The 288,358-nt window shown below is 38.5% G+C and overlaps 15 protein-coding genes and 1 long non-coding RNA gene across 30 annotated transcripts in view; 9 read left to right on the forward strand and 7 right to left on the reverse strand.

The window, feature by feature from the left end:
* Window positions 1-328: 328 nt before the first annotated feature.
* Window positions 329-13,677, reverse strand: mrpl1 (mitochondrial ribosomal protein L1). Its single transcript, XM_074639468.1, has 9 exons — window positions 13,573-13,677; window positions 11,001-11,109; window positions 10,562-10,829; window positions 8,616-8,699; window positions 8,201-8,272; window positions 7,718-7,829; window positions 7,236-7,336; window positions 6,364-6,445; window positions 329-477 (listed from the first exon to the last, which is right to left on the reverse strand). The coding sequence occupies exons 1-9, from the start codon at window positions 13,601-13,603 to the stop codon at window positions 374-376; spliced, it is 963 nt and encodes a 320-aa protein (XP_074495569.1). The 5' UTR covers window positions 13,604-13,677; the 3' UTR covers window positions 329-373.
* Window positions 13,678-15,012: 1,335 nt separating this feature from the next.
* Window positions 15,013-33,952, forward strand: cnot6l (CCR4-NOT transcription complex, subunit 6-like). Its single transcript, XM_074639467.1, has 12 exons — window positions 15,013-15,153; window positions 19,821-19,942; window positions 20,814-21,000; window positions 21,788-21,873; window positions 22,103-22,192; window positions 22,374-22,442; window positions 22,690-22,847; window positions 23,953-24,107; window positions 24,537-24,688; window positions 26,560-26,787; window positions 26,974-27,176; window positions 29,049-33,952. The coding sequence occupies exons 2-12, from the start codon at window positions 19,831-19,833 to the stop codon at window positions 29,268-29,270; spliced, it is 1,662 nt and encodes a 553-aa protein (XP_074495568.1). The 5' UTR covers window positions 15,013-15,153; window positions 19,821-19,830; the 3' UTR covers window positions 29,271-33,952.
* Window positions 33,953-36,858: 2,906 nt separating this feature from the next.
* On the reverse strand, window positions 36,859-40,364 carry cxcl13 (chemokine (C-X-C motif) ligand 13). Its single transcript, XM_074639470.1, has 4 exons — window positions 40,244-40,364; window positions 39,236-39,353; window positions 37,976-38,056; window positions 36,859-37,063 (listed from the first exon to the last, which is right to left on the reverse strand). Exons 1-4 carry the CDS (start codon window positions 40,308-40,310, stop codon window positions 37,003-37,005), a joined length of 327 nt encoding a protein of 108 aa, XP_074495571.1. The 5' UTR covers window positions 40,311-40,364; the 3' UTR covers window positions 36,859-37,002.
* A 20,239-nt stretch (window positions 40,365-60,603) lies between these two features.
* eeig1a (estrogen-induced osteoclastogenesis regulator 1a) lies at window positions 60,604-94,881 on the reverse strand. The gene is made up of 12 exons (XM_074639471.1): window positions 94,742-94,881; window positions 94,358-94,648; window positions 71,817-71,937; window positions 71,110-71,139; window positions 68,764-68,880; window positions 65,899-65,945; window positions 64,847-64,998; window positions 63,675-63,779; window positions 63,313-63,508; window positions 63,107-63,228; window positions 62,381-62,450; window positions 60,604-61,827 (listed from the first exon to the last, which is right to left on the reverse strand). The coding sequence occupies exons 2-12, from the start codon at window positions 94,498-94,500 to the stop codon at window positions 61,782-61,784; spliced, it is 1,149 nt and encodes a 382-aa protein (XP_074495572.1). The 5' UTR covers window positions 94,501-94,648; window positions 94,742-94,881; the 3' UTR covers window positions 60,604-61,781.
* Window positions 94,812-96,212, forward strand: LOC141769939 (uncharacterized). Its single transcript, XR_012594360.1, has 2 exons — window positions 94,812-94,949; window positions 95,949-96,212. It is a non-coding gene; the product is annotated as an uncharacterized LOC141769939 (long non-coding RNA).
* Window positions 96,213-101,782: 5,570 nt separating this feature from the next.
* slc25a25a (solute carrier family 25 member 25a) lies at window positions 101,783-110,050 on the forward strand. Its single transcript, XM_074639472.1, has 10 exons — window positions 101,783-102,037; window positions 103,998-104,124; window positions 104,221-104,308; window positions 104,396-104,507; window positions 106,145-106,303; window positions 107,122-107,274; window positions 107,363-107,470; window positions 107,566-107,733; window positions 108,077-108,227; window positions 108,558-110,050. The coding sequence occupies exons 1-10, from the start codon at window positions 101,876-101,878 to the stop codon at window positions 108,740-108,742; spliced, it is 1,413 nt and encodes a 470-aa protein (XP_074495573.1). The 5' UTR covers window positions 101,783-101,875; the 3' UTR covers window positions 108,743-110,050.
* A 1,533-nt stretch (window positions 110,051-111,583) lies between these two features.
* zdhhc12a (zDHHC palmitoyltransferase 12a) lies at window positions 111,584-119,313 on the forward strand. 3 transcript variants are annotated; one of them, XM_074639512.1, is made up of 6 exons: window positions 111,584-111,940; window positions 114,265-114,420; window positions 115,096-115,229; window positions 116,270-116,350; window positions 116,693-116,859; window positions 117,349-119,313. In XM_074639512.1, exons 2-6 carry the CDS (start codon window positions 114,405-114,407, stop codon window positions 117,662-117,664), a joined length of 714 nt encoding a protein of 237 aa, XP_074495613.1. In that variant the 5' UTR covers window positions 111,584-111,940; window positions 114,265-114,404; the 3' UTR covers window positions 117,665-119,313. The 3 variants fall into 3 exon arrangements, with proteins under 3 accessions (XP_074495613.1, XP_074495612.1, XP_074495614.1); XM_074639511.1 differs by lacking the exon at window positions 114,265-114,420; XM_074639513.1 differs by lacking the exon at window positions 111,584-111,940 and having other exon boundaries at window positions 112,975-114,442.
* Window positions 119,314-121,800: 2,487 nt separating this feature from the next.
* LOC141769953 (serine/threonine-protein kinase N2-like) lies at window positions 121,801-147,678 on the reverse strand. 2 transcript variants are annotated; one of them, XM_074639493.1, is made up of 20 exons: window positions 146,865-147,678; window positions 146,440-146,611; window positions 141,845-141,996; window positions 141,184-141,400; window positions 139,350-139,469; window positions 135,971-136,080; window positions 132,183-132,326; window positions 131,525-131,600; window positions 131,197-131,389; window positions 130,493-130,634; window positions 130,046-130,098; window positions 129,898-129,955; window positions 129,703-129,794; window positions 128,698-128,874; window positions 126,009-126,071; window positions 125,776-125,852; window positions 125,318-125,460; window positions 125,073-125,180; window positions 124,484-124,564; window positions 121,801-124,016 (listed from the first exon to the last, which is right to left on the reverse strand). In XM_074639493.1, exons 2-20 carry the CDS (start codon window positions 146,603-146,605, stop codon window positions 123,813-123,815), a joined length of 2,376 nt encoding a protein of 791 aa, XP_074495594.1. In that variant the 5' UTR covers window positions 146,606-146,611; window positions 146,865-147,678; the 3' UTR covers window positions 121,801-123,812. The 2 variants fall into 2 exon arrangements, with proteins under 2 accessions (XP_074495594.1, XP_074495595.1); XM_074639494.1 differs by lacking the exon at window positions 146,440-146,611 and having other exon boundaries at window positions 146,865-147,675.
* Window positions 147,679-150,099: 2,421 nt separating this feature from the next.
* Window positions 150,100-154,836, forward strand: seta (SET nuclear proto-oncogene a). The gene is made up of 8 exons (XM_074639510.1): window positions 150,100-150,378; window positions 152,212-152,269; window positions 152,579-152,721; window positions 152,834-152,937; window positions 153,027-153,140; window positions 153,311-153,481; window positions 153,700-153,831; window positions 153,918-154,836. Exons 1-8 carry the CDS (start codon window positions 150,306-150,308, stop codon window positions 153,939-153,941), a joined length of 819 nt encoding a protein of 272 aa, XP_074495611.1. The 5' UTR covers window positions 150,100-150,305; the 3' UTR covers window positions 153,942-154,836.
* LOC141769962 (uncharacterized) lies at window positions 154,018-156,839 on the reverse strand. The gene is made up of 2 exons (XM_074639516.1): window positions 156,398-156,839; window positions 154,018-155,075 (listed from the first exon to the last, which is right to left on the reverse strand). Exons 1-2 carry the CDS (start codon window positions 156,837-156,839, stop codon window positions 154,921-154,923), a joined length of 597 nt encoding a protein of 198 aa, XP_074495617.1. The 3' UTR covers window positions 154,018-154,920.
* On the forward strand, window positions 156,755-168,784 carry odf2b (outer dense fiber of sperm tails 2b). 3 transcript variants are annotated; one of them, XM_074639497.1, is made up of 18 exons: window positions 156,755-156,893; window positions 157,882-158,029; window positions 158,877-158,993; window positions 159,584-159,726; window positions 159,916-160,045; window positions 160,127-160,258; window positions 160,350-160,424; window positions 160,504-160,575; window positions 160,743-160,859; window positions 161,294-161,464; window positions 162,737-162,846; window positions 163,367-163,502; window positions 163,762-163,872; window positions 164,091-164,354; window positions 165,594-165,694; window positions 165,832-165,994; window positions 168,241-168,366; window positions 168,463-168,784. In XM_074639497.1, the coding sequence occupies exons 2-18, from the start codon at window positions 157,928-157,930 to the stop codon at window positions 168,607-168,609; spliced, it is 2,217 nt and encodes a 738-aa protein (XP_074495598.1). In that variant the 5' UTR covers window positions 156,755-156,893; window positions 157,882-157,927; the 3' UTR covers window positions 168,610-168,784. The 3 variants fall into 3 exon arrangements, with proteins under 3 accessions (XP_074495598.1, XP_074495597.1, XP_074495599.1); XM_074639496.1 differs by lacking the exon at window positions 156,755-156,893 and having other exon boundaries at window positions 157,684-158,029; XM_074639498.1 differs by lacking the exons at window positions 156,755-156,893; window positions 157,882-158,029 and adding an exon at window positions 158,030-158,120.
* Window positions 168,785-169,183: 399 nt separating this feature from the next.
* Window positions 169,184-178,424, forward strand: gle1 (GLE1 RNA export mediator). Of its 2 annotated transcripts, none has more exons than XM_074639500.1 (15): window positions 169,184-169,265; window positions 172,075-172,296; window positions 172,418-172,576; window positions 173,134-173,282; window positions 173,368-173,428; window positions 173,612-173,869; window positions 173,977-174,199; window positions 174,351-174,463; window positions 174,718-174,930; window positions 175,115-175,305; window positions 175,398-175,527; window positions 175,610-175,714; window positions 175,983-176,065; window positions 176,185-176,248; window positions 177,372-178,424. In XM_074639500.1, the coding sequence occupies exons 1-15, from the start codon at window positions 169,257-169,259 to the stop codon at window positions 177,438-177,440; spliced, it is 2,049 nt and encodes a 682-aa protein (XP_074495601.1). In that variant the 5' UTR covers window positions 169,184-169,256; the 3' UTR covers window positions 177,441-178,424. The 2 variants fall into 2 exon arrangements, with proteins under 2 accessions (XP_074495601.1, XP_074495600.1); XM_074639499.1 differs by lacking the exon at window positions 169,184-169,265 and adding an exon at window positions 170,423-170,662.
* A 1,025-nt stretch (window positions 178,425-179,449) lies between these two features.
* On the reverse strand, window positions 179,450-185,460 carry ptgesl (prostaglandin E synthase 2-like). Its single transcript, XM_074639473.1, has 7 exons — window positions 185,130-185,460; window positions 183,412-183,612; window positions 183,032-183,087; window positions 181,657-181,809; window positions 181,344-181,544; window positions 181,107-181,224; window positions 179,450-180,866 (listed from the first exon to the last, which is right to left on the reverse strand). The coding sequence occupies exons 1-7, from the start codon at window positions 185,454-185,456 to the stop codon at window positions 180,738-180,740; spliced, it is 1,185 nt and encodes a 394-aa protein (XP_074495574.1). The 5' UTR covers window positions 185,457-185,460; the 3' UTR covers window positions 179,450-180,737.
* Window positions 185,461-188,794: 3,334 nt separating this feature from the next.
* On the forward strand, window positions 188,795-258,764 carry ralgds (ral guanine nucleotide dissociation stimulator). Of its 9 annotated transcripts, none has more exons than XM_074639492.1 (19): window positions 188,795-189,180; window positions 241,704-242,008; window positions 243,064-243,138; window positions 243,539-243,789; window positions 244,109-244,233; window positions 245,528-245,743; window positions 245,870-245,973; window positions 246,092-246,176; window positions 249,331-249,408; window positions 250,119-250,205; window positions 250,317-250,349; window positions 250,502-250,623; window positions 250,762-250,857; window positions 251,001-251,232; window positions 251,505-251,579; window positions 251,905-251,955; window positions 252,571-252,837; window positions 253,698-253,812; window positions 254,389-258,764. In XM_074639492.1, exons 1-19 carry the CDS (start codon window positions 189,160-189,162, stop codon window positions 254,562-254,564), a joined length of 2,514 nt encoding a protein of 837 aa, XP_074495593.1. In that variant the 5' UTR covers window positions 188,795-189,159; the 3' UTR covers window positions 254,565-258,764. The 9 variants fall into 9 exon arrangements, with proteins under 9 accessions (XP_074495593.1, XP_074495588.1, XP_074495587.1 ...); XM_074639487.1 differs by lacking the exon at window positions 188,795-189,180 and adding an exon at window positions 199,620-199,926; XM_074639486.1 differs by lacking the exon at window positions 188,795-189,180 and adding an exon at window positions 208,931-209,269.
* A 3,376-nt stretch (window positions 258,765-262,140) lies between these two features.
* On the forward strand, window positions 262,141-269,802 carry smarcb1a (SWI/SNF related BAF chromatin remodeling complex subunit B1a). The gene is given in 10 exon segments (XM_074639474.1): window positions 262,141-262,167; window positions 262,170-262,259; window positions 263,952-264,063; window positions 264,812-264,941; window positions 265,651-265,788; window positions 265,974-266,101; window positions 266,200-266,366; window positions 266,467-266,657; window positions 267,835-267,966; window positions 269,300-269,802. Coding segments are annotated over 10 exon segments (1,152 nt in total). The 3' UTR covers window positions 269,337-269,802.
* mmp11a (matrix metallopeptidase 11a) overlaps window positions 269,553-288,358 on the reverse strand; it is a 37,448-nt gene continuing 18,642 nt past the window's right edge. The window contains exons 3-15 of the mRNA XM_074639815.1: window positions 288,283-288,358; window positions 286,375-286,508; window positions 284,827-285,074; window positions 283,075-283,279; window positions 282,461-282,721; window positions 281,317-281,432; window positions 276,087-276,191; window positions 275,544-275,609; window positions 275,389-275,462; window positions 275,193-275,286; window positions 273,739-273,934; window positions 271,997-272,087; window positions 269,553-271,885 (exon numbers count right to left, since the gene is read on the reverse strand). The exon at window positions 288,283-288,358 is cut by the window's right edge and continues 68 nt beyond it. Of these exons, the coding sequence (XP_074495916.1) occupies window positions 271,804-271,885; window positions 271,997-272,087; window positions 273,739-273,934; window positions 275,193-275,286; window positions 275,389-275,462; window positions 275,544-275,609; window positions 276,087-276,191; window positions 281,317-281,432; window positions 282,461-282,721; window positions 283,075-283,279; window positions 284,827-285,074; window positions 286,375-286,508; window positions 288,283-288,358 (1,748 nt within the window). The 3' untranslated portion in view covers window positions 269,553-271,803. The remainder of the gene's footprint in view (window positions 271,886-271,996; window positions 272,088-273,738; window positions 273,935-275,192; window positions 275,287-275,388; window positions 275,463-275,543; window positions 275,610-276,086; window positions 276,192-281,316; window positions 281,433-282,460; window positions 282,722-283,074; window positions 283,280-284,826; window positions 285,075-286,374; window positions 286,509-288,282) is intronic.

Raw genomic sequence — 288,358 nt, forward strand, 5'->3', positions numbered from 1 at the left:
CCACATTAAAATGAGGATATTTCTAAGTGAACGAGGGTTAATTGAATTAGAGATGGAAAGAATTTAAAAATAAATTAATATTTTAAGGCCATGAGGGTGAAGAGCTGGATTTTAAATACGTTTCTTCATTCAGGTAACACTCAAACCTTTATTGACCTCCAGATATCCTGTAAAACAACATTACCAACTGATTTATGGCGCTGTAGAGGTGATTAATAATAAAAGTCACTTTCCTCTCCTGGTCACCTTGTACAGGATGTTTTGTCCTCTTTTTACTCTCCTGGGATGTTTTTTTTAAAACAATAGAAACAGAACTCAGGAGTCAAACTCAGAACAAATACTTTATGGAATATATACACAACGTGAGAACAGGTCATTCCTCCTTCTTCGCTGCTGGTTTCGGTAAAACGTCTTCGCTCTTGAACCACAGAGCTTCACTGGTGTGACTGCCGATGATCGCCCGCTCGATGAGAGGTCCTGAGGAGGAGGAGAAGAACTGTGTCATCATCATTTAGAGTTTTAATGTGGTAAAAAAAATACTTCTAAAACACTTTTTGAAACAGATGAAGAACAATTTGCAAGATGCTGCTGCTGTGAGACAGGAATGACACCATTAAAACACATTGAATTCTATAATAATTGAATTAAATAACAAAAAATACTTTCACAATTTCCCACAGCCCACCGTGACATCTTCAGATGATATTTAGTATCATGTACGACAAAGAAAAACATTAAATCCTTACAACATAATATCCCAAACGTCTCAATGCAGAGCTGTTTTTTGTTGTCTTAATAAAATACAGTTTCCTTATTTCCAAATTAGGTCAAGAAATACATGATCAAAGAATACGTATTCAAGACTGAAGAAGAATCTGACTTTCAGAGCCCACATTTGATACTCAACGCTACAGACACATTCTGATTGGTTCTCAGGTTCAATACCAAACCTTACCAATCACATCGACAGAATAAATCAATACTTTACAATAAAGAACTCATCGACTGATTCACAATGCACCCCTCCACTCAAAACATTTCTGCCTATTGTTTCTTCACTTGGACACTTGAAGGCTGTTTTCACATTCATCTGCTGAAGGGAGAAGTTTCTCTGTGCTCACCTTAAATCTCACGGTGCGTTTCAACACCCATACTACCATACTAGAAAAAGATTTAGTACGTCCCAATACATAGTATGTCAAATGCAGTATGCTAAAAACACCAGGATGTCCTACTACATCCGGTCGCATTTTGCAGTATGCAAGCCAGCAGGCTTCTCTTGCTATTCTCACCCACAATCCTCTGCACAGCGGAGGATACGTCACATTGACTGAGCCGCCGAGAGAGACAGACAGATGACAGACAGATGACGGCTCTTTGACAGAAGCTGCACTGACAGATGACATTCAAAGTTCAAGGTGCTATGATGAAGTAGTATGTCCCAAATGGATGCATACTGCATGCAACAGTACGTACTTTGTAAGGGTAGCTGCAGTACGTACTAAAAGTACAAAGTATGCGATTTAGAACGGAGCCTCAGTTTACCTGCAGGATTTGTGACATCACAACTACTTTGGAGCCAAAGTATGTAACTTCCACAAGTGAGATGTGGAAACTTGAAACTTCCAGAGCACAAATACTGAGAATACGCTCTACTGTGAAGTACTGTAGGACATTTATTCGTCAAGCAGTTACGTTTTTATAAACAAAAAATAGGAGGGAGAAGGAGATGTCATTTTTAAGGATTTCTTTAATAAATAATTGAACTTTTTTTTGTAGAAAACCTAAATATTATCTAAAGATGAGTATTTTATATATCTCAAAACATATCTGGAGGAGATATTTAAACATTTAGGATAAAAAAATGAGATTTTTCTCTATGGTAGCATTCAGAGAGAAACCTCCATCACATCTGAAGACTGACTGAACAATATGGAACTTCTAATCTAAATTAAAGCTGTGTCTCCCTGGATGACACAGATGAAAATAAAAACATGTATTACCTATCAGGCTGAGCATCAGTTTGCATGAGATTATGTTAAACAGCTGCCTTCACTCTCTCTCACCCACTCACCCTGCGTCTCTCTTTTATTTAAAAACATGCACAAATTCCCTGCAGTCTTTTATTTCTCCCACGTATTCACTTTTAACTTATGAATAGTTATTTCAGCAACGTTTTCTCTGTTGTCTCAGATTTCCTGCGCTCAGGTCTTTATTTATCAGCACATGGTTGTGCTTTTTGTCATGAATAATTCCCATAAGCCCCTTGGGGTTTTTTCTGTTCCCCCCCCATCTCACCCACACGTTGCTTTTCAGCGCTCTTTTCTCCGTTTTAAGCATTTCACTGTGAAGTTTCCTTTTGTTTCTGCCCACGCTGCAGCCATTAGCTTCTGTCCAAATGACTCTTTAAAGACATTAATGGAAATAAAGTAAGAACCGCGGCTATTCCAGTTAACAGTAAGTACATCTTCTGATCCTTGACTACTGGGTGCAGAGGAAATTAAATTCTGCCCGGAGTCCTTGTGCACCTCTCGTCGGAGGGTTGAACTGCTGCATAATGTTTGCTGGCACAAACTCAAAGAGGACTCTCAGTTCAGAAAAGCCCAGGTGGCTCGGCTCGAAGCGCCGCCGTCATCGCCAAAATGCTTCTCGGCGATTAAAATCACAAAACTGGAACGAGTTACCGAGTGAGAAGTTTCACTCGAGCTACTGTAGCGCAGAGGGCTCTCTCGGCAGCCGGGCGGGTTCAGCAGAGCGTTTACATTTCCAGGGTGAGCGGTGAAGAGTCCCACAGGGATCATCCAGGATGAAACTGCACAAACTCAAGTTTACTGTGAGCACTTTAAACACAAGCTGTGAGTGCAGCCACAGACCTGCTGCTGCGTTCCTCTGGTCGGAAGAGGAAAAGTTTAATGACTTCTGCAGAGGAAGTTTTCTTTTTGGTCCCATTTGATTTGTTTGTTTGGTAAGCAGCGCGACATCTCAAAAACTTTTTCAATTTTCTAAATGAAAGTAGGTGGAAAGAGTTCGGCCATGAGCCAAGAAACAAGAGATTAGTTTTAGAAACTCCTGAAGGAATTCTTGAAGGGTGGTTTGTATATCATTCTGTAGCTTCTCAGTGGTGTTCCTGATGTATTCAAATCCCAACATTCACATTTTGGCCAAAGTAGGTATGTTTTATCGTCAATTTTCTTTCAAGCCCTTCTAAAAACTTTTCCCCACGTGACCTGACGTAGGTTTCTGTACATGTACAGTATATATACATCCTTATAGTCAGTGTCTTAACGTTATCTACAGTAGATAGCGGTTGGCATGCTCCCAGTTTGGAGAAGCAGACATGAGTACCTGCACCAAAACTAAGCAATGTACTGCTGTTGGAAACTAACCAATCGATCGTTGCAGCGGTAGACCAGCAACTCCAGTGTGCTGAGAGGCAAAATGACTGTTTTTGTGAATGGAGTCTGGTGGCTTTGAAGAGAGAGATATAACTGCTTCAGTTTCCCGTCAGAAAGGGCTGTCTGACGGCGAGGTAAATCGGTGAAGATTTTTTAAATATAACGTACACTTAAACTGATATTGATTTGTTTTTAGGTGGCTAAAATCCGTTTTTCTGCTGCTCACGTCCACAGCTTTTTCCGATGGAGAACTGAAGCCGTTATATCGCTCTCTTCAAAGCCACCAGACTCCATTCACAAAAGCTGAAATTTTATCACGCAGAACACTTCAAAAAATCCAAACTAACCCTATCAGTTATTTCTAAACTTAGCACAGCTAACATTGACTCAGCTAGCGCTAGCGTTCACATTATTCATAACCTTATTGACTATCTTACTTTTTAACCTACGTCACAGCTTTTTGCTAAGAGCTAAGTGGGCGTTTCCATTTGAAAACCCTTAAAAAGAACGCGGATGGACCCGATCTTTAAACCTGCAGTACGGAACTTTTGTCCGCCCCAGAAACACTGTAGACACATGCTCATTATGTATGCCTAGTGTTATTACGGCAAGGATGGCCTCAGAGCGAGGCGGAAAGCGTTACCACGGTTTTGCACTCGGCGGCTCACGTTACCGCAGTCTTGGAAAGGGAGGAGTGAGCAGAGGGGTAGTCAGTTGGTTGCAATCTGAAACCACACCACTAGATGCCTCCAAATCCTACACACTGTACCTTTAATTGTCCAGAAGAGTACATATGGATGATAATATCAGTTTGTTACAGTTGTTTATGGCAATCATGCCATCATCACATTAAAAACTATCACGTTTCCTGCTTTTTCACTTTGTGCTCCTTTAAGTACAGAGGAGATAATCATAAAAACCAGGATTGATAAATCTACAGGGGCTAGTGTGAGATAATGCACCTCTTATTACTACGCTTTCACACAGGTTTAGTCTAAATCTGGGAGCCGTTTGGCTAAATATTCTGTGATGTGAACATGTTTTCTTAATATGCCTGAGGTCCAAGCAACTGTACTGGAGTCAACCTGAACGAGGAGGTTTTATTTATACAAACTGCGGTACATTTTGTGTGCGGTCAGGACACAATCTGTACCCCTATAGGAAGGAAATTCGAGCCAGAAACCCATTATTCAGTGGCCGCCTGAGTGGCAATACGGTCCTCAGGAGAGCGATCCAAGATAAATGGGAAAGTAAAGAGTTCTTGATATGAGAAGTTCCAGGTCACAAAGGGCCACCGGTTTTTAAAGTGTCCTCAATCAGTGTTTCTGAAAGCTCTGCAGTTTACTTCAGCACTGTTAATGACATTTTATTTAGCAAGCTCCGAATCAATTATACTGTAGATCATTTGAGCCTCTCCCTCTAATGAGGGTCCATTAGCTGATGATTACACTCTGCATCTCATTATCGAACGGCTAAGCGAATGTACAGAAGATCACAAATGAATTAACTCCAACGGACTGAAAATACTGTCCGTTTATTCCGGCACTGAAAAGAGCATCGATAATTTAATCTCCATTCAGTGTTTAAAAGACCATACCAATGTCTTTATTCAAGTTTTAGTTTCACATTTTCCTCGACTACAAATCATGCACATTTTATGTTTTTGCTGACCATCTTCCAATGCATGCTATACAGCTATGCAGACATTAGTTTCCATTCATTCCGGTTTATTATGGAAATCAATTAGAGTTGTGTGGTCCACCACAGTGAACATAAAGTTTGGATTATTTTTGCAGTGTTACACTGTGCCCAGGCCACACTACACTGCTACTGCCAGCACTTTCTTTACTTTATACTATTACTACCGTATTTCCACAAGTAATTCTATTATTCATGGAGCCGTGCAAGTTCCATAACACTGTTCTGCAAATATTTCAGAATAAAAGCCTCATGTTAACAAATGAAGGGAATCTGACCACAGAAAAATGCTACAGGGCTTTTATTTTGAAATGGAAACAGGACGTGTTGATTAAAAATATATCTTTTATTTTGTTCATGTCATATTCTACAAATATAGACATTGAAACTGTAGTAAAATTGCTGGTATGATGTCAATAAACTGTAATTTTCACTGCTGAAAACCGCACACGGCATCTCTAGATGGATACATACATGATCTCTTCTTTCCAGCAAAATGTGGATGAAAACATTCGTTTTTTTCCCAATAAAATTCTCGACCTCTGGATCCACATGAAGCCCAGATAGTAACTAGTTGCTACAGGAAAGGTGATGGGACCACTCGCTCTCATTTTGGGGTAAAAAGGTTTTAAATACTTTGAGAAAATTTAACAGTAAAAGCTGTTTCACACCAAGCAGGAATCCAAAAGATTTGCAAGGAAATTTATAGAAACCGAAATTGTGGGTTCTCTCTGTGAAAACATTTGTGCAAGGAAAATTATATTCGGACAGACCTCAATTTCAGCCTGCATAAATACATGTTTGACCAATGAATTCCTTTGTTCCAAGCGATGTCAATGCTCCAGATAGCTTGCTGCCAAAATGAGGGAATCAATTTGGTTTCTCAACACCCAATATTGTACCGTAACCGCCGCGATGACTACCTCAACAACTAAATAACGGACAATTTAGTCATGTGCATAGCCGTCATGTGGAAAATCTGCATGCAAATTTTTATTCCTGCATCGCACTGGTGAGAAACAGCTTTAAGCCTGGGGGAAAAAAATCACAAAGAACGGCTGGCTGGCATGTCGTCTCCCTGCTGCCTCCATCAGTCTCACTACAGAGCTGAAATCCCAACCAAGAAGGGAAAATAAAAATCAATCAACAATGTGCTATTTTATCCTGAAGAGCTGTCAAAACAGTTAGAGTTCATCAGCTGCGAGAGGAAGAAGAAGAGCAGCCCTGAACTTGTGTGTTGTGACTTGTTGGTTAGTTTTGGTGAACGTACCCATATCAGCCGGTCGGTGGGAGCAAACGTCAATCAGGATATTTTGCAGGTTGGCAAAGATTTGTTCTTTGGTCATGTCGAGCTGTCAAGAGGAGAGAAAAAACATTAATACTGCAACTAAACTAAATCTATTCTATATAACTAGATTTTGTTTCCTTGTCTTCTTTTTGCTGAAAGGTTTGTCACCTCTACATTTTCTATTTCTGTAATCTGCTGTTTGTCCAAATTTTACTACTTAATAAATACAACTACAGTCAAGATGTGCTGCCTTTATATGGATCTTGTGAGGTTGTATTTTCAAGTATATGCATTGTATTCAACTGGTGTTAGTCCTGGGAACTTCATAGGCAACATGTGTTGCCATGTTCCTTTTCAAAAATGGTGAATGATTTTGTGTTTTTCTGCATTCAAATGTCACACAGATGGTACAAAACGTATTCAAATGAAGATCAGAAAAAAGGCTGAACCCATCACACATCACCAGCTAAAACTCCCTTGCTGATTTTCTCAATTTAAAATGACTGGTAATCTGGTGGAAGCTCAAATGTGGAAGCACAAACACACACACAGGGGGACAAAAAGGCTGATTTAAAATTGTATTTCACGCTTAAATACACCCAAACATTCCCCACAGTCTTCCTCAGGGTGCACACTTTTTATGTTCCAGTTTTCCTCTTCTGAATACAGACTTATACTTATTTAATCAGGATTTCTTTCTAAGTTTTGACAAGTTTAATTTGCAAAATGTATAAAACTGCCTCTTCCCTGGACACTGAAAGCCTCCTCTCAGTTGGTGTTGTTGACAGAAAGATGTTCACTATCAGCTGTAATAATTAATCTCACTCAGTCTGCAGCAGTTCGTTGAGACGTACCATCGCTATCTGGGTCCTGACGTAGCACTCGTTCTCCACCATGTACTCATGACCTGTTTTAAACAACTCCAACATCTTGGGAATGTGGATGCCGACTGAGCCTGAGTGTCAACAGAGAGAGAAAGATAAAAGAATTGATCAGCACTGATGTCCTCTGTATCCATGAATATATTTACACTTTGGACATTTAGTCGTCTTTATTATCTTAAAAGTAGGTTCAAATCCCAATAACTCTTCACATCAATCGTCCTCAATCTGCCGAGATAATAGACTGTATATAAAGATGGACGACATGACAGCTCCCCAAAAGTGAAGCCAAAACATCTGGATCGCCTCCTGGTGGCTGGCTGCGGTATAGCTCATTTTGGCTTTCCTTTTGTACAGTGGGAAGAAAGTGGAGATGCGTCGTCCATCTATATATATATACACAGTCTATGGTCAAGACACAGCAGGGCAACACATTGATTTGACCCTCAGCTAACCTCTCTTGCTCTTTGGAAACTTCTTCCTAAGTTTATTTTTCAGCGGTACAAGCTTCTGCAGCATATCTGGCACCGCTACGTAGAAGTCTGCTGAAATCTCGTCGTCCAAGATCTGGAAATGAATAAAATCTGATTAGAAGAAACCTTGAAGACTCCTGCAGTTAAATGAACTGCCCACAATGAATGGAGCAAATAGTTGTTGGCAAATTTACAATTTGAAGCTGGTGCGTACGTGTGCACTTCATGTTCAGCCAATAAATAAATGGAATGAAATAGATGGCATATAGCATTTTAGCTGTCAACACTCCTTCATTTCAATGCCTTATTTGGTTTGTTTTATACTTGGACTTTGTAACAAGCTCATACATTACAATCATGCTGTTACAATACAATTCCAGAGGAAGATGATAAAAACATAACCTTGATATGACCTTACAGTGTAAATACTATATGTACACAGCATAGTTTGTTTAACCAACTCACCGGCTGTATGAGCTCTGTTCCTCCAGCTAACACAGCTCCGTTCTGCAGGGCAACTTCAGCTTGATTAGCGTCCTGCAGAGAAAAAACAGCGGCAACGTTCTCCATTTAAATCTGATCTGGGTGTGTCAAAGTCTGGCAGACCCCCACCGGTGTCATTCATTATGGTCGTTAACATGCAACATCTAAGTTACAACCCACAACCTGAGCTGCTCCACGGGGATATTAATCAAACCCTGCTTGTAGGTGTCTGAGATCAAAACACCTCAGCCCATTCATTACAGACAAATAAAAAAGGTGCGGCTGCACATCTGAATCATGTTCAGATGATATTAAAGCAATTCATCAACAGCGGGAAATCAATTGGCTATGAAATTAAGATTCGGGGAGGCTGAAGGAGAAGAAAACAAGTTTTTACCTCAGTAAAAACTAAAACTTTGTTCATCTCTGTCTTGAAGGGGTGCGGTAAGTGAACCGTGCTGACGAAGAGCTCCACTCTTTTCTGTGAGGAGAGAAAAAATAAATGAAATTATTACAGTTTTAAAAGTAAAAGGAGGGATGTCAATCATAGAGCAAGCTCAGATCATCAAGTATTAAAACTATTCCACCACCACTTTTTAATTTTTCATTTCTCTGGAGTGTTCTTAATTCATTATGCATAGGAACACTGGTTCTACATGGTTCTGTGGAGACAGATGAGAGCGAGGCGGTCTCATGTGGACCGTCTGGACAACACAGCAGCTCTGTGATGTGGAAACAAACTCATGAGGATATTTATTCCTCTGTGTCTCACTGGTTTTGCTGATTAATCAAAATGCAGTAAATATCACTCAGATTTGTGGAAGCCAAACAAGTCTGACTGCTAAAATGAGTCTCGCAGATACTTTGGCAGGTGATCAACGGTTATCGGGACGTCCTGCTCTATTCTGAGGATCCAGCTGGATGGTTGAAATAATAAAGCAGCTGGTGATCTCTGAACAGTGACTGAAAACAAATGTCCAGACTTCCCCCACAGATTCATGGACTTAATGGGCGCATACACATGAAGTCAGAGGAGCCGAAGGTCATTTAAATCCACATTACACCAAGTCACTTCATGTGGAGAGACAGCTTTTGGGTTCAGACTTCACCAGATTTGTCTCTGCTCAGATTTCCCAAAATCCAGAGCTACATAGATGTGATAAGTAGGGCTGCCCCCTCTTAGTCGATTAGTCGACTAATCTGTTGTTTTGGTCTTAGTCCACTTATTTAGTCGATTAGTCGTTTTTTTCCCTTTTAGTCAACAAAATCGTATGACTGTTAGTCGACTAAGAGTTTCTTTGGTCGAGGACAGCCCCAGAGATAATTTAGATAAGTTCAAGTTCTTTATTGTCATGTGCATTTACAGTCATGTAGTCTTTGGCAATGAAAACCTTAAATCTCAGACTCCCTTCAACTGTGCTCTTAAAACAAACTGAATGTACGCTAGCCTTTCACATTAAATACAGTGTTATAAGTAGGATACGATTATCAGAACGATTCGAACAGTAAGTCTCCCTCATGTGGCTCAAAAGGTGTACTGCAGATATAAATGTACAAACATAAGTGTATAAGTATAAGTGTACTATATTTAGAATATTTGAACCGCTTTACCTTGCCATCAGATAGCTCTTTACGAAAGGGAACTGAAGTCATCATCTTAGCTCTCACCAAAGCAACCAGACTCCATTGACAAAAACAGTAATTTTACCTCTCAGAACACGGGAGTTGCTGGTCTACTGCTGCCTCGATCAGTTAGTTTGTTTGTGTTATTGTGTGACTTTAGTGAATTCAAACTAATCAAAGTCACACAATAACACAAACAAACTAACCGATCGATGCAGCGTTAGACCTGCAACTCCCTCGTTCTGTGAGGTAGAATTACTGTTTTTTTCAATGGAGTCTGGTTGCTTTGGCGAGAGCATAGATAACAGCTTCAATTCCCCGTTGGAAACAGACAGAATAGCTATCTCACGGCAAGATAAAGCAGTGAAAATATATTATTATAAATATATTTTTTAGGTGTCTAGAATCTGTTTAGCTGCTGCCCCCGTTCACAGCAGTACATCGCTTTGCTCCTGTGCTGGTACTCCTGTCTGTTTCTCCAGACTCCATCTACTGTAGGTAATACACTGACTATGGAGAAGTACCTCATACAGCCCCACTGAGAAACACCAGAACTATCCCTTTAATACGCTGACTATGTAACCGCAGCATAACCTGTTTGAGTCTGGTCTGGACATTTGTTGAGTGTCATTTCTCATTCATTTTCCTATCTAATAAAAACTAAATTGCCGCAAGAAAAGACTTCCATTCACTCTGCATTTGCAGCGTTGTTGTCATTACCTTTTTCTCCAGTTTCATGTCCAGCTTCAGATCGATGTAAACAGGCTGCTTGTGAGGAGTGAAGTCCAACTTCTGAAAGTTCTTCAGCATGTCAATGGCGTCTGCTGCGTCGTAGATCGTCCGAGGGTAGTACCTCATAACGTACACGTCATCCACCGGCGCCCACGCCGTCTTGCCGAAGGGCTTGTGTCTGTCCGTGTCATCGATGACCTTCTTTTCTTTCTTCACCTCCTTCTCTGCGTCCTCTTTCTTGTTTTTCTTTTGTGGCCTGACAAACAATGAGTGAGATGTTAAACTGAGAAATATTTATGTCACACGTCTACTTCTTCATTTTATAGTTCACATGGCAACATTTTTTAGATTCCAGTGGACAGAAAATCCTCTCTGGATGAAGATATTTAAAGCTAGTTGTACTAAACTAAAGGTTTTGTGAACTCACTTGACAGCTGCAAACGTCCTGACGGGTAGATTCCTCGGTGCAGTCTGTGAAACGCCTGTGTAGGCGGGACCGCCGGCTCTCAGCAGCTGCCTCTGACATCCTGCTAAAACTGGAAAAGAGGAAAAAAAGCTGCTAAGAAATGAAAACAAACAGACACGGGGTTCAGATGACGACCTCCATTTAACACAGACAGATGCTGTTCTCTCTTCCAGCGGGACACAACATGATATCAGCGCTGCATTTGAGATGTTTTCTGTGATATCATAAAACACACTTTAATTCTGCATAAACCAAGAGCGCCTGTTTGCATCTGTTTAATTCCATCAGAGGATACCGTCAAAGCTGATGGCAAGAATTACAAACAGCAAAGAAATTAAACTTGTAAAATGATATGAGTTTCTCTACTTATCTCTGCCAAACTAATGCATAGCACCATGTACAATGTTGGTGCTATTTGCATGAAACTGGAATAACTTGCTAATATTTGCCTGTGGATGAAAATATTATTTTGGCACGATGACAGCGAGCTCACTGATTTGCAAGACAAAAATGTTCTTTGCAAATTGAAATACTTGTGTGAACTTGTTCACAAGTTAACACGATGCCATCAGTGCTACTTTTAAGTTTATCATCAAAAGCATTTTTCGCCCAACCTCACAGTCTGTGGCAGAATCTGAATGAATTACTAATTGATTATAAGTAATAAATCTCAGGATGCCTGCAGGGATGTGTGCTGCATGGGAAAATTTGTCTCATATTGGCATGGTTGTAAATCTGTGTCTGTTTCAGCTTCTGCAGCTTCTGCAGAATGCAAAGCAAATTAATTAATTTGTGTTTTAATTGGTTAAAGTGTTGTGGTTAGTCCTGGACATGCAGAGACTGGTGATACTGTATGTGCAAAGTTTGAGTTTTACTAATAGGATGATACAGTTTTCTTACTGCTCTTGTTTTTTTCTACTTGTGTTGTATGCAGGTTATATAAAGCCCATAAAATCGGTCCTTTTCGGATATTCAATTATTTCCCCCGGAAACTGCGTTCAGAAATCTGACAATTAAATACACTCTTTCTTATAAGCAAAGACACATATTCAAAATAACATTATTCAAAACCTCAATTAAACCAGTTATGTTAACTCTTTAATTCGGCATACATCTGATCCACCAAGCAACACTTTAATTCAACCAAATATGATGCTTTTTAACTCGTAGACGCTCCTCATCACCGCCTAACATGGCTTGTTTTGGCTCAAGGACGCTCTGACAAAACGATTAATATCAGGTAAAAGAGGTGTCCTTTAAGTTTATCCACAGATTCTATCCAGTGAAACATATCTTACAAAAGTTAAAGAGTGACACATAGATGTAAATTGTTCTTTCTGCAAATCACATCCTGAAACTTGCTCTCATTTATTCTGGTCCTGTAAATTTACATGTGAATTTTGGAAAGATGTCAATAATTTTATAAGTTGTTAACATTTTCTCAGATTTTGCACTGTAGCCTACTATAGAAATATTATATTTGGTTGCTATGGTTACAGTGACAAATAATTGTAATAATTTGAATTCTACATTAGTTCCACATTCACAAGTGTAAATTTACAAAAAAAAAGCGTAATTTCTTTGTATTTATGAAAGAAATGGATCTATATCTGTCAACAATAAACAAAAAAGCAATGAAAACAATGAATGTATGCAATATCTTTAAAGATTTTAAGTGAAATTATTGTCTCTTGTGTGGTCTTTTATTATTATTATTTATTTATTTATTTTTATTGTGTTTTTAATTTTATTTTATGTTGGTTTTGTTTCATTTATGTTGTCCTTTTATGTTTGGCACAGTTCTTTGTTTATGTTTTCGTTATGCTTCTTCTGTATATAAATGTTTTTAATGTTTTCTGCTGTTACTATGGATAATGTCATTTTGAAATAATAAAAATAAAAAATAAAAAATATGACAAAGAAAGAATGGAATTGCTATCAGGAGTAGATGATTGAAATATTACAATGGGGAATCTGCTAGGAAAGACCTCTAAGAAAGAACACAATCTTCTAATTAATTACTTAAGGGTAACAGGAATAATGGAGAGAATTTAATTATATTATTATTATTATTATTAATAATTTTATTGTGTTTTTTTAATTTAATTTTATTAAAATTAAACACATTTGCTATCTGTACTGGTTATGAAGGATGGCTACAGAACAGGACAGCACGCAAGCTAACAGGCCAACATGACGTGTTTTGGTTCAAGGACGCTCTGACAAAATGATTAATTTAATATATTTAAAAAGCTGTTTTGTTAATTAAACTAATGCCGAATTGAAGGGAGAATCTGAATAATTAAGATACAATCTTAAGAAATGTTGCTGCATGTGTGGAATTATTCAATAATCAAGGTGACAGTTAAAATTACACAAATTTGCTATAACTCTGGTTATCAAGGATGGCTACAGAACAGAACATCATGCAAGAAACCAAAGAAGAAGCCTGAAATAATAAGCATATACTTCTCTTAATAAAAACATTTGTACTGCCATTTAAAATAAAGTAAATTACACAAAAACAACTGACCTTTCCACGCAGTCCGCGTGCAGGTTGCCATGTCTGGGAATGTTGCTGGTCCGTGTGGAAACAATGAAACGAGCTGAATAGTTCCACCTGAGAAGCAAACGATACCTCCATTTAAAAAACAGCCAATTCATAGTTACATTACTTTTTTAGTAAATACTCAAAAATTACATCAAATATTGATATGTAAATATAATTGTTGGGGTCCACTTTCATATTCGGCATTCGTTTTATATACAAATCTTTCTTTATTTTAGCAAATAATTCCCTTATAGGAACATTTAGTCATTTACAGAATATAGAGAGAAATTCATAAAACTAAAATTGTATTGAACAATAATACTTTCTTGCTGGATTAAATGCATGCCGAATTCTACAGTGGCTTCTAGATAGTCTAAAAAAAAAGCATGAATTGATCATCTGTGATATTTGTATTTTTTAATACAATATTAAACAGAGATTTAAATTGAGTTTGGTAATACTTTGGTACAGTAAATTACTAGCTATATTCAAAGTCGGGACAGTAAACTACGTTATTTCTAACAGCATGTTGTGTTTTATTTTATTCTTAATGTTAAAAAATAGTTTAAACACACTTTTACATAATTTTACATAATGACATGAAAATCCGGGTAGTTTCTAGAAGGGAGCCCGCAAACTGCGAAATCTGACATGAGATCTGCAGAAACGCTCGCGAGACTTGCTACACGACAACCTATCCTAACATTAATTATTCGAGGTCAGTGTTTAACCTGAACTATTTGAGGTCAATAACCGCAGGTCCTTCTTTCCTGCAGCTGTCAGACTCCACAACCAGCACAGCTCCCAGTAGACCACTTGCACATAAAAAAAACTGACAATAACCTGATATTTTCAGGTGGAATTTCATTCATTCATTCATTCATTCATTCATTCATTCTCACTGTGCAATATCATTTTCCACTTGTGCAATTTTGTTAATAGTCTGTCTGTCTGTCCTCTATCTATCTATCTATCTATCTATCTATCTATCTATCTATCTATCTATCTATCTATCTATCTATCCATCCATCCACCTATCCATCTATCTACTTATCTATCCATCCATCCATCTATCTCTATCCATCCATCCATCTATCCATCTATTTCTCTATCTCTCTATCCATCCATCCATCTATCTCTATCTATCCATCTATCTATCCATCCATCCATCCATCTATCCATCTATCCATCCATCTACCCATCTATCCATCTATCCACCCATCTACCCATCTATCCATCCATCCATCCATCCACCCATCTATCCATCCACCCATCTATCCATCTATCCATCTACCCATCTATCTATCTAACCGTAACAACCTCGCGAGAGTTCCCCACAGTTTGCTGGCTCCCTTCTAGCCACTAACTAGTAAATCCGGGGGGTTGCATTCAGAGAGCGGACGAGACGAGACGAGCACGAGCGGAAGTCTCGTTTGTTGTTCTTCCTTCTGCTTCCGTGAGACGTTCAGGGTCTAAACGGGTTCAACAGCCTGCCAGCGTCTGCATCTGCATGTCTCCACCAATTTCACTCTATAAACTGTCTTCTACCGCTCCCGAATGAAGGTAATAACAAGTCTCACTTTGTTCTCATGCTGTGGACATTTAGTCCAGGTTGTCCCGGGTTGGATTTCACAGTTTAATCTTGTGTTTTAGACTAAACTCCTCCGTGTTTCTACCCCCGCAGTCTGCCTCGCTGCAGCCGGGCAGCGTGCGCTCTGCTGCGGCTAGAGCAAACAAATCCAGCGCGCTGCTTTGGAGCTCACCTGGTGGTTCCACCTGTTCCTATACTATATAGTTGATGTTTTAATAGTTTAAATAAATATAAATGAGTATATATGCGTAACCCAGAGGGCGTGTTTACCTCGGTGCCAGGTGTGACAGCTGGTGAGCAGTGGGCCTCATCCATGGCACATTACGCGCATGTCAGTTGTCACTTTTGACATTACAGCTATGTTTGGACACTCAGCTGTTGGTGCAGTTGGCCATGGTGACATATTTTCCACTTGTTAAAATAAGTTTTCCAAAGCAAGCAGATTCAGGGTTTTAATCTGTCACAGCCTCATGTTCATCATCATCATCATCATCATCTCAGAGACATGTGATGATGAGAGTTGGGTCTCCATATGGTTGTGATATGACGCGCAGCCAGCAGGCCTCGTATATCTGCCCGCAGCAGCAGGCTACACTTGTGACCCAGGAGTATGTAAACAAGTTATGTAAGTCTTCCTCCAAACTTGTTCACCCTCTCCAGAGCAAAACCTCATGGCGGCTGCATGCATTTACTATCATGCACCCTGTTCTTTGCAGGCTTCTCCTGCTCATATGCACGCATGGTGTAATAAATAACAGGTCATGCAATATTATATGAGCCCCCTGCATGCATATACTATCATGCACCTTGTTCTTTGCAGGCTTCTTCTGCTCATATACACGGCGTAATACATAACAAGTCATGCAATATTATATGAGCCCCTGCATGCATATACTATCATGTACCTTGTTCTTTCTACCCCCCTTTGCATGCTTCTTCTGCTCATATGCACACATGGTGTAATAAATAACAGGTCATGCAATATGATATGAGCCCCTGCATGCATATACTATCATGCACCCTGTTCTTTGCAGGCTTCTTCTGCTCATATGCACGCATGGTGTAATAAATAACAAGTCATGCGTTATTATATGAGCCCCCTGAGCCATGCAGGCAGCAGACTCACAGCAGGGGGGTTTAAATAACTACTAAGCTCCTGCTGCAAGCTGGGTGGTTTCTGAGGAGACCTCCTGCAGATTGCACGGCTGCTAATAGAGCAGATGTAAAGAATTCCTCTATCTTTGACTGAGTAACTCTTCTTTTTTGCTTGTGAAGCGATACTCATAGTGTTTGAGAAGAAACTTTTAAAGTGTGATGTGATAACCAGTCAGATCACTTCAATCAACAAGAATATTGAGTTCAGAACAGCGAGTTCAGAACAGCATGTTCATATATAGTGTATATTGCACTATAGTGTATCTTTTAAAACTTTAAATTCATTGCATTAATCAAACTGAGGGGCTACCTTGTCTCGTATCGTGACACAGATATTTTACAAATAAATCTTGTTTTAGTAGCATATTCTTATGATTGAATACATTCATGATGTTCACCTGCTTTGGGAAAACACGCATTGTGGTTGCTTCTTGTGTGTTATTAACAGCAATGCATGTTTTATTATAATGTCGTTAACATGCTGACATACATCCTATTTTGGAGCACAAGGCTGTAGATTTGGGAGTTCAGATTATATTCAAGATCAGCTCCAGTTTAGTTGAAGTCTACGTCGAAATCAAAGTGACTCAAGCTCTATTGGAGGCTAAAATGTGCACGCTTGCTTCAGTTAGTCTGATTTATTTCTGTTCTGTACCCTTCAACAAGTTCAACAACTGTGAGATACAGGTTGAAGGTCTTTGGATTGTTTTTGTGTCTGGCTGAGCTGGGCGATATGATTCAAATCAACATCACAATTTGAATAAGAACATTTTCTCCAGTATTGATATTTGACATTTGGGAAATGTAAATTAATCAAATTGCGTTCCACTACACATGAGCCCAAACTCTACACACATGTGAAACAAAAACTGCAATAATTTAAGTAGTTTATATGTGTTAGTGCTACATAATGCTGCAAAGACACTTGGGATAAATAAACTATCGATTTATCTGCTTGAAGTTATTGGTTTAGACAACAGAATTTTGTAAAACTTTGATATCATTTCACCAAATTTTCCCAGCCTTCATTTCTGGGAGACAAATCAACGATGCATTAGTACAATTACTAATGTTTTACAGTTCTATATAACCAAAAAAAAGGTCTGACAAGTCGATTTAAAGTCCAGATTCAGACGAGAATCAAGTCATGTAGCACTTATCAGAGATTACGGATACGTTTTCCTATTTTTGTCCTATGATGATTGCTGCAAATTTGTGCAGAAGTGTCTCACTGTTATACATCGCACAAACCCAAACTCATCACACACGTAAAACAAAAACTGTAATACCTAATTCTGTTAGTTTAGTTTATAAGTACAACATCATGCTGCGTTGACACTTGAATTTCCTATATATCAATCTATCTATCGATCTATTAATTTAGACAACAGACTTTTGTAAAACTATAACATCATTTGTAGAGCTGCAGCGATAAATCGATTAGTTGTCAACTATTAAATAAATAGTTTAAAGTAAGTTAGATTCCATTAATCAGTTTGAGTCATTTTTTTTAAGGAAAAACAAGTCTAAATTCTCTGATTCCAGCTTCTGAAATGTGAATATTTTCTGGTTTCTTACCTCCTCTACGACAGTAAACTGAATATCTTTGAGTTGTGGACAAAACAAGACATTTGAGGATGTCATCTTGGGCTTTGGGAAACACTGATCCATATTTTTCACAATTTTCGGACATTTTACAGACCAAACAACAGATTAGTCATTAATCATTTGATCCTCATCATGATATCATTTCACTGAATTTTCCCAACCTTCATTTCTGGGAGACAAATCAACCATGCATTAGAAAAAATCCCCCGATGTTTTACAGTTTTATATAACCATGAAAACAGTTTGAGAAGTCCAGATTCAGATGAGAATCAACCCACGGCAGCGATTATAGACATGCTTTCCGTTTTTGTCCTATGATCACTGAAAAATTGAGCAGGAGATGCTTTCCCACGGGGAGCAATTTAAAGTAATTATTCCAAAATATTTCTTGCATGAATCAGTTTTCTGCGTGATTACTGCCAATTGTGTTGTTGACTGTTGACTGTTATTTGAGACTGTGGTAGGTTCAGTTGCTGCTGTTGGAGTGGATGTCTGTAATTCTGCTCTAAAATTGTGTTGCCATCATTTTTTAATTTGCTGTCACTTGTAGATCAAAAGTTTATTTTCCTGATCTTCACGCAGACGTAGCTCTCCACCTGGCTTCAGCTTGGACGGTGGATATTAATTCCTAAAATCATTCAGCACCATCATACTGATAACCAAACTATGACATCAGTGTCTCAGCTCTTTTTATATATATAGAGGGTAGTTTTTTTGTTGCAGCGTGTCATAACTGTCCTCCAGGTGCTTCCTCTGTGGTTTGGCTCAGATTTGGTCGAGGTTTTGTGTCGTCCTCATGCAGCCGTGTGCCGGTAAACGCTGGCTGAGGTTGCTGAATCCGCCAGCCACTTTTTTTGAATATCTAAATGTCTCCGGGAAAATATTTTGCAGGTGGCTGGAGAATTTTGGGGGCTCGCCATTCACAAAGACTTGGAGAGAAAAAATGCTACATCTTTGTCACAACTGATCGTTGTTGTTGGATGTTTATACCGATCTGTCCGAGAAGGAATGTGTCTGTTTCTGAAGACACACTCCAAACAACAAACACTGACCTCACTACAGGGGTATTTCATGGTGTTAGATGACTCGAACAGAATAAAAACACAGGTTTCTTTTCCAAATTAAAGAGAACATAAGTATATTTGAAAACATACTGCAACAAGGACAGGAAGCTTTTTTTGTTCTTTGTTGTAAAGCTGAAACAATTAGTTGAACTCTTTTTAATTCACTAATCGTTTGAGTAATTTATCAGGCAAAAACTCTCTCTGTTTCCAGTTTTTACAATGTGAGGATTTGCTGATATTCTCTGTTTTATATAAATGTAATATCTTTGGGTTTTGGACTGTTGGTCAGACAATTTGAAGACGCTGTCTTGAATTCTGGGAAACTACGATGGGCATTGTTATTAAAATTTTATAACATTTTACAGACAAAATCATTAATCCGTTTAAGTAATCAAGAAAATAATTGGCACACAAATCAATAATAAAAAAGTATATATTTTTTTATTCTTGCCAAATAAAAATGTAGCTTTTTTTAATCACTTACTAAATATAACTACATTATTTTATTTATTTTTTGAATTGTTTTAACTTAATCATAATCTCAATTATTTCACATTCTTTTGTCATTAAGTTTTGTAATGGTGTTATTTTACCGTTTTTAATCCATTCTCCTTTATTTAAAGGTGCCCTGTGGAGTGCTTTTATTTTATTCTTTTGTTTTACAATTTCTATTATTATTTGTATTATCATTATTATTTGCTCTGCTCTTCTTAGTGCAGGAGGAATAGGTGCCACCTCAGTGCCAGCTAACGAGTATTTCTTTGTTTCTGAATTTAAACTATAATATCTGTGTTTCTTTCTTTGTTTTTCAGATTAACAGGTATGCCAAAGGAAAAATATGATCCTCCAGATCCCCGCAGATGTTACACCATCATGCCAGCGGAGGAGGCGGCCAGTGGGAAGAAGTCTTACTGGGCCGAACTCGAGATTTCTGGTCAGTCTAACTCTGCTTCCATAAAAAAACATCCCAACTGAGGCCGTGAAGCTCAGGTGTAAATCTGGACCTACACAGACCAGCAGAGCCCAGGATTGAAAATCGCTACCATACATTTGTTTAAATATATTTATATAATATTAAGAAGCCAAGATGCTGTTGGTTAAAGGGCTCCTAGTTAAGATAATAAAGATCTGCAAACCACATAATTGAAATTATTTTGACCCCAAAAACCTCAGATGTCAAGTGACAACAAGATCACAGGGCTTCTTGGGTCAAATGTTCAAAGCTGAATAAGTGTGAAACTGAGGTTAACAAACTTTCCCTGGCTGGTTAAAAGTTGATGACAAACATGCAAATCAGGTTCTGTTTTATGTTATTTGAACTTTTATCTTTACATATTAGAGTTAGTCAGTGAAGTGATGGAGGTTTCTTGATTGAAGCTACAAAAGAAACATCTAGAAATTCACTCTTTAATTCAGTTGTATTGTTTTTTGTTAATAAAGTCTTTATTAAAGTGCAGTAAAGGGCCCCAGAGTTCTCTACCAGTGCTCCACTGGAGTCCCATCAGTCTGGTTTTACTGTCACATAATGCTCTTGATACTGTTTCGTGTGGTTTTCCACCCTGAAAACAATTATATCCGGGCTGAAAAACTGAATGTAGCTCTTGTTTTGGCAGGAAAATGTCAGAATTTAAAAGGGTTTGAAAGGAAACAGATATTTGCCACAAAACAAAACCATATAATCATCAGTTTCCAATAGAAGAGTCTGTTTAGTTCCCTGGTTTGATCAAAGCTCAGTTATAAAATCAGTGTTTTCTGAATGAGATCTGGAAGTAAAGACAGTTGTACGTGTGTTTGTCTGGTCGCAGGACGGGTGAAGAGTCTGAGCACCTCGTTATGGACGCTCACCCACCTGACGGCGCTGCACATCAACGACAACAACCTGAGCCGCATCCCGCCGGACATCGCCAAGCTGCCCAACCTGGTCTACCTGAACCTGTCGTCCAATAAGCTCCGCAGCCTGCCCGCCGAACTGGGCAACATGGTCTCTCTCAGGTAGGCTGGACCTGTTCACGAGAGATACTGTTAGGGACATTAATATATCCTGGATACTCAAAATGGGCTTTTTTAAATCTGGAAAGAAATTATCAGTATGCTTTGTCACAGATCTTTAGAGAATGGTTGAATATTCTGCGATAGGGCTGGAAGATATGGATTAAATCACAGTATACTGTATGTCATTTTAAACTTTAGTAGCAATTTATGATGTTAAATAGTAACATGTCTGGAAATTCAATTGGGAAACCATCTTTTGATAATTCTTCAAGAAAACAAACCCTGCTTCCACTCAGCACATCTGCTGACATCTGTCCACTTGTTGGAAGTCTATTTAAAGGATTGAATCTTGTTAATCACTTCATTTGAACAAAGCTTTCACTTCACTTAACAGTGTATATTTTGTCTCGGAAAAACAAACTATTCTTTGGATTCATTCAAGGGATTACATGCCAAACAATCCCAAAGAATAGAAGCAAAGTGCTGATTAAAACACGGTGATCAAACACTCAGAAGAAAGAGGAAGATTATGAAATGTGCGAGTGGGAGTAGTGATTCCACAGGGCTCAGCTCAAAACTGACAAACAAAAAACGAAGATGACAAACAAAGACACGTTATGACTGGAAGACGTAATTGAAGTGACAACAAAAGGACAATGTGGCAGATGTTTTGACAACAGTAAAAATACATGAATGACAAAGGATTACCTCATTGTTAGAGGAAGTTTGTGAAAGACAGAAAAGACTGAGACACAAAATATTTATATTTTGTCCCGTTTCCTTGCAGGGAATTGCTTTTAAACAACAATTTTTTACGAGTTCTGCCTTATGAACTTGGGAGGCTTTTCCAGTTACAAACCTTGGGGCTAAAAGGTGAGGCTTTTCTTTTTATTATTACCATTATTTTGGACTCAGTTATATATTCTAAATTGAATTCTGAACATCTTAAATCACCACTATCCACTAAATGCAAGTGAATTCTGTCATTATTTCTTTACTATACTTTTATCAGATGTGTAAAGTGGCCGGTGAATAAAAAGTGAGAGTTCCCTGCTTTGCATTTTTATATATAGTTTATATTTATTATATGGTTGTTTTGCAGGAAACCCTTTGTCCCAAGACATCCTCAATCTGTACCAGGAGCCGGACGGAACCAGAAAGCTTTTGAACTACATGCTCGACAATCTAGCAGGTAAACGGCTCGGCCGCTTCACCTTACCGCACGACCGCTTATTGGAACTCATGCATATTTAACCGGCAGTTTATTGTAAACCTGAGCAGCGCAGGTGTACCATAGCAGGTGTACCATTGTGTTTGTCACAGACGAGTGAACGCTTATCCCTAATTTCCCCTCTGCCCTGCCCTGTTTGCAGTGCACCCAGAGCAGCTCCCCCAAAGACCTTGGATCGCTCTGAAAGAGCGAGACCAAATGAGTCCTTCAGGTACGTTCACCAGGGTCAGAGTTATTTCAAATTAAACTTTCCTGATGGAGCAGAGATAATTCATTATACTTTGTCTCATTGTGTCTGACTCACGTCCAGTTCCATCTACACACATTAAATGTTTCAGTGGAATATCTTTCCAAAAGTAATAAACTGCAGTATTTGTCCATGTAGGGCAGCAAACACCAGAAGAATAAAATTAAAACTACATGGATCTCTACTATAATCATTTTGTATTCTTCTGCAGCCGTGTTCACGGTCATGTGCTACAACGTGCTGTGCGACAAGTACGCCACGCGACAACTGTACGGCTACTGTCCGTCCTGGGCGCTCAACTGGGAGTACCGGAAGAAAGGCATCATGGAGGAAATCACCAGCTGTGACGCTGACATCATCAGCCTGCAGGTAAAAGAGCAGCGTCCCCTCCATATTTCCCCTGTTACAGTATGTTTTCTACTTAAAGCTTGCTTTGTTTTCCAGAGAAAAGAAAGAAATCGGACAGTAATCAGATTACTTGTTTACCTGCTCACAAAGTAAAACTATATGGGCTAAACTATATCTTACACCCGGCACAAAGTGGCGCTTTTATTGCTAGTTTCAGACCAACGCAGTTGTCATTTTCGTGCCCACGTTGTGTAAGTAGCGAATGTACTTGCGCCCATGGGCAGAGGGTCAGTAGATAGATAATGGATGGTTGGTAGTCGATAAAGAGGTAAACATTACTGATTAACTGTCGTCAGCACAGGAATCTATGCGTATTTTCCCACTAATATCATTTCAGATATTCACCTCCAGTCTCTTTAATTGTCTTACAAGCTACCTGGACGTTGAGAGAGCTTCGACTAGTCAAGGAAATTATGGAATATTTTTGAATTTTCAGAGGTGGAAAAGTTCAGGGATATATATTTTGCACTTAATTCCCAATATTAAATGGTATTTTTGGGGCAGATTTATTGGAAACCACAGTTTTTTTGTTTGTTTTTTAGATAAGATTTTTGTTTCGAATATGTACAAAAATGAAATAAAAGATATGAGAATATTATATAGATTATACGAAAACAAGACAAGAATACCCAGCAGACACACACGGCGAACTCTAAATAACAACATAATTAAGTATTGCATGTCTGTAAAAGAAGTGAATTTAAAATATTAAAATGGAAAGTTCTTTACTAGTGTATCCTACATGGGCTTGGACAAAACTTTAAATCCATCTTTGAAATGGAAAGTTGTAAAGAAGTTATTGATTTTCGCATCAATATGAATGACGGGAACCTTGTTTTTAATGTGGAATATTCATAAGAGAAAGATCGAGTTGACGGAGCTGACAAGTGGAAATAAAAACAATCAGTCAGTCTTGGAATAAACAATCTGAGTTGATGTTGGTTAGTCTTTTTACTTTTTCACTTTTATGGAAAGACATCTTCGACCTCATCAGGATCAGATCCTGAAAGCAGGCCACATTTCATTGACTCTTTTAGGTGACATGTTTTGCCCTGTGTGTCTGCAGGAGGTGGAGACGGAGCAGTACTACACTATGTTTCTGGAAACACTAAAGGAGCGCGGCTACGACGGCTACTTCTGCCCAAAGTCTCGTGCCAAACTGGTCTCTGAACAGGAGAGGAAACACGTGGACGGCTGCGCTGTGTTCTTCAAGACCGAGAAGTGAGTTTCTTTTAAACTTTACAGAACACGATGTATTGAGCACCTTGTGTATTTGTAGGTTTTTGTATTGTTTGGATATCCAAGAATGTTTTATGGTCTTTCATGCTTTCAGCTTGTAGAAAGTCCTTTTTACTAATAGATGTAGGAAATGTGTTACTTGGTGACATCACCACGTTACGGAAAAAAATGCGGGACTTGAAGTAAGGAGTTCCAGGCAGTTCAGCAGCAGTGTTTCTGTGGGGGAGAATAACTCCCTTTGGAGTGGACTTTGGGCTTTGTACCTTTGCAGACCTTTTACATAAAAAAATATATATATATAACACACTAAAGGAAAGGGGAAAAGCACAAAAGCATAATAGGTCCTCTTTAAGTGTGAGATTTCAAACTCTTCCATTGATATTTAAGCTGCTCTGTGGATGTTTCCTGCAGGTTTACTTTGGTCCAGAAACACACTGTGGAGTTCAACCAGGTGGCCATGGCCAACTCTGAGGGCTCAGAGGTCATGCTGAACAGAGTGATGACCAAAGACAACATCGGGGTGGCCGTTCTGCTGGAGGTCAACAATGACCTCTTCTCCGATGGTAAGAACATTACCCAGAAACAGAGAATGTAATTATGGACGGGCATTTCAAGCAAAAATACTATTTTATAAGACCGTTTAGGTGAGATTTATTTTGTTTCTGTTGAGATTCAATGTAGTGTGTTTTACGATGCTCCGTTCTCGAGCACATCTCCTAGCTGAAAGTATGGTGGGGTGCGGTGCCACACGCACACACCTGCACTGACGGAAAAGTGCCAAACTGAACGTGCTACATTAATTTTACCTAGTAGTTACTACCAGGTGGCGCCTGCGACAGTAAGTACAAGGGAAAATATATATTTTTAAGACAAGATGATAGTCGTGTAAACTATTCGTTTTTTTTTTATAATTTAATGACTATTTGAAAATCATGACCCAACCCTCGATGTAATCTTACTACCCCTTGTCCTGTAGTTCAAGGCCTCCAGGTGTTCCAGCCTCCCAAAAACATAAAAAAAAATTCCCACCGGGGTAGTAACTAAATGTGATTTTAATTTATGAATTAATGAATTAGTCAATTATTGTTTTTGTGTAGTATATAACACGTCAGAAATAAGTGAAAAGGGCTCAGGGTGACGTCTTCATTGCTTGTTTTGTCCGATCAACAGTCCACCACATAAAGATTTTCAATTTAAAATTATATAACACAGAACATAGCAGCAAATCCTCACATTTGAGAAGCTGATCAATTACTTAATGATTTATCAATTATCAACAGTTAATTAACTGATAGTTTCAGCACAGGTATATCATCAATCTGGATAATATTTACTTTACATGTGAATTGACCCTCTCACATTTGTAGCTTGAAGTTTAACAGTTAAAAAGACCACATATACAGTATAGTGTTATTATTATTACTGTATAATACATACATGGATCCATGGATGCACTGTAGGCAGAAATCCAAGATCAGGTGTTTGCCAAAAAAAAATATAAAAGTAACACAGGAAGTTTATCTGCAGTAATGTCTTTTTGCCACAAGGTGTCACTACTGACTACTACATTCAATGGAGTGAAATAGGATGAACGATTGGTCTGTTACATGTAAATAATATAGAGAATATTTCTGTTATGTTGTGGTTTAAACATATTATATCATCAGTATTTATCAGTTGATTCATTAAACTTTGCAGTGAGTAACATGCAGGACAGTACTGCTCCATGTATTTGACAGTAATCGTACATGTACAGTAAACTTCCCTGTTTGTGTTTGATTTATGTCTTTTACACTCACGTTCTATAAGTCTTCCTCTTCCCTTTAATATTTTTATTTTACTGTCTCAGCACTTTCTGAGTTTCTAAAGTTGCATCAGCGCTCTGTGCTTTTCTGGAACCAAAATAAGACCATGTTGAGGTTTTATTTCTGGGTTTTGGGGGGTTTAACAAGCCTTTTTTTACTCGTGTAAAGTTTTTTTTGTCTACCAGGTCTTTCAGGGAAAAAACCTGATTTAATTCTAGAGCTGCAACGATTAATCAATTAGTTGTCAACTATTAAATTAATTGACAACTATTTTGATAATTGGTTTGAGTAATTTCTTTTTTTAAAGAAAAAAAGTCTAAATTCTCTGATTGCAGCTTCTTAAATATGAATATTTTCTGGTTTCTTTCCTCCTCTATGACAGTAAACTGAATATCTTTGAGTTGAGTAATAAACAACACATTTGAGGACGTCATTTTGGGCTTTGATCGACATTTTTCACCATTTTATAGACCAAACAACTAACCGATTAATCTAGAGATAATCAACAGATTAATTGACAGTGATAATAATCGTTAGTTGCAGCCCTTTAAAAAAATTAAAAAAATTTCGCTCCTTCATTGGCTGCACATCTGTTGCATAATCCAGTATTTTATCTCCTGTGTTTTCAGGCATGAAGCCACCACAGGAGAGGCAGCTGATCCTGGTGGCCAACGCCCACATGCACTGGGACCCCGAGTTCTCGGACGTCAAGTTGATCCAAACCATGATGTTCCTGTCGGAGCTGAAGAGCATCGCTGAGAGGGCCTCGGGCTCCGTGGCGACCGGTTCGCCGACCTCCGACCCGTCCTCCATCCCCATCGTCCTGTGTGCTGACCTCAACTCGCTGCCCGACTCCGGTAGGACTGTCTCACTTTCTCAGGGACCTCCGTTAACATTTCAGTCTCACGCTCGGTCTTTTAATTCTCCTGAAGTTTATGTTTCTACACACAATAGATTTTTAGGGTTTTATAAAATAAGACGGATGTTCTGGATTAATGCGGTGCAACTTTGCATTAAAAGGTTTACCTTCTGTTATGATCCAGGTGTGGTGGAATACCTGAGCAACGGAGGAGTGGCCGAGAACCACAAGGACTTCAAGGAGCTACGCTACAGTGAATGTCTGACCAACTTCAGCTGCAACGGCAAGAACGGCACCTCGGACGGAAGCATCACACACAGCTTCCAGCTGAAGAGCGCCTACGACAGCAATCTGATGCCTTACACCAACTACACATATGACTTTAAGGTAAAAAACTAATTTACCGATTATTTTCCAATGCAGGCTGCACAAGTTTACATTTTTAGATGCATTTTTAATTCTGTTACAGATTGCCATTGGTCTCTTGGTCTTATCTGTAAGGTAGAAAATCAACTAGCAGACAACTTAATCAAATTACACAACTCAAGAAAGTACTATTTGGGCTAAAACATGTAAAACCACTTGTATCGTTCTTTCAAGCTGATTTATGTCATTGAAGTCAAGTTTGGAGGCCCAAAGTAATCACAAACAAATGATTACCTTGTGTCCGTTGCCTCCTGATCATTACTTTTGTGCCCAAATTTGGGAAAATGTAGGTATTTGGGGTTGGAAAACATACATATTACATACATATACATACAAACATAATATTTACTCATTAAAAAAGGGCTCAGGTACACTGCATGTAGAAATATATACACTTCAACCTCCTGAGTTGTGATTAGGGCTGTCACAATATCAGATTATATTAATATTTATAGAAGAATTTAAAATAATAATAATGCTATCAGTCAAATTGATCTATAACTTTGTTTACTGTGTGTTTTGTTTTGAGTGTAGGGACGTGGAGAGAGAATCTGTAACCATAACTGTATATATAAAATGACTGAAAAGGCACTGGATTATTTACACAATATTATCATGCGTGTATTATTAACATGATATCAATATTTAATTTTTAAATATCACGGTTATCGTCAATACCGATATATCACAACACTCCTAGTTGTGATCATGCCAATAATCAGCTAAATATTTATTAAATCAACCAAAAACTTAAATAAAAGCAAAAAGTATATTATCTTTGAATGTGTCTGAACCACCTTTTTCACTGGGGCTGATTTGTTGCCTTTATATGCAATTGGCAAAAGTTACTGTACAGTTGAACTTTGCATTTGACTGGAAAATAATTAAAAACATTGGGCCTGGTTGAGCATCAAGTAAAAGGACATACAGTTCAACAGTGAGTGGTTAAAAACCCGAGCTAGCTGATGTGATACAGTTTTTTCCATAACGCAGATTCACAGTTATGTGGAATGATTTATATCATTATGAGTATTTGTGTTGTGGGAGATCCCAGTGGGAATGGAAAACCCTGAACATTACAGTGTCTGAGCTATGATTTACCCTTTAGAGTGCTACAAAACAACACAGCACGACTTTTCTACGCTTTTTTCAGACGGTGTTGGTGGAGACGATGCCTTTATGTGCTTTATCTTGTGGCCTCTGCTCTGGCGTCTAATGAGTCATGCAGTCAGTCGTCACACAGAGAGATTGATGTTTTTTCTGCTCCCAGTTTTTACATCATTATCAGAGGACTTCCCCTTACACAAACATGCAGATGTTCTTACACAAACAAAGAAGAACCAAATGGATTGAATGGCTCATTTTGGGACTTTAGGCACAATCAAACAATCCCTTTTTGTTTAGAAGTTATTTTTCCTTTGCGGTATCTTATTTTAGTGTCATTAGTTCAACAGATGCATCATCACTGAGTTTCTGTTTACATAAACAAATTGGATGACTAATGAATGGTAGGTGAGTCAGAATGAAATGAGTCAAACATCCACCATCCAAATTCTTTTTGGTCTGGAAACAGTCAGTGGGCTTGTGCTTCAGTCAGCGGTATTATCAGTGGGCGAAGACTAAAATTACGTGCAGGCAAGTGGATGAGCCTTTAGGTTTATGAAGTTTTTCCTTCACGCAAATTTAAGCATGAACCCTTCCTATACACAAAAACCATCCATTTTAGATGATAAACAGTTCCAAACATCCGTTCTCATCTGTCACAGCTCAGAACATATTAAAGTTGGATGCGCAGCTTTAAATTGGTATCACATGATGTGTTTGTGTCTGCAGGGCGTTATCGACTACATCTTCTTCTCCAAGACCCACATGAGTGTCCTGGGCATGCTGGGACCGTTGGACAGCCAGTGGCTGGTCGAGAACAACATCACCGGCTGCCCCCACCCCCACATCCCCTCGGACCACTTCTCCCTGCTGGCCCAGCTGGAGCTGCACCCTGCCCTGCCCCACCCGCTCAACCCCCTCAACGGGCTGCACCTGCCGGTCCACAGGTAGTGCAGCCTGAGAGAGAACCCCCCCCGCCAACCCTTCCTGCCCCACCTTCAAAACACTGCCCACCCCCCACCCCCACCCCCACCCCCCCTCCAGCTTTATACAGGACCCTGTACAGTTTACCGATCATGTTAAAACTCAAGACGCCATCCGACCCCTCCAACCCTGAGACACACCCACCCAAAAGGAGTGAAGTATTCGCCCGTTTGTTGCTCCTTTTTGTGTTTTTGCACACTGTAAATGTTTGTTTTAATACATTTTTTTCTCCCCTTGAAAAGGCTTGATACCAAATGTTGGGCTTGGGATGAAGTTGCTATGGTAACCCCCAATGTCAATTTATTTTTGCCTTAGATGATAACCGCTTGTAGATTCTGCTCCTACAACAACAGACCTTAATAACTAATACTATCAACTTTTTAAAGATAAACTACACAAATGTCAGCAGACATGCTGAATTTCATTTGCTGTTTTTTTGACATTTCACAGAGCTGTGAAATAATCTTTTTAGAGTAAAAACACAACATATTATCAATGCTGCACCACAGCATGTATGTTGTGTTAAAGTCACAGTCTATAGAACTGGAACCTGCTATCACTCCCAAATTACACTTATTTTAGTGAGACACTACAAACGACTGAAAGTTAGGAATGTTTACGAGCATGTGAAAGGTTTGTTTACATGCATATTTTTTGTAAACACAGGTCCATATTTTCAATTCTGATCGGCCGAGAAACACCAAAATACTTAATTCAATTACATGTGGAGACATTTTTAATGTTAAGAAGTACTGATTTGGCTTTTTAAAAGTAATGTAACACTAAATTGGTGTGTTTCATATGGGAACTAGAATATGAAATCATCTCTTGTCACAGCTGCTTGTGAATCACATAACAGTGGATTATTTTAGGAGGCTTTCAGATTGACACTTGCCTTGTGGAAAATAATGGAGAGTATTCCAAGTTCTCGTCTTTCTGGATCTCATTTCCATTGATTATGTCGCCATCCTTCCTGCCAGGTAGCAAATCTCAACCTGAAAGCCGCCTCATGGTGCTGCGTGAATGTTAACTGAGCTGCTACATTCACTTATATTAATTATTTTTCTTCCATAATACGGGTCTTGAACCCCGCTTTGATCATACAGGGCTGCAACTAACGATTATTTTCTCGATTAATCGATGAGTTGTTTGGGCTATAAAATGTCAAAAAATGGTGACTGGTGTTTCCCCAAAGCCCAAGACGACGTCCTCAAATGTCTTGTTTTTTCCACAACTCAAAGATATTCAGTTTACTGTCATAGAGGAGTAAAGAAACCAGAAAAAATATTCACATTTAAGAAGCTTTTTCTTATAATTTAATCAAACTGATCGATTATCAAAATAGTTGGCGATTAATTTAATAGTTGAAAAATAATCGATAAATCGTTGCAGCTCTAGATCATTGCTAAATATTTTACTTGCAGACGTATCGTGTTCATCTCGTCCCGATTCATGCTCACTGCAGTTTAAAAGATGCAACTCGTGAGTTTTCTGAAGAACGACGATGTAATAAAACCATAACAGGCCAAATGAGAGCTCAAATCCAAAATATTTATAAGAAGCGCAACTAAATTAACCCCCTAATATATTCCTTGCTTTGAAATAAATAGTTTATTTGTAACACAATCCAACGACAATGCGCTTTATACTTTTAGCTTTTGAAGTCGTGCTTTCAAACACCTTCGGTCTTAAAAGAGTATCGTCCCGTTTCCCCCTCACCCGACTGGCCAAAGAATCTCCCCAGTATGAGTGACTAAATAAGATAATATTTATTTATTGGTGCCAGAGAAAAAAAAAAACTTCCTGAGAAGAATCTGCTAATGATTCGTGACCAGGAGTCGAATGTATTTACCAAAGGCTCACTATGAAATTGGTTGTTGGAGCCTCTTAATGCCAGATTCCTGTGGACTTTGTATATTTGTGTCAGATGATTAGAACTAATAGCCCTTTATGTAAGTTGTACCTCAGGGCTATGCTATGCATCCATTAGTACCTCTCAAACTGAAGACGAGCAAAACCAAACAGGAAGCTATTGGTTTGAAAATCCTTTATAAAGCACAGGTGATGTATGTACTTACATACATATATGTTGTTGTTGTAGAAGTCCCACGTCTTGGTGCATTTTTGATAAAACTGCTGCTGCATTTTTGCTCCATTCCCAAGAAGAATAACTTGGGGAAACTTAAATGTTTAAGTTGTCAGAAGATGCAAAAAGCGTTTGGATAAATTTGGTTGAGACACTTTAAAAACATTTGGTTTCGTTGTGGCTTTTAAGAGAGGCTCAAGGATCAATGTTGGATCGAATGCAGGGGTACGACTGGGTATCAAAATGTTTAATGTTGTCTAAACCAGTGGTTTCCAACCTGGGGTCCAGGCCCCCCTTAAGGGCGCGATAAAAAGATCACAGGGGGTGCGCCAGGATTTGATAAAAAACATAGTAACACACTTACTGGATAATTTACACAATAGTCAGTATATCAAAAACTATTATAAGATATATTCTTTTGCTACTTAGCAAAATCTGATGAAATATTCTGCTTCAATCCATATTTGTTGGCGTTTAGCCTTTCAAAAACGTCATTTTCACTGCGGTCAAAAACCTATTGGCTCTCCCGCTTGACGAACACAAAGGGAGGCATAAATTAAATTACATTTATTTTAGTCGTTACAAAAAAAAAAGATCACGTGTCTGCATTCGCTTAGCGAATCCGTCAAGACGTCATCACTTTATTTATGTTGACGAAACTGACGAGTTCTATTCATTAAAGAAAGTTGATTTAATAAAATAAAAAGACTAACTCATTTAATATACTGGATTACTTTATTAAAATTGAGGATTTTGTTCGAGGATTTGTAAAAATTTTAGGGCGATGTAGATACAAGTAGGTGGGCTTCAAGGACAATAGGTTTGGAACCACTGGTCTAAACCAGTGGCTCCAAACTTGGTGGTTAGTAAACAAGAAAAATCTTTATTTTTTACCTTTTATCTTTGGAACTCTTTACTAATATGTGCATTTTTTTCTGCCTGTATAGTTAGTTGGTGTCAGTTAAATTCTAAAAAGAGAATAACACTCTTGGCCTTTTATTAAGGGTTCACAGGCAGAAACGGTTGGGAACCACTGGTCTAAACACAATCAGCCATACAACTACTTTACCTAAAATAAAACAGTCTTTTGATTTAAATCAGGAACAATGTGATTAAAGAAAAAAGATTATGAATCTGGTCAGACATTCAATGTCAGCTTCTCAATACTTTGACACTTTTTGATTGGTACAGAAGACAATATTGAGGTTTGATACCCAGCCCTACCTATGCAAGGGGACTCTATAATAGCTGCCTGCACATGCACTCACAGTGTTCAACATATCTGGCACATTTCACACTGTAGTGTCTGGTAAACACTGACGAATGAGATTGAATTAGTTAAATTAGTCATTTGCTCTGTTCAGTATTTGAAAAGAAAAGCCATAATTTTGGGATAAAAGGTGTCAGCACACAACACGGCACCCTGTAACCTCAGCTTTAAACCGCAGTCAGATCAGTTCAACCGGCCTGGACAGGCTGTATCAGCTTTGCTTCATTTTGCACATGATTTGACGCTTACGCTAACGGATACACCTCCAGTTTTGGTGGAGTTGATGAAGACTATCTTTGTGAGAGCATTTTGAGGCCTATACTTCACTCCTAAACTCACCTCACAGGGTTTTCTGATTTTGTACAACAGCTGTACATAAATTAAATTGCCTTTTGAAGACGGGGGCGTCTCTCACATCTGTGAGGGGAACGTACCGTTCTCCGATTAAGAGGGCGTATTTTTTTTTCTCACAAATCAAAGATGTACCTGGTGTTGTACTTTATTTTCTTTGCCCGGTGCACTAAGATCTCCTATGTGAATACCACCTCCACCTGTCTCTGATACTCTTGTAGAGACAAAACTGGTCTCTGTCCAACTTTGTTTTTGAACTACGGGCATTTTCTGTCTCAAACAAACATGCAGTCTTTCAATTGGTACTTTGTACAATTCAGTATTACCAAGTTTTTGAGGAGAAGAAAAGATAAATGTTCTAGGTTTAAAAGCAAGTTTGTCTTGATGGCTTTTATTTCTCCAGTGCACATCTTGAAGTGTCCGCTCAAAGCTTTTCACGCTCTGAGATGATGCTTATTCAAAATTAATTTCCCCTCTTTCACATCTCTCTTCACACACATCATCCACAGCCACTTCTTTTCAGTTTTCCCCAATAATATCCAACTATCATTAGCATTTTCCCTGTTAATTTTGTCTCTGTAGAGCGCACCTCGCATACTTTTTCTACAAACAACGTGCCTAGTTTGTACAATTTCTCCAACAGCAGCACTGCCCATGAGACCAAGACGCTCAGAGATTAACCCAGCACCATCATCCAGCCATCCATCCATCCATCCTTTCATCCCTCCAAATCCTTCCTGAACCAACTCTTATGAGGAACTGAAACTGAGGAATCATTGCTCACCTCAGACTGGTTTCTGTTTATTTTTGTATCCATAACATCGAGGACAAATCATTTTGTTTGTTGCAGTTTTTCTCTGCAAAGAGGTTGCTGTACCTCTCACAGGATTATCACGACTATCATCACGTGTGATTTCTGAATGTAAAAATCCTGTGTTTCAATATCTGGCCCTGGTTTGTTTGTTTTTTCTTCCACTGTTAAGTTCTTTCAGGCTGATTTTACAGCAGTGTGGTCGCTACATGAGGTTTTTAATCTTTGGTGGCCAATAAGACGTATGAACATTATCTGACAAATCATTTGGACGAAGGGTTTTGTTATCTTTAATCTGCTTTTACATGATGAATTTGACGGCCTCTAACTAGGCCAGGTCGCTGCATCCAAACTGGGAAACATGAATTTAAAGTATGCTGCGTAAATGTTTTCCGCCCAGTGTATTAACCTGTAAATAATGATGTCGAAAAGGAATTCAAAAACACAACATATGGCAAATAATGCTGCGTTCCGTGTGAACTGGGAAGTCGGAATTTTTGAGTTCCCAGTCAGAAATTTCAACTGGGATGTCCCCTGAAAGTTGGACGACTAACCAACCCCAACCTCAAAATCCAAGATAGCTGCTCCGCACATGTAGTAAATACTGTTCATTAGCACTTCTCTTATTAAATCAGTCGTACACACAGTACTGTCCAACTTCTATCCGTGGACATGTTGCTATGGTGTTTGTATGCGCAAAATATCGGAGTAATGTGTTATCAACTGTTATTGCTAACAATGGCTAACCTAGTTGATTTCCGAGGTAAATGGAACGCAGCATAAGTCTGATTAAAAAAAATTTGATTATGCACAATTTGAACTGAGTCGATACAACCTTTAAAATGCATGGTGTATCGTGAATATGTTCAGTAAATGTTATACTGACCACAGGTTAATGCACTGGTTAATTTGCTGGAATGAGGCCATTATAAAATGAAAGATTTGGATTAGAAAAGGGGAAAAGGCAGCATCTTGTGTCAAAACGCTTTCAAAAGTCTTCCCCCGTCAGTTGGTTTGACAGTTATAAAAACATCTTCCTTTCCTTCAAACTTGCAATTAGCATCTGTCAATTCCAAGAGTGACAAGACCAGGATATGCAAGGCTGTTATTTCTCAAAACAAGCTATTTATTTCCTTGGAGCATTCCTAAAAAAGTATTTGAAAGTTGCAACTTTCAGCAGATTTATTCTATGTGAAGTGAAACTGGGTGAGGATCCTCAGCCACCAGCAGTCACCAACAAAGGTGCTACATTATTTCTCAAGAGGATTTTAAAGAACTGCACTTAAACCTGTTATATTTAACAACAATGTTAAGTTTCTGTTATCCAGACAAGCAGCTCTGCACCACATTGGTTTTCAATCCAACCAGTCGCCACCGCAGACGAGAGGAAGCAGCAAGTGAGCGTTTGATTGGAAGGAAAACTTGCAGCTTTGTGGTGGGGAGCTGCTAAACTTAGACGAGGCAGGTTTGATATTGTGGAAGCCAAAGTGTGCATCGTGTCTGACAAGTAAAATGTCTAAAAGGTGCAAAAACTGCAGCAACACAAGTTACTGTTCGCCTGCGAGGACGAGTGGAAGTGTGTCTAGCGTAGGCGGCAGTGCTGACTTTGTGGTTTTCCTCTGACAAATAATACAGATCTAACCTTTGTAGAGGTCCTTTTTACATTTGTGATGAAAGTTACAGCCGAAAATCAAGTTTTATTCTAAAGTCATGAAAACTGAATAGATAAATGAAAAGATATAAAGATTTCCAGTGAAAGACACTAATTACTGTTAGTTTTGTTTTTATGAAAGGTTTTATAACTTTACAAAAAGCAGGATGATAAGAATGACAACAGGATATTTCATCGATGTTGGATGAAGACCTCCTGCTCTCATTCTGGAGAATTTATATGCTTTCATATAATTTGAAAGAGTACATTCTCCTCTGTCAATTCAGAAATGTTTTATGATAATATTTCTGAAAGGGGAACTCTGATTTTAAACATAAAGTTCAGTTTACTACTCAGCATGTGAAGACATCTGTATAATGCGGTCTTTGACTCGGGAGGGAGCTTTCTAAAGCTTGATAAAAAAAAATAACCCTGATTATGCAATTGTGATGTCATCAGGGTTATTTCATCTTGTGTTTAGAGACTTAACATTTAACAGAGAACCTGCGTTATATACCAAAGGTGTAGGATTCGAAACAAGGAGGAATTTAGAAAGCAGTATGGAAATTGGAGGTGTTTTTGCTAACAAACTAGGGACTGAAAGTCAGGATGTCTCTGCCTCCGCTGCTGAGATTTTGACCAATTTGTCTCTTGTGAGTGAGAAAGTGAGCTACTAAATCACTTTTTACCAAAGTTATAAAGTGTATACAAGTAAAAGAAAAAGGACAAACAATAAAATGAAAGGTAAATGCAAGTAAAAACCAACAATGAGACACGTTTTTTTGGGGATGATGAATAAAATTTGTTCTCAAAAAACTGACGATCACTGATCAGTGGTTTCTGGGGAAGCTTCTTATTCTGTTTAAGTATAGAAAGAGTTTCTTGCCGTATTGAATCTGGTATTTCCATGAATGAATGGAGGACTTCTACAAAGGCTACAGCTGTGTTTAATATGTGAGCAGCCGAAACCAAACATGCTCAACAGCATTTGTATCATCGCTCCACACAAAGCCCCGACTCTCTCCACCTCCTGTAGGCAATAAACATGTCATTTTTTGAAGAGTCTTTTTTGTCTGTGAGTTTTATTCTGGTTATGGGTACAATACAAATATATCAAAGGTTACAGCACCATCGCAAACATAAATCGAAGCATTTGATTCACATTATTTTCAAATTAACAGGAAAGCATTCTCTATTTTACTTCACAGTATAGATTTGGGTGTTTTGACAATAAAATGGCAACATAAACACATTTAAAATGTTTTCATTTAAGAGTATCCATACAGCAATAATGATTTCCCCAATAACACATTATATACTTAAATCGGCACCGTTAAAGTGTCAGTACTTCAGGCATACGAGGAAGCACTAAGACAGTATTATTGTGTAATTATTAGCATTTATCCAAAAGGGTAGCACCAGAAAGGACAATCGATAAAAGAGAACCTCAGCCCTGCTACTGTTCATTCACAGCTTGATCAATTTAAATTGAAGCCATTGTTATGTCAAAATGTTGCCACAAAAATGTGATCAGATGTTAGTTGTGGAAGCAGGGGGAGCTCCACTGGCTGAGCCGGTGTTCCCATTTTCACTGTAATTAAAACAAGACAAGAAAAATAATTAATAAAAGACTAAAGTGAATAACAATAATTCAGAAAGTAATAAGATACAGTAGCTTTGTTTTGTGATCAGGGATGACATGATAACCGAACGGGAAAATATACAGTATTATACGAATTCTAGTAAAGTTTTTATTACCATTATCGCAATAACTGACGACCACAAGAGGAAGCCCTTCCTTTGCTACAGCCCGGCCTTTAGACACAATGAAATATCAGTAAGTACACACTTTTTTGTGTATATGTTTTCAGTGGACAGAAAACAAACAAATTTTTCCATGTCAAAAAAAGACTTAAAGATAAAAGATAACAGTGCCTCCAAATCACAAAACCTTTGTCAATTTCTCTGTTGATATTTAAAGGTTTAACACAAGTTAATATACTATCATTTTCTGTTTTTACTGTAAGGAGTTTGGGCGGCTCTTGGCTACTATAACTGGTAGCTTATAATCTTCAAAGTTTCAAAAAGGTGCTAACAAAGAAACAGATAGTATCTGTTTAAAATGTTTAAAGTGTGTGGAAACCAAAGGCAGAAACACAAAACCGTTGTGACACATCTCCATGACCATCACCGTAGACTGTACACCTACAATTATTTTCATTATTGATTATTCTGCCTACTATTATTTAGCCTAATCATTTGGTCAATAAAATGTCAGAAACTTGAAAAATGTTCATCTCAATTTCAAAGCCAAATGTGACTTGATGCACAAGCCAAATGCACAGATACTCAGTTTAAAATGATATAAAATCTTCACATTTGAGAAGCTTTTTTTGTTAATCTAATCAATATATTGTAAACTGAAATTGTTTTGGTTCTATACGATTGTATAAAATTATGATGTACAAGAATGCAATCACAGATATAAAAAATAAGTCATTACTTTTGCAAATTGCGGAGCAGGACTTTAACCCAAACCGCACTTGGGTCGACACAAACTGTAAAGCCGTTCCTCCTGGTGATTCTGTGGAGAAAGAGAGATGTTACACTTATTATTATTAACAGTGGATAAATAAACTCACACTTGACTCGATGTGTCAGTAAGGTGAGTGATAGTGAAGTAAATTCCCATTCAGAGACACTTCAGAGTTGCAGTAACATAAGTTTCAGTTTAACAGAAGTGGAACATAAAGTGCATTTACTGAAGTGGTACAGCACTATAAATGTGTATTGTGAAGCACTGGTTGATAAACTGAGTTTTTTTTCATTTTGTGCAACTTTGTACTTTTACATCATTACTTTCACTATTGCTCTGAGTGCAGAAATATGTATCTATGTATGAATATGCTAATCTAAACTGCATCATTGCTCTGATGTCAAAACAGATCAGAGATTACTCAAATACTGCACTTGTAATAGTGCAACATTTGCTTTCTTCTCAAGAGAAGACAAGGTAGCAGGGGGAAACAGCTAGCTTGACTTTCTCCAAAGTATAAAAATACAAAATGAGATACAACATGTAAATAAGTGAGCTTTAGAGGTGCTAGTAGGTGTATTTTTAAACTGCTAGCTCTTTCCCCCTGCTGCCAGGTATATGCTAAACTAAGCTAAGACATGAGGGTGCAATCAATGACAAGAAAGCGAATAAGCATATTTCCCAAATGTCTAAACTATAACTTTAAGTGCAATTTTAAAGTATTTGTGCTTAGTAGCTACATTTTACTTCTACGTCACTACATTTCAGAGGGAAATATTGTACTCTTTACTGCACTACAACAGCTAGGTGCTTTGCAGATTAGGATTTTACATACAAAATATATAAGATTAAAAATATGATGCATTTAAAAGATAAAACACCGATACTATGTAAAATTTCATGCACCTCAAGCAGCTGCAAAATCACAGAAACGCTAACAGGCTGTTGCATGATGAATACTTTCGCTTTTGATACTTTAAGTACCATATAGATACAATTTTGAATAGAAGCCTTTTACTTGTAATTGAGTGTTTTTACATTGTGTTAATGCTACTACTCAAAAAAAGAGGATCTGAGTATTTTGTCTACCACTGGTATATTTGGCTTTTATTACGGCACTTCCTGTCTACTATAATTTGAATGCTAGGCTTTTTGTAACTACGTCAGGATATACCGGTAAGCCAGAAAAACAGCCCTGCAGTCTATGAATCAATCATGAATACTCACATGATCTCAGTCCGACGACAGTGTCCTGAAATAGGAATCACCTCAATTTTCCTGATGATCCGACGAGGTATGGAATTAGGGCTCGTCCGTATGCATCTACACCCATTCCTCTGAAGAGCTGTGAAAATATAAAATTTAAAAAGCTTTATTATCAAGTTTAAATTTCGTCTGTGGTGGTTAACAAAATCCGATTTTGTGAAGCCTCAAAATGACAACACATTTTACCCCTGAGAAAACCCAGAAAATCTGAATTAACGTTGCATCTCAGTCTTCCTGAGAGGACAGTTTGCTCAGTTATAGCGGAAATACCTCAAGAGAGCTAAGTATGAAACTTCGCTCACGTGATAACAGTCGTTTCAGACATGAGCAAACTCCAACGACTGGGAAAATCTGTAAGATGCCGTTGAAAGCTCCAGAAAAAACAAGTAAGTGGACCTTAAGTTATGATTTTTTTTCTATTTTGTGTCAAACAACCGTTTCCAAGGTCAATAATGAACTTTAACACTCAGACTGTAACTATTTACTTTCAACTGTAAACGTTTAATAATGTTTTGTACTTTATTAATATACATGTAGCAGCGTTTTTTTAATAAAAAAGTAATAAGTTTAAGTAAGTTTAATGTGTTTTACATCAAAATAGTGTCAAGTATAAAATCAGGTAAAATAAAACTAAATAAAAAAATATATATAAAAAAAAATAGGAACAATAAATATGAACACAAATAGTATGAGAAAATTATTACAGAAAAATAAAATGGCATTTTTTAGTTTTTTTGTCAAATTGCCTGCCTATTGCAAGATATCAAAACGAATATATAAAAAATATGAAAATATAAAATATCACTATATGCAGACGACACCTTATTGTTTCATTAACGTTAGTTGCAAAACTAATACTAAATTGAGAGGAAGCAATCTGACAGACTGGATTACAGAGTTACGATTTTAAGAAAACTCTACCAAATTATGTCATTAACTGTTTTGAAAATAAAAAGTAAAATGTCTTACCATCCATAGAGCTGATGCAGCAGCAGAGAGTCAGAGCAGCCAGGAGGAGCAGTGGTTTAGTCATCATCTTGGCGGTTGTTTTGATCTTTCAGCACCAATGAGGATGTGAGAGTGATGTGAGAGTGAATGGAGTAAAGTCTGGCTTTATAAAGCCCAAAAAAAGGAAGTGTGCGTAGGAAGCATGCTGCACTTTTCCTGTCTTGACACACCAAAATGTAAAAGTTGTGGTATCTTGCTTTTTTTAGGGGGGTTTCTGCTGAATGAGCTTTGTTTCTTTTTGAGGGTGGTCTATTTTTACTGAGCTATCAACCAACTACGGATCACTGTAAAATAAAATAATGTAAGGTATTAAATCATTTTTCATGCCCTCACTATTTTGTACCCACCATTTTTGGATACTAATGCCACATTGACAACATGTTGAATGGAAGGTATGACAGTTGCATGTATTGTGGTACAGTGGTATTAACTGGGGATAAAACAAATTCAGTAATTACATTTATTTTAGCTTTGAATGATAGACTTTAGTTGACAAAAGGCATTCGTGTTTGTTTGCTTTTAAGACATTATTAAATCTGACATGTTTTAACCTTTAGAAATAAAATATAATTCCCATCACTAATTATCACTTTGATGTTGATGTAAACAATATTGTTGTTAACTTTTATATGACGTAAATGCAGCAACAGCTACAGAGCGCCCCAATTCATGCAACTTGTAATGAGTGTCTTCAAACAAGCATAAGACTACTACAAAAATGATTTAACACCTCTATGGTTAAGGCTGAAACTATGGCAAACATTAATTCGGCATTTTGGCCGTAGCCATCTTGTTTATTGCAACCAGAAGTGACACGAGAGAGTGGAGCTACGTACCGAACGCTGAACAAGACATTTTCTACGCGGCCAAAATGTTACGATTAACTTTCATGAATTGAAAACACACTGTGAAAGGGTTAAAGTTCTAAGATGAATACACGGACAACTCCCAGACCGGACAACGCAGTGGTAGCGACCTGTCAATCACAAGGTAGCCACGCCCTAACGCATTCCCTGCTTTATGGTCTATTTGACTCAAAATGGGACCATAATTTACTAAATGAACATCATACTGTATTGAAGAAGACTTGAAACTAGCGATTGAGACCATAAACTCATGTTTACGATGATGACTGAGGTAATAAATCAAGTGAGAAGTAGGCTCATTTCTCATAGACTTCTATACAATCAGACTTCTTTTAGCAACCAGAGGAGTCGCCCCCTGCTGGCTGTTAGAAAGAATGCAAGATTAAGGCACTTCAGCATTGGCTTGTTGTGGTTGACACAGGCATTTGGCTTAATTGCCATCCCAGTCTGACGTTGTATGGGACGTCTAGATATGTTAAAACCCCCAGTGTGCTCAATGTTCCAGTGTCAAATGCAATTACAGTTAGAAAAAGTTTATTCAAACTATGAACTGTCTTCCCTTTTATCAGGTTAGATAAGAAGGTACCATTTTAACTTGAGTTGTGCCAAAAAAAAACAGCACAGAAATGTAAACTAGGTAGAATATATAGATATAAGTGAGAGTTCCTGCATAAAAGCATCCCAATGACAGCAGTATTTGCACACAAAGATGCCAGATACTGTCCTGTTTGGCCAGAGCACTACACAGATACAAGTCACAAAATAAACAGACCAGAATGTACTGTAACCACAAGAGAGTGCATTGCATCTGCAGGTGGTTTTATGTTTTAATTTAAGACTGAAATGTGTCTGATTGTCTTTACGAATATTCTAAGTATCCTACTCTACAAGCTGATTTACAACAACTACACAGTCAGGTTGCATTAAAAAAATAAAAATTATATTTTAATTTTGTCTAATTTTGTCTCCTATCATGTGCATCAGCACATGATAGGAGAGCTCTAAAAATTGCAATAGGCAATTCCAAAACAGATTGAAGGAAGTTTGGACTGAGACAAACTAAGTAGAATTGCATCAATCTAGGATTAACGTGGTCCAGAATCAGGAACAGAGAATACTTGCTAAGATATTGGAGAGTACCAAGATCTAAACTCGAGCAGAGCTGTACTTCTGTATTTGCCTCGGAGGTCCCTGACTGATAACCAGAGCCACATCCTTTTCTGGTAAGTAATTAATTGAGGGGACTCTAATTCCAAAATTAGACTGTAGTTCCCGTGTATGAAAATAAGATGTTTATTCTAAGTTTAAATTCAAATAAACTCAGTCATATACAGTAAATACTCAACTCTGCGGGGATCACGTTGGGGACTCCCAAACAATCATGATAATAATAGCTTGGATTTATATAGCGCCTTTCATGAAACCCAAGGACGCTTAACAAAGACATAAATAAACACAACAACTGTAACAGAAGCTAGGGGCCATAGGCCTTGGTGAAGAGGTGGGTTTTGAGGAGTCTTTTGAAGGTGTCCAGAGATGGTGCGTTGCGGAGCTCTATGGGGAGAGAGTTCCAAAGTGTGGGGGCTGTCACACTGAAGGCTCTGTCCCCAAAAGTTCTCATTCTTGTGTGAGGGACGGAGAGCTGACCCGTGCCTGAGGATCTAAGGTTCCGGGGCTGTGTGTAAGGGTGGAGGAGGTCAGATAAATACTGAGGAGCCAGGGCATTGAGGGATTTGTAGGTGAGGAGGAGGATTTTGTAGGTGATGCGGGACTTGACCGGGAGCCAGTGGAGGTGGATGAGGGTGGGGGTGATGTGCTGCCAGGGCTTGGTGCGGGTGATAACCCTGGCAGCCGAGTTTTGCACATACTGGAGCCTGTCCAGGGCTTTGCTGGGAACCCCGGACAGAACTCCATTGCAATAGTCCAAACGGGAGGTGACGAAAGCGTGGATGAGGGTTTCTGCCACAGAGTCAGAGAGTGATTGCCGGAGACGTGAGATGTTTTTGAGGTGGAAGAAGGCGGATTTGGTGATGAACCTGATATGAGACTGGAATGATAGTGTTGGGTCCAGGATGACACCCAGGTTGCGGACTTCCGAGGATGGGGAGAAGGAACAGCCGTTAACGTCCAGGTGGAGATCTCCAACCTTCCGGAGCAGGGCCTTGGGAGCCACAACCATGAGCTCGGTTTTGTTGCTGTTGAGTTTTAGGAAGTTAGATGACATCCAGATTTTTATTGCATGTAGGCAGTTTACAAGTGACTGTGGGGGTAGCTGGGTGGATGGTTTGGTGCTGAGATATAGTTGTGTGTCGTCAGCATATGAATGAAAGCTGAGACCGTGGTGGCGGATGATCTGACCAAGGGGGAGCATGTAGATGGTGAAGAGGAGGGGTCCCAGCACAGAGCCTTGAGGTACGCCATGGTTGACTGGGGCCGGGGTGGAACTGGAGTCTCTGATGGTGACAAACTGTTTTCTGTTTGTGAGGTAGGACTGAAACCAGGAGAGAGCTGAACCGGTGAGGCCAAGGTAGTCAGATAGGCGGGTGAGGAGGATAGTGTGGGAGACTGTGTCGAAGGCAGCTGAAAGGTCCAGGAGGACGAGGATGCTGATGTGACCAGAATCTGCAGCGATGAGGAGGTCATTTGTGATTTTGATGAGGGTGGTCTCTGTGCTGTGGTGTGGTCTGAAGCCAGATTGAAACGTTTCGTAGAGCTCATGGTTGGCCATATGTTGATGGAGTTGGGCGGCCACTGCTCTTTCCAGAATTTTGCTCAGGAAAGGAAGGTTGGAGATCGGTCGGTAGTTGTTGCTGTCATCCCGGTCCAGACCTGGCTTTTTGAGGATGGGAGTGACTGATGCCATCTTGAGGCTGTCGGGTACAAGACCAGATGCCAAGGAGGAGTTGATGATGTTCACCATAATGGGGCACAGGGCAGGTAGGCACGCCTTGACCAAGGCTGTGGGCATGGGGTCCAGAGAACAGGTGGAGGCTTTGGCCTTAGTGACCAACTTTGCGACCTGAGGAGCACATACAGGGGAGAAGAAGGAGAGGGAGCACTGAGGCAGGCGAACATCCAAGGGAGCCACGCCCAGTGGCTGAGGTGTGTGTGGAGGGAGGTGGGCAGGCACCAGGAGCTGCTGATGGATGGACTCGACTTTGTCCTGGAAAAAGTCCAGGAACTTAGTGCAGAGGTCGGGGGCACCTGAGGGGAGGGGGGGGTCGAGGGGGCGAAGGAGCCGGTTGATGGTGGAGAACAGCAGTCTGGGGTGGTTTTGTTGGTTGGCAATGAGGGTGGAGTAGTACTGTGTTTTGGCCTGGGAGAGAGCTACTTTGTAGGCCCTCACATGCTCTTTATAAGCCTCAAGGTGGACAGTGAGGCCAGATCTTTTGTAGCGCCTCTCCAGTTGACGGCCGGTGGACTTCTGGGTGCGGAGTTCAGTGGTGAACCAGGGGGCGGGACGGGTATAGGAGACAGTCCGGGTTTTGAGGGGGGCAAGGGAGTCAAGGCTGCCGGATAAAGTGGCGTTGTAGTGGGCAACCAGCCCATCAGCAGAGCTGTCGTGTGGATCTGAGGCCAGATGGGTCGCTATCAGGTCGTTCAGAGCTGGTGTACTCACTGTCTTGATGTTCCTGTATTGGATGGTACGTTTTGTGCGCTGCCTGGGCAGGGTGACAGGAACAGTGCAGAGAACAGCGAGATGGTCTGAAACCGCGAGGTCCAGGCACTGCAGATGGGAGGGAGTTGTGCCAGTGGAGCACACCAGATCCAGCGTGTGGCCTTTAGTGTGGGTGGGACTTTTAACGTGCTGTCTGAAGTTGAAACAGTCCAACAGTGACAGGAATTCAGTGGCAAACGAGCAGCTGGTGGAGTCCACATGAATATTAAAGTCACCGAGCAGGAGTGTAGATGGAGACATGGAGCAGACAGAGGTGAGAAGCTCAGACAGCTCAGACATGAAGGTGGTGGAGGCTTTAGGAGGGCGGTAGATGAGGACAACCTGGAGCTGTGTAGACCCAACCAGGGAGAAAATTACACACTCAAACGAGGTGACATTGGGTACTGGGAGGTCTTTGACCAGGATGTCAGCTCGATGTATAACAGCCAGCCCGCCGCCACGACCCATAGAGCGAGGCTTTTGTATGTAGACATATCCAGGGGGAGTGGCTTGATTAAGCGCCATGAAATCCTGCTGATTTTGCCAAGTCTCTGTTAGACAGAGAAAGTCAATTTTCCTGTCAGTGATGATATCATGGATGAGTAGAGCTTTATTGTTGATTGAGCGAGCATTCTGCAGCATAAATGTTGCACTGTTGTTAATGAATGCTGGGGCAGGCGGTGTGGAGGGAACGACACTGTCAACACAGACCAGGGACCTCAGATTGTTCAGGGTGCACACGTGTGGTTTGTTGTGATGACGTCGTAGCTGCGTGTTGGAGCGCCTGTCAGACAGTACTGAGGGAATACCATGAACAGCGTAAACAAACTTGCACCTGGAGGCTCTATGGACATAACGGGGGCGACGTAGGAGTCCGAGGGATTTAATGTCAGCGATGCAGTTTGGAATGAAGTGACAGAAGAGGTCCAGGAGTTGCGTTGTTGAGTATTTGATGAACACCATGTTTGCAGCAGTGGAGCGCCGGCTAAATCCTGGAGCCGCAATCCGTGGAGGAGGCTCCCAGCCTCGGACCGCAGCAGCAGCAGGGAATGTAGCCAGAACAGCAGCAGCAAACAGTGTAGCCAGAACACAAGGTGGATAGTCCTGGAGTCGTGGCATGGAGATGTCCAAACGTGAGCAGCGGAGTGACGTTGGATAATCCACAGTAAATTGATAGCGCCGCTTGGTCGGCGGAGCTAACAGCTGACCGGCGGCTAACAGCTAACAGCTGATCACTGGAGAAGGCGAGCACACAGAGCCAAATGTGCACAATCTTCTGACAGTTAGCAGCACCAGACAGTGAAGTGTAAATACAACTTATAGTGATAACTTATTCCTACATGCAGTGAATGTAGGCACAGATTTAAACAAAAAGCGAAGTTTTGCTACGGAACTGAGAAGCGGCGACAAACACGCCAGCGTGACCTTGAGGTGGGTCAATTGAGGACGCTAAAAGTATAAGGTTGGATTTTACATGTATAGGTTTATTAAATAACTTTATTACACGGCTCTGAATACTCAATTGAATCACGGCGTTCTACAATCATGTTAGTTAGCTAGTCATGTTTCTTTATGGCAGACCATTGCTATGTTTAACAGACATGACACAGTTCTGACCTCAGATTCTGGAAGACCATTTTTGTGTCAAATTATTGATTTCGTAAAGCTAAAGTATTTTTATAAAACGTTCACTATATCGTGACATTAGTACATGAAAGAGATAACCTGGAAAAAATCATGTGCCTCTGTGTCCTCCGGTGCTCCTAACGGCATCTGCAGGATTTCACAGACCGGAGGAAAACAAGCAGTCAGAGCTGATCTGAGGTCTGCTGTCCAGCTGCTGTCTATGAGAGCCGGCTGTCAATCACTGTGAACTCCGACTAAACGGTCAAACTAGGCAGCTCTGATCAAATATTAATCAATATTCTGTTACGTCAATGTCTATTTCTCTCCTCAAATGTTTTCAGAATCATCTTGTAGCGCACGGTTTAGCTGTAAAATGAGAAAGTTTGTGATCCCGCCACCATTGTGAAATCTGGTGAAGGAACGCCAAGTTCCGGTTACATTACCGGAGCACAGCCAATAGGAGCGTTCTCTCTCAATGAAATGACCTGTGGTTGGTCAAATATATATCACAAGGGGTGTTCTGGAGGTCCATGTTCTAAAAGTTAGATTTGTTAAGGATATATTTTTACTTCCGCCGAGGAGGTTTATGTTTTTAGTTCGGTTTGTTGGTTTGCTTGTTTGTCAGCAGGATTACAGAAAAACTACAAGCAAGATTTTCATGAAACTTGGTGGAAGGGTGTAGCATGAGCCAAGGCAACACATTCTCACTCCCATATCGTCATACCGCTGCTTGGACAGTGCCCTTCGGCATCGGAGACGGACGCACGGGGTACCCCTCTTGCGTTTACTTTTGGACAGACCAGGGACGGCGTGTCAATATACGCTCGTTACATGCATAGTGTCCTCACAGTAAGTTAGGTTTAGGCAACACAGCTACTTAGTTAGGGCTATGAAACGGTCGTGGTTGACGTTAACTTCACTGACTAGCAACTCACGGGACTGATGATACCGACGACTCACATGACTCACGGGACTCACGTGACTGGCGAAACTGACGAGTCACGTGACTAAAGACCGGCGTGACAAAAAAGTCAACGTTACTTTTAGTTTCATACGGGACACGAACAGCGGCCTCCTGGTTGTCTTGTGTTTGTTTGACCCATCCACCTCCCGTCCTGCCCGCCCTGAGCGGACTCTCACTCTATTAATACGTCTCTTGCTCCAACCATCGAATAACGCCACTTAGTTGAAAGCCCGGTTTATCAAATACTGTTGCTAAAGGGTGCCTCCGTGCGTCGGGTTCTGATGTAATAATTGACAGTAGAGGCCAATAAGAAATATGTGAACAAATCGAATCAAGGGTCTAAGGACAGAGGGTGTTGTATGTTGTACAGATTGTAAATCCCTTTGTGATATTGGGCTATATAAATAAAATTGACTTGATAAATAATTCTCTTGAAATTGTCACTTGTGTGCACAATATATTTATTTTGTTCTCCGCATTTAGCAATCCGTGCCCTCAAATTACTTTAATCATCCCCCAGCATTACTTTACTTATTCTTATTTTACATTTCGTAAAATGTTATTTTAATCTTGGAATGAGATACTTATATATATAGATTTGGGGTTTCGGGTGTTCAACTGATCTTGGATATCCCCTGGTGAAAGTATATTGCAATCCTCAAGAGAGAAGCACGAGAGGGGAAGTTGAAATAATTTGTATGATTTTGTAGTTATTCATTTGAAGAAGCAAATAATGTCATTCACATTCTATATGTACTGGGCTGTTGTAGGATCACAATCCGTTGCTACTAGTCAGAGGTCAATTAAGGTCACAGTTTAGGTGTAGTGCTTGTACTAATTAAAAAAAAAAAACCTGCAAATGCAATAAAATCATATAAAATCGCTCTGGTTCAGGTTTAAGATAATGTCAGAATCAAGTTTATACAACTAGTTTTAAACAGCATTAATGTGGAATATTTCATGGAATACCGAGAGCTTTAACACGATTTGAGGAACTGAACCTCGAGTTTATCCAACACTGACCTCCTCCCATCCTCTGTCCGTCGAACTGTTTCTTTCAGATTGACCAAATGTTCTGTAGCAACAAAACAAGCTCAATATAAAAAAAGTTGAACTTTTTATAACATTGACTTTTTTCAAATTTTGCACCAGTTTGCACATTTAATCGTTATCAGCATTTTCCTATTTCCTCTTTCCAAGTAGTTCATCAATGGTTCAGAATCAGGGCTTAGAACATATTTAATTGCGGTTCACCTTTCTGAGTCAAAACAGATTTCTACTTTCTTTTGATTTTAAGTTTTGATTTTATATGTTGTGCATTTATCTGACTATCGACTGAAACTCAATCATCACATTCCTCTATCAACATTTTTCTAGGTGACCGATAAACAGGTCAAAGTGAGCTGACAGTAGCTGAAAAGAAAAGAAAAGAAAAGGAAAATGCTACTGTAATAATTATTTCCTGAGTCATTTACACACATATACCAGACGTAGGCAAAGTTGTTGGTACCCTTCCGTTAAAGAGAGAAAAACCCACAATGGTCACTGAAATAACTTGAAACTGACAAAAGTAATAATAAATAAAAATTTACTGAAAATTAACTAATGAAAATCAGACATTGTTTTTGAATTGTGGTTCAACAGAATCATTTTAAAAAACAAACTAATGAAACTGACCTGGACAAAAAATGATGGTACCCCTAGAAAAGATGTAAAATAATGTGACCATAGGGACATGTTAAACTAAGGTGTGTCCTGTAAATAGCATCACAGGTATCTTCAAACTTGTAATCAGTCAGTCTGCCTATTTAAAGGGTGAAAAGTAGTCACTGTGCTGTTTGGTGTCATGGTGTGTACCACACTGAACATGGACCACAGAAAGCTAAGGAGAGAGTTGTCTCAGGAGATCAGAAAGAACATTATAGACCTTCATGTTAAAGGTAAAGGCTATAAGACCATCTCCAAGCAGCCTGACGTTCCTGTGACTACAGCTGCTCATATTATTCAGAAGTTTAAGGTCCATGGGACTGTAGCCAACCTCCCTGGACGTGGCCGCAAGAGGAAAATTGATGACAAATCGAAGAGACGGATAATACGAATGGTAACCAAAGAGCCCAGAACAACTTCCAAAGAGATTAGAGGTGAACTCCAAGGTCAAGGTACATCAGTGTCCGATCGCACCATCCATCACTGTTTGAGCTAAAGTGGACTTAATGGAAGACGACCCAGGAGGACACCAAATCACAAAAAAGCGAGACTGGAATTTGCCAAAATGCATATTGACAAGCCACAAAGCTTCTGGGAGAATGTCCTTTGGACAGATGAGACAAAACTGGAGCTTTTTGGCAAGTCACATCAGCTCTATGTTCACAGACGAAGAGATGAAGCATCCAAAGAAAAGAACACTGTACCTAATGTGAAACATGGAGGAGGCTCGGTTATGTTCTGGGGCTGCTTTGCTGCATCTGGCACAGGGTGTCTTGAATCTGTGAAGGGTACAATGAAATCTGAAGACTATCAAGGCATTCTGGAGCGAAATGTGCTGCCCAGTGTCAGAAAGCTTGGTCTCAGTTGCAGGTCATGGGTCCTCCAACAGGATAATGACCCAAAACACAGCTAAAAACACCCAAGAATGGCTAAGAACAAAACATTGGACTATTCTGAAGTGGCCTTCTATGAGCCCTGATCTAAATCCTATTGAACATCTGTGGAAGGAGCTGAAACATGCAGTCTGGAGAAGGCACCCTTCAAACCTGAGACAGCTGGAGCAGTTTGCTCACGAGGAGTGGGCCAAAATACCTGTCGACAGGTGCAGAAGTCTCATTGAGAGTTACAGAAATCACTTGATTGCAGTGATTGCCTCAAAAGGTTGTGCAACAAAATATTAAGTTAAGGGTACTATCATTTTTGTCCAGGCCAGTTTCATTAGTTTGTTTTTTAAAATGATTCTGCTGAACCACAATTCAAAAACAATAGCTGATTTTCATTAGTTAATTTTCAGTAAATTTTTATTTATTATTACTTTTGTCAGTTTCAAGTTATTTCAGTGACTATTGTGGGTTTTTCTCTCTTTAACGGAAGGGTACCAACAACTTTGCCTACGTCTGTATACGTTTGCACAGAAACGATACTTCACACCAACTCAGTACTAAACAGGATACGGTTGAGATCAAAGCATAAAGTATGTGAAATCTGAAAAAGCTTTAATACAGCTAATCCTGGAATTGATGCTGCATGACTGAGAAACACTGACACTTTTCATTACAGTGTGAAAACGATTTCCGATTTCCTTTTTCAGATAATGTACTGTACGAGTCTATAACAGAGCAGGTTAGAAGAAGTAAACGTGGTAGATGGAGTGTCTGGAAGAGATACCAGATTAAAAGTCTGAGAAATAAAATCATCCCAGCACTAGCAGGCGCTAGTTTCACAACAAAAGCACCAGAGTTTTGTCTCTTTGCTTATGTAGTCTTTGCCGATGTCCTCCTCACTGTTCTATATTTCCAACAAGTTACTCTCTAAAAACACTAAACTTTCTCCACACTTGCTCCACATTGTTAGGAAACCACAAATTATGAGCCCTGTTTTCGTCCTTTTTTGTAATTTGGTGCCACTGGTTAGCTGTGACATTGATTGCTACCACAGAAACATGGCTGCAAGTTATTGCCACTAACTTTTCTATATTTTTGTGAAATATATTTGTTTATTTTTGCGTTAGAGCAGGGGTCAGCAACCTTTACTATCAAAAGAGCCATTTTAGGCAAAAAACGACAACATTTGAGCATTGTGATGAAGGTAACAGTTTATAGTCTAAGTATATAGTATATAAGTCTGATGCAGTGAGGGCCCAAGTGCAAATGTACGACGGAGTATTAGGGCCACATTGAGGGGAAAAAATCGGAGATTTCCAGAATAAATTCATAATATTACGAGAAAAAAAGTCGTAAAATGAAGAGAATAAAGTCATAACTTTACGAGAAAGAAAGTCGTAATATTACGAGAATAAAGTCATAACTCAACGAGAAAAAAAGTTGTAATATTACGAGAATAAAGTCATAACTTTACGAGAAAGAAAGTCGTAATATTACGAGAATAAAGTCATAACTCAACGAGAAAAAAAGTTGTAATATTACGAGAATAAAGTCATAACTTTACGAGAAAGAAAGTCGTAATATTACGAGAATAAAGTCATAACTTTACAAGAAAAAAAAGTCGGAATATTACGAGAATAAAGTCATAACTTTACAAGAAAAAAAGTTGTAATATTACGAGAATAAAGTCATAACACGTAAGAAAATAACACGTAAAATTACTACTTTATAATATTATGACTTTATTCTCATTATACTATGACTTTTTTCTCTTAAACTTCTGACTTTATTATCATAATATTACAACTTTTTTCTCGTAAACCTATGACTTTATTCTCGTAATATTATGACTTTATTCTCGAAATCTCAGATTTTTTTTTTTTTCCTCAATATGGCCCTATAATACTCTATATTGTACTGTCGTACCATAGACCTACAACTATGATAAATAAAAATGAAAATGTAAACAAAAGAACAGTTATTCATTTCCATTTTTAAAAATCCACAGGGAGCCACTGGAGAGGGGCTAAAGAGCCACATGCGGCCATGTGGCCGCATGTGGCTCCGGAGCCGCAGGTTGCAGATCCCTGCGTTAGAGTAATCTGGGAGCAAAATCTAGACTGGTCTAACACTACAGACCAGTCTAAATATATTTTATCTCTGTAAAACCAGCCCCATGACTTGTTTTCCTTTGACCTTAAGACAAAACTTGTGAAAAAAGAAACAGACTTTGCTTCGCTTCTCCTCGTTTTCAAGATAAGATGAAACTTTGATTTCTAAGACGACTTTGTGTTGCTGCAGAAGTAAAACTAAAGGACCCAGCAGAGAATAGAAACAAGTCACCTTCAACTGCTTCCTCGTGACTGACACTGCACCACCCACCAAATAAAACAGCTCTCGTCTGCAGTTTGTCATGTTGAGGGTACTATACCAGCCTCTAAAGGAGAAACCCATCTGTTTACCAACAATGGAAACCAGTGAATTTCAATTTCCCGACATTCTAGATGAGAATAGAAAGGCCAGCCCTCCCTAAGAGATTCTGCTGAGTGAAGAGCTCACTGGAAACCCGACTGCTTAGCTCAGCAAGATTTCATCAGATCAGTAGTGTTACTCATTATGCGGCTTGCCAAGTTTTAATCGTCAGCATGATTGACAGCAAATAAATACACATGATTACTAAAATATATAATTATATTTAATATGCAACAAAACCCGCTCCGGTTTCAAGCAAAGTAATTCGGAGCAAGCAGCATTTTCAATCATGCAAAATTGTGTGTTTTTTGGTGTTTCACAGTAAAGCGGCCCTCCTTTTGACTGTGTCCTGCAAGCAGTGGTGGAATGTAACTAAATACATCTCCTAAAGTACTGTACTTAAATACACATTCGAGGTACTTGTACTTTACTTGAGTATTTCCATTTTCCACTACTTTCTACTTCTACTCCCCTACGTCTCAGAGGTTCAGAGGTAAAAACTGTACTTTTTACTCCACTACATTTATCTGACAGCTTAAAGGGACTGTTTGTAACTTTTTAAGCGTATAAATGTACCGGGTTGGGACACATACGCGCTCGCATATGCACGCTCGCGTGTGGCCCGTCGCCTTCACTCACACAGCACGCGCCCGTTCTCGCTGTCTCGCTCCATCTCTAGACGTGAACGCGCGCTCACTACACACTGCAGGAGAGTTAGTTTAGCTCTGAGAATATCTAGTGAATGTACAGTGGACGTTTGTGCAGAAATAACTGCTGCAGCTCCTCCAGACCAACAGAGGTTTTCCGTGTCTTGTGAAGTGACGGGGCTCCGCAGCGAAAAACGTTATCGTCTCCGACCAAAACTCTGGTGTCTCCGGAGAGGGAGACACCGGAGGCTGAGGCAGGGAAAGCCAACGCTAGGATCAGCATTGATTCATGGAGAGACCTTCGTCTGGTCAGCTAACATTACTGCCAAGCAGCTGAAATATAGAGTGATATTGTGCTTTTAGCTGACGTGTGTCGCCTCACTGTTTTGAGCGATGCTCCTTCATGTATATTTAGAGCGAGCAAGCGCGAGCCCGATGCTGACTTTCGTTGACTTAACGGCCACAGGTGTCGCTGTTAACAAGCATTTCTGGAAGTTACAAATATTCCCTTTAAGTTACTTTCCAGATGACAGTGTTTCATCCTCTTCCTGTCCAGTGAAAACCAGATGTCTCCAGATGTGTTGATGTTGAATGTTTGTGATAAACTGAAGTATGAAGTGTTCCTCTATGTGTTGAGAAAATTCTCCTCCTTCTTAAGCTAAATAAACTCTTTAAAAAGCCTCTTGGATCAGCAGGAAAATGCATCGTCACAAAGCTGAAGACAGACTTTTTAGAGATACGTGGTTCTCACAGGAAAGAGACGCTACAAACATATGATGATCTTATAGACCATGATGCATTGCTGTAGATTAAACTAGCCAACAGTATATAAAGGAGTTAAAATGCAACACACACATTAATGCAGCAGTGATATTAATCCAGATATAATAGGAAAACACTGAGAGGGAACATTTTACTGCAACATCAATACTTTTGCTTTTAATACTTTAAGTACATTTAGCTGATAAAACGATATACTTTTATTGAAGTAAGGTTTTGAAAGCAGGACTTTTACTTGTAGTGGAGTATTTTCACAGTATGTATTAGTACTTTTACTTAAGCAAAGAATCTGAATACTTCTTAACCTCACAACATTAGAGGAACTCCTATTGTAACTGTACTGATGTGGAAACTGCTTACCATGCCTCCTCCACATGCCCACATTTTCTTGGTTATTCCATTAACTACTCGTTTCATTGTTCTTTTAATGTACTTTAAGTGTTTCTGTATCAGACAGAGGGCTTCACTACATGAAAAATGTTTCCATTTTTAAAACTAAAACCTTGCACTTCTTTAGTTTCCACTTAGAAACAAACAAATCTCTGTTTACTTCATCATTTGAGGGAAAGTTTCAACCACCCACTGTGTGGTGTTCACACGTCTTATTTCACTGTAAACTGTCAGTTACAGTTGCCCACTGGTGTTAACCATTAACCGATGTTCTTGACTCATAAGATACAGGAAAGCTCGTATACTTTAACGCTATATAGACCAGAGCTGGCACGCTTGACATTTGATATCTTTGATATCTTGTTAAGGTGCCAACCACAAGTCTGCTGAGCAACAGAAAATGGCAAATGGTGTGAAACCTCGGATGTTTTTTTTTGTTTGGACAGAAACAAAAGCAAAACTTTGAGCTCTTTTTTTGCTGACTGCTGTACCATGCAGTCAACCACATTGTGCCATGGTGTGAAAATGTAGATTTTGTACAGTGGTGGAAGAAGAATTCAAATAATTTACATAAGTAAAAGTAGCAATACCACAGTATAAAAATACTCCATTAAAAGTAAAAGTCCTGCATTCAAAATTGCACAGTATACAAGTAAAAGTACAGAGATATTAGCAATAGAACGTACAAGAGAATGCAGAGTGGCTACTGTCAGTGTTATAATATTATATTATTGGATCATTGTTAATGACGTATTAACATGTAAGCAGTACTTTAGTGTAGCTATCAAATATATGTAGTGAACTGCAAAAGAGAATACAGGGAGAGGGACTGTTTATATACTGTATATAGACTTTATATAATATATTTATCTTCTTTCTTAACTCTTGTTCAGCTTGGTTGTCATTGTTTTTTAGCTGTATTTCTATTTCTGTGTATGTACAACGAGAGCAAAAATAACCAGAGTCAAATTCCTGGTTTGGGTACTAATGCCAAAGAGTATAGAAGCAAAAGAGACGAAACTCTGGTGGGGTTTTTGACAGCCGCTGCCACCATTTTGGACTGAAAATGCTTATTATATTCTTAATATTTTATTGTTCAAAACAGGCCATTTTGGTAGAATATTACAATAGAATAGAAATAATTTAGTTTTACTTTTGTACGGCACTTTGTAGGTGGACGTTTTACTGGCATCCGGTGGTCGCTTTCATTTCAGTCCAAAATGGCGGAAGCGGCGTAGCTCTGCTGCTGGGCGCTGACGTTGCAATGGAACGACCAACTGACTTTCAGTTATTGGCATGATACGTTCTTTGCCAATACCTGGCCAATATCACAACTTTCATCAACCTCATTTTCAGCAGCAACTGATAAACCCACAGTACACTGACTGCACTACCAGCACCAAGTGGCAGACACAATTAGAGGCTAGCTGGTGATGAAAGTGGAACATTTAGCAGCTGAAGAGCCAGATATTTCCCTGAAGAGTTACTGGAGACCAACACAGAGCTAAAAAGCAGTAATTATTCACCATATGGACACAAATACGACTCCAAAATGAATGCTAATGTTGATTGGTTTCTGCTTGAAGTGATAAAATGTCAGTGTTGTTTTTACAGCTAGTTTTACTGCCCATAATTGATCAAAAGATCAATTCATGCAGGATTAACATCTTCTTCTTCGTACCCAGAAAGCTTTGGATTAAGGAAACATTTCTCAAAGTGTTAGTGGCTTCCTTATATACACTTCCTTCTCTCTTTACCTGCTGCCTCGGTCACTGATTCACCCTAAAGGATCCAGATGGCGATGTTGAGTTCCTCCATTCTCCACGGTTTCTTGCTCAGCGTCCAGCTCTGGTTATGACGACCTTAATGGACAGACACAACAATCATATACACTGCCATTCAAAAGTTTGATTAGGTAATATAGTTATGTTTATCTTCTTTCCAACAACTATTTTAGAGATAATAAAAACAGTATAATTCAGACACCAAATGTATTATTCACATTTGAATAGTTTTGGCCCCAAAAGAAGCCAATTTGAGATACTTTGCATACAGAAATACTGGATAGATTAGTAGTACTGCATCATGTCATATAACCATATCATGTTTTTATGTAAAAAAGAAAAAAAGAAAAAAAGGAAGTGAAAGTTTAAATAAATGTAGTGGAGTAAAAAGTACAATTTCCCTCTGAGATGTAGTGGAAAGTAGCAGACATTAACGTTACTCAGGTAAAATACAAGTACAGTAACGTTAACTCAAAATGGTATGCTACTTAAGTAGGACTACAGTACTTCAAATGTACTACTACTACTACTAGTTTACTGCTATGTAAAGATACCTAACTTTAATGTTAGTACTTAGCTGGCTAAAATACAACAACAACATTCTGCTAATGTTAGCAGCTACATTAGCATAGCACCAGTTAGCTAGCTGATGCTAATGCTAGGTTTCAGCTAGTTAGCTTTAATTAGCTTAATAAACATCAAGTTACATCCAGTTATTAACGTTACACAAACACAAATATACACAGACGTTATTAACCACAGATATATCTTAAATACAGAAGAGAAAACTCACATATTCACTGACTTCTTCACACCAACTGCCTCCTAAAGGATCAATTAGAGGTTTTAACGAAGGGCAACATGGCGCCGGTGTTGTAGCTTCTGTTCCAACGGCTGATGTGTGGTTCTCTAACGCAGAGGTCAGAGGTCAGGGGTCAGAGGTCAGCTATCTTTATTATCAAAAGAGCCGTTTTAGCCAAAAAAATAAAAATAAAAAATCTGTCTGGAGCCGCAAAACAACAACCTGAGATTTCCAGAATAAAGTCATAATATCACGAGAATAAAGTCATGACTTTACGAGAAAAAAGTCGTAATATCACGAGAATAAAGTCATGACTTTACGAGAAAAAAGTCGTAATATCACGAGAATAAAGTCATGACTTTACGAGAAAAAAGTCGTAATATCACGAGAATAAAGTCATGACTTTACGAGAAAAAAGTCGTAATATCACGAGAATAAAGTCATGACTTTACGAGAAAAAAGTCGTAATATCACGAGAATAAAGTCATGACTTTACGAGAAAAAAGTCGGAATATCACGAGAATAAAGTCATGACTTTACGAGAAAAAAGTCGGAATATCACGAGAATAAAGTCATGACTTTACGAGAAAAAAGTCGGAATATCACGAGAATAAAGTCATGACTTTACGAGAAAAAAGTGACAAATGACAAATAAAGAACCTTGAACTAATGAGTATTTTTACTTTCGGTACTTTAAGTATACTTTGATGCTATGCATTTTTACTCAAGTAAGATTTTGAATGCATAACGTTTACTATTACTATTTTTACACAGTGGTATTAGTACTTTTACTTAAGGAATAGATGATTTGAATACTTTTTTTCTGAATATTTTGTTACCCAGAAAACTACAGATGATGGAGACGCTTCAGAAATAAAAAATAGTCCCAACTCAACAGCACCATCTTCAGTCCATGTGTGTACACTTTACTGACTCAGTTTTCTGGCCTGTTTTAAAATTACTACTTAATAACATCAATATATAAGGAAAGAGAGATAACTGTTTGCTCTGTGTACTCAACCGTGGGGCAAAAACGTGTCGGTTGCTCTTGGAAAATGGGAAAAAATGAGGATGGAAAGGAAGTCAATCTAAGCAGAATATTAAAACAAGTGGCAAACAAGGAAAGAAATATATTAAAAGCCTTTATTATAGTGGCTAAATCATTAAAATTTAAATGTTCCAAAGCCCTGATGAAGATCTACAGTGTTCAAAACTTGTTGGCTTTTTTAATGATTTAAAGGCTATAATAAAGGCTTTTTAATATATTTCCTTCCTCGTTTGCCACTTGTTTTAATATATTAGAGTGCCTGGATTGCCTTCCTGTCTAACATCAATATATCAGTTCTGGAGGAGCTTTCTAAAGTCTGATAAAATAACTGTGATGCCATCAGCCAGGCAGGTGAGGGTGTAATAAAGATGCTGCCATCTACAGAACATCTCTAGATAATGTTGTGCAGAGCGCCCTCTTCTGCTGGAGGAAGAGAATCACAAACATCTCATGTTTGATCATGTGAGATGAATTTTATACAAATTATCCTCACTGGTTTGTTAACTTTGGAGACTCTGAGATCTAAGTTATAATTTAAACAACACTAATGATTAAAAACACGACACAGAGACAAACTCAAATTAGCTTTTTATTGTTAAGAAGTCATTTCTGCAGAAATACCAACAAAAAGAAAAACTTGATTCTCTATAAATTTAGGTTATACTAGCTTTGTTACAATACAATAATTTGTTAGAATTACTAAAAGAAAACAAAAAGCTCAGGGAGGTGAGATGTGTGCATAGCTTATAACAAACCTCCAGACAAAAAAAAAAAAAAAAAAAGAATTAAAAGGAACAAAAATATATAAATAAATGCTTTAAAAGAATACTAAAGGCTGTGGTGATGTAAACCCAAATTCAGACTATACGGTCAGTGGTTCATCCATGTGATTAATAAACATACACCTGCAAAATACAACAACAGAGTAGTGTAAAGACAAGTGATTCAACTTATATATAATGAGCTGGATTCAACCAGCGTAGTGTGAACAAAATGTGAAGCAACAAACTAGAAAAAACTGCAGCTTCACTGCAAAAATAACGTCAATAACTGATAAAGAACAGAGTCTTAAAAGCTGATTTTTTTTTTATTGTAAACAAGGGAAAATATTCTTTAATTTGTTTCTGATGCAACTAAATTAGGGATGAAACAATAAGTTGATTTGTTGCTCGACAGAAAATTAATCGTCAGTAATTTTTTCTATTATTTTTCAAGCACGCATGTGAATCATTTTTCAGATTGTCAAATGTGAGAATTTGCTTTTTCCTCTATTTTATATGATTGTGAGCTGAATTTGAAGATCAGATCCTGGACTCTGGGAATTTTTTTTTACTATTTCTCCAAAATTTTTCTGACCTTCTATAGTTTATACGATTAACCGATTAACCAATTAAGCAATTAATCGAACAAAGTATTGCCAGATTAAATTGATGAGGAAAATTATCATTATTTGCAGCCCGATCTTTGCACATAAATCCAAGAGATTTGTGACTTGCATTTGAAAAAGGAGCATTATTTCTCAGACTAACAGCTTATTGTTTCACCTTTTTTTACAAATAGAAAAAAAAAGATTTTAAGACTCTGTACAAGATAAAAAAAAATCCTTCTTGTTCGGTCTTGAGGTGGTTTGCAAACAGAAAACTAACCAACAAAAAAAAAAGAAGCATCAACCAGCCAGCTGGTTGCCAACATTACAAATCCTCTTCTGTGTTTGTCTGCGCTACAGAAACTGGTCCTTTTTTTCTGCCTCTTTGGTGTTTGTTCATCTGAAGACAGCCGTAAACAAACTGGGAGTAAACATCCTTGTAAACACCAAAGGGCATGACTCATGTACAGTAGAAACCTGACCGTTGCTCCACCAGGGGGCAACGGAGACTTTTACAGTCTGCAGGAATCCCTCATCATGGACTCTTTCCTCAAATCAAAACCAGAACAGTTTGTACCACAGAACTAGAATCAGCTGACCTCACATTTAGTTTGAACGTCTGAAGGGTGAGGAGAGAGGAGAACTAAATCTTATACAAGTCATCCTTTGTGGAGATGGGAGCAGCAACATGCAGTGGGATTCCCCAAAATGGGCTGCACCTGCAACAAGTTACAACATAAAACAGAACAAAGAAAACAGGAAACAACATTTCTCTCCTCACCATCACTAGCACTCTGTTATCACAGTCGTCGTGGTGCTTTAGGATCATTCAAGAGAAACTTTACAGGCACAAAGTGGTTCTACTGCTTTCCCCCGATCAACGGGGAACAACTTCAAACACAAAAAAGACAGAAAGCGATTCAGAGCTGCTGCATCTTTCACAGCCGCTCCGTGGTTTTCTAAACTCAGGATCACATTCAGTGTTTGGATGTGCTGCACAACAGAAAGTTATTTTATCCTGTTGTGCTGTTGGGACTCGTTTTAGAAGTTTTAAAAGGTGGAAACTTTTCCCTGCTGAACATTACACATTAACTAAACTCCCAGTGAGATTCTTTACTTTTCAGAAAGTTTGCAGCAACAAAAATGTGTCAGATTCATTTTGATCACGTGGTGAAGAAAAACAAAAACTACTGAATCAACAGTAAAACCGCTGCTAAACATCGACGGCTGCACAACTTGTGGCCAAATTAAAGTTTCTATAACCTGTCAGCTCAATGGGATCTTAAAGCAAAATGACTCAACAAAAGGATTGTAGGTTCAGATGAACACATCATCCTGAATAATCAGCTTTATAATGAATTGTCCGTTTTGTTATCGGAGGTGAACATAAACCATTATCATCCATGCGTCCCCACCAGTACATCATGAAGTAACTTCGGTCCAGCCTGCAGTAACTTCCTGTTCTTGTCTGTAACTGGCTTTACTGTAGTTTCATTACTCAAACACAACATGTAGTCTCTAAAATTCAGTCTTAAAGGATCATTTTGGCACAAATTTTACCATAACAAGTCTCCAAGACAGCAGAGTTCACTCCTCTTTCAGCCCAGTCTCACAGTAAAGCGTGGAACAGACCTGCCTGTCCACCGGAAGAAAGCGCGTCAGTGTCACGTTTTGTGTCGCCGAGGCGTGAATATCACACGCCTGCATGAAGGTGCAGTGTCTTATAGTGACGGAAGTCTAACTTCAGAGCTTGTTACATAGTATATAAAGTGAGAAAGACCACTTATTGAGGGCAGGTGGCGAGGTGGAGGAGTCCAACAAACACAGGACTGTCAAGCGGGAGACCGGGGGCGGTTGTCAAGTGTTTTCCATACTGACATTATGTTGTTTCCGTACGTGTTTTACTTAGTTTGCGTTCTTATTTTAAGCCCAATGCTAAGTGAGTGCTAACCCTAACTGCACTAACAGTTACAGTACTATGACAAATATAGTACATACTGTACTGCAAGCAGTTATTATTCAGTATGGAACGAGGAACATTTCAAATTCTATGTTTAGTTTGGATCATGCTACTACCACCAGCGCAGTTAGCAGAGAGCATAAGTTCTAAGAATAAACTGGGGACACATGGATGATTTTGGTTTCTGTATCTTTTATCACTTAAAGCGTCAAATTAAATGACTGAAATCTCTGGACTTCTTTAGATCTAGATCCCCAATCCAAAATCTAGTTAGGTAAACACACCACGAGGCAGTATATATCAGAGAAGCGTTTTTGTGTGCATCGTCGCCCTCAACATCACAGAACGACAGCTGAACGGAGTGCAGACGGCAACAAGTGCCGCCACAAACTTCACATAAAGTGCAAACTGACGAGGTTTTTCCCCTCACGGCGTCAGACCGGCTGAAGCTCAGGAAAACCAGCAGCGAGACAGAAGACAGAAGACAGAAGACGAGACGATCCGCCACCCACAGGTCAACATGTCCGCCTCTCCTGCTGCTCGGTTTAATGGCTCTCTATCACCACGGGCTCGTACCCACCGGCAGACACCCTGCAGGGACACGAACACACAGAGACAACAGTCAGACGGGGGGTTTGAAATGCAAAATGAACCCTGACAGGGTCACGGAGGGGTTCTGACTCGCTGTACATTATCCCACGTCTTACTAAAGAGATCAATCACTTATTTCTGTTTTATTTATTTGCACAATAAAACAAAGCAGCAGCAGTCGTGCAGGACAGGTGAGATTTATTAAAACTAAAATATAAATACAAAAGTCATGTAATCTACAAAAGTAAACAAACAAGCAAACATAAAGCAACACAAACCAAGCATAAACATAACATAAATCAGGAACTATCTAATTAAAGAATAAGTAAACTAGAAATATGACCAGATATGAAAAATTTGTGATGTTTCATTCACATTCTTTATTAACCACAAAACTGTTTTAGTGCCTCAGATTCTTCAGAGCAGAAATGTTTCTACAACTAAAATTCTAAATATGTTAAGTGAAAGAGGAAGAGACAGGCAGACAATGAGTGGAGGAACGAGGAGACGAGGAAGTGATAGAGAAACAGGAAGTCAGACTCGAGTGTCTCACCTGTTTCCAAGCCTGATGCCGCTGAGCGCGGTCGTTCCGTCTCTGTTGACGAACAGACGCAGGTTGCTGTCTGAAAGACAGAAACACAGAAACACAGTTAGCAGCCGCTGACGGAAACCAGAAGGCTTCGATACACAGACAATAAAAACACAGAGCTGGAGAAGAACAGCTCGGTCCAAAGGTGGCGCAGGAGTTACTCACAGTTACAGACATCAATAACATGCTGTCAGATTAGCTGTAAAAAAGAGATCCTCCATCTCACACCAGAAATATCATCTCTCCTGGTGTTTCTCAGAGTTAACACTCCTACACCAACATCTTCATCGAGGGGCGTGTCGATGCTCTGTTGCAAACATCGTGTAAACAAGCCAACTGTGACTTTCTCTGACAATTTATGTTTTTGTGTCCAAGTAATAATATAACGTTGGATAACGTTGTAACCAGCAGCAGCGAAACGAGCTGCGAGGGCAAGTGAGCAGCGTCAATGTAACGTTACGTCCACTAAAAGTGCTTGTTTTTGCCACCGACAGGCTCAGATTGTTATTATAAGTGTCTGACAACATTATGGACTACATTTGTCCTTGCCGAAAAACACCGAAGTTACCCTTTAAGTACGGTTACAGACCTTTTTTGTCCTTTTTGTAACTCACACTGACACAAAAGGTTGACATAGAGCTGAACTATTGATGGCAGATCACTACGTAATCGTATTATTCTCCACTTTACCTTCAGTGTTGTTGATATCTGCAAAGTTTTGGCTTTGGACAATTTTCTCCACAATGTCGTCGGCATCCATGCGAGTGTCGTTTACCCAGGAGGGGTGACTCTCCACCGAATCCTGCTTCCTCCTGAAATACAGTGATTACAGTGATGTAGTTAGAACAGGAGAGCAATCCTAGCACTCCAATGAGCAGAGGAGTCTGTGTCTGTACCTGGGGGGCCTGTTAGGGAGTAAGACGGGTCTCGGGGGGCGAGGGGGTCTCTCTGGACGTCCGGCGTCCTTGTCTCCCTCTGTAGGAGTGTCAGCGGTAAAGCCCAGGCAGCCAGAGGCGCTGCTTCCAGTCGAGGCGTTCCTGCGATGTGTGAGGTCGGACAGGCTGGAGGAGCAGGAGTGCTCGGTGCTGTAGCCTGCAGGGACAAAAGAAGACATCAGAGGAGACACAAGAAGACATCAGAGGTTATCAGAGGAACAGCTGAAGGCCACTTAGTGTATATAACTTAAAGGCACTTTTCTGGAATATAAAGAGACTTCAACGTGGAGGCCGGATGAAGAAACTGCTGGTGAATGTTGTACCTGAGATTTTGCTGTGCTGGCTGGCGTAGCTGGAGTTACGAGAGTGACCAGACTGGAAGTTTTCTGCAGAACCGGATTGGTTCACTTCTGATTCTTCAAGGAGACCTGAAGGCACCAAAAGAAGAAAACAACTCTGTTACCACCTCATGCATGTTTTTATTTTGGCGTCTTCTGCAGGATCAGACAGTCTTTGTTTACTTTCACAGTAGATTGCAACCATGTCTGTTTTCACTAACTGCTTTTGTAAACTAACTTTCGTTTGTGTCTCGTGGCTGGATGCGTTTCGGACAGATTTGTGAAGCAGACGCTCCGCTGCTCTGAACGACTTCAGCCTTTCAAGCTGTTTTCCAAGTTGGAACAAAAACAGTTTTCTTTTTTGCATTTTAATTCAAACTGAACCGATCCTAAACCTTGCCAGCTAGTTTAACATGCGAGGAAAATCTTCTCAAAAAGATTTTTTTTTTAGAAGTTCTTCCAGGAAGTTTTGGCTCTGAGTGAAAACACATCTGGATGAGATGTTGGGCCAAGATCTTAAAGTCTGGAGTCCAGACTCAGGACCACTTTGATGTTTCATGCTTCTCTTAATCTCATGTGTTTTTCACATGATTGTACTGACCTGTATTTCAAAAACACCAGAAATGTGTGTGAACGCTAGGGGTAAGCGTAGCAAAAGTTGTGCGCTTTAAAACGAAAATGTTTTAGTGGATGTAGACTAAATCTTACAAACCTTGACAGCCTTGAGAGCATCAAAACAAAAATTATTTGGTTATTTTTCCTTCATGAAACAGATTCTTTCTTCTTCGCATGCCTTCCACATTTCCCCCCTGGTCGTGTACTATATGACCCGTTGCATTGGCCCTGCGTGTCCCCATTGGGATGCACCCCTCAGTTTGGGCACCACCATTTCGAGCAAAAGAGAAGCCCATAGCCCCTTTTCTCTGTTTTCTCTGGTCATGTAGCACCAATTTAAAATATATTTGCGTCTTTCTACTGTATAGACAGCTTACATTTATGAACAGACCATCTTTCCAGTGGTGAAACACTTCTTTAAGGAAACTGGGTATTTTGCCAGTTCAGAACCGGATCTAAAATGTAACCTTCTCTCAGAGTACAACCCCGACTAAAAGAGTCCTTTTCAAGTCCAAGTGTTTCTGCCCAGGCGTGAGTTGTACCTGAGCTGATGATGGAGGGTCGAGGCTTGGAGGCTCGGCCCAGAGAAACCCCTCCAGCCGGCCCGGGCTCGGCGGTTCCCTCTCCCTTACAGTCCAGCTGCAGGGTGTGTTCTCGTCCGGGGATTGAGATGGACTTTGCTGTGCTGGGAGGCCTGCAGGAAAAATAAAGAAAAACACAACTTATCAGTCTGGAACAGATTAAACGAGCACAGAGCTGCTTAGCTTGGCACGCTCACAGAACATTCATTTCACTGACCGCGGGGAAACTGAGTCACTGCGGCAACAAAGGACGGAGGAGCACAAATATTATATAAGGGTTTAACAATCCGGTTCAAAGGTTAAAAATGCACATAAGACACCAATAAATATATGCTGACACATTATGCAGAACTCCTCCAACACATATGTCAACTTGTTTTGACAAACAAGTCCACAAACGACATCATTTTGAAACCTTGGAGCACACCGGGGAGATGCATTATATTTTCCCAACGTTTCAGTAAAGTGTATTTGTCCATAAAGAGTATTAATATATTGAAAATGCTATAAAACAGAGGTAAAATGCTTTACCTTTTTGTAATTTGTTTTATAAAATGGAAGGGATTGTCATTACTGAGGATTACAGATTTACTGTAGAAGATATCTGCAGTTTATCAAGTTGGAAATGGTTTAAATTTAACCAGATTTAAGTCCAGAAATGAAGTGTTTTTAACTTTAACGTTGTTAAAAGACCGAGATAAAGATGCAAAATACCAAAGGGGAAAAACACCCGAATGATGTCAAGTTTAACAAGGTGAGACTGACAACCACACTTTAGAGTATTAAAACATCTAAGATATTAGAAATGACTTAATCTAAATGTATTTAAACAGACATTTCAGTCCCAGTCTGAACTTTGTCAGGTCAAAATGTTTAAAAAAAACTCATGTTGAGACCAAAAGGCTGATGTGACGGAGGCTCTGTGATGAATAATGTGTGGTTAATCATTCAACCTATATACTGTATATAGAAATCACTGTGACATGAAGACAGAACCATCCTAAAATACTCACGTTTTAAAACACGGATCTCCAGACAGGAGGGTCATCCCGATGACCATCTGTAATAAACAGAAAAAAGATATTTTACCACACATTTTAACACTTTTTCATCAACAAATGTCTGTTTTACTGCCACATGAAGAGGTGTTATTAAAAAGGGGTTAGTTCTCTTTTCTTATCTCTGATCTAACATAACAAAATGATGAAATATTTTTCCATAGTTGTGAAATAGCTTCCTTTATAGTGCATCATGTTCTTTCCCCTTCCTGTCTTCCTGCACGCAGCAGTTAATCAGCAAACTGTATATCACAGCACTATTTCTGTCTTTATCACAGAGGGACAGTGGTGGAGGAAGTATTCAGCAGTTGAGTTGGGCTGCAGTTTGCCATGTTATGATTTGAGCATATTGTGTTATGCTAAATGCAGTACCTGTGAGGGTTTCTGGACAATATCTGTCATTGTTTTGTGTTGTTCATTGATTTCCAATAATAAATATATACATACATTTGCATAAAGCAGCATATTGCCCACTCCCATGTTGATAAGAGAATTAAATACTTGACAAATCTCCCATTAAGGTACATTTTGAACAGATAAAAAAATGTGCAAACAATTACAATTAACTGATTAGATCCCTACTTTATATACTGCTGGGTAGTTTAATCTACAATAATACATCATCATTTATTAGTTGATTTATATTTTGTATTAATAATCTTAACCTGCAAAGTAACTAAAGCTGTCAAAATACATGTAGTGGAGAAAAAATATATAATATTCCTCCAAATGTAGTCGAGTAGAAGCAGAAAGTAGCATAAAATAGAGATACTCAAGTAAAGTACAAGTACTTTGAAACAGTACTTGAGTAAATGTACTCAGTTACATTCCACCACTGCAGGAGGATAATCAAAACCTGATCACAATCAGCTCGGTTAACAGGAAATAAAAGATTAAAAATGTAAAGCTTTAAAGTCGAAACTCCAGAAATGACTTAAGTGTATGTTTATTATTGAGAAGCAACGATGAACATGTTTCGACTCTGACCAGTGTGTCGGCTGCTTGAGCAATAATAAAAACTAAATTCCCAGTAAGCTCAGTGACGTCTGAGTTACGCAGACAACATGAAGTCTTCCAGAGGAATGAGATGACAGAAATACTCGTGACCCGTCTCGGCTCTTTGTTTGTTCAGAGCAGCAGTTAGAGAGGATGAACTCCGGGTGGCGCTGCAGAGCCTCCTTCACCCACACAGACACTAAAACTGACTCAGCTGCAGGTTAACAGCTTTCTGTTCAGCACAGAGTAATACATGGGGATTTTTCAGGGCTGCAAATATTTTAAATTAATCTGCAGATTCTTTTCTCAATAAATCGATTGATCATTTGGTCTATAAAATGTCAGGAAGTTGTGAATTTGCTGAAGGTGTCGTCTTTAAATAGCTTCTTTTTTTTTTTTTTACTTTTGTCAAACCAACAGTCCAAAATCAAAAGATAAATCAGTTTACTTTCATATAAAGACAAGAGAAGCAGCAAATCCTGACAACTGAGAAGCTGGAACTGGGAAGACGAGTAATCGTTTAATTCTATAGATCGGCGATTCGGTGATTTATATCAAAATGCATCCTGATAGTTGCATCCTACAGTAAGTGGACTTTGTACAGTACAGATTAATGGATTAGTTTACAGCATGTTTTATTATCTATGAATAAAATAAATAGATAACATTAAAACAAACAGGTGAACAAGAGACAACACAACGGTAAAGCTGCCTCTAAAGAGACTATTTTGATAATTAATTAATAGTCTCCGTCAGTTTTTAAGCAAAAGTGGTAAATATGATCTGGTTCCAGGTTCTTCATTATCAGGATTTTATGCTTTTATCTTTCATATATATGATAGTAAATTTAATATCTTTGGGTTTTTAGACTGTTGGTCGGAAAAAACAAGACATGTGTTGGGTTCTCTGACATCTTTTCACAATTTGTCAACATTTTATAAATGAAATCATTAATCGAGAAAACAATCTGTAGATTACTTAATAACAAAAACAATCATTAGTTGCAGCTCTATTTACATTTACAGTTTTTTTTAACTGCTTTCATTTTAAACTGTGCTTGAAAACTAGACTTTTCAAGACATAACAGAATTAAAATGAACTAAATTATTCAGTATATATGTAACTGGACCATGTTCACTGTAGTATTTCAGAGCTTTGGCTGCTCCTCCAGCGTACATTGTTGTTTTAAAACAAAGATACGTTAAAAGAAATTCAACCCTTTTTGGAAGCTGATAGAACGGGGGCTGATTATTTTCAATCTGGATTAATCATTTGGTCAATAAAATGTCTGAAAATGGTTGAAAATGCTCGTCAGAATTTCCTGGAACCCAACATGATGAACTTTAAATATTCACTTCACCATCATTTAAGACAAAGAAAAGAAGCAAATCCTCACAACTGAGAAACTGGAACTACAGTAGAGAACGTTTACAAAAGAACTGCCTATCAATTATCTGTAGATCGGCAAACTGATTAATCGACAACTCGTTTCATCTCTAGATGGAACTGAAACATATTTTCATTTCGACACACATCCTCAGTTTTAGATAACAAAGGGACAGCTGATCTTCTACCTTTCAACTCTGGTCGCTTCTGACTGAATTTGTGGAGTGGAAGCAATCAATGAAAAGGTCGAATGTCAAAGGTCAAAGTCTTAGAGTTAATGATCAAGCTTGCTGCAGGCATTAAATTTATGACACAACTAAAGTCTTGTTTATGATACCACGAGGCCACATGAATCTCTCCTTATTCTAATGGTGCTTTTTATTTATTACTCTGTTAGATAAACGCTCCAAAGACACACTTGAGAGAACATGTCCTTGCCTTCAGTATGGAGTTGTCCTGCCGTGTGTTCTTGGTGTCGTATCCCTCCAGCAGACAGCAGCGCACGGTGGAGCCAGAACCAGCAAACTCCGCCATGTTGAGGTCTGTGAAGCCCAGCTGAGGAAGAAGAAGAAGAAGAAGAGGACGAGTTAATTCTAGATTCACTGGCACAAATAGATTACTGCGACACCCATCACTTAGCACACCGAGCTAAAGAAGTCACAAGCTTCTTTAGTTTGAATGTATGACAGGGTGCAAAAACCACACGTCAATCTTAACGCACCTCAAAGAGCTGATAACATCCTGCAGAGCCTCACTGAGTGAGCAGGTGAATACTAGTAAGCATGTGGTGATTTAACTTGTTTCAGTCTCTGTGACCTCAATTTATGAAAACATGAAAGGAAGACCAGAGGAAGACTAATGTCGGTCCCCCTTTTGGGAACGACTCCTCTGAATCTGGGGCACACCTAACAGGCCCTTTTCTCTCCCCCTCTGGGAAGGTAGTAAGACAGGGAGTCTCCCTGCAAGATTTGTGGATTCACTTCTGCATGTTTTGGTCCAGGTACCATCTTTCTCTCTCTGTTTATTCATCCTCCCAAAATACAATGAAAAGCTTCAATACCTCGTTAGAAAATATGTATCTATAAGAGAAAATAGTGAAGGAGGGAGAGAGAGAGGGCGAGCATAAAACCACAAAAGCATAACTAAACCGAAACAATAACAACTTTACTTCATTGTGGTTACTTATTAATAAAAAAAAACACCATAAAGATAAAACTAAAAGCTGCACTACCTCGTTAGAGAATAATGAAGGAGAGAGAAGGCAGAGAAAAGAGAGTATAACAACTAAACAAAAACATGACTTGGTCTGTATTTCACTGTAGCTAATGACGAGAAAATGGCCATGATATGTATAACATCTTATGTATATTTATATTATTCTTATGGGAACACTTGTACTTTTTTTAATTAACAATACCACAAAAAAACGGACTCCTATTCCATTTATTTCAACTAATAAAGATCAACGTTTCATCAGGATAAGCTGGCATGTATACCGACTAGGACAGGTGTTACGAATCAGAACGAACGGGCCCCTTTTATTCTTTTATTAATCTTAAACCACCTGACGATCAAGCGTGTCATGAACCTGACTTCCCGTGTCTTAAATATGACCTCAAGCGTTGAATTTGAAGGCACCATCATGATATAAGTATGTGACACTTGCTGTTTGTCTGTTATGATGGTTGCTGTGTCAGATTAAGTGATTTACAGAGTCATACATTCTTGCCGTGTCTCAGCCGAGAGACATGACAAATGACTACACGTTGGTCCCCGACCGATAGACGCTTCGGGAGGAAGGATCTAGGAACCGACTTCCGGCAACAAGAACGTAAACAAACAATGCCGTTGTCTAGGATACTGGCTGTGTTGTGTTCGGAAAAGCATTTCCTCCTCTGTCCTCTATGACACTACACGGGATAAAATTATGCTTATCGCGGTCGTTCCCGATCCAACATCTGCCAGGTCGGGCTATAATCGGGCTGATATTGCGTCGTCTGAAACCTGGCATTAGAGATCCACAGGTGAACACAGGTGTAATTAATAAGATGAATTATGGCCCTGGTATTGTGCATGCTGGCTCACTGTAACAAACTAAATAGAACGGGACCATAATTATCAATTACACCTGTGTTTACTCTGCTATGACATGTCAACATGGCCCATTGCTACACACTGATAAGGACTCTGCTTACACGACCTTTACCTCTATAACAAGCCTTGCAGCTTCTTGCTCATGTGGAAACAGCCTTTGTCTGAAGTGCGTTCGTGATTGTTATTTTAAATCTCAAGCTAAAGGTTCCCCATTCTTCATTCTCCAGGTTTCCCTGTTCTTAAGGAGCTTCTGTTTTCATAGGTGTGTATTTAAAGGAAGCCAACTTCTAAGGAGGGAAGCTGTGTATATTTAGCCAAAAGGAAACCTAAATGGAGAAACGGGCGAAAACAGAGGAAACGGTTCCTGTCGGGCAACAACGGATCAACATGAGTGCATCTTTATGAGGGGTTTGACCTTGTAATTTCATTCACGGCGACGTGACTCATTCGTCAGGAGCTCGTACAGTTACGGGTAGAGAGGTGTTGGCAGGATGTTTTGCAGATTCCGGGTAAATGTGAACGTAAGGAGGACAAGTTTTTGATTTATTGTCACGCCCTGCTAGTGGCATCCTCGTCAAAGTGCTGTGAGAAATGCTAATATTTACACAATGTGGCATTAAGGTTTACAGAGAGCTCATCTGTAACTGTTTCTATGTGAGCGTGAGAGGTGAAGCGACCGACAGCTCTTACCTTCGTGTATGCTTTTCCTCCTTTGAGTTCCTGCAGGGGGAAAACAGGAAGACAGTAATGAACCCAGTGATCCAACTGATCCAACTTTATATTACAGAGGCCTCCAATTACAGGGCTCCCGGCGAGAGAGCTGAAATTACAGGCTGAGACCACACTCGTGGATCCTTAAGAGCACGGCACCGAGGCAGCGTTCGCGTGCACCGAAATATCCTGGAGACATTTCTGTGAGAACGTCTCCAAACATCTCAAAACAGTCTGTACAAGGTTGTTAGTGGATGCAGTTCTGTATGTCTGGGTATCCATACAGGAGTTTTAACACCAACATTATACTGATTTTATTACCTTAAAGGAACGTCTTTCTGTTTCTACAAAACCCAATAAGCATTGATTTGGTGATTTGCAGGTGAAAAGACATCAACACATCCAGCTTTAAACTGGGAAAATTTGGTTTAAATGAGAAAATAATGAACTCGATAGAGGAAATGCTCCACCCAATGACGTTCTCTGTGCCTCGTCCGATGTTTTCTAGTATCGAGACACCTCATCATGCATCACAGCTCATTTGTTGCCCAATCTACTTTTTATTTCAGAACCACTCAGTGTTCAGTGATGACGATGGATGGGTAATATGACTGACTCACAGCAGGATATACAGTAATGACAGCATGCAAGTAAACTGTATTGATCTAGTTAATCTCGAGTCGTACCTTTCTGACTGACACCCTGCAGACAGATGGATCCAGGACGCCCGTGTGGGGGTTGGCGCTCATTTTGGACACAAAGGTGAACCTCTTCCTCCAGCGAACACAGTTCTCGTGAACCTCCTGTCTGTACGGAGAAATAAAAACACAGCAGGAGCTCATAAATCTCAGTGATGAACAGTTTGGTATTCTGTATTATTGTGCTTCCAACGAATTATTCATTTCACAATGCCTTTCTATTCCTGCTTACTGCTCACTTCTTGAGCCGCAGACTTTGGGTTAATGATCGTATGAATCATGTTTCTATTCGCTGAGGCAATAAAACTGACAATGACACAAACATTTGATGCTAAATGGCAGCAACCTAAAGTGTGTATTTATTCATAGATCAGGACTATTTTCCTGTCATTAATCCCAAACGTTCTCAATCGTTGGAAAGTTATCATTTTGATTTGTTATAGACTTCAGAACTACACATTTTTTCCAGTTGTGTCATCCCAGCCTCACAACCTCCTGACCAGTGTGTCCACTGAGGATCACATTTATCAGAGAAACACTGAAAAAAAAACATGTTGTGTGAGCAAGTTTTTCCAAAACTAACATATTTACAGAGCTGACTCCCGTGGCTTCTGACTCTGATGACACTTTCAGCTCAACTTAGCTGATTCTTTCACTGATTTTGATGTAGATGTTTTGTTGTTGAGGATGGTGAGCTGGTGACATTTTGTGTCTTCGACATGTAATCTAGTTTGTTTCTCTGAATTTTTCCCCCTTCTTAACTGACAAGAAACACTGTCAAGGAAACGGTGCACAATGGTCAAAAGACTTCTGTGAAAACAAAGTTTGCGTAGTCAGAAAATGCTAGTGGAAAACCTTTAAGTATCCATACATCCTGATTCCTGGCTGACGGACGGGTGGGAACGCAGCAGTAGCTGTAAAAACAGACGGGGTCACTGATCTGTTTGTTTCTGAAAACAAAAGCTGACTAGAGAAAAAAAATGTGGTAGAAACACTGAAGCATGCAGCGAGAAGAGGAAGAATGTAGATTAGTCAGACATCCTGATTTGTTTGCATATACTAAAAAAGGATTATCTTATCTTATCTCTCTTATCTTGTTTAATATCTCACTTGGGACATGATGTGTTATTAAAACAAGATTCCCATCGAAATCTGATTTCCTGCAGCCCGATATGTCGTCTGTAAAATCAGACAACACTCTGGTTTAGAGCTGAAACAACTGGTCAATATATTGATTAGTGGATCGACAGAAAAATACCCCTGAACTATTTTGATGACTGATAACCTTCCAGCTTTTCTTTGTCTTGTGAAATAATTAACTGCATGTTTTGGGATTTTGCACTTTTGTTTTAACTAAACAAGTAATTTAAAGACGTCACTTAAAAAGGGACTGTTTGTAACTTCTTACACGCATAAATCACCCGGGTCAGTGTCCCATGCGCGCTCGCATATGAGCGCTCGCATGTGACTACGCTGTTCAGAATCCAACACAAACTACACGGAAGCACCAAAACCTATTTATTTACCTAGTTCTATCTAGTGAAGCCCGTCTGTTAAACAGTGTTTGCCGCGGTCGCAGTACGCGGGGGAGACCGTGGCTTTGGTCTCCAGGGCCGGAGTCTCTGCTGCTCTCTGCTCCTCTGCCTGCTTGCCTTCACTCAGCTCGCTCCACTTCACGTGCATGCGCGCACACTCCACACTGCAGAAGACTTCATAGCTCTGAGAATATCTAGTGAAGTGGACGTTTGTGCAGAAATAACTGCTGCAGCTCCTCCAGACCAACAGAGGTTTCCCGTGTCTTGTGAAGTGACGGAGCTCCGCAGAGAGAAACGTTATCGTCTCCGACCGGGTGCCGGTGTCTCCCCTGTTCCCTCCGGCCGAGGTCGGGAGGCTGAAGCAGGAAAAGTCAACACTAGGATCAGCATTGATTCATGGAGAGACCTTCGTCTGGTCAGCTAACATTACTGCCAAGTAGCTGAAATATAGAGTGATATTGTGGTTTTAGTAAATAAAGCTATTACAATTCATCTGGAGGGGGACATGAAATGTGTGCTGAGGAAAAGTCCAATAAAGTCCAATATTTCCTCTGGAAATCATTGATGTTTACAACAAATTTAATGGCAACCTAGTCAAATGTTCTTCAGATGTAACAGTCTGGACCAAAGTGGTGGACGCTGCCATCCACAGAGCCACGTCACAGCGAGCAGAAGTTGTTCTACGGAGTTATTTGTAGTTAATTATGAACGTCTCTGGTGCTAAAACAGGGAGACGTCCAAAAAAACAGTTTTAAGTTGTACTTTAAAAAGCTACATACCAATTATGGTGGAAAAAAATTACTACAGAATCCTTACAGTTCAGTCTTCATAATGAGAATCTACGCTGTTCTGTGAGAGACCATCCTTTCAGTTAAATACCATCCTGTTAAAGAGCACCGTAATTTGTTTGAGCGGTCTGTCAATCAAAAGTGAAAGCAAAAAAAGTCGTGTTTTTCTCCTCTTAAAAAGGCAAACGGCTCATTTAGGAACTTTCTCTGGATTCTTCTTCATCACAACAACACGCTGAGTTTCTGGAGTCACTTAAACTGCATGACGCCATCTTAATTCCCAGACATATAAATCACACAGAGCTTCATGGTGGGATTGGATTTCAAAATCGAAGGTCCTGAGGTTTCTCCTATTTTTCCCGTTTTTGGTTACGTGTTTCCTTATCCGACGCGAGTGTCATAAAGGACAGAGGGTGTCGTATGTTGTACACATTGTAAAGACCCCCGAGGCAAATTTGTGAAAAAGGTCTACCCATTAGATTTAAGTATTTCCTGTGTACAACTAGACATTTCAGCCTGATGGTAGTGGTAGAGGCAGCATCATGGGATCAGCAAAAACATTAACATGCATCCTCTGGGGAACATTAATACACAAAGAATTTAATGGCAATCTGGAACAAAGTGTCGGAGAGATCGACTCATCAATTACGGTGGCACAATTATTTAATTAATTAACTAATCGATTAGTCGACTGTTCTGTTTGAATCTCAGTTTTGATTCAGTTTTATTTTATTACGTTTACTTTCAGTCGTTTTGATTCATTTTAAATCAGTGTTAAAGAGGCAGTTTGAGTTATCGTGTGAGACAGAAGGTGCTAATGACACATGTACAACAACAACACAGACACACACACACACACACACACACTCTATAGTGGAAACTAGCAGCAGCTGCTCCTCACACTCCCCATCCCCCATCACCTCCATTATCCACCATCTCTCCACAACGTGCTGTGTGATTTCTAACACTCATCTTCTCTTCTCTCTCTCTCTCTCTCTTTGACCACTTTTAATCATGTTTAACAGTATTCTGAGTAAACACCTTTACTGAGAAATATCAGGTTAAGCTGCTTTGCTTTGGTTGTACAATGAAGCCTCATAAAATGTACAGATTTTACAACTAAAACTCTGTTTACTTATGATTTTCACATAAAATTAAGCATCTTTCCTGGAGGACATATTTGGTTATTACCACTGATATATTTTAAATCACTTCTCAAAATGTATCTTGTAAAAAGGCTTTATATTAATGCTAGCACACCATTTTTATTTTCAACATGTCGTCTATGTATTCCGTTTTTGCATTAATTTAACAGTCTGATTTTATTTGCCTCGTTGCAGTCCTGAAATCATTTATCAAAAATAAAATAAATAAATTATTTATTTAATCCTGGTTCAAACAAGTACAGCACTTTGTTGTGAAAAGCTCTGTATAAATAAAGTTTAATATTATTATATCATTTATTGTCAGGTATTAAACGTAATGGCAGCCTTTTACAGACAATGACTAGAAAATATGGGGCAGAGGTAATGGTAAATGGTAAATGGACTTGGACTTATATAGCGTTTTTCTAGTCTTCGACCACTCAAAGCTCTTTACACTACATGTCAGTATTCACCCATTCACACACTGATGGCAGAGGCTGCTAAGGTGCCAGCTTTGCCCATCAGGATCTAATCTAAATACTCATTCACACACCGATGGCTATGCCTTTGGGAGCAATTTGGGGTTAAGTGTCTTGCTCAAGGACACATCGACATGTGACCCGGAGCAGCCGAGTATCGAACCACCGGCCTTCCGATTGGTGGACAACCTGCTCTACCCTCTGAGCCACAGCCGCCCGAAACAGGGTCATTTTATTTCTAATTAAAACAATTGATGGGAATGCTGGTGACGGATGAATCACTTGCAACTAAAAAATACTGAACATTTGCTGGTTACAGCCTCTTAAATGAAGTTTTATTGCTTGTCTTCATTTCATATCATAATAAATAGAATATTCAGGGTTTTTCAGACAAAATTAGCAAATTGAAAAAGTCACTTTGGGCCTTGTCTACTTAAGATATACACCTGTTATGATTTCTGATATTTTGAGACATAATAATTAATCGAATATTTGTAAAACTAGCTGATATATTATTAACCCCTGATGTCCCTACAGATGACCCTACTTGCACAACCTTGCGTAGCAGCAATTTGTTGTGACAGCACATGCTATAAATAGCAGCCGAGCAATCTACTGCACATGTGTGGAGCGTGTTCTCCAAGCAGACAGTATAAACTGAACTACTATGCGTCCATGGTGTCCACAGCTGTCCGTGCACGCGTCCGTTCATGAGTATAAGGGTACGTGTCCACAGGGGCGTTTTTTATCGCGAGGGATCACGTTGCTTCCCAGCATTGGACACTTGATGGGCTGCCACTAGACACAAGGCACTTGATTGGACGAAGGCTTTCCCTCGTGGGCTGCTTCTCCTCAGCTTTCAAACTGGAACCAACATGGCGGCTCTTTTAGAAACTTTCTTTATATCTTATATCACGAAAATAGTTCACAGAAATGTGTTTCTGAAAATATTTTATCCGAGAAATAATCCATGCAGTTCGTAAATCTGTCTTTATTTTAGTTTAAAAGTTTCTCAGGAGTTTCCAGAGGCGGCGAGTCGCGCCGGACGCCCCTGATTTGCATAAAGTGGCCTAGACCTCAACTTTATGCAAATGAGGAGCGGCCGACGTGACGCCACATCCTTCCAATCGTGCCGCCACGCTACCAGAATGCATTGCACGGCTGCTTACATGGAAACTGAATGGGAAGCGTGGAAAGGACGGAGGCTGTGGACACGTACCATAAACGAGGATTAAGACGCCAAAGATATGCTGCAATGTGCCAGCAAAGGTGAAGCAGAAGAAGACTGCGAGCGAGTAAACACGGATGTAAACAGAGCTGGATTCAAAACACTTAAGGTTTGCAAATGTTTTATGAGGAAGGAAATGAGTCCTCAAGGTGTATTTTGCACTTTATATAAACATAACTTTTGTTTGTTTACAAGAAAACTCCACAGGAACTCCTTCAGATAGAGTTTCTACTACTAATATGAATCCATCCAAACAATATGAATTAAAGGTCTGGACTTCTCTTAACACAAAATCCTGGAACATGCGAATGTGGATCCACAACAAAGAGATTAAAAACACCAAAACCAAAAACCACAAATCATGTTGTAAATCTTCTTTAAATCTGAATCCTAAACCAACTCTTTGAAGTAGAGTAGAAATACAAAATCACACATACACTCTCTCTCAGCTCTTATCAGGACCCCAACGCTATTGGTCCTCCAGAGTGTAACGGGGAGCGCTCCCAGACCACATTCCTCAGTCCAGATGGCTTTGTTCAGACTCCATGGAAACCTCACACTCCTCAAATCCACCGCCGCTCTGCCAGCAGCTCAGAGGAGGAGGAGGAGGCGCTCACACCGACACTCTCTTTCAGCCTCGGACGCTTTTACAAGCCCTCCGCTCGCCGTTTGTTTTTAATCTCACCTGCGACCTTTGCATCTCTTCTTGTTCACTGTTTGTGTTCTCACGTGTTGTACTGTTTGTGCAGGAGGAGGCTGGGGTGTAGTGAAGCTATTAACAGAGAGCTTTACAAACTCTGACTTTTGCCTCCAACATGAGACTCACATTTAAGCTGTTTTGTAATTAGTGTCAACCACAAAAACCTGCATGGAGTCACGCTGTTTAAGTTCTGAATCTGAACCAGATTAATATATCCGATACTAAATCAGATCCAGAGAGACGAGCAGCCTACGAAGGACCTACATAGAATTTGTCTGGTTACACCCAACGCCACAGAAAGAATTACAACACTTTTATGAAACAAAACAAAACACTGACCTTAAAGGAGAAAAGAGAAACAAAAAGCAGAGGAGCTGTTTTACACAACAAAAGCCACAAACTTAACAAGCGAGGGAAATGTTTACGCTGTCTACGCTACCTACAGACAGAGGTCAGAGGACAGAGGACAGAGCAGGAGCTCTCAAAACCTTCGATCAGATTTGGTTAATATTTCAGCAGAGAAACACATGATTAGTTTTTGTTGGAGATACAAGAATATTTTAAAGGGATTTCTTAACATTGTGAGATTATGTGTAGTGTGAAACAGATCTGGATCTACATGCAAAGTAAGACTTTCTTTCTCAGTCAGGAGTATTTGATCCTGTGCACCTGTTAGTAAGAATTAATGGTGCAGTAATTGTAGTTTAGATGTTTTGAAAGGTTTTAGAGGTTGTATCTCTGCCAGAAAGACACTTGACTCATCCAAAAATAAAAGCCTAGATAGGAGCGGCGCTGTGCAGACTCTCAGCGACAGTAGACAGACACTGGAGCTGCTCTCACTCCAGCTGAACGGAGCTCACATAAACAAGAGGACTGAGGGCCGGCATGATAACGCCTGCAGAAAAAAACGAACACAAAGGCCGTCGTTGTGCGTGTCCTCTTCCACTGCATTTGACTGCGGGCGAAACTTTGAACATGTTGAACCGAATTAGTGAAAACTGCCTCAACCAAAACATAATTTCCGACAGCTGAAAATAGAGCAGAACCCGATGTTTCCCCCCCACACACACACGCCATCCTGAAGACGGAGGAATGGCAGCTAAGGGAAAAAGTAGGACTTCTTCTACAACATCGGAACCATCATCTACATTTAATTCATTGTCACGACTAAATGTTCACGAAAAAGGAAAGACGGCGTCCAAAATTGAGCTCGGTCTCAGAACCTCAAACCAAAACCAGAACCAGAGATCATAAAACGACAGAGAAGTCTGCCGGCAGACTGGTGTTCCCCCCACAAGCCCGAAGAGTAATGTAATCTAATGTAAAACAGGCTCAAATTCCTAAATCATCAACAATTACACGCACACTAAAGTAAGGAGGCCAAGAGTCAAAGGCAAAAACGAGAAGGAACAAAGTATTCCTGTGACTATATAACATCCAGAGTGGATTAGGGAAGTGGTAGGAAAGCAAAGAGGAGACGGAGAGCCGAGGAAGAGAGGATTTATTAGCTCAAAAAACCCTCAGAGGAGCAAACACTGGAGCAAGCAGAGGAGGGAGGAATGGGAGACGAGGTTTTAAAGAAAGAATATGAAGTCATTTTTTTAGATTATTTACAGGAAACATGGGAAGAGATGCAACAATGGTACCCAAAACAGAGGTTTTATGGTATGCGACGTAACCGCGACACCACAAGGACACCCAGGATAAGAAGCACTTACTGAGGGAATGAGAAAATAGATTTAAAACTGAAAAACGTTCTGCTTCTGAAACGTGTTGCTTTCTCCTCCGGCGCCCGGTACTTTATGGTATATTATTGTTTTATGGTCTTGCTTATGGTTTCAGAAAACTCTTTGGTCGTCTCTTTAGGTTGTTTCCAAGTTGTGGTTTTTAAATGTGATATTTTGTTTTAAGAAATGAGAGACAACGTTTTAATTGGGAAGAGAAAGAAAGAAGTCGATTTAAGATTATTTACAGGAAACACGGGAAGAGAAGAGATGCAACAATGGTACCCAAAACAGAGGTTTTATGGTATGAGACGTAACCGCGACACCACAAGGACACCCAAGATATGAAGTACTTACTGAGGAAATGAGAAAATAGATTTCAAACTGAACAAGACAAAACAAAGTATGTGTACGGTCAGTCTGTGAATTTGTCAGTGGTCATGTCTATAATGTTAAATCCAGCGGTACATGTCCACCAGGTCCAGGAGGACTCGAGGGCAAAGAACGTATATTGGCAAGAAGTGAAAGTCAGTTGTTTGTTCCATTGCAACATCAGCGCCCAACAGCAGAGCTACGCTTCCGCCATTTTGGACTGAAAGTGACGCCAGTAAAACGTCCGCCTAAAAAGTGCAAAAGTAAAACAAAACTTTTTCTATTTTATTGTCATATTCTACAGAAATGGCCTGTGTTGGAACAATAAAATATTATACATATAATAAGCGTTTTCAGTCCAAAATGGCGGCAGTGGCTCCCGGTTCTCTGCTCGCCGTTTCAAACAGGAAACAACACGGCGGCCTGCTCGTAAACTTTCTGTTATTCCGTTTAAACAATCCACCAAAATCTACTTCTGGAAACATTTTAAGCAAGAAATAGGCGATGCCATTGCTGAATCTGGGTTCATTTTAGAACTAGACCGCCTAGTTTGAGAGCTTGGTCCAAGTTTCGTGAACCGGACGCGTCCCGCTGGACGAGCTCATTTGCATGTTTTGCAAGGACAGTTCCCGCCTTTTTCGTTTTGAAAGAGCAACGGCCAATGAGGAAACTCCAACACTCGGCCGATCAGTCGTGTATCTTCATCACTCAGTCAGTCAGTGACAGACTTTTGCGTTTGTAGGGCTGATCCTCTGCTGTCCAGACAAAAAATATTGGACTCTTCTGCTTCAGAAAGTTGTTGCTTTCTCCTCTGGCGGCCAATTGTTTTACGGGATATTATTGTTTTATGGTTTCAGAAAGCTCTTTAGTCGTCTTTAAGCTGCCTTTTAGGTTGTTTCCAAGTTGTGTAATCCATTTCATGTTGTTCGTCTGTAAATCTGTGCAGTTGCAGCCCATCTCGACCAGAACGCACTTGAAAAAGATTGCTGATTTTACTTAATTTATTACTGAATTACTGATTACTCAGTTAGGCGTTCCTGGTTAAAAGGTTATTTTATTTACTTATTTTTAAAAGGAAAATGAGAATTCACTGGGGGGTTTTTTTAAATCAGAAAAACATTTATCACTTTTGTTGCATCAAAGAAAATGTGAAACAAGAATTTGTTCACGAGTAACATTTACGATCTGTTTCTTCGTCCAGGAGAAATGTTTTTCGTTCTGACTTGTAGACTCATATTGATATCTACTAATCAGCGGTTCCTGCTCCTTGGAGGAAAACCTTTCATAATAAATTAAAGTACATTTATCATGCTGAGCTGAAAGTTACTGGAACTGGAATCAGATTTGTTTTGACCTTCTCGCTGCTGCCAAAAAATCTGCTATCTGGCAGGACGACAGGTTATTAAAACTGTCCAGTAAGCAAGCTGTTTCTGACTCCATGTTTCTTGTGTTTAAAAGTCTTGTTATGTAGGAAAACTGAACCTACATGAAGCAAACAAAGCTAATAAATCTTCTCCAGTATGAGTCGGACTGAAGTTGTGATTGCACCCTCAACAAATGTAAACATGAAGTCCCTGATTTGAGTTGCCCCCCACAGGACCCCAGCATGTGATGACTCAACATGTCAGCAATGCAGCAGTATGGGATGCTTATCTCCCATCCTGGCTGCGTGGCTCCTGGGGGCCCGCGGCAGAAATACAAACAGCAGCCGGGCCGGGCCGGGTCGCAACGAGGGGCTCAGATAAACAGCGCAGAGAGCAGAGTGCTGAGGAAGCAGACAGATCCTGCAGAGGGGACGGTGACGTAAGGACGAACCAGGAGGGGCGAAGAGTCACAGAGGATGTTCCCGTACCCAAAAGGTCACAAGGCCGATCCTCGCAACCTTTAAAAAAAACATCTGTTGAAGAGACCCTGGATTAGAGCTGCAACGATTAATCTATTAGTTGTCAACTATTAAATGAATCGCCAACTATTTTGATATTCGATTAATCAGTTTGAGTAATTTCTTAAGATGAAAAAAGGTCTAAATTCTCTGATTCCAGCTTCTTAAATGTGAATATTTTCTGGTTTCTTTACTCCTCTATGACGGTAAACTGAAGATCTTTGAGTTGTGGACAAAACAAGACCTTTCTTGGGCTTTGGGAAACACTTTTCACCATTTTCTGACATTTTATAGCCCAGACAACTTATCGATTAATCAAGAAAACAATCAACAGATTAATCGACTATGTAAATAATCGTTAGTCGCAGCCCTACCCTGGATAGATCACCAATCTGCCTCCTACCTGCTCCCTCGGGGGTGAATTCACGAAAGGATTACGCAGCGTTTGCAGCCGCTAAACCTGCACAAATAAGATACAACCGTGCAAAGTATGAAATGCACCTCTAACTGTGCTGCCAACCAAATAGCGTCTCGCTGCTCCTGTGCCGTTTTGCATGCATTTAAATGAGGTAACATGCACACATTTGGCGGCTTTTCTATGCAAATCAAAACTTCATAAAAACATCAAGATAAAAAATCTTGGAGAGAGAAGCTTGAACAATCAATTTCACAGGAAATTCCCCCTGTATGGAGGAAGAGACATTTTGATTACCTGGCCAGATACCAGAGGAATAATGTCCAAAACACCCACACACCCCAAACACACACACCTCCCTTCACATCCCACCAAAGAGCTAACGGCTGGAAAAGTGAGATGAAAACAGGAAACAGCTGCTGAGAAGCCGCTCGTCCCGGTCGATTTCTAACTCTCCTCACAAAGTCCTTCCTTCCTTTTCAATCGACTCTTCCCTTCGCTCTCTCTCACACGAGACAAATGTCCAACCAGGTGACAGCTTTCTCTCACGGTAACACTCCTGAGCGCAAAAGCACTGCAGGTATATTTTGGTTGAAAAGGCTAATTCAATAACTTGATCTTAAAACAGAGATGGTTCCAGGGATGGTTTCCTGCTTGTGTTTCCACTCAACTCCCTGGCTGCGTCTCTCATGAGGCTGTTACCCAGGACACGTTCCTAAAACCACGACACAACCCCAATTCTCCATTTTTAATTGAATGATTCTTAGTAGATCCAACAGTAGGTGAAGAAGATGCTCATTTTTCTTTGTGTGATTTGTTGTAATGCAAATAATTTGTCTACCATCATTATTGATCAATCAATGTTTTTTGTCCAAAACCCAAAGAGAATTAATTTACAGAGAAAAAAAAGCATGCATCGATCGGTTAGTTTGTTCGTGTTACTGTATGACTTTCGGATCTGAAATAACGTAGCGTCCACAGCAGTACATTGCTTGGCTTCCATCCCGGTACTCCTGTCTGCTTCTCCAAACTGGGAGACCGCTGACCGCCATCTAAGTTACTGTATGTGACGTTAATACACTGACTATAAGGATGTATATATATATACTGTACATGTAGCAGCGTCATCATGCAGAAACCTACGTCAGGTCACGCCGATAAGGTTTTTAGAAGGGCTTGAAGGGAAAATAGCATTTTGATGCAAAAACATACGTTTTTTGACCAAAATGTGAATGTTTGGTTTTGAATACATAAGGAACACTAGTGGGTAGCTACAGAATGATATAAAAACCTAAACAAAATAATAATAATACTAAACCCGTCCTTAAAATGACTTATTGTGTCAGTAGTGTGGAAAAAACGTGTCCGTATTTTTTAAAACTTTTAACAGTGTTGTTTGTCCATCCCAGCTCATTACGGAGACACTGGGGAGGAAAACAAGGCTCTTACATCACTAATACCTGAGCTGCACCGTCTACAACCAAATGAGGCTAATGACTACTGTGCCGTCACCACCACGGGGGAACTGTGATTCTTCCACAGAGCTCAAAAGAATCAGACTGGTTCTTAGTAGATCCCATGAGAATATGGCACATAAAAACAGTCAACGGTAAGGCAGGTAAACAGGTAACTCCTTTGAGTCATCACCTTGTGAGCTGTGAACTAAAACTCAGAGCCCCTGCACAGTAACAGACAACACACACAAGCTGCATATGATGCAAGATAAAACACCAGTGCGTTGATTTTTCACTAAACTCAAATCCTGCCTCAATAACTGCTGAGAAATATCAACATATCCACTGTCTTATTTCCTAACGTTGGCAACCAGACACTCCAGAAAAGCAGCTTTAAATCTAACATACATCCCGACTACTGAACCTTCTGTCTGTGTGGAGCATCTGGTGCCGGCTGTAGGTGTTAAAGCACCAACATACCGAGGCTAATTCCTCCTTGTATGTGCAAATCTACTCGCCAATGCATCTGTTTCTGATATATATTGTGCAGCAGTCAAAGTCCACTGGCCAACTGGACACTTAACACCCAGTGGGGTAAGTACAGAGGTACAGGGTCCCAGAACAAAGTCAACAATCATGCAAGGGGACATCATGTAACAGTGGCGTTGGCTGGAGACCTTTGTTGCATGTCATGACGTCCTCTCTACCAACGCTCCCCATCTCTCTCTACAGTTATACCATGAAAACAGGCAGAAAAATGTAAGGAATTAAAAAGAGAAGATGTGAGAATGCCAGGGACATATTTAAGGAAACAACAAATCAATGAGAACACGAAGATGAAGACTCACTTAAAAACCTCAACTGCAACAATTCAAACCAGTCAAGTGTTGGACGGCGCCTGACAACAGACAGTCAGGAAGCTCTCAACCAACTCCACCCAAAAGGTTCCTGGTACTTTAGAGGGTCCTAAGAACTACATCCTGACACATTAACACAGACCTGTGAACAACAACATGACACGACACGATACCCGACGAGTCAGAATCAGTGTCAGATTTTAGTTATATACAAATAAGATCAAAATAAAGAAGCTTTCCAAGTAGTAGTCCTAAGTATTATTAGTAATATTAAAAGGGACGTTAACAAGTTACTCCTTAACTATATTGTGGAAACTCAAGAAAATGCGCAGGTGACACCACTAGAAACAGCTTTACAACAGTGACCATTAGATACCAATTTACAGACTTAGTGATTGCACTAGTTTAACATATTTATATAAATACACATAGACATAAAAACATCATGTATTAATATGGACTTTTGGGCTGAAAGAGCTCCAAAAATACAACAACGACATTGACAATGTGTCATTTAGATGCATTTCCAGCACTCAAGAAAACTTAAAACAGCAAAACAATATTATCTCAAGGTTCATTTAGTAGCTGTAATAGGGAGTTTGTTCAGTTATTATTGAATTGTAGATGTTCAAGCTACCATTTTTCTGAGCACTTTAAGGATTGTTTGTCAACTATGTTTCCAAAGAAAGTCTTAAGTTTTCAGTGGAAATACTTTTCTAAATGTGAAGCACTAAAATTAAGAGCAGAAATCTGTAATTAACAATTTATGTGTCACGATTAAAAGACCTTAAAAGGTACAGTGTGTAGGATTTAGTGGCATCTAGTGGTGTGGTTGCAAATTGCAACCAACTGAGTACCCCTTCGCTCACTCCTCCCTTTCCAAGACTGCGGTAACGTGAGCTGCAGTGCAAAGTCATGTTAACGCCGTTCGCCTCACTCAGAGGCCATCCATACCATAATAACACTACTTTAGGAGCAACGGAAGTCAGACTGCGGCTGGCGGTGCCACAGTTTAGCACTCTGTGGCTCACGTTACCGCAGTTTCACAAGCGTGTCGGAGAACTACGGTGGCCTGCAGGTAAACGTGAAGGGCTCTCTCCGTTCTTGGCTACTGTAGGAACATGGCTGAATCCGTGAAGACGACCCGCTCCAAAGAACGTACAGTATATTGCCAAGAAGTGAAAGTAAATTTATCGTTCCATTGCAACATCAGCGCCCAGCAGCAGAGCTACGTTTCCACCATTTTGGACTGAAAGCGACTACCAGACGCCAGCAAAACGTCCGCCTAAAAAGTGCCTCACAAAATTAAAACAATATTATTTCTATTCTATTTTCATATTCTACTGAAATGGCCCATGATGAACAATAAAATGTTACAAATATAATAAGCGTTTTCAGTCCAAAATGGCGGCAGCGGCTGTTGTCAAAAAACACCAGAGTTTCGTCTCTTTGCAGATAAGGGCTCATTCTAAGCTAACGAAAACACAACGATTCTTAGTTCCAGGTGATCATACACTAATGAAAATATAGTTGAATGAATATTATATTCCATTTCTGCTGTTCCTTTAAGAGCTAAAGTTTGATTCAGTTATGAATGTGTTCTCCATTATGAATCATCGACTGCGGTTTTGAAAAATGTCATAAAACAAAAACAGACTTTGGCCTTGAGTGAACCCAAACTTTGGACTTCACTGTACTGTAAAACCTTTTGGTAATGACCACCTCATTTGACCCTGTAATACCCCATGATGACGCTATGTATCTGTATATGTGGTTAAAGCCTCTGACTGAACATGGTGCGTGTGTTCCTGCACTGCTGAGGTTAAATCACAATCTGAACAGGAAATGAATCTGTCCACGTTGCCACATCAGAAACTGCAGCCTCTCGAAGCTCAAAGACTTTACTTCTTCTTCTCTGTGCTCCATCACACCCTCCTCTCAGGTGTCTTTAACCTCTAACTGCTCCAACATTCCTGCTTTTTCTTGACTTTTAAAAGTATAAAAATCCTCCCTAACTTCTCCCCCTCAGCTCCTATTTCCATGTCCAATGTCTCATCACACCTAGAATCGGGTTGTTGTGGTCGTGTCTTCACCCTGTTTACGGTTGGCTTCATGCAGTGTTGGTGCTCTGGCAGAAACATGGGCTAAATGTCTAAGATGTAAACTTTAAATGTCAAATGAAAAACGAGAGATAGCAGATAAAACCTGAACTCGTGCACCACTGAAACGTTCTTCCTGCCAAAATCAGGATGGAGACCACATGGTTTCTTAAGCTGCACACAGTGAGAAAAACGATGGCTGCATTCACTGTAAAGCTGACTGGATGTAGTGGATGTTCACCAACACTGATACCACAGCCAGGATTATACTAAGGAACTGGAAAACTACAAGCTCACCTTATTATAAGGACGGGATCAAACTCAAGATTTGAACTTTATCAAGTTCTGAAAAGAAAACTGAACAAGCACGAAGGGTATTTATGTAACACTTCTTTTGACTTCAATGGATCCTCTTTGTGTTCGCCGAGTCCAATTGTCAAAAATGCACCGTCCCGTTTTATGTAATATCTCTAAAACTGTAAAACCACAACTTGGACAAAACACAAAATGCCTTCTGTCTGCTCATTATATCATCTAAAACGAGACAACTGCGTATTAATCAGGTTCTTCTATTTTCTCAGACTGGATATCAGTCGCCAAGATGCTGTACCGAAACCTTATTTTGTATAAGTTTGTCCCTTTAGATGCCAAAACATGACAAACATTGAGATTTTCTCCCTGTAGTTTTATTCTTATCAGGGTGGTAAAACATCTGAAGCAACATTTAAATCATCGTGGCACATTAACGCAGAGTTCAGCTTTAAGTTTTTCAACTTTAAAGTTGTCCTGAGTCAGAGTATTATAAACCACTGTGCTGTTTGATGAGTCTTTAAATTCACTAATTCAAATTCTGTTACTCAAACTGGACTTCCAACTCACGTTGTTTTAATGCTGGGTTCTTTTCGGTCTGAACGCCCACTCATGATATAACTGCTCTTTACTACAGCTGAAATCAATCAATGAATTGTTTAAATCAAATATCAAGGAAAGGAAAAAAGCAAAACATTCGCCGTTTCCTGCACATTCAATTTGAGGATTTACTGTTTTTCTCTGGACAGCAGTTTCGACAAAACATTAAGACATTTGTAGACACTACTGAGCCCTTCTGATTCTGCACATTGTGAATATAACTATAGCACAGCGACGCTCAAAGAGGTTACTGTATTGTTAAATGTTGAGATCACGCCAGAAAAAGCAGCAGCCACAATATTTGATATGAGTTTCTCTGCAAAACTTTCCACTCTTGTTGCCGTCGTTAGTCTGCTGCTGATACAACCATTTGTGTGATATCTTACAAAAAGTTATTCAGCTATTCAGCCTGCATCCTGATATAACATCTCCACCGTGCTTGATTGCATCTTGTGGTTAATTCTTGAGGACGTGTACGACCGGCGCTCTGATGTAACGGGTTTAAGAATCCATCAGGGTGCCAAAACTGATGAGGAAACACACCAATATGATTTTGTGCAGCAGCTGAGCCTGATAACTGATGGCAGATATCGGTCTGCATGGTCACATCATGTGATCCTCTGTGTGTTCCAGCCAGACTTGGAGCCAGCAGGGACTCTGGCAGGGTTTTCATGTGGTGCAGCTCGGTTCGCTGGATAAGCTCGCCGTTAATTCCCCCCCACAACAAGGCGAGGCCCCCGTACAAAGGCCGGGTTTGTCAGATCTGTGACATAACGCTAATCTCTGTCCACCGCCGCGGAGGGAGCCTCCCTGCGCCGTCGCCTCGTCCTCTGAGAGGGGCCTTGTTTTCAGTCACTGAGATGATAACTGCGATGGGAGGGAGGGAATGTGAGCTGTTATATAACCTCCAGAGAGGAGGATGACCTCAACGCAGGCCTCGCTGCTGAGGACGGGAGCTTTAAGCATGTTGTTTCACAGCAAATTGGAGATTTAGTTTGACAAACAAACATGTTTATGACGCAAGAAGGGAAATAATCTCACTGGAACAACAAACGTTTCCACAAAAAGAATCAGACTTTTGTACCATGCAGTTAAACTGAACATGTGATCTTGCATCTTATACAAGCAGATATCCATACAAGCATTTCTTGTAATTACTGGTTGTGTGTGTGTGGTCTGTTGTTTGTGTTTTTCAGTTTAACATGAAGAGGAAAGCAAAGACTAAACAAGACTGAGAGTCATGTTAGCAGCTCTGTGAGGCTGCACTCGAGCTAAAAGCTAACGTCAACATGCTTACAATTCATGCAAAAGTTGTTATTGTGAACCAAAGTCAGCAGGATTCATCCTCTGTGAACATCTGTATCTAATTTCACAGCAATCCATCCAGTATAAGTCATAATATTTCACTCTGGTCCAAATTGTTGGACTGACCAACACAAAAGCAAAGTGACCGTCTCTAGAGCCACGCTGCTCGCAGAAACTGATATGTGACGCTGCTACAGATTTCACAATCCGCACACAAACACACGCCATGATGTGGTTACATAAATGGTTCGCTAACAACTAGACAAGGCATGCTTATTTGCATAACGCCTTTCAACAACAAGGCAACTCAAAGTGCTTTACATAAGACAGAAACGCATTAAGAAAAGATATAAAAGAACCGTGACGCCATATAAAAAGCCACATAATAGGATTTTAAAAGGTAGAAAATAAGCTCAAGTACAATAAGATAGAATGAATATTAGAGTGCAGCTACAGTTGTTTATTAAGCTCAGCGTTCCTTCATGTGGAGCAATGTCGACTCACGACGGTTTCATGTCTGAGTTGTGATTGTGCAACCCGGTATCACGCCAAAGCGTGTAATATGGTGCCTTCAAATGAAACTCGTGAGCTCGTGTTTACAACATGGGAAGTCGTGTACACGATATGCTTGGCGTTCAAGTGGTTAAGTCATGAAGAACACTGCTGCTAAGCAACGGCAATATTAACGTTATACTGTCGGCGTCTAGAAGCCACAGAGGCTAACATAATGCAGGAAATGCAAAGGTATAACGACAGATGAGAAAGACGAAGTTGTTGGAATATCAACATTTTCCTAAGACATATTATAAAATACGTGTATACTACATACATGTATGAAGGTGCAGTAGCAGCAGGGGCAACAAAACCACTCACTCAGGTTTAGGCAACAAAAACACTTAGTTAGGTTAAGGGAAAAGCATCATGTTTTGCCTTAATGTAAGTACGTAAACTAAGTACACTATGTACGGAACCAACGTAACATAAGTACGGAAAACACGTGACAAACATCACAACAAACCAGCAGTCTCCTGGTTGTTAGTCCTGTTTGTTGGGACTCATCCACCTCTCCTCCCGTCCATCATAAGCAGGTTGGTTATGGGCTGGTTTGTGACAGTTCTTTTCTCAGGTTGTGCACATTTCAATAGTTTTTAGAGGTAAAACTATCTCGTTTTCACAATAAAAAAGCAAAGACTAGAGCTGCATTAAGCTGCAGGTATTGTTCAGAGTTACAAGGTTTATCAAAGCTTGTTTGCTGAAAACAACAATGATGAGCGATAAGATTAAATCGTGCAGCAAATGTGGCGTAAAACTGAAACAATGAGCCAAAAGAGGTTTAGAACCTGCGTAGAGCTGCAGAGCTGGTGATGATATTTTAACATCTTTCACATTACACATTGTTATTTGATGCATTTATAATATTAAACGTTAACTTTAAAGAAAAATAAACATAATCTGTGCAGCAGAAATATGTAATTTTTTCTACCTTGTAAACTACTGAACTGAAAGTTTGGAACCGCTGGATTAATCAAAGTCATTTATCAATTAAATATGTCAAACATTTGTAGATTCTAGCTTTGAATTTTCAGCTTTTCTCTACCTGATATCATGAACTGATTCTCTTTATGTTCTTTAACTGTTGCTTATACAAAATACGCAAAACATCCCCTTGAGGTGTGGGAATATTCATCCTTAGTTTCTGACATTTTTAAGGACTAAATCTATACGTGAATCATTTATAAAGATAATAATTAGCTGCACGCCTAAACATGAGTTCCTCAAAAGCTGCAGCTCTTTGACTGAACCAGTGAGATTATCTGTGTTTATGAGACTAAAAACTCCCAATCTGCTCTTTCCTCGAAGATGAAAGGTAAGAAAACGGAAACATCCGCTGACAAGAAACCTGATCAAGATGATCGCAGAGTGTTTACTTTTCCCTTTTCAACACGCACGCACACACACACTGCACTGGGATACGTGACAACAGGGAGGTCAAGCGCATACACAGAGGATGATCTGCTTTTACTGAGAAAACGTTCTCCCACGTACGCATCAGTCATCTCGAGGGATTTGACGTTTTAACAGGCCTGTTTGAACATGGCGCACAAACAAGGTGCGGAAAAGTCTCGATAAAAAGGAAGGTTTAAAAAGGGGGTTTCCCCTTCATGTTGTACACCACAAACCCAGAGACAACTGGAGTCCCGAATGTGGGGCATCTTTTACTAAACAGATCTGAAGCCAGACCTGGAAAATCAGGCCCTGAAAGATGGGTTAACAACAGCAGTTCAGAGACTCTCTGCCAATAAAACACTTAGCCAGCTGACAATATATAACGGCTCATGTTGCTTATCAAGTTGAGGTTAGTTTAGTGGATCAAACTCTGTAAGAGAGAGCAGCGAGGCACTCTTTGAGGCCTCAAACCTACCACCTACAACATAAGAAATCACTGCCAAATCACTATATTTAGCACAACAAACACACCACAAACAACCATATAGACTACTATAAACTCTGAAGTACAAAATAAATTCACAATATAGCTCCATAGACGCACTTAAAGCTCCTGTAAAGTGCATTAAAGTGACTTTGACAGAGGAAAAATGTCTTAAATTGTACCAGAATACTTTAAAATGCCTCTTCAAAAAGTTTTGCATGTAGTCAGGGATGTTTTAAGGGTGTTTTCGTGTAATTTGCGGTGTTAGTAGGTCAGACTCTGTAACAGAGAGCAGCGAGGCTGTCTCTAAGAACCCAAACCAACCACCTAAAACATAAGAAATCACTGCAAAATCACTATATTTAGAACAACAAACCACCATATAGACTACTATAAACTCTGAAGTATACAAAAAGTCAATAAATTCACGATATAGCTCCATAGATGCACTTTAAGCTCCTGTAAGTGTATTATTAAAGTGACTTTGACAGAGGAAAAGTGTCTTAAATTGCACCAAAAGACTTTAAAATGCCTAAAATGAAGGGATGTTTAAGGGTGTTTTCGTGTGATTTGCTGTGTTAGTAGGTCAGACTCTGTAACAGAGAACAGCGAGAGCAGTCTTTGTGCTTCAGGCTGGGTTTGAAAAGAAGGAGCGTAAACAACCAGAGTAAAAGAAAAGAGCCAGAAAAAAACGTATTTAGCTCATGTAGGACACAGCGAGGCCTCTTTAACACGTGTACACACCTCTCAGGGAAACAGAAACATCTGTTCTACTTTTGAAACATGACACACTAACTTGTGACACACAAACTGTCTGGAACATCTGGGAAATTGTGTCACAGGTTTTTCAGGTCATGTCTCAACCCGGCAACTCTTTTAGCAGGGTTTTTTTTCTGCAGCATAATGAGGTCACGAAAGGTCAAACCGTCTCCAGACACTCGCCGTGTCCCATCTCTACCCCTTAAACAAGTGTATAAAAACACTGGAACAGACATCTGAGGAGACGCTCAAGGCCGTATAATCTCATCTAGTGAATCAAAGACGAGGAGGAGAGATGAAAGTTGTTATCGGAGTCCAGGGGGAGAGTCTGGAGTTATGTGAGGTGAATGAGGAAAACCAGAAACTACAGCAGGAAAACAGCAGCTATGAGTTGTTTTAGAGCAGTTTAAAGCTAGTAGACTGGATAATTTGACCAGTGTGAACTGGTTTTGGTGTGTTTAGTCTGGGAGTCCAGTTGAAGTGCCAGTGCAGATACACAGAGAGGCCACTTGGCAACATGGCAACACCCTGCGTTTAAATGTGACTCGGAGAAAAAACTGTCTTTCATTAACCAGCAAGAGCTGAGCTGCAAAAAAATGGTGCAATATACACTTGAAATACTTCAGTGCAACACAGCAATAACAAGGGTTTTATGGGATTTTGTTTTTTACAAAGCTGCAACAGCAAAGAATTTATTATTTTATGATACTAAAGGGGGGAAAACAAACCCAAACAAACCACCTAAAACATTAGAAATCCTATAAAATCACTGCAAAATCAATATATTTGGCATAACAAACACACCAGACACAAGTTTGGGAGCCATATAGAATATTATAAAAACACCATAAAATATAACAAATGTCAATAAATTCACTATATAGCTCCATAAATGCATTTAAAGCTCCTGTAAGTGTATTAAAGTGACTTTAATAGAGGGAAAATCATTTTCAAATGATATTAAATTGTACCAAATGCAACTTAAGGACGTTTTGCATAGATGAAGTGATGTTTAAGGATGTTTTCCAAAGCATATAGTCTTTAATGATACTAAAGGGTAGAGAAACAAACCAAAACAAACCACCTAAAACATAAGAAATCCTGCAAAATCACTATATTTGCCATTATAAACACACCAAAACTAGTTTAGGAACCATATAGAATATTATAGAAACACCATAACGTATAACAAATGTAACTTAAGTCACACAAATGTCAATAAATTCATTATATAGCTCCATAAATGCATTTTAAGCTCCTGTAAGTGTATTAAAGTGACTTTAATAGAGAGAACCCCTGTTTTAAATTATATTTAATTGTACCAAATGCAACTGAAAGAAGTTTTGCATAGATAAAGTGATGTTTAAGGATGTTTTCCAAAGCATTAACTATTTTATGATACGGGAAGGGTAAAGAAACAAACCCAAACAAACCACCTAAAACATAAGAAATCACTGCAAAATCACTATATTTGGCATAACAAACACACCACACACACTCTTAGCAGCCATATAGAATAGTATATAAACACCATAACGTATAACAAATGTCACACAAATGTCAATAAATTCCCTATATAGCTCCATAAATGCACTTTAAGCTCCTGTAAGTGTATTAAAGTGAGGAAAATCATTTCTAAATCATATTAAATTGTACCAAAATACTTTTAAATGCAACTTAAAGAAGTTTTGCATGAATGTAGTGATGTTTTAAGGATGTTTTCCAAAGCATTAACTATTTTATGATACTAAAGGGGAAAGAAACAAACCAATCCAAGCCACCTAAAACATAAGAAATCCTATGAAATCACAGCAAAATCACTATAAAAATATCAATAAATTCACTATATAGCTACATAAATGCATTTTAAGTGCATTAAAGTGACTGTAATAGAGGGAAACCCTGTTTTAAATGATATTAAATTGAACCAAATGCATCTTAAGTGAGTTTTGCATGAATGTAGTGATGTTTAAGGATGTTTATTTGAGTTTTGCATGAATGTAGTGATGTTTAAGGATGTTTATTTGAGTTTTGCATGAATGCAGTGATGTTTAAGGATGTTTATATGAGTTTTGCATGAATGTAGTGATGTTTAAGGATGTTTATTTGAGTTTTGCATGAATGCAGTGATGTTTAAGGATGTTTAAGTGAGTTTTGCATGAATGCAGTGATGTTTAAGGATGTTTATTTGAGTTTTGCATGAATGCAGTGATGTTTAAGGATGTTTATATGAGTTTTGCATGAATGCAGTGATGTTTAAGGATGTTTATATGAGTTTTGCATGAATGTAGTGATGTTTAAGGATGTTTATATGAGTTTTGCATGAATGTAGTGATGTTTAAGGATGTTTATTTGAGTTTTGCATGAATGCAGTGATGTTTCAGTGTGTTTTCATGTGATTTTCTGCGTGTTTTACCTGGATGAAGTGGCAGTAAAGTGTGTTTTACCTGGATGAAGTGGCAGCGAAGTCCCCCTCCAGCAGCCGGATCTTGCAGAACAGAACTCCGTTAACGAACGGAACCGCGCTCAGCTCCTCCAGAGTCAGAATAGTCTGGAACTTAAACTTCTTCTTTTTCACGAAGAACGCCATCGATTTAATGTCTTCACTCGCATAAAACACGACTACCACTAACAGAAAACAGTATTAAAACCTGAGCTGGAGCTGAATGAAGGTAATAAACTGCTGTTGATGTGTTTCAGTTTGTGTTTTCATTCTTCAGAGGATTCAGCGCACAAATCTGGAAACAACCCAGAGGAGATCACCGTTAGAAAACGTGGATAATATGGTGAAAATGTTAATGTTTGTGGTTTTAAAGTGATAAAGGACTTACCGGGAGACATGTCGGGTCCTTCTGCAGCGGTTCCACAACATATAATGACAGAAAAAGACCGTTTCTCCTTCGTTTTCTCCTCCAATAACACCAACAGAGAGCTGAGAGCTGAGAGGAGGAACTCTGAGCATCAAGCTAGCTGAGAACACGTCATATAACTTCCGGTTGGCACTTTTCAGAATAAAAGCTAAATAACCAGTGGTGGAAAGTAAGTAAATTAAGTGTAATTTTCAGGTATTTGTACATTACTTGAGTAATTCCATTTTATGGTACCATACACATAAAAATATTATATTTATTTATTTATATATTTATCTATCTATCTATCTATATATATATATATATATTTATCTACTTATGTATTTATTTATTTATCCATCTATTTATTTATTTATCTACCTATCTATCTATCTATCTATCTATTTATCTATTTATTTATTTATTTATTTATCTATTTATTTATTTATCTATTTATTTATTTATCTATTTATTTATTTATCCATCTATTTATTTATTTATCTATCTATCTATCTATCTATCCATCCATCCATCCATCCATCCATCTATCTATTAATTTATCTATCTATCTATCTATATCTATCTATCTATCTATCTATCTATCCATCCATCCATCAATCAATCTATCAATCTATTAATTTATCTATCTATCTATCCGTCTATCTATCTATTAATTTATCTATCTATCTATCTATTTATTTATTTATTTATCTATTTATTTATTTATTTATTTATTTATTTATGCATTTATTTATTTATGCATTTATTTATTTATTTATTTATTTATGCATTTATTTATTTATTTTTTATAGAAATATTTTACTTTTTAGTTTTTACTAATGCGTGGTTTAGATGACAAAAAGGATATTAAACATTTTATATATGGTAATTTTTTTTTATAAATATGTACAATCAATGAAATTAGTAAAAGATATCAGTGAAATTTAACTTTGCAATAACTTTGCCTAAAATGATGTACTTCGGAGGAGGAACTTTATAAAAATATAACCATAGTCTACAACATTTAAAAAAAATATTCAGTACATCTAGAGTTCTACTGTAGGATTAATTTAAACATTTTAAATCAATTTAAATTTCAAAAATGATTTACTATTTCTAAAGTGTGAGTATACACATTTGTGGATTTTATTTTAGGAGGTAAATCACCTAACTTCTGGTCTCCTACCAGCTCACCCTGGTTAACTTGATTCAGCTCTCTGCAGCTCCATCCACTGCCAGTCATTCTGATGGTCCTCCTGCAGCCTCAGAGGTCAAACAGCGACACCGTGTTGCCACAGTCTGTCAGTGCAGGTATGTTACCTCCAGGGATTCCTTGTAAATCCCAGCTTCCAAGGGCAAAAAAAACAAACAAACTGATATTTAACGAGGTATAGCTTTTGTTTGCGGATTTCTTTTTATAATAGAATACAAAATATAAAAACTAGGACTTTCATACTCGGTTAATGTGGTAATTGTTGTTGATTTATTTAAGATGGTTGCTCTTTTATTTCAGAAATAAAGAAGCAATCAAGTTTAGTGCAGACATGGTTAGTTCACAGTTAGGGGATATTTACTCAGGTTCCCTGAAGTGTTATTATTGTCTTGAAATACTATCACAATTAAATGAAAATATCTCTTTCCCGTTCATTATTAGCACTTTGTTAGATCATACACATAATAATAATAATAATTTTATTTATATAGCAAATTTCAAAACAAGGTTACAAAGTGCTTTCCAATAAAAGCATGATAAAAATAATTAACACCCAGAACTTAAAATTTAAACAAAATGAAATCATATAAATACAATATAAAATCATAAAAATAGTTACAACAATTCAATTCAATTAAATTCAATTTATTTATATATAGCGTTAAATCATAACAGAAGTTATACACATGTTCTTTGTTCCTAATTTAGAATGGCAAGCTCTCTGTTTTTTTATTATTTTTTATCCCTATGGTTTTATTTATTTATTTATTTATTTGTTTATTTATTTGTTTATTTATTTATTTATTATTCCATTGACTTTATTTATTATTCTATTGACTTTATTTATTGCTTTTTATTTTTTGATAATTTTTTTATTTTTTACATTTTATTGTTTTATTTTATTTTTCTAAATTTTTACATTTCTATGTGAAGCACTTTGGGCTGCATGTTTGTATGAAAGGTGCTATATGAATGAATAAAGTTGAGTTGAGGTAATAGTTTACTATTTATATTTACTATTTACTAAACTTTATTCCTACATATTTTCAATAAATCAATGTAAATAGGTAGTTTAATATTGTAGCGCTATTTTTATTAAAGCTTTGAATCACCAATGACTCAAAGTAAAATAAACAACCAAAAAAACAATAATAATCTGAAAATAATGACGTCTTTAATAAAGTGAAATTAATATTAATATTATTTGTTTTATTTATTTTGTATCTCTATTATTCATAGATTCAGGTGTTTCATCCATTATATCACAAAAAAATATTTTTGTGGTATTATCTTTGTAATATTTATATGCATATATTTGTATGATGTCCGATGAATAAATGTTTATTTTAAGGAGAAATAAAGTATTTAAGTAGTAGATTAAGTTTTAAGTGAATTTCAGGCTCAAGTTGAGCCAGCAGAGAGCAGCAGAGTACTGAAGGAAATGAAGAATAGATCTATTTATCTAAAACTTTTATATTAACTTCAATACAGCACCTTGCAAATAGCGATGTAATGTGTTGTGTTACAGGATTCAAAGATTTTTTTTTCTCTTTTTGGACATTTTGTGTCTCTTTGGTAGTTTTGCTGCTCTTTGTAGTCGTTTTGTGTCTCGTTTGGGGTTTTTTGTGTCTCTTTTTGGATGTCCTGTATCTAATTTTGGTCGTTTTGCGTCTCTTTTTGGTTGTTTTGAATCTCTTTGTGGTCATATTCTGTCTGTTTGGGGGGGGGGGTTTTGTGTCTGTTTTTGGATGTTTTGTATCCTGTAGTTTTGCTTCTCTTTGTAGTCGTTTTGTGTCTCGTTGTGGTTGCATTCTGTCTCTTTTGGGTTTTTTTTGTGTTTCTTTGGTTGTGTTGCAGCTCTTTATTGTTGTTTTGCATCTCTTTGTGGTCGTATTCTGTCTCTCTTTGTGTTTTTCGTGTCCCTTTTGGGACGTTTTGTGTCTTGTTTTGGTCATTTTGCATCTCTGTGATAGTTTTGCTTCTCTTTTTAAGTGTTTTGGGACTTTTTGTAGATTTTTTGCGTGTCTTTGTGGTCATTGTGTGTCTCTTAGTGACTTCCCCAACAAGAAATGATAGCAGTATACCTTCAAACAGAGGCTCAGACCCCGGGGCCCCTCTAACCTGTTGGGCCCCGGGGCCTGAGCCCAGTAGGTCCATTCAGTAATCCGTCCATGTCTATTGATCCCCTATATGTCCCTGTTTTTAATTTCTTGATTGGTTGACAGGCTTCGGTATAGTTTATAAAGGACAACATGCTTCCTCTTTCTTTTGACTGAGGTTGTAAATGTTGTGATTCAAAGACAAAGTGAACCTTTGGTGATAAGACAACAACAACAGCCCATCAACAAACATAAAAACACCATAATCCAGCTGTGAAGCTGCACCTTTTTCCTGAGGAGGACAACAACAGATCATTGTGTCGTACCACTGTGACGTTATTGATGAGCCTGCTCACCTCTCACCTGGATAATCGCCTCAGATATGGACTGTTTGTCTGAGCCTGCAGGTTAAAGTGCTGCAGATGGATGTTTCTCTGTCGCAGCGGTTATCGTTTACCTTCAGCTGAGTGACGCAGATGATTCAACAACAGCAGCTTCACCAACATGTTTTCATTCACTCTGGACTTTAGCTGCTCTGTTAATGAACTGCTGCGTCTGCAGGCTGCTGGAATCACTTTAAACATTCCTATAGTATAGATCTTTAAAAATGCAGTTAAATACGAACGAGACCACGAAATACAGTAAATGCAAGTTCAAATTTAAGGCAGCAGGACTTTTCTTAGGTATTCTCTTTTTCAGCTACTTTATAATTCTAATCCACAATACTTAAGAGGCAAATATTTAGTGGTAGAAGAAGTACTAAAGTAAGTAAAAATAGGAAGACAATGGTCTAAAAATACTCCACTACACGTAAGAATGTTACTTAAATATAAGTACAGCAGTATTATCAGCAAAATGAACTTAAAGTATCAAAAGAAAAAGTACTTATTATGTCTTTATTAAAATTAAAATTAAAACTAAAATTACAATTTAAAAATTTAAAAATTTAAATATTAAAATTTAAAAATTTAAAAATTTAAATTTAAATTTAAAATTAAAATGAAAAAAAAAAAAAATTAAATTAAAATTATTATTTTTTTTAAATAATAAAAAAATAATAAAAAATTTATTTAAATTTAAAAATAAATAATAAAAAAAAAAAAAAAAATGAATTCAATTAAAATTAAAAAATAATAAAAATTAAAAAATAAAGTTAAAAAAAAAAAAAAATAAAAAAAAAAAATTAAATTAAAATTATTATTTTTTTTAAATAATAAAAAAATAATAAAAAATGTATTTAAATTTAAAAATAAATAATAAAAAAATGAAAAAAAATGAATTCAATTAAAATTAAAAAATAATAAAAATTAAAAAATAAAGTTAAAAAAATAAATAAATAAATAAAAAAAATTAAAATTAAAATTACAAAAATATATATATAATATAATAAAAAAAAATTAAAAAAAATAATAATGAATGGAGAATTGCCAACCAATCATGTCACTCCTTTTATCCAGATTGGAAGAATCGTGCTTTATTTCATTCAAACTTAGGCAGAAGCGGACATGAGGGCTGCTGCTTGGCGGTACAAGCAGAGCCATGATCTCTGATAAATTAAAATTAAAATTAAAATTAAAAAATTAAATAAATAATAAAAAAATAAAAATAAAAATTAAAAAAAAAATACATAAAAAAGAAGAAAATTAAAAATATATAAAGAAAATGAATAAAAAAAAATTAAAATTAATTAAAATTAAAATTAAAAAATAAATTAACAAAAATTCAAATTCAAATTCAAATAATAATTAAGAAATTCAAATATGATAAAATTTAAAAAAATAAAATAAAATGTAATTAAAATTATAAAAGAATATTATATTATTCTTTTTTAATGAAGAGCATTTTAATGATGTAGTTTGTCAACGTGGGGCCAATTTTAAATACTTTGTGTACTTCTGGGTAGATTAGAAGTACTGCAATAAATATCATATGTTTTTGTTTTTGTAAAAAAGTAAGTGTAGGTGTCATATAAATGCCGTGGAGTGAAAAGCACAATATTTCCCTCTGAAATTTACTGTAGTATAATATTTATAAAGTAGCATGAAATGGAAATACCAACTCAAAGTTGCAGTTAAGTGCAGTATTTGTTTGTTTGTTTGTTTACACATATATAATTTAAATAACATTGAAAGAGGTCAAACTATCCACATTTTTAAAGGTAAAGATTACAGAAAAGTCCAAAAGAATGAAAACAGCTCTGTGTGTTTGGATGGAGTTGAGGTCGGTGCTTTGTGCAGGCCAGTCGAGTTCTTCAACACCAAACTGGGAAAACAGGATTGTCATGTTGAGACAGAAAAGGGCCAAAGTACAATATTGTCTAAAACGTCATTTAATGCTGCAGCGTGAAGATTTCTCTTCATTGGAATGAGAGAAAACAAAGAAAACAGCAGAACAAAAGTACACAAATAAGTCGAATGAATCTCCATCAATAACAAGAAGTCACAGAACTTTGCTCTGACTGATGCAGAGGTGACGCAGACAGGATCAGCTGACGGACTCTGGGCTTCAGTCATCAGCTCTTGACGCACCTTTTTTGGCTTTTGGCGCTCCTCCTTGTCCCAGTTTACTTCTACAGCCGTTCATCCCTCCAGCCTGTCGTCTCAGGGAGGTTTTTATAGTGAGAACAGGCTCAGGTCCAGCTACTGCACAGTCAGGGGCCAGATAATATTATGTAAAAGTGTCTGAGATAACATACAAGGAAACAAAACATAGTACAAGACTGATAAAGTGTGTTGCAGAGTCATTGAAAAAGAGTTATAAGATAAAACATGACATGCAAAAGGTGTTTAAGTGAGACTAAACTTTTAGAAATAAAATGAGGGAAAAAATGGAGTTCAAAATCAAAACTTGTTTATCAATTTCACATTTTATTGAAGAGTAAGTTGTTTTGGTGTGTCTGTGATGATGAAGACTGAACTGAAACTCACATAAAGTATTCCTGATTAATGTTGGTTATCTTAGGTTTAATACCTGGCTGCAAAGAAAATTTCCTTTGGGATAGTAATAAAGTTGAAATTGCTTAATAGAGTATAAAGTATACGATTTTTTTTTTTTAATTTTAATTTTAATTGTATTTATTTATTTATTTTTATTTAAAACATTTCTTTTAATTTTGTTTAATTTTTTAATTTTAATTTTTAATTTTTTTAATTTTTTTTTTTTAATTTTAATTTTAGTTTATATTTTTTATTTAAATTTTTATTTTAAATGTTTTTTTTTATTTATTTATTTTTATTTTTTAATTTTAATATTTTTTTTATTATTTTAATTGTATTTTTTTTAAATTTAAATTTACATTTTAATATATTTTTTTAATTTGTATTTATTTTTTAATTTTAATTTTTTTTTCAATTTTAATTTTAATTTTCTAATTTTAATTTTCTAATTTTAATTTTAATTTTATTTATCAGAGATCATGGCTCTGCTTGTACCGCCAAGCAGCAGCCCTCATGTGCTCTTTTGCCTCAGTTTGAATGAAAGAAAGCACGGGATTGGTCAATTCTTCCAATCTGGATGAAAGGAGTGACATGATTGGCTGGCCATTCTCCATTCATTCACTACGCAAGAAGAAGAAGGAGGAACCAAACCACATCAATGGGCGACCTCAGCGATTGGTCAGTAGTAAAATGACGTCACCGTCTACGGTGTGGACAGCTATTCCGGGAAGGGGGCGTGACGCTCAGGACATATATAACCGGCGTTTTTCCCTCTAACCGGCATTTCAGTCTCATCCACGTGGCGGAGAGACACCGCGGTCTATTTATCTATTTATTGTAGTTTCTTTGAACTTTACCGGAACCAACTATGCTCGGTTTGTGCCTTTACGTCCCGGTGTCTAACTGTGACCCGGTAGAAGTGGAGTACTTTGAGTCTAACGGCCTCCCGTCGGAGTTAAAGTCTCTGTTCAACCAGCTGAGTGTTCTGCTGCCTTCACAGGAGACAGAAACATACCAGAGATGGAGACAGGTGAGCGATTAAAACACACTTTATCACTTTATATCTCAACACACAAGTCTGTTCAGCATTAACAGTTATCTACCTCTTTAAATCTCATTACTTTAACCCGTCACTAAAGTCCTTTCTGTAGAGTAGCTCGACTAGGCCGCAGACCACCGGCTTCCAGGAAAAAGTCTCTCTGAGAGAATTTACAGTTTTGGGGTGGAAAACTTTGCTATATAACTATTATACAATGTTAACTATAGTTTATTTTTAAAGGTAGTTAATTGTCGCCTATCTAATGTAATTGCTATTAATATTAAAAACTAAACTTTAACCAGGGCGGGCTCTCATTCATTCAGAGGAATTCCACCCTAAAGAGGAATGTATGCTATGCTATGCTATGCTAGTGAATTTGGAAAAGTAGTTGAAGTCAGTAGTCTGCTGCCATGAGCATTATATTTATTATTTAATATTGATACATTTCTTCTTCTTTTTTTACTGCAATTGTAAAATAGCACAAATGCACAAACTAGTCCTATTTAATATGTATGTTATAACTACACTATATACTGACTGTGTAATATTGTAAGGTGGAATTTCATTCTCACTGTGCAATATCATTTTCCACTTTGCAATTTTCAAAGTTGTTCAACGTTCAGTCATTGCACTGCTAGACTGTATATTTGCAAAATGCAAAAATTATGCATGTGTGGCCTCCTCTAATCTCATGTTCCCACCAGACCTGCACCACTGAATAGGAGTCAGTAAATTTTTTTTTTTTATGTATACTTGCCTAAGGGGAAATGTTGAGATATTGCATAATATCTTTGATCCAGTGAGATATTGTGGAAGGAGTGGTGGTATTTCTGTATTTTAAGTAGTTATGCCTGTTCTATATCTCCTTTAGGCTGTTTCTTGTTCGGCTGTAACATGCACATTTCTGAAAACTGGTAATTTGAGCCTTGATTTTTGTGGAGAAATGTTGCACTGGATTGTGACTCATGCTCCATCTGCAAGCAATTGGTCACTGACCTGTTAGAAATTTCAGTTCTGGCACTCAGAGTCAGCTGAGGTTCACATTTCTGTTCATGATGCAGGAATATTCAGTAAACATTATTTATTTTGGTTTGGCAACTCCAGGTATCATCTTACGCCTCCTTTCAGCTGCCTACACATGAAAAGGGCAGTACAAGAACACAAACAGTCCCTCAGCACAGGAATAGCAAAGCAGTAACATTTTGAAGTTGACTGGGCCATAAGTCACATTTATGCAGGTAGTTTTCAATGTAAGCTGCAGGGGAGAGCAGAATGGCGTGCAGAGTATCCTTACAGTGTGACAGTCATATGCCTGCACTGCGGGCAGCGGGGTCAGGTATCAGCACTGGCCAGCTAGCCTGACGACTGACGGGTGTCATCTTGTTTTAGCTCAGGAGGTTTGAGTTTAGACTGGATTAAAACAGTTGGCGTGTTGTCCTGCAGTTGGAGGTCAAAGATAGACCAGGTTGATGCTACCCAATTACCCCCTCCCGTCCGCGGTCCTGGATGAATGGACGTCATCTCGGTCATTCAAGAACGCCAAGAGCGTTTCGGCTTAGCAAATGGGTCATAATGCTGTCCGACGGGGTCATGAAACACAAGCCAGGACACCTTTTAAAGATTGGCATTCAGATGTAGAGTACATTTCAGAACTTGCTGTACAGTTCAGGACTTGCTGTACCTGTTCCATTAATGACAGTTAAATTATGAGTCGTGCCAACACATTAATGTAATTAAACTGTCAGCACAGATGACTTTTCTGCATGCCACTGCAGGATGTCACCTGCTGCTGTGGTTTTTCCCACTAGAACTATGTGAAAACTGCACCACCACACTTAGTTTGCATCTTTGCCTCAATTAAATTGATATCTTAGTCCCCTAGCAACCTTCATTATTTGACTTATAACGGAGTACCATGTCTCATAGCCTGTATGTATTTTTTTCCTTTCAGGAAACTTTAAAAAGGGAAGAAAATAACTCAGACGCACAGCTGGACTTTCAAGAGTTTGTTCACTATCTGCAAGATTACGAGAAAGACCTGAAGCTTGTGGTGAAAAGCCTCAACAGGAAGAATGCAGGTATGTGGCTTGAGATGGTGTGGCAACGCTCACTTGGTTTCATTTTTCACTTGACGGTGTGAGATTCTTACAAATTGTCTTTGTTTTCCTTTTAAGGCAATGTCGACCCTCAGGAGTTCATGCAGTCTCTTCAGGACCTTGGTGTGCATATTTCCCCGCAGCATGCGGAGAAAGCCCTGAAGAGGTAATTTACCATTTCATCCACTGCAATCTTGGGATTGTTTGATCAAGGGGTTCAATATCTTACTTTTGTGTGTCTCTTCTTTTAAAGCATGGATAAGAATGGAATGATAACTATCAGCAGTAAAGACTGGAGCAAATACCCCAAGGTGGAGAAGACCGACAACATCCCAGAGATCATCCTCTACTGGAAGCACTCCACGGTTAGTTCAGCACTGAAACCACAACTTCTGCCCAAAAAGGGAACCGCTGTAGAGACAGCTGAGCTGTAACAATGGTGCTCTTTCATGACCAGAAGCCAAACAAGGAAGATTTGAGTCATTAGTTTTATTTCATTTGACAAATTTAATCACTAGAAAATGATGTTAGTGTTGCATACATTTTCAGAAGTCCTATTTTCACCCAGTCTTAGATCTGATAACGGTATCACTCAAGATAGAACTAATCACAGTACAGAGGGTGTGACACCTTCCTCCTGTCTGGGAAAAAAACAGGTCGATCAAAGAGCAAATTCCCTGAAAGGATCTATCAGCACAGGTCGTGCGTCAGCAATTAAGCCCCTATTAAGCTATGGCAGGAATTGGTCCCATTCCGGGAGGATTATGTTGGAAGGATTTGTCTAGCCGTTATGTAAAAGAGAGCACCGGTCAGTCAGGAGCAGGAGGAGACTGAAGTAATATAGCACCGCTCCTGCAGGAGGACCGTGTGATCTTGGGTGTTCATTTCAAGGCTGTTCGTTCTGTCTAATGAGTCCAGCAGCCTTGAGTTTGCACAGAGGAGAGACACTGACCGGGCTAAGAATAGAGCTGGAGTTGCCCCTCCTGTGAGGCCAAGCAGAACGCAGCCAAACTACTGATGAAACACAAGCTGCTAGGGTCATTTCAGTTTACACAAAATCAGATGTTTAATGTGACCACAGGTTCAATCCTCACAGTAGAACCAGTTTGTCAGAATGATCAGAATCTGAATTTCGCAGTCTTCACTCGTTGTAGTTGAGAATAAAAACAGTAAAAGATGGAACTAGTTAACTTAGATTTACACATTTACATTCCCTGAGTCCCCGAGTGACACTGTACCTCCAGCTATTTACGATGAAGGGGCTGTTGATGCCCTCTGATTAGAGCAGGGCCATAAATAGGCTCAATGAATTTGTTACGGTGAAGAATCAAAAATAAAATTCACTGAATGAGATTTTAAGCAAACTGGAAAATATAATTTAGAAAGAAGATTGTCATTCAACTCAGTGAGACAAAGTTATATTGCCCTTTTTGTGGTAATTAATTAAGAATTTCCACCTGTAAAGTTTATTTATTTGAGACCTCTGTTAAAGGATCCAAAGCTGCAGGTTGAGACGGATCCACGTCTATATTCTGATCTAGATCATTTTGTGTCCTTGTGGTACTTTGCCCGTTTGCCTGTGGCGCCTCATTAACATCATGACTCAGATTTCAAAGCAGTACAGCGTGTCTACGATTATCTTCGAATCTTGACCTCCACCTGCGGTGTCTGTGAAAGCAAACACAGTGCTCAATGACCGTCACAGGGTTTTACTATTACTGGGGTAAAGGGCATCTGGTGATATGCTGCCAACAAGAATAATATTCAGAACAGTCACATATGCAGAGCCAACTGTGAAGATTTTTACTGGATGTTTTGGTTAAGAATAAGAGCTCAAAATTCCAGCTGGTGGTGGTGATAAATAAAAGGAATAGAAGTTCAACTAAAACATCTTAATTATCCTAGTCTGTTAGCTTTGGACAGAACGGCTACAAATGTTCTTCTTTCCACTTCCGCCAAAAGTTATTTGACTTTTCTAATAATTCATGTCTCTTCTTGGCAGATATTCGATGTGGGTGAGAACCTGATGGTGCCCGATGACTTCACCGTAGAGGAGAAGCAGACGGGGATGTGGTGGAGGCACCTGGTCGCAGGTGGAGCAGCCGGAGCCGTTTCAAGGACCTGCACCGCTCCCCTGGATCGACTCAAAGTCATGATGCAGGTAAGACGACAAAAATCACAGGGTTGGAAAGTGTGGTGTGAGTTTGTGAACTGGACAGGGTGTGGAGGAAGTTGTGGAAACTATTATCTTGCAGTAGAGAATTATCAACTTGTGCGAGATTTGACCCAGTTGTCAGCCGTCTTGCTGGACAGTAAATCATGCTAAAACTGACCCAATTATTAAGTTGAATCAAGAGATTTAAGCACAAAAAAATTTAATAAGAAAATGTGACTGAGGTTCTCCTTGAGGTCATGATGAAGCTTCTTTCATATCTGCAGGTGGAACGATCAGGAATAAACTAGAAATAAATTGCTCAATACGGAGTTACCTGGGGGCCGTAAACAAGTTAATGTTTAATAGATGGTATGTGACAGTCGAGGGGGGGGCAGAGTCCAGGCGCTGATTCACTGGCACCGCCAGGCCACTGCGCTGCCCAATGACTGCACTTACGCATCATCACACCCTCGGCCGCGTAAGCTTCAGCGTCATGAATGGGATGAAGGTCAATCTGCGCAGATAGACAGGATCTGTGTCAATGTCCCCGATGTGTGTCAACGGTTACACGGAGAGTCGACTCTGAAACAATCTTGTTGACTTTGAGCTGTAATTGATTAGGGATTATGTACTCTGGTTAATTTCCAAACGATTAATTAAACAATCATAGTGTGCCTAGTTTTTCCATGTCACCACGCCTGGTTCATAAACAACACTCCACTACCATCTTCAAAATTTCCCCAGCCAGTAAAATAAAGTCAGATCTCCAAATAGTATGATTGTTTTATCTAATAGACAACATCCTTTACTTCTTCCTTCTCCAGGTTTATGGATCCCGAACCAACAACATGTGCATCATGACCGGGATGATGCAGATGATCAAAGAGGGCGGTATGAGGTCGCTGTGGCGAGGCAACGGTGTGAACATCATCAAAATCGCCCCCGAGACGGCCCTCAAGTTCATGGCGTATGAGCAGGTATGACAAGTGACTTCTTGCTGCGACTCAAATGTATAATTCTGATGGCGCTTCATGTATTAATTTCTTTCTCAATTGGTTTCTCCAGATTAAACAATTAATCGGCAGAGAAAAGGAGACTCTGTGCATCGCGGAACGATTTGTTGCAGGTTCTCTGGCCGGAGTGATCGCCCAGAGCACAATCTACCCCATGGAGGTGATTATCAGCTTAATTACATCTACTCCAAAAAAATAACCTTTTTATATAGGAGTTCTCAAGACTTACATGAAACTGACATTTTCTGTCCCCAGGTCCTGAAAACCCGTCTTGCACTGAGGACGACCGGGCAGTACTCTGGCATCTCGGACTGTGCGAAGCAGATTTTCAGGAGAGAAGGACTCAGAGCGTTCTATAAAGGCTACGTCCCCAACATGTTGGGCATCATCCCCTACGCAGGCATCGACCTGGCGGTGTACGAGGTGAGCAGTGACACGACTACGACACACACTGTTATCCTGTAAAGCCTCCGTGGGTCCATTTTTACTTTTCTTTAGCTTTAATCGTATCAGTTTGTATTTTATCAGCCTGCTAATAAACTCAACACAAAACCTTTTTCTTATTGTGACACAACTTCTAATCTTATTAGCTGCAGACTCACCACATTTACAGTTTTACTTTGCATAATGATTAAGTGTTAATGCAAATATTAAACAACTGAGTTACATAACAGAATCTGAATAACCAAATTGCATAATACTGAGAAAATATACAAATGTATAGTTTGCACTTTTTTTCTAATCTTGTTCTTTTCCCTCTTCCCAGACGCTGAAGATCAACTACCTGCAGCAGTACGGCACCAACAGCTCCGACCCCGGCGTGGTCGTCCTGCTGGCCTGCGGCACCGTGTCCAGCACCTGCGGTCAGCTCGCCAGTTATCCTCTGGCTCTGGTCCGCACCCGCATGCAAGCACAAGGTGAGGCCTCTGCTCCTGAGATATTGCGTAGATATTTAGTTTCACCTTAATAATACTACAGTTTTCTAGGGAAAAACGAATGAAATGGAGCGTTAAAGGAAGTAGAAGCTCCTTAAAGGACCACGCCTGTTTTTATGTTTCTGTGTTAAGGGAGGGACGTTCATACCAGCAGGCGATGTCATGATTTAATGAAAAAAATAGTTGATCTGTCAATTGATAAACTCTAGATTAAGTCCAGAGAAACAAGGAAGCTCCTAATCTTGTCTCATTTATTTCATCATAGTAATATTTCTCACATCTAAATGTAACCTGTTTTTCTGATCTCTACAGCTGCAATGAAGGGCAGCCAGCAGGTGACGATGTCCAGTCTCTTCAGGCAGATCTTGCAGTCCGAGGGCCCGACGGGGCTCTACAGGGGCCTGGCCCCCAACTTCCTCAAAGTCATCCCCGCCGTCAGCATCAGCTACGTGGTGTACGAGCACCTGAAGACACAGCTGGGAGTGAAATCACGCTGAAATTCACCAACCTCTTATTGTCGCTTCGAAGCTTGAATGTGACAAGTGACCCTTCCCCCGTCCGTCCCCGCTCTCCCAGGGCACCATGCTAAGGGAATCCCAGGGACCTTTTGAGTCCCCTCTGGGGGTTCGTGGAGGACTGATCTCATTCTGTGAATGTCAGCTGACGAAAGACGAGACAGGACAGTGAATGTTAGAAATGGAGGATATGGACTCTGTGAGCTCAGGTTGTCGGTAGTTTGACTGCTGCTATTTATATTTTTTAAAAGAAGTTGTGTTGAGAGCTGAAACGAGACACGCGAGGATGTGATTTGTAAATCAGGGACCAAATGTTTTTTTTGCTCTTTCTGCCATTTTGGTGCCTGAGCAAACTTTATTTTTTTTCATGTTGGTGTGACATTGTAAGCTTTGGTTGGTCAGTTTTAAGACGCACCGGCAGCATTCGTGTTACGCAACTCTACTGAGAACAACTCCTATCTACAGTACATGGCAGATATAGCATTGATAAGCTTGTTGAGGAGTTTTATGTAACATAGCAGATATAGCATTAATAAGCTCTTTAAGGAGTTTTATTATTCAACAGTTCTGCCTAGAAGGAAGAAATGATTGTGTTCCTAAATGAGAGGTCTTTGCACATGTGAGTTTGATCTCTCGTCACCCCCGTCCTGAATGAATGGATTTTCTGAGTATTTATTTCCACCCGTCCTGTATTTATTATTTTTATCGTAGTAGGGAGAGGAGGTACAATGCTGCATGTTTTCCTGTCTGAAGAGCCAAATGTGCAATTTGATAAAATGCAGTGATTGTATTATTCAGGGTGGGAAATGGAAACCAGGCAACAGCCTTAACATGTGGCTATGAAACACTAAATGTAGTTGTCTGGTGAAATGTTGTTGTGAGTTTGTACTCGTTAAGTCTCTGTGGCTGATGTTTGAATAACTGAAAAATATCTTTGTTTTGTGCAAACGGTTTCAGATTATGTCTGTTAATGTGTGCAGATGTTTTGCACCTTTTTTAAAAAAGGTATAAATGTCTTAATGTTCACCTCAGGTTAAAGGGCAAGTTATTGTTTGATTCACAGAGGAGCACACACAGATTTCGTTTCACAACATTTATACTCGGAAAAAACAAACGAGGGCTTTGAGAAAAGATGAGCGACATATTTGCACTTTAATCAATGCTGGAGGGGCCTCCGAACGAATGTCGTATCAATCCAGGTATAACGATGTAATTCTTTTGTAAAGAATGGGTTTTAGTCTTGTTTTAATGGACCACTTTGATGCAAATAAATGCAAATTCTTGTAATAATGAGTCTGATGTCTTCGTTTTTATACAAAATGAGTAGTTATGTGATTTGTCCAACTCTGTACACAGCAGATTATCATCACGATGTCACCATCTGCATGGATGGATGGACAAAATGTTCTTTTTACTTATAACTTTAGTGAACTGATCCTTTAACGGTGACTAATGGCTTCACATGTATACAGTGAAAAGAGGGATTACGGTGTTATACAATGGATTTATAAAGCTTCTACTACACCTCAAGTTGTTTCACAATAATACTACTGCATCACATGGGAATATGTGTTATATAAATTAACTACAAAAAATCTTTTCTTAAAATAAGTTAAACATTAATTTTCTGGACAGTAATACCTCTTGCAATCTTAAAATGTCTTAAATGGTGTGGTTTAGTTGTGTTACTGACACAACAAACAATTTAGTAAAGATATGTCACTTAATATTTCAGTAAATTCAAATTATTTTGTGGCCTTGAGAATTTATTACGTGTTTACATTGAGATTATATGTAGAATTAATGCCAAACGGAAAACATCGGATACATCAACGGGATGGGATTAGACACTAAGTAGTAAACAGTGTTGTTGTATAACATTAGTTGACGTCAGTCGTTTAAAGTATTTAAGTACATTTACTTAAGTACAAATATCAGGTACTTAAGTAATTCCATTTTATGCAACTTTATACTTTTACTCTACTTCATCTCAGAGGGAAATATTGTACTTTTTACTCCTACATTTATTTGATAATACATTAATTCTACAAAATATAATCAATAAATATATTATGATGGTGATGATCACATGGATGCATCAATAATATTACAATAATATATATTATTTTGAATTATGTAATTCTGCCTAATGAGTACTTTGACTTTTGGTATTTTAAGTATATTTTGATGCTAATACTTTTGTACTTTTAGTTAAGTAAAATTGTGAATGCAGGACTTTTACTTGTAACAGAGTTGTAGTATTGCTACTTTTACTTAAGTAAAAGAGCGAGAGCCTTTTACCACCACTGGTTTATGTAGTAATTTGTCAAATAAATAAATATTTTATTTATTTTATTTTCTATTTCTGTGCATATGCATTGATTTTCAAATTAACCTGTACATATATTTTATATTGTAGGCTTTTATTTCTACAATTCTTTCTTTACTATTTATTTATTTATCTATTTATTGCGTCATGTATTAAAACATATTTATTTATTTAGTCATGTATTTATGTATTCGAATTTTATTTATTTATTTATTTATCTATTAATTTATTTATTGCGTCATGTATTAAAACGTATTTATTTATTTAGTCATGGATTTATGTATTCTTTATTTATTTATTTATCCATGTATTGCGTCATGTATTAAAATGTATTTATTTATTTAGTCATGTATTTATGTATTCGAATTTAATTTATCTATTTATCTATTTATTTCCATGGTGGTTGTTTTATGAGGATTACTATTATTATAACGCGTTTGACTTTTTTTTCGCGAAGGGTTCATTTCGTCTTTTTTGTCCTTCGCAGCCTCCCGTACCAAAACACGGAAGCGGTGACGTCAGGATGGATAAGACAGAACCAGAGAAGAAACATATAAAATACTCATTTACTCATTTACTACTACATTTAGCTACATAATAACTTTATAAACAGCATTAATATGTTATAACATAGCTTAAATGTATTTGATTTTATATGTATTTGCTTTATTTTCGTAGAATAGCTATGTTGTAGCTAGTTAGCAGCCAGCTAATGAAAGATAATCCTCATTATTTATCATTTATATGATTTAAAATGGTCCAGAACATGTTCCGGACCGGGTTTCTGGTTCGAGCCACTCACACTCTGCTCACCTGGGTCATAACTCTCATTCTGTTCCTCCACAACACAGGTGAGTTCACTCAATGTGGGACAAATGACCTGCAAGTCCATTTAACTACTTAACTCCAGCACATTAAACAGTAATAGAGTAATAGAGTAATAGAGTCATTAGGTGATAGAGTAATAGAGTAATAGAGTAATAGAGTAATAGAGTCATTAGGTGATAGAGTAATAGAGTAATAGAGTAATAGAGTCATTAGGTGATAGAGTAATAGAGTAATAGAGTAATAGAGTAATTAGGTGATAGAGTAATAGAGTAATAGAGTAATAGAGTCATTAGGTGATAGAGTAATAGAGTAATAGAGTCATAGAGTAATAGAGTCATTAGGTGATAGAGTAATTAGGTGATAGAGTAATAGAGTAATAGAGTCATTAGGTGATAGAGTAATAGAGTAATAGAGTCATAGAGTAATAGAGTCATTAGGTGATAGAGTAATTAGGTGATAGAGTAATAGAGTAATAGAGTCATTAGGTGATAGAGTAATAGAGTCATAGAGTAATAGAGTCATTAGGTGATAGAGTAATAGAGTAATAGAGTAATTAGGTGATAGAGTAATAGAGTAATTAGGTGATAGAGTAATAGAGTAATAGAGTAATAGAGTAATAGAGTCATTAGGTGATAGAGTAATAGAGTAATAGAGTAATAGAGTAATAGAGTCATTAGGTGATAGAGTAATAGAGTAATAGAGTAATAGAGTAATAAAGTAATTAGGTGATAGAGTAATAGAGTAATAGAGTCATTAGGTGATAGAGTAATAGAGTAATAGAGTAATTAGGTGATAGAGTAATAGAGTAATTAGGTGATAGAGTAATAGAGTAATAGAGTAATAGAGTAATAGAGTAATAGAGTCATTAGGTGATAGAGTAATAGAGTAATAGAGTCATAGAGTAATAGAGTCATAGAGTAATAGAGTAATAGAGTAATTAGGTGATAGAGTAATAGAGTAATAGAGTAATAGAGTCATTAGGTGATAGAGTAATAGAGTAATAGAGTAATAGAGTAATAGAGTCATTAGGTGATAGAGTAATAGAGTAATAGAGTAATAGAGTAATAGAGTAATAGAGTCATTAGGTGATAGTTTGTTCCAGGACATCCTGTCCAGCTGCAGGTTCACTGACCCACAACTATTTACTTTAGCTCCATTTGAATAGTCCTGAAGTCTGAAATACTTCCTCTATATCCACTTTAACTGGATCTTATTTATGCACCATGCTGTTTGAAATGTATTTATTATTATTGATGGAGGAAGTATTCAGATCCTTATTTATGAGTACTAACACCACACTGAAATAATACTCTGTTATTCTGCAAAAGTTCTGCATTGAAAATGTTACTTAAATAAAAGTATGCATGTAGTATAATCAGGAAAATGTACTTAAGTATTAAAAGCAAAAATACTCAGAAATAAGTGAATTTAACTCAAAATCATTTAAAATAGATTTAAATAATTACCAGGAAAAGCAGCAAATCCTCACATATTTCCCCGCTGGGGAATCAATAAAGGTTTATCTTATCATATCTTATACAACTTTTTTCACAACCAAAGTAGTAAAATCAGTTGAGGCCCCCTTTAATATCATTATAGTATGAGACACTGTAAAAATACTCTATTACAAGTTAAAGTCCTGCATTGAAAATGTTACTTAATAATAACAATAATAATAATAATAATAATAATAATAATGATAATAAAAGAAAGAATAGAATAAAAAAAGTTTTAAAAGAAATCATCTTTTACTCTATTATTATAAAGTTATCCTTTCTTTTTATTATTTTTATTATTTTCATTATTATTCCTTTTCTTAATTTTATTTCAATTTTGAATGCTGAAGTTGTTTTCTCTAGTGTACTTAGTGTGTTCGTCTCTAAGCTCAACTACTCAAAAAATTGGTTTATAAACTATTTTAATTACGAACTGTAAATTGCATATATGAAAACAACCTTGAAAAAAGGGGAAAAAAATCAAGTATAAAAAAGAAATTGTTACGAAATTAAAAGCATGCATGTAGTATAATCAGGAAAATGTACTTAAGTATTAAAAGTAAAAATACTCAACACAGAAAATCTTTAAAAAACTGAACTAAACTCAAAATCATTTAAAATAGATTTAAATGATTACATGGAAAAACAACAAATCCTCACAGGTATTTATCTTATTGTATTTTATACTGTACAACTTTTTTCACCACCAAAGTCGTAAAATCGGTAGAGTGCAACTTTAATATCATTATATATGTGACAACATATATCTTCCTGGTGTTATTTGTGTTATTTGGTTATTGTAATATTGTGATTGTGATGGAATTTTCCATCAATTCCTCTCTTATTGGTAGAAAGGTCAGAGTGTTTGTCAGAGCGTCCCTCTGTTGACATTATTGGGTTGGAGTCCTGTCTAGAGGAGCCACCGTTATCTGTACAGCTGTGCCTGTAGTGGAGACCGTAGAGCCAGTCGCTAGGGCAACCAGGGTCAGAGATGCCAGAGGAACGGAGTAAGTCAAAACATGATAAGGGGTAAGACACTGAGCACCGGGGAGGAAGGAGAGAGTTGTGAGGCCTTCATGCAGAGAGCATCTATTGTGGAGACCTGACAATTGCTCCTTGATCAAGCTTCAATAAACCTTCTTTTGTAAGACATCATCAGCTCCGGACCTCTTCCTTCCAAAGATAACTTGTGTATCAATTATTCCATCACAGTGATGATACAATTTTAATGTTGTATTTTCCTGGTCTGAAAGTTATCTAAAGATATTGATCCAGAAACCCTCACAGGTACTGCATTTAGCATAAAACAATATGCTCCAATCATAACATGGCAAACTGCAGCCCAACAGGCAACAACAGCTGTCAGTGTGTCAGTGTGCTGACTTGACTATGACTTGCCCCAAACTGCATGTGATTATCATAAAGTGGGCATGTCTGTAAAGGGGAGACTCGTGGGTACCCATAGAACCCATTTACATTCACATATCTGGAGGTCAGAGGTCAAGGGACCCCTTTGAAAATGGTCATGACAGTTTTTCCTCGCCAAACTTTTACCTAAATTTGGAGCAACAAGCTAGTATGACATGGTTAATAGATTAAAGAGATTAACTTTAGGAGCCCTACTCAGTATATATATATTTTGGTTAGACTTCTTTATTTCTATTGTGTGTGTGTGTTTACAGATTTGCGTAAATGTGAGGAGCGAGGAGAGCTGCTGCTGCCGATTCTGTTCTTCCTCCTGGTCGTTCTGTCGGTGCTCTTATACTTTGCTGTTTCTCTAATGGATCCTGGCTTCGTTCTCACGGACACTGTCAAGGTGAGATTAACTCAACTTAAATCTCTATTTACACCCGGGTGAGAATAGTCACGCGGCAGCTATTCGGCTATTTACACCCGGCCAAGTTAAATAAGCTTAACAATAGTTAGATAGCCGAAGGGTTTTCTGTCAGAAAGCACTTTCTAGCAGAAAGATTTAGTAGTAGTAGTAGTAGTAGTAGTAGTAATACTATTAGTGATATAAAGAGCGACAAAGTATTGACAGTGAGCAGGTTGTGGTGGATGAATGTGTCAACACCAGGACTCTCACCCAGGGGGTCAGGGTTTGAGTCCAACGTGAAGCCTATTTTAACACTTAGAAGACTCATTATTCTCTGTTTTTTTTTAATTATTATTTTCAGTTTCCAGCCCTAGTTTGGTGAGGTTTAGGCAACAAACTACTTAGTTAGGTTTAGGAAAAATAAACATACAGAACATAAATACATATAGTATCTAATGTGTACCCTGGTCAGATGCAAATAGCATTGTTTGTTACGGACACCTGGGTGCTTGTTTCCGTCATGCTATGTACACCCGGGTGTAAATAGTATTGTTGGCTACAGACACCTGGGTGCTAATAGCATTTGTCCTTAACTGAAAACCCTCATCACAACAACCAAACAGACACACGTCTGTTTATTACACTACAGTAGTTACTGTTGAGCAGCTGAATCTCAGGCTTCAAATGCCGAAGCTTTCCTCCACCAGCTTATAAAATCACTCTGGGTTTTTTAACGACATGCCGATGCGATAATAATAATGCAGCTTTGACAAAAAATACCAGACAAGATGTTTACTATAATGGAACATCCTGTCACGCTTTAACGTCTGCCTAGAGGGAAGGAGTTAATCTATAAACCTATACTGTACTATAGAACATGGACAGCACTGATAATAAGTACTGTACATATGATTCTTAGTAAAGATACTGTATCATGAGTGTCTAGTCCTTCAGGTAAAGGTCACAGTGTGCGTATGTATGTATGTATGTACGTGTGTATTCACCTGTGACCTACATCACATCGTCTGTGTTGCATTCAGGGTTCAAATGAGGAAATGGAATCGATGATTCCTCAGTCGTCGACCCCTCGGCTGCGGCGCTGTGGGTACTGCCTGCTGCAGGTAACCAGCTGCTGCCAGATGCCAACACGCACTCACTCTGCATAGCACGTCTGCATAGTGACGTATTTGTATACTCTTAATATATTTCATATTCTGTTTCATTTCCAACCCGTCCAGCTCGAACACAGATTTTCTCCTTGCTGTGTTTAAAGCATTTGTTACGTGCTATATTCTCTTGATTTCTTTTTTATTCATTTACTTTTGTAGTAATAATACATCTTTGGCAAAATCACAATCAGACAACATGTTCACTGTGGTGGAACATCTTGATGTGGTGGTTTAACTTTTCCCAGTTCGAATAGCACCGCTCTTTCTTTCTCTGTTTCCCCTTTTTCCAAGCAGCAGCCAATGAGAGCGAAGCACTGTCAGACGTGTAAACGCTGCGTCCGGCGCTTCGACCACCACTGCCCCTGGATCGAGAACTGCGTGGGAGAGAGGAACCACCGCTGGTTCATCGTCTACCTGCTGGTGCAGCTGCTCGCTCTGCTCTGGGCGCTTCACATCGCTCTGTACGTCTGCCGAACGCTGCCCAACGGCGTCTGTAGTCTTTAAGATAAATGTCCTTATCTGGTGGAACAGAGGCAGCCTCAGTTTTCCTTCTAATTGAGTCAAATGATCACATGGTGATAGTACACTTTGTTCTGCAGGCTTATCTCTGCAACAATTGGCTGTGAAACATGTGAGAGTTTGAGAATACGAGTAAATTGATTAATCTCCGTTTGCATTCGGTAAACAGGAACTTTAATGTGTTGCTCAAGTACAATTTCAAAGCGATCCTAATTTTAGAAATCGATCCAGTAGACTTTTACAGTTGAAGAATTTGAACTGCTTGAAGCAAGTTCTAGATTTAATTATGCACACATGAACTCACAGGTTGGAGCCAGAGAACAACTGTTGACAAACCAAAAATCAAAGTATAATCTGGGTACTTGCTGGGGTTTGTACAGAGAACAGCCCATAAAATAATAATAATCCTAACCCTAGTGTTTATCTTCCAGGTCTGGCATCTCGCCCATCATCACATGGGAGCTGTGGTTCAGAGTGAACGCGTTCCTGCTGGCATCGCTGGGCGTCGTCGGCATCTTCTCTGTGGTGGTGGTGCTGCTGCTGGGCTGCCACCTCTACCTGGTCTCCATCAACTGTACCACCTGGGAGTTCATGTCTCGTCACCGGATCTCCTACCTGAAGAACTGTGGCGATGAGGAGAACCCGTTTGACCGCGGCATCTTCTGCAACCTGTGGGACTTCTTCTGCATCTGCAGGACGGTGATGTGGGAGCAGACGTACATCAGAAACACCCCGAATTCTGTCTGACCTCCGACCAGACGCCACAACACCGTCCACACCGGAGAGTCAGACTGTACTTTCAGGGAAAGAAAATCATTTTTTAACCTCAGTAGTAGTTTCCTTTTTGAGAACTTTACTACTAAATTGGACCATAAAATGTTTCCTAACTACCTGCAAACGTTAAAGGGACTCAATGTGCTTTACCCCCGACGTCGGTCACATTCCTGTTTTGCCAGACGGGTTAGAAAATAAAGCACACCTGACGTCACATCCGTTGGATTTTTCCGTAAAAAACGTCCCGCATTCTTCCCGTTAAAAGCAGTCTACAGGCTGATAGAGGAAACCCAGGAAGTCACGGAAGGTCTCATTTTTTAGTTTATGTAACAGCCTGTTCACGCATTGGCAATAAGAAATGATTTATATATGTAAAAACTTATATACAGTCCCTTTAATACACTGTGTTAAACAGACATTAAACTAATTACCTGCATTGAAGCAGGTTATATCTTACTAATTTACTTAAATTTGAACCTGATTTTTTGAACAGATAACAAAACACAATACTTTGCTTTGCTGGCTTTTCAGTACAAACTGATTTTTTTACAATATCGGCCTATTTTTTAGTCGTTCCACCACTTTGGTCCTGACTGAAATAACTCAAAAACTATTTGATTGATACATTAGACGTTCTCGTTCCTCAGAGGATGCAGACTTGGTGACTTTCTCTCTAGATTTAGGGACTTTTAGAGCTGGTGCTGCTAGCTACTTTCGCTAGAAAAGAGTTGACAACACGGGTCTTAGTTTCGGCTGGATGATTTTTAAAATCTAGTGTACTCTTGCTAGTTTCTCAAGATGACCCACCCTGCCTTTAAAACACCAAAGTCACGCAATAATACAAACAAACTAACTGATCGAGGCAGCGGTAGTCCAGCAACTCCAATGTTCTGCAAGGTAAAATTACTGTTTTTGTCAATTGAAGAGAGCATAGATAACGACTTCAGTTCCCAAGTTAAAGCGGTGAAAATATTGCCTCCGTCCACAGCAGTACATTGCTTTGCACCCGTGCTGGTACTCCTGTCTGTTTCTCCAAACTGGAGGCGTGCCGACCGCAATCTACTGTAGGTAATACACTGACTATGGAGAAGTATCTCATACAACCCCACTTCAAAACACCCGACCTCTCCCTTTAAACTCTTTGGATTCTGTCTTTTTTGCTTTTACATTCACCAGAGACCCTTTTCTGACTGCAGCATGTCTTGAACATCACTGGATTCATTACCCTCAAGGCAACAAGACAGAACACTAACAGTTACGTGGTGATAATCAAGTCCACAATCACAGAAATGCAGTTTAATTTGCAAGTATTTTCAGGCAGTTTTGTTGAAAGAAAGCAGAAAACCCCTCCGTCATTTTCTCTCAGGTCTGGTCACCACTTTCTCTTCTTCTGTAAATGTTTCTGTTGCTGCCTCGTGAGAGTGGTGACCGCCACATTATAACACTAACTGCCTTTATGTCTGGTGCCTTTGGTTTAATGTAACTGATTATTAATTGATTTTTACTTTTAAAAATTAACCATGAGTTAATCTTCACACTGAGAACCAAATATTTTTTTTACTGTTTGTTTGTTCTGTTTGTATTTATTGACAACAAGAGTACATTAAAACACTGATGATATGCATGTTGTTATAGAGTACATCTGTACAGACTGACATTCCTCGTCAGGAATATACATACATAAATACATAAATACAGTACTGACACACAAGTAACATGTAATATTCAGCAGCATAAACTTAAAGTGCTACAGCAGCTAAATCAACGCCGGCTGGTTCTCCTGTTACAGTTTTATTAATTTAGCTGACAATCTTCTCCAGAGCAGGTGGAGGGGTCAGTGTCTTGCTCAGGGACACTTCAGCAGGACATACTGGTACTTAGGACAGTCTTCTTATTTGTTTAAAGAGCAACTTAACATCCTGTTACAGCTCTGACAGATACTCCCTCTATGTATGGAAGTAAATAAATGACAACTGAGTGAGCACTAAAATTCTTCAAGAGCTCAGATTCGTAAGAGCAGAATCAGTTTTGTCTGCGAGTCATGACAGAAACGTGAGCGTAACAGATGTTTTGAGCCTGACAGATGAATTGTTTAAATATTTAAGCAACCAATATGAATTCTCTCGTTAGTTTTTATATATATCAAAGTTGATCGTTCTCACTTTTGTCAATCTGATATAGGAACATGATACTGGACTCAGAGATGGCGCTCACTCACTTGAATGAAAATTGCTCGCCTGGTACATAAGCCAAAAATAGTTTTCTAGCTTCCGCTCAGCCCATTGGGAGACATTGACGCAAATAAAAATCACTTTTATAAGCTCTGGGAAAGTTTTACAAATAAAAAACCTTTATGTATTAAAAATATACATAATAGAAAGTAATAATTGACGTCATCAAATCCACAGTTCGAGGTGTCAACTCTTTTATAATGGAGGTCTATGTGGAAATTAGCTTTTAGCAAAGAGATGAAACTCATGTTTTTTTTTTACAACAGCCGCCATTTTGGACTGAAAACGCTTATTATATGTATAATATTTAATTGTTGTTGTTATGGATGTACTAAAAGACATTCTAAGGAGTCAGCTGTTCATTTTTTCCACTAAGTACATTCAAAACAAGCCATTTTTTTGCCAGCCAAAAATAGCATCCCAGTTAATATCAAAGTTATCGTGAGTTACGGATGCACCTTGCTATCCAGCTAGCATTACCTGCTAATGGTAACTAGCCAAAGTGTATAGAAGCTTGACAACAGCCGCTGCCGCCATTTTGGACTGAAAACGCTTATTACATGTATAATATTTTATTGTTCAGCACAGGCCATTTCAGTAGAATATGACAATAGAACAGAAATAATTTCGTTTTACTTTTATAAAGATCTTTTTTGGCGGACGTTTTACAGTCCAAAATGGTGGAAGCGTAGCTTTGCTGCTGGGCGCTGATGTTGCAATGGAACAAACAATTGACTTTCACTTCTTGGCACTAGTGCTCAAATTTGTTTTGCGCTCACTCAGGTTTTTTTGTGTCGTATGTGTGATGGAATTTTCCATCAATTCCTCTCTTATTGGTAGAAAGGTCAGAGTGTTTGTCAGAGCGTCCCTCTGTTGACATTATTGGGTTGGAGTCCTGTCTAGAGGAGCCACCGTTATCTGTACAGCTGTGCCTGTAGTGGAGACCGTAGAGCCAGTCGCTAGGGCAACCAGGGTCAGAGATGCCAGAGGAACGGAGTAAGTCAAAACATGATAAGGGGTAAGACACTGAGCACCAGGGAGGAAGGAGAGAGTTGTGAGGCCTTCACGCAGAGAGCATCTATTGTGGAGACCTGACAATTCTCCTTGATCAAGCTTCAATAAACCTTCTTTTGTAAGACATCATCAGCTCCGGACCTCTTCCTTCCAAAGATAACTTGTGTATCAATTATTCCATCACAGTATGTATACACTTCCATACCACGTTTTTCATAATCCGTCTTAGTTTTAATCGCTGTAGTTGTTCACACTGGAGGCCAAAAGCGTGTGTTTCACTTATGTGTAACTGCGACCCAACTAGCCTTCTATCTGTCGCACAATTTCAATCACAACCTCTTTTCAAATTCCTACTACAAACAAGAAATGCATGCGCAACTACAGTTCTAGGACTGCCTGAGACAGTATTTAATAATAATGGAGTACAAGGCAATGTCACAGATTTGTTTCTGTTCTAGATTTACTCAATATTTCTCTGGAAAAAAAGCACAGAAGTGCTGTGAACAGTAAAGACTGGGACTAAATCCATTAGTAGTATGATAAAATGGCTATACATATTATTGTATTTCGTGTTAAGTTGCTCTTTAAAGTCCCCTAATTCTTATATAACAGTTCCCCCAGCCCTCCCCTAAAGGAAACATTGGGGATTTCTTGGGTGCGCTTCAACAAAATCCAAACATGCATCTTAAAGCTTCATCCCTGCCGCTCTTCGTCTTCCTCTTCTGTTATTGCACTGACATCATTATAGCTTCAGTATCACAGAATATGATTTGCTAAATTCAAAATACATATATTCTTCTTACTATTATACTGTATGGCTATATTAGATTCTCTATGGCTTCTCTTTTATATATATATATATACATATATACATATATGTATATATATATGTATATATGTATCGCTAGCATTTACAGGATTTCTAGTGCACAAGTTCACCACGGCGCCATGCACTTCTACTGTTGTAACAGAAAAACAGTTGGTCAGGTGGAGACTGATATGTGAATGCGTCTTTGCTTTACGAGGGAATGACTTGACAAATACGCGAAACATTTCCATGTTTTTTTAAAAAAGGCTCGTAACCAGAAATCGGGTTTTTCATTTGTTTGGTCAAGGCAGTGGGCGAAGCCTGTCACAGTGATGCATAGAAACGGCAGCACGAACTGTACCTCTGAAGGATAAAGAGTTTAAATAAATATAATATAATATATATAGGATAAGAAGCAAAGGCCACAAAGCAAAGCTGAATCTGTCTCCAACACACAGGATGCTTGAAGAGCCTACGACTGGATATCAATATTTACATTTATATGTTTTATAAAAAAAATGGCAATAACTTTATAAACAAAATTACGTTTATAGTTAATGTGTGAACTGTTTATGACCAAGAAACGATATCTTCACTGCTTATACATGAGATTGAGTTTGAGTTGTAGCTGTCTGATTTTAGCTTCCCGTCACTTTCTTGATCAGCAATGTTTTTATTTATCTAACAGTTGGTCAGTTGAAAGCTGAAATTGGAAACGTTTTGGAGTAGTGACTATTAGGCTATAGCCTGGATTTTTAAGACTGATATCAATATTTGATTTAAATCAAATTTTTACGAGCCAATACTGATAAATGTGCTCGGAGTATCTGCACTCTACTACAGAGCGTGCACAAAATAATTACAGTTCAAGACAATTATAGCTCTGCAGTAAATTAAAACTCGGTGAAGCTTATAACATGATCATTTGGTTTTTGGTGAGGTTTTGATTTAAATCTTTTTTCCATCAAGAGTCTTTCAGTCAGTGTTGTTGTTCCTCTTTGATCCGTGACACATTTCCTCTTTGCACATCACATAATTATGCCACATTTGTGACTGATGCACTTGCAAATGAGGCAACCAACACTGCTGGTGCACTGCAAGTGCAAGTGAATACGAGTCAGCGTTACATTATCTATGCGTTAACTTTCAGAGAGGTCTGACAATCATCATTTTATACATTTATGGGGCAACATAAGGCAGCTATATTACAGACTCGTACAGAGTCCAGGCAGTCGCTGCCTAATCTACTGCATAACAGGTGCAAAGTTATGTAATGTTGCAAGAGGAAAAGTGGCTGAAATTATGACGTCAAACGGAGGAACATCAATACTGACTGAAAGCCAGGATGTTTCTTAAAGTTCAACCTCAAAAATCACAACAATAAATTGACTCAACACCTCCCTTGACAGTCTTAACAATACAAAATGTACTGCGAGGCTACTGCAATTCAGGATTCTCTTTGTACTATTTTGTAGTTTGACCGGTACATGGCAAATCATCCAATGTTGGAGTATTGATATTAAACTATAAAGAGGAATAAGTGATAATGTTATAAACTCTTCAAGCATCTGTTTGTACAACATTTCACCTGACCAGATCTCATAAATAAACTCTATATAATAGCAGGAGCAGGTGAGTTGTATTACTGCTGGAACAGTCACAACGAAGCTCGACTCTCCACGGAGAATAATAAAGGGTTATAATCACTTTCTTTTGCTCTGTTTAAAAACAAAAACAAAAGAGATGCTGCCTGGTTTATTTGATCGACGATCGACGATCGGCTGTCGTTGGATGGCGGTGAGAACAGTCAGCGGAATCAGTCATGGGATCGTATACGTATAGAGTCTTGTTTGAAGATGACTGATAGCTGCAGAAATATCCTTTGGTGGTGTTATGAAGACCAGGGTGGGAGACTTCCTTTAATCACTTTTACTGCTTTTACTACTGTTATTTCAAGTCCTACTGCTAAGCAGCTGAACCTTTAATGTTTTTAATCCAAAAATCCATAATTAGTTGGTCCTCTGAAATGTGATAACGTATTCCCACCCTGGTCCTTTCAGCTCGTCTTTCATCCGTGCAGGGCGCAGAAGTCGAAGTCTGCGAAGGCTTCCTGCTGCTCGGCGGAGAGGACGAAGGGTTTGGAGGGAGGCGACAGGATCGGCTGCAGTCGGGTGAACTCGCTGTCGAAGTTGCCGACGTCCATCGACTCTTTGATCGACGGCAGGAACGGAGGCTTCGCTTTCTTGGCCAGCAGGGCTTCCCAGTCGATGGTCTGAAAGACAAAAGTTATCCCTCCTCAATAGTCCACTCTTTATTGTAATATTGAACAACACAATGTGCCAGTTGTGGAATGTGCATTTACTCTACTTAAGTATGCAGGACTTTTACTTGTAGTGGAGTATTTTCACAGTGTGTTATTAGTACTTTTACTTAAGTAAAGGATCTGAATACCACCACTGTAATATAGCCGTACATAATGGCCATAAATGAATCATTAATATGAGAGTATTCGGCCTCAAAGGTTTCAAGAATCAATAATTTAGAAGAATGTGTTTATCACAGTATTGATGTGTCTTGGCAGGTTCAGTATTTGTGCCTAATCAATACAAATCAATACCTCATTAGGTTAAATGAGGTAGAGTGGTGGACATTGATTTTCAAAAGAGGTTTAGAGGTTAAACATTAGAGGTTAAGCATTTATTTAAAGAGGACGTAATGTTAAAAAAGGAAGTGATTTACCTCGAAGAATTTCTCTCCTTTGAGCTCGTTTGCGTCTCTCTCTCCGGCTCCGAGTCTTTTCAGAGGATTCTTCTTCAGCAGCTGTGGACGGATGATCAAGAATTTTAAATGAATTGTACTTAAACTCAATAAGTAATACCAGTTATCACAGTCCATTATAATATGGGATTATAATATTAAACATCCCTCTGATAATTACAGCCTTTTTACCCAGGATCAGCCATAAACATTTTATATTAAACCTGAGGATCTTGCTAAGAATATGAAATATTTTTTTTTATTATTATATCAATTTATTTATTTATTTTCTCCTCTAGCTTTAGTTGTTGTTATTTTCAGCTGTTGGTATTGATTTCTTTTTTGATTTTTAAAGATTATGTGTGTGTGTATGTTTATCCGTTTGACCTTGTTTAATAATAATTGATGAAATATATACACATATATATTCTAAAATATTTTATATTCTAATGAAGATTCTTCAGTTTTCAAATATGCCAAATTATGTTATACTAAATTAATGGGAAATAAAATAAGGCAAGTAATTGTAATAAAATCTGTGTTAAGTGAGCAACAGACAAGAGACTTTTACCTTCTGGACGATGCAGACGGCATTAGGAGGAAGACACGATGGATACTGCACATCATCATTGACGATGCTGTCAAACACCTCCTCCTCATCCTCACCGGGGAACGGAGACTAGCAGATGGGCGGAGTTAGAGATAATATGAGATATTTTGCATTCATAATTGACTCATTACATTTCAAACAGCTTGTCATTCAAAACTTTGAAAAACTGATGAATGAAAAACAAAAATACAGTTTGTGTTAACAACCTCTCCCACGAGCATCTCGAAGATGAGGACGCCCATCCCCCACCAGTCCACCGCCCGGGTGTAGTTGTCGTCTGTCAGGACCTCAGGGGCCAGAAACTCAGGAGTCCCACAGAAAGTCGAGGTCCGATCTCCGTGACCCATCCCTGCAGAAACAGTGACAAAAGAATCATCACAGAATTCATTCTTAAGAAGAGGTTTGAGGAAGATTTGATTAAAGAATAATAAGTATGTGTAGGATTTGACCATTTCTGACTTTGGCAGTAGTATCAAATATAAAACAAGCAATGCAGCTGCTATTTGTCCCCATTTTCTCCTTTTTCTACAAACCCCATAAAAACTTCACAAAAACACAAAGACGGTTTCCATAAATCTGTTAAATTGTAGTGAAGAAATAATCTAAAAATAAATTGCAGCAGGAAGGTAGAGTTAGGTGATGTGTACATGCAAAATCAGCTCACCTTCTTTACAAAGTCCAAAGTCTGTGATTTTCACATATCCATCTGCGTCCATCAACAGGTTGTCCAGCTTCAGATCTCTGTGTAAAACACACAGTAAACGTGTAATTATAGCTGAAGCTACAGTTCTAATAATAATAATAATAATAATAATAATTTAATTTATATAGTACACTTTAAAATACAACGAAATCTCAGTTCAGTGACACAACATCACTTTGGCTGGTACGACTCACCGATAGATGATTTTATTCAGATGCAGGAACTCTAAACCCAGCAGGACACATGCTGAATAAAACCTGTAAACAACAACAAACAAATAGATTTTACTAGATTATTATACTGAATATTACCACATGCCACATAAATATCAGAGTCCAGCTAAATTAAATTAAAAAATAATAATAAATTAAATCAAATTAAATTAAATCAAATTGAATTAAATTAAGTATTGCAAAAATCAAGAAACATAAATATAGAATAGAATAAAATTACAATAAAAATATGAAAAAATACTATAAAAAATATGCACACTATATCTGAATTAAAATGAAAGAGCTGTGCAGTTTTTATTGGTAGTTTTGTGCAAAAAAGTGTAAAGATTTACAGTTCAAAGTATAAAAAGAACATGTATACCTGTAGAAAAGAGAAAAAAATTGATTTTTTTTTCAACCCCAGAAGGTTTCTTTGATATACCCTTTAGACAAAGTGCCAGTCCTGACTACATCTCCTCTCCCCCCAGCCATCAGCCACCAGCAGTTAACACTGTTAACACCAGCCCCCCCCAGCTTTCTCCACAAGCACCGAGCCTGTGCACACCCCTCCCCCCCTTCACACCTCTGTCCATCAAAGAGGGGGAAGTCAACAGGCTCTTCAAAGGACAAAACCCCCGCAAGGCAGCCGGCCCAGACGCTGTCTCACCTGCAACCCTGAAACACTGTGCAGACCAGTTGTCTCCAGTGTTTACAGGGATTTTCAACACATCACTGGAAATCTGCAGGGTGCCGGCCTGCTTCAAAGCCTCCACCATCATCCCGGTCCCCAAGAAGCCAAGGATCACAGGTCTTCAGGACTACAGACCCGTCGCCCTGACCTCCGTTATAATGAAGACCTTTGAACGCCTTGTGCTCCACCACCTAAAGACTATCACCAACCCCCTGCTGGACCCACTGCAGTTCGCCTACAGAGCCAACAGGTCTGTAGACGACGCAGTAAATTTAGCCCTTCATTACATTCTCCAGCACCTGGACTCCCCTGGCTCCTATGCCAGGATCCTGTTTGTGGACTTCAGCTCCGCATTCAACACCATCAGCCCAGCTCTGCTACAGGACAAGCTTTCCCTGCTGAGCGTGCCAGACTCCACCTGCAGGTGGATCACTGACTTTCTAACAGACAGGAGTCAGCACGTAAGGCTGGGGAAGCAAGTCTCCGACACCCAGACTATCAGCACCGGTGCCCCCCAAGGCTGCGTTCTCTCCCCACTGCTCTTCTCCCTGTACACCAACGGCTGCACCTCCAGACACCAATCTGTCAGGCTCCTTAAGTTTGCAGACGACACCACCCTCATCGGCCTCATCTCCGAGGGTGATGAGTCTCCCTACAGATGGGAGGTTGACCATCTGGCATCCTGGTGCAGCCAGAACCACATGGAGCTGAACGCTCTGAAGACAGTGGAGATGGCAGTGGACTTCAGGAGGAACTCAGCCCCGCTCCCCCCCTCATCCTACGCGGCTCCCCAGTTAACACGGTGGAGTCGTTCCGTTTCCTGGGCACAACCATCGCCCAGGACCTCAAGTGGGAGCTGAACATCAGCTCCCTCACCAGTAAGGCCCAGCAGAGGATGTACTTCCTGAGGCAGTTGAAGAAATTCAACCTGCCACAAACCATGATGGTGCACTTTTACTCGGCCATCATCGAGTCCATCCTCACCTCCTCCATCACCGTCTGGTTCGCCGCAGCCACCGCCAAGGACAAGGCCAGGCTGCAGCGGGTCATCCGTGCTGCAGAGAAGGCGATCGGCTGCAACCTTCCCTCCCTCCAGGAGCTGTACACCTCCAGGACCTTAAGGAGGGCAGGGAAGATTGTGGCCGACCCCTCCCATCCTGGACACCATCTATTTCAGACTTTACCATCTGGCAGGAGGTTAAGGTCCATCAGGACCAAAACCTCACGCCACAAAAACAGTTTTTTCCCCATGGCAGTGGGGCTCTCCAACAACCCATCCGCCCCCCTGTGACTGTCTTCCCCTCACACACACACTACGGCCCCGACACTGACTCTCCCCCTCTCTCATACACTCTCAATACCACCCCCTACAGTATCCCTCTCTCTCCCTCTCTCTCCCTCTGTTACCTGATTGTTTTGTTTGCACACCGGCAATATTTGCACTATCTGTTTATATCATGTTTGTTTTTATAGCTTATTTGTAAATTGTACATTTTTATTCTTATTTTATTCTAACGTTTTATTTAATTCTTGTTATTATACTATTTGTCTCGCACCAACAAAGCCAAAGAAAATTCCTCGTGTATACCCCTTACACCTGGCAATAAACACCTTTCTGATTCTGATTCTGATAAATAAATTTAAATTCTTAGAAAATATATAACTACCAAGTAAAAGTACAAAGCATTAGCATCAAAATATACTTAAAGTACCTAAAGTAAAAGTATTCATGCCTTTTATATTTTATATTTTGTATATGTAAGTAACAAAAAGTTGTCACATAAATGTAATGCAGTGAAAAGTACAATATTTGCCTCCAAATTAAAAGTATAAAGTAACATCAAATTTAAATTCGAGGTAAAGTACCTCAAAATTGTACTTAAGTATTTGAATAAATGTACTTAGTTACATTCCACCTGTGCGTTACACAGACATACTGTTAGTGGAGTGTCTTTAAACAACAGGAGGACAGATAGGGACCTGGTCTGGGCCTCGGTGAACACGTCGTTGTGGATGTGGATCATGAGGTCGCCGCCGGGTAGATACTCCATGACGAAGCAGACGTGGTCGCTGGTCTGGAAGCAGCCGTGGAGGTTCACCAGGAACGGATGTCTGGACGCGTTGATCATCTCAAAGATCCTCTTCTCGCTCATAAGGCTGCAGAAGAAAACACAGTTACTCTGAACTTCATACATTTCCAAGACCTGAATAACAAAATGACCTTCTTTAGACCTTTAGACTAGATGTCTTGAATGTTGCTTTACTGTTCCCTGTAAAGTTTTAGCTCAGTATTTAAGTATGGCCTTGGGTTTACAGGTATATTGGTACAACTTATTTCAAATAAAAGTAGAAACTAACAAGTAAGAAGACACAAAAAATGGGCCCCCAAACTAAAAACCTAAGAAATACAATCATCTAAGTGTAGCTCTTTGTTTTACGTCTGTCTTCTTTAAGCTTAAAACTAATTTAAATTGCAGCACACGTTTAATTGTCCATAATGGCTTTGCTAATGTGTTAATGAAGAATTCAATAATGTTATTTATTCTGTTAAATAGGCTTTAATTAAGTCAAATGCATTGACAGAGTCAATAAAACAAACCCCTTTCTCAACGGGGATCATATTCTGTTTAATTTGAAGCACGAAAATTGACAAAGTTGGTGACTATTAAAGCTTAAAGGGTTAATTTTCCCAAATTACAAATGGACTTATCTTCTACCTGCCCCTTTGTAGTGTCTTTCCATGCAGATTTGGTATTATGTGCAAAGATTTTTATATATTGCTGTCTAAGATTTCTGCTGCACCCGAAAACAATGGAGGTGAATGAAATTTGTGGAGCTCGAATCACTGAAAATGTGCATCAGGATGATCCATAGACCTCAATCTATTGGAGCTACTTCCTACCAAAGACAGAATACTTTGTAATTTGGGCGGACCCCAGTATACCCGTTTATACGTCTAGTTTTTTTGTAATTTGGTTGAACTACCTGTCCACTTCATCCCGAGTCACAATGTCTCTCTTCTTCAAGGCTTTGATGGCGTACAGCTTTTCTGTCTTCTTAAACTCTGCCAGCAGAACCTGAACACAAAACATCCACTATTCACCGACTGACTGACTGACTGAGGACAACAAACACAAGAAGAAGAAGAAGTTTAAGAGTGAGAAACATTGAAACTGTTACCTTCCCAAAGTGTCCTCTACCCAGAACGGAAATGTATTTAAAATCTTCCATCTGCATCCTTGTGGATAAAAAGATAAAAATAAAGAAAATGAAGGAGACGCTTCACTCTTATCTTTTACATTATATAAGATATTATATGTGTTCGTACTTTAGAGCAGATACAGGCTGGTCTTCACTTCCTTCTGTGTTGTTTATGGACGACTGCAGACAGAGACAGTTTGGAACATTTTACCAGTCAGTGAATCACATCCCAATATCAACATGTCTTCAAATGTTTCTCGTCTTTTTTTCTACTGTATTTATTATCATTATTGTCAACATTTATTTTCATTATCGTCAAAGACAGTATTGCTTCACTCTCTGATTAGTTTCTCTTCAATGGAGTTTTCAAAGAGTTTCTTAAAATGAATTGAAGAGGAATAAGTTTAATTTGGAACCTGGAACATTTATAGTTCTAGACATGCTAGTGGAGATATTAGCACTTAGCTCAGCCTCACAGAGACTTTAGAGACTTTATAAATAATTTAGGTCCTTGCTTCTGTTTCACTTTTTCAAAGTCTCTTTGGATAAAAGTATAAAATATCTCATAATGTACCAGTTTTTCTTGCGATGCAGACAGAGATGATGTTTTGTGTTCTGCGGTGGTGATGATGGAGGGAGCGTCGTTGTCTGTCTGGTCGAGGCTGGTGGGAGACGGCCGATCCTCAGTAATGCTGAGTCTGATTTCTGGAGCTTCGCTGCAGACGTATAAAGATCAAAACAATAAAATAGCAGCAAAAAAAACAAACATATGTTGGCTCAATCCAGACACAATGCTATATAGTAATCGTTTGTCATAAAATAAACCCCCAAAAATGGAAATTAGTAAAATTTTTAGCAGAGATTTAGACTAAGTACTATCTAACACTACGTCAGGTCAAGTCAGGATGTTTACAGTGGTGGAATGTAACTGTAGTACTGTACTTAAAGGTACAGCGTGTAGGATTTGGCAACATCTAGTGGTGTGGTTGCAGATTGCAACCAACTGAGTACCCCTCCACTCACTCCTCCTTTTCCAAGACTGTAGTAACGTGAGCTGCCGAGTGCAGAACCGTAACGTTCAGAGGTCATCCATACCATAATAACACTACTTTAGGAGCAACAGAACTCAGACGGCGGCCGGCGGTACACGGTTTAGCACTCTGTGGTTCACGTTACTGCAGTCTTGGAAAGGGAGTCAGAGAACTACGGTGGCCTTCAGGTAACGTAAAAACGAAAAAGACTCTCTCTAGAGTCAGAGTTTGGTTTGTCCGTTCTGACCTTGGCAGTGGCGTGGTGGTTTGAGGCTCCTTCTCAGGTGGACGTGACATGATGTTGGCCAGCAGGTCGGGGCTCATGGAGAGGGATGAGCTGAATGTGGTGAAGGAGCTGTAGCGAGGGAGGATGTTCATCATCAGGTGACCCCATGTGGCAAAATTCATGTTCATCTGGGCCGCTCTGAGGAAGTTCTTCCCTGAAGGAAGAGAGAGAAATCGTACATAAATCAACCAACAACGGCAAGGTAAAAGTTTAAATACTTCAAATCCACTGCAGGAACAGAAACTAATGAAATCTGTTGATCATTTATGTTGTTGTTGTTCATCTGTACCTCTCTCTTTAGTGAAGATACATCTCTGACGTCTCAGTTTCGGCTGTCGCTCAACAACAGCGTCGATGAATTGAAGCTGTAAAATCCACAACAGAAGAATTTTTTATTTTGGACATCCACTCGTGTTTATGCCAATTGCACTATAAATTGAGCATATTTCAATTAAACAAATCTCTACAAAAGAAATATGCAAAAATATATAATAAATATTCTGCAGTGAATATTGTATTTATGATGTGACAGCTGCAGTTTTTCCATGTGGTTTGAAAAACAATTCCTTCCCCAGAGTTTAATACCTAATATTCCTCTTCTGGGAGAACATAGATTAATATCACCATCAGATTTATTTCTCCCCAGAAAGGATCACTACAAAATCCTGACCAGACATTATGACCTTTGCTACCAGGTCATGGTGTGTACCGTGTTGTGTGTACTGTGTTGTGTGTACCGTGTTGTGTGTACCGTGTTGTGGGTACTGTGTTGTGTGTACCGTGTTGTGTGTACCGTGTTGTGGGTACTGTGTTGTGTGTACCGTGTTGTGTGTACCGTGTTGTGTGTACTGTGTTGTGTGTACCGTGTTGTGTGTACCGTGTTGTGGGTACTGTGTTGTGTGTACCGTGTTGTGTGTACCGTGTTGTGTGTACCGTGTTGTGTGTACCTTGGCGTAGAGGAGGCCCTGCGGCTCCAGATTTAGCTCCTGGTTGTGGTTCTGGTTGTCCATCATCTCCTCCAGGCGCAGGAACTTCACTGCACACATCGCCCTCCGGTCCCGCCAGAAGACAGCGACCTCCAGCTCTCGAGACTATCAGCAGACAGAACAAACACACAAACATTTATTATTATAATTGTTCTGTAGGTTCCCAAATATAAAATCAAGCATGAAAAATAAACAAAGTTGGCTTTAAATGTTTGAAATTTAATCTCCTGATTTCTTTCTACAATTTTAACGTTAAATTGAGTTTTAATTGAGTGAAACTCCACAATGACATGCTTTTAGTTGTGACCTTCCTGCACCTTTTCAGAGTAATGAATGATTAAGATTCAGTGATGAATGAATATCTGCAGGTATTAGAGAGACATCTGCTGGTCACCGTCAGAACTACAACAATAATAAACCAGTGGACTTTAAATACTGTACCTACTTTACAAACGTAAAACCCAAATTAATGCTCAATCTATCAACACATTTCACTATAGATTCACACAGTACTGTCTGACCATCCTATTGTGCTGTCTACTTATCATACTAAAGGGACAATAGGACCCACTGACTATGGAAATGTACCATTTATAGGTATTTTACACTGTAAGCAATGTGTGTAATGTTGCAACTGTGGGTATCCCATGGTTAAGGACTTTAAAAAATAGCAATACCACAATATAAAAAAAAAAATCTCCCGTACAAGCAAAAGTACTGCATACAAAATGATTAACTCTAACAAGGGAGGAGAATTTTTTTTAATAATCATAACAATAATCATAACCAAAAAATAAAATTAATAACAAAATAGAAAATAAAAATAAATAAATAATAAAAGAAAATACCAAAAATTAACTGAATAAATAACTAACTAATAATAATAATTAGTATAATAATTAGACTAATTTTAACTGTAGTTTTGTTAATTCCACTAAAGTAAAAAATCGTAATACTTGTTCCACTACTGAAAATAAATAAATAAATAAAAATATCAATAAATAAATAAATAAATAACTAAATGATAATAATAATTAGTATAATAATTAGAATATTTTTACACTGCAGATTTGCTACTTTTACTTAAGTAAAAAGTATTAATACTTCTTCCACCACTGAAAATAAATACATTAATTAAGTAATTAATTAAAATATCACAAAATAACTAAATAATAATATTAATATATTAATTCGAGTATTTTTACACTGTAGTTTTGCTACTTGTATTTAAGTAAAACGTCTTAATACTTCTTCCACCACTGAAAATAAAGAAATTGAAATATCAAAAAATAACTAAATAAATAACTAAATCATTAAAATAATTAGTATAATAATTACAGTATTTTTACACTGTAGTTTTGCTACTTTTACTTAAGTAAAAAGTCTTAATACTTTTTCCACCACTGAAAATGAATAAATGAATAAATAAACAGTTCATAAGAGGAAGCTGTTCTGGGAGCAGCTGGAGAAACTGTTTTTACTCTGCACACTTTACTGAACGTGAATAACTGGACTAAAAGGAAGAAACTGATGGAATATCTGCACAGTATACTATACTATAACTATATAAACACACATAAATAACTGTTAAAGGGATCATTAATAACAACCAGTAGAGAGCAGCAATGCACCACAGCAGCGTCTGTGAAAAAAATGCACGCTTCGTTGTTTCAGGAGAAAGTACCGGAGAGTTCACCGGTCTGTTCAATGAGTTACTATACGGAGGACTGGACCGGGACCGACTGCTGCTTTAGAGACATTTATTTATCCAACATGACGTCAAACAGCACCGAGGAGAAGCAGACAGAAGAAGCTGTAACAGAGGTGGAGAGTGAAGATGATGAAGATGATGGAGAGTCTGGAGGAGAGAGTTTCATCACTGAGGATGAGATGATGTATGAGGAGAGAACAGACCCAGAGGGTGACCTGATGTAAGAGGTCTGATGTTTATCTACAGTCTGTTGTGATCAAGACACCACAGACATGTTGACCAAAACAAAATCAATCATGTGTACACGATTAATCGTCAAATTCCACATCTATAACTGAATTGACAGCTAAGAAGCCATGCTTTATTGCCTTTAGCAATTCAGTTCAAACAATATATTCATTCAAGTCAACACTCTCTAAAGCAAAAAGTAGTTGCTATATTTACTAAATTCCAAAGCCTTGTTCTCTATAATGTGTGATTTCAATAAATATCTGGGAGAAGATTTGATTTCCGTTTTTGTTTTTCTTTTGAATTTATGGTCATATAACTATTTATTAGGGCTGTCAGTCAATTAATCCCACATGTTTTTTATCTGTTCAAAATGTACTTTAAAGGGAGATTTGTCAAGTATTTAAAGGTATACTATGCAACAATTTTCTAAAAAACAATAATAATCCCTCTCAATCATCACTTATGCCCCACTGGAAGTGTGTGGCGGTGTCTGTTTCTCCCTCTGCCTGGATTTTCTCTTTTCTTCTTATTTTGTTATACTCAGGACGCTTCAGCCAACAGCCTTTGGATCCCACGTGGGGGTGTAATACCCTCGCCAATAACAACGCACAGGGTGTGCAGCTCGTTCAGGTGGTCAAATACTGCTGCTTTGTCACGCCCCTCGGCTTCTGACACCGAGGCACTTTAGCCGTATTTCAAGGATGAGAGCGAGTTTGTTACATCGCTGTGAGTTCCCCTGTTCCTCTGTCTCTCCTCTGCTGTGTGCAGTGGCTGTTTTGTGCTGCTATCGGTGTGTCAGTTTGACCGAGGCAGAGAGGACAGCCTGCATTCGGTTTTATTCATTCAAAATCCAGCAACTCGGCACCTTCCCCGCAGGGTTGTGCGGAGGTGTTCAGAATTAGTTGTGTGTGTTTATTTGTGCTTTAACCACCGTGAAACAATCAGAAAATAATGTTTTATTTCTCTGAGTCACTGCTTTGTTTTCACTAACTTCTCTCTCTCTCTCTCTCTCTCTGTTCACTCTATAGCTCGCTCGACCATCGCTGCTCTCCCTCGCTTGCTAGTTGAGCTGAGGAGGAGTTGTTCCGACTTTGAATGCGGTGTGTTTGCATATTATTCCATTAATGCTCTTATCAACATGGGTAAACGTGGGCTGTCTGACGTAGAGGTAAAGTGGTGAAAATACTCTAAATATAGCGTACACTTAAAGTGATATTGATTCTTTTAGGTGTCTAAAATACATCCCGTGCTGGTACTCCTGTCTGTTTCTCCAAACTCCATCTACTGTAGGTAATACACTGACTATGGAGAAGTACCTCATGCAACTCTACTTCCGTTCCTGTGTATTCTCCGTCCTGCATGGTGCCCTTGTACAGTGTGTACGGTCCTGTGGTTGCTGTATTATATACGTGTGTCAGCAGCACATACAGCGTTACTACAGCCTGTAAGCTGCTGATGCTGTTTCTATATCTGCCCCAATGTCACAGACGGTACATTCATCATAAAAGGAGAACATTTGATCTTCAGTATCTCAATGACGTCTCGTGTATGTAATTCAACAACTTATTTCAGGCTGAAACAGGATGATCTGGAGGGAAGTAAATAGAGAGGAAGGACTGGTCCGACGTGGGCGGCGTGGATCAGAATGAACATGAAGAATGACTCAGATACTGGAAGCTGGTCTACAGTAAAGGGGGTTGAAATGATGGGAAATTTGTGGTGCAGCTTTTCATATACTTTCTACATAAACTTGCCGCTATAATTGATGTGATTTAAAAGACTTTTTGCTTAACTCTCTTGGACTCACCCGCTCCAGCTGGATGCAGAACGTCTGATCCCAGTTCAGCCTGCTGACGGCCGCCCAGCGCGTCCGGCCGACCACTCTGGTGTCCAATCTGAGCACCGCGCTGATCTCCACTGAGGTACAGGAACAAATAACACGTCACTGAAACCAAAAACTCAACACAAGCTCGATCCCAACAACTGACTGATCTGTCTTATCCAATCTATCCCACTGCTCCCTTAGTCTGTGTGTTTACAGAAAGTGTTTCTAATCATGAATAAGACAGTAGTCTGATTATTACAACTGTCAACCGAACACCTTCACCAATTAAAGTCATCATAAACTTGTTAAATTACTATTCTTTATCCTTTTGGTGTTTACTGGAAGTTCAGGTTCTTTTCATTAGTAAAAAATACAGTTAAAACTAAACGTCTTTTCTGGACTATTGTATAAAATTGATAAAAAAAAATGTCTAATAAAAAATCACAGACCTTTCCAAGGAAATTCCTCTGGAAATAAATAACTTCTTATGAACTTGAGACAACTAATTAAGCTCAAACAACTGTCTATAATTAGTACCAAATTACATAGTTCTTTCCAGGAAACGTATTAGGACACTGTGAACTTTCAAATAAAGTTTCAGCGATTATTTGTGGGTTTATGAGCTTCTACCTGGAAATGTGTGATGAGTTATAATGATAGATATATTAGTCAACTTTTTTCTGTAGAAGTTTTGCACGGGTGAAATGCTTCATAGAAACTTCAATTTTATTTTTTTTATTTTTTTTTAACCTTTATTTAATCAGGAGTAATAACTCATTGAGATTAAAAATCTCTTTTCCAACAGTTACACGGTTGCAGACATAAAACAAACATAACAATTGAAAACAAAGACAAAGAACAAATTACAGAATCATAAGGTGTCAAAAAAAAACATTCATCAGCATTCAAAAACATCTGCAGCCAGATGTGCTTGTTTCCAAATGTTTTAGAAGCACTTTAAAGACATTCAGAGAGACCAGCTCTCCAAGTTTCAGGTAATTTTGTAACTGATTCCAAGAAGACGGAGCAGCATACTGGAACGCCCTTTTTACCAGTTCAGTACAGACTTTGGGGACAGTTAGTAGGATTAAGTCCTGGGAGTGAAGACGGTAACTTCACCTACTTTTTTGAAGTACGTAGGTCCGTAGGTAAGATGGAAACAGACCAAGAATAGCCTTATAAATAAGAACACGTCAGTGGACAAGGCAGACTGTCCTACCCGAGCATACGAAGAGCAGTGTTGCGTAAGGGCTTTAAAATTTGTAATAAATCTCAGTGCTCCATGGTAGACGGTATCCAGAGTGCGTAGGCTCTGAGAGGATGCATGCATGTATATAACATCGCCATAGTCCAGAACAGACATAAAGGTGGCAGTGAAGAGCCTCTTTTTGGCCTCGAAGGAAAAGCAAGACTTGTTTCTAAAATAAAAACACCAGCTGCTGAATGTGAGGCTTAAAAGACAGAATCATCAATCAAATGATTAATGCACAATCATACATTTTTTTATTCAGCACCTTTCTAAAATCTCTCTCTCTCTCTCTCGCTGGATGTATTATTTTTTTTTTTAATGATTCGTCTACATAAAAATGTTATCAATAAGAGCTTTAAAAGCATCCAAACATAACACACGTTGAGTGTATGGGTACAATAAAACATCTGAGTATGTTCAAAGCTGCAAAGTGGCAGTGTGGACACTTAATTTGGATTAATTTAAAGCTGCATTCATTGTTTTTTTTGGCCGCTTTGGGGCAGAAAACCTCCACAACAAGTTTACAGACTCATAACTCTGACATATTATTATCTAATAAAGTTTAGCTACACCGTCTACAACCAGCAGACACAGAGCAACATTGTCATCCTGTCAAAAGACATGTTATTAACCAGCTAGTCTCTAACTGTGTCTGTCTGCTGTTTGCTGCTGAGCAGGTAGAGAACAGGTTAGTTTATCAGAGCTGATGCTGATGAGAGCAAACTGACTGTAGACACAACGACTAAGAGCACCAGCTAAATATAAAATGAGTGTGGATCATCACAGCTGGAATCAAACCTGAAACTTTAATCCTTTTAATGGCGAGCTGCTCTTCTCTCCGAGCCACACAGAGAAACCCAACGGAGATTCTCCTCCTTCCAAAACTGCAGCCAGTTTATTCCATTTGTCTTTTCTGTGCAATTTTATAAAATTGGGCAGTAAATGTCATGGCATTTAGAAAATGGCTTCTTGGGATGACTTCCAACATCCTTGGCAGAGGATATAATGTAATAAAATTCAATAAGCACAGTGATTAGATTAACCTTTTATACAAGACTTTCATACTTTACAACATGTTTCGATTTTAGGAAAAATGCTTTGAAACAACTACACAAATTAATGTAAACAAAACAACAAAATAACTTCATCAATGAAAACCAGAAGATAGGACTGAAAACTCTGAAAACAGCTCGTATGTGAGCCTTGAGTTAAAATTATTTTTATAAAAGTTCAAGGTCAAAAACACTCATCTAATTGTGCTTTTTAAGACACTTTATTTTATGGGTTTCCACATAATTTCTTAATAAATACCAAGGACGTTTTCTGGAAAGATCTATGTAATATAGCACTAATTAAAGGACAAAAAGATCTAATTTAAACCCCAATAAATATTTATTAATTATTCATTTATTATTAGAAAACGTTACTCTCCATGGTTGTATTGTATACTTGCCTGTAGACACATTTCACATTTTTGCACGTTCAGGTAGCAAGTAATTGGAGTCAACTGTAAATGTACTGATTACTATTTTATTACTTTTTTACTTTATTTGATTACTTTTATATTTTATCTATAATTAATCCAAAATTACAGACTTCTTTCTAGAACCTATCCTAGGAAATTATTTCAGAAATTACAGACCTGTAAAATAAAGTGCTACTCTTTTCTTTTTCACTTTTACTCTTTTTTTACTGTTACTGTATTATTACTTATATTGTTAATTTTTGTAGCTGCAATAATTGCATTGATCAATAAGATTTCATCCTACTGTATCTTCTAGGGCTGTCATCTACCAAAGAAATTCTTAGTCGACTAATCGATTAGTTGTTTTAATCAACAGTTTCTCCACCAAGAATCACACAAAAGCACCACTTTAACCAGAGATGTGCTCAAGTTTATTGAAAATAAGTAATTCAGCATGAAAAAAGCATAAAAAACTACTAATTGACTTAAGAAATCTTAGTAATCTAGTATCTAATCGACTAAGAGGGGGCAGCAGTAGTATCTTCAATAGGAAACACAGCTGAGAAACAAGCTAAATTAAACTACAAGCTAAACTAAAATGTAAAAACTAAACTATAAATGCTTTAAAAATGCAACACGCCACTTACCAGAGTGTCCGTCCGTCCTGTGAGCACCTGAACTGTCCTCAGTGGGACTCAGTTGGTTTTCTGGGTTCGTCCGAGGTTTCAGTAAATCTTCACATCCAAGAAGTCTGACTTCAAGTTTACCTGAAAAAATAAGAAATAGGAAAATGACTCAAGGAGAGCATCGACTGAATTAAACGAGTGTTGCTGTCAAGTGTAAAAAAAGTGAAAAGCTTCTGTAAATACCAACCCTGCGTGTTTCTAGTGCCTGGTAATGAATCTCAGTTAAGTGAACGCAGCGTTTCCAAATAAACCCCTCTCATTAGTCAGCATGAATAAATGTGTGGGACTGAAGCCTCTAATCAGGGCTGTCTGGAGCTTTCACATCCTCATTTTCTCTCCATCTCACTGTGCTGCGAACAGCTGTGGAGGCGAAAACCACCCCGAGTGTTCTCACCGCTCTGAGACTCGTTCTCATTATTCACTGCCAACAGAGCAATCCAGGATTTGTCTCCTTGTTACATCATCAAAGGTCTTTTTTTGTGTGCCTCGTGTGGGAAGAGAAACTGGCTTACAACTGACTGAACCGTCCAAAACCAACAGATTACACGTCCTGATTATCCACTGAAGAGGTCAGCGTATGGTAAACCATGTCTAAAGTCATGATTCTATTGAGAACCGCTGCATATCTGAGTGAGAAAATACCACTAAATTAAACTTTTCTTAGAAATAAATGTGGTTTTAACCACATTTATTTTTATTTTTGAGGTAAACTGGTGTTGTACAGGATCCATAACCTACAAATCAGACTGAATCTGAGAGAAAATGTGTGGCGCTCTTACTCATACAACCTTTTTCTCTTTCAAAGGTCTTTATAATTGATTATCAATAATAAGTAACAGTAACTGCACAGTGACAAGATTTTGTTTTGCCTAACATCACTCAACGCACAAGCAACCACAGCCGACCACAGAAAATATATTCTAAATTATGGATGAATAAAGTTAAAATGATAGACAGCACAGAGAAAATATCTATAATAATTATTAGTTAATAGTAACAGAAAAAGTAAATCAAGATATAAAGGAAATAGAAAATTGATAAATAGGATAAGAAAATAAAAATAAATAAACAAAAAGAAAATGTAAATAAAAAAAGAAAATAATAATAATTTTTAAAAAATTATATAAATAAAAAGAAAATGTAAAAAAAATTGAATTATAATAATAATAATAATAATTTAAAAAATGAATATAAATAAAAGAAATAAAAAGAAAATGTAAATAAAAAGGAAAAATAATAATAATTTTAAATAATGTATATAAATAAAATAAATAAAAAGAATGTAAATAAAAAATAGTATAATGATAATAATATGGATAATAATAATTAAAACACGTATATAAAGCAAATAAAAAAAATATATATATATATATATATATATATAATAATTTAAAAATGTATATACATAAAAGAAAAGAAAAAGAAATCAACAAACAAAAAGAAAATGTAAATAAAGAATAAAATATAATAATAATAATAATAATAATAATAACAATAATTTAAAAATGTATATAAATAGAATTTAAAAAAGCTACCCAGAGATTACTGTAGTGGGTTTCTCAAAAAAATTCAAAAAGGGGCGTCACATCTTGTAAAATGTACTCTCTGTTCCCAGAGTAGTATAACAGATTTTCTCTCGATTCATGCAGGACATAATGTCTCTAATCCAATGCGAGTGAGAAGGAGTGGCAGAATCCTTCTAGTTAAGTGAGATAGTTCGTCAAGCCAGTAATGAATGAAAATGAATCATTCTATACACAGAGTAAACACAAACCCAGTTTGCAACACTACGTACCGGTCAAGGAGGCCGGTCTGATAGAGAAGATGGACGGCGAGGTGGACAGGGGACGTCCAGGTCTGGAGTCTTGGGGAGACGGGGGTCCCTCTGAAGGGTCGACCCCCGCTGCTGGAGGCTCCTGTAGAGGCTCCTGGTTCGTCTCCTTCATGCATTTCTCCAGAGACAGCCGCAGAAGATCCAGCTTCTGGGAGGACTCCTGCACCCGGGACTGAGCCTGACGGGTCAGATAAATAAATAAACACTGTGTTGTTATGTTTGGTCTTCAGTCAGCAGGAATACGGTGTTAAGTATCCATGATTTATTAAGGGACTACAACTTGCAAAGACACCAGTATGGTCCTTAAAGGCTGCTTTAGAGGCTTTTCCACCCTGACAATAATTCAGTTATTAGGAAAAACTCTAAATATGTCTACGCTTTTGACAAGAAAACAAACCAGATTTAAAATACTGAACGTCGGCTCCAATCTGTCCTTCAAAACTGATCATTAGCAGACATCTTTCTCTGCAGCTAGAGGTTATTCTACAATGCAGTTAACAGGCAATGTGAGTGCTTTTAAACAATTTTACAAATCTAGTAACAATAATAAACCATGATTTTACACTCCTGCCTGTATCCATCCCAGAACTCTTAAAAATAAGATTAATGGATTAAATCCCACCTCAGTCAGTGCCTTCTGGTCCAGCGATGAGATCCCCTCCAGCTGCTTCACCACATCTTTGGCCAACACCAACACATCTGTCTCTCTCTGCATGTAGTGCTGCAGCTCTGCCAGACGAGCATCCACAGCACTGACGGAGACCGGAGAGATCTCTGAGAGGAAGAGAAGGGAGTAGTTCAGTATGAAGGAATTCACTTCAGACGAGCCATACATCCTCTTTTCATTCCTGCTATCAATATTTATAACGCTGAAGCGAGCCCCCATTTTCCTCAAAGGTCTTAACATTACAGCTTTTATGTTTCTGGCATTTAGCTGACACTTAACTGAAATGCATGAAAGCTCTAAAATGCATAAAGGATAAAAATGAGTGCGGATAAAAGACCTTCACCTGTTGCTACGTTAATACAAGGAGACAAGAACTGGAGGAACAAAATTAAGTATTTTGGACAGAAAGAAGTTTTTGTCTCTTACAACTTTGGACTGTTGAATGTCTAGTTTTAAACATTTGATCCATTTCATCACTGAGTTAATTGTTAACTTGGGGGAATCTGCACCAATTAACATCATTTTTGAACTGTAATTATGGTGAAATTGTTTCTGTATATTGTATATTTGTATGAGGAAAAGCATTAACTCTGTATCTAATTTCTCAACATGTTTAATCAAGTCCTGCTTATAGGGTGTGAAAAATGAGAGAATGAATGTCATTTAATCCCTTACGAAAAAGTAGTATACTTCAAGTTTATTTTATATTTCCCAAGTATACTTTATGTAGTAAGTATACTAATATCAATGTACTTGTAGTATACTAGTAAGTGTACTACTTTAATACTTCTTGGGACTAAATTGACCCACTTTTTAGTTTATAAAAGTATACTTTTAAGTGTACTTTAAAAGTCCCATATTATAAAAACTGAGATTTTCAGATCTTTTACATTATAAAGCAGGTTTAAGTGCTATATAAATACTGTTAAACTATCGAAACGCTTAATATATACGGAGAAATACACACAGCCGTATTCAGAAATTGCACGTTTGAAACAAGCTGTTAGGATTTCTGTCCATTTGTGATGTCACAAATATACAATATTTAGACCATTACACGGTTTTAAACGTAAACATTCTAAATGTGTCCCAGTTTATTTCCTGTTGCAGTGTATGTAAATAACATCAGCTGACAGGAAGTAAACATGGACTCAAACTGTTGCCAGGCAACGTAATTCTGTTGCAATTCTGTTGAAATGCACTAAAACGGAGCGTTTCAGACAGAGGGTGAATACAGGTATATTCAAGCAGAAAGTATGAGGAAAATAAAGTGTTTTTTGAACATTACAGCATGTAAACATGTTCTAGTAGAAACACGAAATATAGGTATGAACCTGAAAATGAGCTGATATGAGACCTTTAAGTGTAAGAATAATAAACATTGAGTGCACAACTAGTTTACACCTACGTTTTATTTTGTACTGCAACTATATTAAAAGTATACTGATAGTTTACTAGTTCTATACTTGTAGCCCACTTTTTAGTTTATGAAAGTACACTTTAAAGTCTACTAGTTTAATAGTTTTTATACTGCAAGTACACTTGTAGCCCACTTTTTAGCAGAGATTCGAGTCTGCTACTGAGGAATACTTAATTATATTTTTCTTAGGTATATCTCAATCAAAAGATTAAGTACAAGTATAAGCTAAATATACTTAGACTTTTCTGTATACTTGTCAGTAGAAGCCAAGTATACTTAAGTACACTTTTGTTAAGTATATATCTGATATGTACATAAAAAGTAAACTGAAAGTATACTCTCTTATTTTAAGTTTAAAGGAAGTATATTAATAGCACACTTGAATAAACTTCTTTTTGGTAAGGGATTTCTATTTTGATTATAAATGTGTTACTTTTCTTACATAAAGATGAGGAAGATCTGTGATGCGTTCCTATTCCTAGAATTAAGATTTATTAATCTGCATTTATACTGTAATATTCTTATTAATTTCTTATTCATACCAATCTGGCATTTATATTTAACACACTTAATAGATCCCACTTCTCAGTATTTTGTATTAACTTATTTGCACTGTGGTTATTTGTTATATATTGCACGTCTTAATGCAAATATTTGTACATATTTCTTATATTCTCATTTTATTATTTTAGTACTTATATTTATTTACATATATTGTGTTTATACTGTAGCATTATGTACATAATTTACATGTTACTTACTCTTTTATTTCTATTTTCTTACATTTCTTTATGTTTAAATAAGAGTCCCCCTCGGGGATCATTAAAGTATTTCTGATTCTGATTTAATTTGTGTCTTTTTAGTATATATTTTATCTTTGTCAATTTCATTTTTACTTTATTTAATTTTTTTATTTTTTATTTTTCCTTTCCCTTTGGTTTACTTATTTTTGACACTGTTCTCCAAATGCAATCCTGTATCTTTTATATTATATTATTATATAGTTTCATATTTATGAATGTAAAGGAATGTGGTTCTGTGATTGTAACGTGTAATTGGAAATAAACATTGAAATAACGGTGCGCTGAACGTATAATCCTTAACTCAATAAAAATATTTGAAGAGAAACCTGTTTATTTTTATGATCCTCACCGTTAATCTGTTTACATTTCTGGCATTGTTTACAATTGTTTTTTGCACGTTATTGATAATCTTTATTGTTTATATTTTGTTTATTTGCACTCTTTCCTACTTTGTACTGCAACTGCTGCAAGTTTTATCATATCTTAAAAAGTATTAGTACTAATGTATTAACGTTTGCTTTTTCACATTTAGCTGACAGTTACTGTACATACACAGTGAATTAAACTGCCTGCAGTAGTAGAGAGGACTTGAGTTCCCAGCAGATCACAACATTATAAAAAATCAATAAGAGGAAATAAGGTCAGAGGTCAGCGAGAGGAAATATGAGCCGAGGAAACAAAGAACAGAGTTACTCTCGTCTCGTATTTCATACTCTCGTACTTTCGAGCCATGAATCATTTTGTAAGTGTTGGTTTCAGAGGTTTTTAAAACATCTCCAGTTCAGAATTAAATGTCACATTCACTCTCTGCCTCTATTAATGCTGCCAGAGTGGTTTCACTTTCCGGATTATACGAACAACACCCACAAAGATGACAGTTGGCAGGAAACACGGTTCAACCAATATGATACCAGCACTGATATTTCTGAACTCAAGTGTCTAACAGACGTCACGCTGTCGCTCTCTGAACGTGACCTTTTCTCAGTGGAAACGCTTTAAAAACATTATCTAGATTGTTTTGGGTGGCACTAAAAAAAAGAACTGAAACTAAAATAATACATGTTTTGCAGCTTGTTACAACAACCTAAACCTCATCAATGAAAGGGAAGCCCTGCTGTATGGAGGACGGAACCTGCCAAAATCAAAAACAAATTAATAAATGAGTCGATAAATAAATAAATGTCATAAAATGTAGCAAAAATAATATAAAAAATAAATGTAGCCATTAATTAATTAATTAATTAATTAATTAATTAATAAAATGTGACATAAATTGATATTTCTGTTTTAATTTTCCCTTTTATTTATTTTTGCATTTATTTTTTATCTATTTCATATTTATTTTTAAATGTATGTATTTACTAAGGTTTTTGTATTTGCATAACGAGACAGAAATGTAAAATGAAATGTGTAAATAAATGTATAAAGAAAAGAATACAGAAATTAATAAGTTTGGGAAAATAAATAATGGGTGAAATGCAAAGGAAAAATCGTGCAGAAATAAATAAATAAATGCATGAAAATATAAAATAAATATATACATTTAAAAATAAATATAAAATAAATTAATTATTTATCGAGTTTATTTATTCATTTATTTTTGAATTTGGCAGATTTTGTCCTCCATACTGCTGCCTTTGATTGAACTGAATCTCAACATTTTCAAACCACATTATCTGGATTAACATCAGCAGGAAATAAACAAAATAAATTGTTTTGCAAAAGTGCCTGAGATTCAGCAAAGAGAAAAATTACAGATATTGTTATTTAGAAGTCTAACAATTAATATTCATACCCATAACCCCCCATCTTTTGACTCCCAAGACCAAATGTCTTTGCAAGTTTTGATCACCTGAAACAAGTTTTTACTGCCACATATAGCAAAAAATACCCATGACACATGGTATCTGCAGGGAGTGATAGAATTGGTTATCAAGAGCAGTGACTCAGTGATTTCTTTACCGGATGCTGAGGCTTTTAGTTTTCAATTTCCAGCCTGAACCCCCCTCATAGATTTGAGCTTTGGACCTGGTTTTCTAGCCAACAAAAATGGCATTACAGTTGTATTATCCCAATATGTTGTGATCAGTATGTTGTTTCCGATAGATTTCTGGTTTAATGAGCCAGTTTTCTCCTCTACATTTACATAATTTGATGATTTCATACCTCGTTTGAGCTAGTTTACATATGAGAAGAAGTTGGAAATATCTCTAATTTATATAAAGCAATAAAATAAAACACATTCTGTAAATAAAAATGCTCTTTTTGACACCCAGTGTGCATCATTTTGTGACCCTCTAACGGGGTCATGACCCCAGGACTCTGACCTCCATGAGTGGAGCTGTTGGGGTTTCTGCCACCATCCCCGCCAACGCCAACACCGCCAACGCCGCTGCTGCTGCTGCCAGCCTGGGTGACTTTGATAATCTGCAGTCGGATCAGCTCGATCTTGGAGCGGCTATCCTGCAGCATCTGCTGAGCTGTGGACAACATCTGATCCTGGATAACGACATCACATCAAGAGACAACAAGCGCCACTTCATCACCATGCTTTTATCCCCCTGACAGATCAGCTGGGACAGGACAGGACAGGAAGGGAGGAGAGCAGGGACTGAACAACACAGCCATGATTTATCATAACAAGTGGCAACAACATGAGAGAATCACTCATTTCCATATTGGACAAAAACAAGTGGCAAAGAAGAGATGGGATAAGTGATGGAAACAGTATGACTTTGCACTTTGCACTAACCTCGAGGTGATGCTCTCGCTCCTTTGCTGAATAAGGACTAATTTGTCATCCTCTGTGAAGGTGGAGGGTAGGACTTCTCAGGTTGCGCCTCTCCACCTTCACTATCCTTGAAACACAAGTCCCCTGATGTTATGGTGCGTTCACACACACACACTCTGACTGAGGGCTCTTCTGATGCGGCTCCTACATCTTGAGACCTGGATCACACAGACTGCCCTCCTGTTTGTTTTTGCCTCCGTGCAGCCTCCTCTGCAACATCCCCTTTTCTCTGCATCCTCATCCTCCTCTGCTCTGTAACGAAAACCCTCTCTCTCTCTCTCTGTGTCTCTGTCTCTTTTAGAGGGGGTTTCTTCCTGCAGGGAGCTCCTCTCCGGTGCCAGCACTGCTGCTAGTCTGAGTGCTGATCGCCTGCTCTGGGCTCGGCATTGGCCGCTGCAGGACCACATGTTCCTGTGCTGTCACCAACCAAAAGGCAAACACAGAGCTGCTGCTGCTCTCTTCGGGACGGGGCAGACACCACCAGCCTGCATGCAGTGTTTAGGAGATTTGTTTAACCTGCTCTGACAACAAGGGGGTGTGAGAGACATTAATAACCATACTGATGTAGTCAACATACATCCAGGGGGGTGGGGAATGATGGAGATGGAGATGGAGCAGCTGCTGGTGTGCTGAACATGATCCTGGACATAATAGGCAGGTTTACTGACAGGATGTTTACAAGCACTGCATGTACACCTCTGTCCGCATGCATGACAGCTCTGTGTGGTTGTTGTTGTTGTCCTCTTCTCAGCTGTCTGCTGCCCTGACAAATAATAATGGTATTAGTATTAGATTAGTATTCAGATCTTAAAAGTAGTAATGTCAGTTGGGAATCTGATATTTGAAGTTATTTTATTTATTTATTTATTCATTCACTCATTTATTTAATATTATTATTATTATTATTATTATTAATAATAATAATTAATAATTAATAATTAAATTAATTAGTATTAGTTTACTTATTTTACTTCATTTTAATTTTTCTATTTGTTATTCATATTATGATTATGATTATATATATATATGAAAATATGAATGAAAACAAAAAAAGGAGTCTGTTAAACAATTGGAATAAATTTTAAATGTCTAAATGTTTTGCATTTCAAACTCATTTTATAGAATTGTGTTTGATGCTGCTGTCAATAAAAATAAATATTATATTTATATATATTTAAAATAATAATATATAAAATAATAATAATATATAAAAATATAATATAAATAAAAAAATTATACATAAAAATATATATTATATATATATGTATATATATATACTGTATATAAAATAATAATAATATTAATATATAAAATAATATATAAAGATATAAATATAATATATATAAAAATATATAATATATATATATTCGTATCTAAAACCTATAATTAACCCGGGCCAACCTGTGACTAACAGCAGAATGAGGTTCCTGCTGCCTCCTCTGATATTCAGCATCTCTTTTTAAAAGTGCGCAAGTGCGAGTCGGTCCAACTGACGCCTGATTAACCGTGAAAGTTTGGGCAGCAATTAATTTAAAAATGAAATATTTCCTAAATATAAGTACTAATTTGAAGTTTAGTTCATTTTTATGTGTGATTTTAGGAGGAGAAATGGGAGTAAATCGGTAAATTGGCGCCGAGTAGTGAGACCTACTTTGAGAGGCGGAGCTCGCGTCTCCTCCGAGCGGCGAGGCGCGTTCTACTGATGGGAAGTACGGCTCTTTTTAGTGATCCAGATCATTTGGCTCAGCTGACCAAGAAGAGCCGGCTCTTTCGGCTCCCAAACGGCTCTTTGTTTTACCACTTCTGCCTTTTATAATTCAGCCAAATTTAGCGCTGTTTTGACCTATGATTAGTATGTGTGCACATATATCACTTTACACTATACATGCTATATACCACTTTATAGACTGCACATATGTACATATTACATTTATTTATTGCACATACTACATTTATTTATGATGGACTGCACTAACTATGTTCACCCATTCACTCAGTATCTTTTATATCTCTATTATTGTTTTTATAATTTTTGTATACCTTAGCCTCTCCTGTGTTTCACTATGTTTTCTATTGTTGCTGCTTTAACACCTGAATTTCCCTCTGGGGATTAATAAAGGTTCATCTTATCTTATCTTATCTTATCTGATCTTATCTTAAATTATTCAATATAATTATACTAAACCTTATAATTTCCAGAATAATTTTACATGCTGCTTCGTTTCCGACTGTCACTCATCTTGTCTGCTATTCGTGCACCACACTCTCTCCTCCTCTCCCTCCTGCTCTGTACCTGTAGACCGTCAGCGCGCCGCAGATAACTTCTGTTATGATTTGACGCTATATATAAAAAAAATTGTTTTAAATAAATAAATAAAATATATATATCCATATGTACCGTATACTGTGTATACTGCACTATTTTGCACTATTTTAAGTATTTTACTAGTATTAGTACTATGTTAGTATCATTATTTTTAACTTTTAAGATGTTTCGAAATTTCGTGTTTTGTGTTGTTAATTGTACTATTTTATGAGCCTCTACAATTGCCCCTCGGGGACAAATAAAGTGATTTGAATTGAATTGAATGGAATGGAATTGAATTTAATTGAATTGAATTCATTTAAAAAAATTCACTTCTTTTAAATCAAAGTTTAAACTTTCCTGTTTGCTGCTGCTGCCTTTTATTAAACCAGATAATGATCTTATATACTGCACTAGAGCTTTTACTCTTGTGTGTTATATTCTATTTTAGCTTCTATCCTAGCTTTTAATTTTTAGCTTGTTTTTATTTTCTAATCTTTAATGTTTTTATAACTGTTTTAATTATTTCTTAATGTTCTTTTGCACTTTGTCATAATGTTCTTGAATGTTTATGTAAAGCACTTTGAATTGCCCTAGTTGCTGAATTGTGCTATAAAAATAAAGCTGCCTTGCCCTGCCTATACTGTGTATACTGCACTATTTTAAGTATTTAACTAGTATTAGTACTATATTGGTATCATTATTTTTAACTTTTAAAATGTTTCAAAATTTCCTCTAGAGCCTCTACAATTGCCCCTCGGGGACAAATAAAGTGATTTCAATTGGATTGAATTGAATTGCATTCACTTAAAAGGAGCCGGCTCAAAGAGACTACTCGTTCGCCACCACCACATCACTAGCGCGTTGTTCATGAAAGGAGCGCGTGAGCGGCGGTTGGTTGCTGTGACTTCCTCGCTCTCCTCCTCCTCCTCCTCATCATTGTGGTTCAGCAGCAGCAGCAGCACGTTGTTGGTGCTTCTTCTGCTTCTTCTTCTTCTTCTGTGTGAACTTTCTCCTGTTTCCAGGATAAAAACCAGAGTTCAAAGCTACCAGCTATTCTCTCGGTCGTCTTGTAAGTTAACCCAGCTCGCGAAAACATGTCGGCCTCGGCGGCAAAAGTGAGTAAAAAGGAGCTGAACTCGAACCATGACGGAGCGGACGAGACCTCCGGTAAGACACGGCCTCCTGTTCACCGCCATTTTACTACACTTTCTTCTCCTCTCTAACAATCATGTATCTGTAATAACAAAGGGCGTGATATTATTAACAATGAGTGTATGTAGTGCTTTCATTTAACTCCTTTCTTTTGCACCTTTCTTTCACATTTAACGATAACATCCAGCGCTGCACAGCTAACGCATTTGTTAGCATTAGCATGTTAGCATTAGCATGTCCCGCTGTTGTTAGAGGCCATGTTAGCATGTTAGCATCTTCAGCGTGGCCGGTTGTGTCGTTGGTTGCTAACCTGAGTGGCCTGTGTTTCGATGCTGGAGGAGCATTGTTCTGTGTGCTGTTGTTAAATCACCTCAAATAGATGTATATGTGCTTAAACTACCATTATGGTGTTTAATAATTAAAGAATTGGAGCATTTAATTCATGCATTAGCCTGTTAGCCAGCTACTGTTGTTGTTGTAATGTTACCTAACGCTGGCTGCTAGCTGGCGACGGTGTGTTTCTTTTATTTTATTATTTTATTTAAAAGAGACCATGTGCAGTTTTAAAAACATAAATGTCACAATTTGATGCACAGTACCAGATTATGACTTTAAACTAATTTAACATCTGTAGTCCCTTGTGCAGGTCAAAACAAAGAAACATACTACTAGTCAAATAAGAAAGAACATATAAAACGCACAATATACACAGCTACACACAATAATAGCACATCACAAAGTATGCTTGTCAAGTAAAAGCAAGACCATGAAGTTAAGATCAATGAGGCTGGATGAGCATTGTTCTGTGTGCTGTTGTTAAATCACCTCCTAATAGATTTATATGCTTAAACTACCATTATAGTGTTTAATAGGTGGAGAATTGGACAATTTAATTCATGCATTAGCTGTTAGCCAGCTAGTGTTGTTGTAATGTTACCTTACGCTGGCTGGCTAGCTGACCACGGTGTGTTTCTTTTATTTTTATTTCATTATTTTATTTAAAAGGGACCATGTGCAGTTCAAATGTCACCATTTGATACCAGATTATAGCTTTAAGATAATTTAACATCTGTAGTCCCTTGTGCAGGTCAAAACAAAGAAAACATACTACAGAGTCATACAATAAAGAACATACAAAATACAGTTACACACAATAATAGCACATTACAAAGTATGCTTGTCAAGTAAAAGTAAGTCCATGGAGTAAAGATCAGTGAGTGCAGAGCTGAGCAGCTTTCAACAATGATTTTGTTACTCTTCAAAATGTAAATCCACCCACCTTTTAATAAGTTAAACTTTGTATGTATTATATTTAGACATCAGGGTGTTTAGCTCGGCAGTGTGAGCACCGGTTAGTCCGTTAAAGGGGGTCTGTTTCTGGCATCTGTCCCTCGCTTTCACGTTATCGCGGCTCTCTCTCTGTCCTTCTGTGTGTGTCCCATATTTAAACCACGCGGCCTTGTCTTGTCTGTAGCAGCCGGCAGGAAACGGTGAGAGTCTGAGCCCGCTAGAGCTGCAGCTATTGGCCGCTCATATTACCGTAACCTCCGGTTGGAGCCCTGGTTCTATAATCCGCCAGATAACTTCAGCAACTACCGTGATTTACCTGCGAACTACTGATGGATTAAATAATGTAAACACAAAACTATTAGAATTGGCAAAACATCCCTCCTTAGACCTTTTTAGGAAGAAGTTAATTGCGGGTCTATAAAGCAACTCACAATCGCCTAGTTTTGCATGCATGCACAAGTTAATACACACTTTTTAAATATGTTTTTTTTTTGTTTCAGTCTTGACTGTTATAACTTCTGCACATTTTATAACACACGTCATTTTTTTTTTTCACAGAGAAAGAGCAGCAAGAAGCTATTGAACACATCGACGAAGTTCAAAACGAAATTGACAGGTAATAAAAAGTACCATAAATTATTGGTGTCATGCTTATGTCCTTGTAGGGCTTTCTTCCCAGCAGAAAACTCAAGAGGTGATTAGTACATAATTTAAATGAAGAGGAAGTGACTGGTGAAGTCAGATGCTGTAATCTGTGGTTGCCATGAAATTCTGCAGAATTTCAGCCCTCAATGGTGCACTATTTGACATTACTGTCTCTAAATAAATATGATTGAAATGCATAACGAATAATTATTTTTGCCTGCATGGACAGTCAAAACTGTTTTTTAAATTTAGTTTGTAATTTATTTATTTTTTCCTTCAGGTTGAACGAGCAAGCCAGCGAGGAGATCCTCAAAGTAGAACAGAAATACAACAAACTCCGTCAGCCATTCTTTCAGAAGAGGTCAGAACTGATCGCCAAAATCCCCAACTTCTGGGTCACCACGTTTGTCAACCATCCACAAGGTGAGCAATTCATCATGAGGTTTTTATTGCCACGGAAATAATCACAATGACAAAAATTTGAATGAAGTTAAGTCTGATCTGTTTAATCTGTTTCTTCCCCCCCCCCACACAGTATCTGCCCTACTGGGAGAGGAAGATGAAGAAGCACTTCATTACCTGAGCCGAGTGGAGGTGACAGAGTTCGAAGACATCAAGTCAGGCTACAGAATAGATTTTGTAAGTATTGTAATGATGCACACATACACACAACATGGAGGTGCAAGTTGTTTATTGTGTTCTTACCTTGTCATTTTTTGTCTTCCTAGTATTTCGATGAAAATCCGTACTTCGAAAACAAAGTACTTTCCAAAGAGTTCCATTTGAATGAGAGCGGAGACCCATCTTCAAAGTCGACAGAAATCAAATGGAAATCAGGAAAGGTATGTGTAACTTTCTGAGTTTGTTTGCTGCCTGCAAAGTAAACGTCAGGCTTCTTTATCTACAACCAGTTAGGTAGCATTCTTTTAATCCTTATTCAGTGTCTATTTTTTTTAACTTCACATTTATTTCAACAGTTCATACATCTTGTTTTTCTCCCATTTGTTTGTAGGACCTGACCAAGCGCTCCAGCCAGACACAGAACAAAGCAGGAAGGAAGAGACAACATGAAGAGCCAGAGAGCTTCTTCACTTGGTTCACTGATCACGCTGACGCCGGCGCTGATGAGCTCGGGGAGGTCATCAAGGACGACATCTGGCCAAACCCCCTGCAGTACTACCTGGTATGTTTACGAACGGGTTAATATTTCCTTCGCTGTCACTTTCCACAATAAGCAGACATCTTTTAGCTGCATGTTTTATTTTAATGTCATCTTTGAGTGGATGTTCCGGGTATCTTTCTGATCAAATCTATTCCAGCCTCCAGGGCAGGAAACTTTTCTGTTATGTCTGGTATAACTAAAAGACAAACAAAAGTTCTAAAAATGATTTTCATCTCTAGGTCCCTGACATGGATGACGAAGAGGGTGAAGGTGAAGATGATGAAGAGGATGAGGAGGGTCTGGAGGACATAGACGAGGAGGGAGATGAAGATGGAGAGGATGACGAAGAGGATGATGGAGAAGATGGAGAGGTAGAGTGATAACGGAGTCATGCGGGTGTCATTAAAAGTAGTTTGTCCTCAACAGTCACTGACTTTCTGATATCTTGTTCTTTCAGGATGACGAGGGTGAAGACGACTAAGAAATAACATCATCTACCCAGACCCTAAACCTTCTATTCCCTGTTTGGTTTTTCCACTCACATTCGGGAGCAAAGGTTTTAATTTTTTTTTTTTTTTTTTTTTTTACTGTTATTATTTTTTTTTTATAAATCTGTGTGCTTCGTTTTCCATTCTGAAGCCTCTCACCTTGTTGGTGCCATGTTATGTTCTCCTTTGACTCATCTAAGGCCAATGGCACTTTGCCCTGAATTGTGAGTACCATCCCCAAAGTCATCTCAATAATAATAATAATAATAAAAAAATATATAAAAATAGAATCAGCACGGCATCCTGAGTAGAATTTGAAGACAATTCACACTGAATTCCTCCTGTTCAAGGTTGTGTGGTAAATTGACTTAAAGCCATGGTGTAGTGACCCAGCGCTAGTTGACCTCAATTTCTTTTCCCATATAATTTTTTTTTTTCAGTTCAGGTGTTGATCCCTTGAAAAAAAATGTTATTTTTCCCTTTATGTGGTTAACGAGTACCAGCTCATTCCTTTTGACTTGTAATGTTTAGGGGGCGGGGCGGGGGGTGGGGCAAGATGGGGAGGGGCAGGAGTATGTTGGTTATTGGGGAGAGTGGTTATTTTGACACCATTTCTATGGGACTTTTTTTTTTTCATTGTATTGTTTTACAGATATCCATGAGATTTGAAATGACATTTTTAATAAAGAACAAAATGGAAAAAAACAAGCTTGTAAATTTTGGCCCCTACTGCTTCATGGGTAAAATATTAATAATAAAAAATACCTGTTATCTCATAGAAGTTGCATTTAATCACCTTTCCTTTTCCGCTGAGAGGGAAAAGAAAATGTTTTAAATTTGAGGTGTAAAACTTGCTTTGTTACAATAATAAAACTTACTGTGTTTACACGTGAGTGCATAGAAATTTATTTAAAAAAAATAGATTTAGGTAGCAGCAAAGGCACCTGGGTTAATTGTACAGTCAAAAGTCCGTCAGCTCTTGAAGGATTTCGGAGTCATAAGCAGGCTTGATGCAAAGTCTTCTCTTAGTAGACGATGGGTGATTAAAGCCAGAAAGGTGTGCTCCGACTCGTCAAATCTGGTTTGTGTGACCGTTTCTGGCCAGTCGATGGGCTGGAAGGCCCAACCTGGAGTAAGAAAAACAATCGGTTATCTGAAACTCAAATGGTGACTTGTTAAGACGTTTATAAAGGGGCAGCATATCATATAAAATACAGCACATGGATTCAAACAAGTGGGAAGTCTGTCAAGTATAGTTTGAGATAACCTCAGTGTGCGTAACTTTATTTTTCTTTGAGAATAAGATATTTTAATTTAAATTATCACTTGCTCTGAATATGAGCATAACAAATCATCAAAAGTTTTCCAGAAAAATTGTACCAAGTGTTTATTCGTAAAGATATTTGACTTAACTTTAGCTATGTTTAAAGTTATTACTTGCTCCCTAATTTCATTTACCAAACTGAATGCTGAGTATGCATAAGATATTTTACTTTATTTTTAATTTGACTTATTTGCTCCCAAACTGAGACAGTAAATCTTTATGATCTCAGTCTTAATTATAACAAAGTTACAAGAGTGCAGAACTTAATTTTAACTTTGATTTATTTTTTTCATAATTAAGGATTTTGTATATCAAGTCTTAGGTCCACAGATTATATGATAAATACAAGTATTTCATAAGTATCTCCTGAATTAAATGACTGAATAACTTCCTTTTTTAAATGTGGCATATTTCAAGTTATACTCTATAACATACATTTAATTCAGATTACTAAAGTCTATGGTGTAGATATAAGTATTTCAAGATTTACAATATTTCTTCAAAGTTGTTAAATAGCATAAATATTACATGCTTTTCCATCAGTATGATGACAAGTGACCAAAACAGGCATAAACATCCAACTTTTTTATAGAACAATGTTTATTTCCTGGTTGTAGATGTGATGTTTGTTTCATCTCACAGTAAACAAACTGCTCTCAACAATGAATAACTTGTTTTTAAGTTGAGTATTTTGAAGATGTATACTGTAAACAAATTGTGGCAGAAGTTTTTTCAGAAGAATGTTTACAAGTGTTTATTCCTAAAGATATTTGACTTAACTTAAGCTTTGAGTTAAAATTAGAAAGTTGAAATTAACCAAATTCTGACTAAGAAAGTGTAGCACAGATACAAGATGAATATTTCTCTAGAGTTACTCGAGTATGCATGATTTCTTTACTGTATTTTCAAAAGTTATACTGTAATATTTGTGGACTATTACTGGCTCTTCGTACTCAGTATTTTGTAGATATATACTGTATATTTGTGGACTATTACTGGCTTTTCGTACTCAGTATTTTGTAGATATATACTGTATATTTGTGGACTATTACTGGCTTTTCGTACTCAGTATTTTGTAGATATATACTGTATATTTGTGGACTATTACTGGCTCTTCGTACGCACCTAAATGAGTGTGACAGTGAGGACAGGTGGCCACCGTCCAGGAGAACCCTGGGAACCAGGTGAAGTGTTTATCTGCCGGCCAGTGCTGAGCAACCTCCGCCTTTCTGAACGTGATCACCTCGAACTGGTGTCCGTGGGGGTTCTCGAACAGCTGGATGTTAACCCTCCGACCTCCGATGGAGGTGTCGTTGCGGCTGGAGAGCGCCAGCCGGCTGGGGACCAGGTGGATGTCCGATCCGACCGCCAGCTCGTGTCCGCACGTCCTGCAGAGGATCAGGGCTGCTGAGCTGCTGCTGCTGGTCGCCTCCTCCTCTAACCCTGCAGCACACGCCTCACCGGGCTGGTATGCAGCGGGATGAAACAGCAGCACGAAGCAGATATACTGTGTTATTAACACCTGCAGCCTCCTCGCCTGCATCATCGCTGCGTCTCTCACACACATGGGAGGCTAATCACAAACTAGCTTAGCATAAACTGCTAGCTGTTTGTAGCTGAGGTGAGCTACATCGTGTCGTTTCTTTATCAAATACCAATCGAAAGTACATCGCATTCATCATTTAAGTATACTAACTTGTAGTGTACATACACTACTATATGGTGATTAGTTAACTTAAGAAATTACTGCATAATAAAGTTAGTTAGCTTGGTTTGTTTAGGCTAACTAACGGCCGGAAGTGCCAGGGAAAGAAACCGGAAGTGACGTCATCTCAACCATTTCCTACTCTAAACTGCGTACATTTTACTTTTACATCATTATTATTATGACGTCACATAACGGTTAAATTACTAATTAAATTTTTTTATTAATTTACTTTAATATAAAAGTCACTTCAGTTGTACATTAGCTGCATTTAATCTGTACAATACTTTTTTTTGTGTGTTAAGAAGGTTAAATGTTTGAAATTTAATTTAATTTTTGTAAATTTTTTTCTATAATTTTATTTGGGAAAATGTCATCTTGTCTTTTACATCTTTTGATTTCTGATGAATAGATGCAAAAAAACGTGATATCTTTGGTTTATTTTCCTTTTAATTCGTGGTTTTGAAATTGAGTTTCAGTCCAGAAAATGGATGGATAGATACAAAAATATATATTTACATTAGGCTACGATTAATATATATTTTTTTAAAAATTCCACAAAATTAGGCCGTGAAATTAAAAATATTAGATAGTTTGTAAAGTGATCATAATTAATGCATTTTAACGGTTGGTTTTAAGCGTCACCCGTTATTTCCAGTGGTTACCACGGGCAACGCTTACTGTAAACTCGCCTCAGCCAATCACAGACGGGGATACTGCAAACGGGCCAATCAGAGACGTCTTTTGTGGATCCAAACAACCGTCCGCTCCACACAGACAAGCGTCGTGATTTATCTAGTAAACATGAATCATGTAGCTAACGCATGAGCTAACTCAGCTCGGTAGTGATGAACTGCCGTTTAGCTTCATTTATATTCTTTATGTTTGTTTGTTTTGGTCGTAGTTGATGCGGAACGAAGGTCTGAATGTTGTTGTAAAGTCTCTAAAGGATGAGAACCCGGGATTCACCGCCGCCGCCGGTTCACGTCCACGTCCCGGAGACAACACCGGTCCATGTCCACATGAGGAGGAGTCCCAGCAGGACACCTCAGGTCACTATATACTGCTTTATACTACTTTATTACACCTATAAATACACCGGTCCATGTTCAGATGAGGAGGAGTCCCAGCAGGACTCCACAGGTCAATATATACTTATATATATACTGCTTTATTAACCTGCAAATACAGTAGTATTATACTGGAAATACAGTAGTATTATACTGGAAATACAGTAGTATTGTACTGCGTTATTAAACTAGAAATAAAGTAGTATTATACTGCTTTATTACACTGGGAATACAGTAGTATTATGCTGGAAATACAGTAGTATTATACTGCTTTATTACACTGGGAATAAAGTAGTATTATACTGCTTTATTACACTGGGAATACAGTAGTATTATACTGCTTTATTACACTGGGAATACAGTAGTATTATGCTGCTTTATTACACTGGAAATACAGTAGTATTATACTGCTTTATTACACTGGGAATACAGTAGTATTATGCTGGAAATACAGTAGTATTATACTGCTTTATTACACTGGGAATACAGTAGTATTATACTGGAAATACAGTAGTATTATACTGCTTTATTACACTGGGAATACAGTAGTATTATGCTGGAAATACAGTAGTATTATACTGCTTTATTACACTGGGAATACAGTAGTATTATACTGCTTTATTACACTGGGAATACAGTAGTATTATACTGGAAATACAGTAGTATTATACTGCTTTATTACACTGGGAATACAGTAGTATTATGCTGGAAATACAGTAGTATTATACTGCTATTATACAGGTTTTTTTTACAATTAAATAAACAAAATGATTAATTTATCATAAAGTCTAATGTGTTTTACTGGTGGAATCCCTCATTTTAAATGCAGAATAGGACAAAAGATGCCCAGGTGAGGGGAGAAGGAGGGAGGCCAAAGGTCCGGACGCCGTGGATCCCTCCAGGAAGACTGTCCTGCAGAAGAGATGTGGGCTCGTACAAGTGTCAGGTATCTTTATAGTGTTTATCTCTCACTGCCATGCTTTAAACCAGAGCCAATAAAGTAATAAATATGCTGGCAAATGAACACAGCTGGGAGACTGATTACATAAACAAATCAGAATTTAAACAGAACAGAGCAAGAAGTAATAATCTTGTTTCATGGCTTGTTTAGCTACCCACTGAAGTTAGCTGCTGTCCATTCAAAGCTTCTATATCTTCTTTTAATTGTGTGTGATTGTTTGTTGAAACAGCAACATTCAGAGAAGAAATTTGACCCCTGTAAAACAAAATGATGGCTGCTTTAGTTTTATGATTTTGCATTTAATCAGCACACAAACATGTTCCAAACATGATGCACTGAATAAGCTCAGATTGGATGAAATGGAGGTTATACGTATACCGATATGCAGCATTTATTGGTAGGAAATCAGGCTGCACTGAGTACTTTACAAACTTCAGAGGTTGAATATTTTTTTCTTTAAAAAATATTTCAGCTCCTGTTTTGATTGCAGAATTCAGGACAGATATTTAGTGTTTAATACTCAGCTCTGTAGTACATTTTGTAATGAGTTGTGTTTGTTTGTGTTTTATGATCAGAGAAGCAGAGCGGAGTATCGATCAGAAAGTGGAATCGGATATCAGCGTGATGAAGATGAGGAGCAGGAAGAAGAGCTCTCTGCAGTATCCAAAAACCTCAGTGTCCTCCTCAGAGAGCAAGAGAGCATTCGTGATTTAAAGAAGTAAGAGTCTCTTCAGCAGCTGGAAAATAACAAAGCTTTGTTCTGATGTCTCCTATTCAAAGGAAACACACTTTAACACACTTTATTAGTGTTAACTATAAATTCAAGTAATGTACTTTTCATTCCTGAGGATTAATAAAGGTTTATCTTATTTTATTTAAGTTCGATTTTCTTTCCTCTTGCTTACAGGTCGGATTCTCGGGGTCAACACAGAGAGACAGACGTGCTCCTGAGGGCGCTCGTAGAAGCAGAAATCGACGGCGTAGCGGTGGCTAATCAGCTGACAGCCCTAAAGGAAACTATTGACAGCCTCAGTAAGGTAAATCTGGAGGGATAGATGCATGCGTTATTTTGCTGTACATGATCGTGTTTTTATTAATCCGTTTATTTATTTATTTAGGACAAGCGGCTGTCAAAGCTGCATGCAACATCAGTGGGACGGCAGCAGGATTTGTTGCTGGAGAAGATTGAGATGTTTGACAACACGAATCACAGCCTTCGAGAGCTCCTCAGAGAGTGGAGTGAATACGAGGTACAGGAGGTAGAAGAACAACTCAAGGAGAGTCAAATGTCAGTAATTCTCTTCTGACTGTTACATGTATGCTTTGTTGTTGTATCCACAGAGAGAATCACTGGTGTGGTCAGAGCAGAAAGATGCCTTCATGAAGAGACTGACTGACAGTGAAGCAGAGAACATTGTGAGTAATTATCACCTGGTCATATGCAGTGATGTACGTTATCATCAGACACCTGACTTCTGTTCTTCTTCTCTTACAGCGACTTGTGGCCAAATTCACCAACAAAGAGAAAGAGGCTTTTAAGCTTGCTGAGCATTTGGACTTTGAAAAGGTTTGAAACTTACCATTAGATTTGTGCTGCTACTACGCTGGTTCACAAAAACTTTGTATTCTGTCATAGCGTGGTAGAAAAAGGTTGATATGTCTCACACACATTTTAAGGTTCAGGTGTTCACAAATAGAAACTCACCCTCTCCCTCTGTCTCTCTGTCATGACAGGACAACGTGAAGACGACGGAGGAGCTTTCAAGAATCCTTCAGTCGACCCGCGACCATCTGGAATCTGAGCTGAACAGAACAGAAGCAGAAAAGGCCATTCTGGCTGCTCAGATTCAGGTCTGTGAACGTAAAATACAATAAAATACAGACACAGACACTTGAACTGTCAGATGTGGACCAGTTGTTTTCATCGGTTCAACACACACTGTCCCAACATATTTCAGCTCTGAGGGATAAAAACTCTCCGTAGGTTTGTGTAAGACATGACTCTGATTACCTAGAGTCATATTTTAGAAGCTCCTTGTATGTTTTTTGTGCAAAAATCTTAATTTGTAGAGTAACTAAAACTGTCAGATAATTAGTGGAGTAAAAAGTACAACATTTCCCTCTGAGATGTAGTGGAGTAGAAGTAGAAAGTGGGAGGAAAAGAAAAGACTCAAGTAAAGTTGAAGTACCTTGAATGTGTACTTAAGTATTGTACCTGAGTAGATGTACTTAGTTACATCCCACCACTGAAACTGGATGTGTGTTTCCTTCTCTGTGTGGAGCAGAGGCTGCAGCAGAGCTACGAGCAGCAGCAGGAGGAGCTGCAGGCTCTGAGGCAGCAGAGAGAAGAGGAGGAAGAGGAGCGGCAAGACCAGGAGGTGCTGGCCCTGCTGACCCAGCAGGCCGAGCGAGCCGAAGAGACCGCCAGGCAGCTCGCAGCAAAACTGCAGGAGAAGGTCAGTGTTCAGAGGTATCACAGGTCCACACCACTAGGGCTTTCTCATTGACACTTCTAGCCACGCCAAGTCAAACCATGCTGCGCTGATTTGCGTTTCCAATACCTGTTCTAGCGCATCAATTTGTGTCGCTTCCACGCTCGAGATGTGCCTACTCCGGAGTTGGGGCAAGTCTGCCTCGAAGTGGGTTGTGGTGACGTCTGGCCGGCCACGGTCAACCTTCATGAGCCCCCTTATCCCCCTCAAACAAGCCTGTGTTGCAAGCGAGACTCAAATCTGTGAAGAAGACCAGAGAGACTTTTTAAAAGTCTCTATGTGTTCAGCTCTCTGTACTTTTGTAACTTCTGACCAGATCTTTATGGTTTGAAATTTAGTTTCTCTCCTGTGTGTCTCTGTTTGTACTTTCAGATATCTGCTTTATTTTACTGTTTCACTTTCAGCTTCATAAGAGTCTTCATAAGAGAATTTGCTGCTGATGAAAACCCAACATTTCACGATTTTGCTGCTTCATAATTAAAGCTTTTAAATGACAAAATAACGACGGGACTTTTATTGTGCAAAATTTATTGTAAGTAAATGTTTATCTCTAAATTAGTGGGGCTTTGTTAGCGGCTATTCATAATACAGACAAATCTACTAATACTGCAGGGCGGAAGAGAACAGGCAGGAAAAATAACGGGACTTTTATTGTGAAGAATATAGGAAATTAAATGTTTTTATTCACCGTTTTACAGCCGCTCCTTTGACCACTGGTCACAGCTATGGTTACACACAGCCTCCGGCGGGTAGCTCTGTTGTAATAGAGATGCAAATCCCTGCCGTGCTGGGCTGACACGCTGAGTAAAACCGAGGCAAGCTAAGCCAGCACATGTGTGTTGGAAAATGCCTCACGATGTGTGAAACATCAGAGTGATGGGCAGAGATGAGTCCTGTACACAAAGCTACATGTCTTTCTACAAAGTCCCGGTTCCTGAGGATGATCCACAGACCTCTCTGTGGATCATCCTGCATGCTAATGAGTTTCCTCACTGGTGGCGGTGTCTTGTCTCTGATCGCGTGCTTTTATGCAAATCAAGTTCAAAGAAAGTTCAGCCAGCCTCTTGGTTCAGTAGCAGTCTTCCAGTCCTACTATACTGTGAATCAGGTCTCGTAGCTCCTACATCCTTTTGTCAGGAGTCTCCGCAACATTTCTTAAATTATAAGTGTACTCCAGGTGTGAAATAACTCCATATGACTAAATAATGATTAGACAACATGTGTATTTTGTTTAAGGAATCCCAGTTGGCTCAAACTCTGTCCACATCCAGTGACTGGTGCCTCCGCCACTCTAAAGAGGCCGCCGCTAAAGCTCAGCTGGAAGAGGACATCGCTGCTCTCAAAGTGTGAGTTCATGTTTACATTTCGTTTGTTGCTGTAAAACATCACGATGTGCACTGCAGGAAGAACCAAAAAACATTTTCACATTTTACTTACTTTTTCATATTAGAACTTAGATTTTTTTCTGCAAAGTAAAAGTTTTACTCTCAAGTTAAGAGAAAATTAATGGAATAAGTATTACCTTTTTTAAATTAAGTCTAACAAAGGTCTAAAAATATTGTTCCAAAATTGCATCATTCAATTTTTTCTGGTGTATTCAAGCCAGTTATTTAATTCTGTAAAAAACAAAAAGAAGTCATTAAAAAAAAGTCATAAAAGAATAAACAGTATATAGAGTAGTGTGAAATGTGCTGTGAGAGTGTCAAAGATACATTTATTTTCAACGTCATCACATTTGAAAAGTTTGCAGTTAAACAGTCTCGAAAAGTGACATGAATATACATTTAGATAAATTTAAAAAACATATAATTGTAGGGATTGTGACGACAACATAACACAACCTTTACGTTCCTGTTTCCATCACAGTCAGGTGACGGAGCTGAACTCTCAGCGTCACTCAGCGGAGGAGAGGAGTCGGACGGAGAGGGAGGAGCTCAGAGATCACCTTCATCACCTCAGCGCTGAAAACGCCTCCACCAAGCTGGACAACCAGAGACTCAGGGTACCTTCAGAATAATCATTTAATCAGTAGTTCATTTTCATTTATTAAATCAAAATGCAGAGTTCTCTACATTATGATAGTTGAGTGTTTATGAATCATCATCACGTAAATGTGTTTTGATTTATTTTGCAGCAAATTTTTTCAACAGAAAATATTGTTAAATTATCTTTATTTTTACAGCTTCTTCTTCTACTGTTTCATGATATCTGATCACTAAAGCAAACATGTTTCAATGGTATTTATCATGCATCATATTTAGGGTCAGCTGACGTCCTCTGAGGAGAAGCTCAGCGGTCTGCAGGCTGAAGCCCGGCGGCTAAAATCGTCAATCAAAAAGCACGAAAACTTGGTGGAGAAATACAAGAAGAAGGTACAGACATCCTCTTCCAGTCTATTGAAAACCAGGTATCTCCAGATGTGTTGATGTTGAATGTTTGTGATAAACTGAAGGATGAAGTGTTCCTTTATGTGTTGAGAAAATCCTCCTCCTTCTTAAAAACACATTATATCTAATCTCCTCATGGAAACACTTAACCAGAAAGTGTTGAAGTTTAATGTGTTGTAGTGACGTGATGCTTCTCTGTGCAGGTCCAGCAGGTTCGTCTGGAATCGGAGGAGTACTGCCTGCAGCTGGAGATGACACAGAAGGAGGCGCGGGAGGTGAAGGTGAGCCTGGAGAGGGAGACGGAGCAGTTGAGGAGGGAGCTGCTGGGTCGGCTCAGGGAGCTCGAGACTTTGCCCGACAGACTGAGGAGGACGGAGCAGCAGCTCAGAGACGCCCAGCTGGAGGCCGACGCCCACGAGAGGAGGAACATGGAGCACAACTCGGCCTTCTCTGAAGTCAGACACAAGGTACATAAACAGCCTGGGAGTGATGTTAGAGCTTTGATAGATGGAGGGAGAGAAATAGGTGCAATTCTGAAGGTTTACTTTGTTGTACTTCAGTTGTTCGTTGAAATCGAAGGTTTTAAACTAAAGTCACAGGATCTGGAGAGATGAGGTCTGGAGTTTCAGAGCTTCTTAGTGCTGCAGGAATGATGTATTTTTGTAGGCCAACCCTGAAGTTAGCATCGCCCTGGTTCCCTCGACAAAAAGCCAGTGGGATTTTGGACTATTGCAGAAAACTATGGAGGACGGAACCTGCCAAAATAAAAAATAAATGAATGAATAAATAAATAAATGACTCGATAAATAAATAAAGATGTTATTAAATGTAGTAAAAATATTAAAAATAAATGTAGCCAGTAATTAATTGATAAAATGTGACATAAATTTATATTTCTGTTTTAATTTGTTTATTTATTTATTTATCTTTGTATTAATTCCCTTCTGTATTTACTCTTCTGTTTAATTTTCCCTTTCATTATTTATGTATTTATTTTTTATAATTTTTTTTATGTATTTATTTTTGCATTTACTTTTTTTTATTAATTTATTTTTGCATTCACTTTTTATTTATTTTTGCATTTATTTTTTATTTATTTTATTAGAGAGAAATGCTCTCCCCTCTTCCTAAAATGGTCCTAAATGGATAGTAGAGTACTTCCTTGTTTTATGAATGAAGCGGTACACAAGTTGAAACAGCGGCTCTCTGTGTGTGTTTGGCCAATCAGCGACAGTCATCCCTGCAAACTCCACCCTGAAGGTTCCTGTACTTTCAGAAAGTACTTCCCCCGACCAGGGCCTTTTTGGAGGATAAAATGTCCTTGGAACTTAATTTAGACCCTGGTCCCTGTGGACAAAACGCAATGAGTTCCTCAAAAGGTTGCTAGTCCCTTGGGAAAGTTATTGAGGTTGAATGGGGATTTTCATTTGTTTGTTTTATTTAATGTGAAGTAATGTATGTATCACATTGATAAGTACACAGAAACAAGGAAGTGGATTTTTCTTTATTTGAAAGCAGGCAGTATAGAGAAAATTAGGGGAGAGACAGGGTGACATGCAACAAAGTTTCCCGTTGTCACGCACACTATGGACGTTGTTATTATATGGCCAGAGATTTAGACCCCTACGTCCCACCAGAACGTCCCATTGAGGTGGATTTCTATCATGGCTGACACTGTGTTGCTTGTTTATTGTGTTGGTCCACAGGTGGAACAGCAAGGAACTCAGCTGGAGACGTTCCAGCAGAGGAACCTGCTGCTGCAGGAGGAGAACAACGTTCTCAAAGAGAAAATTCACAACTTAGAGAGGTACAGTTCACTTACAGATCTGTCTTTGAAAAATAAATATATACATTCTGAAGCTACAATGATTGCAGACAACACAGAAATGGGTTTCTATACATTTTCCAGACTGCGGCTGTAGATTTCGCTGTTGTGTGTTGCAGGAGGCTGGAGGACATGAGGGTCGAGAACAAAGACATGTCTCAGGCTCTCCCCTCAAAGGACGCCACTATCCGCAGCGTTCAGCAGCAGCTGGAGGAGAAGACGCGCGAGTGCAGCGTCCTGTCCAGACAGCTGCAACAGACTCTGGACGACGCACAGAGACAGGTCTGAATATTCTGTATAGTCACTTCTTTTACCTTCAGCGTCCACAGAACAACACATCACATAACTCTAACCTCAATTCAGTCTCAGAGCCACAGAGTGGCAGCTTGATGATTTACACATATCACCTGTTACAGTTCTGACCATTTTTTCTATATTTTCAGTGCAGTTAAAGCCTGAAATGAGGCTTTTGTGACTATTTAGTGAAAGTTTTGTAGAATTAAAAATCAGGATACTGCAGACAAAGACAAATTGGGGCCAGCTGTGAATCAAAAGTGCACCTCTGAAGGTTCAATTATTGTGTTTTAATGGGCTGCAATAACCTGATTTTAATTCTATCTGAGCTGGTGTTGGATTAAGCAGTGAATTTAAGAGTAATGACACACAACGTCACAACCAAGAGGGCTTCCTCAAGTTCATTCCACATTCAAAAGTGTTGTAGGGGTTCTACTTTGGTAGGTTTTGGTTATTAGCAAATTAATTAATAAATAATAATATAATTATTAATATTAATAAAGATTATCAATAAACATTAATAATAAACGGGGCACCACCCTGGAATCAGGGACCAATGACCAAAACGTTAATATAGTCTCATTATATAGGCTAAACTATCAATTTGGAATGTTGATTAATAATTAAATTAATAACTATAACCAAAATAGATAGTAAAGGTTGAAGGATATCGGAGTTCTTGACATAGCAGAGGTTGGCAGTATTCACTCTTGTGCAACATTAAAGAGACCAGCATGTATATTCCACAAACATTTATTTACAAGTTAATAAAGGTTCAAAACACAATATTAATCTAACTAAATAACTAAACTAAACAAACCAAACAAAGTGTGTGTGTGTGTGTGTGTGTGTGTGAGAGAGAGAGAGGGGGGGGAAACAAGATGGGTTCTTGTCTCAAAATGTCTGTATGGCCTACAAACAAAATGACGGGCACTGTAAAACTACAAAGATGGCGGAATCAATGATGGCGGAATCAATGATGGCCATCAGCATGTCACCACATGACCTCTTTGTTCTTCTGAGAAGAAGGACAGAGAGGGGGGTGATGTGGGGTTAAGATTATCTGAAGCTGTATGTTTATGTTTAACTAATTCACAGTTTGTGTATGTGATCTTTATGTGTGTTAGATATGCAGTGGGTTAGAAAAGATGGTTAGTTTGCATGCAAGACCTTGTCTATGTGAAGCATAAACTAAACACATCAGATGTGGCAAAGCCAGTTACCCAAAAATCAAATACAGATAAATCAACACAGTCAAACTCAATGAATAACATTAAACCAAATCAATACAAGTACTTTCTAGAAATCAAAGTTGGACAGTCTTGCTCAGCCGTGTGCGATTGCTAATGCTAAGGCCCAGTACGTTACCAATCCATGGAAGAAAAGGGTTTGTGATTCCATGTGTTGAAGTTGTGGTTCCAAGTCAAAGAGGTCGTCTTTGCTGTTAGTTTGGTGCTAACTTCTTTGCTTGATAGCTTGAAGTTAGCTGGTGGAAAGGGCAGAGCACTCGCGTCGTCTGCCGTTTGGTTCCTTGGTTGCAATGGCTGTTTCCTAACAGGCCATTGATCAGAACCAGAACTGTTTTGCAAGTTCTGGACTTGAGAGCCGTTCACCTCAACCAGGTCAGCCTGGGTTGAGGAGATGAAGAGCAGAGAGAGCGCAGCAGCTCACCTCTGGCACGTCAGGAGAGATGAGCAGATGAGAAGAAAGAGACGAAAGAGAAGGAACAAAGAACATTCCTCTGGTTTTGTTCTGTGTGATTTTCACACCTCTGGGTGAAATGTTACTGTAGCCAATGAGGACTGAGATGAGTCCTGTGGTCAAGGATCAGGTTACTGAGGTCATGAGGTCACTTGAAACCAGCCAGATTCTGGGTCCCTACAGTGTACTTAAAAGTACAGAAGTATCAGCATCAAAGTATACCGTAAGAACCAAAATTTTCCCCAGGGGATCAAGTCTTATGTTAATCTATAGTACTATTCTATCTATCATAATTCATTTGTTGATTATATTTTGTGTTATTAATATAAATCTGCAAACTAACTTGTAATTAAAGTTATCAGTTAAATGTAGTGGAGTAAAAAGTACAATATTTGCCTCTGAGATGTCGTGGAGGAGAAGTAGAAAGTAGCAGAAAATGGAAACACTCAAGTAAAGTAAAGTACCTCAAAATTGTACCTAAGTACAGCACTTTAGTAAATTTGGGAAAACTCAACCTGTTTTCTTTTCTGCAGGTGGACAACAGCATGCAGAAGGTTTTGGCCAAAGAGAGGACGTCTCAGTCTAAAGCCTTGGACCTGCAGAGCCAGCTGAGCCGAGCTAAAACAGAACAGAGTCAACTACAGCGAAGCAAAGAGGAGGTACGTCATGACGTCCACGGATCTTCATGTTGGACACTCAAACTGTTGGTTCTTTTAAATTCTTAAATATGTGTTGTTTCTGTGTGTTTCCTCCAGATGGAGCGTCGTTTCCAGAGTCAGCTGCAGAACATGAAGGACAGACTGGAGCAGTCGGACTCTACAAACCGCAGTCTGCACAACTATGTTCAGTTTCTCAAAACCTCATACGGAAACGTGTTCGGTGAATCTTTGCTTGCAAGCTGACTGCAAAAAAACCTGACCAGCATTCATCCATTCCCAAAGCATTGTAGTAGACCTAAACTATAGTGTATAGCGTTTTATACTATCTATGAAATTATTAAAAATGTTTTAAAATGAAATGCTCACATTATAGTTGTCTAAAATGTATGTATATTCTTTTGTATAAATAATGTCCTGCACAATTCTTGATTCTGATGACATATTTTTTTTTTTAAATCTACAATCTGTCGTGTATCTAAATTTGAAAACTTTTTCACCTTCTAGCAAATATATATATTGTTTTGTTACAGAACACATAATAAACACCCCTGTTTTGATTCCTTAATACAATTTACATATATTTAACATAGTCCCACGTTTTTATTTATGTATAAATTAGAAATACCATATAGATATCAGACTCATTTTAAAGAGATTACCTAAATGTGTCTTACTTAGCCAAACCCCATTAAGAAATTTGGCAATTCAAGATATTCTTTGCTCATTCGCAAACATAAAAAACATATATGAAATATATTCGGATATTTTCTAAATCTCTCGGTTCTGTTCTTTAATTCGGGTCTATATTTGATGTAAACAAAATCATGTTAAATTCAAATGTCAACACTTGTAATGGGATTGTCATGGAGAGTGTGCAGTAACACAGCACCATGGACCAGGTAAAACTATTACATTAAATACATAATAATGGATGTTTGTTTACGCCGAATTTTACCACGTGTCGTATTGCAGTCGTGTTTGAAGTTTTTGGCGTGATAGGTGAGTATTTGTGTACAGTAGCGTTAAATAAATAAGATTTAAAAAGATGGGGCGCTTGAGGGATTGTAATACTATGGTGTTTCATGTTGAGCCACCGGGTCAAAAATACTCATAATTAGTAAAATAAATATTGTAAAACTACAGTAATTAAATAGTTTAGATTTTATCGGCTTGAAATGATATTTATTAAATATATAATACGGTTATGTTAAAGCCCAGCCGGAAACAGAGCGTGTCGGCGGGCTATTTCTCGTCGGATTGTAATTTATGTAACCACATCCGGTGGTTCAAAATTTGTCAAACCTGCCAAAATCCAAAATAAATAAATGACTCGATAAATTCATAAATATATCATTAAATGTTGCAAAAATAACATAAAAAAATAAATGTAGACATTAATTTATTAATAAAATGTGACTTAAAATGATATTTCTGTTTTAATTTGCTTCTTTATTTATTTATGTATTTATCTTTGTATTAATTCCCTATTCATTTATTCTTCTGTTTAATTTTCCCTTTTATTTTGTATGTATTTATTTGATTAATTTATAAATATATATCTATATATATTTAGTTTTTGCATTTATTTATTTATTTTAATTTTATTTTTGCATGTATTTGTTATTTATTTACTCAACCTGTTTTCTTTTCTTTTAATTTGCTTCTTTATTTATTTATTTCTCTTTTTATTAATTCCCTATTTATTTACTCTTCTGTTTAATTTTCCCTTTTATTTTCTATGTATTAATTTTTTAATTATATTTTTTTTAGTTTTTGCATTTATTTATTTTATTTTTGCATTTATTTGTTATTTATTATTATTACCTGTTTTCTTTTCTTTGAATTTGCTTCTTTATTTATTTATTTATCTTTTTATTAATTTCTCCTATTTACTCTTCTGTTTAATTTTCCCTTTTATTTTTTTTTATGTATTTATTTTATTATTGTTTTAATTAAAGTTATTATGGCCCGGCCAGAAACAACAGCGTGTTGGTGGGCTTGTTTCTCGTCGGATTGTAATTTATGTAACCTCATGCGGTGGTTCAAACTCTAGCCGGAAGCTGACCCATGTTAGCTAGCAGCAGTTTATAGTTTATAGTTCTGGTTCTGGGTTCTGGGTTTTGTCTGGTCTTCTGGTCTTCTGGTCTTCTGGTCTTCTGGTCTTCTGGTCTTCTTGTCTTCTTGTCTTCTTGTCGTGATGCCGGCTGAGAATCTGAGATGGGAAACTTTAGAGGCTTTAAAAAACTCCCCGAAGGGAAACATCACATACGACCCGTTCTGGTCCGAGAGAGGAGAGGTGAGCTAACAGCGAGCTAACAGCGAGCTAACAGCGTTAGCATGGAGGCTAAAGCTAGTTCATGTTAGACAGACAGACATGTCTCTGCTGGTTCAGGTGTCTCTGCTGGTTCAGGTGTCTCTGCTGGTTCAGGTGTCTCTGCTGGTTCAGGTGTCTCTGCTGGTTCAGGTGTCTCTGCTGGTTCAGGTGTCTCTGCTGGTTTAGATGTCTCTGCTGGTTCAGGTGTCTCTGCTGGTTCAGGTGTCTCTGCTGGTTTAGATGTCTCTGCTGGTTCAGGTGTCTCTGCTGGTTCAGGTGTCTCTGCTGGTTTAGGTGTCTCTGCTGGTTCAGGTGTCTCTGCTGGTTCAGGTGTCTCTGCTGGTTTAGATGGATAACTTAGTGAATTAACTCCTTTATCTGTCTCAAGTGACCGTTTAACCACTTCTCTCCATCAGGACTATCTTAATGAGGGCTGTTAATCACCATTAAGACCGATATGAAGCTCTGTGTTTAATTAGTTCATTTAATTATTGCATGAGTTTATTGCTAGAGTCACTAAGACCAAGAAAGTGGATCATATCAGTCCAGTTCTGAGGTCTCTACACTGGCTTTATGTATGTTTAGTTGTGACTCTGGGGACACTAAGCAGACCTGATCCAGATGAGCTGAGAGGTCTGGATGGTTCAGAACACAGCAGAAGATCAGAAATGTATTTTGGCCCTAAACCACCAACCAACCAACCACTATACCACTATACCACTATACCACTATACCACTATACCACTATACCACTATGAAGCAGGTGGAAACTCTGTGTTTAATTCGTTTATTTAATAGGGGTGTGGCGTTTTTACAACGATACGATTTCCATGGTTCCGATACGATTCAGGACGATATTTGGCTCATCTAAAGCGATACGATACGATACGATTCAATACGATACGATACGATACGATACGATTCAATGATTTGAAATCGATACAGTAACTTTTTTTTGCCAAAGATTCAGTCAGTGTGAAATAAATATGTGCTACTGGACAGAGCAGGTCAGGATTCATCAACGTTTTTCTTGTAAGGGAATCAGGGATAAATTAATTATGGATATAAACAAGTAAACAATGATTAATGGCAAATACATACACCTTTTATTAGAAAATAATAAAAAGTGCAACTGAAGGACCTGCTGATTCAGTTCTCAAGATACAAGGCAGTACAATATTTAACAAACAAATATAATGAACCAACTAAAAGAAATGTGCATGTTAAAACAGCTTATTCCAAACTTTTGAACGGAAGTGTGTATGGAAACTAATGTTATGGTCGTGTGTGGTCATCTCAGCTTCAAAAATAAAAGCCTTTGGTACATTTAAACCGTAAAACACGCTCCATGAGTGAAGTAAACTAGAGGTTTAATGTCTCTGTGTTTCTTCCAGCATATTTTAGCGGGGTGCAAAGAGGCCCTCAGCCTGTCCTCACACTCTGGGGTCATTCTGGAGCGCCTCAGCTCGTTGCCCCTGCAGAAGTCCTGCTTTCTGAGCTCCAGCTCCGGAGGCTCCAGCCCCGGCCTCTCAGATGAGATCTCCACTTCGGCTTCCTCCTCAGGATCCATCCCCGACCTCAACGGCAGGCACGCCACACTTTCTGCTGCCCCGCAGGCGAGTCTGTCATCCTGAATACATGCTGACCTTTCTGTGTTTTTTTATGTGAGGGAAAAAAAACTACACTGTGATTTCTGTCTATATTTCTGACTCTCATCTTTATCTTAATGTGCTGCAGACTGTTAGTGATGAGGTGAAGGATGAAGATCCAGAGGAAGATATCAGCGACGTTTCCAGTCCTGTTTCACAACCTACCATTTCCCTTCTGTCGCCCAAAGCCATGGAGATGGCGGGACGCATTATTAAATTTGAGGAGGAACAGCGAGAAAAGGCCAAGGTCAGACACGATGATTCTTTATTATCCCACCTGAAGTCCCATAAAGTCAACTTTAACGACCGCATGTCAAGAAAATGTTGAAAAGTTTTATGTTAACTAGATCAAAGTGTGTTTTATACGAGGACATAAATGTGCACGGACAAGATGAACATCTATTTTTTTGGTTTAATTTCCTGAATTTATTTTATTTTATTTCAAATGTTTTTTTCTTTGTTTAAATTATTTGTGTTTTTTTAAGAATAAAAATGTCAACCTACCTATAGGAGAAATATGTTTATATATGCTTTCATGTTTCAGTATATTGAATCATATATAATGTTGGACACTTTGCTAAAAGTTATTGTAAGCTTCTTTATACACACTCTCAGTTCAACTCTTTGCTAAGAATTTCATGACTCATAAGTCAAAGTTCAGGCCGTTTTTAGGACCATCTCTTGTCTGTTTTATACCCAGAGGTCCTGATAAATGTATGTAACCTGTTTACTATGAATGTGTGATTAGTAAGGTGTAATAACAGACGGTCTCACCTGATTGATGTCTTGAATCTGTCGGCTCAGCTGGCGCTCAAACTGCGGCAGGAGATGCAGGAGAGGCTGGTGGCGGCGGTTGCGAGCTCCGAATCGGAGCAGCTGAAACGCTTCGAGGAGTTCATGGAGCTGAAACAGAGGCAGGAGTACCAGATTATGAGGGACATGATGGACAGAGAGTAAGAGCCGCTGACAACCACGCAAATATTAATGTTACTGAACTGTTATTTATGTGCGTCTGGTTTTCTTCTTCCTGCCGTGTAGAACTAAAGAGAGCATCGGGCGTCAGGAGAAGCTGAAGGAGGAGCAGCGACACAGGATGAAGGTAAGATCATCAGACGACATGTAGGCATGATGTTGCTTTAAAGGTCTGGAAACGCCACGAAGTCTTGTGGTTTTTATGAAGCTGTTTTATGACTGTTTTATGACAATGTGATACACCTGAACTCACAACTTCTGTTAGCATGTTTCGTAACGGTACAAACACGTCTTCTGTCCTCGGCGTCAGATCATCAACCTGCGTCTGAGGGAGGCGGAGCAGCAGCGCCTGCGTGAGGCGGAGCTCGAGCGGCAGCGGCAGGCGGACGGCAGGGAGCGGCTGCGTAACCTCAACACCATCCAGGAGGAGATCCTGCAGCTCAACCAGCTGCTGGAGCCGTCCACCCAGACCAAGACCGACCTCCCTGCGGCCAGCCTCAGCTCCTTCTGCACCCGCGGGAACCAGCTGTGCTCCCAGCTGTCGGAGGTGGTGCGGAAGACCGCAGAGGTCAGTTCAACTCCTGATACGTGGCTCCTTCCTACTCTGACGGGGAAAAAAGACATCTGGAGAGAGCTTTAAAATCATAGTGTTAAAGGGCTACTGTCTGTTTCCAGGGAGAGTTTCCCAGCGTGGATGACATGACGGTGGCCGAGCGAGCCCTCCACGAGATGAGAGCGCTGATCCGGCTGATGCAGGAGGAGGTCGCCAAGGCTCAAGAGAAGAAGAAGAAGGACCAAGAGGAGGATGAGCAGCGCAGGAAGCAGGCGGAGCTGCAGGCGCAGCAGGAAGCGCAGAAGAAGGCGGTGGAGACGGCCAAAGAGAAGGCAAAGAGGAAAGGTTAGAGAGTCATCTGACCCTTCGTTTATACATGCATATCAGCAAAAAGACGGTCACTACAGTTATTACTGCTTAACATATAATCTGTAATACAGGTGTACAGCATACTGTGAGTGCTTTAAAACATTTGGTTGTTGTTTTCTTCCATCAGGGCTGCAGAACAGCGCTGAAGAGAGCACGCTGAAATGGTACAAGGAGATTCAGGAGTCGGCTGCTCAGTGTGCTCAGTCCATCGAACAACTCAACTCCCCAAAAGACGCCCAGGTGAGTTTGTGCTTCAATAATAATAATAATGTATAATTTATTTATATGGCACCTTTCATACAAAAAATGCAACTCAAAGATTTACAAATTAAAAAAGCTCTCCAGTACTTGACCGTCTTCGATAATCTGTTATGGACAGATTTTGGTTGGTGCCCAAAAATTATTGAGGTTCAATAACCAGCCATGATATTTAGTAGTGTTGTGGAAAGAAACTCTGTACAGATGAGTTTAATTTCTCTTCTGTGGACTCAAAGATGAAGAAGCTGAAGCTGGAGCTCCAGAAAGCCGCCAGCATCCCCGTCAGCCAGATCTCCAGCAACTCCGGATCGCAGCTCCGAGAAATCTTCGACAAGATCGACAAGCTGCTGTCGGGACGGTCGCTGGTGTCGGGGGGGAGGTCCGTCTCTACCTCCCAGCATCCTCAGGGCCAGGACTTCGTCAGCTTCAAACTGGCTGAGAAGTTTGTGGTGAGTCTGTTTTTGATATATTATCCCAGAAACAAGGATGTGTGATTCAACACCAAAATATGGTCGTTCTGAACAACTCCTTTTGTTTGCTTTTATCCTGCTGAATGACTTATTTCCAAGAAACCCACAACAAACCAAATGACGACAACTCCTTTTGGGGTTGGATTTTTTTTTTTTCCTGTAGAAACAAGGAGAGGAGGAGGTGGCGGCTCATCACGAAGCCGCTTTCCCCATCGCCGTGGTGGCCTCCGGCATCTGGGAGCTGCACCCTCGCGTGGGCGAGCTCCTCCTCGCCCACCTGCACAAGAAATGTCCGTACTCGGTCCCGCATTACCCTCCGATGAAGGACGGCACAGCTGTGGAGGAATACCAGAGGTCAGGAGGACAGAAATGTGTCGCTGCTCCTTCCTTTTCATCTATTATTTCATTTAGTTTGATTAATCACAACAATAATAATCCTTCATCAGGATTCTTGGTTACCGCGTGGACGACTCCGGGGTCGAAGGTCAGGACAGTTTCCTGAAGAGGATGTCGGGGATGATCCGCCTCTACGCCGCCGTGATCCAGCTGAGGTGGCCCTACGGCTCCAAGCAGGGGGTAAGAACCGTCTCACTTCACTGTATGTTTATAAAATATTATTAAGCTTCTGCATCTTTAAACCTTCCTTGATGTGTTTCAGGCTGCTCCTCACGGGCTGAACCACGGCTGGCGTTGGTTGGCTCAGATGCTCAACATGGAGCCGCTGGCTGACATCACGGCAACGCTGCTGTTCGACTTTCTGGAGGTGAGTCCTGTTCCTTTTTTTTTTTTTTTTTTAAACATCAAATGCAACATACACATTAATGCAGCAGTAATATTAATCCAGAAACATCAGATATAATAGTAAAACACTGACGGGGAACATTTTACTGCACAATATTTTCACAGTGTGGTATTAGTACTTCAGTAAAGGAGCTGAGTACTTCTTCCATTACTGTGTATTCCTGTGGTCAGTGAAAGCAGCTGTGGGTTAAACATCTGTCTCGTTGTCTGTGTGTCTTCTTCTTCTTCAGGTTTGTGGAAACGCTCTGATGAAGCAGTATCAGGCCCAGTTCTGGAAACTCATCCTAATGCTTAAAGAGGAATACTTCCCGAGGTACACACTCACACAGAGAGAAAGATTTAAAGCATGTTGAGCTTTTCACCAGCAGGTTAAATATATTTTCCCAGTTTAACTTCCTCCAGTCTGACGTGTTGGATGTTTGTTGTCTCCAGGATTCAAGCGGTGACCACCAGCGGAGAGATGGGCTCATTCATCAGACTCAAACAGTTTCTAGACGTACGTTACCCACTATTTCTATCAATAATAAAATACTATATTTTTAAAAGGAAATTATTAAAGATAAAAAAATATATATATATTAATTAATCTGACTTTTAATTTGGAGTAATATAGCCTTAGTTTTTAAGATTTAATCATATTTTATTCTATTTTAATCATTGATTTTCTTTTTTTATTGTTGTCATTTTTAGTCCGGCAACATTTTATTTATCGTTTTTGTTAGATTTTTTTCCTATGTGAAGCAATTTGGGCTGCTATATGAACTGATAAAATTGTTAATGTACGTTGCATTAACTCAAGCTGCACTCTTTAATCCGCTTTTAATCGGTGACATCTTTTAAATCACTTTTCAAAACTTTTTTTTATTATTATTTCTAGTACACGATTTTATTTACAACACATCCTATCTGTTTTATTATTGTTATTGTTTGTATCTTATATTGTTGGGTATTTTATTAAATTTTTTTGAACGGAGCCGCCATTTCCCCGGGAGATCGTGACCCCGGTGGCCGATGGTGTCATTATTATTCTATAGCCATCATGCTGTCATCAACATTTACTTCATAATGATAAGTTAAAGCAAAAAAAGAATACAGAAATAAATACGTTGGGGGGGGAAATTGCAAAGGGAAAATAATGCATAAATGAATTTAATAATGAATAAATGTAAAAATACATTTTAAATGAATAAAAAATAATGCAAAAATAAATCAATTTAAGTTAATAAAAATTAATAAATTAAATGGAAAATGAAATAGAAGCGTAGATAAATAGGGGAATTAATACAAAGGTAAATAAATAAAGAAGAAAATATATATTAAATTAGAAATATCCAATTGTCACATTTTATCAATGAATTAATGCCTACATTTATTTTAATGTTTTTGGTACATTTAATGGCACATTTATTTATTTATGGAGTAATTTATTAATTTTTTTTATATTGGCAGGTTCTGCCCTCCATACATATTGCCGCTTTAAATAACAAACAAATAGAATAGGCACTAAAGAACAAGGTAGAAAAAGAAAAAAAGACATTTATAAAGTATGTTGATTAGTTTTGAGGTCTAAATCTTGGTTTGTTTCTTTTTTTAAAAATACATTTTTCCCCCCCGCGCAGACGTCGCTGCAGAGCCGACAGATCCGTCCGCCCAAAGGCCAGCTGAGCTCCATGTTCTGGGGATCCTGATGGAGGAAGAGGAGCCGCCGCCATGTTGGATTTTGCTGCTGCATGACGCCGTTTAGGACTGAGTAAGGCAGAGAGATGCTAATAAACTGTTTCCTTTGTGGCTGGAAGCAGACTTTAGTCAGTAATCAGGGAGGAAACGTTGAAGCTGCTACTGGAGGAAGATCCGCTGACGTAACGCAGCTTCTGTGGCTCATGAACTGTACGTTTCATTTGATGGATGACGACACAGTGGAGGCCACGCTCAACTACATTTTCTGGATGCAATATAGTCAAAATTAATTTAACAGCTTTGGAAGAAGGTTTTTCTGCCTATTACAGCTTTAGAGTATACTTGATCATTTATGTGTTTGCAACAAAAGTCTAGCAAAGAAACAGCCGGGTTTGCTCCTTCTTACTTTACATGACGGAATTATGTTTGAGATGTAAACGTCTCGCTTCTTTCACGTTCAGGCTGAAAAGGTTCTCCAGTGTTCAGGATCATAACGTTGAAGCTGTTTTAACAGTTTCACTGTTAGTTTGTTATAATACCTGTGTAGGGGGAAAAAAGCTTTTCATTTTACTCACTAAATTTGGTCACACTACTGTTACTTCAAAAGTCTCTGTTCGAATCTAAATTGTGTCGAATGATTTGAACCTTTTTTTTATGTTTTTATGACTCCACCATGTGGAACAAAGACTTGAGGTCTGATGAGCTGTCGTTGAATCATTGTGAATGAGGTTATCCCAAAATTACAAATATATATTTAAAGGGGTTTAACTGCTAAAGTGCATTAGTCAGTGTTTTCCAAAACATTTGCTCGTCATGTTGAAACAGAAATCTGAAGATGACTCAGTGCTTTAAAGTGAAATGAAAATGAAAGTCATTGTGGAGGAGCAGAGCAGATATAGATTATTGTTATTATTGTTATACAGGTGTGTCACCAGAATGATTGTAATCTTCATCTAGAAACCAAATGTCTGAAATAAAACCTCTTCAGCAGTTTACTGGAAGTCTTCCTTTTCATTTATTTTGTCTTTTTTTTTAAATTGGACAATTCTACGGAGCACCGGAAGTGACACGTAGGAAAAAGAAAAAAAAAAGATGTGCTATTGCGAGATCTCGTAAAACGTTTTCATTTAATTGGGTTGTAATTTCTTTTGTTTACTTCTGCGTCAGTTCGGCACCATGGAAACAACCACCACAACACACACCCGTTGAGAGGTTCATGGATTTTATTTTAAGATTGGCCTCGAATATAAAGACAAGACAAATGAGACAAGAAACTGTAGATGGACCTTCAGTTAGCGGCTCAAATTCTACGAGCGTAAACCCCAGCTGATTCGTTAGACTCTTAAAATCTTTAGTAAAGCAGAAGCAATTTTTATCAGTAAAAATTGCCCACAATCTCTGGCCTAAGCGTCCAAAAATGTGAGTTTGCTGCTTTTCTGTGTCATTTTAAATTTAATATCTTTGGGTTTTTACGCTGTTGGTCGAACAAAATGACAATAATTCAAAATAAAACATTTATTAAGTATAAATATTATCAACTAATTGAAAAATGTAATAGATTTGGTGATGAAAAAAGGAATTAGTAGCAGACTTAGTTTGAGCCTCTTGACTTGATGCAAATCTTTACTACACATTATTCTCTATACTGTGAACATTAGTCAATATTTTGCACATTATATTCTCAAAACTATACAACTCTTTTATTTTATAACATTTTTAATTGTAGTTTTCTATTTAACATTCTCAACTTGGAGTTCTAGTTTCTTTTTCTTTTCTCTTACTATGTTCATTTTGTTATGCACCAAAAACATCAAGCCAAATTACTTGTATGTGGAAACTCATACTTAACTCATTCCACTCTTAGTTATTGTCACATCTGATGTATAAAAACCACAATATTCAGAACACAATTAACCACGTGTTAAAACTGCCTCTGACCAGATGTAATCCTGCATAATGTGTAATTAATTAATACTCAAACAAAACACACAACTCCAGGTTTCCTTTTTTATTTTTCACCTTTTTACAACTATGCACATTGAGTTGTTTTTAATATAAGTACTTCAAGAAAGGTCTCTGCAGTTTGCATATTAAAGTACATTCAAACTGGCAGCTCACCACTTCTTCTTACATTTTATTTCATTTCATTTAAACCCCCAAAGAGAAAACCAGCAGATGAGCTCATCGATTCCTCGCTGCCAGACTGATCCTGCGTCGGTTACACAGAGAAATAATCACCTGAAATAAATAGAGATAACCTGATCTGGAACACAGAAACTTCTGAACCAAGAAGAAAATCTACATAACCATTTTATTCTCCCAGACAAAGCTGCGATGATCTGAAAGTTTCCTTTAAATACAACTCAAATTAAATTATTAACTTAGCTGAGTGAATCTGAGAGTCAAAATATCAACCTTTTCGATGTGTAATTGACCTCCGATTGAAGCCAATTATCATTTTTATTTTCAGTCAGAGGAGGTTTAAACATATTTATGAGAAAATGGGTGAAAATTGGAGCAAAATCTGAATAAAACAAAAATAGATTTTTATGTTTTATTTCTCATAAATACAATAAGCTTGTGAGTCCTTGCAGGAGCCCAAAATCTTTGGTTGAAAACCGCTGAAATTAACCATTTTAATTCAAAATAAAAGAAACAATATACAGTAGTGTATGTGAAATACAATCAGTTCCCAAATTACAATTTTTTTTGTCATTTTTTAGCATTTTTGTGACACTGTTCAAGACCCTGAAAATGTGTAAAAATAATTTTCCAGATCTGCATGGAAACCCTGCAGGCTGTCTAAATATTAAAGGGACAGTTTGTGATATTCATACCTCTCCATGATGAAAAAAACAAAGCAAACATATTTGCAGGAAATGACTGAAGAGCTGCGTCAAAGATATGCTGAATTATTCGTTTTGTTTGCATTGTGAAAATGTGTTTTTATTTAACTTTAAGTGTGAATTGTTGCAGTTCCCACAGTTCACCAGTAGAGGTCAGTAAAACGCCCTTAAATGAACAGCAGGTTTCCTCCTCCTCCGCAGCTCAGTCATTAAATGGTCTAATTAAATCTCTGGCGACAGTATTTTCTTGTGTGTGATCTCTTTATCTACATAAACGTCTGCAGTTAACAGGTTTAAATTCACGTGTGTCTATAAGGATATCAATCAGGGCAGTCGTGACCGTTTTCAAACCGTCTTGCTTCCTGCTGCCGGTCACCGTCGCTGGCGGTTTACTGTTCAGTCTTTCTGAGGCTGGAAGCGCTCCGGTGTTCTGCGGTTTTCCTTCCTTCACCGGTTCGGCTTTCATTCGCGGCCCTCGCGGTTCTGCGACGCCATCTCCACGCGCCTGTACCAGTGTTTGACCTTGGTGTTCGCCATCATGTCATCAAACGCCTCGAGGCCCTCCATCACTCGGAGGACGCCGAACACCGCCTGCAGACGGAGGGAAACGGGGGACAAGTTGACCCAAAAAACTAAATCTGTAGCTACTTAGCTGGTCATGGTTGGTACCAAGGTTTTCTAGTTTCATATGATACCAGTATCTTCACTTCTAGCTATAAAACTGAGCCGTTACAACCTAAAAATCACAAGTTGCGTTGAAGAAATTAGTGGCGTTAAAATGTCCACTGGACGTAAAACCTGCAGAGAGAGAGACGGGTGTGTTTTCCTCACCAGGTCTGCCAGGTTGGGTTTATCTCCACCCATGAACTTCCTCTTCTTGCCGATGGCTGCCACCCAGTCGTTGACGGCCTTGTAGAGATCCTGCCTGACGTCGTCCTGCAGGTTGTGTCTGTTGTGTCAAAAAAGAAAAGGAAATGAATCACTACTTTGACATCCAAAATAAAAAGTCCAAACTAGCAGAAACGTTTCCTTAAATCATTGTAAGATATTACTTCATGTGTAACTCACCGACTTTTCAGCCTCTTGGCGATGACAAACATGGCCGCAGCGCCGACATATTTGGCAAAGAAACCTTCGTAGGCGCCGAACTTGCCCTCGCGCACGATGTAGTCGAAGGAGGCCAGGGCCTCGCCGGAGGTCCGGTACACGTTGGGAGATATGAGATGAACAAGCCAATCGTCGGCCCACTGACGCCACTTCATCTCCTCTCTGGAAACAGGAGAAATAAACACGAGTCCAGTTTACATCATAGACTTTCATGTTTCAGGCTGTGACCGTAGTCTGACAGTAGTCTCTGTGTCGGTAGCAGGTCTGGACTTACTTCTGCATCCCCTTCTCGGGGTACAGCGCCGAGGTCTCGGCTTCGTCCAGCATCACCCAGTACTTGTTGGAGTACTCCGTCACCTCCTTCCCGCGGTCGTTCACCGACTTCATCTCCGGGTAGCAGCGAAGGACGTCAGACATTCTTTTCTCCCTAGATGACAAAAAGGTTCACATTTAAAAGAGTCAGCAAAAACATAGAGTTTATTTTCTCTTACCTCTAGTGGTGTTTATACCTGCATGATCGTTTTGGTTTTATTTACCTGGGACATTTTTTAAAAGCAGTCTGCTGATTATTTTCTTGATCAATCGCTTTTTAGATTTTCTAAAATGTCTGAAAATAGTGAAAAATGTCCATAATAATTTCCCACAGTCCAAGATGACGTCTATAAATGTCTTATTTTGTCCCACCGAACAGTCCAAAACCCAAAGATACTAAGTTTATTATCATGTATATTGAAGAAATGCATAAAATTAGGGCTGCAACTAACGATTATCTTTATTGTTGATTAATCTGTCGATTATTTTAAGTCTTATTTTGATGCAAAGATTTGTACATTAGCAGGAATGTAACAACATGGAAGTGAAAGCAGCGCTCTGTTTATTTAAATGTGACGTAAAATCAATGAATAATCGTGATAAATAATCTAGGGCTGCAACTAACCATTCATTTCTCTGTCGACTAATCTGTCGATTATTTTCTTGATTAATTGATTAGTTGTTTGGTCTATAAAATGGTGAAAACTGTCGATCAGTGCTTCCGTAAAGCCCAAGATGACGTCCTCAAATGTCTTGTTTTGTCCACAACTCAAAGATATTCAGTTTACTGTCATAGAGGAGGAAAGAAACCAGAAAATATTCACATTTAAGAAGCTGGAATCAGAGAATTTTTACTTTTTTTCTCCTTAAAAAATGACAGATTAATCTAGTAATTTAATAGTTGACAACTAATCGATTAATTGTTGCAGCTCTACATAAAATTCTCACATTTTAGAAGCTGGAACCAGCTCATTTTTTGGCATTTGTGCTTAAACGATTTAGCGATTATTATTAATAGTTGCAGATTAATTTTAACTGTGAAATCTGTGGATTATCCAGAATACATGGGACATTTTGTTTTTAATTGAAAGACACATTTAAATATACTTTAAATGATTTAAGCTCCACAAACTAAATATCAATCAGCTCAGAGTGGAGGCACAAAACCTCAGAGAGAGATCTTAAAACAAATCAAACCAAAACTATTTTCATGGCTGAAAAACAAAAGGAAATGACCTGTCTGGACATGACATGGACATGACTGTACTGGACATATAATATAATCATTATTGAGAGAAAACACATTTTCATATCACATGAGAGAAGCTACAACTCACTTGTTGAATAAATACGTCTTGAGGGAGCTGATGATGACCGACGAGTCGTTCAGTTGCTGCAGAGCAAGAGAGGAGAGGAAAGACAAAAAGACACGGAGGGTTTCTTTGAGAATAACTTCACATTTATGAAGAAAAAAATGAAACAACTACTAGTTTGATTTCTGAATTACAACAGGAAACTTTTTCTGATCAGATTTCCAAATTAAAGTGGTCGAGAAAAGGTTTTTACTTCAGTTTTAACAACATGTTAAGACTGGTTTTGAGGTGAAGTTCTTTAATAGAAGTGCCAACAATAGTAAAATAATACTCCACAAAATACAACTTATTTTGTAACCTATATATCCGAGAGGTTAAGTGGGGAGAAATTTTGGGTGTCTTACCACATCTCCATTCACCATCAGGATGGGCACTTTCCTGTAGGCCGACCACTTGATCTCCTGCCTCATCACCGGGTTCACCTCCACGATGTCGTACGGAAGCCCGGAGTAGTCCAGGAACGCTCGCACCTTGCTGCAGAACGGGCAGGTCTTGTACTGGTACAGGGTCAACTTCAGACCTCCTCCTACTCCTGCTCCGGAGACCTGGAACGAGGCAGCGAATGATAACGTACAATACTTTCAGACTAATATCAGTCTATATATTTGGATTTATATTCCACTTTCCAAAAGTACTGGGACAGCCAAACACAGAGAACACCGAGGACAAAATCTGCTAAATGTGAGGTACATTATTTAACTGTAAAATGTCACATTATGTACATTTGTTTTAATTTAATGGGCACTTATCAAAAAATATTTATTTATAGTACTATATGTGTTTATGTAAAACAGCTCAGATCAAACAGGCAGCGGTGGAAGAAGTACTCAGACCTTCTACTTAAAAGTACCAATATAACAGTGTAGAAATACTCTGTTACAAGTAAAAGTCCTGCATTCAAATCTTTTACCTGAGAAGAAGTGATAGCAGCAAAAGGAAATACCACAAAGTACTCATAGTACTGCAATATTAATTTAAGTACAACACCAGTCGTGGGTACTGTATGTGTACTGCTTACCTTGTAATTTTGAGTTTAATTGCTCTTGTATAGTTTATATTTTTTAATAACAATAATAATAACAATACTACATCACAACTCATTTATTATTATTGTTATATTAATTAAGTAATAATAATTAAAGGTGAATCTGCAAAATAACTAAAGCTGTCACCAGTGGTGGAAGAAGTACTCGGATATTTTACTCAAGTAAAAATAGCAAAACTACAGAGTAGAAACAAATAAATTACAAATAAAGTATTTTTTTCCCCCAGTGAAATTAAGTACCACAAGTAAAAGAACTTACAGTACAGCAGTATTAGTACAACACCGGTCGTGGGTACTGCTATGTGTACTGCTTGCCTTGTAATTTAGAGTTTAATTTTTTAATAATGCTACTAATAATAATAATGATAATAATAATAATAAATCAGATTTTTTTTTTTTTTTTTACTATTATAATTCTATTTTGTATTAATACTGTGAATCTGATGATGGAAGACGTACTTAGATATTTTACTCAAGAATAAGTGCAAAGTAACACAACAGTGTAAAAATACTATAAATAAATAAATAATAAATAGAAGTGAAAAAGTATTAGCATTAGAATTTAAGCATGATATATATTTTTGGATTATAATTATCGCTTTAATGTTGCAGCTGGTAAAGGTGGAGCTAATTTTAATCACTTTATATACTGCTGGTAGATTAACTTATAATAATACATCATTTATTAGTTGAATTATATTTTGTATTAATAATGCAAAGTAACTAAAGCTGTCAAATACATGTAGTGGAGTAAAAAGTACAACAGTACTCTCTTAATTGTACTGGAGTAGAAGTATAAAGTTGCATAATACTCAAGTAAAGTGTAAGTATTACTTCAACATTGTACTTGAATAGATGTACTTAGTTACATTCCACCGCAGGTAACTAGTAACTAAAGCTGGAGTAACGCAGGTGACCCAGACATGAAGTTAGGTAACATTGGGAGAACTGCCACCAGAGATCAGCGGGTCACCGGCTGACATGTGGCCGCGTTAGAGGCTCTGTGAGCGGCCTCACCTTGGTGTCCTCCTCGGCGAGGTGCTGGTTCTGCTGGAGCCTGAACGTCACAGTCTGGTACAAACCCAGCAGACCTCCAACCAGACCTCCACCGAGCAGCACCGCTCCTGCTGCTCCTCCGGCTCCTCCGGGTCCGGACAGCAGCCTGGACCGGAACCCTCCGGTACTGAAGCCTCTCCTGGACCCGCGCAGGTAGGAGACGGTCCCGGTACCGGTCCCGGTCCGGCGGAGCGACGGGGACTCCAGAACCAGAACCGACCATCCGACCTTACAGAGCGCTCTGCTGCAGGACGCCGCCATCATGCATTTACATAAAGCACCCAGCATGCACCGCGAGAGGCAGCGAGAGCACTGGGCTTTATCTCCCTGAGCTGAGCCTGTCAGGCTGCGTGCTCAAAGGAAAGACAAGGGAGGCTGTAATAACAGTCTTATAACACATGTATATAAGCACAGTCTTGTTATTATTGTTCTATTTAAGGGTAAATATAATTTTGTTACAGTTTAAAATAGTAAAAAACAAAAAGACAAAAAAATGTTTGTTAATACTTATTTTTTTTAAATATTTTTTTTTATTTGTATTATTGTTATTTATTCATTTATTTTATAAAATTAGTTTTACATATACAGTAATTAAAAGTAGTTATTCTTAATTTTTTAAAATGTATTTATTTTTATGTAACACCGTAGCCAGGGACTACAGATGATTATAATTTATTTTTTATTTTTATATGTGATTAAAAGTATGTATTTTTTACTATTTATTAACTTTTAATTCATATTTTTATATGTAATTAAAATATGATTTGTTTTATTGTTATTATTGTATTATTTTGTATGTATCTATTCATTTGATTTTTGTATTTCATTTTATGTCATAATTAAAAGTGTATTTTTTTATTTTTGTTATTTTTTGTATTTTATTTATTTAATTTCTTATTTAATTAAAAGTGTGTATTTTTTGTATTTTATTCATGTATTTTATTTTATTTTTTATTTAATTAAAAGTATGTATTATATCGCGGTTTGTTCAAGAGCGTCCGGTACGTGTGGTGCGTTCAGGAGCGTCGTTGTTCAGAGTTGCAGCAGCAGCAGCAGCAGCGTCTTGTCTTCCTTCAGTGAAAGCGGAGAGATTCCCACTCAGCAGCAGCAGCATCCATTTAAGCATCAGTGTTACACATCTTCCCCGGGACTGACCACTCCTCAATGGGGGAAGTCGTCGTCAAGTACTTTGTTATATTATGTTCATTATTTTTATTTGTTTTTTTTCTTCATATTTTTATATGTAATTAAAATTGGATTTTTTTAAAATTACGTTATAATTTTTATTACATTTTATTTTTATGTATTTATTCATTTTATTTATGTATTTCATTTCATGACATAATTAAAAGTATGTATTCTTTATTATTTTTGTTAATTTATTTTATTTTTTATTTAATTAAAAGTATGTATTCTTTATTATTTTTTATTTTATTTTATTTTTTATTTAATTAAAAGTATGTATTTTTTGTATTACTTTTGTTATTTTTTTTAATATTTTATTTAAGTATTTTATTTAGTTTTCTATTTGATTAAAAGTATGTATGTTTTTTATTACTTTTGTTATTTTTTGTGTTTTATTTATATTTTTTATTTTATTTTTTATTTAATTGAAAGTGTGTAATTTGTATTATTTTTGTTATTTATTTGTATTTTTTTATATATTTTATTTTATTTTGTATTTAATTAAAAGTATGTATTTTTTTATTTTTGTTATTCTTTTGTATTTTATTTATGTATTTTATTAAATGTTGTATTTAATTAAAATGGTGTATTTTTTATTATTTTCTTGTATTTTATTTTTGTATTTTATTTTATTTTCTATTTAATTAAAAGAATGTATTTCTTATTATTTTTGTTATTTTTTGTATTTTATTTTTTATTTAATTTAATTAAAAGTGTGTATTTTTAATTAATTTCTTTTTTTTTTTTACCTTTTTCAGACATTGTTTAGACTTTTTTTTCCAGCATTTTTCAAACTTTTTTTTTCAGACATTTTTCAGAGACTTTTTTTCCAGCACTTTTCAAATTGTTTTTTCCAGGCTTTTTTTCAGACATTGTTTAGACTTTTCTTTTCCAACATTTTTCAACTTTCTTTTCAGACTTTTTTGGGGACATTTTTCAGATTTTTTTCTTTTCTTTTTATCTTTTTCGGATATTGTTTAGACTTTTCTTTTCCAACATTTTTCAAACTCTTTTTTTTTACGGATATTTTTTCAGACTTTTTTTCCAGACTTTTTTTAGAGTCTTTTTTTCCAGCTTTTTTTAAATTGTTGTTTTCAGACTTTTTTGTCAGTCTTTTTTTTTACGGTCATTTTTTTCAGACTTTCTTTTTTTTTTTTTTTTTTTTATCTTTTTCAGACATTGTTTAGACTTTTCTTTTCCAACATTTTTCAAACTTTTTTTTAGACTTTTTTCAAACTTTTTTTTTCAGACATTTCTCCGAGTCTTTTTTTCCAGCATTTTTCAAATTGTTTTTTTCAGACTTTTTTTTTACGGACAATTTTTTCAGACTTTTTTTTTTTTTTTACCTTTTTCAGATATTGTTTAGACTTTTCTTTTCCAACATTTTTCAAACTTTTTTTTAGACATTTTTCAAACTTTTTTTTTTTAAGATATTTTTTTTAATTTTTTTTTTACGGACATTTTTTTCAGACTTTCTTTTTTTTTTTCATCTTTTTCAGACATTGTTTAGACTTTTCTTTTCCAACATTTTTCAAACTTTTTTTCCGACTTTTTTCAAACTTTTTTTTTCAGACATTTTTCCGAGTCTTTTTTTCCAACATTTTTCAAATTGTTTTTTTCAGACTTTTTTTTTACGGACATTTTTTTCGACTTTTTTTTTTTTTTTTACCTTTTTCAGATATTGTTTAGACTTTTCTTTTCCAACATTTTTCAAACTTTTTTTTAGACTTTTTTTCGAGTCTTTTTTTCCAGAATTTTACAAATTGTTTTTTTCAGATTTTTTTTTCCGACATTTTTTAGACTTTTTTTAATTTTTATTTTTTTTAATCTTTTTCAGACATTGTTTAGACTTTTTTTTCCATTATTTTTCAAACTTTTTTTCAGACTTTTTTTTTTCCGACATTTTTCAAACTTTTTTTCAGACATTTTTCAGAGTCCTAACCCTAACCCTTTTAATGATGTATTTTATTTTATTTTGTATTTAATTAAACGTATGTATTTTTTTATTTTTTATTTATAATTTTTTTAATTGTATTTAAGTATTTAATTTTATTTTTTATTTAATTAAAAGTGTATATATATATATTTTTTATTTATTTTATTTTATTTATTTTATTTAATTAAAAGTGTGTATTTTTTTATTATTTTTTCTATTTTTTATGTATTTTATTTAATTAAAAGTATACATTGGGGTGTGTTCAAGAGCGTCTGTGTCGCCTCCGCCTTCTACTTGTGGTGCGTTCAAGGATCGTCGTTGTTCAGAGATGCAGCAGCAGCGTCTTGTCCTCCTTCAGTGAAAGCGGAGAGATTCCCACTCAGCAGCAGCAGCATCCATTTAAGCATCAGTGTTACACATCTTCCCCGGGACTGACCACTCCTCAACGGGGGGATGTCGTCGTCGAGGATCTGATCGTGAGATTCGATGATCGATGATCGATGATCGAGGATACTGTGCAGCTGTAGAAGAGAAAGGAGCGGAGCTGCGATGGATGAAGACAAGAGGAGACAAATAAAAATCTCTCTAATGCTAAAGGTTTAGCTGGTTCAGCTAGTCGAGGGTTGTTTTTCCTCCATGCATAAACATTAATCTCTTTTTATTTGCATGTGGAGACTCTCTGCAGCCACTGAGGATCATTTCTCTGAAGGATAAAACACCTTTATCTGTCTGCTGGCCTCCTAATTCTAATTAGAATAAAAAAAAACCTTTTATTTTATTTTTCCATCCGTGAAGAAGAAGATGCTGTCAGAGTCTGAACGGTGAAACTCGCATGGACATATTCTCCATGAAGGTCATGATACTGAGAGAATGATCATGCTGGAAAAACAGGTAAGAACATTAATATCATCTTTGTGGAGAGTCAAATTAAAGAAATGATGCACACCTGAGCTCATTTGCATATTTGGTAATAAGGGCGTTAATTAGACCTGCTTTTCTCAGCTTGTATCTGGAAGAATTGATTGTTTGTGCAGTGATTGTTCAGGTGATCAATACCTCTTAATATTTCCCATCAGTATAACCATCATCCCATCCATCTCTCTCTCTCTCCATCTCTCTCTCTCTCTCTTTCTGCTTTAAGTCGACCTCTCTCTCCCTCTGTGTCTCCAGCTGCTATTTATTTTTAGAAATACACCTCTGGAGTCTGGCATTGGAGGGATGCTTTTATTATTAGCAGTGTCACACATCATAAATTATCTTTTTTAATAGTCTTTTGCCAGTCATTTTAGGTGTTTAGTCTATACAATGATTCAATTACAAGTTCCCAGAGCCCAATGTAATATCTTAGTTTAATTGTTTTATATTTACCAACTGTACAAAATCCAAATATATGAGAATATTTATTAATTTATTAATTTTAATTGATTTTCTGTGTGGCAGAACTAGTTTTAATTATCTTCTGATGCCTGTAAATGAGACTTTATTTAATCCTGAGTAGTAATGTGGGTGTTACAGCAGCACAGTCAAGAGACCAAAACTAGGTCAATCTGTGCAAGATAAATACTTACAATAGTGATTAGTTGGTAAAAAAATAAATTGATGAGAGTTAATGCAATGCAAATTATTAACAAAATATGTCATAAAATATAGGAAAATGCCAATCACATGTTACAACCATCCAAAAAATGATATAAAACAGAAAAAAGACGCAAATTTAATAGGCCTGAATAAGAAGAATTTTGCCATTTTACTCCACATTAATCCATCAAAAGTGTTGGCAACTAATTTTCTGTCAATTGATGAAGTGATTAATCAACTAATCCTTACAGAACTAAAGCGATTACCTTGATTTGAGTAATTTATCAAGTGAAAAACCCAAAATATTTGCTGGTTTTATATCATTGTAAATTGATTATATATATTTTTTTTGACAGTAGACAAATCAGCTTCATTTTGGGAGTGTGTGATGATGATTGTCATCATTTTTGACATTTTGTGGACTAAATGATTTATTGTTAATGGAAATACATATTAGTTACAACCTTAAAATAAGCATTAAAATACAATATAGTACATTCATTGGAAAATACAATGCACTAAACCCTGAACAAATATGTATAAACGTATGCATCGTGGTAGTGATTAATAAATTAGTATCGGCTAAAAAGAGTATGAAATAGTGCTGAAACCATCAATCAATTAATCAGTTTCTACAGGGTGAGATTTGCAGCTTTTCTCATATCTCATATGATTATAAACAGACTCTGTTTGGGTTTTTAACACTTGTTCAGACTAAAATAAGCAATTAAAAAAAACACATTGGGCTCTGAGAACTTGCAAAGAACATTTATTTTTATTTCCCAACATTTTAAAAGCTAAGCAATTAATAGATTAATTGAAAAAATAACCGATAAATAAAAATATGGTTTTCTACAAATAAACTGGTGTTTGTCACATCCTCTTGCATTCAGGCTCATTATCCTGAGTGTTGTTATCAGCTGCAGACCGGAAGTCCTCGAGGAAATATCCTCCAGTCAGAGGAGCTCATAACCTCCTCTGTCCAAGGACTGAGGGGGGGTCACTTCCTCTTGTTTACTCCCACGGCAGCATCAATGACCATAAAACATCAATAATACATCAGAGCTTCAGGGATGTGAGGACCAGAGGAGATACTCTGGTCTGCTGGAGAGGGTTCTTGTATTGATGATTGGAAACTCTTAGTCAATCAATCCATTAGCCACTCAGCAGGACATTACGCCTAATCAATACCTATTAATTGTTTGATATCGATTGATTGTGGGTTGCTTCCGATATTCCACACTAACATGCTATTTAGTGTGCTAAAACAGTATGTGAGATTTTTCAATAGTACGCAAATTGCATACACTTTCCAGTGAAATATTACAGTTATGCAACGCTGGACACTACGGCGGCTTAAATGTCCCACAATGCAATGCGGTAGTGACGACAACTTTCATAACAGACGTTGACAGACAGCTCAGTACGTCAATTACTCTTCAATTTAACTGTAAGATTTCACTTTGCTAGCTGTAATACATATTTTAAATTACTTCAGACTTTGATTCTCATGTGAGGTTGGTACAGGTTGCCATGGTTACACATCCCCAACCGGCAAGGAGGCTCTCAGGAAGTGACGACGTTAATTACTGCTCAGTGCGTCTGAAGAGATACATACTACAATACGATAATACACATATTGGGTATGTAGTGCATAGTATGAGATTTCAGACGAAGCCTTGGTATACGTCCGCATCTTGCCCAATGCATGCTGGGATATTCTCCAGCCCCTGTATGACCCTGAACAGAATAATGGATGAATTCTGGATGACTTTTCATTATTAGTTGGATATTTTTGAGTTTTTCGGCTGGCTGTGAGTTTGGGAAAGTTGTTTTTATACTTTTACTTATTATTATATATTTGTTCTTTATTTGCCTAATATTGTCATTCTGCTTCTCCATATTCCTAGCTTGCTATTGCTTCTGTCTGCTCTGTTTACGATGCGTCATTTGCATTCACGTACTTGCATGGACCATGTTTTGGGCGTAATTTATGACATGCTTTTGTCATAATCTCCTTCCTGTTAGGGACTAGAGGTTTCCAGCCTTTTTTGCCTTATGACCCCTCAAAATGAAGCAATGTGTACTTGTGTTGTCATGATACCAAAATTATGACTTTGATATGCTGCCTAAATATCTCAATACCGACTCTGAAACGATTTTATTTACATTTATTTATTATTTTATTCATTTTAACACATGCTCGTTGGTGGATTATGTGTTTGCCGAATTGCAGGAGATGCTTGGACAGATTCAGAAAAGACGGTGAATCTAATTTTATCGGTACATTTGATCGGAAATTACAGCCGCGTTGTTAGACTCCTTGTTTTTTTGAAGGGAGTTCTGCTTTAATCTTCTTTTCAACTTCATTTGTTGTCTCCAACTATACATTAATATATCATAACAATGATATATGACAAAGAAAAGCAGGAAATCTTCTCATTTGAGGAGCAGCAACCAGAGAGTATAATTATATATTATTATATTATGTGTTAATCAATTATCAAAATAGTTGCCAATCCTTTTTCTGTCGATCGACTAATTATTTCAACTCATACAACTTCAACATCTTGTAAACCAACATTTATGACGCTGGAAGGTTTATTCCAACACAACGGTGTCAAAGGTCACCGCTGAGGCGTCCCGCTGTCTCTGTTTAAAGTGTTTATTTAACTCTGTGTTTCACTGTAAACAACCTTCTCTTCTTCTTCTTCCCTCCTCCTAAATCCTGTTTCCTCTCTCTGGTATTATTGATGTTTATCCTCTTTAGAAACATGTATTTTGCCTTTTCTTTCCTCCTATTGTAGGAATCGTAGATAAAGCTGTAAGCTTTTTCTGTTGCTCCCATTTCCTGCACGGCGCTCCAGAAACCACTCTGTTCTTGAAGCTTGACTTCACTCCAAGCATATCTGACTTCTTTGTCTGATGGAATGTGACAAGAATCAGACATTTTTTCTCCAGTTTTTAGTCCCGAGGGCCTTTTTTTTCCCCAGCAGCATTAGTTATGTGTGTACGGAGGAAGGGCCTGTCCTTGAAATGTCTCGTCAAAAGCATTTTTTTGTGCTGTGGAGAAAATGTATGAACAGTGTTGCAGAATGCTGGAGCGAGCCGTGTTATATTTCGACTTGTTGCTGAGTGTTTTGCTCTGCTCATTCTACTCATCGTCAGCTGTTTGTTTCGGCTCTAATTTGTTTTTCTGTTCGGCCGACGTTTTGTAATTTTCCAAGTGACCGGATCAGATGTAGACAGACACTGTAATCATTTGCAGGCGTGTTGTTCATGCTGAGTGAAGTGAACGTTTTGCATCCAGAGAGACTCTGTCTGCAGGCCAGAAACATCCAGTCTGGCTGCTGCTGCTGCACCTTCTGAATTTTTTATCAATTTTATTCAGTTTTTGAAGTGTTCAGGATACAAAACAGGCCATCAGAGACAGAAGAGGCATGAAATCTGTTCCTACGGCCGGCTCTGTGCGTTTGTACACAAACCAGCTAGCCGACAATTCCCAGCAAGACCGGAGTAGAGATGCATGCCCGAAAGAAAAGTCCACATTTCAAATAAAATGAAATAAAATAAAATAAAATAAAATAAAATGAAATAATAAAATAAAATAAAATAAAATAAAATAAAATAAAATAATATAAAATAAAATAAAATAAAATAAAATAATATAAAATAAAATGAAATAATAAAATAAAATAAAATAAAATAAAATAAAATAAAATAAAATAAAATAAAATAATATAAAATAGAAACAAAAATAATAAAATAAAATAAAATAAAATAAAATAGGGATGCACCGATTGAAAAATCTGGGCTGATACCGATTTTTAAAATAACAATTTGGCCGATAACCGATACCGATGTTTTTGTTATTTTTGTTCCTCTCGGCTCTGAAACATGAGGTGTGATGGAATAATCATATTTTATTTTCAAGATGCAGGTTAAAATCTGGAAAAACATTGGATCCCATGTGATTTTTCCTGAATACACTTGAAGAAAAATATGGATTACATCAGCCTGAAGATGATATTATGATTTATGTGGTTTGCAAGACATCAGCCATCCTATCAGTTTCAGGCAATAATGGCTTTAAAATCAAATGTTTGTATTGGTGCTGATATCACCATTATTGCATTATATTTATGGCTGCACAATATATAATTTTTTATCGCCATTGCGATGTCAACTTGCGCGATAAACACATTGCGAAAGACTGAGATATATTGCATTCAGGGATTTTTATTGGTTCCTTTTGTGTTCAATTCAATGTTCAGTAAAAAGCAGCAGAACTGAGTACACTTTATTATCTGTTTATTTATCGCAACTAATATCACGATATTCAACAACGTGATCACATATTGCATATTTCCCTAATATCGGGCAGCCCTACATATATTAAGCACAAATATATCAACATAATCCTGAAATAAGATTTTTGTTTACTTTATTTTTTGGTTTCAGCCTCTGAAATGTGTGTGTTTGCTGGTTTCCTTAGATTTCTATCAAATTAAACTGAACATTGTTGAGTTTTTGACTATTGGTTGGTCAAAATAAGCCATTTTAAGACATGAACTTTGACATGTTTGTACTATTATCTGACAAATTGGCAGATTAATGTTATTATTTTTGTTTTAAATTTATCATGACATTATACGTTTTCAGCTTGGAGGCGTGGAGGCGGTTTCTCCACTAAAGCAGCTTTACAGTAGAACAAAAGCAACCAGCTGTGGTGACAAAAACACAACAAGATAAAATCTGAGATCAGCAAACACGGAGCTGCACGGTTCAACAGACTCTGTGTGCAGCTGAAATAGTTGATTCTCTTCAGTATGAGCTGAATCCAGAGCCTTGTGTTAAATGTTACAGTAAGTTTTACATCACTACTTCTTATTATTAGTCACTAGATCACGATGACATATTTACACGCACACTAATATCCCACTATTATGCAGAATATGACCATATTCAGAATTTGATAAGGGTCGTGTAAACAGCATATTCCATGATATTCCAAATCATCCCGAATGGAGCATTTTCCTATTGAGACATATGTGATATGTCAATATTATTCTGGTTTTAGGAGCATTCTTTGGAGATGTATACAGCGCATTCAGAATATGCATCTCAATTGCAGTTAGCGACACCCGGCCTCTTGCCTGTTTACGTCTAGCTCTATGCGTTGTACACAAACCAACTAGCCGACAGTTTGCAAGGCTGGGATAGAGATGCATGCCCCCAGAAAAAGCCCTTTCTAGAGATTTCTAAAAAAATAAAATAAAATAAAATAGAAAAATTAAGATTAAAAATTAAAAATAATAAGAATAATAATGACAATACAAATAAATAAATAAAAACAAAATAATAATGAATAAAATTAATAAAAAACACAATATTTTTTTAAATAAATAGATAAACAAAAACAAAAAAGAAAATAATAACAATAATAATAATGTAAAAAATTATAACAATAATAATAATAATAATAAAAATAAAAATAGAAAATAATAATAATAGTAATAATATATTTAAAATAAATAGATAAACAAAAACAAAATAAGAAAATAATAATCATCATCATAATACATTTTTAAAAAGCCCACATTTCTGGTCAGAAGGAGAAACACAGCTACTTTTAAACATTATGAAAGACTTGGATATTAACAGGTTCTTGGATACGTGCAAATATCACAACGCCAACCTTTACAAGATGGTGGGGGAAGGAAGGAAAGAGGGAGGCTGCGTTCACACGGTCCAACAAGTCCTCTGCATGTAAATGGGTATATTAGTGGAGTATTCATGTTCATTAGCCATCTAAACAGCTTCGTAGGAATATTAGGAGGGAAGAAAATGATTTTGTGTGTAGACGTAGTCACTGAGAGCAGTAATGATGGTTTACAGTTTGCAGTCACGTGTTGCAGATGATGAACTGACCTCTTGTGTACCTGCGCTGCCCGTCCTGTCTTTGTCTGAGGCCACAGGAAGCGGACCTGCAGGTTACAGTCTGGCTTCCTGTCCTGGCCGGGTATCTGTAGAGGAGGAGGAGGAGGAGGAGGAGGAGGAGGAGGAGGAGGAGGAGGAGGAGGAGGAGGAGGAGGAGGAGGAGGGGCTGGTCTTATATAGCCCTATGAAGAGCCGGTTTTGCCTCCCTGTTTCCATGACAACGGCTCTCCTACAGTATTCAGCTGTGGGACGGCCTTTGCATCTGAAAGCAGTTCCCAGTGGTGTTTCAGACCCTCTTTGCTCTTTTCCCTTCAGCTGCGCTCTCTTCTTCCTCCTTCTCCTTCTTCTTCTTCTTCTTCTTCTTCTTTTACTGTCTCGCTGCTTTTTTTTTATAGCAACAGCACTTCATCTTCACTCGCTGCTGTACTTTTAAATCACGACGTGGAACATCATTTGCATGTGAATCGGGGTTGAAGTCTGCCTTTGTTCGCCTGTTTAAATTCCCCAAGACTACAAGCCTGGACTCAGAGCCAGCAGCACACACTTCACATAATTAGACCGACTGTCCTGCAGAAATGCAAATATTAGCAGCTGAGAGAAGCTTTAAAATGAGGAATGTGTGAACACGTTGCTCATTTTGCAGGATCGTTGCGTTTTTATTTCACAATATATCCCCCCAAAGACACGGTAACGTAATTATGAAGCGTGGATGTTTGAATTGAGCTCAGTTTAGTTTGCAAGAGGATGAAACACAACGTGGGCAAAGCAGCATGACGTGTGCGATAGGTGAGATAAAAAAACAAACCTCAGAGGCTTTCAAAAACAAAATACAGACACATTTTCACAGAACTGAAGGTTGTTGTTCTTTTTTCAGGTCGAAGCAAACTTCCTTTCTATTGCGGTTTCAGCCATTTGGGGTAAAAGCCGTGTGACCTACATACAGTACGACGAGATCGACTAGAAGTATTTGTTAGAGTTTGCAGGACCTGCTGCTGAGGGGAACCCCTCACCTACACATAGCAGAACAAACTACATCTAATGCAGACTGAGAATATTTAATAGTTTACTATGAAGGTAAATGTTTAGTTTCTCTTCAAATGCAGCCCGTTTAATGTGACGTGGTTCACGAGTTTGACTGCAGCTCATATAGTCGTGAAATTGAATCGATGCAGTGAAGTGCACCTGGGTGATGAAACTCGAATCAAACTAGACTTTACAGTTAAAACATGAGGCTCACAATATACTTGCTTTTTTACAAATGGATACGCGTCGACAAATGGCTGCGAAACAAGAAGCATCGGTCACATAATCGTCTGCATACTTCAAAGCACCAGTGTGTAACTGAATATAATATTCATAACTATGTTTTCGTCAGTGTATCATCACCTGAAACTAAGAATCGTTGTGTTTTCGTTAGCTTAGAATGAGTCCTTCATATCTACAGAGAGAGAGGGTCCTCTTCACCAAATAGTATAGAAGCAAAGACACAAAACTCCGGTGTTTTTTTGACAGCGGCTACCGCCATTTTGGACTGAAAACGCCTATTATATTTATAATATTTTATTGACAACACAGGCCATTTCGGTACAATATGACAATAGAAAAGAAATGATTTTGTTTTGCTTCTGTATGTCACTTTTTAGGCGAACTCAAGAATTCATATGCTAATTATGACTATTTCACACAAATGTCTTTTTACTAAAGACATTTACTAAAGACATTTTGGACAGAGATGGAAACTTGACTGGTTGGCGGAGGCATACGACCGCGAGGCGGTAGTTCTAGTTATTTTTAGAACCTGTTGTCTTTATATAGTTAATCTCATTCTGTCTAAAAGGTTATGTTTATGTTTAGGGCTGCTACTAATGATTATTTTCATGATAGATTAACCTTCTGATTATTTTTTCGATTCAGCGTTCTGTCTATAAAATGTCAGAAGATAGATGTCCCGTACACCAAGGTGACGTCTTCAAATAGGTATTCAGTTTACTATCTTGTATTAGCATCAAATCCTCACATCTTAGGAGCTGGAACCAGATGAGCTGGAACCCGTCAGATGTTTGGCATTTTTTTTCTTAAACGATATTTGATCATCAAAATAGTTGTTGATTTATTTTCTGCCGATCAATTAATCAACTAATCGTTGCAGCTCTACGTGTGTACATACAGCACGACTGGCTGCTAACCTGATTCATAATACGTTATTATGAAACATCTTTTTGTCTGTTTTGAGCCATAACTTAAAAAATAACCTATTAATGAACTGGCCATTTAATGAATGACCCTATTGGACCCTAGAAATGATGATGAGCCGTCAAAGGTCGGAACCGAACAACACATAGATTCACACCAACATCACTGAAGTGTGACTTCTGCACATTTAAAGTGATAATCGGTGACATTTTCATATTCATCATCAGTGATTCATCTTGATAGCTTTAACATTTACTGCTCTAAACACCTTATAGTTCACTACTAGTCTGGGGTTCTTTAACCCAAAATAAAATATGGTTATTTTGACACAACAAGCTCAAGATTTCTCCAAAAAAATGTCACAAATTTATTGTTAGTTGTACAAAACAATGTGCGTATGACATTCAAAACTGCAAAGGATACACATATGATTAACAATCAGTAACAAATAGTGACATGTGAGTTTAAAAAGAACAGTTTGCAACCATACCACAGTAGTTTTGGTAACAGTAATATTGAAAATAACTCCTTATCTTTGGTGGTTTTTCCACACATTGCAGCCCAACAGGCAACAACAGCTGTCAGTGTGTCAGTGTGCTGACTTGACTATGACTTGCCCCAAACTGCATGTGATGATCATAAAGTGGGCATGTCTGTAAAGGGGAGGCTCGTGGGTACCCATAGAACCCATTTACATTCACACATCTGGAGGTCAGAGGTCAAGGGACCCCTTTGAAAATGGCCATGTTAGTTTTTCCTCGCCAAAATTTAGCGGAGGTTTGGAGCGTTATTTAACCTCCTTCACGACAAGCTAGTATGACATGGTTGGTACCGATGGACTCATCAGGTTTTTTAGTTTCATATGATACCAGTATCTTCACTCGAGCTTTACTAAGAAATTTGTGGCGTTATTATCACGTAAACTTTGACAGCCCTCGTTCACAGTAAATTAAATTGAATGACGTCAGTGTTTGATTGACAGGTGGTCTCTGAGTGTGTAACAGGTGAAACACGACAGCACCGACTTTCTAAAGCACCATCAAATCCTTAATAACCGAAAGGCAGGAGTCACAGCAGCAACAGATATCCACAAAAGAAAAACACATTTTCAGATGAGAGCTGGTAACCTGCCAGAACGTCTGGTTCTACGTTTACCAGCATCATTAATGAGAGCTGATTCATACATCAGCCTCAGAAGCTGCTTCATCTTTAATGGGCTCACGCAGACTGTCTGGCACTACAGGAGCAAAACAGAGCCGTCGTCCTCTCCTGATTAAATCGCTGAAGCATAATGAAGCATAAGAGAGTCAAGACGGCAACTCATAACCTCCTCTGTGTACCTGCTGCATTTCATTTGGACATTTTTTTTGTTTTGTTTTTAATGTCTGGCATGCGATTGTGTGGCAAGAGTGAGCAGAAGAAGAGAAACACACTGCGGTTGAGCCATAACAGCTGAGTGTTGCTGAGCTGTTGGGCAATACCTCCAGAAGAAGAAGGAAAGACAAGAGAGCAGCTGCTGGCAGTTTAGACGTTCCCTGGTGAGGGAGGGAGGAAGAGGGAGAGGAGAGGAGGGGAGTGCAAGGTTTGTTGGTGGCTGGGAAGAGGAGGAGGAAGAGGAGGAGGAGGAGGAAGGAGGTGGCGGGGTTCCTCTTTTTTTCTCTGAGACGGATTCCTCGCAGTGTTCGGTGAGAAGCAGAGCGAGCGAGCAGCCAGCTTGGGGAGTTCCTTCATGATTTTTCTTTTTATACATTTTTATTTTTGTATGTTTGCTGCGAGCGGTCGAGCGGCGGTGGCGGCAGCGCGGTGCGTTCAGTGTGCAGCAGCAGCAGCATGGAAGCCAAGTCCCTGTTCAGCCTGCACAGAGCCCTCGCTCAGCCCGTCAAGATGTGCATGTTCGACTTCCCCGTCACCATCCTGGACGACCTGGTGAGCACCGACAACACGCCGCCACACCGCCACAGCACCACACCACAGAGAGCTGGCAGGGTTAGGGTGTGTGTGTGTCTGACGGCAATAACCATACATTGTACAATTTCTATCTGTGCACTCAAGAGTGACATCCTGTATACTGCAGAGTACATTGAAGTATTTATTGTGTGTGTGTGTGTGTGTGTGTGTGTGTACTGGATCAGTGCTGTACCATCATTCCCATCACAAAAAAAAGAGCATTAAATGTATATTTTCACACAATTTTAGCAGACAAAACACAAAATATTATATTACAGTGTATCATTAAAATCATATCACCATAATACCTTGGTATTTGTAGGAAGATCCCTACACAAGTGTGTGTGTGTGTGTGTGTGTGTGTGTGTGTGTGTGTCTGTCCAGTGCCGCAGTGTTTCACATGTGTTTTTTAGATCTTAAATGTTTGTGTGTGCATGTGTCAGTGTGTTTGTGCTGGCCTGCAGCTTGCAGGTATGCATGTGTTTATTTGTGCACTTGTACAAATGTAACTGGATACTGTGTGAATGTTTGTATGTGTGCGTCAGTGATATATTTGTGGGGTTGACAGCGACCACGTTTACATGCACAAAATATTCTGTTTTTTTCCCTTATTTAGAAAAAGACAATATTCCTACTGAGCTGTTTACATTGGCTAATGAAAATGAATATTACGCTAATATTCCTGTTTACATGCAGCCGTGCATACTCTGATTAATGTAACTGGTGGTGGACTTGCTGGACCGTGTGAACGCAGCTTCCCTCTTTCATTCCTTCAACCACCGTCTTGAAAAGGTTGGCGTTATGATATTTGCGCACATCCAAAACAAACTGTTGATATCCAATTCTTTCATGATCTTTAAATGCAGCTGTGTTTCACCTTCCGACCAGACATTTTGGCTTTTTAAAAATGTATTATTTTCTTTTTGTTTCTGTTTATTTGTTTTTTTAAATTATTATTATTATTATTATTATTATTATTATTAATAATACAAATTTATTTAGTTTTAATTTATTATTATTATTATTATTATTATTATTATTACTATTGTTTTTTTATTTATGTGTTTTTATTTTTATCTATTATTATTATTATTATTATTTTATTTCATTGTTTTATTTTATTTATTAATTGACTTGATTTGATTTGATTTATTTACTTTTTATTTATTTATTTATTACTTTTTTTGGGCATGCATCTCTGCAAACTGTCATCTAGTTGGTTTATGTACAACGCACAGAGCTGACCATAAACAGGCAAGAGGCCGTGTGTCGCAAACTGCCGTAAAAACCCGAATTGAGAGGCATATTCTAAACGTGCTACTGTATATATGTCCAAAGAATGCTCCTAAAACCTGAATAATATCAGCATATCCCTCATGTCTTAATCGGATAATGCTCCATTCAGAATAAGGCCTAATTCAGAATATCCAAACAGAATATGCTGTTTACATGACCCGTATCAAATTCACAATATTGTCATATTCTTAATAATGGTGGAATATTAGTGTGCATGTAAACGTAGTCACTGTGGATGTAAAGGATGATCATTTTCCGGTCTTATACAGAGTAGAGAAGCTGATTTTGCAGCTTTTCTGTACGCGTTTTGTTTAGTTTCACACCTCGAACCAATTAACAGCCAATTAGTGCTCGTAAACAGAAGTCACATGACTCACTAGTAGTTTAATGAGCCGTTTGTGAAGACGTGTCGGCCCCTCAGGTTATAGATTTGATCTCCAACTTGATGTTTAGCATTTTGACTTCTCACCTCAACTTGACTCCCAGTTTGCCCTCAGGTGATGTAATGTGTTTACCTGGAGCTGCTGCTGGCTGCCTCAAAATCTGTCACCTCGGGTTGTTCACATGGGAACATGTTGGTATTTTCTTTTGTATTTGCCGAGTTTGACTTTCTTTGTTCTTACTTGTCCACGAGGACGCAACTAAAGTAAAACAAAGAGATCTTGGCGTTTGGTGCGAATGCATCCTTCAGTCATCTTCTGGGTATGTTTGTGCACACCCGGCAACCGTCTCCCTGCAGAGGAGGGTGTGTCCTTTGATAATCTGACATGTTTGGTCGTGTCTGTAATAATCCCACGACGCCTCTAATGAATGTGTGTCCTGTGTCAGCTTGTTAATAAATGCTGAGGCTGAAAACAACGGACAGATCTGATGCTGTTCTGGCTGAATATTTAATTAACATTTGATGATTGCAGCCCGATATTAAACCTGGAGGGTTGCAGGTTCTTTATCTGTGACTGAAATGTTTGTTTTTAACGGCTCTTTGTTTTAATAATAATAATAATAGCTTGGATTTATATAGCGCCTTTCATGAAACCCAAGGACGCTTAACAAAGACATAAATAAACACAACAACTGTAACAGAAGCTAGAGGCCATAGGCCTTGGTGAAGAGGTGGGTTTTGAGGAGTCTTTTGAAGGTGTCCAGAGATGGTGCGTTGCGGAGCTCTATTTCTTTTTTGCGGTTTTAGATAATTAATTCTTCTGTTCTTGTGTCCTCGCTGAGCATATTTACGCTTATGAGCCATTTAAATGACAATAGTTTACAGATTTTGGACTAAAATGGAGCTCCAGTTTTATCTCACATATCTTTTTATTGAGCAGTTATATTTCACATGCAATTAACTTGTGCATTCAAGATAATGCAAATGTGCACGTTGCACTGGAGTCATTAGAAAATGAAATAAAGCAAAAGGCACAAAGGTGATATCTAAATAAAATGATAAACAGGCAGAATAACAAATATCTAAATACAAAAAAGAATAATAATACAAAATAATATATATTTATGTATATATATTATATGTACATTACTGTACATAATATATAGCGCAAATTTGCTTTAACGCTACTAATTTCTTTAATGCATTAACGCAATCGATATTTTGGAGGTTGTGGCGGGTTCAGTTTTAAAGCTAGAGTGAACTTACGCTAAATTTTGGAGAGGAAAAACTGTCATGGCCATTTTCAAAGGGGTCCCTTGACCTCTGACCTCCAGATACGTGAATGAAAATGGGTATCGTTGTCCGAAGAATTAATACGATATCGTGACGTATCATGATGAAACTTGTGATTTACCCCCTTTACCTACAAAGAAGCTCTTTAACCTGCTGCGGAGCCAAGAATATCCTGACATCACATCTGAACTCACATCCTGTTGATTCCAGTCTGTGTGATTAGCTCCATGTTTTCCTGCGGAGCACCTGAGGACACGATGTCGTATGAAATGTGCTCTAACAATAATATTTAATTAGATTTGATACTCTGCGGTGCTGTCAGCGTGAGAGCCTCCTCTCTCTCGTTCTCACACTCGCTGCTCGCCGTCTCTCGGCTGCAACACCTGATTGTATTTCACGTGGCCTGATTTCTCCTTCTGGGGTCAAACGAAGTCACTCGCTCTCTTTGCTGTCGGCCTGTAGACGTGTTATTACGGTCCGGCTGGGTGGTGATGTGGTTGAAAGTCCAGGCATGTAGTCATAAAGATGTGTTTTATATTGTATTAAAGGGAAACCACCAGGCTGTGAGAACACTTGTATAAAGTGGAGGAGCTTTGTCAAGTCTGATGACATCAAAGTGATGTCATCTGGGTTATCTCAGCTTGGGCTTGGAGGCTACGCATTTATAACAGACAGCCTGTGTTACGAACAGCACCAGGGAGGAAGGTGCAGCTGGGTGCAATGCATTATGGGAAATGCAGTATCCTGGGTTTTTAGGTGCTAGACCTTTTTATTAGGGACAATAAAACCAGGATTTCTCGGCATCTTTCCTTTCCAGCAATTAAAAAAGTTTACCCTTACACTACATACACTACATTTTACCTTAAATATATATATATATATATATAATATTACACTACATTTTGAAGATTTTTTACCAAGTTGGTTGATACCCAAAGCCCAGGCATCGCTATCAAGACTGAAAAAGTCTGATCGGTGCATCCCTAGCTATCGGTCTGTTTCCATCCACCTGTTTAAAAAAAAAACACCTGAGTGGAAGTGGCAAAAATTCAAGAAAAAAGAAAATGAAATATTTAACATTTGGCTGAGTAGGTGTGTCGATAAATGAAAATGTGACAAAGTGCAATGTGAACCGACATGTCTCGTTTTGTCCTCTTCTTCTGCAGTGGTTTAATCGCACCCGACTAGAGAATTAGCTCCACCATCTGTTTATCTCCGCGAACCAACTCCTCATATTTTGCATAACAGTAGTGGATGGAAACACACATTAATTTTTCTATTTTTCTGCAGTTGATTTTCTGGAAAATCCGTTAAAATGTGCGTTACATTTGGATATCTACATCTGACTCCATGTACCACCCTGTCTCCTAGAAATTACGCTTATATTCAACTAAATTGCACCAGTTTTTTGTTTGTTTGTTTGTTTTTTAACTTATTTTATTTAGTGTCATACTAATACATGAGGAAATGTTCATCAACATACCTCGGAAGTTGCAAAAATGTTGATACTATCATTAACATTTTATGTGTATTTCACCAGAATATCCGATCTTGCAGTACAATATCCGCTCGTAGTGACTACAGCATTATTTTGATGGTTATGTTTGGGCTCTCCCAGGTCTTGGTTAAAGTTAGGGAAAGATTATGGTCTTGGTTTGATACAGAAATAAGACTACAGTGCACGAGACACAATGAGTTAATTGATATTTAACCAAAACCTTAACCTTTCCCGAACCTTAACCACAGTAGAGGGCCTTTAAATAGTCAAATAAGTTTTCTTCTTGGTGGAGTACGATGTCAAAGAAAACCACATTTCAACTATTTAATGCCTCACTTTTCCTGACTTAAGTAATAAAACAAAATGTACATGTAGGTGCTATAACAACAGTTGTGTCTGCAGCAGGACAGAAAATCAGAAGGTGCAGAGATCTGAGTACTTGCAGACAGCCAATGACGGTAAAGAGTTTAACAGCAGCCAGCTGCTCTCAGCTGCCAAGTGGTCGAGCTGTCAAACTGTCAGTCGGCTCTAAAGGAAACGAGTGGATGTCTGCAGACTTGTTGATAAAGTGTTCATTCTGTGAGGAAGTATTTTATCAGAGTGTCAACACTAAGACAGCATTTAATTGTAGAAACTAATGAGCAACAATTAAATCTGACTTAATGTGTTGCACAATTACAATTACACTCCTGCCCTGTGTTTAAGGTTGATGTTGTTTTTAAGTACAACTGTATGCAGATTTTATTCTTCCTCAGGTAGTTATTGTGCTCTTAGTCTTTCACTCTTTGTTCCCACTTGGTCCCTGAAGCCCCCACAAATGATGTGATGCTGATCTGAGTCGCTGGTTCAGCTACAGGCGGGCAGTCAGAACAGGCAACCGAGTCCAAAGGGGCTCCAGCAGGGAGGCTAAAGTCGAGAAAGGGCAGGCAAGGGTCAGAAAAACAAGGCAGGCAGGACACACAAGGCTGGAACGCTACGGCTCGGATGGAACAATACACAGTTTGGTAGGGAACAATGGCTCAAAGGCAGGTATGTGCACAGTGGGAACAGGCGTTCAGGTGGATGTGGAAAGGTGGGAACACACCGGGGACAAATACTGGAGACGGAGGGAGAACATGTTAGCAACGGAGCAAAAGAGATTTAGGACATTTAGCTTCACAGTTTTCTTTTTTGTTACTGTTCCTCTGTTGTTGTTGCTTTGTTTCTTTGACTCACAGGAAGCTAACGCCCTGGAGTTGTTCAGCTAACATCATTAAAGGGAAACTATTTTATTACTATTTTACATGCCAAAGTGTCGGCTGGGTCTGAAGACTACAAGTTTGTAAATAAAGAATAATCTGGGTGTGTGGAGTTAGAAAGAGGTGAGCTTACCAGACCTCTGTAGTCGGGCTGTACCGAATGTCTTTTTTTACATTCAAAGCTTCTATTGAGGTTTTCAAATTAAGTTTAAAAAATCTGTCGTCATATTTTATGACGTCATCACCCAAAAAAACTTCAATCTGAATAAAATGATTCATCGTAGCTTTCTTTAATGAATATAACTTGTCAGTGCTGCCTCCCTTTGTGTGCGGCAAGCGGGAGAGTTAATAGTTTTTTGATCACATCAGTGAAAATGTTGTTTTTGAAAGGCTAAACGGCAACAAATATGGATTGAAGCAGAATATTTTGTTAGATAAAAACATGTCTGGAATTTTTCAATACATTTTGACTTTTGGACTTTACAATGCTCTGGAGTTCTAAAAATAGTATAATACTAAAGATATTAGTGTAGCCTGATCTTTATGTGCAACTGTGCAGAAATAACTTTCCACACAATGAATAGATATGCAAAAAAAAAAAAAAGAAGCTGCGCAGTATTCGAATGTTGATTTTGAATTCACATGTCAAATGAAACTTCGAACTATTCGGTACAGCCCAGTGGGCTTCCTCCAGATCTGAAAAGTGAAGCCGATGCTGAAGTGTCTTAAACCTGCATTCTCTCTAACAGCCAGCAGGGGGCGACTCCTCTGGTTGCTAAAAGAAGTCTGATTGTATAGAAGTCTATGAGAAAATGAGCCTACTTCTCACTTGATTTATTACCTCAGTAAACATTGTAAACATGAGTTTATGGTCTCAATCGCTAGTTTTAAGTCTTCTTCAATACAGCATGATGTTCATTTAGTAAATGATGGTCCCATTTAGAGTCAGATAGACCATAAAGCAGGGGATGCTTTAGGGCGTGGCTACCTTGTGATTGACAGGTCGCTACCACGACGTTGTCCGGTCTGGGAGTTGTCCGTGTTTTCGTGTTACAACTTTAACCCTTTCACAGTGTGTTTTCACTTCATGAAAGTTACTTATAACATTTTTGATCTCCTAAAAATTTCTTATTCAGCATTCGGTTGCACTTAGCTCCACCCTCTTGTGTCACTTCTGGTTGCAAAAAAAACAGATGGCGACGGCCAAAATGCCGAACCCGAGGCTTCAAAACAGCAGTCCACAAACCACAAATCGGTGAAGTCACGGTGATTATGTCCATTTGTAGCTAGTGGCTACATTAGCCGCTACTATCATAACATACCTGAATTTCTGACGAAAATGCATTGTGGGTAATGTAGGCGCCAGAGTTATTTGAAGGGGAATGAGTGGATTTAGGTCTGAAGACGTGAGGCTATAGACAAACAGAAATCTGCAACAGATCTTGTTTGTTTATAATTTTCATGTGCAAGAAGTTGCTTATTGCAGCTTTAACATAGACTTAGTAGTTTTCTATGGCCGAGCCAATGAGTTGAACTGTTGTCATTACCAGATAGCGACAGTTTTGTTCAAGGTACAGAACCTCTGCATACTTTGCTGTTATTATTGTTTTTCGTGACAGATAATAGAAGCAGCAATGGAGACATTCATTTGTTCAGGTCAGATAATAAATAAACTGACATAAATATCTCACTAGAAACACACAAACATTAATGTGAATAAAATGAAAAGGTTAAACTTGGTTTGATAACCGATTCTAAACAATGCAGAATGACAGCACCATTTTCTAAACCAACAGAGAGCGGCTGGTTCATGTCTCTCTCAGCCGGGGCGACGGTTGTCAGGTTGCCTCTCCCAGTGATCTCCCAGTTGGCTCCCGTTGACATGAGAAAGCATTTTTAAATGCCAGGACCTCGGAGGAGTACCTGAATGGCTCTGCTGGCTGATATAATGGCAGGAGATAAATCTAGAGGCTGTTAGAAGCAGCTCAGACTGGCCTCAATGGGTGTGAATGGGACGCTTCTCCTTGTCTCTTGTCTGTTACTGGGAAACTCTCTCATGGGGTTTATTTCCCAGTGCAGCAGAGACAGTCTGTGAGTCTATAAATTGTATCTTCACCTGCCTCGTGTTCTACTTTATTTGTTGACTTCCTCTGTTTTCCAGAATGCTTTTTGATTCCCAGTCTAAGCCAGTGGTTCCTGAACTTGTTTAAACTACTTCATATTGATTTCTTTGTACATGGCCCCTCCACATGTGCACTCTGGCTTGTTTGTTTGGTTATTGCGGTTCATTACTGGCTCGTATCCACCAAGCAGTCCAGTTCAGTTCAGTTTGTTACACATTAGAAAGGTTATTGTTGCGTTTCCATCAGCTAAAGTTGTGGATGGTACCAATAGAACCGTTCCATTCTTGGTACCACATCGGTCGAGGTTCAGAGCGAGCTGATCCGATACTAGAAGGTGGATTTAAAACACTGAAGACCACTGATTGGTCAGGGAGAATCGACGCTAGCGTGACACGAGACATCCTGCACAAATCGCCGTTTCAGTCAAAATACACTGTCACCAGATTCATTTTGTGTAATTATAACAACCAGAGAACAAGATGTAGAGGTACATAATGACCCTGTTACAGAAACACAGCAAGAGAAAAGGATCTGGTACCAAAAGTGAGTCGTGACGAGCAGAGCAGAGCAGAGCAGAGCAGAGCAGAGCAGAGCAGAGCAGAGCAGATCTGTACCGTACCATGCAGCGGAAACACAGATTTAGGGAGGTGTGAAAGCTGTCAATCAAACTCTTATGTGGACTAAACAACCGAACCGAGACTGCTTGAAAAGGAGCGTCTCAGTCCGCTTCCCAGTCTGCTCTGGTGGAGTTTGTTTTTTGTGACCAAATGAAAAAGCACCCGACTTTGGAACCATTTCAATGCGTTGTTTTCAGGTGATGGTTCTTCCTTTAAAAGCAGGCAGGAAACAGTGTTTTTATTCGATGCAGAAGCTGAATGATTTATTGCATAACTCACGTGTGTGTGTTGTTATTCTACCGGCTGAATGCATCAAGGCTCTACACACAGATATTAAGTTAACCACTGATAATATCTCTGAGCATTGCAAGTAATTCCCTCCTTTTCATAATCAGGGAAGTCCCTGAGTGTTTCATCCCCTCATCTTTATCTTTCATTTTCTGTTTGACGGCTCTAAAGTGTGAGAACACCACAGAGTTGCTGTGTTCTTGTTGTTGTGGAGGTTTGGCACCGTCACTAAGAGGTTTCACTTCACCTCTGACAGACAAGAACTGACCTGCCGTGCTTCTGGCAACCCGTTTTCTGGTTTCCCGGCATAAGTTAATTTTTTTCTAGTGTTGCTCCTCGCGTTGTTGACACAGCTGGTAAAGTAAATATGCATCGGTGAGGGGGTTCGTTGGGCCAATCTGTGACGAGGGGAGTAGGAGCTCTGGAGGCTCGTTGATGGGTTCTTTTGCTCCGGCACCATTTGGATTCTGAGGGAAGTCGTGATGTTGAGCTCGAGGAGCCGGTGGACCTGTGGACTGCTGGTCAGGACAGGTGTCTGCTGGGACGGCGAGGATTATTACGGGACAGTCAGGAGAGCAGGCAAACAGGTTGGATTCATGTTGTCTTTTATTTTCAGACATGAGCTGCTTTTCAGCGTCTCTCTGAGGACACGTTGATAAGGACAGCATTTACCTGCTGAGGAATTTGCAATTCTAATTTAATTCCACTTTTAATTTGCTTAAAGAACAAAAAACTGAATTTATCTTGCTGTATTCAAGAGTTTCATAGAGACATATTCAATCATCACGCCTTAAATATGATTTCTTTTTAAACACAGAACTGATGTAGGTCATCAGGGATGAACGATTTTGAAAAAAATATGTAATTGAGATTATTATTTGACTGATACTTCAATTGTGATTTGATTTGTGATATTAGAGGGAATGATCATTTTTACATCATTATTCTCATTTTCATTTAAAGACATGTTAAAATGATTATGGTGTGATTTTTGCGGGGATCTGTAACCAAACAAATATCGTGCCTTCTGCGATTTAAAATTGCAGTAGGCCATAATTTCTTTAACACATTAACACAACTTGTGATTTTTAGGTTGTAGCGGGTGAAGATACTGGTATTATATGAAACTACAAAGTCTAATGGATCCATCGGTACCAACCATGTCATACTAGGTTGTCATGAAGGAGGTTAAATAACGCTCCAAAGTTACGCAAAATTTTGGCGAGGAAAAACTGTCATAGCCATTTTCAAAGGGGTCCCTTGACCTCTGACCTCCAGATCAGTGAATGTAAATGGGTTCTATGGGTACCCACGAGTCTCCCCTTTACAGACATGCCCACTTTATGATAATCACATGCAGTTTGGGGGCAAGTCATAGTCAAGTCAGCACACTGACACACTGACAGCTGTTGTTGCCTGTTGGGCTGCTGTTTGCCATGTTATGATTGGAGCATATTGTTTTATGCTAAATGCAGTACCTGTGAGGGTTTCTGGACAATATCTGTCATTGTTTCGTGTTGTTAATTGATTTACAATAATAAATATATACATACATTTGCATAAAGCAGCATATTTGTCCACTCCCATGTTGATAAGAGTATTAAATACTTGACAAATCTCCCTTTAAGGTACATTTTGAACAGATAAAAAAATTGCGATTAATTTGCAATTAATCACGATTAAATCTTTTAATTGATTGACAGCCCTAATATATATATATATATATACATAAGCCATGCAATTTTAACATAACCTGCCCTAAAAGTCTTAAAAACAGCTCTGATATCCGGTCAATAATTCCTGCCTGGTCTTTGATTTACTGTCGACACAAAAATATCACAAAGATCAGGAAGGAGTAAACTTTCAGGTCGGTTCTTGAGTGAATAGTCAGACTCCTGCATCACTGTGACGCGTCTGTGATGGATGCTGTTTTTAAAATGAAACAATAGCAGCTTCCCTGTCTACGATCTGATCCCATTATTACAGCGTTCTGCCGTCACAGGGAATATGAAACAGCGCCGAGGCTCGACCTCAGCTGTCTGCTGCTGTTAAGAGCTGTCAGACGGAGACAACGGGGAGGGCAGGAGGCCGACCTCTTCTCGCTCACGCTGGCCGTCGGACTCTTAAAAACTCTAATAGGGATTTAAAATAGGAGTCAACCAGCAGGTGATATTTCTGTCTTTGTCTGACTCGCTGTCGGCATCATGAGATCTGTGAACCTCCTGTGAGCTGCTGTCCAATCAGAGATGCTCAGATAGGACGGGACCGAGTCAACGTGACGTCTCGGAGGAAAATTTAGGCCGTACAGGAAACAAACTGACTTCATATTGACATCCAGTAAGAAAGGGACCAGATTTCTTCTTGAGGATTCATGAGATGTTCCTTCGTCCACCTACTCAGTCAGTCATCCCAACACCTGTCAATCATCCTGATGAGCCGTGTTCTGGCTAACGAGCATTCACACGACCTTCACAGGTGTAGACGGAGCAGACAGGAAGTGTAGGATGTCGTCTGAACATTCAGCATCGCTGCTTTTCTTTGAGTTTGTTTTCCTCTTTCTGTCTTCCATGTTTGACGTAACTACTGGACACATTATTAAGGCTCATTTAACCCCTTTAGTTCTCATTTATAAGCAGCATATAAACATATAATACATGTTAATAACACTATAATGTAGAGCTGCAACGATTAATCGATTAGCCGTCAACTATTAAATTAATCGCCAACTACATTTTTTATAATATTCATATTATAGTATTTTGATAATCAATTAATCGGTTTGAGTAATTTTTTAAGAAAAACAAGTCTAAATTCTCTGATTCCAGCTTATTAAATGTGAATATTTTCTGGTTTCTTTACTCCTCTGTGACAGTAAACTGAATATCTTTGAGTTGTGGACAAAACAAGACATTTGAGGACATCATCTTGGGCTTTGGGAAACACTGATCCACATTTTATAGACCAAACAACTAATCAATTAATGGAGAAAATAATCAAATAATTAAACCGATTAACCGACAATCGAAATAATCATTAGTTTCAGCACTACTATAATGTAGTTATAAGCGGATCTAAGGACATTTTTAAGTGTTTTCAACTAGTATAACTTCTCCTATGAAGACATATTTTATATTATTATAACTGTGTTTTACCTGTTTATATACCAAACTTCAGTTATGGATGCTTCAGAGGAGGAGTTAAATTTATCATAGACCTTTTATTAAATCTTTATTTACTGAAAACCTTTTTTTAACCCCAATTAAGCAATTAGTTTAATTTATTTTTGTCGTTTTCAACTTATACAACTCAAATACATTTATAAAAACAATAATAAGTCATTGCTTTTGAAATAGTGACAAACTAAAGCAAGTTAATATTGACTGAAAAGGTGTAAACTGAAGCCTCAGCTTATTACGCCAACCCCTTTTACATTTATTATTTTGTGCATTTCTCATTAAATTATACACTAAAAATTAAAGAAAGAAACAAAATCAAATATATTTATATTACATGTACCCAAAAAGTCCATACCTCAGTTTTATATTTGTTAATCATCTTATTTTTTTAAATTATATTTTTTAATCTATTCTATTTCTAAGAGTATTACACATTTTCATTTCATTTTCACAACTATAACATAAATTAATTCCTTTGACTGCTATAAATCTTTGTTTTTGTAAACATGCAGATTATTTTAGTTCATATGACTCGATCTAATTTAGAATAAGTTCTGGATACAGTCTGGAAGCAACTTATTTTTGACTTTATACATTAATTGTGCAGTTTTAAAGTCCACCAAATCTCTCAATGTGAGAGCACGCAAGTTTATAAATAATATGTTGGTTGGTTCATGATAATCAGCTTTGTTTATGATTCTTATAGCTCTATACTGTAGCATAAAAACTGGATTTGTGATTGTTTTGTATGTATTTCCCCAGGCCTCCACACAGTAGGTAATATATGGAAGTATAAAAGAATAGTTAAATGACAAAACTATTGACAAAAGTCCATCAAACATTCACTGAACTGAAAAAGATGTTTTAAAAAGCAAGAAACTTTAAGCATTTTTTGTTCTCGAGCGTTTCCTTTCACATCAGAGGAGGTCATTTGATCGATTATTAATATGAAAATATTGATTATTGCAGCTTTAAACAGCTGAACATCAAAAGGTTTACACCCTGAAAACACATTTTGTCTCAACACAGGAGGTCTTAGTTCTTGTTCTGTGACTTCATCTATGTTTTATAATTCTCTATTTATTAGCCTGTTTTTTCCTCCCCTGTTATGTAACTCTGTACTCTGTCCAATGTCTGCCGCTCTCGTTGGCTTTTATTTGTTACAGATTTATTGTTTGTTGAGCTCTGGGGAACATTGTGCGCCTGGCAGCGTCCCAGTTCAACCACAGGCCTCCACTGCTGCCCAGTGAGCCTCCACTGGGGGGGCGGAGGGAGGAGTGCCTTGCTAAATGGCATCCTGACAGCAGTAGAACTTGTTATGAACTTTCTAAAATATCCTCCTGATGCTGATTTTAGTTTTGCCCTGATGGAAATCTTTAAACCTCCTCGCGTACGTTCGTCCAGCTCTCGCTGGGTGCGGCCGGCCTCTTTAAATACGCTGCTTGGTATCTATTTGTGTTTGAGTTAAAGCATGTGGTTTGTGAGCGAGTAAGAAAGTAAAGTGTGTGGGGGGGTTGTTAGCGTAGCGTCACTCTCCTCCGGGAACAGTAAAGCATGTCGGAGCATCAGCCAGCAGCACAACAACATCCTCTGGTATTGATTTCCAGCAGATGGGAGCAGAGCTTTAGTTAAATCACAGCAGACTAAAGTTGGCCGTCCCTCTGAGCTCCTCCAGGTTTCTGGGATTCAGCCCATATGGGTTTCTTTTTTTTTATCTTCTAGAAGACCGATACCAGTGTGGATGTTTTTATACTCAAGCTTCTGCTATTGTTGTTCTCAACATTCAGTGTTTTATTTTATGCTTATGTGGTTGAAAAATCTTCTGAAACAGGTTTCAGAGGTTGTTTCTCTAACTGCCTCTCCTCTACCTCGTGTCTAGCAGTGCCCGAAGAAGTATTCAGATCTATTACTCAAGTAGAAATACCAATAAATCAGTATTAAAATAACTCTGTTACAAGATAATCATCATACGATCAGCTAAATGTACTTAAAGTAGAAGATACATTTGATGGGTTGTGGGGAAGGACTAATTTGTACAAATTTTTTGTACTTTTCTCTTTTTCTTTGCTGTTTTTTTTGTGAAATATTGAATATTTCTTTCCGCTTTGGGCCTCAAACTGTTATTTAAAGGTCCCATATTATAAAAAGTGAGTTTCCCATGCTTTTAAAAATGTATATAGCAGGTTTAAGTGCTATATAAATACTGTGAAAGTATCGAAACACTCAATCCATGGAGAAATACACACAGCTGTAGTCTAAAACTGTGTCTTTGAAACAAGCCGTCAGGATTTCTGTCCATTTGTGATGTCACAAATATACAATATATATAGACCATTACGCAGTTTTAAACGTAAACATTTTAAATGTGTCCCGGTTTATTTCCGGTTGCAGTGGATGTGAATGTCATCAGCTGACAGGAAGTAAACATAAACCCAAGCTGTTGCCTAGCAACACGATTCCGTTGAAATTAGCTAAAACGGAGCGTTTCAGACAGAGAGTAAATACAGGCATATTCAGGCAGACAGTATGAAGAAAATAAAGTTTTTTTTTAACATTACATCATATAAACATGTTCTAGTCGAAACACAAAATACAAGTATGAACCTGAAAATGAGCACAATATGGGACCTTTAAGTGAAACCATTTAAGCTTATCGTATGTTTTTTATAATGTAAAAGGGGAGGTGGACGGGTCCAACAAACACAGGACTTTCAACCAGTAGACCGGTTACATTAGAGACGTCTGTGACGTGTTTTCCGTACTGATGTTACGTTGTTTCTGTACCTATTATACTTAGTTTACGTACTTATTTTAAGGCCAACCATGATGATTTTTCTCAACCTAACTAAGTGGATTTGTTGCCTCAACCTAACTGCAGATGTTACCTGAGTTCTGTAAAAATGGCTTCAAAATGACACTTGAAATGTCCTTGTAATGTTGTGTTATTTGTAAATCTTCCCGTCGGGTTAAGCAACTACAGCTGTCAAATAAATGTAGTGAAGTACAATTTTTTGCAAATTAAATGTAGCAGAGAAAGTATAAAGTAGCCGAAAATGGAAATAGTGGTGTCTGGCATACTGCTCTGCATGTTTATAAGAGTCGTGCCTCCTCCTGAGGTTTTATTCCTGGAGAACAGCAGCTGTTTCCTCGCAGACCAGACAGGAAGCAGACACATTAAACACCACAAAAAACAAACAAACTGAAATATTAGCTGACTCCAGAGCAGCCTTTCTTTTAGGTTTAGACATTTTGGTGTCAGGTGCACGGCAGTAAATCAGATTGCAGTCGGATTTATCTTAAAGTGTTTGTGTTGACGAGCTGCTGTCAGACAGTATTGAGAGACGGACTAACACGATGTTGGTTTCGTTGACAGTAAAAGAAACAGATAGAATAATACCAGCCTGTCAGTTTTGGGGTTCTAGAAAATTAAAAAATAACTAATAAAAAGCTGAAAAAAAACTTAAAGGTACTATATGTAACAATTTACATGTATTAATTACTCTGTATTGCCATTGTGTGAATAGATTGTAATGTAACTTAAAAACTGAGATCTTCCAAGACTTTCTTGGTTACCTATAACAGCCTGTAGTCTGATTTCGATGTAAAGGAAATTGTTTAGTTTTTACATATTTCAGTTATTTTTTGGATATTTTTCATAAAATCTTTCACATATTTTTTTGAATATTTTTTACAATTTTTTTCACATATTTTACTAATAATTTTCCAGAATTTTTTTCTTTTAGATATTTTTCAGTAATAATTTCCTGTCATTTTTTGGATATTTTTTTCATGCTTTTGGGTTCTTTACAAATAGATGTTATTTTGTTTAGTTTTCATATATTTTACTAATATTCTTCATCCATTTTTTGGATATTTAACACATTTTTCTGAAATTTTTCTAGATTTTCAGAAATGTTTCCAATATTTTTCACACATATTTTACTAATAGTTTTTCACATATTTTATTAAAAATGTTCAGATATTTTTCACATATTTTACTAATAATTTTCTGACATTTTTCGGATTTTTTTCACATATTTCTGAATGTTTTTTTCCTGCTTTTAGCCTCTTTACAAATAGATGTTTTTTTAGTTTACTTTTCACATATTTACAGCCACTGGTGTTATTAATAACAGGGATTCTCTGAAAGTTACATATAGTACCTTTAAATGGGAAAAATGAGTTGATTTATACCACCTTTTCGGTCAGCATAAACTGTTGGTTTGTCACTATTTCAATAAGTAATGATTATTTTATTCTTTTTTTTATATACAGTATGTATTTGAGTTGAATAAGTTGAAAACGTTCAAAATAAACTAAACTATAATGAGACAAAGGGCTGCAATATGGAGAAAATCACAATATTTTTTACCAAAAACCTCGATGACGATATTGTAGGGTTGACAATTGGTGCTTTCATAAAATATTTATACAATGTGATTTTTGATAAATAATCTTCAGTAATGTGGATATTAATGATTAAGTGGGTAAAATCAAATAATAGAAAAGTCTGGTAAGTTCAGAAAATTACATCACTTTACTGTAATGCAGCCTTTAAAACCAGGAAAAGACAACACTTACAGCCATATTACCATATTTCAATATCCAAAATCTAAGAAGATATCTAGTCTCATATCATGATATCGATATTATATCAGTATATTGCCCAGCTCTAATTAGACACTATAGCAGACTTTTTATGGGTCACCACTTGAACAAAGAGGTAATCAATTTATTCAGCTGACCTTAAGACACTTTAATTACTTCCTGTTTCACTATAAAGGGATTTCCTGGGGGGGAAACATTTGCATATTTTAATGTTTTTGGTATGAAATATTTATGCACTAAACATCAGCTGCTGATGATTTAAGTGCAGTGAGTATTGGCGTCAGTATTGATCTTCAAACCCCGGTATCGGTCCTTCACCAAGCTCTCTTTCTCACAGTCACACTCAGTGTTTTCTCCTGTAGCAGCAGCTGCAGCTCTGTGAGTTATGAAGCGCAGCGGCTCGGTGATGAGAAAGGCCGCGGAGGTCAGACGTGTTTGTGGTTGCGTTCAGCTCTCAGCTGGTGCAGCAGATGTTTTCGTTAAAATTTACTCAATCACTTTCGCACCTGTTCTTCCTGTCAGTGCGTCTGTCTGTTGTGAAAAAGCCAAAGTGGATTAAACTGTGTTATCTTCCCAAAAAACATGTTTGGAAATAAATAACCTTAATTAAAGTTCACCATTAATTATCTGTAAAATATGGCCCAGTCTGTTGCAGTTCATTTGTTTTGTTGATGTATTTGCTTCTCATTTTAAATAGGCTGAATTAATTAGAAGTACTAATCATTTTAAAAGCTTGGCAGGCATCTTATTAAGATGATAGATATCCCAGCGTGGTATAATGAGACATGTGTTCCTGTCGTTGGCCAGTAGGGGGCAGCGTTAAATGTCAGATTGATGGAGGCTCCTCCAGTGTTGGACTGACCTTGTCTTGTAGTGGTGATTCAGAGGTTAACTGCAGAGCAGAAACAGGGGCTGATGGGTATTTCAGGTCTGTGACGAGTTGTGCTTTCTGGTATTTCAGATAATGGACAAGAATCTTTGTGTTTGTTGATCACAGAGACGGTTTTACCGCATTTATTGTCATTTATTTGCTGGTTTGTCATGAACTTAGATTTATTATTTGCTTGTGTTTAGTTGACGGTGATGAAAGAAAGTTTTCAGATTTAGCAAAAATTACAAAAACGTGAGTCTTTGCTGCTTCGCTCCGTTTTATATCACTGTAAATAAATATATATTTTTTATTTTTAGACAATAAGTCGATCAAAACAAGACATTTGAAGACATCACTTTCGGCTCTGGGAACTTGTGATGGGCATTTTTTACTATTTTCTTACATTTTATAGACCAAAGAAACCCAATTAATCTGTTAATCAAGAAAATAATTGGCAGATTAATAATATTATTTATTAATAATAATATTTCCACAATGTCAGAGTACTCTGTTACAAGTAAAAGCCTGTTAATAACATTTTAACTCAACAAAGTGAGTTGAAATAAGTAATAATCATACATATTATGCAGAATAATAATGATAATGATAATACTAATAAAGTTACAAAGTGTTTTACATGGTTGAACCAGGACTAAAACATTCCAGGATGCTATGATAAAATCTGACAATTAAAATAATAAAAAAAAAATAGAATATAATACCCAACAATAATATAAGATAAAAACATATAAGACTTGTTGGAAATAAAACTGTGTGCAATGATTAATAAAAATTCCCCCTTTAAATGCGTACGCATAGATTATTGTATTTATTTGATTTCATATTATTATTTGTTAAATGCATTTTAACATGAGCAGCATTTTAAATTTTGAATACAATTTTGAATACTTAACAGACTTTGCATTTTATTTTTTTGTAAGCTGATCAAATATATTTGTATGCAAAATCTAAATATGCAAAAAAATATAAGTGATAACTAAAAAAAGATTAATAAATGCATGGGTGAAATGAAGTAAAACGTACAATATTTCCCTTTAAAATGTGGTACATAGTAACATAAATGAAAATATTCAAGTATAAGAACCTTTAAATTGTACTTTAAGTCTGATATTACTTGAGTAAATGTTTGCAGACATGCTGTTGGTTTTCCAGCAGACAGCCGGGACAGTTTTCTTGTCTCATAGCAGCCTGCTGCTGCTGCATAGTGGGACAGTATATGTACATCAGTGTGTTTTCTTGTCTCATAGCAGCCTGCTGCCATAGTGACATCAGAAACAACTCACCATCATTTCCCAAAGGCATGACGTAACGATGCCTTCAGGGACACCTCGTAGATCTCTGCTTCACAGTATACATGGTGTAAATATTAATTTACCACACAGTATAGTCCTTGTTAGAAACAGAAAAAAGGGCTTTTGTGACAAAAATAGTTGTTTTAATGGTCATTAAATGTCATATGGTGTTTGTTCATGTAGGTTACTTTAAAGAACTGGTATGCATATGAGGCGACTGTGGCTCAGGGGGTAGAGCGGGTTGTCCTTTAATCTCAAGGTTAGCGGTTCAATAATGTCCGCGTGATGGAGTTGTTATGTTTAGGATGGGTAAAATGCAGAGGTCAAATTTCATGCAAGTATATGTATGTATGTGACGATTGAGGTGAAGTTTAAGTAAACATATTATTCTAATATTATTCTAATATTCGGATTCATTTCTGAATGTTTTCCACACAAGTATACTGTATAGCCAGCATTTTAATAATACAAAAAGTATACATACACATACATGTCCTTGAGCAAGACACTTAACCCCAAATTGCTCCCGAAGGCATAGCCATCGGTTTGTGAATGAGTATTTAGATTAGATCCTGATGGGCAAAGTTGGCACCTTAGTAGCCTCTGCCATCAGTGTATGAATGTGTGTGTGAATGGGTGAATACTGACATGTAGTGTAAAGAGTTTTCAGTGGTCGGAAGACTAGAAAAGAGATATATAAATGCAAGTCCATTTACCATATTGCATTGCAGGAAGAAAGAAGGCATTTGAATCAAGGCCTCAAAGAGATTAAAGTACACTTTGATTTAATAGATATTCTACAAAAGAACTCACTAAATGAGTGTTATAGAACATTATTTCAGTATCTTAGACACATTAATATGATTGGAAAATATGAGGTTGTTTTTTTTCTTTTTCTTTTATTTATTTTTTTGGGATGTAGTAATTATTAGCCAAAATGATCCACACTCCATATCAGTTGGTGGCGGTAATGCACCAAATCGTTGTTTGCCAACCGCCAATAAACCTTAAAGAAGAAGAAGAAGAAGAAGATTCCTCAGTTAGATTTAATTTGACCTTTATTTAACCAGGTAAAATCAATTGAGAACCAATTCTCATTTACAATGACGACCTGGCCAAGAGGCAGCAGCAAGAGTATAAAAGCACAGTCCACACAAGCGACACAAACAGCACAGATACAGTACAGTATGACAAACATACAGTATGCCATGACAAGACATGAGAAAATGGCTAAAAACAGCATAGGTAAATAAGTAGGTCAGAAATTAATAAACACTGTACAAAAAAAGGTGGATTACTGGATGTTCTTTGTAAAATTGTAATGGAAGAGAGAGAGAGAAGTGATCAGCAAGTACAGCAGTCAACTGTGACTTGTTGCAGCTTTTGTTTGAACATGTTAAGAGATGTGAGAGCTGTGAGTTTGAGCGTGTTTTGTCGTGCGTTCCAGTCATTTGCAGCGGCAAAATGAAAGCAATTATGGCCAAAGACAGTACGGACTTTTGGAATGATGAGCCTAATGAAGTCACTGGATCTTAAACGGCGATTGCTGTCGGAAATGTGCAGAAGATTTGAGAGGTAGCGGGGGGTCATTCCCAGAATTGTTTTGTAGACTAGGAGCAGCCGGTGTTGTAGCCGCCTGGTGTGAAGGGAGGGCCAATCCACCAATCTATAAAGATCACAATGGTGGGTGGTGTGGGGGTGTCTGGTATTTCCGACAGCCGTGAATGCAGCACAGGCCTGTGGGGGCGGGGCTTAGAGCAGCTTCAGTCAGAGCAGCGATGATCCGACAGTAACAGTAACAGTAACACCACAGAGCCGTTGAACCACAGACAGACCGACAGACAGACAGACAGACAGACCGACAGACAGACCGACAGACAGACAGCAGCACCGACAGACAGACAGACAGCAGCACCGACAGACAGCAGCACCGACTCTCTCCGGTTTAAACACTAACATGTCGGCTCCGTTACTGAGACTGTGACTGAACTCTGCGGGCCTCCATGGTCCATTCTCCGGGGATGTTCGACTCGTCATGGAGGGTTCGGAGCATCTGGGACGGGGTGAGGCTGGAGGTGGTCCAGGACCGGAGCCCGGTGGTCCTCCACAGCCTCACGCACCTGGACCCGGACCTGCCGCTGCTGGAGGTGAGGAGGCCGAAGGAGGAGAGGGAGAGGCGGGGAGGAGAGAGGAGGAGGGCCGGGAGATGAGGCTGGAGGTTGGGTTGTGAACTGGAGGATGTAAAGACTGGTTCAGACTGGTTCTGAAGGTCCAGACTGGTTCTGAGGATCCAGACTGGTTCTGAAGGTCCAGACTGGTTCTGAGGATCCAGACTGGTTTTGAGGGTTCAGACTGGTTCTGAGGATCCTGACTGGTTCTGAAGGTCCAGACTGGTTCTGAGGATCCAGACTGGTTCTGAAGGTCCAGACTGGTTCTGAGGATCCAGACTGGTTCTGAAGGTCCAGACTGGTTCTGAGGATCCTGACTGGTTCTGAGGGTCCAGACTGGTTCTGAGGATCCAGACTGGTTCTGAAGGTCCAGACTGGTTTTGAGGGTTCAGACTGGTTCTGAGGATCCTGACTGGTTCTGAGGGTCCAGACTGGTTCTGAGGGTTCAGACTGGTTCTGAGGGTCCAGACTGGTTCCAGACTGGTTCTGAGGGTTCACACTGGTTCCATACTGGTTCTGAGGGTTCAGACTGGTTCTGAGGGTCCAGGATGGGGATCCAGTTACCACCAAGAAACATTCATTTGTTTTAAAAAATATTATTATATAAAAAGTAAAGATATCCACAGTGAGACAGAGGCTTTTACCCACTTTTATTCCACTTTATTCCACATTTAAACAACATATAAACAGCTATATGTATTCAGAATACAGCAAATAAGTTAATATGACCCAGATGATGTCTTACACATCAGATGATGTAATGTAACATGCACTAATCCTATATTTTTAAACCCTGTAAATCCTTATTCTAATAGCGTAGATGCTACTTTAAACAGCTTATCACTGTCAAATACTGAGTTGCTGTAAATAAAGAGATAACGGACTCTGTATGAGGTAATAATAACAGACATAACAAAAGTAAAAGCAGAAGTAAATAATACTAGATTGAGACACTGTGACCTGACTCTTTAGAGGAGACGGTGGCACGAGAGAAGCTACTGTTCCAGGATGACTTGCTCTTTTTCTGTGGTTATCAGTCCGCCCACACACACACACACACACACACACACACACACACACACACACACACACACACACACACACACACTCTCTCTTATTAAATTCAATACTGACGAGACGCCTACCGAAACCTTCCTCTGCAGGTGTCAGTGAGTCAGATCTCACCTAATGTCATGGAAACTTTAATACCGATATTGAGAATCGTTGTTATGTTTGTCATATCAGTAACTGGTATTTCCCGGTTCAGATCTAGAAGCTAATAGACTATGTACTGCTTGTACTTTATATACAGTATGTCTGTATAACGTATACTGCAATAAGGTGTTGTGTAATGACAAGGGATGTCACGGTACCAGAAATCTAGTAGTCGATACCAATACCGGTGAATTTACACGATTCTCGATACCAAATCGATAAAAATAAATAAATAAATCCCATGTAAGTCAACACGCACTCCTTTATTAAAACATTTGAACATTACACAAAACAGAGGCATGTAGCCTTTAAAGGTCCCATATTGTAAAAAAAGTGAGATGTTCATGTTGTTGTATTATAAAGCAGGCTTAAATCCTATATAAATACTGTGAAAGTATCAAAACACTCGATCCACAGCGAAATACACACAGCCCGTATTCAGAAACTCTACATTTGAAACAAGCTGTCAGGATTTCTGCCCATTCGTGATGTCACGAATATACAATATTTAGACCCTTGACACAATTTTAAACGTAAACATTCAAAATGTGTCCCAGTTTATTCCTGGTTGCAGTGTATGTGAATGTCATCAGCTGACAGGAAGTACACATGGACCCAAGCTGTTGCCTAGCAACACAATTCTGTTGCAATTCCGTCAAAATGCGCTAAAACGGAGCGTTTCAGACAGAGGGTAAATACAGGCATATTCAGGCTGACAGTATGAGGGAAATAACGTGTTTTTTTTAACATTACAGCATGTAAACATGTTCTAGTAGAAACACAAAATACAAGTATGAACCTGAAAATGAGCACGATATGGGACCTTTAAGTAATAAATAAAAAGAAACGTCTATTAACATTGCAAAACAGAACAGTGGCCTTCAAGTATTTAAATCAAACTATATTGTCTGGATGTCTGTCTTTGAGGTGCTAAATTGGAAGTATTTCCTCCTTTGGAAAGAAAAGTACAACAGCACCGTTACTGCACCGCATACTGGATTCTGCGAATCTATTACTACTCCTTTTAAATCCGCCTCGAACGCAAAGTACTTCCATACCCGATTCTTGCTATTTGTTTTCTCTCGTGTTGAGGCGGAGGTAGCGCTGCAGCTGCTGCCTTCTTTCACGTCTCGTGTTGTTGTTTTTTTCCGTGCTGTTACGGCGTTCTTCTTCCTTTGTTTCACGGCAGATGAGAGCACTTGTAAGCGTATACTGCCGCCATTAGATCCGGAAGAATCGCATGTCCAGTACCTCCGCTCCGTCACCAAATGACCATTACAGGTAGAAGAAAACGAGTACCGTCACATTTTTAGAATTTTGGTACCGAGTTGGTACCGAAGTATCGGTTCTCGTGACATCCCTAGTCATGACCGGGTCTATTAGAGATTATTTAATAATACTAAGAGTCTACAGCCATGCTAGCAGCTCTGTGTTTAGAGCTAAATGCTAGGGCTGCAACTAACCATTGTTTTCATGGTCGAGTATAGTATTATTATTGGTCTGCAATCAGAATTTCCTCATGCCCAAGGTGACTAACCTACAGTCCAAAACCCAAAGAGGTTTGATTTACAATAAGGCTGTCAATCGATTAAAATAATCTGTTTAAAATGTACCTTAAAGGGAGATTTGTCAAGTATTTAATACTCTTATCAACATGGGAGTGGACAAATATGCTGCTTTATGCAAATGTATGTATATATTTATTATTGTAAATCAATTAACAACACAAAACAATGACAGATATTGTCCAGAAACCCTCACAGGTACTGCATTTAGAATAAAACAATATGCTCCAATCATAACATGGCAAACTGCAGCCCAACAGGCAACAACAGCTGTCAGTGTGTCAGTGTGCTGACTTGACTATGACTTGCCCCAAACTGCATGTGATTATCATAAAGTGGGCATGTCTGTAAAGGGGAGACTCGTGGGTACCCATAGAACCCATTTACATTCACTGATCTGGAGGTCAGAGGTCAAGGGACCCCTTTGAAAATGGCCATGACAGTTCCTCCTTGCATAAGTTTGGAGCGTTATTTAACCTCTTTCACAACAAGCTAGTATGACATGGTTGGTAACGATGGATTCATCAGGTTTTATAGTTTCATATGATACCAATATCTTCACTCTAGCTTTAAAACTGAGCCGGCTACAACCTCTGAGTTGCGTTATTATCATGTTAACTTTGACAGTATTTGGATCAAAGGGGTGGACCAACCAACCCCGGAGCCATAGATATGACCCCGATGCTCCTCTGGCAGGCTATTTTCTTTGTAAACACTGAGCTCATTTCATATCTATAAATCTTTTTCTCCCACTACGTCACTTTCCTCTTCAACCCGTGACCCAAAGTCTCTCTGTTATCTGTAGAAAAATGGATTAAGTGGAAACATTCTCCAGCTCTCCTTACATCGCGTACTTGCGATCAGATCAGATCAGGAGGGAGGATGATGAGTAATCATATTTATCGGCCTTATGTAAGGTTCTGGGATCGGACCAGGACAACAGTATAACTGATACCACATGGAGATCTGGTCTCTGTCTGTCTGTCTGTACGGATTCTCTCTGGTCTGTTTGCCATCAATCAGACCTGGACTGATACAAGTTCTTCCCTCCTGAGCTCAGAGAGGTAGCTCCTCCAGCTAACCTGCTGCCTCTAATCTAATCCTCTCCTCTAACACAATTACCTAATGCCTAATCCCCCTCCTGCTGCAGAGGCCGAGGGGTTTCCTCCACAATCGCCGCCTTTCTTCCCGTCGGTCCAGAAGCTGAGGTGGACCTTATTCAGTGTCATGGTTCTTTTTTACAGTATAAAGGGTCACTGGGGCGGGTGTGGTGGAGGGTTGGATTGTTAGTTGTTGATCCCTGGGGCTCCATGTGACCAGCAGCAGAGTCTCTACGTACTGTATCGTATAGCTAAGGAGATCAAATGGCTTTGAAATGTTGGTTTTCTATAACAGATCACGTTACATCTTTGTCAGACAGAACAATGATGCCGCGTTGACCCAGTTTATGCTCATTCTTCTGTCATACTTTTATTGTTATACGTGACTAAAGGTTACTTGGAGATGAGTGCTGATGTGCTTGACTTGGGTATATAAATGAGTAATGGTTGGCTTCACGCTGGCTAATTTTTTAATTTTCTTGGTTACAAACAATGGATGGATGGGTTTCTTCTCACGCTTAATGCCTCTTCTGTTGATTTATTTATTATTTATTTATTTATTAAGTTATGGCGAGACACCTTCCACGTTTGGCTACCAATGAGGACTGCAACTTATATATATTGTTTTCAATTAATCATTTAATCCTTTAACTTATAAAATGTCATAAAACTGTGGAAAATGCCCATTAGAATATGTAAAGGCCAAGTTGATGTCTTTAAATAGCTTTTTTTTTGTCTAAAAAACGATCCACAATCTCAAAAGAATCTGTTAACCGTCACATAGGACAAAGAAAAGCAGCAAATCCTCCAAATTCAGATGATGGAACCATGAAATACTGGGCCATTTTTGCTTGAAACAAATGCTTATCAAAATAGTTGTAATTGATCAACGAATGGATTAACTAACCAATAATTTCAGCTCTAGTATGATACCAAACAATATGTTTTCAGTACTTTCATTTGAGGAATATAAACCCATTTTTTCATGTTACAAAGAATCCATTTTCAACTGCAAAATTTTGTCCAAGCACAAGCAACTGTGCAAGAACTTTGCCTCAATGAAATAGTCTTAAATTGCCAACATTTTGATTTACAAGATGAAGACATAGTGTCCAAAATGTTCTTGCTTTACTCACTACATATTTTTTGGGAGAGTCTATTTAGTGTTCAAGTCTATTTACGTTTTCAAGAATATAAATCTGATCATTTGATGACCCCTTTTGGTTCTTGACAGTTTTCGACACTACTGATGAGAACATATTTTGGTACAACGAAAAAGCATCGTCCTTTTGTGGGCTTCTTCTGTTTTAAGCTTTAGTTTTTTTAATTTTAAAGGACCATTTTGTTGTATTTCAGGGGATGTATTGGCAGAAATGGAATATAATATTCATAACTATGTTTTCATTAGTGTATAATCACCTGAAACTAAGAATTGTTGTGTTTTCGTTAGCTTAGAATGAGCCCATATCAACATAGGGAGTAGGTTGTCTTCATGGAGTCCGCCATGTTTCTACAGTACCCCAGAACGGACAAACCAAACTCTGACTTCAGAGATAGCCTTTAACGTTTTTACGTTACCTTGATTACGCTTGGAAAGGGAGGAGTCAGCGGAGGGGAACACAGTTGTTTGCAATCTGCAACCTCACCACTAGATGGCCTAACCCTAACGCTACACACTGATCCTTTAAGGTTGATATGGTTAAAATATCACAACATTGGTTTTGCAAGGTCTGTAGGTCATAAACTGCCAGATTTAGTTTGCAGTTTGGTGTGATGGGATAGAGTGAACTGTGTTTAACTCAGCTGTTTGAATATCATGTGTTTAAGCCTTCTTTTCACATGTTTTGTTTGAATTTATGTAACCGTGTCGTCCCACTGTAATCGTATTTTCATGGGAGCCGAGTAAACAATACCGAGTGATGTAAAAAGAAAAAGAAGCTGCAGTCAAACAGTATTCAACAGTGAATTGAAGCTAAAAATAGTCCTGATTAAGAGAGGAGTTCTGAGAGCGCCGTCCAGTAACAAACCAGCAGGATTAGGAGCCGAACCAACATAAAACACTGCTGAACAAAGAACCGACTGCTGCTCATTGAGGTCTTTTAACAGTAACTCCTTTAAACTGTCAGCTCATTCAGTTCTGGACCCAAAGATCAGTTCAGGAGCGTTGGGTCTGAACATCAGCCACTTATATGGAAGTCTTCAGATCTATTTTTAGGAAGTAATCAATGCTGACGGTGAAATCAGAGACACAGAGCTACTGTAAGTAACTGATCTAAAAACAGCTTTCTTTCTGCTGTATCATGGTCTGATTGGTCTCAGTGCTAACAGAGACTCAGCCAAGTTTACAAGCAGTTGAATGACATGATACCACAGAACTGTACAGTAGTTCATGCACATGGAAGAAATAATCTCAACATGCGATCAAGAACAAACAATATCTCATTACAGAAACAGGAAAGAACACAATGCTGGTTTAAAGTTTCCTTTCCTACCTCCAAAGTGAAAGTATCAGCACTACAGTGTAAAACTGAAACAGTAAAAGTCCTGCATTCAAAATTTTACTCAAGAAAGTATAAAAGTACTAGCATCAAATTATGGTATAGATGGAGCTAATTTTAACGTTACTACGAGGAACTTTGCGTCGATTTTGGCGGTTCCTGTGGACGAAAGCGGTAGTGTTTCCGAGCACCAGAGTCCCTTTAGAAAACCTCTCATTTTACTGCAGCAGGGTCTGACAGTCTTCTCCGCGTAGTCCTGGTTCTGGTTCTCCCGTGCCTCCCTTCCCTCCAGCGGGCCCAGAAATACGGCCTGCCGCTGGAGTCTGAGCTGAAGGAGTTTCTGGTGAACCTGCATGATTTCGTCTAATTTTGCTTGAATCCGACCCGGTGGTACCGATGATAAGCATTAAGAATAACTATATAGAAACAGCCAATATTCTCCCTGATGGTCTTGTTTACTTATATAGCTCATATAGATGCATCAATATTAAACTGAGACTATTTAATAACCAGTTAACAGTAACTTTAATTACTTTATATACTGCTGTAACCTAAAATCATATTTTATTTGTTGATAATATTTTGTATCAATAATCTCAATCTGCAAAGTAACTAAAGCCATCAAATAAATGTAGTGGAGTAAAAAGTACAATATTTCCCTCTGAGTAGTAGAGTAAAGTATAAAATAGCATAAAATGGAAGTAAAGTACCGCACAGTACTTGTGTAAATGTACTTAGTTACTTTCCACAACTGCTTGTTGTTATGTTTGGTGCAGGTTTATCCATGTGATCCAGACTAGAGCTGCAACGATTAATCGATAAGTTGTCAACTAACTAATTGATTAATCAGTTTGAGTAATCTTTTAAAGAAAAAAACAGTTTAAATTCTCTGATTGCAGCTTCTTAAATGTGAATATTTTCTGGTTTCTTTCCTTCTCTATGACAGTAAACTGAATGTCTTTGAGTTGTGGACAAAACAAGAACATTTGAAGACGTCATCTTGGGCTTCGGGAAACACTGATCAACATTTTTCACCCTTTTATAGACCAAACAACTAATCGATTAATCGAGAAAATAATCAGCAGATTATTCAACATGAAAATAATTGTCAGTTGCAGATTTAATCCAGACCTACAGTGAGTGTAAAACATCAGATCCGAGGCACACGTGGAGGAGGTAGATGTCACATAAGGACACTCTGAGCTGCAGCGATCGTAGGTGAACTGTGATGTGCTCTCTTTTAACATTGAAGCATTGATTGATTGAAGCGTCTCGGTGAGAAACAGGAGCCGGAGCGTCCGAGTCGATCCAGACAGAGGAGCTTTTGTCCCCGCGGTTCGTTTTGAGGAGAGTCGAGTAGCCGAGTGCTGGATCTCAGCCGGCAGACACAACGACAGAAACAGACAGCGGCTGGAATGTGAAGGCCTGCGACGCCTGGAGAAATACTTAAACCGTCTGATTCCTGCACTCGCTGTCTGTCTGGTTCTGGTTTAATTACCTGGACTGGTCTTCTTACATAAAGCAACTTTAAAAAAAACATATTAACTAAAGTGTATTTAAAGAGAAGGATGCAGCTCAGTGTCCCAAATTGAATCAAGCTTGCCTCCATCATGTGACAGGAATCTGTAGGGCTCTAGTCATGCAGTTGATGTTTTATATTTCCCATCTGGACTGAATTAAAACATGACATATGCTGCCTGCATGAACCTCAGATCTGAAGGTTTCCGGGTCTATAAATCGTACATTATTAGAGGAATATTTCATCATTTTTTTTGCATCTTTTCTGCAAATTAGACGAGAAGATTCATATCAGTCTCATGTTAATGCGTTAAATACGGAGCTGGAGCCAACAACAGTTTATCCATCCAGTACTTCTGTGCAGCGTCTCCCACTAGAGCTCTGGTTGCCAGATACCTGGGAGCTTTGGTGTTGGTCTCTGTACAGGCACAGTGGTACCAAACCTGGCAACCTCACTGCAACGGAGAGACTTAATTGTTATTTGGCGTATACTCAGTTTGAAAACGTTTTAATCTCATAAATATCAGAACTGAAATTGTTTTGAAAACAGATGTGACGTCTTCTGTAGTTCTTACGATGTGCAGACATGTTGGTGCGTATTAGATAGATAATTAAACTGCGTACTTACCGACCTTGAGACCTGAAATATAGGGAGGATTTCAATATCATCCTCCCCCAGAACAATTTGAGTTTCATAGATTTTGTTTCCTGCATTCTGGTGACTTTTAAAGAATGAAAATAACAAAATAATAAGTACACTGCCACTGCATTTTTTATCTTGAATACTTAGCGGTTTGATCTGCGCTTCTCCGCTGCGTTCAGCTTATAGTGCCAGAAACAGGTTGTGATAACGAAAAGGAAAAAATAAGGTGTGAAAATCAGGAGAAATACGAGAGAATTGTGACCCCGGGAGGAAACCGGGAGAGGACGGTGAAAAACATGAGTCTCCCGGGAACATCGGGAGGGTTGACAAGTATGTAAAACAGATATCTAAAAAACAAAAACTGGTGTGAGCAACACTTGAGAATAAGTAGGACACATTAACAGATATAAACCTTTGATCACACAAACAAGACAGAGAAAGAACTCAAGAACTCAGCCTGTGTTTACCTTTATCATTTAGTGAAAACAAGACTAGTATTTTTCTTTATTCAGTCAGACAGTGGAAGGAAGGATGGAGCCGTTGAGAAGGTTCTGGAGGGATTTGATTTGATTCAGCAGGATTATCTGGTTCCTGTTCGCTGTCTTTACTACTACTGCACACTGTCTCTGGGCACAGCTGAGACTCACAGGTTTTTGTGTTTTAAAGAAGTGATTATTCTTTTTCTGGAGCTTTTGATCCTCATCAGCAAATTGACTTTCCATGATTCCAAACATCTAAACAGATACGATCAAAAGCTCCTCAACAAGCGAGTAAATGAGTAGTGGTGATATTTGTTTGTCAATGTCTTATATTGTTTGGCAAACAGATGATATATAATGATGGAAAACAAGTAAAAACTCATGATCAAGAAGCAATCATTCCTATTTTTAGTACTTTATCCTGCCAAATAACTGATAATTCAAGGAAAACCAGTTGTGTGTGTGAACAGGGTCGTCTAAAGCACAACAGCATTGTTCAATAGTTCAGCCAAGAAAAGGTGAAAACAAAAGAAAGTGGGACACGGTCATCCCCCACCAGACTCCACTGAAAGATAAGAGGTTTATTCTCCTGATGAAACTCTGTACGTGTGATTGATAACGGCTGACAAAGCCAGTTTAGCTGCAGGCGTGTATTACTAATACCTGTCACAACAGCTCTGTCACCATGTTTTAGGAATCACATGGACACGAATGCACTTAAATCAAGGTTTGGTCTTCGTGTACGAGAGCAAATAGAACAAACTATTAGCGAGACAAATAAGCAAAAAGTACAAACAACTAGAAGGCACTTGAAAGAAAACAAACTTCCTCTTTCCCATCACTTTGAATTTAAGTAGATTTATTGACGCTGTAAACAAGCCCGGAGGACTTGGAAGTACATCTGAAGTTACAGCTAAATAAAATTAATTATCTGATGGCCGGAAATGTGGATCTTCTTCTTTTCCAAAATCGAATCAGTCGTTCTTTGGCCCGCGGCCTATCTGTCAACTTAATTTCACAGAAAGGAATCTGTTCATGTTCACGTCAAGTTTTAGCTGGAAGAGGCACAAACAAACGACAAAAATAGAGCCTTTGTGTCGGCGGTAATTTAGAAATAGGAACCTTTTTAGATTAGTCCAGATGCAGGGAAAGTACTGCTAGTGTGGTAGAAGAAGGGAGTCTGTGTTTTAGGCTTGTTTGTTCAAAGAGAAGACGGAAAAGAGAACGTTAGATATCAGAAGGAAGATCACAGTGACATTTGTTTCATTACATTTTTAGTCATGCTAGTGAGGCGGCAACGTCGGTCGGTCTAGACTGAAATATCTCAACATCTATTGGACGGATTTCCTTGAAATTTTGTACAGACATTCGTGGTCTAGCGCAACCATGAGGTTGTAGTTTTGAGTGAGATGTCAACTAATAGACAACTAGTGGATGGATTTCTATGAAGTCTGGTTCAGACACTCATGCTCACCTGTTCCAGATGAATTGTAATAACTTTGATGACCCTCTAATGTTTCTCTTAGCGCCATCATCAGGTCAACATTTTCATTTTTATGACCGGATATCTCCACCTCAGCTGGACTTGAGATGCGAGACTGGAGTTGGAGTTGAGAGACAACGTGTACGACCGGATTGTTTCACAAGTAGCCAGTTGACATGCTGATTTTAAACCAATAAAGCGAAATCATTGTCAGACGATAGCCGGTGGGTTCCCAGAATGCATTTCAGCCAACACATTCCGACACTTTTGCACGAGGACTGTTTACCTGCATTCAACCAAAGCCTGCTCTAACGTGATTGGTCGATACTTGGACTACAAACAGAAACCAGAACATTTCCGTTACCAAAATCCTGTCCCGTTGCTACAACTTCTACAAATGAATACAGGATCTGTTTATAGAGATTAAGTGCTAAATAGCAAATGATAACATGCTAAGTTAAGATGGCGAACATTCGACGTGCTTTACATCAGCATGTTTATCAATGAATCGATAAGTCGCTCTGCAGAAGGTGAATCAACACCTATCCTGGTAATCAATCAATCGTTTGACTCACTCTTCAAGGAAATCACCAAATATTTCCAGCTTCTCTAATTTGAGCATTTGCTCATTTTTAGTGATTTAAATCATTGTCAAATGAATCTCTTTTTTTTTTGGTCGGACAAAACAAGCAATGTGAAGATGACACCTTGGGCATTTTTATGCCTCCGCACCGGCATTATGTTTTAGATGAACTGATTAGATTTTGGTGGTCAAAGGTCACTGTGTCCCGTTCACGTGAACATGATATCCCTGGAGGGAATTTCTTCAAATTGGACACAAACGTCCACTTAGACTCAAGGATGCACTGATTAGATTTTACTGGTCAAAGGTCTCTGTGACCTCACAAAACACGTTTTTTGGCCATAACTCAAGAATTCATCTGCTAATTATGACAATTTCACACAAATATCCAACAGGATCAAATGAGGAAGTGATGATATTTTGGACAGACATGGAACTGTAACTTTACTTGTTGGCGGAGGCGTAAAACGCGAGGCGGTAACTCTAGTTTAGACCAAATGATTAATTCATGAAATAATCAGCCGATTGTTTTGTGCAAATTAGCAAATATTAGCATGCTAACATACTAAGTAAGATCGTAGATATGGTAAACGTTACACATGCTAAACATCAGCATGTTGGCATTGATTGTTATTGCTCACACAACCTCACAGAGCTGCTGGCATGGCTGGAGATTCTTCATTTCAGCTGCAATGATGTGTTTTATCGTGCATCCGCAACTACACTTATGAAAATCTGAAGAAGAAGAGGTTTTGTATTCTCCATTAGAGAGCGTGTTGTCAGTGAGTTTTCCCTGTGTGTGTGTAGGTGTAAGAAGGAGGGACATTTAGCTATTTAAGGCTCTGGTAAGGTGAAGATTTCAGTGGTTTCAGTGGTTTCAGTGGTTTCAGTGGTTTCAGCGTGTCGAGGCTTCGCTGCCTCAGTATTTAGACCTCTGAAGAGTTTTCTGAACATTCGGTAACACACCCCCTCGTCCTCTGTCACTTGCCCTTCATCCAAATGATCTCACATGCTGTCAGCAGCCATTGTTAGCGAGGGGAAGTCACTGGCTTGTGCTACGGGCTTGTAATGGACGCGTGCTATTGTTGGCTTTGTTTAGGTGTTGACTGTTTCGGGGGTGCAGGTTTCTCTTTCCTCTGGGAGTTTCCCTGCTGATCTACATTTAGAGCTGGGCTCCGAGGGGCTTTCTTTCTTTCTAAGAGGTCATACGGGACCGCTGCTATCGAGGCAGGTGTGTTCTCTGTTGATGAGTGTTGTAAAATCTGGCAGACGCCTCCGAACGCGCTCCCAGAGGCGATGTTTGTGGCCTTCAGGGGGTTTTGGCTCAGCAGAATGAGGGTTTGTGTTTGTTTTAGACCTGTTCTCGTGCCAGGTGGCTGTGTTTATAGAGAGACTGTACACCATCAGATATGAAGACGGGAGGTTTGTTTTGCAGGATAAACATTTTTATTTCCAGATGAAGAATCACGATTGTGTCTCTGAGATGACGACGAGCAGGTCAGCCAAGAGCTCAGCCTGTTGTTAAGACTGTATGTCACTCCCTTTAACATCTAATATCTGCAAAGGATCACTCCCGTTTATTACAACCTGGGTCTTATTTTTATAGTTTCAGCCATCATTTCTATCATCGATAATAACTTTGTGCTTATCAAGTACCTGTCTGAGATCAGGGGACAAGGCGACCACTAGAAAACCCCAAAAACAAAGTTATTTGGAAGAAAAAACGCAGGCAAATATTAACATTATTGCCAAACTGTCCGTTGTAAACATCCATCACAGATCGCGGGTCGTCCACTAATCATAGGGTTGGTGGTTTGATCCCCAGGTCCTCCTCTCCACTTGACGTAGTGTCGTTGGGCGAGACACTGAACCCCAAATAACTCCTGATGGTCGGGCCAGCACCGTGTCGTCATAACTGATAGAAATGATGGACAAACGCATGAAAGACCCAAAGTTGTAATAAACTGGAAATATCCTTTCAAACGTTGGTACTGAAAAATTGAACTTGTGTCAGTCGTTCTTCCTCATTTAACTTTTATTCAGCTTCTCAAATGTGAGTAATTGCTGTAATTTTCTTTGTCATACATGACAGGAAATTAAATATCTTTAGGTCTTGGACTGTTGGTCAGACAAAACAAGCAATTTGAAGACCTTTTAAATTGATAAATCGATAATTTTGCAGCTTAAATATCAATGCCATTACTGTTTTTTGGTCTTAAAGGACTTGCAAATGCATTCACGAGTAAATGCCTCACACCACAGAAGAGTCAGGAAACCCTGAAGAGAGCTACTGTCTCATATTGGACGCTGTGGCGTGTTTTCAGTACCAGTACTGCATGCACTGGATCATTGACGTGTCATTGAGCATCATGCAGGATAATTTGCAGGCCAGTGACTGCTTTACCATGACATTGTTTCAACCATTGTGGGGTTTTTAAATACTTTGTGCCTTATTTGACAAAAAGCTTCTCTTAAATTACCGTGCACAACTCTCTGAAACATCACGTAAAGGTTTATAGATTTCTATAATCTCTATCAGGGTTAGTTTAACACAGATGAATCAGCTGATTGTTGTTTAATGTCCAGGGAAGGTCGGGGATACATTACTGTACATGCCTTTTAAATGTAGAATTAAGTAGAGCTGCAACAATTAATCGATTAGTTGTCAACTATTAAATTAATCGCCAACTAGTTTGATAATCGGTTAATCAATCTGAGTAATTTATGAATTTATTTAGAATGAAAAAAAGGTAAAAATGATCTGATTGCAGCTTTTTAAATGTGAATATTTTCTGGTTTCTTTAATTCCTCTATGACAGTTAACAGAATATCTTTGAGTTGTGGACAAAACAAGACAATTCAGGACGTCATCTTTGACATTTTACTAACAACTAATCGACAATGAAAATAATCGACAATGAAAATAATGGTTAGTTGCAGCTAGAATGACGTTGTGTCTTTAACCGTGTGCAAAAATAAAAAGTGCAAAGAAAGTGAGATTTCTGCCGTTTTAGACGGATGTCATCTACGTGTGGTAAAATAGAGAACACCATCATGTTAGATGTTTGATTTATTTAAATGTCCATTGAGACAAAACAGTAAATGCATTCATCCGTTCTCCACTACGGCTCATGTGACTTGATTCCTCTTTCTGGAAATTTCCCTTTCTCTCTCTCTTTCTCTGTCTCATCACTCTTTGCTGACACTTTTATTCGCCTCACATTCCTCCAGCCCACATGTACATTCATGGTCATTCATGGGCTGGACGCTGTAGGTGAACGTAGATCTGATCTGAAGTGTTGGAGCGAGTGAGGAGGAGGAGGAGGAGGCCGACTCCGGATGCCAGACATTTCTGTGGACTTTCCAAAAACTCACTCCAGAAGCCAAAAAACACTTCACAGAAATTTTATTTCAGAGTTAAAGAAGAGTTTCAGAGTTTAACATTCAGTCCATGTCTTTATGCTTATGACATTTATCAGATATTTAGCTGATGAAATGGATTATAAAGTGACTCTTCTGCTGTCAAACAAAAGAGTGTGACTTGATTTGTGCTTACTAGCATTAGCTGCCACCTCTTGGTGTTTGTTTTAAAGTGCTGTCTGCGTGTGCCTGTATATTCTGGATGTTTAGACGATAACGGTGCACGTTTCAGTAGTTGTCAGTGTTTAATTGGCCCCGGTGTTAAAACCACCACCCGTCTGATACGTCTGGATAAAACAAACATTTATATTTTTATTGTAAATACCTTCTGACCCAGTTTCTCTCTGTTGTTTTATGCAGACAGGAACATGTGGCGACTAGATTTAGACCAGTAAATAACCCCCCCGCCTGTGATGCTGTTTGTTCAGTTGCATGGTTCATTACAGTAAACGGTAAATAGGTTTCTATAAATAAGTGTTATCAGTGTCTTTCTGTTTTTAGAGCATCGTGTTCAAAATAAAATGTTCTGGGACATTCAGTGTTCCCGGCTGGAAGCGTGAACATTTTGTGGTTTTATGGCATAATTACTGTGACTAACATCATCCGTATAGATCAGCTAATGGGAGCTTTGAACTTAAACAATCAACAATAACACATGGAAAGTTACAATAGGGATACCACGGGGGGAACATTCACACCAACTTAATAAACTCGTGACAACACCAATGTCTGGAGGAGTTAGTGAATAATCGGTAACATTGGACATTTTACAAGAAAAGATTGTTGTCGATGACGCTCAATATCTGTAGAGCGCTTACTTTGATGTTTAACGTTGGATAGCTGTGTGTCTGTTAGTTTTGAAATATCAATACATATCGATACTGAACAAATTAAATGGTCTTAATACTCATTTTCCATAGTATCAATACACGGTAGTACCACATGGTACCGATGATGATACCTTAGAGGTATTGACACACCGAGCCAACGGTCGGCCGTCAGACAGTTTGGGGCCGTCGTTGAGCGTCTGTCGGCCTAGTTTATTCGGTGTTTCCCGCACTGTCGACTCTATTCTGCCCGTGTCGTTGGTTTTTCGGGCGATTCAGCATTTTGAATCGGTGGCAGAGCTCGTCGGTGTGAGAAATCACTGATTGGCTGTTCAGCTTCAACGAATCAGTGCAGGAGAAGAGAAACGGAAGTGAGGAAAGCAAGCCAACGAGTAAAGTCAAGAGTGCGCACACATTTTCCATCTTCATCTCATCTGATTGTTCCAACACACGGATATTTTCACAGCGACATGAACATCTGGAATGAAGCTAAGTGATGAGTGAGAGTGGTGTGAAAATGGTCGGCCTCGGTCTTCCTGTTTCCCTTTCTGAATGATGAATACAGACTACCACCGCCTGCTGATGTGGAGAGTTATTTCCTCTCATGCAGGAGCAGAACGTACGTGCTAACTGGCCGTCGGCTGTCGTCTTTGCGGTGTGTTCGAGTGCAACTTTTTTGGCCAAGACAAAGGAGACGTGAGGCGACGCAACAGTCGGCCTTTGTCGCTGCTAGTTCTCTGATGTCGGCTTGGCGTGTCTGGGCCTTAAGTTTTCTAGTTTCATATGATACCAGCACCCTCACTTTAGCTCTAAAACCTGCTACAGCCTCTGAAAGAAAGTAAAGTCAAACAAGGTCGCCGGCGTCCGCAAGGAGTGGAAGAGATCAACTGAGGATAATCCAATTTTTTTTCAGGAGATCACAGAGTTAGGAATTACATGAAGGTGGAGTCTGTGATTTCCAATGAAGCAGCGTTCCCCTGCGAGCAATTAACAACATTTAGCTGCGTTTCTTTTAACCATCTTTTGTCTGTAATTTTCCCCCAAAATATCCTATTTCCTGAGCCAGGGTCTGCCTATCTTTAGAAGCCACTTCCTGTGTGTTTGTAACCAGGACGGTGCCGATCTGGTTGATGAAGCAGCTCTGAAGAAGCTCTGAGTCAGGCTGAAGGAATGTTTCTGAGGGAATTCCCTCTCATTTACTCACAGCTTCTTATCGACGTTCAGGATCCAGTTCAACACGGCTTGGCTTGTTCAGCTGCTGGAGTCCGATACTCTGCTGAAAGAATGCAACCCTGACTGAATTGCAAAAAGCCCTTTCTGCATTTTTTAGCAGCTACGTTATTTGAGCAAAGTGCCCGGAGAGGTTTCATCTTATTCACTTTAGAGACTGAATGCAAATCAAAGGAGTCGGTCCAAAGAAACATTTAGAAAGACTCGGTGAGAAAAGAGTCCTTCATCACCAGCTGCAAGTGTTGATTGCGTTCTTCAGATTTAAGACCGACCTGCTAACGTTGTCTAAAGTTCAGCCTTTTCTAATTGAAGAGGTCTCTTGTCAGATGTTTCCTGGTTAGAAAACGCTCACCTGCGTCCCGGCTTCTTGGTGACGGTTAACAGGCAAACATGCTGGCTATTTGTCAAAGCTTTTATTTGTTCCTTTCTTTCTATTTAAGTGACACTGAACCCTTCTTGTTTCAAAGTATTGATCGCTCAGTGTTTTGTTCAAGAGAGTTTTTGGTCCTCATGGCGACGGGATGAATGGGAGCATTTATGGTGGGACGTGACGTGGCGGATGGAGCGCGGCGCTGCCCTTGAGCGATGCATTTTTTCAGGGCTTGAAGTGATAGCAGCGCGGCCTCTGTGGTTTGGCTGATAAGCGGCTCTCCTGCTGTCAAGGCCCTCCGCTGCAGCTGGGCCTCAAGCCTTTATATCTGAGCAGGATTTACAACAGTCCAGGGGTTTGTCTCCCCATTTATCTGTCACACACACATCCTCCCTCTGAAACACACTCTGTCAGGAGGTTACTGAAGTTCAGGTTCTGGGTGTACACTTCTGTTGATGGTTTGATATCCCAGTTAGAGCCACTTTCTATGCCTTTCTTTCTTGTGTTTAAGAACACATATTGTTGCTTTTCAAGCCTGTGGAGCAGCATCAGCCGTCTTCTATTCATAACCACGTGTGTGATTCAAAGTTTTTCCTGTAAGTTGTTGGTCCTACTCTGTTGTTGGAGGACAAAAGCATCCCTCTTTTAACTGAAATTAATCACATTATTCTCAAAAAATCTACGTTTATGAGAACAAATGTAATTCACTGAACTCCACAGAATGGTATTAAAGGTCCCATATTGTCAAAAAGTGAGATTTTCAGGTCTTTCACATTATAAAACAGGTTTAAGTGCTTTATAAATACTGTTAAACTATCAAAACGCTCTATATACGGAGAAATACACACAGCCCGTATTCAGAAATTGTGCGTTTGAAACAAGCCGTTAGGATTTCTGTCCATTTGTGATGTCACAAATATACAATATTTAGACCATTACACGGTTTTAAACGTAAACATTCTAAATGTGTCCCAGTTTATTTCCTGTTACAGTGTATGTGAATGACATCAGCTGACAGGAAGTAAACATGGACCCAAACTGTTGCCTAGCAACGCAATTCCGTTGCAATGCACTAAAACGGAGTGTTTCAGACAGAGGGTGAATACAGGTATATTCAAGCAGACAGTACCAGGCAAATAATGTGTTTTTTGAACATTACAGTATGTAAACATGTTCTATTAGAAACACAAAATACAAGTATGAACCTGAAAATGAGCACGATATGGGACCTTTAACTCTCTTTGTCTGTAGTTTCTCAACTATTAGATGGATTTTACATAAAGAAAACCAGAAACAACCACCTCAGATACTGTAGCACCCTGAGGAAGGCAAGATAGTCCAAAGCAAGCGTGGCATGTTGGAGAAAATGTATTCAAACATGCATTTTTCTGTTACCTGGTATTCTGATTTATTTTCCTGCTCTGCTAATTTTATATTTCCCTTTTACTCAAATGTTACAGATCATAAACTTTAGATTTAAATTCTGTATAAATCACGTCAAAAACGACGAACCTTAAATACGAGAACAGTAGCAGACAGTGCTCGAAGATACTGTATCACTTTTTCCAAAATTCACAGCCGTCCTCACTTTGAGCTCGTCTCCATGGCAACACGGACACAACAGAGCGACTTGGCGTTGACTGAGATGTTACCGAATAGATCCCTGACCTAAAAAAAAAACAGTAGGCAGCGAAGCACGGGGAATCACACTGAGCCCTGGAGATGGAGTCTGATGACTCACGCTCCCAGGATGCACTACAAGGGGCCGTGACAGATTACATGCACATTCCTCCAGTCGAGGCCTCGGCTTTAGTGATTCACACCAACTGTAGCTCTGCTGTTTGGAGTTAGATGTGTTCAACAGCCTCGCTGCTCAGCTCACACTGTCGAGGTTTATCTTCCAACAGTTCTACAGACTGCTGATTGTAAGCACACGCTGTAGTGTCATAAACTGTTCTTTGTTTTGAAAGATGCGCTACTGAGTTGTAAGAAAGGATTTTGTAATCCTTGAGTGATAGCAGGCGTCTTTAGTCTTTTGGAGTATTAACTATTTTGCCTTTAGTAGTATCAGGTAAAGGGAGAGTTCGGGTGTTTCTCAGAGGAGTTGTATGAGGTGCTTCTCCATAGTCAGTTTATTACCTACAGTAGATGGAGTTTGGAGAAACAGACGTGTTTTAGACATCTAAAAAATTAATATCAGTTTAAAGGGACTGTTTGTAAGAATCAGAAATGTCTTGTTAACAGCTTCACCTGTGGCCGTTAAGTCAACCAAAGTCAGCGTCCTGTTGCTCGCGCTTGTGCTCGCTCTACATAGACATGAACGAGCATCGCTCAACACAGTGAGGCGACACACGTCAGCTAAAAGCACAATATCACTCTATATTTCAGCTGCTTGGCAGTAATGTTAGCTGACCAGACGAAGGTCTCTCCATGAATCACTGCTGATCCTAGTGTTGGCTTTTCCAGCCTCAGACTCCCGACCGCGGCCGGAGGGAACAGGGGAGACACCGGAGTTTCTCGTTTCTCGCTGCGGAGCCCCGTCACTTCACAAGACACGGGAAACCTCTGTTGGTCTGGAGGAGCTGCAGCAGTTATTTCTGCACAAACGTCCGCTGAACATTCACTAGATATTCTCAGAGCTAAACTAACTCTTCTGCAGTGTGCACATGTACGTGAGAGTGGAGCGAAAGAGTGAGAACGAGCGCGGTGTGTGAGTGAAGGCAGGCAGAGGAGCAGAGTACAGCAGAGACTCCGGCCCTGGAGACCAAAGCTGCGGCCAACACTGTTTAACAGATGGGCTTCACTAGATACAACCAAGAGGTTTTGGTGCTTCCGTGTAGTTTGTGTTGGAGTCTGAGTCTGAACAGCGTAACTACACGCGAGCGCGCATGGGACACCGACCCGGATTGATTTATAAGTGTAAGAAATTACAAACAGTCCCTTTAAGTGAAGTAAGTTTTATTATATTTATCACATAATACAACAAATTCTCTCAGAAAATAATGAAGAGTTTAACAAATTCAATTACTACCAGTACTAAAAACATAGTACTGTATGGTTTGGACGGAGGCCTTTAAGGTCAATATCCCAGTATCGAAGACTTTGACCCGTTCCCAGTCGATGCTGTGGGTTTCGGTCTCGTGTTCACAGACACTTGATGTTTGTTTTCAGAGTTCATTGTGGTCTTTGAATCAGAGAATTTAGACTGTTTAATCAATTATGAAATGGTTGCAACTCTAGATTAATGATCTGTTGATCAGCTAATTGTTTCAGCTCTCCTCCAGAGCTCCGTCTGTTAAAGTAACAGGATCAGGAAAGATTTAGTTTCACTCTTAATCTGTCAGAAGTCACTCAGCTTATTTAGCTTTAAAGTTTAGTGACCTGTTGATTAGTTTCATGTTGTGTAACTTTCAGCAGGTTTCACACATGACGTGTTGTTGACAGCGGTGAGGATGAATGAAACCGTCTCTGTGAGTTTTTTTCATGTTCAGGAGAAAAAACAAGAACAAGATGCAGCGCCGGTGACATGCAAACAGCCCACAGAGCTCTCATTCATGCAACAAGCGGCTTGTGTTAATTCCCTGTTTGGGTTTATACAGGCTGCAGCTTGTATTGTAGTGCCAGTTATCCAGTAAGCTCTGTTTAGTAACAAGCTATTGTTTGTTTGTGCACGGCCACGCACATGATTCACCGGGTATGACTCACGGACCAAAGAGAAGAGAGCCGGGTCACACAGATGGTCATAATTAAAGGGTATCGTCCCAAAATGTCATTTTTAACTCGGCGTTCCGCATGGTAACGGGGTCATCTTTTCCTCTGTCTTCTCCGCCCTCTAATCTGCAGATATTTGAAGAGCTCGTTCCAACGTGGAAAAATCCAGCACACAATTTAAGGATGTAACTCAAAGAAAAATTAAGTAAAATGTCTTATTTTGCGTCTCCTCTTGTCTCGCAGAGCTCGACGCAGGAGATCGGCGAGGAGGCCGAGGAGGACGCCATCTTCACCATCACGTTGAGGAAGGTGCAGCTTCACCAGTCGGCCAGTAAGGGGCAGCGATGGCTCGGCGTGGATACGGACTCCGCACTGAGCCTCTACGAGACCTGCAAGGTGCGGACCATCAAGGCCGGCACGCTGGAGAGGCTGGTGGAGTACATGGTGTCGGCGTTCAGGGGCAAAGACTCCACCTACGTCACCATCTTCCTCTGCACCTACCGCTCCTTCGCCTCCACCAGGCAGGTGCTGGATCTCCTGCTCAACAGGTACAGTGATGGCAGATGACACACCTGTCTGTGCACCAGTGGTTCTTAAAAAAATTAATTGAAAAATGGAGTGATAAATAAGTGATTTGATTAATTTATAGCCGATTTGGCTAAAACAGTTGTGATATGATGAAAACAGAGAGACATGCTTCATCAACATTTTCCATTTTGGGCGCAATGTCCATTTTGCTGTTATCTATTGTATGTGTATTTTCTCTATCCTATTACAATATATGATCTGGTACTTATAAAAGTAAATTAAAAGAAAAGATGAGATCTTTCGTCCCCTGAAAACACAGCAGCACAAGAAACAAGCAAAGAACAATTTAAAAAGACATAATAAACCTTCACAGAGAAACCGTAAAAGAGAAAGTCGTTGATGTTATCTGTAATTAACTATTCACAGCAAGCCGACTCACTCGTGCTTCTCTTTTTCTTGTAATTTTAGTGCTGATATTTGGTCAAATTTTATGTTATTTTCCATAATTTAATTATAATTTAAAGCTTTCTCAAAAACATCTTAATGTATTTTACGATCTTTTGGTTAAATTTGTCTATTTACAAATGTCAACTTTTTTAAATTGTATTCCATACATCAGCTTTGATTTGATTTTAACACAATTCTTACTATACATGTTAAATGGGAATACGTTTTGGTCAATAAAGTTTAGAAAACAAGCTCACTGACTCCAGCTGTCATCCAAACTGGTAGATTTTAGCTATTGACATAAAAGAGATAATGATAGTCAGGAGGATCTCCAGCTTTTATTTTGGCATTTCTAAAAATGAGTTGGCTGATAAAGCTGTTACAGAAGGGTTAAGTTAGAAAATTAAGTTTAAGTATGAACGTGTGCCGTTCCCAAATGAGATATCTGACATTTACAGAAAGCAATGCCGTTTCTTACAGGATGAATTAAAGCAGAACATCAAGAAAATATCCGAACTGTGCACACCTGGTTCTCTTTATTTCAAGTCCGGTGTATGAAGAATTGAAATGTCTTGTTCATTAACGTCATTGAACGAGACTGAACTTGAAACTTGTGTTTGTGTTTTAGGTATGCCAAGCTGCAGAACGTCCCTGTAGCCACGGCACACCGAATCTCCCAGGACGACTGCACAGAGCTGAGAAAGTGAGTCTGCTGCTGCTGCTGCGACCTTCAGCGCCGAGCTGCCAACATTAATCACTGAGTGCTTTCACAGCGCCGAGCCTCGGCCCCACTCCTCCCTCTCCTCCCTCTCCTCCCACTCCTCCCTCTCCTCCCACTCCTTTAAAGGGATACCAACAGAGACTGAAGCTGTAGCAGATTATTTCTTTCTGCTAGACACCTGTCAGACTGTTGCTGCAGGAGTTTGATTAAACACAGCTCATTAACTTCTCAGAAAGAAACTCTTACTGCTTCAGTTTTACTAAAACAGACCGTTACAGGAGTTAATTCAACCTCATGTTAGCAGTGTTAGCACATCTCTTTGAAATCAGGGGTTATGGGTAGCTGTTGTGTTTATGTTATTGTGTGTTTGTGTGTGTTGCAGCACCGTTTCGTCCATCCTTGGCGCATGGCTGGACCAGTACTCCGAGGACTTCTGGAGTCCTCCGACCTACGACTGTCTTCACCAGCTCATGTCCTACCTTCACCACCACTTCCCCGGCTCGGACCTGGAGCGCCGCGCCCGCAACTTGCTGGCCCACTTCCACCGCCGACATCAGTGTGAGCCTGATCCTGATGGTATGAAGGCAGGACAGGAGAGGGACAACAGCAGGGCAGGGACTCCTGGAAAATGGGGTCAGGGGAGACATACTGGATTATTTTTTTGATTGTAAATGAATCTTGTGCAAAGTACAAACAGTTTGTCCTCTCATGTACAGCTCCACATTTCCTGCAGCCGTAGACACAATGTCAGTTCACATGTCTCTGTAAAGAACAGTTTGGTTGTACAAGTGATAAGGACTCGATGTCAGTCGCTGTCAACACACGAGAGATTGAGCACGGAACAAGCGAGAAGGTCACAGGAAGGATGAGAAACAGCAGAAGTGCAGGAGCTGTGTTCATGTTGAGCTCAGGTTGAGGCAGTGTTTTGATGTTTTTGATTTAATCTCTTCAGGGGAACACATCGGCTGCCCTTTCGCTACGCAGGAAGAGAGTGGCTTCGAGGACGAGCTTCCTGCTTTCAGCTTCCTGTCGTTTGACCCCATCATGGTGGCGGAGCAGTTCACGCTCATGGACGCGGTGAGGATGTTTTCCCTTATCAACAGATGTCTCCTTCAACCTCTGTTCTCTTCCGCAGTACAGTCACTCTTCTCTAGAGTTTCCAAGACAGTTTTTTTTAGGTTCTGCAACTATTTTTTATTATCAATTAATCTGCCAATTATATCTTTTGATTAATCGGTTTATTGTTTAGTCCATAAAATGTTCAAAAACAGTGAAGAAACGCCCATAGTTTCACCTTCAGATGTCTTTTTTTTGTCCGACCAGACGTTTTAAACACAAATATAATCAGTTCACACATTAGACAAGGAGAAGCAGCACATCAGAGAAGCTTTGGTATTTATGCTTTTAAAAAAAAAAAATACTAAAATGATTCATTATCAAAATAGTTTAGTCATCAACTAATCATCTCACCTTTACAGTACACCTTTAAAACATCTAACTAGAACTGATATGATTAGTGAATTGATTAATTAGTCAAACAAAAATAATGTATCTGGAACATTTTGATTATAAATTAAATATTTTACAGGCTTTACAGGAACAATAAACTGATGAAAACAGGTTTTTAAAACAACAGTTTTGCTGCAATAAAAGGCTGAAGCTTTTTGCATGTTTTAGCCCGTTAACCTCAAATCACACATTCTGCACATCTCTGTGGTTTTAGGGCATTTCAGTACCTTATAAAAATCTGTCTGCAGAGACTTGAGATTGCTAATCCTTCACAGTGAATATTTATTTAATTCCTTTTGGTCACAATTATTTGTTTTAAAAACTCCCTTTTAGTGCATTTAAAGAAGCTTTGGTGTTAAACGATGCCCAGTCATCTGATTCTTTTAGAGTCAGACAAACAGCCTTTTAAACTACATTTTTTAATACAGAAAACGACCGCAAACCACCACAAAGGAGAGTTTTCAGAGAGGTATATCCATAAAGTCGGGGGAGGCAGAGTAAAAACAAATTGTTAAAAATCGATGCAACAGAGAGAAAGATATCTTCACCTCCAGTATGAGATTCTTCATCTCCCGTAATAGCATCATTTTGTGAGCATCCCTCTTTGTCCACATCTTTTAAAATCCTTTACAAAGCCTCACAGAAGACGTTATTCATCTTCATTTAATTATTTCAACTCAAACAAGTGTCGTGACATGCTGATGAATCCTCCTAATGATGAGTAAACTGTGTGAAATTACCTTTTAAAACAGCCTCTGCATGAAACCACATATTCTAAAGTACATGTCTGGTCCTTAAAGTGAAGAATGTAATCATCGTATTCATGCTGTGTTGTTAATATGTCACATGTGTCTCTGTCCAGGATCTGTTTAAGAAGGTGGTGCCCTACCACTGCCTGGGGGGGATCTGGTCTCAGCGGGACAAGAAGGGGAAGGAGCACCTGGCTCCCACCATCAGAGCCACCGTGGCCCAGTTCAACTCCGTCACCAACTGTGTCATCACCACCTGCCTGAGCAACCCCACGCTGAAGCCCAACCAGAGAGCCCGGCTGCTGGAGAGGTGGATCGACGTGGCTCGGGTGACTTTATTTGCACTGTTTTACATTTATTATATTATATTAAATGCTTCACACTGTTCCTTTAAAGTTAAAGCTCGGTGTTGTTGTATCTGTTTCTGACCGGGTGATTGTTCCCGTTGCGTTCAGGAGTGTCGGATCCTGAAGAACTTCTCCTCGTTGCGAGCCATCCTCTCCGCCCTGCAGTGCAACGCCATCCACCGCCTGAAGAGGACATGGGAGGAAGTGTCACGGTACGTTTCCCTGTAATATATTTGCACAGATTGAATATTGTTGACGGCGGTGGGTACGTTTGGGGATCTTTGTTTGTTCGTTGTTCGTGCTCTTTCTTACCTCCGTTTCTGTTTGCAGGGAGAGTTTCCGCACCTTCCGCGAGTTGTCCGAGATCTTCTCAGACGACAACAACTACTCCCTCAGCCGAGAGCTGCTGGTGAAGGTGGGTCACCGCTTCTCAACAGCACACACGTCCTCTTTAATAGTGACTTTAAATATGAAAAATATCAAACATGTTGTAGCTTGTCAATTTCTTCCTTGCGTAGTAAATGGAGGTAATAAAAACCAGTTTCACTCACATACTACTTTTAAGATTTTAAAATGATCTCTGCTTGTCTACTAATAACTATATACAAATAAAACATACAAATTTCTAGTATTTCTTTTTAGATCTGAGCTTTCAGATTTGGCTCCGGCACCGTACGAGCTGCTTCCGGACAAAACAGCAAAAACCTAAAACATCAGGAAAAGTAATAGACAGCAAAAGCACCTGTATTTGCAGCGTGCATATGAGAGAACAACACGGCCACTATGCCTAAAGCGAGTGGAAGTAGAGCGCCGCTGCTCTCGCTGCACACACACACACACGGCCCCGCCGTCGCACATGGACCCAACTCATAAATACGTCTGTTATGACAACACAAATTCTTTAAGTATCGGTACTAATAAAACTGGGTATTGTACTGTTATTAATGGCATTGTATTGCAATACTTTTCTAGTATCGGTATACGGTGCAACACTAGTAGACTTGTAAGTGCAGTTCAGTGATCAGAGCTCTAACAGTCTTACAGTAAACACAACATAATACTACTAATGATGAGATAGAGGAGCTGCAGAAAACAGAATAAAAGCACAGAGACGAGGAGAAGTAAAAACTAAACAGACCAACCAATCAATCAATCTGTGTGCGTTATATAAGGTGATAGCAGCAGGATGTATGGCTCGGTGACCTGTCCGTTGGTGGATTTCCTGACGTCTGTTTCATAACAGCTGCAGAGGAACATCCTGCAGAGGGAGAACATCACGTACCATATATTATTATTGTACTACATATTACTCATGATGTCCTGTGGTACGGCTCCGTGCAGCTGACAGACGGCTGTCATCATTTATCTGATTCATGGAGTTTTAATGCAGAGAGACGTCGACACCTACGCAGTTCAAGGACAGCCGGTGATGAGGAACACGACTGAACACACGTTCCGTATTCTGCTGATGTCGTAACGAGTGAAATTTCAACACCAACAAAACCAACTAATATATGAAGCAGGCTTGACGGCCACAATTGTTGTCGAAATTCTAACTTCTTCTCAGAATCATAACTCAGTCATATCTGAACACACAGACGTGATGCACATATTTTTATGTTCAGTGTGATTTACACTTTTAAATTATGTCAAGCCAAATAAACCTCCACAAACATTGGCTTAGAAATCATAGAAAAAAGATGCTTCTTATAACTACAGAACGTCTGAGAATCATCACGTTTTTAAGTTTTCTTCAGCAATAAAGTAATCCAGTGATAGTTGTCTAAACATCCATAGGTACACTGCAAACAGGAGCTGCTAATAGCTAATTCGGCATATTTTTAATGTGCCAATTTGCCAAAATGTAAAGAAATATAAGCTAAAAGTTAAAGGTCAAGTTGAGGCAATATTATACTTCCTGTTTACATCCCCCAAAGCCCTAATCGGAGCTCTAGTTCCCAAATTTAGAGCATGATCATCCCCCAAATAGAAGTAAGACAACGAATAGTAATAGGAGTTACAGTTTCCATTAATAGTAGGGCTTTCAATTAATTAAAATAGTTAATCGCAAATTAATCACACATCTTTTATCAGGTCAAAATGTAATGTACCTTAGAGGGAGATTTGTCAAGTATTTAATACTTTTATCAACATGGGAGTGGACAAATATGCTGCTTTATGCAAATGTATGTAAATATTTATTATTGGAAATCAATTCACAACACAAAACAATAACAGATATTGTCCAGAAACCCTCACAGGTACTGCATTTAGCATAAAACAATATGCTCAAATCATAACATGGCTCGACTATGACTTGCCCCAAACTGCATGTGATTATCATAAAGTGGGCATGTCTGTAAAGGGGAGACTCGTGGGTACCCAGAGAACCCATTTACATTCACATATCTGGAGGTCAAAGGTCAAGGGACCCCTTTGAAAATGGACATGTTAGTTTTTCCTCTCCAAAATGTAGCGTAAATTTAGAGCGTTATTTAACCTCCTTCATGACAAGCTAGTATGACATGGTTGGTACCGATGGATTCATCAGGTTTTAGTTTCATATGATACCAGTATCTTCACTCTGGCTTTAAAACTGAGCCAGCTACAACCTAAAGAAGTAGTTTTTTTTACATTAAGAAATATGCAGAGTACTACTACTATATATACAGTATATAGTAGTTTTGTGCGGGTTTCCTCTGAGGGAATCCCCGCTGACGTCAAGATTAGGAGGAAACCCTTGGCAGGTGTAGATAACGGCGCTGATCTGACGCCCGTGTAAAAGAACACCTCGGGGCGTCTCCTCCGTCTTGCTCTATCTGCTCGGGCCACGCTGCGTTCACTTGACTCGGTCAGCTCGAGTTACAGGGGGCCTCCGAGCGTTACGTCACCCTGAGGAATGTGACTGGGAGGTGGATTTTACCCCACTTTTGGTCTCTGAAATTCAGCAGCAAGGAGAAAACGTTCAGCATGAGAATGCATGGTCACATTCATGATCATTTTAATGCTTTTAATGACTGTAATGATTGTTCATGCACGTTTAAAGGCCATAAATAGTACTTATAATAATATATTTCTGTTTAATGCTTAGGCAGGTTATTAAGTATGCCAAAACTCACTAAACTAGCTACAGATTAAAGGGGGGAGTAGGATCTCTTGTCTTTTTTAAACTAGGTTTATTTATTTACAGTGTTTTGGTTTACTTAACCTGAAACATCATAAATATTCAGTATATAAACCAGCTTTAAATGAGGCGATGCGCTGGAGTTTATTCACTTTAATTCAAGTTGTGCTGCCCTGCGACACACCAGAGATATATTTCACAGTTAAATTAAACATTGTTGAAAAGCCTGAAGTGTTTTGCAGCTGCTCTACAGTTCATATAAACATTCATGGTTCTGTCAGCTGACAGGAAACACATGCTGTTGCTTCTTTATTGATGTTCTCATTCAGACGTGTTTGGGTTGCTAGCGGGTAATGAAGTCCTGTAGGTGAAATGTGCGACAGGATTTGTAGTTTATTTCTTTGTATATTTAACGTAGACATGTTGTAATGTTGTTATTCTGCAGGAGGGAACCTCCAAGTTCGCCACTTTGGAAATCAACCCCAAACGAGCTCAGAGGAGACACCAGCAGCAGAGAGACCTGGTGAGTCCACACAACTAAAACCACAGCGGGGATTAAGATCCTTCTGTACTCTTCTTCTACTCTAAAATACTCTCCTGCTTCACATTGTTATACTCACTCTCATCCTGCTGCCTCCAACACTGAACAACGAGCTGCAACAGCCTCATCTAGTGGCCAGTAAAGTCTCTGCAGTTTGTCCAGCAGAAAGAGACTCCACTCTTCTCATTTCTCTAGTTCGTGTCTCCTCGTCTCCTCCGTCCTCCGTCCTCTGTCCTCCGTCCTCTGTCCTCCGTCCTCTGAATTATATTCATCATCTGAACATAAACAGGACAAGGTTTTAAATCTGCATCAACCCTACATATTTATCTATTCATTTTTATCTTTACTTTTACTTATTTTTTATTAGTAGTATTATTTTATTTTTTATTTTTTGCATTTTTTGTATTATTTATTATTATTTTCTAATTATCTATTATTACTATTACTATCACTATTTTTTTTTAACAAAAAAGCTGCATTTTTACATAACAAGTTTTGTTACTTCAAAATATTTAGCCGTTAGGTTAGGATAAATGACCTAATCAGATTTTATCTGATTTATATCTGTGCCTCTCTAACTTTACTAATCCTACCCTGAAGAGAGCGTTTTTTCTTTTTAAGTAACTCTACATTAAAGAGTTGTTTTTTACCTGAGCTGATGGTCCGTCTGTCCGTCTGTCCTCTGTGAACAGGGAGTGATGCAGGGGACGATTCCCTACCTGGGGACGTTCCTGACCGACCTGGTGATGATGGACACTGCCATGAAGGATTACACCGAGGTCAGACACCCGACGTGGTGTTTCACTGTCATACATATTGTTTTGTAATGCCTCTTTGGCAGATTTTTATAGTTTTACCTTTCTCATGTTTTTTAATCTCTTTTTTTTCAGGGTGGTCTAATCAACTTCGAGAAGAGAAGAAAGGTGAGATACATTTTTGTGTTTGGTTGTAATGATCTGAAAAACATAAACATAGCAAAGTGGCTTCCAGCTCAGAACAGACAAACAGATGAAAACAAATCTGACTTTTTTTTTATTATTCTTAATACTTTTCCTGCTGTGCTCTCTACCTGCAGGAGTTTGAGGTGATCGCTCAAATCAAACTGCTCCAGTTGGCCTCCAACAACTACAGTTTCACTCAGGACAGTCACTTCAGGGAGTGGTTCGCCGGTGTGGAGAAGCTCAGCGAGGCGGAGAGGTTAGTCCGTCTCTTTGTTTGGTAAAAATATGCAGCTGGTATCAGGATAAATGACAAAATGCAGCTGTAACAAGGGAACAAATACAAGATCGCCCTGGTCTCATAACATAACGTTGTCATCACTTCCTGTTCCTGCAGCTACAACCTGTCCTGTGAGATCGAGCCTCTGTCGGAGTCGGCCAGCAACACGCTCAGAGCCAAGAAGAACGGAGGGATCATGAAGCGCTGGAGCGAGTAAGTGACGGCGTTGAGAGGGAGGGCGGTTGTTATTATTATTATTATACTTAAACTGTGTCCACATGTGTTACAACAGCCACATTATGCTCTGGTATCATGATTGTTTAAAACTCTTCCTCTTGTTATCATTTCGTGTCCAGCCGGCAGCTGACGGAGGCCGGCTGCAGCAGCGCCCCGGGCTCTCATTCCAAGTCCTTCGACCACTCGCACTACAGACCGTACCAAGGCAGCGGGGGCGGCGGCGGCGGCGGCGGCGGCGGGGGGGACAGCGGCGACGCTCTCAGCGTCACCTCCGTCAGCTCCAGCGGTTCAGACCTGGAGGACGTGAATGCCAGCTTCCTGTCCGACTCTCCGGAGGGACACGAGAGAAAGGTATGCAACGAGGACGAGACAGAGAATAACATTAATCCAGTAGAAGACGATTTTCCACTGGTGGAAAGTGACTGAGTACATTTACTCAAGTACTGTGCTTCAGTACACATTTGAGGTACTTGTACTTTACTTGAGTATTTTCTTTTCATGCCAATTTCTACTTCTACTCCACTACATTTATCTGACAGCTTTAGTTACTCTAAAAATTAAGATTTTTGCATAAAATACAACTATACTACAATACTTCTCTCTCTCTCTCTCTCTCTCTGCAGACGTCGACTCCTTCAGTGAAACTCACCGTCTCTGCTTTAGGACGAGAAGCTCCGGCAGCAGATACAACGTCAACGGTAACAAGTTTCACTTTTTTATTCATATTTTTATCCTTAAACTTGATCAGGTGTGTTTATAGATATTACAACATATTAATGATGTTTTAACTATAATTATATACACTGTCTGAGTCCAAAGTTAAATATCTCAATAATTACTGGATGGATGGATTGGCATAAAGATTGGAGGATTGAAGGATGAATCCAGATAACACTGGTGATCTCCTGATCTCCTTCATCTTAGAGCCACCAATACACCAATTATAAGCAAAAATATTAAACATTATTTGGTTCCAGCTTCTCCAATGTCGTCCTTTGTTGTTTTTTCTGTTTAATAACATAGTTCTGGACTGTTGATCCGACAAAACCAGTAATTAGGAGACATCACATTTGGGTACTGTGAAATTTTACATCCTAAATTATTCATCTGTTAAAGGGTCAGCTGATTAATGTTTTACTTCCATAAAGCTCGGAGAGAGAGATTAAATAAAGAAAAGAATTAGTAGCAGCAGAGGCCAAGATATCTTTATTTCTCACTTTTACGCCAAATTCACACCAGAGCAGCAGCGAAGTGCGGCCTGCGGCGAGCTGCGATCGTTTGATTCTGCGGCGAAGTGCGGCCAAACTAAAAGTTGGGAAATGTTTAACTTTTAACGGTGAAGTGCGGCCAAAGCCTGAAACACATGAACACGCCTCCCGGCTGCAGAAAAATGTAATTATTGCGGCGAGCTCCATTCGCCGCTGCCCGGTGTGAATTCGGTATTGAGTCTAGCTTGTAAACCACTGTATCCTACATTTCCCATAATGCAACTCAATCTCACAGCTGTTCATTAGACCTGGTTAACACCAACATCTTTTAAACTCCACTGCCCCAGTTTGTGACACAGAGCAGTACTCTTTATGACTTTAAGTAACCTGATGTTGAAGTATAAAGTTGTTCCTTTAATCCAAACGCTAACAGATGAAGATGAAGATGTCCTCACCGCCTCTTCTTTGCTCTCCCGTTCAGTTCTGGGAGTGCACGTCTCTGTCGTCTCTGGACACCTCCGGGACGGGCTCCAGCTCCGGCTCGGCCTCGGGCTCCAGCAGCGCCTCGTCCTCCTCCGTCTCCTCCTCCACGCCGCTGTCCGCCGGGCGCTCGCACAAGCGCTCGGTGTCGGCGGTGTCCAACTACTCGACTCTGTCGCTGCCGCTGTACAACCAGCAGGTGGACGACTGCTGCATCATCAGGGTCAGCCTGGACGTGGAGAACGGCAACATGTACAAGAGCATCCTGGTGAGTTCACTTAACAACGGCTTTCTGTTCTACAAGATGATTCAATGAGCATAAAATAATCACAATCTGCTGAATATAATAAAGAATAATAACAAAAACTAGATGTCACTTTACCTTTATATACTTTTACTACTGTTTACCATCTGTTAACATCTCTATATGTATATTTATTACTTCTCATTACGCATATACATCTACTACATTCCTGTTTACATTCAGTTTATCCACTTTGTAATTACAGTACCACCTATATATGTTATATTTTATCCCTATATTTTAATTCCTGCAGCATTTTATGTCTTAGAGTCTCTTTTTAACACAGAATTAACTCGAGGAAACTTCAGTTTTCTGGTCACATAATAGGTTGTAAAATTATTTGAAGAAATGATCAACTATTAGTTGATAATTAGAAAGAAAACACCCAAAACAACAACTAAATTGTTTATTTGCCGAGGTCCAAATTTAAACTACAGCAGCACAACAACATCAAATTTTGGTAAATGGTGAATTATTTTTAAATCAAAAAACTAATGAAAAACATGTATATGTGCAAAACAAGTTTAATTTCTGAAATATGAAGAAGAAGAGTGAAAGAAAGAGTTCAGTACTTTGCAGAAAAGTCTGACATTTGGTAAACTGGGTGCTTTTACAGGAATATAACTGAATGTATTTTACTGCGGTGAAGGTCAGAGTTTTTAAGACTTTTAAACTTTTCTGATTCAGGGAAACGATATTAAACAGCAGGAAGGAAATATAATTTTTATGTCTGACATTTTATCACTGTGGAAACTCAGACATTGTTTTTGTGTAGATTACAGTGACAGGGATACGAGTGTTTGACGTTGCTCCCTTTGATTCAGGTGACGAGTCAGGACAAGACTCCGGCCGTCATCCGGAAGGCGATGATCAAACACAACCTGGAGCGAGAGAAGACCGACGAGTACGAGCTGATGCAGAAAATCACTGAGGACAAAGGTAGAAACTAAAAACACTAAAAAAGGTTCTGACTGTTTGTCTCAACAAAGATCTGACTGAAGCTCTGCAGACCATTAGGAGACAGAAACGTCTTAATAAATTACATTTGAAAAGAACCCAGCCGTGGACGGGTTCAAGTAGAGTCATCTGTAGTTGTATTTTTTAAGACACTCTGAGCCCCGTTGTGGTTTATGTATTTCTAGTTCTGTATATACTCAGAGCCCAGTGGAAAGAGGGAAAGAAAATACAAGCATATGCTCAGCAATGGATGAATTCAAATATAAATATAGCATCTGTAATCTAATATAGCTACAGCATGTCGTTGGGTTCAAGATTCTCAAATCTCAAATTTGGCCCCCAAAGATTAACATGTAATAATTTTATTATGATTTTATTCTGTGGATTAAACAGAGTAATGTTTTGTGACTGTGGGGCCTCCGTACATATCAGGGATGAATAAATCATTATGTTCTTATTCTTTAGATTCATTAATTAATTTCTCCCCATCACTAAAGATATATACTTCAGACTGACTGTGTGTTGTTTCTTCTTCTTCTCTCTCGTCTCGTCCTGCAGAGCTTCGGATCCCGGACAACGCCAACGTTTTCTACGCCATGAACTCCACTGCCAACTACGACTTTGTGCTGAAGAAGCGCGGCCTGGCGCGGCCGATGCGGGCCAAGAACGTGGCCAGTTCCACACTGCCTCGCATGAAACAGAAGGGACTGAAAATCGCTAAAGGGATTTTCTGAGGAGAAAACCACTTCCTGCCTCCCCTCCGACCCCCCCTCTTTAACCCTCTCTGGTCTCTCACTCCTCAGGGGAGAAACATTTGTTGTTCGGGTGTGTTTGAGGCAAACTAACCTGAGGTGTCTGAGTTTGGACAAAGACACCGAGACGAGGAGACGCGATAAACGACCAACCTTTCTGTGGATTAGCAGAAAGCAGAGGAGCACCTTAGCACTTAGCAGGAACAGCTGTCGCGTCATCAGGACCCTCCGAGGACTTTAAAAAGGCCGAGTGTGACGCGGGAAAAAACGTCCAGATAGAAGCTGTTGAAGGCTGCGAGTTCATGACAACAAAAAGGACATGTTTAGCTGCGTCGGTGTCGGGCGCCGCTGCTCGCTGCTCGGTGGCTGAACCAGTCGAACTCAGTCGCGACTTGTGGAGAAGCGGATCCATTTCATTTCCTGGACCATAACTTTTTGTTTACAACTGTTTACATCTTAACTCGTCAGCTCTTAAAAGATTTTTTGTTCGAGCCTCTTTGCACCTTCGATAAAACATTTTTTAAAGTCCATCGGCAGCCTTGATCCCCCGTACTTCAGATTCATGCACGCCCCCCTCTTGGCCTCCCGGAGTGTACATAACACGAACAATACGAAGCCGCCGCAGCAGCAGATGTGCGCAACAGCTGGGTGTTTCGAATGTGTTTCTATTTTTTCAGGGAAACTTTTCTTGTGAGTGTACCGCCGCCTTTACCGTCTGGCCCCGCCCACGCCCCCCGCCTCGCTGATGTCGACAGTGTTTCTGGGACTGCAGCACTGACCTCTCTCCGCTCTGTGGACGCTGGGACTCGTTTCAGCTTTTTAACACCAGCGACGCCGACGTGGAGGGAACTCTTTTAACTTCTGAACGCTGCCATGTTACGAACAAAAAAAAAAAAAAAAAAAGGTCAAGTAGTCTGAAATGGAAAGTGAAACTCGAGTGGGGCACCGCCATGAATCACATCTTTTCTTTGTTATTAATGAATCGTAACCACTACACCGGGAAGGAGGTGGCCGTCCTTCGATCGCACTTGACCGGGACACTAAGGGAAGAACAAGTGAGCTGAAAACAGAACAAACTGAGTGTATATATCAATTAACACCGACTGTGCAGTATATTCTTTTTGAAACGGACCATGAGATTTTGTTAATAGACTCGATATCAACATATTTTTTTTCATTTTGCTTTGTACATTGTTTTTTTTTTTTGCATCTCTCTGCTCTGATATGGTGCTGCTAATTATCCGCTATCGCTTCACTGCTTTCTCTTCTTTCTGACCGCCGGCCGCCATGTTGGAAGACGACAGAAACGTCTCTTCTTACCTGCTGAGTGAGTTCATGATTGCTGTTTTCAGAAGATTATGTTTAATCTTTCAAACAGTCTACTATATATATATGGAAACCCATTTCTGCCAGGGAAAGACAAACAAACAGGCAAAAATAAAATAATAATAATAATAAAAAATACTTGAAAAATCATGTTTAATCTTTCAAACAGTCTACTATATGGAAGCCCATTTCTGCCATGACATGAATAACAAACAGGCAAAAATAAAATGATAAATAAAAAAAATACTTGTAAAATCATGTTTAATCTTTCAGTCTACTATATGGAAGCCCATTCCTGCCAGGAAAAGAAAAACAAACAGGCAAAAAATAAATTAAAAAAATACTTAATTATGAGATATAAATTAAATTAATTAAATAAATTAATCAACTAATTATTTTAGCTCTACCCATGAGTATGTTATCATTATTGATTATTAGTATCATTCCTATTTTTTTCTTTTTCTGGCACAAATGGGCTTCCATACACTATGGTGAAACCTTTAAAAAAAATAGATTTTCATAAAAAAAAAATGTAATATGATTAAAAAAGTTTAAATATTCATTTCATTAAACGTTTAATCTTTGGAAAAATCCTCTGAAAAACATTTTGACCCTAAAACTAAAAGCTAAAACAACAATAAATTAAATTAAATCAAATTAAATTAATTTTATTTCAGGATAATATGTTGTGTTCCTGAAATACTGCAGCAGAGAAACTTTGGGATACAAAAGGCAATTTATGAAAGAATTTATAAAAAATAAATATACATAAAATAAGATATTCTATCAGATTCTCAGGTTTCTTTCTGTCAGTGAGGATTTTTATCACCAAAATAACAATAGTCAACATTTTCTGCAACAGCAAACTGATGTTTTGGTTTAACCCTACTATTAAACGGGTAGAAGAGATGGACTGTGTTTTAGTGGGTCTTCCAACATGGCGGATCCTCCTTCATATCCATCAGTAACCGCTTTCCAAATGTGCCATGACGGGCTTGTGTGTTGCAGTCGCAGCCGACGAGTCCTGCTGATTTATCCTGCAGGACGTTTTTCTCTCGCGGCGTCGGCTGTGTGGTTTACGTGCCGGTGATGACAGCAGAGTCGTTCCTCTCTGGGCTCGCTGCTCTCTCTTAACAGGAAGTGTGGAAACGATTTTTTTATGATTTCCAGATCTGGAGAGGTTGTCAAAATACAGAAAAGCTCCTTAAATCAGGCGGTGAAAACACAGCGCGTAGGAGCCCAGATGAACGACGGTGATGCTGCCAGAACTGCACACGAGGGAACAAACTGTTCTCTCTCTTCTTTCTGTGCTGTCCATGATCTGTTTCTTTGAAAAGGAAAAATCCAACCTAAAACACTTTTTATCACTGTTTTAAAAAGCAGTTTTTGGTGATGTACTTTCCATTTTTAGGGTGCATATTTCTTTTATTCCCACGGATACAACAGTCATTTTTAAAGGGCTTCTCTTATAGATTCTGCACAGTTCCTCTCTGTTTGCACACAACACTCACTAATTATCTGTCTTATTGCCCGTTAGCTTAGCCCCAACCCCGTTAGCACATATGCAGTTTACAATGACCTCGAAGGTGGCAGTTTTACCCTCAAAATTCAAAGTTATTTCTGAACCAATGAGTCCCAAAAGTAGACAAAAGCAGCTTCTCATTTCCAGCCGGCGGCCGTAGATTTTGCCGTCTGAAATAACAGCTGTCGCTAACAGATTTTGTCAGCCGTATTGTGCTAACATAAGCTAACTATTAACTTGTTTTAAAACGAGAACCCTGTAAAATGGCTCTTAAATACGCACTTATGCTTCATACACAATATCATGTTTAACGCTGCATTCACACCCGATCAGACGTTGCGGCGAAAATGCACGTTATCCCATTCACTTGAATGGGGGTAGTGTGTTTGGGTGCCGCAAAAAAACGCATCAGCAAAAAAAGTAGAAACAGAATCAACTTTTGGAGAAATGCAACTCGAAATCAGTCACGTAACCGGCGATCCGGAGCTGTACAGCCCAGCCATGATGGAACAAAAGACGTTAATACATCGCAGTCAGAGGGTCATTAAAGTGACTCTCCCACACCGCCGCACAACCCTACGCCGAATCGCTGCAACGCCTGATCTGGTGTGAATGCAGCTTAAAGCTTAAGGCAAAAAGTCAACATCCTCACCTGTTGATGATCCATGCAAAAGACATGGGAATAGATAAACAGCTTGTATTCAGTTATTGGTCCTACTATTATAAGTATGATGAGGAAAAATGTAATGAAATGCATATCCATCTTTTGACTTTAAAGATGAGGACGAACCAGCATGTCTGACAAACGTAATGCTATCTTTGGTAACACTGGCTGCAGTTGCAGGAGTGTAAACTTTCCCGAATCCAATAGAGAGCAGCACAGAACCGCTAACGTTAGCCTGAACTCTGATAGCATCCAGCAGGACCAGCTTCCACACACACACACACACACACACACACACACACACACTACACAGTGGATGTGCAAATTGTGAACGTGTCCTTATTTTTCACCTTGTAATCCAACGCTCTTTGGCCTTGAAAGTAACTCTCGGTTACGACTGTAGTTTATAAGATAGTTATTGCACATAAACATGTTGCATAGCATCCTGGGAAATGTAGGAAATGACTGATTAAGGGGAAAGTGGGTTCACCAAAAACACTTTGAATATCTGAGGTTGGATTCTTTCTGAGTTGTTCATATCACCGACATACTACGATACTACGTTCGCCTGGATTGCACTGCGACCATGTATTGCCTTTTTTGTTATTTTTTTTCACCTGCATGAAGTTCATAATTCTCTTAACGATCAAATGAATGACCCCCCCCCCCCCTTCCATCCCAAAAAAAGAAACCTGCGAAAGCAATATGGTGGCGAGCAGCAGGAGGCACGTCGTCCGGCTGTCGTGGATGTTGTTCGTGCCACTGTGGCGTGAAATCCTTCGCTGTTGATCACTGTGACCTTTGACCCTTTCACTCTGCCCCTCTCTGCCTGTTGATTGGCGCGTCATGTCGAGCACTGTGAACTAAAAATAGAAAGAAAAAAAAAACGTCACGCTCCCTCTTAATGGTGTCGTAGTGAACATACAACCGCCCATTCGCTCATGTTGTTGGCGAGCAGCGAAGGCGACAGGCTTGACCCTCCATGTGCCAAAAATAACCAGGAAAAAGAGAAAAAGGGTTCGCTTTTAACAGATCTTTGCCTTTCACAGTGAGAGAAAAAACAAAAAAACAAGTTTGTATGTTTACTGTTGTCGCATTTTTCTGGAAAACAAAAGAGGGGTGAGAACACTACGATGTCCGGACCCGTTTCCCTGTGGAGAATTAGACTGGCGTCCAAGAAACTTGAAGCAAAGGTGTTTGTCCGGAGCTGCAGATGAAGCTGTTGTAGAAACTATTTTTCATGTTTTAATGTTCTTTGATGTCTTTCAGGATCAAACAGCTGCCAAATTAGCAAATATTATAAAAAAACTGGAGCGTCTCTGCCGTCAAAACCAGCAACTTTTAACCATCAAGCAGGTTTTTATTCCAACCAAACTACAGCTGAGGTGCGTTCACCGACAACAAATGTCACTGCAAATTTCTGGTTGTAATTATATGAAGGAAACAAAGAAACTCAGTAACTTTATTAGCAGCATTTTAGTCATGAAACATTGTTAATAAAGTGGTCAACAGTGTCATTAGTTTTCTAAGAACAGTTTATGGTCTAAGAACATTGTTAAAATTAAATAACCTGTTGACTATTACGTAATATATTTCCTCCCACTGCTGCTCAACATTTTACACCAACTTTGAGATATATTTGTTTTATTTTTGGCCAAGTTTCAGGGATGAAAACCACTTTAATTATGGTGAAAACCCAACAGAGCAGTGAAACAAACATTAAGAGTGTTACAAACAGTGTAAAGCTTTACTTCAGTGATATATTAGCAACTTGTTTTTACAACAGGACCTTCAATTCACCACGTCGTCTGTAAAAAAGTGTTTTGGTATCTCCTACTTGATCACAAATTGATTATAGACTATGGAGAAGCACTGCAGCAAATTTAATTTTATTTAATTTAATTTAATTTTCATTTGAAAAGGGACGATGTTCATTAATCCACATTCAAACAAATATAAATGTACTCGAGTTGAGCCGAGAGGCTAGTTTTCATCAGAGTTTTCATGTACAATAGTTAAGAACATTCTACATTAGTAAAAAGCATATACAAGAGAGTTAAACAGGATGACTGCAAGTTAATGTCACACTTTTGTTCACACTGAAACAGTCAAGTTTTAATTGTTTACAGATTCCTGAAAAATATTCTATATTTGTCTTATTATCAACAACTCCCATGAAAAACCCATAACCAACTAGTTTGTCTCTCAGTACTTTCAGACTTTCTTCTGAAGACATCTTACAATTATATAGTTTTTTATTTTTTTTTAAAGGGTCAGTAATGTCCTAAACCAAACTGGTCACTTTTCCAAACACACCTTGAACGCAGCATCAGCTCCTTCTCTGTTTGGTTGGAACAAAAACATTCACATCATCAGGCCTTTAATTAAAACAACGATGTCTCTTCCAGTGATTCCTCGTTCTCCCAGGTGAACACAGTAACGCGTCTCTGCAGCAGCTCCATCTCTACTATAAGTGTGTGCACACGAGTGGACCTTTAAGTGATTAAATGAATTAACCCCGCGAGCGTTTCTGTGCTGATGAGGTTGATGTTGGACCGATTTGTGTGTCGTCGTGGTCGTAGCCCGTGTTGACAATGACGTACCTTTTTTTTGTGACCTGATTCTGTGCGAGTTTGAACAAAAAGGCTGCGTTTACAAGAAGAAGAAAAAAAAACATACTGGAAACCAGCTGGCGTGGTGGTGTGTGTGTGTGTGTGTTTTTTATTTTTATTTCTTGTTTTCGTTTTGTTCCCCTGAACTGTGCTCGGGTGCCATTTTCCATTTTAACAAAAAGAATTTCAGAACTTTTTCTAACTGCAGTCTCTTCTTTGTTTTCCTACTTTTTCCCCAAGAACACAAAAACCTGTGTAGAATACAAACCTGTCCTCGATTATGTCTTTGTTTATTTATTGATTTGTATATAGAGATTTTGTTTTGCATTGTACATTCTCTCCTTTCTTGGTTATAGATTAATATATTCATGTATATATGAATAAACATTAAGTTTATAAAAGTAAATGGACTCTTTTCTCTTTATTATTGTGTCCTTTGTGTTAAGATTAATTCACAACAACTGTAATTATTGTACAGTAGCTTCATACTGGAAGACTTTAGTTAACAGAAGCACAGAGAGCTCAAATAATAAACGATCTTTTCTAATTAATGTGAATGTTTGAACTCTTAAACTGATCCTTAGAGATAATAATCTTTAACTTTTTAATAATGTAATAATATACACATATATACATAGACATAATTTGTAAAGAAGTGCACAAAGGAAGATAAGACAGGAACTTTATTCCTCTTTATTTGAAATAAATGTACACATAATATAAATATGATGAGAGTGGTGGAAGAAGTATTTACTCAAAATAAAAGTAGAAATACCACTTAAGGGTATTGATTTCAATAAGGATTAATGTTACTTAAGTTATATGTTAAAAAATGTTACCATAAAGACTTTTAATTTGATAGATTAACAGGTTTATTATATATATATATATATATAACATATATATATATATGTTATATATATGTTATTTTATATATATATATAATAACATATATATATGTTATATATATATATATTATATATATATATATATATATATATATAATAAACCTGTTAATCTATCAAATTAAAAGTCTTTATGGTAACATTTTATATATATATATTTATAATAACATATATATATATATATATATGTTATTATACATATAAACAAACCTGTTTATCTATCAAATTAAAAGTCTTTATGGTAACATTTTATACATATATATTTATAATAACATATATATATATATATATATATATATATATATATGTTATTATACATATAAACAAACCTGTTTATCTATCAAATTAAAAGTCTTTATGGTAACATTTTACACATATATATTTATAATAACATATATATGTTATTATAAATATATATGTTATTATATATTTATAAATATATATATATATTTGTTGATTGACAGAGTAGCTGCAGTTGCTGAACTGCATACGTCATCACTCAGCGTCAGAACCCTCTTGTGCTCCGCGCATGCGCAGTGTCTCTGATCTTTGTTGTTGTGCAGCATGGCGCTCAGTAAAACGTTTGGGCAGAAGCCGGTGAAGTTCCAGCTGGAGGAGGACGGAGACTTCTACATGATCGGGTCGGAGGTTCGTGTTTCTCCTATTAAACCAGCTGTTACTCTGATAATTCACTCAGTTATCAGTAAAGAGCTGTTTCACCCTGACAGCCGGTCCGCTAGCAGCTAGCTAGCAGCTAACACACCAGACCTCATTCATTTATTTCATGTTTTAATGTTAATTTAACTGAAAATAACCCAGAATATAAAACATATTCATGTATATGTTGATTTAACGGAGTAAAATGTGATCTGAAACTGTTCGTCTTCATCCAGAAGTCCCTCCTGTTCTCATCTGCTGAGCTAGAGAACCTTTAACATGATGCTAAGCTAACTGGCTAGTTAAAGCTGAATAAAGGCTGTTTTATTCTGCGTTATTTAGGTTTAAATAACATACAGCTAGTTGAAATGGGTTTTTTATTATTTATTTATTACTATTCTTGTGTTCTACTGTTTTGTAACCTGGCTGTGGCCTCTCATACTAATTATAACGTACACATTAGATGACATCAAGCATTAGCACAACAAACCTACAGAAGATCAGATCAGATGTTCCTTTATTAGTCCCTCAGGGGGGACATGTGCAGTGTACAGCAGCAAAGGGGATAGTGCAAAAAACAACATGCATCAGCTAACACAGTAAAAAAAAAAGATCTACACAAAGTGTAACAACCATTTAAATAGAAAGAAGTTTAAAAATAGGAGCAGTATATACAGTATTGACAATAAACAGACTATTAACACAATTGCACAAGTGGAAAATGGTATTGCACAGTGAGAATGAATGAAATTCCACCTGAAAATATCAGGTTATTGTCAGTTTGTTGGTGTGTAAGTGGTCTACTGGGAGCTGTGCTGGTTGTGGAGTCTGACAGCTGCAGGAAGGAAGGACCTGCGATAATCATAATATTGACTTAGCCAGGGTCATAGACACGGTATTGTAGAGGTACATAGACAAACATCACTTCATAGAAATGTGACCTTATTTAAATACTACATATGCGCCATGTTAACAGCTATCACATAAAACAAGTATGATACAAATGTTGACATTTCTACCCTGGTGGGTTAGAGCAGAAGTTGGGTTAACACAGATACATATTTATCATGTTATCTACATGTTGGGTTATTAGGTCTATGAAATATTAATATTAATCTTTATTTATATAACACATTTCAAAACACAGTTACAAAGTGTTTTACAATAAAAACAGAACACATTTAAAACACATGGATAATGAAATGTACTAAAAGCTGATAACTAAACACATAAAAACAAGTAAAATGTCATAAAACATAAATAAAATCACAGAGAAGCATTTCTAAAAAAGTGAGTTTTTAAAAGTGATTTAAGAGACAACAGAGTTTGCAGCCCTGATAGCAGGCAGGTCATTCAAGGTCTAGGTGCTCTGAATGCAACGGCTCTGTCACCTTTGTGTATGAATCTGGACCTTGGAACCGCAGGGAATGACGAATCTGAACATCTCAGATCCCTGAAATGTCAGAAAATTCTGAAAAATGGCCACCAATTTCCCGTAGTCCACACTGACAAATTGTTATTGCTAATTATGTCCGACCAACAATCCAAACTCAAAAAAGGTATTCAGTTTATTATCATACGTAGAAGAAAGTACCACATTTGCAAAACTGGAACCAGCAAAGAAAATGTGTTTGTTTAGCCGAAGTGGTCTGCCTTCATGTTTCTGTTTGTTTGTGTGTTCAGGTGGGAAACTACCTCCGTATGTTCAGAGGCTCCCTGTATAAAAGATACCCGTCATTATGGAGAAAACTGGCATCAGTAGAAGAACGGAAGAAGATCGTGGAGTCATCACACGGTCAGTAGAGTCCAGTCCTAACACATCCACAGCTGGGTGGGGTTGTGCCGAGCTTTGAGTCCCCTTCATTATGTGTTTCCTCTAATGTGAAAGGCTACTCTACTTAGACTATAGACTCTATTTATTACTGTTATTGAATAGAACACCTTAAGGAATACCTGTCAATTTAATAATATTGTCACTTTTACCTTTGTATACTTTTACACTGTACTACTACCTGTTTACATCTATACGTACAGTATATTTATTATTTCTCATTACGCCAATACATTTACTGCATTCCTGTTTATTCATTTTGCAATTACTGTACACCTGTCTACAAATATATTATATTTATATTTAGTTATATTTTATCCATATGGTTTAATTTCTGCACTAGACTTAGATTCTCATTTTTACTTTCTTTTCATACATATTTAAATGAGCGCTGTTGGAGGGAGCCTGACATCTTTCAGAATTTCATTGCCAACGACAGCTTCACTGTAGTTGTTGAATTATACGGACATTAAGAGTTATTGTTTTTAAAAAATATTTACCCAACAACAATTCAAGGAGTTGATTGGTTTATGTAGAAATGCATCTTCCACAAATAGAAATTGGAAGATCAGAAAATAAACTATGGTAAAACTGATAGTTCTAGAAAAATAAAAAGCAAAACTCATTTAAAGTGCCGGCCAGCTCAGTCCCACATTCACAGTGTCCGTGACTGCTTCTGTGTTGGTTTTTGACTCTTGTTGTTGTCTTTCAGATCACGGCTACACTCAGCTGGCCACCAGTGTGACTCTGCTGAAGGCTTCGGAGGTCGAGGAGATCCTCGACGGGAACGACGAGAAGTACAAAGCTGTCTCCATCAGCACAGAGCCCCCCGCCTACCTCAGGTACCTCCACCACTCACATCTGAAAACACTGTTCAGACAGGAGGACAGTGTGTCTGTAGAAGCTTTGATGTTTATGACATGTATTGGAAATGAGATCTCTGTAATGAGTCTAAAATTACAGATAGGGGAATGTTGCTCTGTTTACATGTTAGCATCACATCATAACGGTTCCTCTGGTCCCGTAGCTAATGCAAAAGAGCAATTAAAAAAAACTACTATTTAGATAATTGATTAATCAGTTTAAGAAATAATTAAAGAAAGAAATGTCTAAATTCTCTGATTCCAGCCTCTTAACTGTAAATATTTTCTGGTTTCTTTCCTCCTCTATGACAGTAAACTGAATATCTTTGAGTTGTGGACAAAACAAGACAAATGAGGACGTCATCTTGGGCTTTGGGAAACACTGACTGACATGTTTCACAATTTTCTGACATTTTATAGACCAAAAAACTAATCGATTAACCGAGAAAATAATCAAGAGATTAATTACAATGAAAGTAAGCAGCCCTACTTGTAATAATTACATTACCCCTCCTCCTACACATATCCAATCCTGGGAGAATGTAACCTGAAATGATGTCTATGTTGGTGAGATAAAATGTACTGCATGTCTTCACTGAGTTAATTTGAGATGGAATTGAAAACAAATAGACTATCTAATTTTTTGTATGATTTTCACATCCATCCATCTGTGTTGTTGTGTCACCAGGGAGCAGAAGGCGAAGAGGAACAGTCAGTGGGTTCCCACGCTGCCCAACAGTTCTCACCACCTGGACGCGGTTCCCTGCTCCACCACCATCAACCGTAGCCGACTGGGCCGTGACAAGAAGAGGACTTTCCCTCTGTGGTGAGCAACAGGACCCTGCACCAACCACACATAAACAAATTAAAATAAATCAATCAATGAATTAAGTAAGATTCTCAACACCTACTTATATCCCTGTGGTATGCATTGTATAATCTGACTGCAGTGTGTAACGTTAGCTGAAGTCAGTAAGTTTTTTAACCCAGTGTGTGTTTCGTCTTGTCCAGCTTTGACGACCACGATCCAGCAGTGATCCACGAGAACGCCACTCAGTCTGAAGTTCTGGTTCCGATCCGTCTGGACATGGAGATCGAGGGACAGAAGCTCAGAGACGCTTTCACGTGGAATATGAACGGTAACGTCCCGTCATCACTTTCTCTCCACTCAAACAAAGACTTTTCCATTGATGACCAAAAACAAAAACATTTTCCTCCTTTTTCTTTATATTTCCAGAGAAGCTGATGACGCCCGAGATGTTCGCTGAGATCCTCTGTGACGACCTGGACCTCAACCCGCTGGCCTTCGTCCCAGCCATCGCCTCCGCCATCCGACAGCAGATCGAGTCTTACCCGACAGACAGCATCCTGGAGGAGCAGACGGACCAGCGGGTCATCATCAAGGTGACGCTCTACTCTACCACTACGTCACACTGAGTATCTTTACGATACTTGTAGAGCAGACACGTCTCTTTCTCCCGTTGATTAAATGTTTGTGTTCCAGTTGAACATCCACGTTGGGAACATCTCTCTGGTGGACCAGTTTGAGTGGGATATGTCTGAGAGGGAGAACTCTCCGGAGAAGTTCGCCCTGAAGCTCTGCTCTGAGCTCGGCCTGGGCGGCGAGTTCGTCACCACCATCGCCTACAGCATTCGCGGCCAGCTGAGCTGGCACCAGAGGACATACGCCTTCAGGTACGGTCTCACCAACACACAGCTAAATATGTGATTTGTTTCCTGGCTGCCTTTTTTCTGAATGGACACTATCCAGTAGCAGATACAGTCTTATTTCTTAATAACATCTAAGTAGAATTTGAAGAGTTGCCGGTAGATCGTTCATTACATATTTCAGGTACAAGAAGCACGCATCAGTCACTAGCCAAGTTATCATTTTCAGGTTGTCCGTATGTACGTCCCATTCTTGTGTATGTCTTATCTCAGGAATGCTTGGAGGGAATGTCTTCAAATTTAACACAAACGTCCACTTGGACTCAAGGATGAACTGATTAGATTTTGGTGGTCAAAGGTCACTGTGACCTGACGTCCGTTCCATTCTCGTGAGCGCGATATCTCAGGAGCGCCTGGAAGGAATTTATTACACCTAGCACATACACAAAACAGAATTTGAATGTTCCTGTTACATCTCTGTTGTTGTATACAGTAGGTTGTCGCTGTGACCTTTGACCTCTTATCTGTAGGCTTCTTGTTCAGGATGCTGAAGAATCTCTCTTTCCTGACGTGTTTTTATATCTAACATCCAGACAGAAGCTGAACGAGGTTAAATGAAGGTCTAGTTTGTTGTGTTTTCTTCTCTGGGTGAAATGTAGCCGACAGTCTGCTGCTGTCTGAGTTTCTGAGTTTCTGAGTTTCTCAGGCTGTGAAGTCATGAAATATCTTAAAAACCCAGACAGCTCCACTGACCTCTAGCACAGCTGGACATCTGATGGTGTGGAAGAAATGTTTTATTTTCCAGCCTATGACAATGAACGATGATTTGTAATGTGTTTTCATTACAAACAACAAGAGATCAGATCAGTTATTATCTTTGCTGCTTGTTTTCACGTTTTCTTTGTTTCCATCGAGTCGGGATTGTTTCCCTAAAATTAGTTTTTCTCTCATGATCGTGTCTTTTTGTGCTTATCCAGGTCATCAAATATATATGATAAATGTTTTAGTTGCATGTCATAATATTTAGTTATAGTAACAGAAACAATATTTTTGAAGCTTCAAGTTCAGTTTGCATGTTTCGTATTTCGGGGGAAAAAGTGACTCCATGTTTCACTTTATATTAGAAAACATCTGATCTGAGTCACAACGGAAGCACTCGATGACGATCACTCAAAGTGTTTTTGTTCTCGTTGTTGTTCTGCAGTGAGAACCCGCTGCCCACGGTGGAGATCGCCATCAGAAACACGGGCGATGCCGACCAGTGGTGCCCCCTGCTGGAGACGCTGACAGACGCAGAGATGGAGAAGAAGATCAGAGATCAGGACAGAAACACGAGGTGAGTGTTTGTCTGGATGTTTGGCTGCCGTTGGTCGTCTGCTCTTTCTGTTTTTATGATTCCGTCCTCTCCAGGTCTGTCTTCAAAATAAGATTTATTTTTATCTCATCGTGACTTTTTATCTGGTTAGATAAAGGTTAATAAAATAAAATAAAATATATAGTACATTTGCAATGCCTGAATTGTTTTTTGTTTTTTTTACGGAAACATGGTCGAGTGGTAAATGAGTCTACTGGGCAGCGATTACTTTCTTTATAGATTCATCTTTATAGATTAACTTGAATATTTTCTCGATGAATCAATTAATTATTTTGTCAGATGTCTTGAACAACAGTCCAAAAGCAAAAGATATTCTCTTTACTGTCATGGAAGAGTAAGCGAACCAGAAAATAAACACATTTGAGAGGCGTTCTTTCTTCAAAGAAAACGATTGATCGGTGATCAAAGTAGTTGCTGATTCATTTTCTGTCGATTGACTTATAAATAAATCGACTTATCGTTGCAGTTCGAGTCACTATTCTACTTATATTTAGTGAAAAATTTATTATTTTTTTTAAGGAAAAATTCCAACAAAGTCTCAGGAAATTACAGACTCATAAATGGAAGCATTACCAATTATTTGATTAGTTGATAAACTAACTGTAAACCCAACAATCCGGATAATTGATCACCCATTTAAGTTATTTATTAAAGCTGAAATTCCAAACGTTGATTGTAAACTGAATATCTTTGGGTTTTGGACTGTTGAACAGACAAAACAAGCAAATTTAAGTAGTTCTGAAATGATTAGTTGATTAATCGGTAAGTTGATTTGCAGAAAATTAATTGGCAATCATTTTTTTATCAGTTATTAGTTGTTAAACTCATTAAAAAAATTAATGGTTCCAGCTTCTCAAATGTAACATATTGCTGCTTTTGTCTGTTTTATATCCTCACTAATTGAGCATCTTTGTGTTTAAGACAAAACAAACAATATGACAGCGTCGCCTGCAGCTCTGCACAACAATAAGGAGCATTTTTCCACAATTTTCTGGCATTTTATCGACTAAATAATTTGTTGATTGGTTGAAAAAATACAGATTAATTGATAATGAAAATAGGTGTTTGTTGCAGGCCTAATTTGAAGACGTCACTTTAAACTTTGGAAAGTTGTGATAAAATATTTCACATTTCATTTTTATAGATGAAACAATTAATATATATTAATATTGAATTAATAATTAGTCACACAGTAAGTGTTGTAACAGTCTTTTTCATCACAAGAGGAAACTGCAGTAGATCATTTTATCTCTCTGCTGTTGTTGTTGACGCTCTGTTCCCATTCTCACCACAGGCGAATGAGGCGACTGGCGAACACGCCTGCGTGGTAGAAGCAGCAGCATCGCCCCCACCCACCCCCACCCCACCCCACCCCTACAGCAGAAACGGCACTTGTCTTGATTGAGGTATGACCGCTGTCACGGTTCGCAACATCGGTAACAAAGACGTCCCTCCACATCGCATGGCTGGATGTCTTTATCTGCTCCTCCGGGTTCTCAGTCAGCTGTTCACCGTGGTATTTTTTTTATTTTTTATTATTATTAATGTTAATATTATGTTCTGTTTGGCAAAAAAAAAAACCCCGGTAGAAAATCCTTTGTGTTTTCCCTTCGGACCCCTCGACGGCGTGGAGAAGCTGCTCTCACTTTGACCACTGACTCTCTTGACCTGACCACAGAGGGAGGAAAAAAAACACACAGCCAGTCTCAGATAATATATTGTTATGTTGTATTTGTTGTCTTTTTGTACATTTTAATAATTCTTACAAAATAAAAAAAAAAAAGTGAAAGAGCTTGATTTGCCGTCTTGTCCAATTTGTATCTCAGAATGTCCCCACATCAAGTTTTCTGTCTTTATTGTTGCTTTAAGACGCTTTTCCACGCTGACAAGAACAATCACAAATCTCTGAAAACTGTTATTATTTGGGATGATGAAATGTGTGTTTTGTTTTTTGGGGGGGTCCCACAGAGACTTGTTGTTTGCGTGTTGTTGTGCTAAGCAATTTCCATTTTGTCCCTCAGTGTTTGACCCACAAAGGCAGCGGGTGAAAGTGCAGAGTGAGCAGACGGGGCTGATGGGATTTCAGGCCGTCGGCATTTCTGTGCAACCAGCGGCAATGACACAACAGCAGGGTCAGTCCTGCTCCGTTCAGTTCTATCTAAGCAACGTACGAATACAAAGTTTACTCATGTGGTCATGTTCAACAGTAGAGAAGCCAAGCTGTGGTCAGAAATTAGAGTTTGAAGATTTTTGCAGCTGCTTCCTTCTTTGGATGTTTGTATTTATTTATGTTCACAAAAAAGTGAATAGCTAGTATGTTAATATGCAGAAAAATTCAGTTTTTTTGGCCTATATATTTAATGAAAACGAATAATATTCACGTTTACATGCAGCCGTGCATGCTCCAATTAATGTAAAACGCCCCCCATAGCGTACGTCCTGCGGCTGCGCCCTTTAGATAACTAATATTTCCCTCCTTTTCCAACTGTGCAGTCATGTTGCTCTCGTGGTGTTTCACCCTCGTTTTCACTGTTCTGCAAGTTTTCTTCAAAACTGTGTTCTTCAAGCTTTTCTTTTTACGGCTGTGCACGAGAACAGACTCCGACGCCGTAAACAGGCAAGAGGCCGTGTGTCTCAAACTGCTGTTAAAACCTCAATTGAGACGCTTATTCTGAGTGTATACATGTCCAAAGAATGCTTCTAAAACCTGAATAATATCAGCAGATCTCACATGTCTTAATCAGAAAATGCTCATGATCCAAACGGAATATGCTGTGACCCATATCAAATTGGGAATATTGTCATATTTGGAATACCGGTTTGCATGTAAACGTAGTCACTCCTGCCTCTGTCTTATCCCCAGGTTTGGGATTTTATCAAGAATATTTGGAGGCATCAACACATATTTGTCTCTTATAAACGTGCTTGTGGTCTTAAACATCATTTTTGTTGAGTGTGGAAGTTCGTTCCTGACCTCAACAGTACATGTGACAGAATAATCTCAACTCAAAGGTCCACTTACTGGCTTTTTTATGCATGTCACGGTCTTCGGAAACGGGAGTTACAATTTCCCTTCTTATACGATCACCCATTATTACGTGACTGACCTAAGGTCACGTGAGGGCCCCTGATAAAGACCCTGAGATCAGGTTGAAGCAACAAAAAAAGCTAGTAAGTGGACCTCTAACCAAACACACGAGTGCATTTCCTTCATCATAAAATAGTTGCAAAGCTAATTCACAAAATATATTTGCATTGTTTACATCCAGTTTACTTGCTAGCATTCTTCTTCACTGCTTTCGTTGGCGCGCTACCGCCACCTGTTGGCAGGACTGTGTGTCATTTTTTATGCTCATGCGCGATACGAACAAAACGCCGACCCATTCCTAAAAACATTACTCTGTTGAGTCGTGGTCAAATCCTCCACATGGTGCCTATTTTAAGGTTCTTCTGCTTTGTTTTCCAAGAAAAAAGAAACTGTCTGTATTCCTTCTACCCATAATTCTTTGCATATTGATTTCTGTCCTAAAAAGACTGCAGCTCAGTCTTCTTCTGAGTTTCTTCGGCCATCTCTGTGCTGCTGTGTTATTGTCATTAAGGCAAATGAAAGCTCCGTAGTTTATGCTTAATGTGAACGTGGCGTTAAACTCCAAAATGCTTTGTCATAATTGAATATTCATGATGCTGACTTGCAGTTCAGTCCTTTATACGTCTTAATTGTCCTCTGAAAAGACTCGCAGCTCCACAGATCTTCTGACTGTCTTCCTGTGTCGTCTGATTTTGTGGATCTTGGTTCTGTTAGTTGTGCGGCTCCTCGTCCTCTTGCGCTTCCTGGAGGGGACGGTAGTCTGGGTCCTCCGGCCGGTCAAACAAGGTCCGTCTGTGAGGAGAGAACGGGGACCAAATGATGTTGCATAAAAACAAAATCTTCCTAAATAAGACAAAAACACTGATCTTCTTCTTTCTACTAATAAACTATTGTGGTTCTTACAGAAGTTCTGGTGTCGTCAGCAGCTTCCTTCCTCCCGGCTGGTTTGGAAACACGTCTTCTAGGAAGTAGTACATGTGACCGACACTGATACCTGAGGAAGAAACACATCACTGAGCCTCACTAGAGCACCACATGTGGATTAATCCGCCGCTGAAAATAGTCCCCAACAAATGCACCATTTCCTCCTATTTTTGATTGTTGACAACACGAAGACTATACTAGGATAATGCTCTGTTGTTGACGCTGTAAACATAGATGTACTCTACCATGTCAGAATACCTTTGAATCCCTTTTTTAAGTTTTTCTGATAAAACTCAGGATCCATTTTTGAACTGCTAAGAGTCTGATGATACAGTTTAGGCCTAATGCAGTTTGAAAATGTACCTAGTTTATGTTTTGTTATGTTATAGAAGCCATACACTCAGTGGCCACTTTATTAGGTACACTAATACAGTCCAATACAACAGTTTATGTCACGTACGTAACGTAACATATTTAACTTACATATGTAACTCAAGTTACGTAACAAACGTACTTATTTTAACCCAAACCACGATCTTTTCCTAAACCCAACCAAGTTGTAACGTAACGTACTTATGTCACGTACGTAACGTAACATACTTAACTTATGTGCTCAACTTAAATGACGTAACAAACGTACTTATTTTAACCCAAAGCACGATCTTTTCCTAAACCCAACCAAGTAACGTGAACATACTTAACTTATGTCAGGTACTTAACTTATATCACGTACGTAACGTAACATACTTAACTTACGTACTCAACTTAAATGACGTAACAAACATACTTATTTTAACCCAAACCACCATCTTTTCCTAAACCTAACCAAGTTGTAACGTAACGTACTTATGTCACGTACGTAACGTAACATACTTAACTTACGTACTCAACTTAAATGACGTAACAAACATACTTATTTTAACCCAAACTACGATCTTTTCCTAAACCCAACCAAGTAACGTAAACATACTTGACTTATATCACGTACGTAACGTAACATACTTAACTTACGTACTCAACTTAAATGACGTAACAAACATACTTATTTTAACCCAAACCACCATCTTTTCCTAAACCTAACCAAGTTGTAACGTAACGTACTTATGTCACGTACGTAACGTAACATACTTAACTTACGTACTCAACTTAAGTTACGTAACAAACGTACTTATTTTAACCCAAACCACGATCTTTTCCTAAACCTAACCAAGTTGTAACGTAACGTACTTATATCACGTACGTAACGTAACATACTTAACTTACGTACTCAACTTAAATGACGTAACAAACATACTTATTTTAACCCAAACTACGATCTTTTCCTAAACCCAACCAAGTAACGTAAACATACTTAACTTATATCACGTACGTAACGTAACATACTTAACTTACGTACTCAACTTAAATGACGTAACAAACATACTTATTTTAACCCAAACTACGATCTTTTCCTAAACCCAACCAAGTAACGTAAACATACTTAACTTATATCACGTACGTAACGTAACATACTTAACTTACGTACTCAACTTAAGTTACGTAACAAACATACTTAATATAACCCAAACCACCATCTTTTCCTAAACGTAAACAAGTAACGTAACGTTCTTTACAGGTGTACCTAATAAAGTGACCACTGAGGGTATATCCTCATCCTAGATCAACGGAACATGTTCTGGTTACTTGAGTTGTTGTTGGCGTTTGGTGAAATGTTTTCATACCTAGCAGGTCGACCACGATGGAGTTCCCGAGCAGCAGCGAGAAGCCCATGAGCACCCAGGGGAGGAACGGCGCCTGGAAGTTCAGCAGGCCGAAGAAGTTCATGCGTACGAGCGGATGTCTTCTACTCCACACGTACACCAGCATGATGATGAAGGCCTGACCGAGGAAGAAGACGTTGGCGAACAGACCGAACAGCTGCCGTGGGGGGGGCCTTCAGGTTAAATACAACTCAGCACTTGGTTTTCTTTTCATTCTGATGGTTAAATCAACACCTGAGAACGAACGGCTGTCTGTTTAGATGGAGATGATTAAAGTTTCTGTTGTGTAAGAGCTCTGTCTCCCTCGTGTCCTTGTGTGTCTCAAAGTGCCTTAAGAAATCTGTATTTCTTTCAAAGGAATAACCTCATTGTTTTAGTCAAACCTGAGCTGGTGGAGCAGCAGTTAGCTGGATAGCAACTTTTTAGAAGTAAAGTAATTACATAAATAAATGCATAAATACATAAATAAATGCATACATTACATTTTTTTTTTTAAATAAATGCAAAATTAGATAAAAAATGAATGCAAAAATAATAAATGAAAAATACATAAATAAAAGGCAAAATTAAAGTAAATAAAGGGAATTAATACAAAGATAAATAAATAAAGAAGCAAATTAAACATTTTATCAATGAATTGATGGCTACATTTATTTTTAATATTATTTATCTTACATTGAATGACATTTATTTATTGAGTCATTTATTTTTTTATGATTTTTTTATTTTTTGGCAGGTTCTGTCCTCCAAAAATAGTAGAAAAGTCAAAATTTTACTTTTGGCATGTGTATATTTTAAATTTGCACCTTACTGTTTACATGTTTACATTTGTTTTTTTAAACATTGATAATCTTTATTGTTTATATTTTATTTTATTTGCAGTTTTTATATTTGCACTATTTTCTACTTTGTATTTCAGCTGCTAGACAACAATTTCCCTCAGGATAAATTAAGTCTTATCTTTAATTTGACTTAAATCATAATTATGGCTCATAAGTTTGACGCATTTTAATCACAAAACAAAAAATGTACGACATTACCATGAGTATTCTTTACTATAATAATCTTTAGTTGCAGCCTTACTTCATAACATCATACATTTACCTCCATTATACTTATATTATTATTATATATTTGGGTGGAGGCAGAAATCTCAGAGACCTAAAACGTTACTTTACTTCCTCATAGTTGATGCTGTACGTTCATTCATCTTTATAAATATCTTTCATCTTTGCAAGATGTTGTTAAATGTTAAACTGAATGTGGTTCCACTGGCGCTTTCAGTCAACAATAACAGTCAAATGTAATCTAATCGGAGAAGATATCTTTACTGACCCTTTAAGGTCTTATCTAAGGATGTCATTACAGCAGTATTTTAAGCATTATTGCAGTAAAACTTGATACTTAAAGGATACAGTCATCACGATTCCTCCAAACAGGAACATGAAAACAAAATCCGCCGTCCTTCCCCGGAAACAGCCTTCCTCCAGCATCCGGCAGTATCGATAACTTCCTTTAGTTAAGGACTCTATTATTATAGATGATGTTATTAGACTTTATAGCAGCGTTTTTACAGATAAACGGAGATATTCATTCTGTGATGAAAGATACAGAAAGATGATGTTGAACACGAAACTGAATCCAAGAGATCCAAAGAAGAGGAAGCTGGTTATCAGGCGCCATATCTGAGAGAGAGAGCGAGAGATTAAACAATAACGTACCGTATGTCCGTGTTTTAAATGTATTAAATAGTTGATGAATGTTACCTGGTATCTTCTGATGATGAGGTCGGGGTTAAAGTAGAGCTGGAAGGGGGTGATGACCTCCAGTTGCTAAAGAAAACAACACACAGCTCGATGTTAAAGGGAGAGTTCGGGTGTTTCTCAGTGTGGTTGTATGAGGTACTTCTCCACAGTCGGTGTATTACCTACATAGTTTATTTATTTTAGAATATGTACATTATGTGCAATAAACTTCAGACTTCACGTCAGTGCCTTAACTTTAAGCTCTCATCCATCTTAAAGCACATCTTTAAAACACTTTAACTTGTTTATATTGTTGTAAAAGCCGTAATGTTTACCTTTTCTAGTTGAAAAACACATTTATTTCCTCATTAAATGTGGAAAAAGCAACACCTCACAAAAAATGTATGCTGCTCAGAACACTATAACAATAACATAATAAGTAGCTTGATTATGAATTGAATATATACTGTATGTGTATCTAAATAATCGTTTCCTGCCTGATGAGAGCTCGGAGGTCAGAGTTTAAACCCCGTCTTTGTTGTTGTTGTTGTTGTTGTTTCTTACCACGGCGGCGGTGGTGAGGACGCAGGCGGTCGTGTACGCTCGGGTCACCACGGGGATCTGAAAATACTCCTGAGTGAAGCTGTGAGCCATCGCTGCTGCTGCTGCCTAACTGTCAGCCATGATTTACTCACTGAATGAACAGCACAGGCCCCGCCCCCCTCACTGACACCAGCCAATCAGATTCTCCCATCAATTAACACCATCCACCCCAAACACTGTGCACTTTTAACACATCATAGGCACTTATAAAGCAAATCAATCAGAATACAGATGTAGAAATGTGGTTTATAAATTAAGTTTTTTTTCGGACTTTTAATCCCAGTGATCTTTCCGTTTTTTTATTTAACAAACATTTTAAATTATTTATATATTAAATACGGCTAATTTCTAAATCTCAACATGCAATAAATTATGGAGCACAGACCCTATGGAGGACGGAACCTGCCAAAATAAATAGATAAATAAATGACTCAATACATAAATAAATGTCATTAAATGTAGCAAAAGTGATATTAAAAATAAATGTTACCATTAATTAAATTAATAAAATGTGATATGAATTGATGTTTCTGTTTTAATTTGTTTCTTTATTTTTTTTAATCTTTGTATTAATTCCCTTATTTATTTACTCTTCTGTTTCATTTCCCCTTTTATTCATTTATTATATTTATTTTTATTAATTTAAAAATGTATTTATTTATTTATTATTTATTCATTTATTTTGTATTTAATTAAATTTGTATGTATGTATTCATGTATTTAATACATAAATAAATAAATACGTGCATTTAAAAATAAATATAAAATAAATAATAAATAAATGTAAAAATAAATCAATCTATACAATACATAAATTACCAAAAGGGAAAATTAAACAGAACAGTAAATAAATAAGGGAATTAATACAAAGATAAATAAATAAAGAAGCAAATTAAAACAGAAATATCAGTTCATGTCAGATTTTACCAATTAATTAATGGTTACATTTATTTTTAATATAATTTTTGCTACATTTAATGACATATTTATTTATTTTTGGCAGGTTTCTTCCTCCATAATAAATGTGATGTGATTTTAAAATTAAAAAAGAAATAATAGCTTTTTATTAGTACTGTTAACAAAATCTGATTTAGCTGGAAATTCATATTAAGCACAAAGATTGAAGTGCGGTAAGTTAGTCAAAAAGAAATGTATTTCACTTGGAACAATGGGTAAAAAGCATTTATAATTTTTTTGATTAAACAGGAATGTCTGTTTTAAATTATCTGTAATAAACCAACTTTAATCTCCAGACGCAGCAGCGTTTGGTAAAAAGGTTATGGTTTTATTAGAAAGAAAACAATACACAGTTCATACAGTTCAATGTACAGAGTTTAGGCTACATATGAGTAAAAAAAATAATAATCAAAGACATGTATGTACAACAAACTTTTTGCTGAGTTGTTTGTGTATAAATATTTGTTCACTGATTAACACTTGAGTTGTAGAAATGATTCAAACAACAACAACAACAACAACAACAACAAAGTCTGAATGATGAAAAGTGTTAACGACTCGTCAGCGTCCTGCACTGAAAAACTACCATCTGATCTGATGATCTGTACTGAGCCTTCACGTATCAAGTGCTGCAACCAGTGGTTCTCAACCTGCGTCACCGGACTCACAAAGAAGTCGGAACATGACTTTGTCAGGTCCTTTACCTCTCCAGCAGTGGTGGAGGAAGTATTCAGGTCCTGTACTTAAGTAAAAGCACCGATACTTTATTATTATTATTATTATTATTAATACGACAGTGTAAAAATACTGTAAAAGTCCTGAATTCAAAATAAAGTACAGAAATATTTCCAGCAAAATGTGCTTTAAGTATCAACGGTGAAAGTACTCGATATATTATTATTTATTACATTATTAGATATTAATACTGAAGCATCAATGTTAGACGGGCATGTTAATGTTGAAGTTGCTTAAGGTGGAGCTACTTTGAACTACTTTATATACAGTTTGGACGTAGGGTCACCAGATAAATCTGATTAATGGGAGAGGATGGATGAAAAAAACAAAATTTATATTAGTTTAATGTTTTTTCTCTGATCTTTTTTGTGAAATATTGAATAATCTGACCTCTTAGAGCCTTAAACAGATGTTTTAAATGCAATCATAGGAGACATTTAGAGGGGAAATTTGGTTAAACAACTCATAGACATCTGGAAAACCACAGAGGTCACAAACCAGAATTGTTGAAAAAGTCACTGATTCACAGAGTGTCCCAAATCCAGACTACACACTACTTCTAAGCAGGTTTTGACTGGAAAAGAGACCAAATGAAGTATACTTCAACCACATAGCATGCATACTAAATAGTCATTTTTAAAGTGTGCTGTTGATGCACACTGTTGTTCTCCCACAATGCAATGCACAAAGGAAGTGGAGGAGTTGCTCACAGCTGGAAAACATTAAAGTTAATTGAGCGTGGTGGTGAAACAGCTTCAGAGAGATCTAAAAAACAAGAATTAAATCTATTATCTCGTGTTAAAAATGTCTCAAAGCAGTTAATTGACGACCAACGTAGTATAAAATGGTAAAGTATGATGTTTTTTGTAAACTAACTGCAACAACAGTGTATTACAGTGATTAGTATGTAGTATGGATTTGGGACAGCTTTGGACTTTATCAATGTGTTGAGCTTTATAAGCTTATTTTATGTTTTTTAATTTAATCTTAAAAGCTGTCAAATAAATGTAGGGGAGTAAAAGAAACACATTTGCCTCTGAAACATCGCGGAGCAGAAGTTTAAAGTAGCACAAAAAGTACAAATACCTCAGAATTGTACTTGAGTAAATGTACTTTGCACCACTGCCGTCCAGCTGGTGATCTAATGCGATAACTTCCTGTGAATCACTGGCTTCGTCTAGTGATTCAGCAAAACAATCAGGTTCAATTTAAAGTCTCAGCAGGTTGAGAACCGCTGATCCACGCAGCAGCTGCTGTCCCTGAATGTGTCACACTGACCAACCTGAAAAGAGCACCATGTTGTGTATATAGATAAACAATGACTTCATCAAGCATGAGACACATAATCTGAGGACATATCTCACTTCTCCTGCAGGGTGACTGACGGTGCTGCACTCTAGATGGCGCCCTGCAGCTTTTTATACCGCCTCAGAGTGACCAACAACATTAAGAGCTTCATACCATCATGTTGGAAGAGTGACATCAAACCATGACATACAGCGACGTTATCTGCGTTTTCTTCCCCGTATGAACACATCATTTCTTTAAGGCTCCATGTTGTATGAAATGGAGAAGTTTCAGGGAAGAAGAAGTAGTTAACATAGCGTCTAAAAGCTGCATGAGGAGTGAAAAGTCATCCTAAATCACATCCTTACTCACTGAAACCTTGTACATTTGTTCAATTTGCCCAAAAATATAAATACAAAACTTTCTCTTAAACACTTGAAACACCAATAATCATCAACATCCAACTTTATGTGTAGAAGAATCTAGATGGAGATCCTCGTGCACCACAACCGTTTGCTCTAACACTTCATTAATGTGAAGCACTGAGATAAAAGCTTCTACCGGTCCACCTCTGCTTCCTCGACTCTATGAAAAGCGGCGATGACTGCTAAAGCTATTATGTGACATGCACATTAAGGGAAAGAAGATGTTGATGTTTTGTCCCGAAAAAGTACATTTTGTGTGTTCAAAACCTGCGAGTAAACAACTTATGGGACTTTTTTACTTTTTAAAACCCCCGTCGAACTATAATGGAAGGAGTGTCTCTCTGTCTGTCCTTTGATTTTGGTTTCGGCTAATTTATTTTCCGATATGGAGAGGAAAGCTGTATTGGCGTTTGCTTTTCGTTCATCAAAGGCAAGTTTATGTGAAACTGAATGGCTAATATGATAGCTTTCTCCAATTTAGACTATTCAGGTCTTGGTCCTATCAAAAGCCAGCACTGTTGTAGTAGTCTGCTAATGGTCAGTGTAGTTAAATGCCGTTTCCATCCACCTGCTTTTATGTGCATTTTCAATTTGAGCATACAAAAGAAAAAGTCTTAAATTTTTTTTACGCTTGTCTGAGGTGGAAAAATTGGTGTATCGATAAAAACTAAATGCGACAACGTGCAATAGAAACAGACTTAGCGAAGAACTCATGACGTATATGAAGCATGTGACTTAAACGTCAACTGAACCGATGAGGAAGACTGTAACCTTCCTCACATTAATACATGAAACGCACATAAATGTCATATTTTTTCATTTCAAGTTATCTGCTGTTCCCTCTTCTCCTGCAATAATTTAACAGCACCCAGCTGGAGAATTAGTGCAACTGTTCATCTCGACGCACCCTACTCCTAATATTTGCATAATAGTGGATAGAGTTGTGCGTTGATTTTGCATTTTCTTTTGCAGATTTTCTGAAAATTCGGTTTGAATGTGCACTACGTTTGGATGGAAGCATGACTACACAGCATGGGAGCGACTCACTTCAGGAGATGAAACCCCAAATTATATGAAAGCTGAGAACATTCAGCGGGTAAGAGCACAAACAAGTCCGTCATGTTCGGTTAAACTTACAATAATGTCACAACTTTATGCAGTTTAATCTGACAGGTTTTCAAAACTCTGTATAATAACAGAGCAACTTCAGAGGAATGTGGCTTTTGTTTCTATGTTGTGATTCATGGTCAGTGGGAGTCAAGCTGGCAGGAAAATCAACTGCATGTGTGATCACATCCTTAAAATGTTGTTTGCCGTCATCATGTTGAATGATTTCTGGGTTTAAAGTTACACTCTCACTGTCACATGTACAAATCTACCGTTTGATGTCACTCTTCAAACATTTGAGGTTCAGAGAAGTTCAGCTGAAAACATCCTCTACAGTCTGTGAAAAAATAGAATGGGCTCAAAGACAGGAAGTGAGAACGATACAGCATCACATGTCGTTAATACAGGGCCCAGATCTCAGCCTTATGGTGACAAAAATGTGCAAAATAAATACGAGTATAGCTGCACAGCAGGTGCCAAGTCTGAGGAAACGTAACTTCCTGAGAAGAAGGTGTAATTCAATAAATGGAGTAAAGCATAAACAGATTTAAAGGAGATCGTCTCATCCCTCTCGAATCCGCAGGATGAACACATACAAACGTCTCTGCTCCAAAAAACTCCTCTTCATAGTAAAAAAAAAACAATCTGTTAATGTGATTCTCCCCCCAGTTAAAGACTCACACGTTTCTACAGCCGAAAAAATCCATGCCGATGTAGCGAGGGTAGCCCTCCAAAGAGTTCATGCCAACGGGATCGAATTTCCAATACTGTCGTCCTCGGATAAAGTGAGCGTAGCCTGAAAGACAGAAAACACAAAGGATTTACAATGAAATGTTGTTAAAGTAATGGTTAAACAGTTGAAATAGTTAGCTAACTGATCTTCTAACAGATTGTTGCCATAGCAACAAATCTCTTTCCTCTGGCTTAGCCAGGAGAGAGGTCACTAACTTTACTACCTCAAATTAAGTCAGTCTTAATATTTAATGCAACAGACAGGCTTAATTAGACCAGTTTAACCTGACAATCTAAGACCAGCTCCAATCCGCGTACTTCTGTACTTACACTCACTACTTTGAGTGCATAAGTGTGTTCACACTGGGAAGTACGGCAAAATGCAATGCACTCAAAGTACCCGGATGTTGTACTCAAAACGGTCAGATCGTTGGGTGTGGAACGCTGGACACTTTCCACACTCAACTGTCGCCATCTTGGCTACGTAGCGGAAGGGGAGGAGCCACGCCCACTATTCAAACAGACGTAGATAACAGAATAAAACAATACAATACGTAAACATACCGGTGCATTTTCAGCCTACAGGAGGACACATCGTAGGCGACGACGTTGGAAACCTAATTTCCACTCTGCTTTCATTTCTTTTCAGAAGATATTTTGGCGGGTAGCGAGCAGCGGTCAAATGTTGCGATCGTCATTTCCGGTCAGTGCGCCGCAGAGTATTCGATTTGAGACGATCCTACCCCGCTGAAATTTACGCACTACTCAAGTGAGTACAGAGTGCACAAAGTGCACTACATTGAAGTGTACTTCTGGAAGTACGTGGATTGGAACACACACCAAAACTAGTCTTAAACTAAATTTATGCAACTGACCCCAGGACAGCGCTTTTATGCACCCAAACTGCGCTGCTTCTAGTTTGACCATTCATTTGTGGAAAAATTCAAAGGATCTGTAAAAAGATCTGGCAGATATTGTGGGAATTAGTTGAATTTTAACGACAAAATATATTGAATTGAATTGAAATTAACTTTTTAAACCCCAAATAGGAACTCTTAACTGTGTTGACTTGTTTTTGTCTTTTGACCGTACCGTAGACATCCCTGAAAGTGGCGTCCACGTCGCCGGGGATGCCGCTCCAGTCCTGCATGCTGCGCGGGTAGGCGGACTCGACCCGTTGCTCGCGGGGGCTGAACCTCCAGTAGCTGCCTGATTTGAAGAAGTAGGTGTTGTAGTTGGAGTCGTGGCCCCAGCGCAGCGCCGCCTGGATCCTGGACACCGACAGACCCAACCTCCTGATGGACTCCGGCCCTCTGATCTGCATCTCAGCGTCGAACACCCAGTAGTTCTCACCTGCTCGGAGACATAAGATGGTGAACAATCGGACATCTCTTGTTGGTAAAGTTCTGTGTTTGATTTGTCGCTAAAATTCAGATCCATTGAGTCATGTTCTTTATCAGAGATGTTTCCAAATAGTAGTCTCGTCTCTAGCTTTATTTTAAGCCACTATTGCACATACTACTTTAACCACATGCAATAGAAATACTCACAGAAACCCATGATTGCAATAATTTTACGGCTATGTGTTAATTAACATTTTATCACCTGTTTAAACTTGCCTAAAAGTGCACAGTGATACTTTACTGATGATCCTGAAACCATAAACCACATAACAGCACAGCCTCAAACGCTCCTCGCTTGCCCACCTTGAAAGAACCAAATATTCCCCGACTTGTCTTCAAAGGCGGCGTCGATGTTGTCGGGAATCCCCCTCCAGTGACGGGACGCCAGCGCCGGGTAACCGCTCTCCAGATGCCCGTCCCTGATCCGCCACACGTAGCCCGACTTAAAGAAGAACAGCTCCCCTCGGATCATAGACACGGCATCAAAGTCCGTCTGGCAGGCGTCGGGCTGGAAATGAGGCACATCACGCAAGTGTGAAGTTTTCTCGCAAGAGCGACTTTTATTGCAGTGAGATGAAGTGTTAAAGAGGTCGTTTTACTGTCTGAAAGGATCACAAAGTACAGTGGAGAAAAACCAGTTACAAGTTTCACAAGAGAACATAATCTGAAATGTTTATCCAAGTGCTCGCCTGCTGTGAGACTAAAAGATGATTTTTGTCTTTGACCGTCATTTATCATCTGTGGTTCAAGAAACACACTCTTGTATGATGTGGTAGTTTCAAAGATATTCACTCTATTTGAGTGTCACAACCACAGAAACCACGAACTCTTCAGGGATGAGGCTGGTGTGCTATTCCATATTCTTCTTCTTGTCAACTCATCCCATAAAAGTGAAAAGTAATCCCTGCGGATATCGTCTTTCTCTGAGCCATAGAGCTCCATTGTTGTCCAGAAACTATTAAAAACACATCAATGAGCCACATTGTGTCACTGGCTGACTTGTTCCTTCATCACCATGAACACACACACTGTAGTTTATTTAGACTCAGTCCCACAGACACCGTCCTGCTGACACTAAGGCCCCGTTCAGACCTGGTACTAACATGCATCCTCAGTGATCCGATCGCAAGTGGACAGCTTTAAGTACAGGTGTGAACGCACTCAAGACGCATTGAGATCGGGTCTTTCAGACCACATTCAGACGTGGTCTGGGCCACATATGACCTCATTCTTTTAGCAGTGTGTACGTGAATGCGTCCTGGGCCACATTAAGGACCACCTACTCAACTGATCACCGCGCCCCTCGGGTGAATAAACAGGCAGACACGGGCGCTTGTCAGCATGGAAACGTCCTCTGTGCTCTAATGTATCCTGTCGGTACATCATTTTATTAAAATATATCTTGTTTATAGGCTACATATTTACAGATTATCAGACTAGGCACAAGAAGTGCATTATTATCATACTGTCGGAGATGTGCCCCCGCTGTTTTCTGGTAAAGGCAGCGGTGTCGGCGGCGCGGAGGTCCCCGGGGACCGCCGGTACAATCACCTTTTATTTTGAAGTTAATACAATGTACCAGATATCATGAATATGTAGGATACGTGGAGACGCATTCTGATGCCGGGTGTGAACAGACGTACTTAAAGCTGTCCACTTGTGATCCGATCACAGAGGACGCATGTTAATACCAGGTCTGAACAGGGCCTAATACTCCCTAGAGCACCACATGTGGATTAATCCGCCGCTGAAAATAGTCCCCAACAAATGCATTTCCTCCTGTTTTAGTAGACTTTGATAAAAACTACAGTGACCAGCTGTTTTAGGAAACTACTGAGACCTTTTTTAAATAATGAAACTATTTATTTGTGAGCCGTTTTTAAAGATTCATGCCTTCAGTAGGAAGCAATGGGCTTAGAGCCGAGAGCCACAGACAGGAAGTCAGTTGGTTTTGGTCTTTTCATGGGACTTGTTGAACGAGACAATGTGTCTACAGACATTACCAGTTATTTTGAGCATTTCCAGTTCTTTAAATGCTGCATCAGCTCCACTCACGCTAGTCATGATCTCGTTGGTCTCTGGGTTTGATGGAGGAGGCGGCGGCGGCGGCGGGGGCGGAGGCGAGGGCAGGACTTGCGGATGAGCCCCGTACAGGTACTGGATGCCTCGCTTGTCGTCCTCGCTCAGCCTCAGCGGGTAGGAGAAGGTGTAGTATGCGGACATGATGGCTCCCGGCTCGCGGGAGTGCTGCAGGCCCAGGACGTGCCCGAACTCATGGGCAGCAACCTGGAGAAGGTCTGTGCCTGCAGGAAGAGGAGAGAGGGGGGTGTGGAGTAGAGACGACTCAGAAAACCACACCTGGTTCAAATGGCGTCTGGAAATAGTTTGTTTTGACCTGCTTGCAGTGGCAGACGGCGGGATTTTGCTACCTGAGACGATCCAGTGCCAAAAGAGTCTTCAAAAAGTACCTCGCCGCTTCCTGCTGACTCACATCCCTGTTTCCCTGTCCTGATAAATCCTCGTGTTACAGGATGTGACGGGTATATTTTCATACCTGAGCTGGCGATGAACTCAGTGAGATTACTGTTGCATCCAAGAAATGTTAGTTGAGTAACAAAAATAAAATCTGGTTTAGAGATGCTGTCTTGTTGTTGCTTTACCTATTGTTCACCAACTTGTGTTTTAATAATAGCTCTGTTTATATTTTTACCTGTATTTGTTAAGCTTTGTCTATTTCTTACATCGAGAGCAACTTAAAGGGACTGTGTGTAAGTTTTTAAACATATAAACGTGTTTTAATCCTTTTTATATGTGTGAACAGGTTGTAAGTTAACCTAAAAAATGAGACCTTTCGCAACTTTCTGGGTTTTCTCAGCCTGTCGACTGCTTTTAATGTGAAGAATGGGGGACATTTTTTTCTGTAAAATTCAGCTGATGTGAGTCGTGATGCCATGCATGCTCGCGGGTGTCTTTAATTTAACATTGTGCAACTATAGCTAACGTTTGGTTAGAAATGGAGTCCGCTAACGCCAACAAACGACCAGCCCCCACCACAACTCAGACTCCAACACACACTCCACGGATATACGTGTAAAAACTTACAAACAGTCCCTTTAAGGGATAGTTCAGATGCTTTGAAGTAGGGTTGTATGAGATAATTATCCATAGTCAGTGTATTACCTACAGTAGATGATGGGTGGCACGCCCCCAGTTTGGACACCCAAAAAAACCCGGTCCTTTCCAGCGGGGAACTGAAGCCGTTGTATCCATCTATGCTCTCTTCAAAGCCACCAGACTCCATTGACAAAAACAGTAATTTAACCTCGCATAACACAGGAGTTGCTGGTGTACTGCTGCCTTGATCAGTTTGTTTGTTTGCGTTATTGTGTGACTTTGGTGAATCCGAACTAACTCTTTGAAACACCAAAGACACATATTATGCATGAAATAATGACGTATGTGTTGCCGTTGGTGACCTGGTCTGTTCTGTTATTATTTATTTCTTTATGTTCTACTAAAAGCATTAAAGATGAAGTCAAAAAGAAAGAGATGTTGGTTAAATTTAAAACTATTTTCTTCTTTTCCTCGCAGACGAACACTCACCCATGTGGTTCCCGAGGGTCCACGACTCGTCGTAGTCAAAGTGAATGTCGCCCTGTCGGTGTGTTTTGGGGAAGAAAGCGTGAGCGAGGATCCCACCCGGGCCGTCGAAGGGAAGGTTGTCTCCGTGCCAGTACCTGCAGGTCCGTAAATCAAACACTCTGATGAACTCTGATGGTTTGAAGCATGATGAACTTTATAAATGAAGCTTTAAACATGAAAAAATAAGTTGATATATTGAAAATTGCTCGTTTTATCTGATTAGAAATCCAAAACCCGAATATATTCAGTTTATTATCACAGAGAGTCAGTGAAAACCAGCAAATATTCACATTTTATAAGCTAATTTTTGATTAAAAAATCAAATCATTTGACTAATCCGACTCATTTTAAATGTGTCACTGCTTCAGAAACCGACAAAATGCAGTAAACAGTTATCAGAAGAATCAAAAGTATAACTGAATATGTGAAAATAATAAAACAGTTAAATAACTAAAGAGTGTAAAAAGGAATCGTAACACTCAATTTACTTGTTTCCTTTGACCTTCAATCAGTTGGTAAAAATAAAGAAAATAATTCTTATAATTCTTCCTTAACCATAGTATAGTTGATCAAATTAATTAAAGCTAAATTAATTTCAATTTTAATTTATTTATAATTTTAACACCATGAAACATTAATATATTAATGACAAAAAACAAAGAAAGAAAAAAAAATCAAAACAAAAATGCTCATCCTGTTTTAATAAATAGTAATCTATAGAAAATGTAATATATTAATTGCAATAAATGCAAAATATGACAAATATTTAGAAGAAAAATAAAAATTCTACGAGCTCAGAAAAGGCATTGTCCATAGAAAATAGTCACTGAAAATATATTAAATATGATTATTTAATTATTTAATTATTATAATTATTATAATTATAATTATAATTATTATTATTATTATTATTATTATTATTATTATTATTATTATTATTATATGATAATGAGGGGTGTGTGGGGTCAGTTAGAATGAACAGAAATGATGTGAATAAGTCCATAAATATTTGTTAAAATTAGACTATCTTCGTGGTATATTTGTGCAGCAGCTCAAACGAAGCCGCCTGTGACGTGACAAACAATAAAGCTTGAATGATGATGATTCAAAAGGAAGAAGAAAAACAAGAATTCGCTGCAGGAAGAAACAAAACAAGCTACATAAAAGAAGTGAAGTCATTTCCGAGATGACACACAGATCCCCCATTAAACTGCGGTTTATTGTCTCTGGAGTTTGTGATCTGTTCGTCGTCTCTCGCTCTCTTTATCTCGTTTTTATCTTTCTGACTCTCTGAAGCTCTTTGTAACAAACATCTGATTTAAATTGCTCTGATTCAGCCGGCCTGCTCTCATAAAGTTCTTAAATGGTTCCCTACATGCACATTGTTGATTGGACTTTGTGATGTAAGATCATGTTGGATGGAGGCTGGCGAGCTTTGGCATCAACTAGGAACTAATTTTACAGCTAAACCGTGCAATACAAGATGATTCTAAAAACATCTGAGGAGAGAAATAGACATTACAGGTACAAAATATTGATTCATATTTGATCAGCTTGATCGGAGTTTGTGAGTGATTGACAGATTGACATATTTTTAATATTACTTTTGGGTATTTTATTTCCATTTTGTGTTGTTGTAATTGTAATAGATTTTATTTCTTTGCAGTACTACAATGTTTTTGCTCCTGGTTCAAGCATGTGTAAGACTTTGGAACTTTGTTTTGAAAAAAATTGCATAAATAACGTTTATTATATCATAATATTTGTCTTTTTTAATGTGCACACACTGTATATTATGTGTTCAGGCTCCTTTTCCTTTTTAATTATGTCTTAAAGATGTTTTGTTTCTCCACGTCTCAGCGCTCCCACCTGGTGAAGTCGATGCGGATGTCGGCCTTCCCGCCGTGGACCTCGGTGAAGATGAGCGGGGTGACGTCACTCCAGA

Source organism: Sebastes fasciatus, chromosome 6, assembly GCF_043250625.1.
Source record: "Sebastes fasciatus isolate fSebFas1 chromosome 6, fSebFas1.pri, whole genome shotgun sequence".
Classification (NCBI taxonomy): Eukaryota; Metazoa; Chordata; class Actinopteri; order Perciformes; family Sebastidae; genus Sebastes; species Sebastes fasciatus.

Excerpts from the sequence above, each read along its gene's own strand:
- LOC141769953 (XM_074639493.1), bottom strand. The coding sequence starts at position 146,605 with ATGTTGTCCACAGCTCAGCAGATGCTGCAGGATAGCCGCTCCAAGATC. Across the intron at positions 132,327-135,970 it reads TCTGCATCCAGCTGGAGCGG|TCTCGAGAGCTGGAGGTCGC; the intron begins GTGAGTCCAAGA and ends GTCTGCTGATAG. Across the intron at positions 124,565-125,072 it reads CCGTCTGCATCGTCCAGAAG|CTGCTGAAGAAGAATCCTCT; the intron begins GTAAAAGTCTCT and ends ATCCGTCCACAG.
- odf2b (XM_074639497.1), top strand. The coding sequence starts at position 157,928 with ATGAGAACCCGGGATTCACCGCCGCCGCCGGTTCACGTCCACGTCCCG. Across the intron at positions 159,727-159,915 it reads AGCATTCGTGATTTAAAGAA|GTCGGATTCTCGGGGTCAAC; the intron begins GTAAGAGTCTCT and ends TCTTGCTTACAG. Across the intron at positions 163,873-164,090 it reads TGGAGAAATACAAGAAGAAG|GTCCAGCAGGTTCGTCTGGA; the intron begins GTACAGACATCC and ends TTCTCTGTGCAG.
- cnot6l (XM_074639467.1), top strand. The coding sequence starts at position 19,831 with ATGCCAAAGGAAAAATATGATCCTCCAGATCCCCGCAGATGTTACACC. Across the intron at positions 22,193-22,373 it reads CATGCTCGACAATCTAGCAG|TGCACCCAGAGCAGCTCCCC; the intron begins GTAAACGGCTCG and ends CCCTGTTTGCAG. Across the intron at positions 22,443-22,689 it reads AGACCAAATGAGTCCTTCAG|CCGTGTTCACGGTCATGTGC; the intron begins GTACGTTCACCA and ends ATTCTTCTGCAG.
- zdhhc12a (XM_074639511.1), top strand. The coding sequence starts at position 111,844 with ATGGTCCAGAACATGTTCCGGACCGGGTTTCTGGTTCGAGCCACTCAC. Across the intron at positions 116,351-116,692 it reads GTGGGTACTGCCTGCTGCAG|CAGCCAATGAGAGCGAAGCA; the intron begins GTAACCAGCTGC and ends TTTTCCAAGCAG. Across the intron at positions 116,860-117,348 it reads TGGGCGCTTCACATCGCTCT|GTCTGGCATCTCGCCCATCA; the intron begins GTACGTCTGCCG and ends TTTATCTTCCAG.
- ptgesl (XM_074639473.1), bottom strand. The coding sequence starts at position 185,456 with ATGCTGGGTGCTTTATGTAAATGCATGATGGCGGCGTCCTGCAGCAGA. Across the intron at positions 183,613-185,129 it reads TCGCCGAGGAGGACACCAAG|GTCTCCGGAGCAGGAGTAGG; the intron begins GTGAGGCCGCTC and ends GCCTCGTTCCAG. Across the intron at positions 183,088-183,411 it reads TGATGGTGAATGGAGATGTG|CAACTGAACGACTCGTCGGT; the intron begins GTAAGACACCCA and ends CTTGCTCTGCAG.
- seta (XM_074639510.1), top strand. The coding sequence starts at position 150,306 with ATGTCGGCCTCGGCGGCAAAAGTGAGTAAAAAGGAGCTGAACTCGAAC. Across the intron at positions 152,722-152,833 it reads GTTTGTCAACCATCCACAAG|TATCTGCCCTACTGGGAGAG; the intron begins GTGAGCAATTCA and ends CCCCCCACACAG. Across the intron at positions 152,938-153,026 it reads CAGGCTACAGAATAGATTTT|TATTTCGATGAAAATCCGTA; the intron begins GTAAGTATTGTA and ends TTGTCTTCCTAG.
- eeig1a (XM_074639471.1), bottom strand. The coding sequence starts at position 94,500 with ATGGCGTTCTTCGTGAAAAAGAAGAAGTTTAAGTTCCAGACTATTCTG. Across the intron at positions 71,938-94,357 it reads TTCGCTGCCACTTCATCCAG|ACAGGAGGTTCACGAGAACT; the intron begins GTAAAACACACT and ends TTCTCCGTACAG. Across the intron at positions 64,999-65,898 it reads GGAGATCCGTGTTTTAAAAC|GCCTCCCAGCACAGCAAAGT; the intron begins GTGAGTATTTTA and ends TTTTTCCTGCAG.
- gle1 (XM_074639499.1), top strand. The coding sequence starts at position 170,564 with ATGCCGGCTGAGAATCTGAGATGGGAAACTTTAGAGGCTTTAAAAAAC. Across the intron at positions 173,283-173,367 it reads AGGGACATGATGGACAGAGA|AACTAAAGAGAGCATCGGGC; the intron begins GTAAGAGCCGCT and ends CCTGCCGTGTAG. Across the intron at positions 174,931-175,114 it reads AACTGGCTGAGAAGTTTGTG|AAACAAGGAGAGGAGGAGGT; the intron begins GTGAGTCTGTTT and ends TTTTTCCTGTAG.
- LOC141769962 (XM_074639516.1), bottom strand. The coding sequence starts at position 156,839 with ATGTGTGTGAGAGACGCAGCGATGATGCAGGCGAGGAGGCTGCAGGTG. Across the intron at positions 155,076-156,397 it reads TCACTGTCACACTCATTTAG|GTTGGGCCTTCCAGCCCATC; the intron begins GTGCGTACGAAG and ends TTCTTACTCCAG.
- mrpl1 (XM_074639468.1), bottom strand. The coding sequence starts at position 13,603 with ATGGCAACCTGCACGCGGACTGCGTGGAAAG. Across the intron at positions 11,110-13,572 it reads CACGCGGACTGCGTGGAAAG|TTTTAGCAGGATGTCAGAGG; the intron begins GTCAGTTGTTTT and ends CCTCTTTTCCAG. Across the intron at positions 10,830-11,000 it reads AGGACGTTTGCAGCTGTCAA|GCCACAAAAGAAAAACAAGA; the intron begins GTGAGTTCACAA and ends ATTGTTTGTCAG.
- cxcl13 (XM_074639470.1), bottom strand. The coding sequence starts at position 40,310 with ATGATGACTAAACCACTGCTCCTCCTGGCTGCTCTGACTCTCTGCTGC. Across the intron at positions 39,354-40,243 it reads CTGCATCAGCTCTATGGATG|CTCTTCAGAGGAATGGGTGT; the intron begins GTAAGACATTTT and ends ATATTTTCACAG. Across the intron at positions 37,064-37,975 it reads CTGCTCCGCAATTTGCAAAA|TGAAAATGGGAACACCGGCT; the intron begins GTAATGACTTAT and ends TTTTAATTACAG.
- ralgds (XM_074639483.1), top strand. The coding sequence starts at position 220,654 with ATGGTCCATTCTCCGGGGATGTTCGACTCGTCATGGAGGGTTCGGAGC. Across the intron at positions 242,009-243,063 it reads CTGGATCTCCTGCTCAACAG|GTATGCCAAGCTGCAGAACG; the intron begins GTACAGTGATGG and ends TTTGTGTTTTAG. Across the intron at positions 250,206-250,316 it reads CCATGAAGGATTACACCGAG|GGTGGTCTAATCAACTTCGA; the intron begins GTCAGACACCCG and ends CTTTTTTTTCAG.
- slc25a25a (XM_074639472.1), top strand. The coding sequence starts at position 101,876 with ATGCTCGGTTTGTGCCTTTACGTCCCGGTGTCTAACTGTGACCCGGTA. Across the intron at positions 104,508-106,144 it reads TCTACTGGAAGCACTCCACG|ATATTCGATGTGGGTGAGAA; the intron begins GTTAGTTCAGCA and ends TCTTCTTGGCAG. Across the intron at positions 107,275-107,362 it reads AGTTCATGGCGTATGAGCAG|ATTAAACAATTAATCGGCAG; the intron begins GTATGACAAGTG and ends TGGTTTCTCCAG.